Here is a 256,551-nt window from a genome sequence, read left to right as displayed (position 1 = left end):
ATAGAACCCAATATGAAATTATGGCTGATAGCTGACCACATCACATGTTGGACTCACAGGCAGTGTCATGCATTCACCACATCACAGTAGATTTTATACAGTGCATAACACATCACTGCCCCTCTCATCCACTGCCTATACGGGGCGCTGCTCACTCTCGCTGGAAGTGCAGGGAAGATACAATACAAAGTGCTTCGGATCTCTTTTTCTGCTTTTGTCTTTTTCATAGCAAATCTTCAACAAAAAAACAAAACAAAAACAAAAAAAACATCACACTCACTCATAACAGTTTTTTAAGACAATACGAGTTCAGATTTGCACAGGGGCTACAATCAAAGCGACCGATGGAAAGTAGCCAGCGGCAGAGTGGAAAATACAGTACACGTCATGTCATGCTTGGCACTTGTTTCGACATTGACCGCAGTGTCCCCGGCGGAAATATTGAACCATCGCCGCTCAAAATTTGGCATGGACATCCACGGCCTGGTTTGGTTTTCGGTACAGTCGCTCCCATGGTGACCGCTTGTGTCTCATGGGATAGAAAAATCGCAGCGTAATGCAGTGCTCAGACTTTGGAAGATGTAACCTGTAAAGTAGTGTTGTTTTTTGCTGGTAGTACTAGCGGCCAGTCTCTAACCGCGTTTTTCAGTCTATAGCCTCCATTGTGTCCGTAGTTTATCTCAAGCCCTTTGCAATAAAAGAGCTGGCATAAAATGAAACGAAAACATAACTAAAGTGCTAAGGCAAACTGATAAAAGGGTGCCGTAAAGTTGGAGTGAGTTAAATAAAAATAAAATTACGTATAAGCAAAACATCTCAGCTTTGTCCTACAGTGCTGAAAATACCTATGAACAACACCAGATGGCGCCCCACAGCTTAATGGATTTTTATATCTCTGCTTTGTTGCTGTTTTACTTCAAAGCCTTTGGTCTATTAAAAAAGATCATTTGTAGATGAATATAAATGTATTTCTATTACAAAATGATTAAAGGTCCTATATTACACAAAACGGACACATTAGCTTTAAACCATGTTATAATGCTGTTACCTCATCAAAAACATACCCAGAGTTGTGTTATTTTTCACACATGTTTTGAGTTATCCTGGTTTATTAGACTGTCTGCATCCCCAAAGCTCAAAATGCTCTGTTCTACATTGTGATGTCATTCAGTGTCCATTTCAAAGTTAACAGGTATTTTTAGTCTCCTTTGAACTGCTTTACTCTAGAATAACCTTAAATTGTTGCTTTTATTTTGGAAATTTTGTTTTACTTTTGTACAGTTGAGATTGTCTATAAAAATCTGCTGGTGCACCCGGGAGTGAAGCAGTTTCAATGAGGCTAAAACAATAGCTGTTTCAAAGTTATGCAAATCCAGTGCTGAAATGAACAAAATCATTCTAGTGAAGGTGTGTGGATTTTAAAAACACAATGGAGCACTTCCAGACCACTTAATGACATCACAAGCGTTTTCAGTTTCAGAGAAGAACTCAGCCTAAATATGTAGGATTTTTGTGTTTAACATGTGTGAATGAATAAAAAAAACCACAACTCCAGGTATGTTTTTGATGATGAAACAACATTAAAACAGAGATTTAAAAAAAATAGTGCAAAGTAGGCCCTTTAAAACATTATGTGGCAGTTTCGAAACCAATTTAAGATGTAATAAATGTGGAATTTGAACCAAAGCCATTGAGAAATTTTCATTTAAAAATGAGCAAAAATCCTTAGTAAAATTGTGTACCACCTGTCAGTTCATTGTGTTAAGTTAAAGGATATCGGTAATAATACATTTGCTACATAAACAACTCCTGCATAGCTCCACCTTCTCCTTCAGTGGTCTTAAATAAACAAAAAATTTAAAAGACTAAAACGTCCCGGAAGTTTCCAAGTGTCACTGACTTTCTGGAACAGGAAGACGGCCATATTGGATTGTAAAACTCCTCCACAAAAAAGTCTAAAATGGGCAACGCAGTTTGGCGGGAACTCCGGATCAGTCTCTCTCCAGTGCAACAGCCTCCAGAATTCCTCCTTATCCAAAACAGTTCAAAAATGGAACTAAAATCAACGCCAAAAAACTGGTGCTATGTTCCGATTTTAAACAAACCCGAAACGGTTTCTTTCTCTGTCTGGTCTAAAGAAAACGTCCTCCCATCCCCGGATCTTTTGAGGGTCCCTGTCCGCGACCCATCCCCAATTTCCTGCTCCTCCGTCGGGCTTTCGCTGTCCGATTCCCCCTCCTCTTCCAGGGTGAGTTCGAACTGGAATTTATCTGCAGAAATGTTGGGAGCAGAGGAGCTTGGCACAGAGGAAGTGGATACGGAAGCGGCGCCCCCTTCTGGACAGTCGGGATGGGGTGAGGGGCTGTGTGGGATCATGCTCTGGTACCATTCCCTGTTGTCTTCCAGCGTGTCAAGGATCTCCTGGGCGTCGGGATGCACGAGGTCGGCCCACGTCTCCCACAGCGGGTGCACGATGTAGTCGATGAAGCCCACCTAAGGGCACAAACAAGGGAGAGATGGCTATGTGGACTACTGTTTGCAGCCTCACTTAAGTTTGACAGCAGTTCTAGGAGTATGGCAGAGGTGGGTAGTACTCAGTTACATTTACATTACCAGTTAAAATTTTGGACAACCCCTTTCATTCAATTAATTGAATTAATTAATTAAAACTTAATGAGAAGGTGTACTTCAGAGTACTCTTGTAGCAGCATACTTTTACTCCTACTTGAGTGATATTTTTATTGCAGTAACAGAATTCTTACTTGAGTAAAAATTGTTCCTCTTCTTTGCTTTATGTCAACAAAATGAAATGAATTGAACATTTGTGTTTCTTGCACTGCTCCTTTGGGTACAATTTGGTTTGTCTCATTTTTGTGAGAAAATACAAGATTTTGTGCATTACTTCTTGCATTGTCTTTCAAATTACATTAACTTCAAATAATACATCAGATGTTATGTCCCAACAGCTACTCTCACTTGAGTAGTACTTTTCCCAAATACTATACTATTAAAATATTATTTTAAAGTAGCTTTACTCTTACCTGAGTAAAATTTTTAGCTACTCAACCCACCTCTGATAGAAAGACATTACATTATTTGTTTGCAATAAGAGTTAAATATAAGAATCTTTAAATAGTCTAAAGCTCTCAGATGGTACACCTCCTACACATATCTCTATTTATTTCTGGTGTGATTAGCTGATTTAGGTTTCAAAATACATAAATATTCTCACGAGTCAAAATTGCCACAGGATACTCATTTGCGCAGGTCTTGATACTAAAAAAAGTCACATTCACAGGACAGAAATGACCACATAGACTAGTATACACCCATGAACCACTATGGAACCTACTGGACGATTACACAGATATAAGGCCACATGGGAATATAAAAGAAAGTACTATGATTTAATGCTGAAAATCATATTCTATTGTCTGATCCATATGTTTGTTGTTGTACTTCGTACCTGGTTCTTTTCGATGGAGGCGTTGTGCTTGTCACACATGGGGCTGACCTCCATGCCCTTGTCCCTCTCGCGGTCGCCCTGAGTGAAGAATTCTACCATGATGCGGTCGGTCCACTGTCTGTACAGCTCCAGGGGTTTGGTGGGGTTACTGAGGTCAGCACAGTGCACCATGTTCTGCAGCACCTAACAAACCAATCACTGTGTTTGAGATCACATCACAACATTCTATAGGCCAATAATATTGGAAAAAATATTGCATTTACAGATCTCAATTTGAAACTTCTCCTGCAGTTTACTCACACAAACGTAAGGAAAAAAGTTTGTCATCATGTAATGTTTTCATATAAAAATAAGACATTTTATGTGTAAAAAAAAAAGTCATTTTTTAGGACATTCAAACAGAAACATGAAAGTGGTCAGGTTTACATTTCGTACTTTTTTATTGACATATTAGATACAAAAAAAAATATACAGAGGGGATTTTGGATCTTATTTAATATTTGAGTAAACTAGAACTGACAGAAAATTTGCTAAAAGTTCTAATTTTGCCTCATTTTTTGGAGTTAAGACTATAATAAATCAGACTTGGAATTAGATATCAAAAATCTTTATGTGAATTTCGGCAAAATATTATTAAGTACAAGATGTAAAGTGTGGTGTACGTAAGTGCTACTTTAAGGGTGATCCTCATGTCCCTATGGGGAGAAAAATGCATTTTGAGAAAACGGCCTCTGAAGTTACACTGCCCCATATAATCTATAGATGTTGATAAAATGAAATACTAAAACATCTTTTGGTTCAGAGTGGATGGTTTTGTTGAACGCTTGTATGCTAAGAGACCAAACAAACAATGAGTTTTGTCTGTAGTGTCCCATAATAACAAAGGGGGGAAGCTAAAATGAATATTGTTTAAATACAATTTTTTGTTTGCAATACATTACCGACTTGTGACTAGTCACAAATACAAATGATCAGGTTCAACATTTGTGAATATACCTTTTGGATATTTCATGGTTAAGTACAATGTTATCATTGAGTTGTATACATACAGATAAATGAAAACCCATGACACACCTGTATGCGGTCGGAGTAGTTGTCCAGCAGTAAAACTCCCAGACTGGTCACTTTCTTGGTCTCTACCATGGTTTTGAGGTCAGCCAGAAGGTTCATGTGTTTGGACATGTCTGTGGCCAGCACCTGGACACAGAAAACAAGAGAAATGTTGTCTTTGTATAGTAATAGCGAGAATTAGTATTTAGTTATTCATAAATTCAACTTACAGCCATACTGGTATGTTAAAGATGGGGTATTACACTTCTATGGGATATTAATTGCTAACACGTAACATATTTATATCTTACAGCTAACTGTAAGGATTTCAAATAGGGCCTGGCAGAGATCGCTACATTACTCAAATATGCATGGATGATGTCTAATTCCTCTTCAGGCCTGTTTTTGATGAGGGAACAACATTATAACATGATAGAAATCTCCAAAAAGTACATTTTCCATAATACCCCCTCTTTAAAGAACAGTATGAACTAAGCAGTAGAACAAAAGAATGCACTAAATTACTTTATTATAACTGTCATATTAAAAATACTTTGTGTAGTATAACAATGTCTCTTACCATGTCTATAACCATTTTGCGCAGCGACTGCCTTTGCTTTTTGCTGAGGTTCTGGAAGATGTCACAGTTGTCCTCCTGAAGGAGTTTGAAGCCCACAGCCAAGTGATGATTCTCCAGCACCGACGAGTCATTGTACATCAGAGCCAGCTCAGAGTCTGAAACAAAACAATATTACACTTTTCTGCTCGACTAAAGAAAGTCTTAGTTCTGCAGATCAATTAGTCGACTAAAAAGCAGATGCGGCAAAAGCAATCAAAACTATTACATATCTCTGACCCAAACTGCACTCACAAAACTACAACTGCACGAGTTCATGCTAAAATAATTATTTATGCAGTAAAAGTACAAGGTACCAATGTAGTTATATAAAGACAGACTAAATTAGTGAGTTTAATCTGCATTTTTACATATAAATTAGAAATGCAGTGTATAGTAAAAATTATCCAATGTGATTTGTAACTGCAGCTTTGAAAAGTATTACGAGGTGTTTTTGTTTTTTGTTTTTTTTGCCAATATAGTTCTGTAAATCATCTTATCACACCCCCACACATCCTACAGAGGGCGCACAGTCTGTTTGGTTTGTCTTGGCCAGAGATGCACTTTCTCTGTTAATTACCTGCTTGCTCTACACATTTGGTTCATGTCTGAAAGTTAGCAGGTTCTTTAAACTGTAATATAATTAATTTTATAAAATGAAGGGATCTAAATGGGATATTTGGCATTTTCACCTCCTATTACACCACACTGCAAATCTTCAAAATGCACATTAAAAATAAGATGATGGAAATGCAACTACTGTCAAATAAGTTTTAAGATAGGCTGAAAAATTGATTTAAATGACACATTTTCAGGAGCCTATGATGAATACGAGTGTTCATGGTCCTGTTTTAGGTGTTTGATATTCAACATAAAGGTGAGAGGGACTAACTAAAAACCTGTTGGCTAATGCTAGCTAACTTGTGGCTATATCTTTATGTTTGAAGAACACAAATCAGTGCACCTGTTGTAGTTCCAGCTAAGTCAGTTTTTTAATGGTCAGATTCAGATCAAATTCTAACAGAGCCTTAGAAAGAGCAGTGCCTACAGTTAGCATCACATCCCCAAGGGATGTTGATGGTATCAGCTAAAAATTATCAATAGAAACACAACACACAAAGCAGGAGAGGCCATGAGAACTCACTGGTGTTGATGAGGAACTGATTGGAGACTCCAGGATGATCCACGTCGTGAATGGCACTGGCAAACAGCGCCGCCAGGATCTCCAGGTCAGTGAACACAGCCTGAGGGACAGAAACACAATAGAAAGTCACATAAACACTTACGAGCAGGCTGTTACGGCGATCTAACCTACTGGAGACAAACACATGGATATGTTTCTCTAAGTCCAAGATTTAGACAGTATGCCTTTGATGTTTTTAGATGGTAAAAAGCTGCAGATGTTATTGATTTGGTGTGGCTGTTTAAGTTCAAGTCTGAGTCCATTATTACCCCTAGATTTCTAGCCTGATTTGAAGGTTTTAGACAAAGAGACTGGAGGTTGTTGTGGAATTTTATATCCCCTGCATAATCTTAGCAAGGACACCTCTAGTTCATTGTTGACATTTCTCTGTGGTCATGGCATCATCCAACTCTTACAGAATTTGTCCTTCTTTAGCATTATCAGTTTCCTTGGTGACTCTTCTCAGAGAAGCAGTCTGCTATGCACATTTTATCTCAGTCAGCTTGTCTCCAAGCTGTCCTTCTAAGCTCCTATTTAAACCTCCTTGTGTGTAAGCATAGTCAGATTTGAATGGCCAATTCTAATGTGCAGTATTGAGTATATTCAATTCTCCAGGTCCTGGACTGATGGGAAATCAACTTCTCCTGCCATGTGCATAGTTGTGGTAGGACACATTATTGCTGTGAGTTAATTGGCCTAAAGGCAGCATGTAGAGCCTGAACAACAGGGGTCCCAGGATTGACCCCTGAGGTATCCAGGTGTTTGTAAAAAGAAACACCTGGCTGTAATCAGGGCAGTCTTTTGTGATGTCACCAACTACTGGAAATTACAGAGGCTGCAACTATGGCGGATTTGTTGTGAGTGAACAGTGTGATATGTCATATGTGATATGATATTAGTGATATGACGTTCATGAACCGGTTGACTCTTTTGAACGCTTCCTTAACTTGGTTGGAAGTGGTTGGAAACAGTTGGAACCTGATTTAATTTTTTACTTTTTCTTTCTAATTTATATAGATTTTTATACTGATTAATGCTGAACCAACAAGAATCAGCTTAGAAGCAGAGCAGGCGAAAGAACTGAGTGCTTTGTGTGCAGAAAAACGCATTTGGCATCATAATAACAGTTAGTTTTTAAATTATTAAGGTAGTGCAAGATGATGCATCATTTCAAAGGGTAAACCGGCTTGAACCATTTTATACAAATCTGGACCTTGGTTATTTCTCTATTTGATCGGTTTGTAGATCTGTCACATGAATAAATAGTAAAAAATAAAACAAAAAACAGTCTGAACAGAAAGTCCCATCACTAGTGTGAATGAGTTGTGTACCTCGAGCGCGGGCGTGGACAGCAGCACGTGTGTCGACTGCACCACATCTGCTGCATGGATGTTGTTGTGGTAGGCCACATCTGCGTGATAGTGCTCCTCTAACGTCATCATGAAGGTGATGAAGGTGTCTGCTGGGATCTTAAAGGATTTGAGCAGGTCGCGCTCCTACAACAGCACAGGGAGATACAGTCACCAACATTAACGTACACTATTCCAAAGAAAGGCTGCTCAGGGCTAATCAGCTATGTGGTAATTAATGACCACAAGACCCATAATTTAATTTAAAATCTGTTTATGAAACTTTATAAAGCGCTAAGTTATTAAAGCATTTTGCCAAATCTTGCATTTAAAACGTGCTGTTTGGACTTAAAACAATGGTGTTATGGACATTAGCTGGTTAGCCTCCATGATGCCTTTTAACTCTTAATATTTGAAGTTTTCAAAAATCTATGAAAAAAAATTATGGAAAATTTAATTCCAGAACCAGAGCCTTGCTTATCTTGTGGATGTAGTGTTTTTACCTGGAAGATAGTGTACATAGTAACCGTAAGAGGGCGGGATCCCGAGTACTCAGATACTTTAAAGATGTCTATGCCCCATCTGTTAATGTCCTCCAGCTCCTGTTTACACACAGGACACACAAATGCATTAATCTCCTCAGACCTAGATGGCACTGCAAGTCCTGCTACTACTGAGTTAACGATTTCCACATGTTAATTCTAATACTAATACTCTTTATTTCTACAGAGAGAGCCCAATGAGAGTACCAGACTCTCTTTCATGAGCGCCCTGTTAAAATACAGAACAATACAAACAAAAACAAACAAAACAAAAATAACTGTATAAATCCATTTTAAGCATTAAAAACAGGCACAGCTGTGATTATAAATGTTTATCACTAGAGTATCATAAAAATCCATATTAAGAGTTCCTTATGTAAGTTTTGTATTCAAACAAAAGTCCAAGAATGACTATTCATTACATGGTCCAATCAGAGTACTGTACTCTGAATACTCTGAATACTTTTACACCGCGTTGCTTTATATTATAATGAAAAAACGTGACATATAATTACAAACAGCTTTATTTAAGTTGTGCATTAATTTATGTCTAATCAGAGACGGAAAATCACAAATGCACACACGGCAAGAGCTGTGTTCTCTTTTTTTCTCACTAAGACCGTGCAGTTCAAAGCCAAAATAATATAATAAAGTACCATCATGTATTCCTTAATTTAGGAAAGTGACTGCATTCTGAACATCAAATGAAAATGAGTACTCTTTCAGGTACTCCAAATTAGTATTTTAAATATGTATTTTCAGTACATGTGTTTAGTTACTTCCCAACACTGCCTGTGTTGTAACAGGACGCTCATGAAAAAGACAGTCTGGTCCTCTCATTGAGTTCTCCCTGTATAAATAAAGATAAGTGAAAATTAAATGCGTAGTACCTTAGCCAGCTGGCCCTCATGGCAGGGTGCGACCCCAAAGCGTGGGATGGTGGAGGCAGCAATGTTGGGGCTTTGTGTGGTCTTTTTCACTCCACTGATCTGCGACATGGGCCTCTTCTTCTTGTCCTTGTCTTTGGCCGGAGGGGACATGATATCCATGTCATGTTGCTTTTCTGTGGGTCAGATAACATAATCACATCAATAACACTTTAGATGTATTCCAAACATATTTAAGCAGAAAAGGTTAGTGAAGTGGTCATGTGCATACCGAGGAATGTGCTGGAAATGAACTCGGACACCTGGTTTCCGGAGCGGCTGGTCTCTGACAGCTGAGTGAGTTCTCGATTCAGCATCCTCTTGAACTGCACACACACAAGCACATAACTTTCAGCTGGACTTAAGGTACGACTTAAACAAGTTCATCAATTAACTGCAACTAATTGATTATTGAACTAGGTATTTGGTAAATGTTCACTCAGCCTTCAGTTTTAAACTTAGAATTGGCAATTCTGTAAGTCAGACAGGAGAGTTTGTTTTCCTGCTTTACATGTTTCACTTGCTACAGCCTTCCTCACAAGCATCACGTGATGGTGTAGTGATGGTATAGTAGTGATGGTGTAGTGATGGTGTAGTGATGGTGTAGTGATGGTGTAGTGATGGTGTAGTAGTGATGGTGTAGTAGTGATGGTGTAGTAGTGATGGTGTAGTGATGGTGTAGTAGTGATGGTGTAGTGACGGTGTAGTAGTGATGGTGTAGTGACGGTGTAGTGGTGATGGTGTAGTGATGGTGTAGTGGCATATCTTGTAGGCTGCTTTACTTGGTTTTGCCAGACAGTAGGAGATGCATATTCCTTGAACCTTGCTTGCGGATCTCAATGGCCTCTCTGATCCAGCAGTGGAATTCGTTGCTTTCAGCACAGATGACCCTGGTCATCCAAGGTCCAGGAAACATAAATGGTGATGAGAGAGCGTACACCTTATCACACACATGGGATGCAGGCCTGGAGAAGGCGTTAGATGAGACATGGGCAAACTACGGCCAATAATCCAGCTCACCAAACGTGACCAAATTATACTGAAATAGGTAAGGGTAAAACCTTGTTCAAAGTTTTTCTGCTGTGTTTATTTAACTGAAATTTAATAAAATAATTATTAATTTAATTAATGCATTTGGCAACAATTTGCACAATGAGCCTTGCATATTCATGCTTTGCCAAATCTCTAATGTAATATATACATATATATATATATTTCCTGGCCCCTCTGTCAAATGTTAGAACTCATTGTGGCCCATGTGTCAAAAAGTTTGCCCACCCTCGTGTTAGACAATAGGGGTGTATGCCTCACCTACTGTCTGGAACAACCACGTAAAGCAGCCCACAAGACACGTCACTACACCATCATTGCACCATCACTACTACACCGTCACTATTGAACAAAAGTTGAAACTAAAGGCAACAACTTAAGGTTACTGTAGAGTTTTGGGGGTTTTTTTTAGAATAAAACAGTTAAATGAATTGAAAATAGCTGTTAACTTGAAAACTAGCAGCTTATGATATTACAAGGTGGAACAGAGCATTTTGAGCTTTGGAAATGTGGGCAACCTAATAATGCAAGATTACTCAACATGTGTGAATGAAACAAACCACGACTGCCAATATGTTTTTGAGGACGCAACAACATTATAACTTGAGCACAAACTGATGAATGAATTGAATGTTTAGTAGCATTTGTGAGTTCATGTGTGAATGATGATCCACTGTCTACTGTGCACAAATCCATAGGTAATAGAGTAGCCAAAAATTGTACTAAGTAAGAGTAACGGTTCTTGAAAATAGTAATACTCAAGTAAAAGTGCAAAGTAGTTGTCCAACAAATTACTCAAGTATTTGGGAAAAGTACTAGTCAAGTAAGAATAATTGTAAGTAAAAATGTCTAGATGTAACATCTGATTTATAATTTGAAGTGAATGTAACATGAAATAAAAATCTGGTATTTTCAAAGGATAGACACAAAAATGAGAAAAACTGAATCATATCTGAAAGAGCAGGAAACACATGTTCAAATCATTTCATATTGTCAACATAAAGCTTTTGTCACTTGTAGACTTACTCACAGTGGGAAGGGTAACCAAGGCATTATTCAAGTAAGAGTACTGCTATTTCAATAAAAATATTACTCACGTAGGAGTAGATGTATGCTGCTAGAAAAGTACAATCTCTTCAAAAAGGTACTTGAGTAAATGTAACCGAGTACAACCCACCTCTGCACAAATCTACTGTCAGCGTCAATCGTCTGTCAAACAAGTTCTCTCCATTCTGTCATTATTATTTTCTTGTCTATTTCCCCCCAAATAGCTGCAATAAATGGGACTAAACAGTGACCACCTACTCAGGATCCGGAAGTAAATTTTCCATTCATTTTGACCATTGACTTTCCTAAAATTTAAAGCCATTGTGGAGGCTAACGAGCTATGTGCTAACTAATATCAATAACGCGGTTGTTTTAAGTCCAAAAAGCTCCTCTAAAATGTGAGAATTTGCTAAATCTTTTAATAGCTTCAAGGTTTATAAAGTTTCAGAAACAGATTTTAAATAAATGTGTCTTTATAAGTCTTATGGTCAGTAGTTGTAACAGAGGTGATTAATCCTGAGCTTTCAAACTTTTAATATACATTTTTTTCAGAATGTTTATGAGAAAAATTGACGAGAAATTTCTTTCTGGAAACCGCGGGATGGGTGATCACTGCTGGGCTCCATATATTCTAAATTAAAACATGTGCAACTGAACAATTCCTGTAAACATCTCCTCCGGCTCTCTCCCCTCTCTCTCAGCCCGTTGCCCCAGTAACCACCCGGCTTGTGTGTGAATCCTCAATAACCACCCAAAAAATGCATGTCCGACTGCACTAATGAGCAATTCCGTCTGGACATGATTAGATTACCACTGTACAAATCAGATTTTCACATGTTTAGCTTTGAACAGACGCCGGCTCCCTTTTCCCTTACCTGAATGAACATCCAAGACACGCAAATATAACGTTTCACTTCTGGCATCGCAGCACAGGGTCGGGCATTGAAAACAAAATTTTAAAAAATATCTGGATTTCAAAAAAGATGTGATTTTGTTATCTAAAGCAAAATTGCAAATCCAAAATACTCAAATTTAAAATGAAAATCCGCAATGGAAGACCAATCTGGAAGCACTGAGGAGCTACGGAGACAACAGACATCCCCGGTCTATCCCTCCTCATTCACTAATATGTGTAAACACAGTAGAACGCGGTATACGCTACTCCCCGCCCCCTTTGCCCAAAATGTCTAAGAATAGCAGCCAATGGCGGGACCCGCAGCGGCACGAGCAGGGGGGACACCGGGCGTGCTGATTGGACGGGAGCAGCCTGGAGTGGGAGGGGCCTCGTGGAGGTTGTGAGGCTGACCATGTGCACCGAGTTTTCAAGATGAGATGAAGGCAGAGAAAGGGGTAAGAGATGAATGGGGAGGAAAGGGTGGAGGTAGAAGAGAGGGGAAAGAAGCGGGGGAGGCGGAGGAGAGGGGGGTCATTCAAAGAGCCAAAAATAAAGGAGCACATGATGTACCACGGCTATAAATATGTCTACAGTTACTATGAATATGACAAGATGAGAATGACCCAAAATGATGCAAGATCTCAGAGTGATTGTAACAGAAAAGTCACACAATGAATAGAGTCATATAGTAGTATTGAATGCAGTAGCTTAAGTACACTTATGATTTTGTATGTGCTTTTGGTTATACTACACATTTTAATACATATAGGATCCTATGGTTGTTTATGAATGTATTGTAATGTTTGTTGCCTCTAGTGTTGTCATAGTACAAACATTTCAAGCTCGATTTTGATACTAAGGATGATTAAAAAACACTCATTCTTTAGACAATAGAATGTGATTTTCAACATTAAATGGTAGCACTTTCTTTTATATTACCGTGTGGCCTTATATCTGTGTAATCACTCAGTCGTCCAGTAGGTTCCATAGTGGTTCATGTGTGTATACTAGTCTATCTGTCTTATACTTTTTTGATACAGTTCAAGATCATTCTAAAGATATTCAGGAAAGATTCATTTCTGTCATGTGAATATGACTTTTTTAGTATTGTTACTTGTTCAAATGAGCATCTAGTTTTGATACTACACAATCTTGAGGTGTATCACAACAAGTATAAGTCACATAGACTAGTACAGGAACAGAGCAGTCCCTGGACGACTGAGGGATCACACAGATATAAGGCCACATGGTAATATAAGAGAAGGTACTATGATTTAATGCTGGAAATCACATTCTATTGTCTAGATAAGAGTGTTTTTATTATCATCAGTACGAGCATTAAGTCTAGTAAGTCTATCCTTTAGTATTGAAATCGAGTTTGAAATTTTAGCATCGTGACAACACTATACTGCGGTAGAGGGCTTCTTCTAGTAAGTACTCGCAGTCCTTTGCAGTCATGGTTGATTTCGTTTTGAGTCAAATGGATCCATATTTGAACAGGAACAGACTGTCCCCTTAATTCTTTTGTGGTTTACACATGTGAATGGAGATCAATGGGATTCTCCAGATGACCACGGAGTTATGGGTACAAAGTGTTCTTGGAGGTCTTTGCAGCAGTATATCGGGTTTGGTTCAGTCCTGCTTTAGTCCAGCTTTAGTCCCGGTTTGGTACAGATTTTTTTCATTAATAAGTGTATTTAGATTAGATTTATATGGGCCAAAGCAGAAAGGAGAAGCGAGTGAGCGGGTTAGCAGAAATTTGGTATTTTTTTGGAATTTATATCTAAAAAGCCAAATTTAACTCATGATTCACAACTTAACTTTCCTTATACAAATACATTGTTTCCAAGTACTTTTTTCTGCCTAAATAGTTGTTTAGGTCTAGTCTTGTGAGTGCAGTTAGAGCCAGATACATAGAGATGCATAATAATTTTGCCAGCTTTTGCCAATCAATTAGTCCTGCTGATTGACATGCCTTTTGTCCACTTCAACCCTTGAGTAATGCAGATATGGTGGTATAATGATTTGGGGAAAGTGCCTCATTTGGATTTTCCTGACAAGCATTGTGATTCAATTTAGACAACTTTATAATAGGTAATAAACTAAAATAAAACAGAAACTTGATTTCAATGCTAAAAAAAAGACTCGATACTCAATACCAATTCTAATAGCATGATGATGATAAAAACACTCTTTATTTACAACAGACAACAGAATGTGATTTTCAACATTAAATAATAGTACTTTCTTTTATATTACCATGTGGCCTTATATCTGTGTGATCCCTCAGTTGTGTATACTAGTCTATGTGTCTTATACTTGTTCTGATACAGCTCAAGATCATTAGAAAGCTATTTGGGAATGGGTCATTTCTGTCCTGTGAATGTGACTTTTATAGGATTGATATTTATATGATTGATACTCAAATGATACCAAATTTTAGTATTGATTAGTATTTGATTTACGATACTTTTGAAAAACGCTTTGTCCATCATTTTATTTATGCACCTATCCACAAAGCCCTCCACGGCACCATCTAAGTTTCCTCCATTGACTAACCTGCAGCTGATGTGGTGGTGATGGGCGGGAGTCTGTTCAGAGCACGTGTGTTTGTGTGTAGTATCTGGGCAGTATACTGTACCACCACAATCTGGGGGCATCCATAGTATCACAGTGGCAGGCACGTGTACTGTGAGTGGGCGGGCCGGTGGTACAGTGGAGGAGCCTGGAGATATCTGGGAGGGGGTCGACGTTTTATCTATACGTTCTCATTCACATTCCCTTGCACATGAGTTGGAGGGGGGTGGGGGTGGGTGGTATGGGGGTGATCACGTGACTGCTCCATTCATGCTGTGTAGTGGCGGGCTTCGTGAATAGAGATGGGTTAAATGCATGAATGGGCCAAACGCTTAAAGTGCATATGACAGGTTAGACTACTCATTTCTCTAAAACACAGTTAACATGATGATTATGTTTAAGATGTTTGCCAAGTCTTTTCTAGTTTTATAATTTTGGTGATGATATACATAGAGGTAAAGGTCACATGTTACACAAAATTGACTCTTGTGAGCTTTAAACCATGTTATAATGTTGTTACATCCTCCAAAACAGACCTGGAGTTGTGTTTTATTTCTTTCACACATGTTTGAGTAACCCTTTATTATTAGTCTGTCCACATCTCCAAAGCTCAAAATACTCTGTTCCACTTTGTGATTTCATGAAGTGGTAGTTTTCATGTTAACAGCTAGATTGGCAGTTCCAAATCCAGTGTGCCACCAGATTAATGCCAGACAATGGGACATTCCAGGCCAAGACAAACATCTCCAAGGTTACAAGGAGCTCACAAATTATATTTTTAAGATAGTATTTTACAAAATTTAAACACGATTAGCAATCCCAATTAAAGTACTTATCATTGCAAAAGGCTTTTTATGTGCAATGCTAAGTCAGAGACAGTTGTAGAGTTGTGTAATAATAGTAATCTCTTCCACCTCTACACATACATTTATTCCTGCATATACACACTGTTTCCTGAATCCTTCTAATTTCCTTGTGTGAAAATGATGCATATAAATAAGTACTTGTGATGATTTGGTCCTTTGTTTTCAGCGCAGTGTGAGGCTGGGAGCTAAAAACAGCTCTGCGTGTGGGTGCAGGTGTCACTTTGCTTTTGGCCGTACCTTTGTGGAGGCCATCTCACTGACGGAGTGTCGTGTCTTCAGCGTCTCCAACTGCTCCAGGCACCAGTCGAGCTCGTCCAGTGTCTCTATGGCCAGCTGTTGGTGAGGCTCCTCTGGACAGGGAAAAGCAAATACATTAATCAGCTGAAACATTATAACATGTGTAATAGGCTCATCAAAAGTATCAAAATCTGATATCAATGGACACTAAAACTAGCACTGAAATCAATACTAAACTACTACTGTGACATTTAGAATGATATTGAGTACTGTTGCTCCAGTAAGATTTTTTGAAATTCGATCAGATACCGATACTTGGCCTTAGTGTACTCAAGGATACCAGTTAGGGTCAAACTTGCCAATACTGATCAATGAAAAATGTGCCCTATAGGAGCTTTTGCCAATACCACTATCGGTATCGGAACAACCCTACTCTCGAGTTGTACGAGAACTAGTATAAGACCACTTAGATTAGTATACGCCAATGGACCACTATGAAACCTACCTGAACAACTGAAGGATTACACAGATATAAGGCCACATGGGAGTATAAAAAAGTACTTAAGATTTAATGTTGAAAATCGCCTTTTATTGTCTAAATAAAGTGTTTTTTTATTATCATCGAGGTATCAGAATTGGTATTGAGTATCAAGTCTTTATCTATTTTTTAGTATCTATTTCTTAGTATCAAAATCAATCTTGAAATTTTACTACTAACCTGCGAGGCTGGTTTTGCACATGGACGGAGGGTTGCTCCCGGAGGATCTTGTCCTGTCCAAACAACAACAGTCTTATTCATGTATGTCAGCCTCAGTCAGCCCTACTGTCAGTGACCCTTTGTGCATGTATAAAATGGTAAACATTTTTACATTTTTATATAGTGCTTTTTCACCTTGAAGGCACTCAAAACACTTTACATTCACACTGAATGGGTAAGGAGGGTTAAGTGTCTTGCTCAAGGACACAATTACAAAATTCATATGTGGGAGCTGGAATCACACCGCCAACTTGTGGGTCAGTGGATCTGACTGCTCAACCAATTATGTTTATGTCAAGAGTAGGATTCAAACCCTTCTGTGAGTGACCCTTTATGTGAGCCCTACTTGCTGGCTGTGCGTTCCTGCTGTCCAGTGATGACGGCAAAGTTACTCCGGACTGTCCGCAGACTGGCCAAGATCTATGCAAAGAAAGAAAGACAATTTAACACTAAGATTTTTAAATGTTCTGAAATAATCCAAATATTAATGTAATTCTGATGATAGATTGATCTAGAAATATGAAATAAATGTATATTGTGTCTCCAAATCAGAGCAATTTAATCTGGATTACTGATACCCCAAACCATCTTTTCTTGTTCTGATAGTGATGTCCATACTTTGGCTGTAAACATCAACCGATAGAAGAGCAGAGACTCAAAATAGAATTTATTTTCTAAACATATACTGCATATGGTAAAAATTATCCAACTGTGTTTGTAACTGTTACTCATCATTTAAAATAACTACTGAACATCTTTGAAAAAAATACAAGTTTAATATTATGAGACATTTTCAGCCAACATTGGTCAGTAAATCGTCCAAATATAACAATTTATAGACCAAAATATATTGCTATCCAAACATTCAAAAGAGTTGATTTGCTCACAAATGCCACATCACTAAAGCTCACACACAGGGACCCCAGCCTGACATCAAGATGAACGCTGATTGTGTAATGAAAGCACTTTAAAGGGAAGGAAGGCTCAGAGCATCAAAAACGAAAGAAAATTTTTATAAAATATGTTAATACTTAGTTTTGGGGTAATATAACATTTTCAAAACAATAAAAAGTAACATGGTGATATGTTATATGTTAGCAGATAATACCCCATAGAAGTAAAATACCACCTCTTAAAAAATAAATACCAATGCTTTCAATATCAACTGAATATGACACATTGTGATTGTAAACAGGGATTTCCAAATAACTCCTACAGTATATGGGAGCATCTTGGAGAGAAATATATAGATGATGATCTAACTGACAGAGACTCACCTGTGCAAATGGTGTTACAATCATGTCCTCTGTATGTCTGCAACACACAAGACATTAAAAAGAGAGTGAGCAAAATTATACTTCATTTGGAAATTACCATCTGCCCAAGTTAAAACAAGTTTAATAATTATTTACATTTGAGTGATTTCAGCAAGTTACATGCATTTTACATATTAGATTGTTTGAGTTGTGTCTGAGTATAATTTTCGCATCCTGATATTAATTTGTGTATTCTTACCTACAGATTATTGTCAGTAAAGACATTTTAAACAAACACTATGTTAGTTTCCAGGTTAAGGGTTTGCCATGTGCTTGTCTCTATAGAGTTGTTAAGTGTGATGTCTTTTCTGGGTCCATCAGCTGATAGAAAACGATTAACATGTTTACAATTTCCTCTTTTTGTATTAACATATCTTTTGTTAGAAAGAGATTGCAGTCATTTAAACCTAACAAGGTGATAAGCATTGATCTATGGTTACAATTGTGACAGAAAGTGTACAGAGAAGGTTGAAGTAAGAAGCTTAATGCCACCCTGCGAAACATTTTAGACAAAGCAATAACATGACCATAGATACAAGCAGGCGGCCCACCCTCGACCATAAAAGTTACATAGTTTACCTTCAATTTATATGGACATAGATGTGCCTCAAATGTGGGCGTAATCATTGTGAAAACGCAAACATGACATATCTATGATGCAAAAAGATGTAACCAGCCCAATAGTACTCAGTCACTTCTGTTGGACACAGTTTAGGACAGGGCTCATGCAGAGTGCCCAACTGTTCTGGAGCAGAAGAGAAGGGGCTGGCAGGAGCTGACAGGGGCTGACAGGGGCTGACAGGGGCTGACAGGGGCTGACAGGGGCTGACAGGAGCTGACAGGAGCTGACAGGGGCTGACAGGTGACTGGGCTGTACTGACAGGAGCAGACAGGGGGGCTTCCTTAGGTCAGTTCCCCTTAGGGAGCATGCACACTTTGAGGGTTCAGGGTGCAGACTGCTGGACACAATACACCTTTGTCCAGTTCTTCTATTCTAACTCAAGGACCAGAGCAGCGTTGTGGTTTGGGCAGAAACCAGCACCAAATGGTTCCAATGATAGCTTTCAGCGAGAGCCGTTCCAGATAGATAAATGTGTAGAACTCAGAGTTCAGAGTGCTACACAGCCCAGTCGACAGACATTTGGAGGCCTGGGGCAAGAAGCCTCACATGGTCCCCACTTTAATATAATTTAATAGGAAGAGGGTCCAATTCTGGGCCCCTAAGATCCTGGAGCCCGAGACAAGAGACCCCTTTGTCCCCCCCCCATCGACTCCCCTGGTGCTACACATATCAGTGTGGCAAGAGCCAGGGTACTGTCCACATGATATGATTAGATCCTTAGTCGGAAAGTCAGTAAATTCATAAAAAAAAAGTTGTATTTGTAAGAATTTTTCTAGTAATAATCCTTAAATATCTTTGAATTTTGATTCAAGGAATTTTTACACAGCTCTACCTACTTTCATGGTGATTTTTACACCAGATGCCATTTTAATACATCTGGACTGGGTCATGTAAGCTGCAGTTTCACTCAGATGAATTCGTGGGTTTCAGTATCCTTTCCATAGATTCCATTTTGAGGACTTTTCACCATTCAAAAGATGGAATATTTTTTATTGAATTATTAATTGCTATGGCAATGGTGATCAATTTTCATCACCCTGAAACCCATGAATAGGGTGCACTCTTACAAACTGTGCCACTCTTCCCATGTTATTCAAACCACTCCAATGTTTTAACGCTACTTTTCTGGCAAAGTGTTATCAAAACATTATAGGGAAGTGACCCATGCTGACCCGACCCCCCACTCCGGTGGTCACAGCATACAGAGGTCAGAGGTCAGGGGACAGGGGGGAGCGATGGGGGGAGTGGGAGGGGAGGATACTTATCATTATCAGAGGGCTCTAGATCTACTTCTCACCGAGATGACAACCAGTTGACCTCCCAGTGCTTCAAGCTTTCCTCCCTTCAAAAACACATAATAACTAACTTTACATTAGGTTCTATAGTTTAGACATGTGGCTCTTACATTTATAATACGTTTTACTGTCCTTTACCAGTTGTATTGCCATTTTTAGCAAATATGAGCTAAATTGACTTTATTTTGACTTCTCAAAATATCAAAAATATGAACATACAATTGGATTGTCACTAAGGATGATGCTGTTGTGAAAAGATCATATTTTATTTATGGCACAAGAAATCAAACCTCTTTGAATAATATTTTGGGTGCATTTGTATTATTTTTTTTCATACTTATTTTTGTATTAATTAGTGCTAATGTAACACAAAATGAGCCAACCAGGACTTTGCAACATGGAAGTAAAATGGACTTTAATCTGGATTTTAATCAGCCAATGAGAATGAGATCTTCTGTGGCCTTTATATGACTCATTACTAGTACTGGTTTGAATCTAATTTAGTCAAAATTTTGTGCTGGTTTTGTCCTGGCTTGGTTCTGATTTTATCCTGGTTTGGTCCTGGGTTTGTCCTGATTTAGTCCTGGTTTAGTCCTGGTTTAGTCCTGGTTTAGTCCTGGTTTTGTCCTGGTTTTGTCCTGGTTTTGTCCTGGTTTTGTCCTGGTTTTGTCCTGGTTTTGTCCTGGTTTTGTCCTGGTTTAGACCATGAATAATTTCTGGAAAACTATTCAAGTTAGTCGTCAACTACACAAAGTTACCAACATGATTCCTAATATTAGTGCACTTTAGGTCTGTATGTTGTAAGTGTGTGGCACTCACAGGTCGCTGGCCCCAGATGAGTTCCTGGACGGGACCTTGGGGGACAGGTCAAAGTCGGAGTCGGAGCGGTACAGGAATGACTCGCGGCGCTGGCTGTGGGGGAAGTTGGCCTGGATGACCAGACCTGAACCGGGGGAAGCCTGAGCGTCCAGGGGGCTGCGTCCCACCGAGAGACCATTCTCCACATCGAAACTGCACCAGGGAATGACACAAGAAGCACATATGTAAGGTTTGGTGTTCAATAGCAAACGGAGGATAGGCTGTGTTAGTGTTGTAGTATTTGATGATGTTATGATTTCAGATGGAGAGCAGGGGACGATTAATACTTTGCAGTGACATCATGCTGGGGGTGTTCTTCAGGTATGTCTATGGAGGAATGTTTAGCAGTTACCATTAGCAGAGGCAGTCAAGATAACTGAAAACTCAAGAATAAACAACACATTTTCAGGAGCCTGTGATCAATACAAGCATTCATGGTCCCATTTAGGATTTTGATTTTTAACAAAAAATGCAAAAGCAACTAACTAAAGAACTGCTGGCTAATGCTAGCTAGCTTGTGACTGTAATTTTATGTGTGAGAGACTTGTTTAACAGCACAAATCAGCTCACCTGTTATAGTTCAAACCAAGTCAGCACTTTCTGGTCAGATTGTGTTAAAATATAGCTCAGATTAAAGTTGTACAAAGCCAGAGACAGAGCAGTGCCTTTAGTTAGCATTATACCCCCAGGGAATGTTGATGACAAAGCTGCAAAGTAACAAGCAAATGGAGGATAGGTTGTGTTACTGTTGTATTTGGTGATGTCATAATTTCAGATGGAGGGCAGGGGCCTATGGGAGATTTACTGTTTTTGAAAGAAATCTCCAAATTTATGAACCACAAACGCTGAACCTTATCATTAATTGTTAGAAATTGGTTCTACAAAGAGTATTGACTTTAAGAATTTTGAAAAATGACACCACTTTCTGATGCTATTTTCAACAAAAATAATTTTACTTTTGTTTGTTTTGTTTCATGTTGGGCCCAAAAATGAAAGATTATCACAAGCAGCAAAGAAGTTTAAAAGAAGCTTGAATCTAACCAGGATAAACTATATTTGCTTTCTACTTCCTGTATCACATATGTCAGCCTTGTCTCTCTAAGATTCACTGAGATGCACTGATCCAGCTATTCAGTTCTGATACCGATTGCAATACTATAGCTTTAAGTATCTGACAACAAAAGATGATATTTCTGCCCATTCTAGGTTTAATCAAAGCACACATTATCCATTTCTGATTCATTGCAAAAATATGATCTGATTAGCAAGAAAATTCCTCAAAGTCTCCACTCTTTGCTTTTGTTATTTCTCATTTTACTGTGATGGTTTGAATGATTGTATTTCTAACATCTTTTTAGTAAACCATTAAAATGCCCTCTGTCTCTTGAGACTTCCAGATAAGCTCACACATGTCTATTAGGATAGGAATCTGTGGCATTGGATTCCCCACAGTGAAGCAGGCTGCCAGTGAACGTGACAGTATTGAAATGAGCCCGCTGTCTTGACTGAAGGTTTAATTTTAGCCCTGAGTATTAATGCTAGCTGCTGCGGCGGCTGCTGTGGCTCTAAGAATAGTTTAGGTGAGGAGGGGGAGCTCACAAGGAAAACCCTTCATTATCCTCCACAGGCACGCTACTGCTGCTGAGGAATCAATGAAGAATGTCAGAAAAACAGCAACAGCTAATGAGAGCGTGAGATCATCTTTAAAGTGCAAGTGACAGGTTTTTTATGTTTTTGTAATTATTACTTGTTTTATTAGGATAGTCTCCATGCTTAATATTTATTAGGGATGCACCGATACAATGCTGGTGTCGGATATCGGCGCTGATATTGAACATATTTGTGGATTGGATATCGACCTCTAACATCCCATTTTAATACATAAACTGGTATAATAAGATGATTTACCGTCCACTGTTGGCCCGAAACGTCTCATGATATGATGATTTTTATTTTTTTTTACCTTATGCTGTTTGTGTTTAAAAGAAATAAATGCTCTTCTCAGTCTGCCCTGGTAATGACTAATATTAGGTATCACCAGATACTTAAAGCCAAAATATTGACATCGGTGTTGAAATTGAAAAAGCTGAATTGGTGCATCCCTAATATTTATCATAGTTTTACATCAGTTAAGTGACAGTTTGTGGTAAAAAAGTTAAGAATAAAAGTACAAAAATACAGGAAGTAGCAGTTCTAAAAAGAATCCCTCTCTCTATGTCATCAACACAGAAAACGCCATCCAAAACTCAGGAACAATGCAACTCTTTCTGACAGTTTAAACCTTCATTTAGCAAAATTAATGTGTTGTCATTTATTTGTATTGCTCTAATGATAACTATTGTGCAACTTAGAAATGATAAACTTCACCAGACGTTTATAATTTTGCACGAAAATTTTATATAATTATGTTTACTATGTTTTAGTGAAAAAGTGCTCAAATTTGTCATATGCACTTTAAGCTCTATGCCTGGAAATGGACAAAATATGCTAATACTCATGCATGTTTGAGTAATTCAGTCTATCTATATTAAAACAAATATGGCTGCGGGAAAAAACATGAAAAAATATCAAATATCAAATATCATATAAGGGACTGAAAAACATGGCTTATTTCTATAGAATCAGCGAAGCAATAAACTCTATTAATCTGAGATGAGACAAATGTCATTTTGTCTGTAAATCATATGTGATCAATGAGCTTCTTTCGCATGTGTCACTGAGAAAAAAAAAACGATGGGACAATCGTGAGACCAGACCAGATGTAGAGAGATATCATTCTGGATTTGCCAGGCAAGCAGTAGAGTGTTTGAACAAAATGTAAACATCTCATTCATTAGCCTCTCCTCTCCCTCCTCCCCCTCTTTTCTTTCTCTCCTCCTCCTCTTTTCTTTCTCCTTTCTCAGACATTGGTGAGATGCCTGACTGCTATTACATAACAGGGAGCGCTTCATTCATGTGACACTTGAGAGTGCATCTGGAGGGGGCGGGTGGAGAAGGGGCTGAGTGCTGACAAGGTAAAACACATTTGAGAAGTGAAGGAGCATAACAGAACAGCTCTGCTCTGAGGCTAGTGCTGGGAACATGAGTGTACAGTGTATTTATGGCTACTGTGATAAAGCCATTAAATATAGTGCGATATCAAAGGTTCAGAGTCTCATGTAAAAGTCCTATATTAGGCAAAATAGAGCTTTAAGTCATGTTAGAATGCTGTTTCCTCCTAAAAAAAAAAAACATACCCCGAGTTGTTTTGTTTCATTCACACATGTTTGAGTAACCCTGTATTACTGGGCTGTCTACATCTGCAAAGCTCAAAATGCTCTGTTCCACCTTGTGATGTCATGAAGCTGTAGTTTTCAAGTTAACAGCTAGCTTTCACATTTTGTTCAGTAAAGATTGGCAGTTGTAATGATCCAAATGATTGTAATGAAGGTGTATGGCGTTTAAAACACAGTGGAGCACTGTATCACCACATGACATCACAAGGTGGAAGTGAGTGTTTTCGGTTTGAGACGAGAACTCAGCCTAAATATGCAGGGCTTATGTATTAAACAAAACACATCTCCGAGTATGTTTTTGATGAGGAAACAACATTAGAACAGGTCATAAAATAGCATAATATAAAATGTATTTAAAGGATTTTATGTATGTAAGTGGTTGGACATTTCTGTGTCCTCACAGATCAACATGTTTAAATAAACCAGTAATAGTGCACATTGTATACCTGTACACACATTCACAGGACAGAAGTGAACCTTTCCTGAACAGCTTTAGAATGCTCTTGAGCTGTATCAGAACAAGTATAAGACACATAGACTAGTGTACACCCATGGACCACTAAGGAACCTACCTGGAAAACGACAGGATTACAGATATAAGGCCACATAGTAAAAGAAAATTACCATGTAATGATGAAAATCACATTCTATTGTCCAAATAGAGTGTTTTTATCAGTATCAGTATTGAATATCCAGTCTACTCCTTAATATTGAAATCAATGTTCCATAGTTGTGTCCTTTGGCGAGACACTTCAGCCATCTAGTCTTTATGAATGTTGGGCAGTTGGAGACATTATGAACATAAACCCAGTAATATAGTCAAATGATGATTGCTAATACACTGTAATGTGCCCTCAGAGCGCTACTGTACAGTCAGACATTCCCCATTGATTTTTTGGTCTTGAGTTGCAGACTATTTACTGTTCTCTCTATCAGCTTTATGTTTGCTTGTTCTGGCCGTGTTGGCTCTGTGCGCTGCTAAAAATAGCCCTTCCCGGCTCTGCAGGCGTCGTGGGGCTAAATATAGAACATCAGGTAGAAACCGGGCTCTCCGCGCACCCTCTCTGTCCTCTCATTCATGAATATGAAGAAGGAGAGGCGCTATTTCAGGCACAGAACGGCTATATTTAGAACAGCGATCATGAAAGTACAGCCCCCGCGTTTCACACAGTTATCTCTAGAGCTGAGTTCAGAGCAGGGGATGGACTAACTTTAGCATGATGCAAAGACGTTTATACTGCAGTGCGCAATGTTATGACATTCACAGTAATGTGCTGTGGAAATTAGCAGGGTTTCGTTAAAATGCAGAATGTGGTTACTGTGGTTTGGTTGATCATTATCACAGTATTGCAATATCGCAGTTACTGCAACAGCCCTAATAATTATCTGTTCTGTTATTTACTGATTATTCCCCCATTCTCCCATTAGACTGTGTTTGGACCACCGAAATATTATACAAAATATCTCATTTTTACTTGTTTAAAGAGGGGGTATTATGCAAAATTGACTTTTTGGAGCTTTCTTCCATGTTATATCGTTGTTCCCTCATCAAAATGGGAACAGGCTTTAGATGTCATCCATACATGTTTGAGTATTTTAGCGAACTCTCACACGCCCTATTCAAACCCTCTTTATGGATTGCTGTAAGATTCTGTCCAATGCTCAGCCCACAACCTACGTCACCCATGCTCCCACACAACAATTCTCCATAAATATGTCAAGTTGTTGTGTACAGACTTGATGCAGTAGTTTTATTGAAGAGGGAGTGACTTAGCACGGGAAGCAAAGAGACGGGTGACTCTCAGTGTGGAACCTCTGAAAATATGCTAATACATTGTTTTTGTTCAATATAGCATTTTCAAAACAATAAAAGGTAACATGGTGATCTAAATATGTTATTTGTTTTCAGTTAATTCCCCATAGAATTAAAATACCCCCTCTTTAATATGCATCCATACAGAGTAAATTATTACACATGCCTGTTTTCTGTCTTTGGCTGAACTAAATGAACTCTTATTGAATGCATGTGTGGGTAGTTACAGTTTACAACAGCTGTGACAGAGGGGCCATCAGTGAGTGAGTTTGTGATCTGTTATTGATGTATTGTATTCACTGGGTGTTTAAGAAGCGGGACTAATTGCTAAGGGATTTTCCATTGGACAAAGGTTAAGTCAGCACAGTAGAAGTGCTTAGGGCGACAGTGGCTCAGGTGGTAGGGTTGTCAAAAGTATCAAAAAACAGATTGATAATAGAACTACTTTCGAGACTAGATACTCATTTGAGCATTAATTTATACTGAAAAAGCAGGGCAGAACCTTTCCTGAATAGCTTTAGAATGATCTTGACCACATAGACTATCGCTCTTTTAACAGCTCGAGCTAAGGTAAGTGGCTAACGCTAACAATTTTACACCACAACGGTTAATTTAAAGAGCATATGACAGCTTTTGGAGATTCTCTAATTTTGACTTGATTTGGAGGGATAAAACCTGTTGTAAATATAAATTATAGTTTACAAAAAGCAAGAAGCCGTTTATGAAGAGAAGTTGAAAAAAGTCTAAGTTTGGTCTGGTCTAGTCCTGGTTTCATTTCAAGTTTAGTCCTGGTCTAGTCTAGATTTAGTTTCAGGTTTGATGTAGTGTGGTCTAAATTTGAGTGCACAATTTTTTCACTCACCGGTCAGTCAGACAATACTAAAAATGGCATGACCCCTAAATAATGCCCTTAGTAGGGAATACTGTGGACATTCGGACCCAGCCTTTATGTTCTTAAGAGGTCAAAGTTCATCATGTCCAGACAGGAAGCTCACACAGAGGACTATATTTTCAAAAGCATTGTTTTCCCATGGCAGCCCACCCGTGCCACAATGTGTTAGAGGAGTGCTCAGAACAAGACCGATGAGTGGGAACATATCACAGCTTCATTCAAAAAACAAACAGCAACACTGGTGAGAGATGGGAGCACTGAGGGCCTCTGCTGGACAACTGGAGGTATAAACTGTGTAGTGTTTCCAATAGATTTTTGTTAAGACTATGGTGGGACAAATCATGTATGCAGTATAAATATCACTTGCTGCCTATATTTAATCTTTAAGCATCATTTTTAACCACTGCAGTCTCTTTGTAAGGTTATGATAATACAATAAGCAGTCAAATTTTGTTATGCCAATACATAGTCCAGGTTGTTTTTAGACTATAGGGGGCCACCATAGTTTCCTGTATGAATGGAAAACATTGCTGTGATAAGTAAACCTTTAGTGAACAAGCCATATGCAGAGGGGCGTAGAGTAGACAAATACTGCATCTGATATTTGATTCAAATTTGATTAATTACTTAGCCTAATTATTTAAAAATAAATAAATAAATAAAGTTGTGACTTCTAATCAAGAATGTCTTGCTTTTGTGGCTGATAATCAATATTTGCTAATAAGGATATTAAGCTTTTAAAATGTATAGTACAGACCAAATTTATGTTAAGTTATAGTGAAGTTCACTTAACTTAACGTATCACTTTTGGAAAAATAATAACAAAATGTATTTATCTGAGTAAATAAACTGGGAATGGCACATGGGCACACAGGGGCAGCACAGAAAAATATCAGTGTCAAATATCGCTGATAACCGATATACCATCCAAAATTTTAGCCATGACCTTAATTCTGTTCTAATTTAAGATGGTTTTGGTCCCAATTTGACAAACAATTTTAGACTTATTTTGCAAAACAGACCTTTCAAAGCTTTTAACCACGTTATAGTTGTTTCTCTTTCATTTACCCTGTCGACGGGTGTCGGATTATAACTACAGCAGACACAGCCACAATAGGTCACAGGTTACCTAATTGTTTTCTCATATTGAGCTGCTCTACTTCCATCACTATGTCACACTGCAGAGAAGGTTAATCTAATCTGCGTAACAGTTTGGATAACCAGCCGTGCCATCATTTCATTTGGTCGGTGTGATCAATGTTCATTTGACTGTACAGCGGAGGGGGGGGGGTGTACAGCGAGCGTGCCCACAAACGGAGCATGATGGATGGGCAAGTGTCAGGGGGCACGAGACACCCGACACCCAGCCTGCGTCATGGGCTCGCTCGGGAGACGTCAATCCATCTGAACTGCATTACAACTGAGGAGAGGGGAGCGGGACGGAGGGTAAATAGAGGGATGGAAGGAGGAGGAAAGGCGGAGGGAAAAGATAGGGAGGAGAGGGAGGGAGAAGAGAAGCGAAGAAGAGGGGGTGGGACAGAAGAAGGGAAGGAGAAAAGAGGGAGAGAGACAGAGGGACAGAGAAGGGGGAGTGAGAGAGGAAGGGAGCGAGAGAGAGCGAGGGAGGGAGGGGAGGGAAAAGATAGTGAGGGAGAGAGTGAGAAGGGAGGAGAAAGAGTGGGATAGAGGGAGAAGAGAGGAAGTGAGAGAAAAGAGCCGGAGGGAGGGAGAAAAGAGGGAGAGAGAGAAGAGAAAGGGAGGGAGAAAGAGAGATAAGAGGGAGCGAGAACAGTGGAGAGAGGGAGAGAGGGAGCGGAGAGAGAAAAGAGAGGGAAAATGGGAAGGAGGGAAAAAGAGGAAGGAGGTATCATCTGAACCTACCACATCATTCCCAGTACTCCTCTGTCTGAGGCCTGTAAGACCAGTTTAAAACACAATAGACTATTATCATGAGCTCGGACGCATACAGGTCGTTTAGCTTTGGCTTAAATAAACTACACTTGGATGAATGTGTTTGAGCTGTAAACAATCTTGATGAGGCATTTCATTTCCACACCGCAACCTGATCTTTCGCGTATTATCTGTCTGCAAGATAATACATCTGTCAAAAACAAATGCACTCAAATCTATTTTTCTGTATTTCTATTATTGTGTTGTCTTCTGTATACACTTATCTGCACTTAGGTCACCTGTGGTTATTTAAAATGTGCTTTATAAATACATTTCAGCAAGTCAAATAAAGAGTCAAGTTTGTGGAGATGCAAGCCTGCTCACTGTAAGGACGCATGTTTCCATAGGTTTTTCAGAGCAATAAACACAAATTCAAATCTTTCTGATTTGTTGCTAAAAAAAAATAAAAAAATTGAAGGATAAAATGTCCTCTGTAACTAAACTAAACCTTCCATCTGCTCTGAGTCTTTTGAGTGTGTATGTGGGAGCACATTTTCAGATGTCAAACAATTAATCATACATTATTTCTGTTTAGTAGGGATGCACCGATCCAACTTTTTCTGTTCCAGTACCAATGTCGATACTTTGGCTTTAAGTAACAGCTGATACCCGAAATATAATTTATTTCCTTTGAAAACAAACAGCATATGTTAAAAATTATCCAGTGTGTCTTGTAACTGTTGTTACTATTTAAAGCAACTATACAGAGCAACCTTGATAAGTATTACAAGGTGTTTTGGGCAAACATTGTCCAGTAAATCATCTTATCACAACAGTTTACAGACCAAAATGAGATATCAACTAAACCGTCATCTTCCAACCGATATCTGATCCATCAAAATGTTCAATATTGGCCCTGATATCCAATACCAGTATCATATCAGTGCATCCCTAGTGTTTAGGCCTCCATACTCCAGTCCTACAACAGCCTCCCTGTTTGGACTTGCATCAGAAGTTCCCTGCTAAGCCTGTGTCAGACATTGCCCCAGTCTAAATATACAGATGGAGGCATGCACATTGTCGTGAGGGTTTAAAGGGGTACGGTATAGCTCACTTCTCCCAAAATACAGGACCTTTAAGCAGCGCTGGTAAAGTCACTGGTCCCACACACTATTGTTTACAGACAGGAAGTGCCTCTGGGCTCAGGAAACTATCGGCCGCTTTCATCTGGACCGAGAAAGAGGAGAGATTTGGGATAAGATTTTGCTTTAAAGAAGACCTATTGTGCTTATGTCTATTGTGCTGCTATATAGTTATAATCTATGACATCCGTGGATCATTATGTTATAATTTGCACAATAAATAGTAATATTCATCTAAAAATACTTAATAAAAGAAAACAGCGGTGCCCAATGGGAGCTGCCGTCACCATAAACGTCATCACAACAAAGCGCCGTGTAGCTGTCGGCACCTCCTATGCATAACTGCACGTAGCATCAATTAAGAAGTAAGTACGTCACAGCAGTCATGTACCGGTGACATCTTGAAAATAAGTGATTAAAGATTGCTCAAACACGCACAAACCACTCCAAAAACAACTGAGAATGTAAATGACAAAGGAAACAACTATAACACGATTAAAAGCTTTGAAATATTGATTTGGCAGAAAAGGTGAGATTTAATAATGATGCAGTTGTCTATTTAAACAGAAAAGTAGGGCTGGTGTTCTTGTAGTCATTGAGTCGATTAATCGGTCGATTAGTTGATTAATTATGTTATTCAGATTATAAAGAATTAAATGCACTTTTACGGATGGTATATTGATTATCGGTGTATTGGTTCAATATTGAAAATGTAAATGATATTTGGCAGGGATATTTTTTCTCCACTGCCCTTGTCTTTTTGTGTGTCCATGTGTCACTGTCAGTTTGTCATCAGTGCATCAGATTTGTCTCTTTGAGCAGATTAAAGAGTGGAAATATGAATTTATATATCTTGCCCTTGTACAGATATATTGTATAAGCAGCTCTTGAGGTCAAAATAGTGTCCGCATCTAATTATAAAGAGTTGTTTTATTGGCTGAAAACCAGGAAGTGTATGTTAGCATGCTAGTTGCTCTGAGGCAATACCCTAAATCAGTGGCTCTCAAACTTTTCACACCAAGTACCACCAAAGAAAACATTTTGCTTTCCACAATCACAAAATCTAATCAAGTATGTAACAGGGCAATTCCAGGCGTTATCTGAGGCTAAACCAGGTCTAAAAGTGGACTACATTAGTTCCACTGTAGTTCTATACAAGAAATGATCCAAAGGAGAGCAAAACAGTGGATAAATTAACTCTAAATTAGGTAAATCCACAAACTGAAGAGCTGCCCACATACCATCACTGGTTTATGCTACACAGTTTGAGAAAGACCAGGCTAAACAATACGGCACGCTAATGTGAAATCATCCACAGATAGACTTTGTTTATTATAATTGTCCCTCTCAAATCAAACACACACAGATCTTCAGTCACCTCGACTGCCCAATAGCTCCAAGTGTAAGGTATTGTTCGTGAGTGTTGATAGTTTGCAGCTATCATCATTCCCTGGGGTGGTGAAGCTAGAGGCACTACTCTGTTTGAAGCTCTCTTACTCAAGTTACACATTAATCTGAGCTTTGTTTTAAAACAATGTGACTATAAAAACGGACTTAGTTGGAACTGCAATAGGTGAGCCGATTTGTGCTATTAAATTAATAACGGTGACACGCATTAGCCAACAGCTAGTCACTCTTAACTCTGAATCCATTATGTATTTTTTCTTGAGCTTCCAGAAAATCTAAAAACTTATCAGCAGTGTTTGCTACTATGTGCATTGTGTCAACATGGTAACTGCTAAACATTCTTCCATAGACATGCAAGTAAAACCCTCCGTAAATGTTATGTCACTGCAAAGTATCAATTGTTTGTGTCTCCTCTTTGATGCCTGTAATCACTGGTGGAGCGGGGTAGTCTTTCCTCAAATGTTCCTCAGAATACAGCTGCAGTGACGTGGGCTCAGTCTGAAGAACAAGAGCCAAACAAACAATGGAGCTGAGCCAAGGCACTGCTACAATGCTCCTGACAACAGCACTAGCAGATCACTTTACCATTTGGAGTCCCCAATGAAGAGGCTTGGATGTTCTCCCATAAACAACTATGCAGGAACAACATTGCCAGAGCTTAACATGGACTTTGAAGCTCTTTGGCTCCTGTTGCTAGTAGGGCTGTCAAAAGTCAAAAATCAGATACTAATCGGGACTAAAACCAGTATTGATACTAGATACTGATTTGAGCAGGTATAGATTACTAAAAAAAAGTCACATTCACATGACAGAAATTAAGATTTACTGAATATGTATAGTATATGCCCATGGACCACTATGGAATCTACATAGAAGGATTACCTACAGTTGAAACCACAGGTTTTACATACATTATATAAACACAAACTTTTTTGACATTAAAACTTTTCCTGTTTTAGGTCAGTTAAGATTATTTTTTAAATTATTTTTATTTGTTAAATGCCAGAATAATAAGAAGGATTTTAAAGACATTTTTTCAATACTTCAGACAGATCTGGTGTAACTGAGCCAAGTTTGTAGGCCAACTTGCTCACACATGCCTTTTCAGGTCTGGACATACATTTTCAACAGGACTGAGGTCAGGGCTTTGTGATGGCCACTCCAAAAGACTGACTTAAAGTCTTGAGATGTCTTCAGATGTTGCTTCAGTATTTCCACATAATGTTCTTTTCTCATGATGTTATCTATTTTGTGAAGTGCACCAGTCCCTCCTGCAGCAAAACAACCCCACAATATGATGCTGCCACCCCTGTATTTCACAGTTGGGATAGCGTTTTCAAACTTGCAAGCGTCCCCCTTTTTCCTCCAAACGTAATGATGCACATTATGGCCGAACAGTTCAATTTTAGTTCAATCAGACCACAGGGCATGTCTCCAAAAATTAAGGTAATTGTTTCTGTGTGCATTTGCAAAGTGTAATCTGTCTTTTTTATATTTCTTCTGAAGTAATGGCTTCTTCGTCACAGAGTGGCTTTTCAGCCCACGTTGGTATAGTACTTAGTTCACTGTGGATAATGACACACACTTACTAGATTCAGCCAACATCTTTACAAGGTCTTTGCTTTTGTTCTTGGGTTAATGCACATTTTGGACCAGAGCACGTTCATCTCTGGGACACAAAACCGTGTCCTTCCTGAGCAGTATGATGGCTGGACATTCCCATGGTGTTTATACTTGTGTTTAATTGTTTGAACAGATGAACATGGCACCTTCAGGCATCTGGAAATTGAACCCAAGAATGAACCAGACGTGTGCACATTCACAATTCTCTTCCTGATTCTTCTTGGCTGATTTCTTTTGACTTTCCCATGAAGTTACACAAAGAAGCAGTGTGTTTCAAATCACCCACAGGTGTGTCAAATGCACCCACAGGTGTGTCTCTAATTAACTCAAATGTTGTTAATGAATGATAACTGTTCAGTTATCAATATCAAATAAAATGTGATATTTTAATTATGGTAAGTACTGTAAGCACTGTTGCAAAAGACTATGCTGGCATTGACAACATGAATGTGAGTCTCCACTCTTTACCCCTATTTAACATTTATCACTATTCTCTCAAAACATTTATGAGGGATCATATTGTAGAGAGCTCTTTTGGTTTTAAGTGCTGGATTCAGTCAAAAATAAAACACTAGAGAGCAGAACAGTGTCAAAAAATGTCAAAACAACACAAAGATTTGAAGAAATGCTACTACATCTAGCCAATTTTAGGCACGTTACGATAACTGATCTAGCAAATTTTGAAGAGCGATATATTTTTGAAGAAAATATAGACAATACATGATAATATTGAAACAAATTTATGCCCTTGACACAATAACCCTAAAGCAGGATTATCTCAAAAAATAATCTAAATGTAAGAAAGTAAAAAAAAAAAAGAAAAAGCTGCAAGACGTAAACAGCTTAAGCTCTTTTAGATACAAGAGTGGAGTTTTGCCATGATGGTAAAGCTAACTATGACTAGCAAGCTAATGTGTACTTCCTGATTATCAGACAATAAAACACTTTTAGAGCTAGATTAGAATACATTTGCTGCAAAAAAGGTGAGAGTGACTGAAACTTTTGGCTAATGCTACCAAGCTTGTGACTGTAATGTAATTTGAGACGGACTTGCTTAACAGCACAAAATAGTCTCTCCTGTTGTAAGTCAGTTCTTTCTGGTCAGGTTGTGGTAAAATAAAGGGTAAAAGAGCTTCAGGCAGCTGCAAAGTATCAATACACATTTTAGTCCATATCACCTTCTCTATTCAACTGTCACTGCTGAGAATGTTACTAGGCCAACACGAGGCCCACATAGAGGCGTCTATAGCAGCCACAAACACATAGATCTATTGAAGTCCGCCCCTATAACAAAACTTCAAAACGAACCTCTGCTTGAACTGAGCACTGAACTCTTGTCTCATTGCAGCGAGACAAATGGTAAAGACATTTGACAACTCACGTACTGTTACAGGACACATGCGGGCTGTTTTGAGGCTGTTTTTGAGAACGACTGTATGGCGAGTAGGATTGTCAAAAGTATAGAAAATCACATACTATTCGATACTAAAACAAGCATCGAAACTAGATATTCATTTCAGAAGGTATTGATACTAACAAAGGTAACATTCACAGGATTGAAATTAACCTTTCCTGAATGATCTTGAGCTGTATCAGAACAAGTATAAGACCATTACGGAACCTACCTGGACGACTGAGGGACTACACAGATGTAAGGCCACCTGGTAATATAAAAGAAAGTACTGTTTTTATTCACATTTTATTGTTTAAAGAGTGTTTTTTATTATAATTGTGGTATCGGAAATGGTATTGAGCATCGAGGTTATTCCTTTGTATTGAAATCTAGTATATATAATAAAAAGGCAAACCGATAACAAAAAATTGGTAATAAAAAAATAATTGGAGCTCAGTTTGGGTGGGCTGGGTGGCGGACACAATGAGCTATTTAAGCATGTTTTACATTTAAATAGATGAATGAATGAATAATGTTATGAAGTAATAGGGGCGAGTGCATGGTTTAAAGTGAGGGTTTGGTTATTATTACCACCTAGGGCTGTAGTCAGCTAAAGAAATTCTGGGTCATCTAAAGATATCTGCTGCCAATCAATTAGACGACTAAAAAGGGGGTGTGGCAAAAGCTTTCAAAACTATTACGGAAGCAGAAAAAAGTACCAGAAAACAGTGTATTTATACAAAGTTTGAAGACAGAAGTCCTTATGTTCTAAATAAACTATTAGTCAACTAATACAACATCTACAGATTAATTGACTAAACCCTGCCACACACACTACAGGGTTTTTCAGTCTTAAACCATTTTTAAATGTGCGACAAAAAGCGCACACCACAGACATGAAGAGAATCTCCAAGTGCAAAGACTGCAGCAGAGACACCACGCACTACAGGCTGAAAAAACAAGTTAACAAAGCTAGCACACTCGTGTCAGCTGTTTCCTGTCTAGAGCAAAATGATATGATTTGAGACTCATCTGTTCAAAAGATCAGAGCATTGCACTTCTAGTTTAGATGCAAGTCAAAACTGCGTTATTATTGTTTGTGAAACGTGGTGCAGTAGTTCAGATAAATACTTTTAATGCACAGAAGGCTGACGATAAATGACACAGGAAGTGGAGTGACTATCGCTAATCTACAGCAGCTTCAGCCTGATCCCCACTGTGTGGATGTAAATAGACACACGTGAGGAACTACTCCCCTCTTTTTACTTTTAAAGAACATTTTCTACTGGATTAGCAGCGCTGTTTTGTGGACTGGGCATCATTACTTGCAGAGGACACATTCTAATGGACAATATGGATGAAGATGATGCAGTTTAACATCACAACTTTACGTAAGGTGAGTAATAAAGTCGCCTAATTATTTCCACCATTTCTTGAGTTTGTATCTTGAGCCTCTTTGTGCCCGTCACCCCATCTGCCCCTGACACTCTGTTTTATTGTTGTACTGTTGCCGCGGTGATGTTTTGTGGTTACTCTATGACAGAGCACCTTAGAGTCGCACTGACACCACACATGAGGAGCGCTGTGGTTTAAAAATCGCATACGAGGATCCAAAGTTGGGTCACACCTCCCAAAAGTCATGGAGATGCTAATTGGGTCCTAAATCGGGCAGATTATCCTGTAGTATGTGATAAGCTTAAACAACTAAAGGAGTACAGCCCTGTTATCATCACCGCTGTTCCTCCTCTTCGGTTTGTTACAGTTAGCATCAGTTTCATCATTTGCATCATGGCTGTTTTTGAGAAGGATTGTATGGAGAGATGGAGAGATAGAGAGAGAAGGAGGGAGGGAAGGAGGGACGGATAGGGAGAACAGGATATGAGCAACGGTCTGGAGGTGAGAAGAAATGAAGACAGGAAATGAAGACATGTCCAGATTCCACACTGCTGTAATGTGAGGAGCAAAAGCAACTTGGGAATCCACAAAGACACAGACAATATGACATACGGGGAGGATTGAAGGATACAAATTAATAGAAGAAAGGCAGGTTGTAGGTGTTCAGTTGTTTAGTCGATTAAATGGTCGGTGTTGTCTTAGTCAAAATGTGTATTCGTTTTATTTAGATTATGAGGATTTATATGGGACAACAGTGGGATAGCTGAAGATTTTGAATATTTGGATATTTATAAGTAAAAGTGCAGATTAAACTCATGATTTAAAAGTTTAATCTGTCTGTATAGAAATACTTGTTTCCTGTTACTTATTTCTGCATAAATAGTTGTTTTTGCATGAACTCCTCTGCAGGTGTAGCCTTGTGAGTGCAGTTTGGGTCAGGTACACAGAGGTGCGTAATAGTTTTGAGAGCTTTTGCCATGCCCCCTTTTCAGTCGACTAATCTATTGGCAGCAGATGTCTTTAGTGGACAAAGACGTCGGCTACAGCCATATTTGCCTGTATACTCTTCGCAAGGAATTCTCTTATTCCATTGCAGTTTTTGAAAGTTAGTCGCTCTAAGAAAGCATATGGGCTCCTAAGCCTGTGTGACGGGCTGTAGGCAGGGATAGATTGGAAGTAGTCACCTCTTCAGTTTTTCAGGTCCTCAGACTCAGCAGACAGACTCAAGTTTCCTGGAATTGCACCTTCGAAATCTCCCAGCGCGTTACCTCACAGCGGAGCACAGGCCAAATCTGTCGTCTGTCTAAGAGCCTTAATTCATATTACATTACCCTGCGAATAAACCTGCAGTCCAAACAGCCAAGCAGACTCTTAATAGCTGTCAGTGTGGACTTTAGGGCTAATCTCCGGGCTCCAAGCGTGTGCTAGGCTTCTCCAGACTATCACGATTGATACTTTGTGGTGACATCCTGCTGAGGGGGTTCTGCATGGATGTCTATGGCGGTTGTTCAGCTGTTGCCATGGTGACACAATGCACACATTAGCAAACACAGACAAAGAAGGACAAAATGGATCAAAAACAAGCTTGTCATCAATATGTTGGTCCCGTTTAGGTGTTTGATTTTCAAAAGGTGAGAGTGACTACCTGAAAAAAACTGTTGGCTAATGCTAGCTAGCTTGTGACTATCATTTTATTTGAGAGACTTGTTTAACAGTACAAATCAGCTCACCTGTTGTAGTAGTCAATTCTTTAGGGTCAGACTTTAGGGTCAGCTCTTTAGGGTCAGATTGTGTTAAAACAAAGCTTGGATTAAAGTCTAACTTGAGTAACAGAGCCTCAGGCACAGCAGTGCCACCAGTTAGCATCACCCCCGTTTCCCCCGCTACATTTTTTAAGTCAATTGAAGACGGTGCTCTATATATATATATATATATATATATATATATATATATATATATATATATATATATATATATATATATATATATATATATATATATATATATATATATATATATATATATATATATAATTTTTTAATTTAAAGGCCCCATGAAAAGCACTTATAAATTCACCAAGGTGAAAAAATATTTAGTTGAGTTATCTTTAACTTTTTTTTGCTCTTTGCTACATAATTTCATAGAACTTGCACCATATATTTGATGTCATCTGTGTGTATCTAAAGTGCATATAGTAGTAAACAGAGATAGAAATACATTGAATGAGAAGACCTGTCTGAATTTTGACTGGTAGTGTATATAAACTGTTATCATTTTTATAGCCCCCTCAGGACAGATGTGTTCAGAACAGATGACAGACTGTGTGCCATAAAAGACACAACACTCTTTTGTAATGACGAGGATGATGCTAATAAACTAATACATTTGAGTGAGGCTATAGAATTTCATTTTAATCTAGACAACTCTGTGGATTTGCTGCCATTAAAGTGTAATCAAATCCACCACAAAGCTCTATGGAATGCATGGGGACTCAACTATTCTTTAAAGTTGCTGTACCAGATTTTTACCATCTTAAAACATGAAAAGCAGAACTAGTTCATTTTAAACGGTCCAAACATATTTCTCACTGACCTTATGCATTCCAAGCACCCAAATGATTCATTTAAAATCAGTATTCACAACTTTCAGAGACAACAGCGAAATTTTGCCGTGACGGTAAGCCAACAACAACTAGCATGCTAATGTGCACTTCCTGATTATCGAACAATAAAATGCTTTTATAAGTACATTTCTTATCCATAAAAAGGTGAGAGTGACTAACTGAAAAAAAAAAATGTTGGCTAATGCTAGCAAGTAATGTTATATGAGAGGAACTTGTTTAACTGCACAAAATTAGCTCACATGTTGAAAATCAGCTCTTTCTGGTCAGATTGTGTTAAAATAAAACTCAGATTAAAGTCTAACAGAGCTTCAGACAGAGTAGTGCCTACAGGCAGCTTCTCTCCCCAGGAAATGTTGATGACATCAGCTAAGAAATACACATACAGTATACCCAAATACATATGAACACATATATATCACCTACTCTATACTAAATCCAAGTGTTCTCTGTGAAAGTAAAAGCTGAAAGGCTGAAACAGAAGACATGTCATTTTCATGGAATAACAATGGGAAGCCATCTAGAAGTATTCCAAAGCCACAATAACACGTAAATACTCTAAACTTATCTTCTCCAGTGGCCTTTAAACCACTTTCTATGAGGAGCAGATGTTTCACAATCATTAAAAAGTACTGACTGTTTAAAGCTTTACATCCATCTAAGGAAAGGGCCTGTGTTCTCGGCGTTGTCTTCACTTGGAATAATTGTCTCCTAAATTTCATTGTGTCCAGTTTCAGGATTTACAACAGATTCCTGTTTAAACTCCTCCGCACTGTACAGCTGTAGTTGACTTAATACATGTGCTGCCAATCGTTTAGTCAATTAAAAAGGGAGCGTAGTAAAAGCTCTCAAAACTATTATAAATCTCTGCATCTGACCCAAACTACACTCACAAGACTACAGAAATAACAAGTACTAAGAAACAATTTATGTATATAAACACATGAGTTTAATCTGCATTTCTACACATAAATACCAAGAAACACCAAACCTTCAGCTAACTCACTGACTCACTTCTACAGAAAATGAGCTGACTAATGCAAATTTCAGTTGACTAAGACTCCATAAACTTATTAATGGACTAAACAGCTAAATGCTCCCAGCCTGATGGTGCTGTGTTATATGCACAAAGGGAGTCGTTGGAGCCTTCACGGCTGAGTGGTGAAAGGTCATTGCAGTGGGCCTCGTGCGTGTTAAGGAGCCAAAGCAGGGTAACAACCTGGAGGCAGTATTTTATGAGGCACAATTTCTTGCAGGTGTGCTCAATTTGCACATTACACTTGGGATAAGAATAGAACTACTGCCTGCACTTTTTGAAACAGATGGATTATACCTCAGATCCCAGAATGAGGGCAGATATTTCTAAAATATTTCCCTCCTCGTTTGAGCCCAGTTGAGTAAAGCTGTAAGCTTTTAGTCATTTGGTAGATGGTGTCTTATAACCCTTTTCTACCAAGGTGCTGGTTCTGGACCAGTGCAGGTGCTGGTTCTGAGCTGTGTCAGCTCGGTTTTCCCCCAAATAAGAGCGAGTGTTTGTTGCCATAGCAGCACATTGTTTACCAGCTAGCAGTTAGCATTTCTTTTGTTGTTTTTTTTCTCCTAACTGCTAGTTTTTGTGATATTTCAGCCAAGAGTGACTGTTTTTCCTTCTCCATTATTTACTTTTCTTAAGTGGATCCTATAATAGGTAAACTTTATGTTTACTACTTCACCAGAACTGACTCTCGCCTCCAGTCCAGCTCTTAACTGGTGCCGAGTTAGAACCAGTTCTGAGTCAGTTCTGAGTTAGTCAACCAAAACTTGTACTTGTCGATTGATTATTTTATTCAGATTATACAAATGTATATAGATGGTGTGAGTTAGCTGAAGAATTAGGCATGAATCTTGAGTTTTTACACATACATATTTCATAACATTTCTGTGTAGATGTTTGGCATCTTGAAATGTAAAACCATTAGGTACAGCATAATCTGCTGTTTTCTTACAAGGAACCATCTTTCTACGTAGTTCTAGTAATACTAACATGAGGTCATACAAGCCTTGAAACATTATAGTCTATTGTATTTTGAAAAAACATCTTTTTCCAGTCTGGGAGCTGTGCTGAGCACAAACAGCATTATATAATTTTGCTTCAATAAAAAGGTATGATTTCAAAATGCCACACTCTTTTGGACTTGGATGCCACTTGTTTTTCTTTCTCCATTGTTCCTACTCTTGCTCTTTCTGCCTCTGGCAACATCCTCCTGGCAAAGGTCACCACACATTTATCCATCCGGCCATTTTCGTCCCCTCTGTAGTTATGAAAGTGCAAAGTCAGAACTTCAGATTAGGGATTAGTTAGGGATTGAGCCGATACCATTATTCAAAATTTGGCCTGCTGCTATGGCCAATAACTGAAATTTATCAATACCAATATTTTGCTTTTAAAACCCTTAGCAAGGTCCATAAATGTATCCTAAGTTAAAGTAACAATCACATTTTTCATTTTCGTAAAAAAATTATAACAAAATGTATGTAAAGTCTGTTCAAAAAGGGACAGTGAATGGGGCAGGGTAAAAAAATATTGGCCTCAAGAGTCAATATCTGCTGATACCAATATATTAGTATCAATACCAACCGATACCAGTAGATTAATATCAACAGATACCTATATATCATCCATCCTTACTCCAAATATTGCAGTTTTTTATTCAAATTAAAAGGATTTTTATGGACACCAGCAGAAAGTAGAACACATAGAGGAAGTTAGCAGGGGATTTGGGAGTAGATGGACAGTTTAGGCTGCCTTCTCACCTATGAAAATGTATGTTATTTACTTGTACTTGTTTTTTTGATGGAGAGTTTTTGCTAAGCGCCATGCCACGCCCTCTTTTGGTCAAATAATCAATGCACAGGATATGTATTTAGGGGGTATTACACTTCTGTGGGGTATTAATTGCTAACACGAAACATATTTACATCACCATGTTACCTTCTATTGTTTTGAAAATGGTATATTCGCTGTATATGTTGCTCTCTACGCTCTCTAAGTCATTCCCCCTTCACAGCGTGCACTTCACTAATAAAACTACTGTACATCGTATCAGGTTTGTAAAGCTGTAGTGTATTGTTTTGTCTCATGCTTTTGTATATTTATGGAGAATTGTCATGTGGGAGCATGGGTGACGTAGGCTTGTGGGCTGAGCGTTGGATAGGATGGTACTGCTAACCATAAAGAAGATTCGAATAGGGCCTCGGAGAGATCACTAGATTACTCAAACATGCATGGATGACCTTCAGGAATGTTTTTGTTGAGTGAAAAATGTTATAACATGGGAAAAAAAGCTCCAAAATGTCGATTTGCACAATACCCCCTTTAATAGAAAAAAATCTAGTGAACCTGTAACATACAAACAACTAGAAAACTCTTACATCCAATGATACAAGCTCAATTTGTGCATAAGCAATTCATTTTGATGACCTGCTAACAAATAATGTGTAACACAAGATATACAGAGGACAAGAGGAAACCAGACCCCAACTGAACCATAGCCCCTAAAGTTATTATCAGAGCACAGTCCATTCATCCATCGCTAATATGCCGGGAATCATCATGTGACCGTCAGACAGAACATGGGATTTCAACATCCGCCCCTCATCTGAATCACTCCAAACACATGGACCAGATGAAATAATAAAGATGTTAATCAGTTGTGCTGCAAGTTATAACTAAAGACCATATATTATACATTACTCAGGCTGTGTTTAAAGGTGCACATAACTTAACTGTGGGATGATGTTATTGCTTTGCCTGTAATGTTCCACACTATGGCATTAAACTTACCAATTACCGAATATTACTGTTTGTGGGCTCACCTCTCCACAGATTTGACCTGTAACTTGGCCTGGTGGCATCATGTGCAGTTCCATACTGTGGAGCAATGTAAGTAAAGCAATAACATCTCCTGAGGACAAGCAGGTGCGGGACTCTCCACCAGAAAAGTTACACAGTGGCTTTAAATATGTACTGACACCTTGTATTTCATGTTTTTTTGATTAAGTTCATTAGGTCTGTTTTGAGATTCTTATGCAGAGACCTCTATTTGTTTCATACTTGGACAGTGTTGGCTGCACACTGCTCCTTTCTCAGAAGTGTCAGGTAAGCCAACGACATCAAAACAATGAAAAAATGCACCTGAGCTATTAAGTGACAAGCCCACCCAGAACAGCTAATGCCCATAATATCAGACCACTGCAAGAGGGAAAACCATCTGACGGACTGGGACAACGCTAAGGTCTTAGGCACAGAGAGTAACAAGTGCCATCATTGTATCAGGGAGGCTATTGAGATGTGGAAACTCGCCCTCCAGACTGTGAATGAGGGGGCGTGCCTATTCTCTCACACCTGGGATACAGTTCTGAAGAAGTCGGACTGCAGATGGCGCTGTTGTCCCACTACACCAAGTACAAAGACACATCAAAGCAATATCACATGACATTTCTGAAGATGGTGGTAGAGTCCAGCCAAAACTGTCAAGGTATGAAATAAACAGATGTCTGTACATGAGAATCTGACGTATATTTCAAAAGTCTGAAAACCTACCTCTTCTCCCTGGCATTTAATACTAGCTAGACAGGATTTCTTGGTGTTTTATGGTTCTTTTCCTATGTATCGTATTATCTGTATATTTGTTTTTTGTTGATTTTTATGTTAAGTACTTTGGTCAGCTGAAGTTTTTAAATGTGTTATATAAATCAAATTGAACTGAAAAGTAAGAACATCTGTAATTTCTGTGCTCATATAACACCAGTACTGCCAGTGAAGGGTGGAAGAAGCAGTTTAAATGAGGCTTTAAAAGTGCAGAAGACCACCTCATGACATCAGTATTTGGATAACTCGAACATACAAGAATGAAACACAATTGTTTTTGATGAAGAGCCAATTTAAAAACATAGTAAAAAGCTAAAAAAACAAAAACAAAAAAACACAAGCCCTTTAAATTGTCAGCATTCACCAATAATAGTTAATGGATGAGCTCTTGTACCTTTTGTATTGCACTTTACATCAAAAATCTGCAGTGTTTGATGCTCTAAACACAATTCCGTTGTCTTCTGTGATAATGACAATAAAATCTTCAATCATAATCAAGCCGACTAAAATGCCTCATCATTCCACCGAAAACACACTGAAAGTCTATAGCTTCCATGGAACTTGGCGTGTTGACTGGACCAAGGCCCGATGCAACAAAAGGAAATGCGATAAACCATTTTTCAGTCCATGCAGACATGAAATCAAAACATCTGATAAGGACGGAAGAATGTTTGTGTAAATATTACAGCTAATAAAAATGAGTTTGGAAATGTGTGTTATAAAAGAAGGCAGGGGAGATACATGTGGTTATTCTCCAGTGACGGATGCTTACAGCAGGCAACTGGCATTGTTGGATGCAGCCACTGGTAGTACTCAGCTACTTTTACTAAGTTACATTTTTTTTAATAAAATAACAGTACTTTTACTTGGTTAATCTCCCCACTGTGAGTAAATCTACAGGTGACAAAAGCTTTTTGTTGACAATATGAAATGATTTGTGTTTCTTAGTTTGTTTCATTTTTGTGTCTGTCTTTTGAAAACACCAGATTTTGTTCATTATTTACTGTTTTGTACTTCAGATTACATTCACTTCAAATTTTAAATCAGATGTTACAGTTACTCTTACACTTAACTCTTACTTGAGTAGTAGTTTTTACATATATTTGTAGTTCTTGGACCACTACTTTCTACTTATAATTGAGTAATATTATTGTTTCAGCTAACTATGACAAATTTGAAAATAATTGGACTGTTTAAATCTTATAACTGTGATTATACTAAAACACAACCAAAAATGTCAGTACATCCAGTCAGCAGGATAAGAAGATGTATGGTATCAAGTCAACAGAGCTGTACTCAGGCAAATAATCCTGTACTGTGTGGCGGTCTTTACCAGTGGTGGAAGGTAACAAAGTAAAAGTACTGTAATTAAGTAGAATTTTTAGGTATCTGTACTTAAGTACATTTTACAGTGAATACTTTTTACTTTTACTTTATTACATTTAAGAGCAGGTATCTGTACTTTCTACTCCACTACACTGTTTAACTGGACTGAAAAGTAAAACTACTTTTCACATAATTTGAGGAGTTATTTTTACCATGTTCGTGGTAACATCCTGTCTAAAGTTTTCGAGTCCAAGTTTGGCTTTGTGCAAACATAAATAAATACACAAAATTCAGAAGAAAACTTAAGAGATTGATTTGTATTATAATTGTTGACCAAAATCTGTTTCATTTTTGATCAATATCACTACAGTTAACACATTCACACATTAACAACACTTATGTGAAATATGTTTACTTTTTACTCTTAAAGTACATTTTTAAACAGGTACTTAAATACTTTTACTGAAGTTGATTTTTTCTTGTGATACTTTTACTTTTATTTGAGTAACTTTTACCTCTGTATCTTCATCCACTACTGGTCTTTACAAATATTTTGGTCGACTAAGACACCATCAACCATTCAGTTGACGAAATGACTACAGCCGTACAAGTCGATCCAGAAAACTCCAGAAAACTATACATAGGTGAGCCCAAAGTTAGAAAAGACATGAACTTTATCATGTTCATCAATAATCCATCCATATTCAAATGACTGGCCTCTTTTTGACAATAGCCTACACAGTGCACATAGAGTACATGTTGCATTTGTTCTGTAGTGTACTAAACAGTGACTCTGTTCACACTTGCACACATATCACACTCAAAATGGGACAGAAGTGTGACTAAACCCGGAACTAAACCTGAACTAGACCTTGACTAAACCAGGACCAAACCAAATCTGCATCTTACTAAACAACAGTGAAACCAGGACAGAGGTTTTTTTTTTATAATTCAGTGTCAATTTACTATGACAAACAACATGGCCTCTTCAAATAGAATTAACAAAGCCACTTTTCATTTCAAAACTGTGAGCTAGAAAAAACAGTGGCTTAGTTAGTTAAAACCAATGTAATGATGGTGTGAAATTACATAATTACTGAGATAGGGATTACGTCCGTTAATAGGTTAATTTTCAGTTAATACTTTAACCGAAAATTGAGGTCAATATGAGGGGGGAAAACAGTCTATGTTGTTATATCGCTCTACTTCATCACATCAGCTTACATCTCTACATACTGGGACCTATGCACCAAAGGTTATCCAGTCAATACACTATTCTTCACACTTCACTAGGGCTGTAAAAAGCATTGAAAATCAGATACTAATCGATACTAAAACTAGTATCAAAACGAAATTCAGTTCAAGTTTATTCTTGCAGCACAATTTCAGCTGTCCAAAGTGCTTCACATAAAAGTCAACAAAAAACAAATATACAAATAACACGGTTCATAGGAAAAGAACAATAAAACACCAACATATCCTGTTTAGCTAGTATTAAATGCCAGGGAGAAGGCTTTCAGGCTACTCTTAAACTGTGTTAAAGGCTGAGAGGATCTGACAGGCAGAGGGAGACTGTTCCATCGTCTGGGCACAGCCACAGAAAAGGCTCTGTCTTCTCTGGTTGTGAGCCTGGCCCTGAGCACAGCCATCAGGAGCTGGTCAGCTCACCTCAGGGCTCTGAGGGGAGTATAGGGTCCAGTAGCTCTGTCAAATAAAGAGGACCCATAAAGTGCAGACATTTAAACACACTCAATAACATTTTGAATTGCACCTGATAAGAAATAGGAGCCAGTGCAGGTTGCACAGCACAGGCATGATGTGCTCTCATCTCTTAGTTTTTGTAAGCAGACGAGCTGCAGCATTCTGGACATTCTGTAAGTGCTGCAGGGAGCCCTGGTCCAGCGCCACATACAAAGAATTACAATAATCCAGATGCAGCATTACAAATACACAGATTGCGTAAAAATACACTACACACACCACATGGACCACTTTAGAACATACTTGGACGACTAAGGGATTACATAGAAATGGCGGCATGGTAATATAAAAGAATGTACGATTTAATACTGAAAATCACAATCTATTGTCTATTTTAAGTTTATTCTTTAGTATCGAAATGGAGTTTTAAATTTTAATATCGTGACAATGACCAAAATACCAAAACAATTAAACTGATCAGTCTTACAGCAGTCTTACCACCACAGTAATCAAGACAATTTAGACCATGCATGAAGAAGTGAAAGTTGTCATGCAGTAGTGGACAGAACAGACAACACAGAGTAAACTTGAGCCGTTCTAGTTACCGCCGGCGTTTCTGTACGATGTCGATGGGTCTGTTGACTGCACATGGAGACCCCCACTTGTTGCCGCTCCTCTGTCCCATCCCGGCTATACAGTTGGGAACGCTCATCCTTATCCCACGAATGTATCAATTAATTTTACTTTGTTTTTCTTTCTTCTAAACTCTACCTCCTCACCCTCCTCCTCTCCTGCGCTTCCTCCTCAGCTCTGGACCATCTCCGGCCAGTGCGTCCCCAGCACCAGCCCGCTTCCTCTGTGTTCTCGCCGGGTCAGGAGAGCTCATTCCTTCCCCTGGGACAGCTGCGGGTTAGACGCTTCCAAAGACCCAAGCTCCCATTGCGGCGGCAGCGAATAATGTGCTCTCTCTTATTGCATCTGAGTTCCTAGACGGCACGGTGTGTAATCTTATAAATAGCGCTGTCCTTTAGCTGGTGTGTCCGGTAGGCTGCCAGCGCACACGCTCTTCAGCCCTCCTCCTCACAGGGTAAATATAACATGCTGTAGCTGCTTGTGACAAACTTGCAGTGGCCAGAGCGGTTTTGTGTGTGAAGAGAAGCAAGTGCGTCACTATAGGCATGTGATCCGGCAAGTGTCTGTCCCTCTGCTTGTGTTGGTGTGAGGGAGAGAGAGAAAGAGAGAGAAAGAGAGGAGGAGGGGGAGTGTGCGAGGGAGGGGTGGGGTGGTGGAGGGTGGGGGGCCTATTTTACACGAGGAGCAAGAAGTTTGGGAGTGAGCTCAGAGCTGAGAAAAGGAGGCGGGATATTGGAGATTCACAAATGTGCTAGTTGCTTTAACCCCTTCAGGGCTGCAGAGGTGTCTAATGGTTTTCAACATTAAAGTTGTAAAATGTTGTTTCTTTGTTCCTTATACCTATCAAAATGTCTGTTTCCTCAAACAGTCAGCTACTGTAGAGCTTTAGTCAACAAAAACAAAAAAATCTTCATCAATTAAAGACGTGTCCTGCTTATCAGTCAACAGCCCTGATCGACTGTATTGTGGTTCATCTCAGAACTATAGATAATTGTATCAACATGAAACTGTTCCAAAGAGTTTCTTTTGGGTTTTTGGATTTCTCCCATCTAGGTTTGTCAAAAGTATTGAAAATCAGATACTAATCCATTTCAAAAAAGGAGGATCGCAACTAGATACTCATTTAAGCAGGTAGCAATACAAAAAAGTCACATTCACAGCATAGAAATGAACCTTTCCTGAATAGCTTTAGAATAATTTTGACCTGCATGAGAACAGGTATAATATAGAGTAGTATAATGATAATAATAATGATAATAATAATAATAATAATAGTATCGGAATTGAGTTTGAAATTTATGTATCACAACACTACACCCATCCCCAAATATGCACTATAGGGAGTCATTACCAAGACTATAGATCGAGCTCAAATGAAGAGTCTCTGTATGATGCACTGCAGCATTAAAAAGTGAGTCTTGTGAGCTTTAAGCCATCTTAGAATGTTGTTACTTCCTCAAAAACATACTTGGAGTTGTGTTTTGCTTCCTTCACACATGTTATTTGTCTGTCTCCATCTCAAAGCACTTAACTACTGTAAGTTGCATGAGCTATAGAGGTTATGAACTGACATCATTTTATTTGAAAAATGCTCCTCAACATTGCGATTGAGTGGCACTGAGGCAGAAATATGAACAAAGCAACAGACAATGTTTCTTTGCTTTTTTTTCTGCAAAGATTTTCAACTTGATTTTCTTTTACAGTTGTTTTATAGATGTGTTTTGAGCTGTCATTACTCATCATTGATCCTCATACAGCTTTGCCACTCACTAAAAAATTTTCAACGGCTGTGATGTCATCTGCATAAACTCTATTTCTCATACAAAATACTCTTAAGTTGTGTGAGCCTTACCTCTCACAAAAACACATGGCTTTGTTTGATTCTCGTGTGATAATCTCCAGCCTCCTGGTTCACTTCACTGCCCTCTTGTCAAACATTTCCTGTTTAAAGGTTGTGCTGGCTCCTCTGGTTATCCGGGTTGTAGGATTTCATGTCTACTTTGTGTATTTGCCCTGGATGATGTCTATTGATATTTTGCAGTAACATCACACTGAGGTGTTGTATATGTATTTCTATGGTGGAATGTTCAGCTGTTCCTATGGTGACACATTACATACATTAACAAACACTGTCAAAAAAGTTGGAAGATAGTGTAAAAACTCAAGAAAAATACAAAATGGATTTAAAAAGCACATTTTCAGGAGCTTGTGATCAATACTAGCCTTCATGGTTTGTTTAAGCCAGAGGTGCTCAGACTTTTTCAGTATGTGAGCTACTTTTAAAATGATCGTGTCTGAAAGATCTACCACCTAATACAAAATGTTAAACATATATTTATTTGTAAATGTATTATGAATTCTTACATGTACAGTATTATCTCATGACGTTGTACAAGGTACATGAAAATGCACTGTACAACACAATTGAACTTCCTACATGTTCATAATAACTTGAATTATGATTACTGCTCTGACTTGCACTGAATGGAATCAGTGAGGGATGCATAGTTCGGGCAGAAGCTTCTGACAGCCAGCCAGGAGGAAAATTGCATTTTTCATTTGAAAGCGATAACAGAGCTAATCATGTTGATTACGGTTTTGTCTTTTTTTATAGCCATAAAAATCATGTTAAACGAAGTATCAGAATTTACTGCATTTTTTCACACAACTACTTCTATTTTACACATCCATCCATATTTTTTCTTTTACGCATCAAATAAATGACTGGGAAAATCCCCGCAGCCCCGCGCTCTCATTCGTCACCTTCGAGGAACAACAGAGGCAGATTACCGTAATGACGGTAAAATATTTAGATAGCCCCATGTCTCCGCTTTGAGACGCCTTTTGAATTTACATGAGAGCACGACTGGTTGCGGAGTTACGCTGCTGGAAAGTCCACAACCGCACACTATCGGCGACGACAGGATCCGACGCTATAGGGTTAAACTAACTTGCGCTTGTTTATGCGTGTGCAGCGTCCATGATGTGACCTCGGGTCAGGTGTAATCTGACTGGTTGTCCTGTATATTAGTCATGTGACTGGATGGATGACGGGACGTGATCTACCCAAAATGCCTTCGCGATCGACTGGTAGATCGCGATCGACTGGTAGATCGCGATCGACTGGTAGATCGCGATCGACTGGTAGATCGCGATCGACTGGTAGATCGCGATCGACTGGTAGATCGCGATCGACGTAATGAACACCCCTGGTTTAAGTGATTTTCAACAAAAGGTGACAGTGACTAACTGAAAAAGAGTTGGCTAATGCTAGCTAGCTCGTGACTGTAATTTTATGTGTGAAAGACTTGTTTAACAACACAAATCAGCTCACAGTGTTGTAGTTCCAACTAAATCAATTCTTTATGGTCAGACAGTGTTTAAATGTAAAGCCTAACTTCAGACAGTGCAGTGCTTACAGTTAGCTTCACATCCCCAGGTAATGTTGATTACATCAGCTGCAAAGTATCAATAAGCCGTGAGAGGGAGAGAGGACATTCTGTATAAGGGGCGGGGCCTGTGTCTCATCTGCTTACTTTAATACCCCATCATACCACGCTGACATCAATCTTTTTATACAACCATGCTAACTGGGCTAACAGAGCATGTCTTTGTAGGAGTCTATATAAATCCACTGCTAGTGTTGTTACAATACTAAAATTACTGATTCTGATAGCATAGCGATAATAAAAATGCTCTCTATTTAGACAATAGAATGTGATTTTCAGCATTAAATCATAGAACCTTCTTTTATATTCCCATGTCCTCTTATATCCGTGTAATCCCTCAGTCGTCCAGGTAGGTTCCATAGTGGTCCATGGGTGTATACTAGTCTTTATGTCTTATACTTGTTCTGATACAGCTCAAGGTCATTGTAAAGCTACTCAGGAAAGGTTCACCTCTGTCCTGTGAATGTAGCTTTTGTAGTATCAATATCTGCTCAAATGAGTATCTAGATTCTATACCAGTTTTATTATAATGTTTTGAGATAGTGTTTAAAGGGGACAGAAGGGGGATCTCGGATTTCTCACATCTGTTTGGTGTTTTATTGGGCTTCCAACAACGTGATTAGAAAACTTGTCTTGGCCCAGTACAGATATCTTGTATAAGCATCTCCTAAGGTCAAAATAACTCCGGAGTGCTATAAACTCATCATGGTGAATAAATAGGATGCTCGGAATGCATGGAATTGAAAGTGAGGAATAATTTGGGACCACTGCAAATCGTTTAAAATAAACTTGTCCTGTTTTTGACATTTTTAACTCAGACCTATTAAGTAGAATCGACTTTTCAGAGTTTTGAACCATTTTTAGCTGTGTCACCTTCTCATTTACCTTCTCAAAATTGTATTTGGAGTGATTTGTGCATATTTGAGCAACCTTTAAAGGCCATATTGCCAATCAACTCTTGTTTTCATAATTATATAAAAGACACAAGTTCAATATGTCTTCTTTAAGACAGTGAAAATCAGGTACAGTGCCAGGAAAACAAGTTAAGTCCTTATTTTTACATCCAGGAAAATCACTTACTAGCTGCTTACATTAAAGAGTGTTAGCTGCGCAGAGAAGTAAAGTGAGTGCTGGAAGAAAGATGTATAAAGCCTCAGATGACATCAAGAGGTGTGGGTACGTGTTTTGAGCTAAAGGGAGGCATAAATATGGATGATTACTCAAACATTACAACAATGAAATGTGTTTTGGATCAAGAGCTAGCTAGTGAACAGCTAAAGTTGAGTTTATAGAATGCAGTGATGGAAGAAGTAATCGATTTTATTACTACAGTACTACAGAACACTACTAGTATTTGTACTAAAATCTACTTAAGTAGAAGTAATAATGTTTAAAAATGTACTTAAAAAGTTAAAAAAGTAAATGTATTTCACTCAGATTTTGAGATCTAATAAAGCTTAAAATGTAGAGAGACCTGTTGCTGTCCTGTAGTTTACCCAACTCTCGCAATGCATTGTGGTCTATATTGTCTAGTGATCATTGCTGGACACTACTTTTCAAGTGCATTGTGGGACATTTTGAGTGAACGACTTTTTTACAACCTGGTCATTCAGACAGCATTAAAATGGTGTGACCCATAACTAGTGCCATAAAAAGGGAATAGTGTGGACATTTGGACTTTTTATTACAGAAACCATCAGATCTTGATCCTTGTCAAAGCAAAGTTGCAGCACTTTAGAGCCTGTCTTTTAATGAACAACTGAAGTACATTAGTATTCTAATCAGACCCACAACAAGAGACAGCAGCATAATGGAGGAGCAGGCAATGTTTCCCCATCAACATACACTCCAGGAGTATTAACTAAGGATGTACGATTAAATGAAACTATAATTGTGATTTCAATCAAGCCAAATATTGTGATTTGTGATTATAATCTTGGCAATAATAATCTATTTTTATTAACGACCGGATTTATATAGCGAGATACCAAAGACACCCAAAGTGCTTTACAGTGCATTATTCATTCACTCTACACGCAGTAGTGGTAAGCAACTGTAGCCACAGCTGCCCTGGAGCAGACTGACAGAAGCAAGACTGCCAATCTGTACCATCCACCCCTTCGACCGACACACCACATTCATACCAGTCAATGCGGGTGAAGTGTCTTGCCTAAGGACACAATGTCAGCTATTATCACTGGTGCCCCACTGTGGCACCTGATATTCCCAGTGATCTCCCATCCAAGCACTAACCAAGCCTGGCCCTGCTTGGCTTCTGAGATCAGTCAAGATCAGTCAAGCTTTAAACAAGACCTACTGTGCTTGTGTCTGCTATATGGTAATAATCTATGACACCTGTGGATCATTATTGTATTGGATTATTATTGGATCATCATTATTATGTTATAATTAGCACATTTTAAATCGCAATATTCATCTAAAACATCTTAATAATAGAAAAGAGTCCACTGACTTCTGTGAGAAGAGAGTCAGCACCTCCGATGGATAGCTGCAGATTACACTAGTGAGCAGCAGATTTTTTTTCATTTGTACCAAAATGACACTGCCAAATCCTGCATGTATCACAACTAAAAATAATGATAATAATGATAATAACTGAAGAACAATGTAAGTACATCACAGTGGGCATGTGCCGGTGGAGGTGAAAACAGAGATTGGTTGGTTATAAGGCGTTTTGAAAATAACTAATTAAAGATTGCTTAAACATGCACGAGTCACTCCAAAACCTACTTTGTGGAAGTAAATGGTGAGAGAAAACAACTATAACATGGTTAAAACTCTAAAAAGTCAAATTTTCATACTAGGTCTTATTTAACAAACCCCCCTGCATCTTCCTTTTGAGAATACACTGTCAGGGAACAGTGACAGTATAATCACATAAAAACAGATAATATGGCCAAATATAAAAAAACTCTTCGGGTCATGTTGGTAGGTTTTCTGAGACAGCAGGGGAAGACGACAGACGCTTCAAACACCCTGAATATATATATTTAATCATTGCAGGGACTTACAAAGATGATTAATTTATTAAAAAAAATATATATATTAAAAATGTTACTCAGTTCTGCTTTAAAGGGCCCATATTTATCTATTTTTTGAGAGTTGTGTTTTGTTTCATTCACACAACACACAACAAGACACTCTGTTCCTTCATATACTCAATTTCAGCCCTGGAATTGCTTATCTCTACTGAACTAAAGGTAAAAGGTAGCTGTTAAATTGAAAATTACTACTACATGACATCACAAGTTGGACCAGAGCATTTTGAGCTTTGGAGAAGTAGAGAGACTAATTATAAAAGATTACTCAAACATGTGTGAATGAAACAAAACACAACTGCAGGTATGTTTTTGATGAGGAAGCAACAGTCTAACGGTCAACTTAAAGCTCTCAAGAGTCAAATTTGCGCAATAATAAATATAAGCTTACCAGTTTCACCAGTAAATACATTTGACATGAGCTCTCCAGTGGCTGCGAGAGAGAAGGAGTAACAGATACACTTATAAAGTCAGCACGTGGCTCCCATTCACAAAAGATTTCCAAAACATTCCCATACATGGACTTGGATTTCACCACATTGGGTGATTTGACTGGGCCTAATTAAACTACTAAATCAATCAGAGGTGTGGGCTCACTGCTTTGGAATCACAACTGTGAGATAAAACAGAGGAAGTTATACATTATAGATAAGTATGTATTTGACATGAAGCAATTTAAATGTGTGGAGCAAGAGTTCAGTGCAGTGATATATAGTGCTGTTAATCCTGGTCTAGTCCAATTTTGATGTGGCGTGTGGGCAAATGTGTATACATCCTTAGACCTGGTTAAGTTCTGTTTAAGGTTCACTTAAGACCTGATTGAGTTCTGTTTTAGTCCTGCTTTAGTCCAAGCTTAGACCTGGTTAAATCCTATTTTAGTCCCAGTTTAGACCTTTTTAACTCCTCTTTTGGTTCAAGTTAAGACCTGGTTAAATTTTGTTTAAGTCTCAGTTAAGACCTGGTTGAGTCCTGTTTTAGTCCCAGTTAAGTCCTGGTTAAATCCAATTTTGGTCCCAGTTTAGAGCTGGTTAAGTCCCGTTTAGTCCCAGTTTAGAACTTTTTAAGACCCGTGTTAGTCCACGTTTAGACCTAGTTAAGTCCGCTTTTTCTCCCAGTTTAGACCTAATTAAGTTCTGTTTTTGTCCCAGTTTAGACCTGGTTAAGTCCTGTTTACTCCAAAGTACTTTCCTGTATAATGCAATATACAGCATGGCTCTGCGTATGGTCATTGGGGAAACACCGTTTAAGGACATGTGAGCTTAAACACAGGCTTAAACACAGCTATATGAAAGAGCTCTATATGTGTTCCCGTTTCCTGCCGTCGTCTGGCCCCAGTCCAACCAAAACAATGTCTCTCCGCCTTCACATGACAACTGAGGGCTGTATCTAACGCCACATCTCAGCCACACTGTTCACATCTGCTAGAGAGAGCCCACAAGGCAAACATATGCAACATTTAACTGACAACTCCCCACTGATCTTATACAACATACAGACATAGGCATATGTTAGCAGTAGTACCGCAGCAAACTCTAAAAAGGACACATTTTTTCACACTTTTTCTTTGATCACTGGTTTACACTCTTGGCATTTCTTGACCCTGAGACACAGCTGTGAAGTGAAAACCATTTCAGGAGATTTCATCATGAAGCTCATTGAGAGAAGGTCAAAGGTTTACAGGGCTGTAGACAACGCAAAGGCCGGCTACTTTGAGGATTAGCATCTAAAATATAAAAAAAATCTTTAGTTGAGTTATTCAACTTTTTTTCCCTTTGCTACATAATTCCATATCTCTTGCTTCATATATGTGATGTCTTCTGTATATTCATTTCCAGTTAAATGTTTGGACACACTTTCTCATTAATTTTGTTTCTTTATTTTTACTACTTTCTACATTTTTATACAGACTGAAGACATGCAATATATGAAGCAAGATATATGGAATTATGTAGAAAAGAAAGTCTTCTGTATGTATATAAAATGTAGAAAGTAGTAAAAATAAAGAAAAAAAATGCATTGAATGAGAGGGTGTGTCCAAACGTTTGATTGGTCGTGTATACTAAAAGAAATTTGTTTTTGATTTAAAATAATTCTATAATGATTAACGTTGCACCCCCATTCTACAGTATTGTCGTGTACATTCACTGGGTCCTGGGCCTATCAGACGTTGTTTGCAGAACAGACTTTAGCCTGCTCACATGTGTAGCACTAGACTTCACAGTTGCACCCATGTTTCTAACCCCGGAGGTCACACTTCCTGGGCTCTAGTGCAGAGTGCAGGTTGGTCGGCTGTTTGTCCAGAGCAGGAGCAGCTTCAAGTGCAGCCACCTGTTGTACCAGTGGAGGGCGCTGTGTGTGAAGCTCTATGTAGCTCCACTGTGTGTTTTTGTTTCACTTTTCATTTAATATTTAAGGTGTGAGTTTTTTATGTTGTGAGACTGTTGCCTGACATGTGCACTATCACAGACATAGACATGTTTTGAGCCTGGATTTAAACAGGCCGTTAAGAGTGAGCTAGGCTTTCAACACTCAGTAATGCAGTGACACATAATTTGTTTTATTTCATTGTTTAATGTTTTGCATATTTTTATACTGTTGATTTAATTGGAAAGCACTTTGGTCACCTTGAGTGTTCCACTTTAGTCTTGTTAAGTCCTGTTTTAGTCCCAGTTTAGACCTGGTTAAGTCCTGTTTAGTTTAGGTTTAGACCTGGTTAAGTCCTGTTTATTCCAAAGTATTTTCCAAAGTACTTTCCAAATACTTTCCTATATCATAGTCGTTTGAGGTGCTATGATATTGGATCTCTTAGGATGTATTTGCGATTTAGATTTTAAAATCATTCAATATTCATATTTCAAACACATCCAGGAGAGTTAACATTAGCCGTTCAGCCTGTGTGGAGTTATCCCATTTCTGACATGACTGAGTCAAGAGGTGGCTGGTCCTGGACCTTGTCTCCAGTGCACCTGCGTCATAGTGGACGAGGTTAGGACCATGTGAGACAGACCAGACGAGCTCCTGCTCTGGACCAGGCCCTGTCTTTGAAATGAATGGATCCAAAAGATTCAGATCCCATAAAAGAGCTGAAAGTCCCATTACTATTGGACGGGTCCTGTTGCTGAGCTCATGCTTTGGACCGACGCTGCATTCCTGTGTAACGAGCTGGTGAAGTCAGCGCAGTGTGAGTGACCAATCGCCCCCAAAAGCTGACTCCAATTCAACTGCTCCATCAAAAGAGCAGCAGGACAAAAGTGATCAGGGAGGGCTCAGTGCACACATAATGAGCAATTAACTTTAGCTAAAACAATCCACCAGGAACAGAGTGTCAATGTACTACACACGCTAATGATGTTTGAGGTATCAGTGAACACACTAGGACTAGAACAAACTGTACAACAGCACTTTGACTAAGGCCATGGCCTCACGGCTCAATACAAAAGAATAGTGGTTACATAAGGTGTGTCACATAATGTAACACAGCGGGAGGAGATCAATTGTCTCTTTTACTGATAAAGTGCACGCTGACTGACCAGCCAATCCAAACACTTAAGATGATCATTTCAAAAGGAAAATATAAAAGGGCCGCAACTTGAATGGATGAAATTAGCAAAGATTCAAATTTTTAAGTGCCATAATTTCCTACACAAACAACATTATATCCTGTGTTATTTTATGCATAAAAACTGCTAACCCTGTTGTTTAAATCTGTACAAAGATGTTCTGAAATGTCCCTGTGTGTCAGATGCCCTCCGTGTGTCTCCATGGGGGCTTTATTGAGCAGTAGTTGTAAAAAATACTACTCAAGCAAGGGTAACTTGAAGAGTAACTGTCAGAACGTAACATCTAATTTGTGATTTGACAATAATGTAATTTGACTGACAAAATATTAAATAATACAGAAAAACTGGTATTTTCAAAGGACAGACACAAAAATGAGACAAAATAAATCATAACTGAAGGAGCGGCGCAAGAAACACAAATGTTCAAATCATTTCATATTGTCAACATAAAGCTTTTATCACAGTGGGAAGAGGAACCACAACTTTTACTCAAGTAAGAATACTGTTACTTCAATAAAAATATGACTCAAATAGGGGTACATGTATACTGCCAAAGAAGTACAATTTCTTTAAAAAGTTACTCAAGTAAATCTAACTGAGTACTACCCACTTCTATAGTATAGTAACAGTATACTGTAGCAATCCCAATAAAACAGTAAATGTAAAAAGTATCAGTAGTACTATTAAAACTTATAGCTTTTACTGAATTAAGTTAACCTATTATTTATAAGTTAGTCATTTTACTTAAACAATCTTTCAAGTGGGACTGCTATTTTTAGTTCACAGCCAGTCCTCTGTCTGAGCATAGCATGGGATGTTTTGCCCTCTAGTGGTGATAACAAGCACTCACACCCATTTCTGCAGATCAGAACAGAGGCATAGTCAAAACATATGTAAGGTTTTATCAAGTCAATGAAATACTGTCAAATAAACCCACAACCTCAACTTTAATTTTAGTCTAATCTGACATAACTTTTATACTGAGGTCTGAGAAAAACATTCTGGATTGTGTGGCGCATTTAAACCAAAAGTCCAATCATACACACTACCAGTCAAAAGTTCAAACACAACTTCTTCTTCTTCAATCATTTTGTTCTTTTTGTTTATTTTGTTTATTGCTTTCTACATTTATATACATATGGAAGACATCAAATATATGACGCAAGATATATGGAATTATGTAGCAAAGGAAAAAAAAAAAGTGAAAGCAAACACTCAACTAATTACTTTTTACATTTTAGATTCAAATCCTCAAAGCTGCCACTTTTTGCTTTGTCTACAGTGCTGCAAACCTTTAACCTTCTCTCAATGAGCTGCATGATGAAGTCTCCTGAACTTTTGACTGGTTGTGTATTATTTTGTGTGTGTACGTAAAAAAGCGATTATTTCCTGGCATCATGTGGTGATACAGATTGTGTGTTTGGTTTGGGCTCGTGTCAGTCTGCCCCGGCGTGGTCGATTGGTGATTGGGGAAATCAGTCATGCTGAAAATATGGAGTACAGCAGTGACGCCCGAAGCGGTCGCACAGCCCCTATCGACCCACCAGACAGGCGGCTGGGGGGATGGGGTGGGGGGGTGGGGGGGGTGTAGGGGGGGTAGGAGGGACAGAGAGGGGGGAAGGAGGCTATATCTGGACCTCTGACACTTACACTTTCTGCCCTTTTGGGTTTACTGGCCTCACTTGACATTCTCTGTTTTTATTTAGTCCAGAGGAGGTAGAGAAGCCAAAAATTATAAAGTAATGTTACTTCAAAATAATATTACTCAAATATTACTCAAGAGAGAGTAATTTAAAGAGTAACTATGACATCAGAGTTATAATTTTAATTTAGCGTTATTTAAAGGACAAAACATGAATAAATAAAGGACAAAATCGGCTATTTTCAAAGGACAGACACAAAAGACTATTTACACATCAGACAAGCTTCAGCCTTTTTTTACATTATGGTTTAGGAAATAATAATGGAATCTGCTGCCTGTGCTTGTGTTGAATATAATTAAATTTAGGGAAAATAGTTGTCCCTTTACCCCTCAGGCTTCTCTTTGAAAAAGTCTCACTTAGGACCCTAAGGACATGTTCACTTACAAAAACAGCAGTAAAATCATCATCATCATTTTTCATACATTTTTGGACTAAATCCAAAGATCTATCCCTGCTCTAATCAAAAATATCAAATTTATACATTTCATCAGGTTTTAACCCCTTAACCCCTCGTTTGAATTTCAGTTTTAGTGTAGAAATTGTCTCTATGATTTAGATATTTTCCATAAGACTTCGGTTTTATGGAAAATATCTAAAGGGAATAAAGGGGAACATTTTTATATGTCCTGTGAAGTTTCAACAATGTTTGCAAAAAATTTGAAGTTTGTGGCACTTGTGGCATTTTTATATATATTTTTTTAAATAGGGCCTTCTGAAAATGTTATTTATTTCTAAATCTTTTACTAACAATGAAAAATAAACAGATTTCCATTGGGCGTATGACAGTGGTGTCTTGAATACAAGAGAATAAACATTACTCAAACATGCATGAATCACTCCAAATACAACTTGGAGAGGGTAAATGACAAGGAAAACAACTATAACATAGTTAAAAGTCAATTTTGCAGAATAGATCTGCTTTAACATTAGAGAGAAAACTGAAATACAAACTGATAAACTAATACAAAAATCCCATATCAAATCGCGTTTGTAGAGGTGCAGTACAGGGATAGCAGTTTATTTTTGAACAGAAGATTACCGGTAGATGCACTTTGAAGTGGAAATTGTTTAACTACAACAACTGCAGCCAATGCTATCTCCTAATTGTGCGATGTAAACAACCATCATTATTTCCAACATGGGGAAAAAAGTCCCACAAATTAAAAAATGCAATTAACCTTAACGAGGGATTACTAATATACTAATGCTGTAGTTATAAAAGGATCAAGCCCACTATTATAACAAACCAAGGAAAACATGGCAGCTATATAAAGTTATATAATATATAAAAACCTATGGTACATGACCAGTTAAAGGTTTGGACACACTTTTTCATTTCTGTTTATTCTTCATTTTCATGATTATTTACATTGTAGATTCTCACTGAAGGCATCAAAACTATGAATGACAAAAATGAAATGTGAAACGAAAATACATTTTAAAGTGTATACTTTTAACTTTTACTTCACTGCATTTGAGAGCAGGTATCTGTACTTTCTACTTTACAACATTTTTTATCTGGACTGAAAAGTAAAAGTATTTTTATTATAGTTTGAGACCTGCTGGGGGGTTTAATTTGGCATTTGTAGTTTGAGCAAACAAAAATATACAAATAAAAACAGTTAGGACAAAAAAATATGCATCAGTTCAGTTTCTGTTGAACAATCTTCAGCACAAATGTTAATCAAAATCACTGCAATTGAAGCTTCATTAGATTGCAAAATCTATTCAAAATACTTTTAGTTTTTACTCTCAAAATACATTTTTAAATAGGTACTTTAACTTTACTTTTACTTGAGTATTTTTTGCTACAGTATCTGTACTCTTACTTAAGTACTGAGTACAGAACTGAGTACTTCTTCCACCACTGGCACTTTTGTCATTTCTTAACCCTGAGACTTCATCTAAAATATAAAAAAAATATTTTAAGTTACTTCACTTTTTTTTTTACTACATAATTCCAAATATCTTACATTGTATATATAATGTCTTCTGTATGTATATAAAATGTAGGAAGTAGTAAACAAAGAAAAAAAATGAGGATGAGAGGGTGTGTCTAAACTTTGACTGGTGGTGTATAGTGACCACATGATTGTAGCTTGCAGAGACGTAGCACACAGGCTATACTAGTGTTGTCTTTGTTTAATACATGCAAAACTGAACCAATTTGCTTGCTTCCAAACATTCACTTTATTTAGTCTGAAATCTGACTTAAGCTTTAGATGCAAACCACTATTATCACAGACTCACATGTCTTTGTTAAGTAAGACTTAATGATTTGGGAAAAATATTAAAAGGAAAAATACAAAAATATGAAAAGAAAGGCAAGAATCGCAATTCAGAATATGTTGTGGAGGAAATTGTGATACTTCAAAAATTCTAGCCTGTGATTTGCTAATTGCATCCATTCAAATGGTGATTTCAATTAATTGCACTGCTCTTTTCTTAAAGGAGACCTTATGCTAAATCAACTTTTAGTTGTTTCCTTCTCATTTACCCTCTGAAGCTGTATTTGGAGTGATTCGCGCATGTTTAAGCAATCTTTAATTACTTCTTTTCAAGATGTCATTTTGCCGATCAATCCGTTTTCACCGCCACCGTTACACGCCCACTGCTCTGTATTTACTTCATTCTCCAATTTTATTTTCTTAATTAGTGATATGTTCAGAATTATTTTGGTACAAATGTAAAAATTCGGCATCTCGCTAGTGTGATCGGCAGTTATCCATTGGAGGTGCTGACACTGATGACATTTACAGCAACGTCAGTTCCCATTGAACACTGCAGTTTTGCAAAGTGGAATTAGTGGACTTGTTTCTTTAAATAAGTTGTTTTAGATGAATATTGTGGTTTAAAATGTGCAAATTATAACATAATGATACATGGGTGTCATAGATTATAACTAAAGAGCAGACACAAGCACATTAGGTTTGATTTAAGCAATCAATTATCCACGTTATTTTTTTGGTCGGTAAATATAACACCAGAACTATTACATGGTACACAGTCAGATTCTAAAGCAGCAGCGACTGTGGGAGCCGACCTGACCCAAATGTTTTAGCCAATCGATCCGTAAATCTTTATTTGTGTCACACTTTTCAAACACATGGGATGCAGTCTGTACACAAAGTAGTGTTGACACAATATTAAAATTTCAAACTCGATTTCGATACTAAGGAAGTAGCAGGATATTCAATACCAATTCCAATACCACAGTGATAATAAAAATTTAAAAAAACAACACACTTTCTTTTGACAATAGAATGTGATTTTCAGTAGTAAAAATGGTAGTAATTAAATGGTAGTACTTTCTTTTTATACTACCATGTGACCTAATATCTGTGTAATCCCTCAGTCGTCCAGGTATGTTCCATAGTGGTCCATGGGTGTACACTAGTCTATGTGTCTTAAACTTGTTCTGATGCAGCTCAAGATCATTGTGAATATGACTTTTTTTTTTAGAACCGACACCTGCTCAGGTGAGTATCTTTTGACACCCCTCACACAGAGCCGCACTGTTAGTAACTAGGGAGGTCAATGTTTAGACATTTTCAGAGTTTGTCAAAAAGCCTATAAGACAAGCAGGAGTATAGTGTTGCACTGGTGTTGTGGTGAGCCTCATTATCTCAGCACAGAGCCGCTGTACCCACCCCTCCCCTCTTGCTCTCACTTTGTCTCATTATCTACACTGTGCAGTCACATCCACAGCTGTCTCTGTCCAACTGTCTCAACTGTCCACAAACGTCTCTCCACTCACAAAGACTCTGAGCTTGGTTTTAACACAATCTGACCATAAAGAACTGACCTAGTTGAAACTACAACAGGTGAAATGATTTGCGCAGTTGAACAAGTATCTCACACATAAAATTATGTCACTCTCAGATTTTTGTTGAAAATCAAACTCCTGAACGGGACCATGAACGCTCATATTGATCACAGGCTCCTGAAAATGTGCTGTTTTATATTTTTTGTTGTGTTTCTAATGCTAAAAACGTATTTGGCAGTATTTGCCAATGTACGCACCATGGGAACTACTGAACATTCCACTATAGACATACATGCAGAATACCCCCAGGGTGATGTCACACTTATAGGCTATTCTTACCATAATAAATATTTATTGGTTCCATCAGTTTTGTTTGATATTGGAGTATTTCACTGTAGCCTTAGCATCAAACTGGGGTAGACTTTTAAACAAAATGAAAAAAATGTTATATATTTCAAAAGGTAGCTTTGTATTGGCTTTAAAAGGTAATTAAGGCTGTCACACCTTTACACCTTGTGATGTCATATGGTAATACAGGAAGTGCTCCACTGTGTTTTAAAACTCCATGCATTTCTACTGAACTAAAAAGAGCGGTTCACTTGAAAACTACCACTTCATGACATCACAAGGTGGAACAGAGCATTTTGAGTTTTGGAGATGTAGACAGACTAATAATAAAGGATTACTCAAACATGTGTGAATGAAACAAGACACAACTGCAGGTATGTTTTTTGATGAGGTAACAACATTCTAAAAGTTCACAAGATTACATTTTCCGCAATAAAGGACCTTCAAATTACACCGATTACTCTGCATTAGAAAATATAAAAAGTAAATTCTATGAAGTTTTGGAAAAAGCTAAAAAATAAATTTCAAAGTGAGAAAAGTGTTCACAACCTTACCCTAAGTTACAACCACCGATGGAAAGTGTTTTTAAAGGCAAATACGGTGTAGACTGAGCAGGAGGAAGTGCTGAATGGTGTCTTGGTACTGTAATGCTCATTCTGACTGTGACTGTAGCAGCATAGACACACGCCTTTGTTACACACACACACACAGGTCTCTTTTATAACCTCTGAGTTCATCTGTTAGTGTTACTGGATGTCTTTGTATTTAGCAGGGAGAGACAATGAAGATATTATGTCCCATGTATTCGGAACGGTAGATCTGTCAAGAATTATATGTCATTAGTCAAGTTTATTTATAAAGCACATTTTAAAACAACCTCAGCTGCCCAGTGTTGCACAAAAAATCAATATAAACAGTGTTGGGCAGTAATTGAATATATACTGAAAATACGTATTCTGAATACTAAATTTGAGTAACTATATTCTTGTACAGTTACATTTTCACTTCATGGCACTTACTTTTTTACTTTTTCATGCAATTGTGGCTTTGAACTCCACAGGATTAGTGAGATGAAAAATACCCACAGCCCTTGCAGTGCGTGTATTTTGATTTTTCATCTCTACATCTAGATATAAATGAATGCACAGACAGACAGAGCAACAAAAACAAAATTGTTTGAAATTCTATGTCACTTTTTTTTTACATTGTAATTTAAGTGCAACTTGATGTAAAAAATATTCAGAATATTCAGAACACAGTACGTTACAAAATACATTTTAATTCAGTATTCAGTATTCTGTAATTAAATACATTTTCAAAGTATTCTTCTCATCGCTGAATATAAACTGCAATCTTAGTGCAAAACAAATGTTCCACTCAGCTTGTGTTAAAAACCAGTGCATATAAATTTTCCAAGAAAAGTCTGTTGCAGCAACTGAACAACTGCAACTTTACAATTATTATTTGTGCCACAATATAATCAGGAAAAAATGAATCATAACTGTTTATATTCTTTCATAAAATTTTGGGCTACTCTACATTACATTACATAACATACATAAACATTCATAGACACAAAATTCTCTCTCTGCCCGTTGCTACAACTCAATCACTTGTCTAGTCACTGCTGCCCGGAGTTGTGTCAAATCAAACTTTCCTTCACAGACAAATGAATGAAGACAGTCCCCTACCAGTCCCCACCTAACTAGATGTTTACCAGATGCACTGTTAGCTCAAATGCCACTTTTACATGCTAATTATAATCTAAAATAAGACCTAAAAAGGTTTACACATGCAACAAGTACAATAAGCGAGGCTCTAATCTCATGTAAATATGGTGATGGGTTAGTACTGGCTGACACCCTCTGGATAATTCATAATTTACGCATAATTTTGGAGTGCTAATGCTAACGACTATAAGAAAAAATACAAGGGACTGGCTCCGGTGTTCAAAAATCTTCCCAAACTACTGATGATCACATTAACATCGGACACCGCCTCTGCTAATTATAGGTCTGTACTTTTCTACCTACTTCTGCTGACAACACTGACGTTGTTCTCCGGTCTAATCTTTTCAAGTACATAAGAATTGACTGGTCGTTCATCTTTAATAAATGCCTCATTGTGTCTTTTAAGTGCTATAAGAGTAGCCCAGCCTGTGATCCCGTGTGTCCTGGTGTATGTGCGAGGGGGGAGCAGTCTGTACACATCAGGTAAAGAGAATGGGGCCGTTGTGCGTGCGGTTCTGTATTAAAGGTTGCGCTCTGAAATCTGTAGCTTTGATCTCCTCATATGATCCGCAAAGGCTCGCGGCTGAAGGGGTTGAGAGCGAAACAGGGAAGCACATGTCTTCTGCCCCGAGTTCACACGATTTCAATACACCTAGAACCACAAAACCAGACTGTACGGTGAGTTATATGTAAATAGATGTAAATGAACCACGCCAATCACAGCACCATAATAAAATCAATGCATGTCCACGACCAGTCATAAGTCTGGACACACCCTCTCATTCAATGTGTTTTCCTTTATTTTTACTTTCTACATTTTATATACATACAGAAGACATCAAATATATGAAACAAGATATATGGAATTATGTGGAAAAAACGGTAAATAACTTCTACATTTTTTTCCAATTTTATATTCAAATCCTCAAAGCAGCCATCCTTTGCTTTGTCGAAAAAAAATTTGTAGGGTTTTTTTTTGTTGCTACATAATTACATATATCTTGTTTCATATATTTGATGTCTGTATGTATGTTAAAAAAAAAAGCATTGAATGAGAGGTTAGGTCCAAACTTTTGACTGGTAAGTGTATATAGGTGGGTGATATCGACATGTCTGACATTTTGTAGCTTTCCACCATGTTATAACACTCCTTCATCGAAAACATCCCTGAAGAAGTTTCCGACGTCATCCATACATGTTTGAGTAATCTAGTGATCTCTCCCGGACCCTATTCGAACCCTCCTTAAGTTTAGCAGAGCCCTCCAAAAACCTTCCATCTGATCTGATGTTTGCTTGTATTAATGTTTTATCCAGTATCCAATATCCAGCTCTGAGTCTTCCCTCCCTTCCCTCTCTGCGCTAATGTACTTCCCCTTCAAAGCACAATCACAACACAATCAGCGTGCATCCCCCTAGTGAAACTACTGCACATCACAGGTTTGCCAAGCTGCTGTGTAGTTTTGTATCCTCCTTTTGTATATTTGTGGAAAATTGTCGTGTGGGAACATGGATGACGTGGACTCGTGGGCTGAGCATTGGAAAGAATCACACTGCTAACTGTAAGGACGGCTCAAATAGGCCCCGGGAGAGATCGCTAGATTACTCAAACATGCATGGGTGACATCTGAAACCTCTACAGACATGTTTTTGGTGAGGGAACAACGTTAAACATGGTATAAAATCTCCAAAGAGTTGAATTTGCATAAGACCTGATCACAAAGCTGATCAGTTGTAACTTAAATTATGTTCTAATGATACAAATACTATTTTTTAACTCTTCACTGGTGGGTTTTTTTTTTTTTTTTTTTTTTTTTTGTCTTGGCAGATCTGTAAGTATCAGTATTGGCATCTGAAAGCTTATAAGAGGAGATGACCCTCAGACTGCTCCTACTAGATAACTCCTCAAAGGTCCTAAAAGGTCCTAATTTGTGACGTCATTTAAAATTCTTTGATTCAGATTTGACCCTGCAAACTTGAGATGACGCAAATACAAATATTCTCCAAAGTGACCCTTGGTGCTGATCCCTGCCGTCCATCTGTGTCCAAACATGCCTGAGTGAGGAGGTTTGGTCCATATAAGCACATGAGTATGTATTGAATGTCTGTTTTAGCGGGTAGTGTTACATAAGCGGTGTCCTGGAGGGATCTCATGACAGCTGTAGTAGATTTTCTTGCTGAGCTCGGCCGTATCGCGTTGCAGCCACACTGAAGCCAATTAAGAGGAGTGACGTACAGTTACTCTTCACGTATTAATGTTTGATTGAGTACTCAGTTACATGTAGTTAAGTCACTTTTTAAGAAATTATATTGTTCAGAGGACTTTTTAGCAGTATATGTTTACTCCTACTTGAGTAATTTGAAGTAGAGCTGTTACAAGCATCAAAAATCACATACTAATCCATACTAAAAGTAGCATCAAAACTAGATATTCATTTGAGCAGGTAGGGATACTAAAAAAGTCACATTCACAGGACAGAGGTGAACCTTTCTTGAATAGTTTTTGAATGACCTTGAACTCTATCAGAACTAGTATAAGACACATAGACTAGTATACACCCATGGACCACTATGGAACCTACCTGGACGACTGAGGGTGTACACAGATATAAGGCCACATGGGAATATAAAAGAAAGTACTATGATTTAATGTTGAAAATCACATTCTGTTGTCTAAATAAAGAAAGAAGACGGTATTGAGTATCAATCTGTTTCCTTAGTATCAAAGTCAAGTTTGAAATGTTAGTATTGTGACAACACTATTTTGAAGTAACGTTACTCTTACTTGTATACAATTTTTGGCTACTACCCACCCTTGCTGATTGCAGTTTATTTGCTCTTCAAAGGGGGTGAGAGACAGAGGTGTGATTAGATGTGTTCAAACTGCAGGGCTGCGAGGCATGTTTCCACCAGCGCAGTCAAGCGTCTGTTATGAAAGAGGTAGAGCCACATGACTGGTCATATTGTGCCCAATCTCAAGAGAGTCTGTCTGCAGACCTGCACCCGGACGACCCTACCCTGCAGACCTCCATCAGGATGCACCTCCACTTTTCCATTTGTTTACTCTGTATATGCAATTTGATTACACGTTTTAACTGTGGTGGATTAGCTTGCTAGTAAACGTCCCATATTACACAAAATGGACTCTTAAAAGCTTTTTGCCATGTGTTGTTACTTCCTCAAAAACATACTGGAGTTGTGTTTTATTCACATGTTTGAGTATTTCTTTATTATTAGTATGTCACCTCCAAAGCTCAAAATGCTGAGTTCCACCTTGTGATGTCATGAAGTGTCAGTTTTCAAATTAACAGCTACCTTTTACTTTTAGTTCAGTAGAGATTGGAAATGTCAGGGCTTACATTATCCAAATGATTCTAATGAAGGTGTATAGAGTTTAAAAACACATTGGAGCACTTCCTGTATTACTGCATGACATCACAAGGTGGAACAGAGGGTGCAGGGTTTGTGTGTTAAACATGTGTGAATGAAACAAAACACAACTCCAGGTATATTTGTGATAAGGAAACAACATGATAACGTACATTAAAAAATAGCGTAATATGAGCCCTTTAAATGTGAAAAAAGTTTAAAACTCATTAGATTTTTTGCAATTATATTAGCACTTCAAAGATTGTACATTTAAGTTTGTGTTGTTTCTGCTCTTCTCTGCTTGCATAGGGAAATTAGTTTAAAACATAGCAAGTATTTAACTGTGAACATGTAACCTACAAAGGGGTAAATGCAAATATATTTTATGTAGTCTGACCGTGAATGTGTCCAGTGTCTGGTTAAGATTAGGCACAAATCTGTAATGGTTAAGGTTAGGGAAAAGGGTTTGGCCTTGTCTTCAGTGTAAAACAATGTTAACTTGTGTAATGTTACGTTGAAAGAAAGCAGTCGGGAAATCACAGACTTTGGCATGGCTGCTGTTTGTTTACTTTAGGGACATGTGGATGGAGGTGAGTCATGTGAGGTCCTCTGGGTGCAGGTCTACAGCCAGATTCTTCTCCCCAAGCTTGCCTGTTGGCCGCTGCTCTCACGCCAGGACTAGTGTTGTCACGATACGAAACTTTCAAGCTTGATTTTGATACTAAGGAATGGACTCGATACTCAATACCGATCTTTATTTAGACAATATAATGGCTTTTTCATTATTAAATCACACTACTTTTTATATTCCCATGTGTCCTTATATCTGTGTAATCCCTCAGTCGTCCAGGTAGGTTTCATAGTGGTCCATAGGTGTACACTAGTCTATGTGTCTTATACTTGTTCTGATACAGCTCAAGATCATTCTAAATCTATTCAGGAAAGATTCATTTCTGTCCTGTGAATGTGACTTTTTTAGTATCGATACCAGCTCACACGAGTATCCAGTTTCAATACTATTTCTAGTACTGATTCTTATCTGCTTTTCGATCAAGACGATTTCATGATTATCACCCTTGTTAGTTAGAGACGCTACCGTTTGGATTTCAATTTGAATGGAACTAATTTGTCTTTGGAGAAGGAGGAGGAGATCTTTTTGAAATAAGGCTCACAACAAGTCGTCCTTTCTATCCATCTACAGACAAGCACAGGCCTTTCAGAAAGTTCATCCCAGGACCAATAGGCTACGCTCATGTGTAAAAGTAACTTAAAGAGTAACTGTTGGGACGTAACATCTGATTTATCTATCTATCTCTTTATTTATTATTTGAAGTTAACACCGTTTGAAGGACAAAACATGAAATAATGCTCAAAAGATAGTATTTTCAAAGGATAGACACAAACACAAGACAAACCAAATCATATCGGAAAGAGCGCTGCAAGAAGCACAAATGTTCAGATCATTTCATATTGTCGACATAAAGCTTTTGTTACTTGTAGACTTACTCCGAGTGAGAAGAGGAACCAAAACTTTTATTTAAGGTAGAGTATGATTACTTCAACAAAAACATTACTCAAGTAGGAGTAAAAGTATGCTGCTACAAAAAGTACAATTTCTTCAAAAACTTTCTGAAGTAAATGTGACTGAGTACCACCCACCTCAAGTACTTAGGTAGGGCAACAATGTTAAACTGCACACTACACCTTAAAAACCTGTGGTGTGTGTCTAAACAAATGACGACAAGCTGCGAACTACAGAATACATATCTCTGGCTTGCCTTGTAGTAAAATCAGTAAAAAATCTAAAGAAGCATATTTCACACCAATTTGGAGCGAGACATAATTATGAATCACATTTATTAAAATACAAAATATGGTTATCCAAAGTATCGAAAATCAGATATTAAACTAGATACTCATTTGAGCAGGTATTGATACTAAAACAGTCACATTCACAGGACAGAAATGAACCTTTTCTGTATAGCTTTAGAATGATCTTGGGCTGTTTCAGAACAAGCATACAACCGTGAAGACTAGTATACGCCCAGTGAACCACCATGAACCTACCTGGACGACTGAGGGATTACACAGATATAAGGACACATGGTAATATAAAAGATTTAATGTTGAAAATCACATTCTATTAAGTAAATAAAGAGTGTTGTTCTTTATCATCATGGTATCAGAATCAGTGTCTTTTCCTTATTATTGAAATAGAGTTTAAGTGTAAGAGTTTTAGTATCGTGACAACACTATGACAAAGAGGTTATTTAGGGTTTAGAAGTTCCCGGTTTAAGTTAAAACCAGACATTTAGCACATTAATGTTTTCAGAACTGACTGATCTGATGAATCATTTGGCAACGAAATCCAAATAAATAGTTTTTTATGATGACACAAAATTACCGCAAAACATGAGTCAATTGAAAAAGAAAGTAGGAAAGTAAGTCGTAAGAAAAAGAGCACATTTTAAAACCCTTATTATGAAAAGATTGGACTGTTCAGTGTCCTGTGTTATAGGAAATGTACACATTCAGCCATACTTTGGTGTCACTATGTCCATGACCAGGAGATATGGTATAAAGAATTTAAAGGTGTTTAAAATGGTTAGAACAACACATTCTACCTGTACCTTTCTAAAGCATCATTACAAAATTTATTTCACTCAAAAATACTTTGAGTATTTTTTAGCAGAGGTGGTACTTAGTCACATTCACTTGAGTAACCTTTTAAAGAGATTCCACTTTACAGCAGCATACTTTAACTCTTATTTGTGATTTTTAAATTGAAGTAACAGCACTCTTACTTGAGAAAAAGTTTTAGTTAATCTCCCCACTATACGTAAGTCTATAAATGACAAATGCTTTAGACTTACTTACAGTGGGGAGATTAAAAGCTTTAATGATCTGAACACTTGTGTTTCTTGTATAGTTCCTTCAGATATCATGTCGTTTTTGTAATTTTTGTGTCTATCCTTTGAAAATACTAGATTTTAAGCTTTATTTAATATTTTGTCCTTCAGATGACATTAACTTCCAATTATAAATGTTACTCTTAGTTTTCCCAAATACATTTTCACTCTTGAGAAATTTCTTGGACTACTACTTTATATTCAAGTAGCAGGAAGGTTATTTCAAAATAATATTGTTCAATATTGTTCAATATGTTTAATATTCATAATATTGTTCAACTAGACAGTACAATTTTTGGCTACTGTACCCACCTCTGATAATAGGTGCAAAAACAATTCCTGACAACGCACCAAAACCATGGGAGCGTCATCAGTTCCGCTACATTTCATCTCTATCATCACTTCCAAGCAAGTTTCCGATAAGATCATATTATGTCTAAATACATTTCCAGAGTGTGACAAAAAGCAGATTTCACCTCAAGTATAACTATGTGCTCTTTGGAAATCTCCTGTCTCATAAATCTCACAAACACAGCCGTAACTCAGCTCTGAACTGTCAAACACCGGACGACCGCACTTCCCCAAACTTGAGAAGTAGAAACGTTTTTAAAAAATACTTACCCGATACATGAGTGCCTACGAGTGGAGAAATTAGCAGGCCCCTTCCTGGAAAACCTGGAATCTTTGTTCATCATGTTGAGTGTCTGAAGTTTGGGGAAATTTTTGCCGTTGAGGTTATGAAAGTATCAGCAGATAACCTGATGGATGCCGGTGGAAGAGAAAAGTTGAAGGAATATACAAGGTTGGGTTGTGATTGAGTCTGCCATGTTGTTGTTGTTGTGCTAAAAATCCTTCCTTGCAACGCTGACCAACACGATCCCTTTGACGTGCAATGCAAAGTAGGATCAGGATGCAAAACAGGCAGATGCCAACAACAGACGCACCTGGGTAAGTGATGGCTGCAAGAACCCGTCCAACTCTTTTAGTCCAGTTTAAATAATAATAGTCATTTATAAAGCCCAAGAAATTAACTAGGGGATTTTCGCCCCTACACGCCAAGATATCTCACCTAAAAAGGCAATGTTAGCGCACCATCTCCCAAATCAAATTATATAAAGCGGCTATCCGTTCCAAAGCCGTTCTGAATTCCTTAAGCATCCAGAAAATTCACTCCAAGCTCTCCAACATATTAGAAGCAACAGTTCATTGAGAGGAGATGACGATGAAGAGAGCGTTGGTTGTGATAGTCCCGTGTGATGCTACCCGGAGTGGGACGTCCCAGGCAAGCGTTGCTCCGTTAGCGGGCCGTAACAGCATAACAGGGTTCTTGTGTGCGCTCTCTCTCCTGTTGTGTCTCGAGAGAGTGGTGGGACCGGGCTTAAAACAACAAACAAGAGCGCTGTCTCCCCCAGGGACGGAGAGAGAGAGGAGGGAGGGAGGTGGGTGGGGTGGGGGGGGGGGGGGCAGAGAGAGAGACAGAGGGGGAGAGTACAGGAGAGGGAGGCTGAGAGAGAGAGGGAGAGAGAAAAAGAAAGGGAGACGAGAGAGAGGGAGGGAGTGAGAGAGAGGAGGGGGAGAGAAAAATGGAGAGACGGAGGGAGGTAGGGAGAGAGAAAGAGAGAAGGGGCAGAGAGAGCGGCAGAGAGAGAGAAGGGAGACAGAGAGAAATGGAAGGAGAGAGGGGGAGGGGGGATGGAGAGAGAGGAAGGGAGAGAGAGAAAGGAGGGGGACAGAGAGAGAAAGGAGGGGGACAGAGAGAGAAAGGAGGGGGACAGAGAGAGAAAGAGCGAGAGAGAGGAGGCGGGCAGAGACGAGAGTGAAGCGTTCAGGGCGGGACATTTATAGTCATATAGAGATGGGATGGGACAGTAGAGCGGCAAGACAAACAGTTTGGAACAAAGAAAGGAGTCAGGGAGAGAATTTGAAATAGAAAACATACAATATAGTGTTATAGGAAGTAGTCAGAGGTGGGTTGTACTCATTTACTTCAGTAATTTTTTTAAAGACATTGTACTTTTCGGAGTACTTTTCTGGCAGCATACATTTACTCCTAATTGAGTAGTATTTTTATTGAAGTAACAGTACTCTTACTTGAGTAAAAGTTGTGGTTCCTCTTCCCACTGTGAGTAAGTCTACAAGTGACTTTACGCTCACAATATGAAATGATTTTGTGCATTACTTAATATTTTGCCCTTCCAATTATATTGATTTAAAATTCTAAATCAGATGTTACAAAAACATTTTTACTCTTGAGTAGTAGTTTTTTACAAATATTTTTCTTGAGTATATTTATTTTACTTGAATAATTTATTAGACAGCTACTTTGTACTACCACAAAGTAACATTATTTTGAAGTAAAGTTACTCTTACTTGAGTAAAGTTTTTGGCTACTCTACGGCTTATAATAGTTATATCCCTCTGCTCTATAACTATTACAAGCCCACAGAGTAGTAATGAACTATATAAACAACTATTTTATGTGGAAAATAATTTTGTATTAAAAAAATGTTTTTTATTATCATTGGGCCATCGCAATCAAGTCTTAGGACTTTCCTTAGCATCAAATGCACTCTGATATTTTAGTATTGTGACTAGTGCTGTTCTGACACCTTTTTTTCTGATCTGATACTAATACTTGGCCTTAGTGTACGATACCAGCCTGATACCATATAGTGTGAAGAAGTAGAGTAAAGCAACTCAATTTTGTGGCAGTACAACAGCAAAAAATAGAAGTCTTTGAAGAAAATCTACAAGAATAAATGAGATTTTGAGAAACAAATTAGAGTCAAATCTATAATGGTCTTGATGGTAAGTTGATTAAGCACTTTTGCTTTTCTACACTTTTTACCACAGAGCTGGATAAAAACAGCAATGAGGTAAATAGACGCTCATCCTTGGAGCACATGGCTAATTATGCAGAATAAACAAAGTCATGTTAGAGCTGTTGTCAGGTTATCGATGTTCTCAGGCTGCACTCCCTGTAGTTATTTTACCAATTTCGTTCACTCCAAAGGCTGAATGAAGATATCAAAGACCTAACACAAATGTCTCCACAGCCTCCACAGTTTGCATTAAAACAGCTCTGGAAGTTAGAAGTAGCATTAGCCACAGACATGAACAGCAGCAGTGCTCGCATCAACAGGTCCTCATTCTGGAAAATACAGAGCGGTATCGGATCAGTGATTTGATCTGATAACAGAAAAAAAGATGTCGGAACAACCCTATCGGAACAACCTTAATTGGGACAACTTGTTTACATACAGTGGAGTCGGGTTAACCTCGGCTTGCTGTCGGCTATAGTATTCAGTTATGTGTCATGGTGTAAGCTTCCGTGTCAACTGCACAGCCCGGTCCCACTCACTCAATAATTCAATATGGCATGGTTTTTAAAATTAAGGCAATTCAATTTCCCCTTTGATACTGACCTCTGCTTATCAGCGTCACTTTAGTGTTGTCACAATACTAAGACTTCAAACTCCATTTCGATAATAAGAAACAGACTCGATACTCAATACTAATTCCTATTGCATTATGATTATTTTAAAAACTCTTAATTTAGACAATGGATTTTCAACATTAAATCATAGTACTTTTTTATATTCCCATGTGGTCTTATATCTGTGTACTCCCTCAGTCGTCCAGGTAGGTTCCATAGTGGTACATGGGTGTATACTAGTCTATGTGGTCTTACACTTACTGATACAACTCAAGATCAATCTAAAGCTATTCAAGAAAGGTTGATTTCTGTCCCGTGAATGTGACTTTTTTATCGATACCTGCTCAAATGAGTATCTAGTTTTTAATACTAGTTTTAGTATTGATTAGTATCTGCTTTTCAATTATTTGGCAACCCTACTGTAACACAGTTTTAATCATCACTGCTGAGCGGGGCAGATATGGGAATTCTATAGAATTGTACGGGAACATGCAAGTGGAAACATGCCATTTTCCATAACTAGGAAAACTCTGAGTGTCGCAGATATGAAGCACATTTTATTTAAAGGAAGTTTTGAGAAATGAGACAAGAATGAACCAAGGCTTTTTAGTAAAACAGACAGCTGCAGTTACGAAAAAGCAGAGCAAACCTGCACTCGTACAGAAGAAGGCTGTTCAGATAATGTTTCTATTTAATGACAGAAAATGTTTAACAGCAGCCTCTAGTGGATGTAAACAGTACCTACGTGGCTGTGGGAAGTTGAAAAAAGAGCTCATGGGTTGTCCAGTGTTGGTCAAATTACTTTGCAAAAGTAATCTGATTACTCCCTCCTAAAAATAATCTAATTACTATTCTAATTACTTAAAAAAAAAAAAAAAGTCATTTAATTACTGATTACTATAAGTTACTTAAAAAAAACAATTCTTCACACAGATGAAACTTTATGTTACAGAATTTGATTTCACACAGACATGATGCCACACCCCTTCTTAATCCAACATTTGTGTTGTTTTGGTTCAGTCTGACACCAGAAAATGACATCACACGCAACCCGTGTCTTTTTACTGTTTTATGACACAGATCTATAGATTACACACAATTTTAGAAGGGAAATGGAACAAAAGTTACTAGGGCAAGTAACTGTAATCTAATTACCATATATTGCAGACTATAAGTCGCACTTTTTTTATGTGTCTGGGGGTGCAACTTATAGTCAGACTGACAACTGCACGAGGCCACAGGGAAGTGGCGCTTCGTCTACTTGCGGAGTGAAATGTGTCATCTTCTGCTGGAGCAGGCGGAGTTGTTCAGACGCGACACCGAGGATGAAGAATTCAATGGCTTTAGTGATTTGCAGTGAGATCGACAGTAAACTTGTTGGCTTGTTTTTTATGCTTTAGTTATCTGATTCACTGTTAATATCTTACGTTAACAAACCAGACACGCATTCAGTTCGCTGTCTATGCTTCATGTAGGTGAAAAAATACGTGTTATGTAACAGTTGATTATACATGTTACAGTTCACTTGTTTGACCACTGGATGGCACTGTTTTGTGTGTAATACCTGTAAGAAAATGTACTTGACTCATTTTTTTATATATATATATTTCATACTTACTATATATACTAGTTAATGAACAGTTTCATCTTGTGTTTTATCAGCACTAGTTTAAGACCACAACACTTTTTTGTTGAAAATTACAATATTTTCTAAAAAAAGAGCTTTTAACCTTTATTATTACATTACATTATTACAGGTGTTTTGTTTTTTTAAAGAGACTTTTTCACCAAGTTAATCTAGCAATCTAGGCCTATTCAAACCCTCCTTACGGTTAGCCCATGCTCCACATGACAGTTCTTCATAAATATACCAAAACATGATAAAAAACTACACTACAACTTCACAAACCTGATGGGATGTGCAGTAGTTTCATTATCAAGAAGGGAGGGGTGACAAACTTATTAAACATGTTAAGACACTGTTTCAGTTATTTAGCATCTTTATAACAATAAAAGGTAACATGGTGAACTAAATATGTTTATGTGTTAGCAGCTATAGAAGTAAAGTACATCTTTAAGTATATAAGAAAATCGGCCAAAAAACACATTTAAAATAAAAATACTGACAAATAGCACTTTTAACGACATCATACAAATGGCCCATCCCAAGACCGTCTCTGCTGGGAGGAATTTGGGGAGGCCATGGAGGAGACTATCGGACGGCCTCAAAGAAAGTCTGGCAAACCCTCCGACACCTCAGGAGGGGGAAGCAGTATTCACCAACACTGTTTACAGTGCAGGTGGAGAGCTGCTGACCTTGACTGGCAATATTGTTGGATGGTGGAAGGGATACTATGAAGATTTCCTCAATCCCCCTGTCACGTCTTCCGAGGAGGAAGCAGAGGTTAGGACCCGAAGGTCTCCAATCACTGAGGTGGTTGGCAAGCTTCTCTCGTTGGCAAGGGTCCGAGGTGGATGAGATCCGTCTCCGAATATGTTATATATCTGGATGTTGTGTGGCTGTCTTGGCTGACATGTCTCTCTGCAACATAAAATCACGTAGCGGTCGCAGACAGTACCGCTGGACTGGCAGACCGAGGTGATGGTCCCTTTGTTTAAGAAGGGGGACCAGACGGTTTGTTCCAATTACAGGGGGAATCACACTCCTCAGCCTTCTTGGCAAGGTCTATTCCAGGGTATTGGAGAAGAGACTCTGACCGATAGTCAAACCTCGGATCCAGGAGGAGCAGTGTGGGTTTTGGACCAGTCGCAGAACAGTGGACCAGCACTATACTCTCCATTGGGTCCTCAAGGGTTCATAGATGTTTGCCCAACCAGTCCACATGTGCTTTGTGGATTATGGGTTCCTTGGCCTTTTGCAAAGGGCTGTCCAGTCTCTGTATGACCTGAGCAAGAGCTGTGTTCGCATTGCCGGCAGTAAGTCAGACCTGTTCCCAATGCATGTTGGGCTCCGCCAGGGCTGCCCTTGTCACTGGTTTAGTTCATTATATTAATGGACAGAATTTCTAGGCGCAGCCAGGGGCCAGAGAGGGTCCGAAGGGAGTCCTCTTCGGGAACCACAGCATCTCACCTCTGCTGTTTGTGGATAATGTTGTCCTGATGGCTTCATCGACCCAGGACCTGAAGGCACTGAGGCAGTTTGCAGCCGAGCATGAAGCGGCTGGGATGAGAATTAGCTCCTCCAAATCTGAGGCCATGGTTCTTGATTGGAAAAAGGTGGCTTGCCCTCTGCGGGTGGGCGGTGGGTGCGGGTTGCCTCAAGTGGAGGAGTTAAAATATCTCAGGGTCTTGTTCACAAGTGAGGGAAGGATGAAGCGTGAGATTGACAGATGCAGCATCTGCAGAGATGCGGTCGCTGTATTGGTCTGTTGTGGTAAACAAGGACCTGAGTCAAAAGCTCTTGATTTACCGGTCAGTCTACGTTCCTCCCCTCACATATGGTCATGAACTTTGGATAATGACCAATAGGACAAGATTGCGGATACAAGTGGCTAAAATGAGTTTCCTCCGCAAGGTGGCTGGGCGTTCCCTTAGAGGTAGGGTCAGGAGCTCAGCCTAGAGCCACTGCTCCTGCACGTCGAGAAGAGCCAGTTGGCTCGGGTATCTGTTCAGGATGCCCCCTGTACACCTTCCTAGAGAGATGTTCCGGACATGTCCCACTGAGAGGAGGCTCCAGGAAAGACCCAGGACACGCTCGTCCAGGCCAGTCGAGAGGAATGCCTTGGGGTACCACCAGAAGAGCTGGAGGATGTGTCTGGTGTGAGGGAAGTCTGGGTCTGCTTAGACTGCTGCCCCCACAACCCGGTCCGGATAAGCGGAAGAAAGAGGACGGATAGATGACATTTAGCAAACTTGCTGCTATATAAAGTCAATAGTATGCAGCACGGCCTTGGTCTTTAGACTGTCCAGAGTGAGTGCTTATGTATGATAGTGAATGCATATGACTGACTGTGAATATTTAACCAAGTAGAGCTACATTACCAAATTAAAGTTGGAACACTATGTAAGTCTGAGTATTTCATGATTTTTTTAGTTAGCTACTTAACTCTTAAAAGTAAATATTGGGTGAAAGCATCGACAAAATGAATATTACGCCAATTCATCTGAAATAATATTGTCACAATACTAAAACTGCATTCCAATACTAAGGAATAGACTTGATGCTCAGTACCGATTCTGATACCACCATGCTAATAAAATAAAAAAAATTAAAAAAATAAAATTAAAAATAAAAAAAAAACACACACCATCCATCCATCCATCCATCTTCTTCCGCTTATCCGGGGCCGGGTCGCGGGGGCAGCAGTCTAAGCAGGGACTCCCAGACTTCCCTCACCCCGGACACGTCCTCCAGCTCCTCCGGTGGGACCCCAAGGCGTTCCCAGGCCAGCCGAGAGACATAGTCCCTCCAGCGTGTCCTGGGTCTTCCCCGGGGCCTCCTCCCGGTGGGACATGCCCAGAACACCTCCCTAGGGAGGCGTCCAGGAGGCATCCTGAGCAGATGCCCGAGCCACCTCAACTGGTTCCTCTCAACGTGTAGGAGCAGTGGCTCTACTCCGAGCTCCTCCCGTGTGACCGAGCTCCTCACCCTATCCCTAAGGATGCGCCCGGCCACTCTGCGGAGGAAGCCCATTTCAGCCGCTTGTATCCGCGATCTTGTCCTTTCGGTCATTACCCAGAGCTCATGACCATAGGTGAGGGTAGGAACGTAGATTGACCGGTAAATCGAGAGCTTCGCCTTCCGGCTCAGCTCCTTCTTTACCACAACGGACCGATACAGTGACCGCATCACTGCAGACGCTGCACCGATCCGCCTGTCAATCTCCCGCTCCATCCTTCCCTCACTCGTGAACAAGACCCCGAGATACTTGAACTCCTCCACTTGGGGCAGAGACTCACCACCCACCCGGAGAGAGCAAACCACCTTTTTCCGGTCGAGAACCATGGCCTCGGATTTGGAGGAGCTGATTCTCATCCCAGCCGCTTCACACTCGGCTGCAAACCGCCCCAGTGCCTGCTGCAGGTCCTGGCTTGAAGAAGCCATCAGGACAACATCATCTGCAAACAGCAGAGATGAAATCCTGTGGTTCCCAAACCAGACCCCCTCCGGCCCCTGGCTGCGCCTAGAAATTCTGTCCATAAATATAATGAACAGAACTGGTGACAAAGGGCAGCCCTGGCGGAGTCCAACATGCACTGGGAACAGGTCTGACTTACTGCCGGCAATGCGAACACAGCTCCTGCTCCGGTCATACAGGGACCGGACAGCCCTTAGCAAAGAGCCCCGGACCCCATACTCCCAGAGCACCCCCCAAAGGACACCACGAGGGACACGGTCGAATGCCTTCTCCAGATCTACAAAACACATGTGGACTGGTTGGGCATACTCCCATGAGCCCTCGAGGACCCGATGGAGAGTATAGAGCTGGTCCAGTGTTCCACGACCAGGACGAAAACCACACTGCTCCTCCTGAATCCGAGGTTCGACTATCGGTCGGATTCTCCTCTCCAGTACCCTGGAATAGACCTTACTGGGAAGGCTGAGGAGTGTGATTCCCCTGTAATTGGAACACACCCTCCGGTCCCCTTTCTTATACAGAGGGACCACCACCCCGGTCTGCCATTCCACAGGTACTGTCCCCGACCGCCACGCGATGTTGCAGAGACGTGTCAGCCAAGACAGTCCCACAACATCCAGAGACTTGAGGTACTCAGGACGGATCTCGTCCACCCCCGGAGCCTTGCCACCGAGGAGCTTGCCAACCACCTCAGTGACTTCAGCCAGGGTAATGGACGAGTCCGCCTCTGGGTCCCCAGTTTCTGCTTCCTCCTCGGAAGACGTGACGGTGGGATTGAGGAGATCCTCAAAGTATTCCTTCCACCGCCCGACAACATCCCCAGTCGAAGTCAGCAGCTCTCCACCCGCACTGTAAACAGTGTTGGTGAAGCACTGCTTCCCCCTCCTGAGGCGTCGGACGGTTTGCCAGAATCTCTTTGAGGCCGTCCGATAGTCCTCCTCCATGGCCTCCCCGAACTCCTCCCAACCCCGAGTTTTTGCCTCTGTGACTGCCCGAGCCGCGGCACGCTTGGCCCGCCGGTACTCATCAGCTGCCTCAGGAGTCCCACGAGCCAACAAGGCTCGATAGGACTCCTTCTTCAGCTTGACGGCATCCCTTACTTCCGGTGTCCACCACCGGGTTCGGGGATTGCCGCCGCGGCAAGCACCACAGACCTTACGACCACAGCTACGAGCAGCCGCATCGACAATAGAGGTGGAGAACATGGCCCACTCGGAGTCCATGTCTCCAACCTCCCCCGGGATCAGGGAGAAGCTCTCCCGGAGGTGGGAGTTGAAGACCCCCTTGACAGAGGGCTCCGCCAGACGTTCCCAGCAGACCCTCACAATGCGCTTGGGCCTGCCAGGTCTGTCCGGCTTCCTCCTCCGCCAGCGGATCCAACTCACCACCAGGTGGTGATCAGTTGACAGCTCAGCCCCTCTCTTCACCCGAGTGTCCAAGACACGCGGTCGGAGGTCAGATGACACGACAACAAAGTCGATCATCGACCTCCGACCTAGAGTGTCCTGGTGCCACGTGCACCGATGGACACCCTTGTGCTCGAACATGGTGTTTGTTATGGACAAGCTGTGACTAGCACAGAAGTCCAATAACAAAACACCACTCGGGTTCAGATCGGGGAGGCCGTTCCTCCCAATCACGCCCCTCCAAGTGTCACTGTCGTTACCCACATGGGCGTTGAAGTCCCCCAGGAGAACAACGGAGTCCCCGGTTGGTGCACTGTCTAGTACCCCTCCCAGGGACTCCAAGAAGGCCGGGTACTCTGCACTGCTGTTTGGCCCGTAGGCCGACACAACAGTGAGAGACCTGTCCCCGACCCGAAGGCGCAGGGACGCGACCCTCTCGTTCAAAAAACACACACTCTTTAGATAATAGAATGTCATTTTTAACATTAAATCATAGTACTTTCTATTATATTCCCATGTGGCCTTATATCTGCGTAATCCCGCAGTCGTCCAGGTAGGTTCCATAGTGGTTCATGGGCGTATACTAGTCTATGTGTCTTATACTTGTTCTGATACAGCTCAAGACCATTATAAAGCTATTCAAGAAAGGGAACAGCTTACCATCTGTCATCTAATGGTAAAAAAAATCTAATAAACTTACAGATGGTAACTTTAAGGAAGTTAAACTCTGAATTTCCTCTGGGGCGAGAATGCTAGCCACTCAGGCAGCATAACACCATTTATTGTGATCAAATTCCAAACATTTTAGTTTTAGTTAAATAAAGGACAAAATCATCTGTTTAAAACCTAAAAAATAAATGTTAATTTAACACTTTCTCATTTATAAATACACACCAGTCAAGTCTGGAACACTATTAGATTTTGTTTTGTTTTTGTTCTTTCATTTCATGATTAATTATGTAGAGTGACATGAAGTGACTTCATTATGAAAGGCTAAGGGTTTGCAGCGCAGTCGACAAAGCAAAATGTTGAAACTTTGAGGAGTAGTATAGAAAATATTTAGTTGAGTTATTTTACTTTTTTCTTTATTACATAATTTCATATATCTTAAATAATATGTTTGATGTTTATCGTATGTATATAAAATGTGTCCAAACTTTTGACTGGTAGTGGAAATTGCAAAAAAGTTATAAAAACTCCCTGTGATAACCCTCAAACTGCTCCTGTCACTAAATCTGTCCACTAACTATCTAAAGTCGCTACAGTGTATATGTTCTCTCCAGCACATTTATTTTCCACTGGGATTTGTTTAATTCCTGCTGCTGCCTGCACTAGCTCAGCTCTGCCATGTATCTCTGTGTGACCTCTGGCTGCTTAGCATTACCCTCTGACATGTTGTATTCTATTGGCAAATCCTTCACTGTCCAAAAAGAGCACTGGAAAAAGCTATTACGAGGAGTTTCAAGACATTTGGAGGAAAACTGTGGCAGAATAAATAAATGAATGTTAAAAGAGGTGACTGAACTTGTAACTACATTTTTTCAGTTTCATAAGAACAGTAAGTCAGTCCCATGTCAGTCTGTATTAGTGCTGTTGTCAGAGGTGGGGAGAGAAACTAAACATTGTACTCAAGTAAGACTAGCATTACTTCAAAATAGGATTACTCAAGTAGAAGTACAAAGTAGTGGTTCAAGAAATTACTTAAGAGTGAAAAAGTATGGGGGGAAAGTATTACTCAAGTAAGAGTAACTAAGAGTAACTGCCAGGGTGTAATATCTGATTTATAATTTAAAATAAATAAAACCTGAATAATAAACATTAAATAATGAACAACCTCTGGTATTTTCAAAGGACGAAAAAAAAAACACACATTTTGATGATGATACTGTGTAGGGATGCACTGATACCGATATCGATACTGGTGTCAAGTTATCAAGTATCAGCACTGATACTGAAAAATCAGCAGGATCGGGTATCGGTTTCACTGGTTAAGCCAATACCTTTCTTGCGTCTGAATGTAATAAGACCATTTCCAGGCTGATTTTGGCATAGAAAATCTGTTATTCATACGAAGCTGTTTAGTAGTGATGTGAAGGATAAATGACATAATACAGTTAGATCTCTTGTGTAATAAGTTAACTGTGTTTTAAGGAAATAAATGCCATATTGGTACATACATATATAAAGTCAAAGTTCTGAGGTGGCACATCATCTGCATGATTACAAATGAAAAGAATACTTTGGAACATTCTCTGTGGAAATTGGTATGTTTTATGCCATACTGTGGAATATTATAGCCAAAGGAACAACATTTCTATGGAAAAAAGCAGGAGCAGGCTCTCCTCAAGACTAAACAGTCAGGTTTGTGGAGATGCAAGCCCACTCACAGTAAGGATGCATGCTTTTCTGTTTTTCAGTGCAATAAACACATTCAAAATGAAAAAACATGCTTGTATTTTTGTCTATTTTTTGGCAAAAAAAGTAACATACTGTGGCTTGAACAAATGAATGGAAAAATGCATCGTTTATTTGATCATATTTCTTATCAGATGGCATACACAGCCCATAGTTCATAAAGTTAGCCTCAGTTTATATGCGAGCCAGGTGGACATGAGCTGAAGACACTGTAAAAGCCAGACCTCTCAGTTTAAGAGTGTGTGCCGAGGAGTGCAGGGTAAATATTGACGCAGAGATAGAAGGTCCCCAACAACAGGCACCTCTTAAAAATGGCATCGGAGCAGCCATCAGGAAGTACAGTGTGTCCTCCTATAGAGCCAAAGAACAAACAGCCAGCATTCAGATCAGGTGTTTCTGTCTGTTAAGTCAGCGTGGATCAGGTAAAGACAGCACTCGTGGTCTGACGCAGTCCACAGAGTAAATGTTTAATTTTCATTGTGAGCCCAATGAATGTACTTGCGGCTCGTAAAGTAAAGCTTTGATAAAGCACTGGAGTAATGCTGGAGAGGACGTCCAAAGGAGAAAAACAACCAAAGAAAGTTTGCTACAAGATCCTGTCTCACAAACAGATGTAACAATAACTGAAATATCATAATGTTGTATCATCAAAGGTCTTGTGGGCCAACACTATATATCAATTACATGTCTCTTTGCTTACATGTATTGTTATGGTGCAGCAAAACAAAGGGAACTACAAAGACCATGATCCTTTGCTCTGTTTCAGTATAGACTACATTCACGATTCACAAAATATCGCAATAAATATCGTAACGTGAGATACATAATATCAACAGTATTATATTACATTGTTACATATTATATTATATTACAGCTATGTAACTTTTGATTTGCCATGAACAAAAAAACCCAAAACAATGAGTCTCCAGTGTCAGACACAGTTCATAAAGGTTCTGGCATAAAGGGAAGCATGTTTACATGATTTAATAAAATGATACCTTTATCTCTAGTTTAAATCTATAAAAGATATAAGCAGTTCAAAGCTGTAATCCAAAGGGTGTCCTGCATGTGACAAGAAAAATCACCTATTTAAAAAGATAGAAAAAGATAATGTGGTAAGAAGATACAAAAACTAGAACATGCTCCTTTTGACATGTATGCACCAGGGGGCACCCTGGGGTTAAGGGCTTAAGCTACAGGTCAAAATACAGAATTATATTCATCATATGCTTATTTTTGTAAAATTCAGCTTTTCTGAAAAAAATTGAATATGCATCAGTTTGATGTCCTGTGGCGTGACAGAATATTTTAACATGACAAATTTGTAGTGAATGTCCAGTAGGGTGACTGGAGAGGTCACACCACAGAGCACGTTAAAATGTCTCAGATAAAAAGAGTTACACAAACCATTACATCAATTTTGTGAAAAGGCTTCCTTACAATAGTTGCTGAACTGATTTGGTTTTGAAAATCATTTTGTCTTTTGCTACAAAGGTGTGTCATACCGCAGAACAGAAAAAAGGTGTTGTATGACAAACGTCAATCAAGTACCTTTAATGCACATGTGAGATGAGAGACAGTACATTGAAACTGTGGACAGATCTAAGCCGCGTCTTGACAGGAGCGTGGAACAACAAACTGCTACTGCCCCGAGGACTCACTGTTTACTGACATCATTAGAGAAACAAAAGGCCTGGAAAAGCACACACGCCTGGAGGAAATGAAGCACTGACGCGGCCCTCAGCTCCAATTAACCTCCTCACAGCAGCAGTGTAACATCTCTGATCCAACATATTGAATGGAAAACCTTTGAGGAACATCAAAAACATCAATAACCTGTCCTGATGTATAAAATAACCAACCAACTCGTAGCAGTGCCACCCACGGACCTCTCTGCAGCTGATCACCAAACCAGATCTAATCATCCACACAAGCCTTAAGACCTGACAGGTCCGTCGACAGAAATTTTGGGCCCAGGGCAAGAAGCCTCACGTGGCCCCTCCTCTAATATAAATGAATAGGATGAGCGTCCTATTCTAGGCCCCTAAGACCCTAGGGCCCAGGAACTCTTTTTTTCACACACCGTCCCAGAATGGAATTAACTACCAACTGATGTCATCTTAAGCCCAACTGTGGACACCTTTAAATGTTATCTGGCAAAACCTTAACATCACGCACTCTCTCTCCCATCATCAGAGTCATATTCGTTAGGAGTTTGCTGATTAATCAATCAGAATCTGCAAATACAAGCAACAGGACCCGGCTCACATCACGTAACTGCATCTTTAAAGGAGACATGTTATTTTCAGGTATTTAGAATCAAACTATAACATACACCAGTGAGGAGCACTTCTTGAGCACATTATTATATCAGTTGGAACCCAGGAATTGGACAAAAATTGGACAACTGCAACACAGGGTTACTCAAACATACATGAATCAATCAAAATACAACTTTGTGTAAGCCAATAAAGATAGAAAACCATTATAACATGGTTAAAAGCTCATAAAAGTCAATTTTACACAATGCCTCCTACAAAGAATTCCTTGTCTGTTGTCTCATGTAGTTGAACAGCGGTTATAGCTGAGCATCTTGTGGTTGTGGTGGATGAATTTCATAACATCAGCCATGGGATAGTCGTTGTGTGCAAGTGTGAAAAAAGCACAAGCCAATACAAAAATAAACCACATGAACAGCTGTGAGCAAGTACTACTTCAATTCGGCAAGTATTTTTGAGACAATGTTATATTTGTTTAGTTTTAAGTATGAAAGAAAAGATGTACACACTACAAAGCAAAACGACTTGGTATTTCCACTATATGCACAGGAAAAAATCTAAGTAAAAATTGTCACAGGCCAAAATGTGTAGTTTAGGAGTTACAGTAAGTTCAAATATAAAATCCAAATTAGTTATTCATTTAAAGGCCCATTATGTAATTTTCTGGTGGTGGAAAATCAACTACGTGAATCCATGGAAATAGAAAATTTAAACCATACTCACGGGAATAGATAGATTTTAAGCCATACGGTGGAATAGCCAAAGCAACAACATTTCCATGGAAACAAGCAAAAAGAGACCCTTCTCCAGGGCAAATGTGGAGATGTAAGCCAGCACAGAGTGGGGATACATGTTTTTCTGTGTTTTTCAGTGCAATAAATACAACCATAGTAAAAAAACAAAACAAAAAAACAACATGCTTTTATTTTAGCCTATTTTTTGGCAAAAAAGTAAACCCTAACCCACAAGGTAAAACGGCAATGAGCACTATACATCATAACTCTTGGGCCTTTTTCAATTCAGCTAACATGTAAGAAATGTTGTTGTGCATTTCTTGGCTTCAGTATTTTGTCAATAGTAATTTGTAGTTCAACCTTTTGTTACTGAATGCATTAGGGCTCCACTCGACTAAAGAAATTCTTGGTCGACTAAAGACGTGCTGCCGATCGATTAGTCGACTAAAAAGGGGGCCTGGCGAAAGTTCTCAAAACTATTACTTATCTCTGTGTATCTGACCCAAACTGCACTCACAAGACAACACCTGCACGGGAGTTCATGCAAAAACAACCACTTATGCAGTAAAAGTACTAGGAAACAGTGTAAAGACAGATAAAACTTGTGAATCATGAGTTTAATCTGCATTTTTAGATACAAATACAAAAAAAAATACCAAATCTTCTGCTAACTCACTCACTTCTCATTTTTTCTGTTGTCCCATATAAATCCTTATAATCTAAATAATGACAATTAATCGACTAATACACATTTTGGTCGACTAAGAAAACATCGGCTGATTAATCGACTGAATGACTAAAGGCCTACAGCACTACAATGCATCACTACAAACTATAAATATGGTTCTTTGAGGCTAGTATTGTAAGCATTATGTAATTGGATATGGTTACATCCGTATTATTTCGAGAACAATGCATCATCAAACATGGCGCAGGTCTCATTGAATTGAATGAGAGCAAAGACAAAGGTACTTAATCTAGATTCAGGTTGCCATAGAAGTGCATTTTCAGAGACTAGCAGCCGTTGATCTCATGAGGTGGTGTTAAGATTATAGTTAAAGGTCCTATATGTACAAAGTTGCCTCCTGTGAGCTTTAGCCATGTTATAATGCTGTTACCTCCTCAAAAACATATCTGGAGTTTTGTTTTGCTCCATTCACAAATGTTTGAATAACCCTTTAAATATTAGTTATTCTGCATCTCCCAAATTTAAAATGCTCTGTTCCACCTTGTAATCTCATGTAGTGGTAGTTTTCAAGTTAACAGCTACATTTTACCTTTAGTTCAGTAGAGACTGGCAATTCCAGGACTGAAATGATCCAAATGATTCTAGTGGATTTGTATGGACTTTAAAAACACAGTGGAGCACTTCCTGTATTACAGCATGACATCACAAGGTGGAACAAAATATTTTCTTCTAGAGAAAAACTCCTGAAGCCTCCTGAAACGCAACTCCGGGTATATTTTTGATAAGGAAACAACATTATAACTAAAATAGCGTAATATGGGTCCTTTAAGGTTAAAGGGTAGAGTGAGGGTAGGGGTTATGGAACATAGAGCCGTGGGAACATAGGTACGCTCCCGTTCTCACCTGGGAGTATGAGCCAGGGTGAAGCGACGGCGCTGGTTGATGCTGCGGTTCATGAGTAACTTCCTGAAGAGCAGAGGGGAGTTTCTTGGAGAAGCTCGTGGAGAATTCTTTGGAGAGTCCACGGGGGAACTGCCCTTGGACCTGGGCCTCAGATGGATCATGGGTAACCTCTGGAGCTTTGGTTCCTCACACTTCTCCTCCATGTCGGATTGCTCTTCCTCGGAGCTCATGTCACTCATGGTTAGCTCGGAAGTATTGGTTCTTACAGTTCTTTATAGCCGGTTTCTTCTATAAGCAATTAGCAGCTGTTATTCTTTGACAGTTGCTACAGTTCTTCCAAAACTTGAAACTTACAGAATTGGAGTATACAAGAAAGTGGATTCATTGACTTGTCCAAATTCAAGATGGCTGAAATGCTTACTTTTTTGTGGGCCTTTCAAAATCCAAACTCAGTCAACGCCAATAGCACCATTTTGTTCAATTTACATCAAAATACAACTTCCAACTTCTTCTCGATTTCTTCAAGCATGATATGAGCAACTTGGGGCTCCAATCTCTTCTTAAAAAGTTCCTTTCTTTTCCAAGCAGTCCACCATAGTTAAAACCAAAGAAGGTTCATTTAATCTTGCGTTTTGAGCTGCTCTCTGATAAATTGCTGTTGCCTCTAAAAATTTCAAAAGGTCACGAGGAGGCACATTGCAAAGTAATGAGGTGTGACGCAAAATCCACCAAGGGTCAAGTCCATTTTGAATATAATCCAAGTGGAATTAATCTGTGAAAGATAAACCTGATAAATGTGATGAGCTAATAATAGAAAGTAAAACTAGAAGTCCATACAGCAGCAGCAGGATATGTTGTTTCCCAAGAGTGCAGGCTGGACTAAAATGTTGATGTCCTCAGTGCGTCCTCCCTCCCTCTCGAGCTCCCAGCCTTTGTTTACATTAGTGCTAGGCCTTCCCTCTTTCTAACTAAATATGGACGTCTCATTTACAAAGAAGTAGAAGCATGACTGATCACAGGCTCCTGGCTATTTCTGACCCATCAAACTCCCTCCGTCCAAATAAGTCACTGCCGTAGCACCAAAACAATCTACCAAAAGATTAACATGCTAGAACATAACCATGGCTAACTGCAGTGTTATCAGTTAGCATACTCATAAACGTTCCCCATACATCCTTGTTATTCATGTGATCTTCATGACAAAGTTTGCAGAGGAGAATACAATAATGCTTGTATAAGTCTGTATGGATGCATATACGAGAGGGGATATTTTTACTTCTATGGGATATTAACTGCTAACACATAACATATTTAGATCATCATGTTACCTTTTATTGTTTTGAAAATACTAAATTTACCAAAAACATTAACATTTTATAAGTTTCATATTCGTTTTTGATGCTCAAAAGTCTCTCCCCCTTCACAGCACTATCACATTATTATCATCATTCATCCCGCTAATGAAACTACTGCACATTGCATCAGGTTTGTAAAGCTTTAGTGTATTTTTTTGTATCCTGCTTTTGAATATTTATGCCGTCGGGAGCATGGACAAATCTTACAAATAACCGCAAAGAGAGTTCGGATAGGGCTCAGCAGAGATCGCTAGATAATATATCGCTAGATGCATATAAAACCACTTCAGGAATATTTTTGATGAGAGAACAACATATATATAACATGGTAGAACACTCAAAAAAGTTGACTTTGCATAATACCCCCTCTTTCATGTGTGACTAACATCTAAACTCCTCCCACAACCATTTCAAATAGAGTAACTAAACTGGACAGTACCTGGAGGACTAAAAGAGAAGAATGAGGGGAAAGGAGGGGCGGAGTCTAGAGGTATATGGAACAGTGTGATTGGTCCAACAGGTATCTACACCTCAAAGTCCTGCAGCCAGGTGTTTGTAATCAGAAACACCTGGCTGTACTCTGGGCAGTCTTTTGTGATGTCACCAACTACTGGAGATTGCAGAGGCCACTGAAGGCAGCACACTTAGGCGTTTTTGACGAGAAAGCTGCAAATTTACAGTTTGCATTAAAATTGCCAAAAAATGACAATGAATGGTAGATAATATTAAAACACCAGATACACTGTTTAGTAGAGGAAAATTGATTTCATGTGTAGTTTCACTTTAAAGCTGCAATCTAGAGTTTGAAAGAGATTTTTCAAGAGGTTTTCAAATGTTGCACTGCCTCTGCCCCTCCCCCGCCCAGACTCAGACCTTTCCTCCTGTGTGTGCATGGTGTTTACTTTTCTACAGCCTCCATGTGACAGATCTCAGAGCTTATAACGTGGTGAGATGATATCTTGAAACAATTCAACAATGGCTAATCCAATATTTCACTCTTTGTAATGCATTGTTTGAAGGATATAAACATAATCATGATACAAATAGTGTTAAGCACAGTCATAAATGCTCCATCACTGTCATTCTTCATGTCAAAGTTTGTAGTAGAGAATATAAAAATGCTTGAATAAGTATTTTCTTCTTAAAGGTCACACATTATGCAATATTTTTGAACAGCCAAAAATAGGTGTCCAGACACATAAGCCTTGGATTATTAAAGAGGGTATTACGTGTCCTCTTTTTTTTTTTTTTTTTTTTTTTTGGTGTTTTTGATGGTCTGAGTCCCCCCTCCCTTTGCTCCCTGTGTTAAGTCACTTCCCCTTCAAAACGCTATCACACAATCAGCATGCATAGTGCTAATGAAGATACTGCACACCACATTAAGTTTGCCTAGCTATAGTGTCTTGTTTTGGATCATGCTTTTGTAAATTTATGGAAAATTGTCATGTGGGAGCATGGGTGACGGCTGAGCTTTGGATAGGATCATGTTGCAACCCAAATGAGGGTTCGAAAAGAGCCCGGGAAAGGTCGATTACTTAAAAATGCACAGATGAAGTTAAATCTGTCAACTGGACAAATCGTTGTAGGGGTGAAGATGTTTCGCTGCTCATCCAAGCCACTTTTTCAGTTCTGGTCAGATTGCTGGTGGCCACTGTCTTATATCTATCTGAGGGGAGGGGCTAACCATACTGAAAGCAATTTAACTTCCTGTGTGGGAGACAGAATTCCACATTATTTAAAGTCAATTCAACACAATGTACATTTAAACAACTTAGGGCAGGGGTCTCAAACTCAATTTACCTGGGGGCTGCTGGAGGCAGAGTTTGGGTGAGGCTGAGCTGCATTAGGTTTTCCACGGCACGAACATTAAACTTTCATATTAAGGCGGGGGTCACAAACTCGGGGCCCCCGGGCCGCAATTGGCCTGCGGGCCGCGAGTATGAGACCCCTGACTTAGGGTAATCACAGTTGAATACAGGCTTCCTTGCATGATATAACGCAAAATTGACACTTGAGAGCTTTAAGTCATGTTAGAATGCTTTTACCTTCTCAAAAACACAAAACACAAAAACCGTATCGCCCCGTTTGAGGAATCTGAAGCGGATCCTGGAGGGTACTAGCTCCCTGCAGGGTCTGGAGCCAGTACAGTGCAGCTCCAGGCAACCAAACGAGATGATTGGACAAGAGAGAAAGCGGAGTCAGGTGAATTAAATAATAATTTCTCACCAAATGTTGACTTGACCTTGTGATAAACCTCTGTATTTCCAGTTATGACAACTTACATGTTGAGCTTCACAAAAAAAGCTAGCACGCAGCTGACAGCTGTTTCCTGTTTATCGATGCATGGCACTTGCATAGAAAGATCAAACATATCATATTTCCAGTACATAATGCATCTAACATGACCCAAACACAAAGCATTACATAAAGAAACACTATGATGCACAAAGAAATTAAATACATGCAGAAAAACCTGAAGATAAATTGAAAGACGTTTTGTGTTTTCACTAGTTTTAACCCCTTTTTTGTGATTTGCTCAGATCGGCCATAAACTTAATACAGATACGATTTAAATTTTATTTATTAAGAAAACATTTGCAATTTGGGTGACGTCAGTTTCTCATGGAGCAGAGCCCTGCCTCTGGACTCTGAGCCACGGAAACACAACTAGGCAGGAGGGACCCACACCAAACAGACCGGCTCCAAGAGGTTTTTATTTTTCCAGGAAATCTTCTTATTGTAAAATTCCACTTCTCCTCTGAGACGTCTCCCTTCACATGCTGCGGGAGGTGTCACATGAAACACATCGGACTAAAAACAGCAGAGGTAGATAAACACTCCAGCTAGGCATGGGGGGTGCTGTCACGATGGTGCAGTTTAAGTGTAACCCCAGGGGTCTGTTATCTTCTTGGGCCCCAAATGATGACTCTGCATTGGGAGCCAATCACTCTCTCTGCTCTCCTCTGACGTTCACATAACCCACGGAGTTGGAGCATCTGACATTGGACTGAACCTATGACCAACAGCTGGTAGGCACAGCTCTCCTCAGGGTTGCTTCACGGGTTACACATTTAGCCACTTCGCTACATGAACTCCCAGGAGATAAAAGAGCGCTTGTGGAAGACGCGTATGGAAAATGGTAAGGACTCAAATGGTGCGGGAGCATAGAGTTAAATACATAGATTGTTCTGGTTGTATAAGATCTGCCGTTAAAACCACAGTGTGTAACTTTTCAGCCAAAACATAGACTAAAATATATGCATGCATTTTCAGATTGGTTGTAGAACGTAGAAAAAACATACGTCCTTACTGTGAGCGGGCTTGCATCTCCACAAACCTGACTGATTTGGCTATAATCTTCTAATTTACACAATTTTAGTAGAAATTTGTAGAAGCACAAAGTCCTGCCAGAACCACATGCTTTGACAAAACTTTACAAAGACGAGTGGGTCTGGGGCTGTATCCTGCCTACCCCATTCCAGAGGGCGTGAATGACCGGCGGATTAACCAATCAGAGACACATTGTCCATTTGTGTCAAAACAAACATGGCGGTGTATGAGTAAAAAAGGGACTGCTGTTTCCTATAAGACTTCTTTCTGCAGAACCAACAATCGAAGCACCATTTCTGTTAAACAGAAATATTTTGAGAAGTGATTTGAACTGATCAGTGGTTTCAGCAGTTCGTGCGTGTGGAGGGAGTGTGTTCCAGAGAGTAGGGGCCTGGACACAGAAGGCTCCCACGGTCCTCAACCCTTAGCTTCTGAGATCTGACGAGATCCGAATTTGACAAGATGGTCAAACGAAATGAGTTGTTAATTTACTATGCCATATAATTTGAAAAGATTTCACCTAATTTAAAAGCATTGTTCATAAAAAGACAGCATTCACTACATGTTTACCAGTTACAACTGTGACAAGCACAGTACAAGCTGTTATGTAGCAGCCTTAAAGTGCACTGTAAAGTTTAAAATAAGAAGCCCCTTTAACCTTAATCTGAGCCAAATCTAGGACTAGAAGCTCACCGCAGTCATGTGGGCAATGTTCAGAGGAAAGGCCCAAACTCACTGAGGATTCAGTCAAAACGGAGAACAAGTAACCATAGTTCATCTAAGAAGAGTGTTTCTCAAACTGTGGTACACAAGATCCTTCAGGTGGTACTTGGACAGCTCATCAATTAGTGGGGTTTGCCTAATTTTGAGTTCATTTTAACCACTTTTTGTCCTCGTTAGATGATTTCTTGTTTAGAACTACAATGGAAATGATGTAGTCCACTTTTAGACCTGGTTTAGCCCTGGATTAGACCTGGAAATGTTTTCTTTGCTGCTATTTGGTGTGAAAAGTTCAGAGCCATTGTCTTAAAATAACATAATAATAATAAGACTGATCAAAGGGCAGTTTTCAAATTTTGTGTCTATAAATGTAAATTCTGAAAAAATGAAAAAGTTTCTACAATTCAGGTTTCATAAAAAAAAAATTGAAGAACTCAAGCAAGGATTTTGAAAGAAAAAAAAAAAATCAATATCATTTAAATTTTATGTTTGATGTTATAGACTACTAAGTACTAGTGTTGTCACGATATTAAAATTTCGAACTTAATTTCGATACTAAGGAATAGATTGCAATACCACAATGATAATTAAAAACACTCTTTATTTAGACAATAGAATGTGACAACATTAAATCATAGTTGTGAATCATGAATGGGTCTTTTTTTAGTATCGATACCTGCTCAAATGAGTATCTAGTTTAGGTTTAGTACTGATTATAAGTATCTGATAAGTATCTGATTTAAAATACTTTTAACAACTCTACTTACAACTAACATTAACTGGTAATAGATGGATTAGCAGCAGAATGTGTTGCACTGGCTGCTTCTTCGCATGCTGACACAGATCAACACGTGTCAATTGAAGACATAACTAGGAATTGTGCATTTTTATCAAGATTTACATTACACTAGTACAACAGGTCTGGCAGCTTTTTCACACTGACACACTACAACAACAACTGTAATGCTGTTGCCGTGGCTACTATCATAACTGTTTTGCAGTGATGGGAAGAATACTTTGAAAATGTATTTAGTTACAGAATACTGAATACATGCTTTCAAATGGATTTTGCAACATATTCTGGTACATGATTCAATCAGAGTATTATATTTTGAATACTTGGAATACTTCGCAACATAGGATTAAAAACTGCTTAATGTTTGGTTCAAGTTTGTTCTGCATTTCCTATGACTGATTAAAGAAGGAAAAATCACACCTGCACTCACTACAAGAGCGCTGTTTTCTAGCTAATTTTGCACAGTTTGAAGCTTAAATTGTTTGATCAAGTACCACCATGTATTCTTTTGATTTTTGGAAAGTAACTGTGAATATATATTCTCGGTACATGTATTCAGTTACTTCCAAACACTGCTGTATTTTCACTCAGATGTTTGATGGAGGAGGGTACGAAGTCAGTGTGTAGGTCACGGTACATTAAGATGATCACACATGAACGCATGTTGGAATTACGTCACTTACGCCACTTACGTCAGATAGAGGAGAAGTGGAAGAACACGCAAGACAAGAATCCACCATTTAAGTTTGAATTCAAAGCTGTGTTAGCTACAGTGTTGTCAAAAGAATCAAAAATCAGATACTAATTGATACTACAACTAGTATTAAAACTAGCTACTCATTTTAGCAAGTATTAATACTAAAAAGTCACATTCACAGAAATGTATCTTTCCTGAAAAGCTTTAGAATGATCTTGAGCTGTATCAGAACAAGTACAAGACACATAGACTAGTACACACCCATGGACCACTATGGAACCTACCTGGACGACTGAGGGATTACACAGATATAAGGGCACAGGGGAATATAAAAGAAAGACACACACTCAGTTTTTAACCAGAAAGCTGTAAATGTCCCTAGTTTGCACAAAAAAACAAAAACAAAAAAAGCACTAGGAATAGTATAAAGTGTTATTAAAACACCATATACACAGTAATGAAAAAAGGTTGATTTAGTGTTTAGTTCAGTTTTAATATACAATAAATCACCGTGTAGAGCGGGTTAATACGAACATTTTAAGACCAAAATGACTAGTCTACCAGCAACAGTTACAGAGACAGGGGCAATGGTTATTCAATAGAAAGTGAATTGGAGTCTATGGTGGTGGCGATGTTCACTTACTATTTGGAACGGGGCGGCTAACAGGTTAGCTATGTGTATGTATGTATGTGTATGTATTTATACATACAGTCTATGGTTGCATGATATATCAAAACTCAGTTTTTACGTGCAGATTACTGATGAAATGAGAGACAGGGCGCGTGGTTCTGTGAGGACTCACAGCAGTATGGTCTGCAATATATACAAGACTAATACAAAACCAATATTCATCTTGCAAAAAAGGCAATCAGAGCAATAACATTATTAGCTTATAATTAACCAATGAATCCATTATTTATAAACTTTCAAACACCTAAATGTTCTGATTTAGTCAACCTTTACACGTTGAAAAAACATATCTGGAATTTAAAATAATGTTATGCCAAACTCATTTCAGTGTATGTTTAAAATCTGAGATGAACTTATGTGCTTTTTATGTTTATAAAAAAGAAAATCAGAACAAATATTATGAATTTATGTACATCTGTTAAAGGGGTAGATGTTTCAAACAGTTGTACAGAAGAATTAAAATTTTGTACTATTCTAATATTTAACTTTGGGCAGATACATGAATTCTCATATTTAATTTGTGCTATAGTACTTTGCTATACTTTGCTGTACTTTTGTTTTTTTCTATGAATATGAACTGGTTTCAAGATTATGATGCTAGATTAAGCTTCAGCCTACTCCTTTTCAGTCTCTGTATGTTAAAGGTCCCAGAGTTGTGTTTTGTTTCATTCACACATATTTGAGTAATCCTGTAATCGTTTTTAAGTGTTTTCAAGTCAACAGCTAACTTTTACCTTTTGTTCAGTAGAGATTGGTAATTCCAGGGGTGAAATTATCCAAATGATTCTAGTGAAGGTGTATGGAGTTTAAAAACACAGTGGAGCACTTCTTGTATTACCACATGATGAGTGTTAAGTTAAATATTAGACAAAGTATAAGTATGGGTATGTTTGTGATGAGGAAACAACATTGTAACATAGATCAAAAAATAGCATAATAGAGGCCCTTTAAAATAAAATAATAAGTCACTCACAAGATCCGGGAGATACAGCTGGTGAGGGTGCCCAGACTCCGGGAGTGTTTGAGTTTGCGGGGAGACTCCGTGAACAGGGTGTGCTCTGGGGGTCCATCACAGGGACTCTCACGCTCCAGAGCTGTGCCCAGGTCTGGTGGCCTGTCTCTGGGTGTGAGCTCGTCTGGGCTCTGAGGGAGCGATCTGCAGGAGAGCTGGGGCAACTGGGGGCGCCCTGACACCAGCCTCTTCACCCGATGATGGTGCTCCAGGTACAAGGCCTCCTCTGCCCACTGCCTCTGCACACACAACAGGGAATGAGGGGAAAGAGGTGCCCACAGTTAACACTGTACTTAAGACAAGGGCAAACCACAGACTAGTGTTGTTACGATACTGTACTACAATTTCAAACTCCATGTCATTACTGAGGAAATTACTTGATACTCAGTACTGATTCCGATGCCATGCTAATAATAAAAACATTCTTTCTTTAGACAATAGAATGTAATTTTCAACATTCAATGATTCAATCATAGTACTTTCTTTTATATTCCCATGTGTCCTTATATCTGTGTAATCCCTCAGTCGTCGAGGTAGGTTCCATAGTGGTCCGTGTGTGTATACTAGTCTATGTGTCTTATACTTGTTCTGATACAGCTCAAGATCATTCTAAAGCCATTCGGGAAAGGTTCATTATCAATACTTTTGACAAGCCTACCACTAACATACAGACATTATAGATTTTAGAATAGCTTTTAAATCACATCAAGGCAACTGATGATTGAAATCCAATTAAGTCAGACTAAGAATATATTTTTAGTGCATGTAAAGGAATGAAAGCCTTGTTCTGGTGTACTTTGATCAGATAGTAGGTCCTGAGACTCAAGCCCCTCACCTTGGACTGTGTACACTCGAGGCGCCGCTCTGAGCCTCAGAGGACACAGAACAGAGAGCAACCCATGACCTTATCTCTGCATCGCTCCCAAGTCAATTACCACCTTTTTCAAATATTGTCTACACAGCCAGTGGGACCAAATAGGTAAAACGTAGCTTCACGAAATCCGATTGATCGCAACACTTAATATAGGATATTGATGCATGTATGATAGAGATGTCAAGATTATTAGGTTAATCAATAAACGTGATTATTCAGGTCACAACATAACAGCGGTGGGTCCAGACCAAATTGACTGAGGGGAGGAGGATGCATTTGCGTTTCAAAGGGGTGCGAAGTCTATACTGCCCTTTTGCACTCCTGCAGACCCGGGCCTGTAATATAAGTAAGAGCTAAAAGAGCTAATATTGTAATAATTTTAGAATCAAGATTAAATCATTTCAATTCATGGTATACTCTAAAAAGAACTGCAGAAATAGTACTTAACTTCAAATAAACTGTTCTTACACGTGTCTCTTACTCGCCTGTATAATGAGTGCTTTTCTGTGATTGTTTCCCTGTTCTTCAGATTGTTTGACATCAGCCTGCTGAGGAACTGAACATGGAAATGATCCACGTTGGCTATAATCTTTACATACTTACAACTAAAATGTTCATTGATTTGTGAAGGCACAGCACTGCACATATTAAATAAGAAAAATAAAATGATTGTACCCTTTGCAATTTACCAATTATGGCCGTTTAAATTTAGATTTAAAATTCAGATTTGAGAGAAATTTAAGAACAATTTTGCAAAAGTTGGTGGTTTTGCTCTTCATTATAGAACTTAAGATCTACAGCTTTTCCAAAGTTAAATTCATTATTGGAAATTACTGGACAGATTACAAAACAATACAGTTACATACAATACAGGTATGAATCGAGTAAGAAGAAAAACACCGCAGATGTTTACCACTGATTTTTTTAAACTTCTTTGTCTAACTCTTAATTTCTAAATGTAGATGTTTATAGCTTATTACACCAAAAGACACCAAATATTCCGCTTAGGAAAAAAATGTGTAATACAAGAGTCAAGGGTTAGAATGATCTTACCTCTGCCTGAGTGAAAATTTTAGAGTTGCTTCTCCTCATATTTTAAGCTGTGGTTGTGTCAACAAGACAACAGAGGAAATGCCACAGTGCAGGACACAGGAACCGGGTTTGAGATCAGATATGAGCGCTGACATGCTGAGACTTTCCACGCCTCTCATTAGTCACCATTCTCTGCTCATCTCATTAAAGGAGGTTACAGTTTAACCAAGCTACTTTTAATGTCAGAAAGGTAAAAAATTAAGCTTTAGAGTTAATATTATGCCAAATCAGTTTTAATGAGATTTTAACCACATTATGCATTTTCCTCATCATTGGCTTAAACTGTAGGTTTTATGCAAAATCAACTTTTTGTAGCTTGCTACCATGTGATGACATCATTCCCTTAGATGTCATCCATACATGTTTGAGTAATCTTGCGATCTCTCTCAAGCATTAATACCTTCTCAAGCATTAATACCTTCTTAACACTTAGCTGTAAGATTTGTCCAATGCTCCACTCACAAGTCTACGTCATCCATGCTCCCACACGACAATTTGCCATAAATATACAAAAACAGGATACAAAACAATACACTATAGCCTTACAAACCTGGTGCAATGTGCAGTAGTTTCATTAGCAGAATGCACACTGATTGTAATGTGGTGGCATTCTGAAGGGGGAGTGACTTTTGATTCAGAACATCAAAAACGAAAGTGAAACTTGTTAATAGTAAACGTGTTAATACAGAGGTGCCCAAACTTTTTTTTAATTGAGGGCCACATCTCAAAACATATTCGAAGCGGAGGACCACAGACCAGGGATCAATGCAGTGTGGTGCTTTATACACAGTTTTGACAAAGCCGCTGTGTATTAATAAGGCTTGAAACACATTCATTTTAGGTCTGTATCACACTGCAATGTGACATATAAAGTTATAGTGGAAGAAATAGTTTAATTTGCTGTTAAAAGTACTGCTTATGATCAATTGGGCCGGTTCAACAGGAGGCCTGAGGACCAATAAAAACTGGTCTGAGGGCCGGATTTGGCCCCCAGGCCATAGTTTGAACACCTCTGTGTTAATACATTTTTGGGGGTAATTTAGCATTGTCACAACAATAAAAGGTGACAGAGTCATGTAAATATGTTATGTGATAATAGCCCCTCTTAAATAAAAGTTGTTTTATGAGTGATTTGTGCAGTTGTTCAAAAGTGCATCTAAAAAGTAAACTTTTTGACAAAACAAAGTTTAATTTAAACCTAAAATTCTTCCGAAAAATACACTGAGTTTTCCTTTTACTTTCTGTTGATGCATCTAAGGCACAATTTTCCCCAAAACAAGTTCTGCCAAACAACACCCACATTGTGTTGGTGGTTAGGCTAAAAAATGTTTATTTCTGACAATATATAGTTTCACAGGTTAAGGTTAGGATTAAGATCAGGGTTAGGTTTAGGAACAGGGAAGTTTAGAGTTTGGTAACTGAGTTCTAGTAAAAAAAAATTTTAGACAAAAGAAACTTATAAATAAAGGCATCAGTTAACTGTATTTAACAGATCACAAAAATAGAGTCAATATCTCTGAACCTTAATATTTGCTATATTTATATCTGCTGATTATGAAATGAACTCTCTCCAGGGAAAACATAGCAGGCAGCAGTTAGTTAGCTTTGATTGACATGGAACGCTAAGACGTGTCCCCAGAGGAGGTGCCAGCATTTAGGGAGTCCCGTTAGTTAAAACGCTGAAAGCTGTTATGGCTCCATCTAGAGGTGAATATAGACCCTGCATGATCCATGGGTGAATGAACTTTTGAAAGGCACCTTTTTGCTTTCTTTCCACACTCTGTTGTTCCTCTCAGGCTCTCCCTTTGGTTCCTTCCATGTTGTCTTTTCCCTGACACTTAAAACGCCTAAAAAGGAAGATACATTTTACTTTAAAAAAATAAACTAAGGCACATTTATATTTTGGTAAATTAGCAATTTTAACATAAAGTCAAGCATAACACAAATCAAAATAATATTCCTGAGTAAGTATCCACACTTTGACAGTACAGTATTTTAAATAGACTTTATTCTCATTTATGATGTCACCGTGGCAGCACCTGATTAGTAGGTATTTGTCCTCATCCACAGACTGCAGGTTTGGGGCCCTTTAAGATGATAAACATTTAAAGCTTGTTAAATACAGAAGTACTTGGAGAAAGTTCATATAAAGTAAAATAAAACAACCTATGAGTACTCTGACATTACCTGGTGCTCGTTGCATACAAGAGAAATTAGAGAAGACATGGCTTTATCCTGTAGATCATCTGTGTGGACCTGGAAGTAAAATGACAATGACATCCTCAAATAACATGCAGTATTTGGAACTATTATAGTTTTTAGGGTGAAATAGAAATAAGTCAAAATGGAGCGATTTCTCTTTTACCTGCTCAGCTATTTTTGGCCATTATGTGGCCCTACAGAACCTACAATTTGATTCATCACGATACATAAAATAACATAATAAATAAACTAATTCATGAAATTATTTCAACATTGGCTTTTTCCCTACATTTCTTCCATGTTACTGAAAACAGACTTCCGGTCTTCAGGTATAGAGAGCAGGGTATGAGGATCACTAGTTTTATTTTGTGTTGATAGGACCAATAAGTCCAGATTTAAAGTTTGAGTTTATCAATATACTAAGCTTAAAGCATGCACGCGTTACCAATAACAGCAGAAAGATGAGCAATGTCCGTGTGCTAAATTAGGTCTTAAGGTTCATTCAAAAAGGTGAGAAAAATAGTTGTTAACTTGGATTATAATATAAGAAGCACCAGAGGAGAGAAAGAACGTAAAGAAGGTGAGAGCTGAGGCTGGATCAGAGAGAAGGCGAGGGAGTAGGGGCAGGTGGTACCGCACACTCAGAGGCAGAGGGAGAGGCTGCTCTTTGGGAAAAACTTGTCTATTCTAGTAGTTATTTCTTTGACATGATTACCTGATGACAACGGTGGTAGACACAGGTAAGGGTTAAGTAAAGGAAAGTGACATTTCTGACGGTGCCGCCGAACATTTAAAAAAAAAAAAAAATCTGTTTTATAATCTGAATTAATTGAATTGTGGGTTGTACACAACATTGTCATATTTTAGAAGTTACATTCCTGGTTTATGTACATGGAACTAGTTAAGCAGGTAAACAAAACATTTCAGTCTAATCCAGATAACATTTGGAAGAAGGCAAAATGAAAGTTTTTCCTTGACCTTTCAGTTTTTGGAAGTGTATGAATAGTTGGATTTGTTTAGAAATAGAGAGGATAGTGGAGTAGGTGTACCCCGTTGACAGTGATCCAGGGCACAAATGTGTGAGGAGGCTTCAAGGCTTTGGTCTTTAGGGCATTCTGATGCATGATCTGGTTTCCCAAGTCTCCATTCACGCAACCCATCACTTTGTCCCAGAGGATTTGAGGCGCATACAGCTCCACACACTGCACACAATAACACGTAAGGGGAATCGAGGCATATGTTCAATACGTCACACAGGAAAAGGGGTTATTATGTCAAGACTAGGTTTGTCAAAAGTATCAAAACTAGATACTAATTTGAGCAGGTATTGATAGTAAAAAAGTCACATTCACAGGACAGAGCTGAACCTTTTCTGAATAGCTTTAGAGTGATCTTGAGCTGTATCAGAACAAGTATAAGACACATAGACTAGTATACACCCACGGACCACTATGAACCTACCTGGACGACTGAGGGATTACATAGATATAAGGCTGCATGATAATATAAAAGAAAGTACAACGATTTGATGTTGAAAATTACATTCTACTGTTTAAAGAGTGTTTTTTTATTATCAGCTTGGTATTGGAATTGGTATTGAGCATCGAGTCTATTCCGTAGTATTGAAATAGAGTATGAAATTTTAATATCATTCAACACTAGTCAGGACAATATAGATATTTACAGGATGTTTATTTTCACCTTTTAGAAGATATTTATGGCACATCTCTAAAAAAAAAAAAAAATCATTTAAAATTTAAACGAGGTTAGTGTTATGATAGTTTAGATAGACGTTTCATTTTGGTGGAGGACAGTTACAGCATAGGACCGACTTACCGATTTAGCAGCCTTAATCACATCTGTGGCGGCCTCCATGCAGAAGATGATGATGAGTGCGTTGCTCCTCGTCATGTTCAGTAAACAGGACTGCGGTAAGAAGTAAGTTTACTTTATATAAACCATTCTATAAACAAATCCTCAGTGCACACTGGAACGTGTACTTGGATCATGTTGCCTAGACACTCCTGCTCTCCATGTTGACATGTGAACACATACTTCTGCCCATCAAAGCTTTCCTGTAAACAAATAACAATTTCACCACCTTAAAAATATCCAATTGTGACTTTTCAGACAAGTTTTGCAATTTGCTTAGATTTGAGATTTATGTTTTAATAATAGGATTCTGTTCAAAGTTCACATCTTAAACATGTTCAGAAAAATTGACAAAAAGAAATGAGAAACTAATACAAGAATCATATTTCAGAACTTATGTGTACAGGTCTAAAATACAGGGTTAGCAGTTTTTATTAGGGATACACCAAAGCACCAATACCCGATATAAATATCAGTGTAGGGGCTGAGAATGGCCTTTTGTCCTCTAAAATACAGATAACTTATTACAAAATAGTCAAATGCATTACGTAATTGTTATTCATCTTGCAAGTAACTACTGAACAGTTTTGTATGAATACAAGTCCAAACATTATGAGATGTCCTCGGCCTACATCAACCAGTAAATAGTCTTGTTACATCAAATTAAAGGCCCAACCAGCATATCGGCTGAAACAATATCATGGAATCTATACCTGATCCAGCTGAATTTCCTGAATTGGTGTCAATAACTGATACCAGTATTGGTATCAGTGCATCCCTAGTTTTTTATGCAGAATAAGACAGGAGATTTTGTTGTTTGTGGACGAAATTATGGTATTTTAACTGCAGCCTTTGTGTCCATTCAAATTGCGGTTTCAGTTTGATTGCAATTAAATTCACAGCCGTAATTTAAACTACCATGAGTTAGTCTGTGGTCAGCCCAGAGTAGCTGACCTGAGCGTTGCCGTAGGGAACCACAGTCAGGTCCATGATGTCTCTGAGCAGCACCGAGGAGGGGTACAGCATTTGGGTGATGAATCCTCTACAGTCTGGACACAGGCTCTCATGGTACACCTCCACTTTCACTGGGTCTGCTGTCTGCTGCAGCTTGGTGTAGTTAGCCTTCAGACAATGCTTCAAAACCTACAGGACAATACCACGATTTCTTTAGACAATGGAATGTGATTTTTAGCGCTCCATGGATTTATACTAGTGTATGTGTCTTATAGTTGTTCTGATACAGCTCAAGATCATTCTTCAGGGAAGGTTAATTTCTGTCCTTTGAATGTGACTTTTTAGTATCAATACTGACTCAAATGAGTGTCTAATTTCAATACTAGTTTTAGGGTCTGATTTAGACAACCCTCCAAGTGAGTTTTTTTATTTAAAAATATATATATTTTACAGTATTGGCTTACAACTACAGTTTCCTAGTTTCTCGTGTTCAACTAGCCTATTGAGCTTAACAACTAACACAAATTCTATATATAAGCGAAAAATGAAATGCTATTCTCCATGTAAATTTCTCCTGAGTCAAAATAAATCATCTTGTTTTTCTTGTTTAGTAATGTTAAGTGTGACAAATATGCCTCCAAATGGCACATGTGCGGAAGGATATGATGAAGCTAATTGGTGCCAAAGGTCTATGGTGCTAACTGTGATATAATACCCCGTAATATTTATATTACACAAGTAAACTAGTTTGGTTCCTTAAAAACAATAATATTATAGAGTTATTCCTAAAAAAAATACTTGTGTGGAGCTGTCCGATAAGTGAGAAAATATACATTATAGTCTAGATTTAAAGGTCTTATATTATACAAAACTGACTTGTTAGAGTGCTGTTATCTCATCAAAAACATCCCTGGAGTTGTGTTTTGTTTTATTCACATGCTTGAGTAATCCTTTATTATTAGTCTGTCTACATCTCCAAAGCTCAAAATACTCTGTTCCACCTCGTGATGTCATGTAGAGGTAGTTTTCAAGTTAACAACTACCTTTAGTTCAGTAGAGATTAGCGGTCTCAGGTCTGAATGGAGTTTAAAAACACAGTGGAGCACTTCTTGAATCACCACATGACATCAAGAGGTTTTCAGTTTGAGAGAAGAGTTCAGCCTAAATATGCAGGATTTGTGTGTTAAACATGTGTGAATGAAACAAAACACAACTTTAGGTGTGTTTTTGCGGAGGTAAGAGCATTATAACAGATAAAATAGTGAGAGAAAATAGTGCACTATGCCCTTTAAATGGCAGATGTGCGGTCTGCGGAAAGATATGATGAAGCTAATTGGTGCCAACAGAATTGAGGTTGAAATGAGGTTTATCGAGAATATTATCCAATATATAATTAGATTACAGTACAAAACAAAAACAGATTAACTAGATTGGCCCATCAAAAGTATAATAATAGAGATAACAGACTTCATTTGAAACGGTTAATATTCCAGAAATTCGTAAATTGAGAAAATGAGCTCCAGCCCCATCACCCCCTCACCCCACAGCGGACTGCAGCCTCCGCAGAAGAGCACCAGGTGTGTGGGGAGTGGGCGCAGGGAGAGTCCCCTCTGCCCGGCTCAAACTTCACACACACGGCGACAATCACCAACAGCAGTGCCTTCATCGTGAACTGGTGTCAGGACGAGGGATACACGTAGACTGGTCACAGGGTTAGCTTAGCATGAGCAAGCACAATAGTAGCCACGTTAAACTCCATACAACGAAGCCGGACTAACTTTTTTAACCCGCCGCCACTTCCTTAAGACAAGTGTTTCTGATTGGACGTTCAGGTCACGTGCAAGCGCAAACACGTGACTGATGACGACAGCATTTTTTTTTTATAATGGCTAGTTTCTATTCACCAGAACATGTTTGAAGACAACTCTCAATCTAATTTTTAATTTAATATTAAACTTGCGTAAAGATACAGGATGAAAATGTGTTGAATACATCGCCAACTGTGAGGTTTTGCTATGTAAATGTAATAAAGGCATAATAAGCTAAACTAAACATGAAGGTCACTTTTTGTAAACTGTTATAGGCTTAATTATAGACATAATATCTAGCATATAAAGTGCTAGCCAAACTAGCAGCTCTGTTCTAAAAATCAGAATTGAATTTTGTTTTTTCTAAATCCACCTTCTCTGTCTTTCTTGAGCCTAATATTTTTTTTTTTTACTTAACAATGCTTGACAATCTGATGATATAGACACCTTAAAACATTGTAACAGACAAAAATCTCCATGTTGAATATGCATGAAATGTTACTCCATCTTGCTATTTCCAATTTCAGTGTAGTCAGCTCTTCCCTTAAGAGAAAAATAATTCTGACCAGAACTCAAGAAGCAGCTTGGATGACCAGTGAAATGTCTTCACTCCTACAACGATTTGTCCAGTTGACAGATTTAAATTTCGTCTTTAGCTATGTTGGCATTTGCAATTTTAAAAGGAAAAAGGAACTGGAAATGTGTATCAATCAAAAAACCAGAAACGACTAGAAGCTTCCCTAATGAGTACTTTATGTATATTAAAAATGTTTTCCATATTAAAGGTACATGGTATAAGATTCCCTTTGATCCATTCCCATATGGCTCAGGTAGAGTTTTCAGCTAAAAATGTGCTACTCTTCACTTTTGACAGTAGCTTTTGAAACGTCTTCCCGCCCCTCCACAAATAGCAGGCTTCTCACCCTAAAACACAGAATACATTTGATCAGTAAATACTTTGAATGCAATGAATAAGTATGATATGAAGTAAATTAGTATAAAGTATTCTGACAATACCTTATACATGTTACACACAAGAGGCACAAGAGCAGAGAAGGCTTTGTCCTGTAGGTCCTCTGTGTGAACCTGGAAGAACAGACAATTATAATCAAACTAGGGATACAATTGACTAAATGTCTAAAACATTCTTAACTTGTGTAGCTCATTTCATAATTTGCGTCAGGCCAAGAGTGAGTGAGGATGATCCCCTCTCACCTTTCTGAATGTTAGATGACTTGGTTGGCACAATCTGTATTGCCAAGTGGACATTAAAGGAGACATATTATGCAAATGATAATGTTTTTTCCCTCCATCTTAGTTTACTTAGAGTGGCACTTTGAGTGAATAATTTGTGCACGTTAATATTGTAATACTCCACACTGTCGGATGTGTTTTATCGTCCCTTCTAAGGTATATCTTATACACTGATGATTGTAGGTCAACTCCGCCAAACTGTTAGGTTAAGTTTGCTGACGATACAGTCTCTGCTCTCTCCTCTTCTCTGTTTGGAGTTCAACATAAACAAAGCAGAGGACATGATTGAGACATTTTCAAACAAGCAGAAACAGCTTATAGAGGCTGTCTCTACTACGGTCCAGGGAGAGCTTGTGGAGATGGTTCAAGAGTATAAATATCTCGCAACTATTTTTGATGAATTGGTAACATTCTCATCACACACAAAAGAGCTCTTGTCACCAGAGGTAGCACCTTTTGAGGAGATTAAAAACATGCCTTTACTGAGACCGTTTGGTCCTGTTCATATATGTGCTGATTTTACTTAATGTTCAAAACAGGTCACAGTTTATCAGTCATAAATGTTTGCGCCAACTTTATTGTCCAGAGTCAGATCACCCCCTGCTCTGTGTGACCAGCGGCCATGAGAGCAGCCCACAGAATCCTCAGGGACCCTTCTCATGTTCTGTACCCTGTGTTTAAGTGGCATAAGGGCACATGTTCTGTGCCCTGTGTTTGAGTGGGACCCCTCTCATATTCCGCATCTAGTGTTTGAGTGGCTGCTTCAGGGCACATGTCCTGTACCCAGTGTTTGAAAGGCATTACAGCACATGTGCTGTACCCGGTGCTGTGTGGCTGTATCCAGGACAGACCGTACTGTGTGGGTTGTGCTGTGTGGGCTGTAGGACACAGAGAAGGACGACACCTTTGGCCCTTCAGTCGTTCAGCTCCTCACCTCTGTCCCCTCCCTCCCCCAGCACTGCAATATCAGCACTTTCACATCAGCTCTATTGTTTGCATGGATGTTATGATTCATCTTATGTATATCTTTATTATGTAACTATGCTCCTCTCCGTGCCTTTTAATTGCCCCCTTGTGGATAAAGTGATTCAACTGATGTGCATGAAATGGCATTTAATGTAATGGTAAAATCTTTACGATTGCCTGACCAAGTTGTTTTTAATAGTGCCAGTAGTATATAATCTTACCCCGTTGATGGTGATCCAGGGCACATAATTGTGAGGAGGCTTCAATGCTTGGGTCTTTAGGGCATTTTGGTGCATGATCTGGTTTCCCAAGTCGCCATTCACACATTTCATCAGCCGCTCCCAGCTCAGGTCTGGCGCAAACAATTCCACACACTGAATACAAGCAACAAAAGAGCAATCTAGTGTAAAACTGTCATAATTGGATCAGAATATAAAGACATTGGAATTAATACATGTTTAAAGGAACTGTATGTAGCCTGTGCGCTCACAAGTTTGAAAAAGGTACTACAGTCACAGTGTCTTAACCTGCAGATAGAGAACACTTACAAGTTTTTCTCAATCTCAGTATATGGGTAGGCACTGTGTTATGTGAAAGCCCAGAACCTTCAGAATTCTCACTGAGCTGCAGAGGCTGCACTAGCACTGATTAATGAAGTCATTCTCTGAAAGCACACATTAAACAGATCAAAATGTGAGGTTAAAGTGAAGAAGGCTGAAGAAGCTCTTGCAGCAAGTACTTGGATCAAGGACATGATATAGTCATTGAAGAAGCCCAGTGGAGTATTGTAGTTCTGTAACCACACTGAAGACCTTCCCACTGCCACCTCCAGAACAACATCCACCAAACTCCTCAAAGGCTCCTCCCACCCCAGTGTCTACACCACTGTATCTCACCCAACAACCACTGGTGCATCTAGTTAATTTTCTAATGAATACACTTGAGTCAGCACTGGACAAATCCCCTCAGCTCTGTTCTGTTTCTTGTCAAAACCGCTAAGGTTGCTATCTGGGCAATTACAAGAACCAAACTCAAGCAATCCAGGCTCTAAAAGAAATTCAAACATCTCAAGATGGACAATTATAAACAATAGTTCACAAAGTAATAGACAATAGAACATCAGCAGAACCAGCTTAACAGGAACACAGAAAACATCTTCTCTGATTCCTCCTAAATGCAACATGCCAACACAGGGTGAAGCTGCTTACCTCTCCGGATTAAAGAATTGCTCAAACAAAAATTTGCCAATGTTAGCAGTATGCAAACACAGACAGACCCGCAAGAGGAAATCTCCATTTTCCACAGCTATTGGTGGATTTTATCCATCATCCACATCCACCTTATCCTCTGTTACCAAAAGCTGGACCTCAGATCATGACACCGATACAGGAATAATCATGAAAAAGAAGCATGCAGTGCACGGTCACAGAATGAGGACAATATCCAAATCCTTTTTCAATGTACGTGATTCACCATGGGGATAGAGAGACCTATCAGCCCTAACAAAGGATCTTCTGCCAATTAAAAGAAATGTAAACAAGTGGATTGAAGAATTTGAAGACAAAACAGCTGGAGATGTGTGAATAAGCACAAGACAGAAGAAATCCTGAATGCAGCCACTAAACATATCCTGTGGAACAACACTACTCTCCCATTCCATCAGTTCAGAAATAATCTATACGACATAGAGCAGAGTTCCCCACTCAACCAGACTTCACACAACTTACCTCTTTGAAATACAAGGCTCCAGAAGAATGGTTAGAATATCTGAAGAGAACACAGAAACTTTGGAGAGAAATGACAGGACACCGTCATGATGTCATTCCACATTTCATGCTATTGTTATTCAGAACAAGTGTGCAGAAGAGCCTTCCAAGGCCTGTCCAACATAAACTTGAAGATCGATGGAAAGCCACTTGCAGCCACCACCTGAGAAAGTGGCAAGAAGATCAGGAAGACAAGAATGAAGATTTGTCTACTCTCACCACTCACTCTACTCAAGCTCCAAGTCAGAGAGAAAAGCGCTGAGTCCAAGTAGGACAAACATGAGAAACAAGCCAAACAAATCTAAACAAAACAAAATCTAACAAATCTAAACAAAAAATCTAAAAAAAACCAAAATCAATGCCTGTAGCCCCATCCACGCTTGATATTCCTACCACCTCAACAAATAATAAAAAATAAAAAGAGAATAATTAATATTTGCACTTTTTGGAACCAGGGGATGGGTGCTCACTGTTGTGCTCCATGGTCAAACTTTAGTCAAAATTAAAATGCTGATTTGGTACCGGTTGGGCCGCCTTCACAACATCCCTGGAAGCCTCCATGCAGTAGATTGGGAGAAAAGCATCAGAGCTGGTCAGGTTCAGCATACAGGCCTATGTTCAGAAAGCATATTTAAAAATACTAAGTAGGATTAAAACCATGAATGAATGAAAATGTGCACAATAGTGGGCCAAAACTCCTACCTCGATCATGTTACCCAAACACTCCTGCTCTCCATGCTGGCATTTAAAAATATATTTCCCTCCATCAAAAGACTCCTGAAAGGATAATAACCATTTTATCATTACAATTACATTATTGATACTTTGCAGCTGATGTCATCAACATTGCCTGGTAGTGTGATTCTAACTGTAGGTACTGCTCTGTCTGAGGTTTGTTAGACTTTAATCTGAGCTTTATTTTAACACAATCTGACTAGAAAGAGCTGGTTTAGTTGGAACTACAACAGGTGAGTTGATTTGTGCTGTTAAACAAGTCTGACAAGTTACTGATGATTACAGTCACAAGCTAGCTAGCATTAACCACCCTATTCTTTTTTGTTGAAAATCAAACCATGAACGCTCGTATTGATGACAAGCTTCTAAAAATATGTTTTTAAAATGCATTTTGTTTTTTCTTGAGTTTTCAGATAATCTTAAATCTTTTTTGACAGTGTTTGGAATTATGTAGTAAAGAAAAAAGTTAAATAACTACTAAATATGGTTCAACAAAGCCAAGAGTAAGGATGTGAATTTAAAATATATATAAAAAAAGAAAATAGTAGAGTTATCTAACTTTTTTCTTGGTAAATTATACAGTCCTGTACTATACTGTATAACTGTACCGGTAACTGATTGGTGTGACTTTAGTAAGAATTTACCAGTAGAGGCAGTCTAGACTTATCATTTAATGGTAACGTTTTCTGATTCATGTTTTTAAATCCATTGAAGATTAGACGGAACAAGTGCCCATTACAGTCATAACTGATCTTTTTTGCTTTTATATCACCATTTTTGTAATTGATTGGAGCAATAACTGAACTTTTGAATAAAACTGACTGCAGAGCCGCACCTGAGCGTTGCCATAGGGGACCAGTGTCAGGTCCATGATGTCCCCCAGCAGCACAAAGGTGGGGTAGAGCATGGATCCAATGAAGTTCCTACAGGCAGGACACAGGCTCTCGTAGTACAGTTCTACCTTCACCGGCTCTGCTGTCTGCCGCTCCCGCGTGAAGTTAGCCTCTAGACACTGCTGCAAGACCTGCACAAAGAGCAGCCATATCTGATTCTAACACGGAAGTCAGACTAGACGTATTCAAATCATTGTTCATTACTGAGGGTAGTAGGTTTGTTAAAAGTATTGAAAATCAGATATTAAACCTAGTATTGAAACTAGAATAAAGTTCACATGCAGACAGTATAAATATCTAGTATTTCTATTCTATCCACAAGAAGAAAGTACTTAAGAAAAGTATAGACACTAAAATAGTACTCAAATAGTCTAAACTAGTTTTACTTTAGTTACTTTCAGAATCAGAATAAGAATCAGAATCAGAAGACGTTTATTGCCATCGCCTGTGAACACAGTTCACAAACTAAGAACTTGCTGCGGTGATAAAGTGCAACATAAAACATCTGCAATTACCCCAAAGACTCTGAACTGACAAACTAATACAAGAATCACATTTCAGAACATTTTGAACAGATCTAAAAAACAGGGTTAGCAGTTTTTTCATGCAGAATAAAACAGGAGAGTTTATTGTTTTTGGAGGAAATAATGATCCTTCAAAAATTGCAGCCTTTGTGATTTGCTTAATGTGTCCATTCAAATTGTGATTTAGATTTGATTTGTGATTAATCTTGTTGTCCTACTATGATATCAACCCTCCTACTCCCCTAAGTATATTTTTATACATCACAACTTTTCTTTTTTGCGTAACTTTGGTGCTATTGCACCAGAAAGCGCAAAATTCGAATCGCCTACAGGCCTTTTACTTTTGTTACTTCCCACCACTGCAATTACCCCCAAAAATCCAGACCAGTCAATTAGGCTACAGTAACATGATCCATGCTGGGAAGTAACTAAAAACATGTACAGAAAATACATATTTATTATATAATTTTTTCATTTGATGGTTCCTTTTTTTTATATTAAGGGAATACATGACAGTACTTCATCATGTAATTTTGGCTCGAACTGCACACAGAAAAAGAAAGCAGCTCTAGCAGTGTGTGTGTGATTTTTCCTACATAAATTAATATGCAACAAACAGTGGAAGAAATCAAGCATTCTGTAATAATATGTTCAAGTTTATACGCTATAATTTAAGTGCAAAAGTATTCAGAATACAGTACTCTGATTGAACCATGTAACAAATCAGAGTACTGCATTCTTAATGCTTAGAATACTTTTACACCAAGTTGCATTTAAATTATAGTGTAAAGATACAACAGAGGATTATAAACAGCTTTATGTTTGTTTTTTGTTTGTTTTGCATTTTCTGCATCAGTAATTGTAGAAGTTAAAATCACACCTGTACAGTACTCACCACAAGAGCTGGGTTAATACTGTGCATTTTGAAGCCTAAACTGTGTGATCAAATAGTGCAATGTATTCCTTTAATTTTAGGAAAGCAACTGTATTCTGAATACCACCAAAAAGAAAGTAAAAGTGAAATGAAAGTAATGAAAATGAAAAAAAAAATGAAAAAAAAGAAAGTGTACCGGAATAGTTTCCCAAATTTGTCAGTCAGTTATTATTCAGTTACTCCCCCCAACACTAATAATTAGTTAGGCTGTTTTTCACATCTGTAATTTGATAACAGAAATGGTTAATATTCCAAAATGTCTTAAAATCAGCCCCAGCCCCATCACCCCCTCACCCCACAGCGGACTGCAGCCTCCACAGAAGAGCACCAGGTGCGTGGGGAGTGGGCGCAGGAATAGTCTCCTCTGCCCGGCTCAAACTTCACACACACGGCAACAATCAGCAACAGCAGCGCCTTCATCTCGTCTCCGGCTCGGTGTTCACACTTTGCATAGAAAGATATGTTAGCAGCGACTGTAATAGTGTATAAAGTAGTAGTAACATGGGGTAAACAGTGGCCAACTTTTAATAGGGCGCCTCCGCTTCCGTGTCGGCGCTGTGGGCTTTTTGATTGGCTGTGCGTCACGTGCTTACAGTGCATCATTTGTAGCTAGGTAAAACCTTGGTGAGCATTTATAAAAATCTGTTAGCAACTTGATATAGAACATGGAATATAAAACGCCAGGGCTGCACAGTTTCTGCCTTTTTATTTCTATTACCTATGCGAATTTTAGTTAGTTATATTAAGAATAGTGATCTTAAAAGAATATCCATTGCAGGAAGAGAAATATGTTTCTCTGCTAACTTTTTCTTAGTAAACTATGCTACGCTAGTGCTCAAATGAATCCTTTCCAAATCTGAACTATTCTCCATCAAATCTTGTAATGTTTTCCAAATATCTGGAATTCCTGTGAAACAAAAAAATGAAATACCTGGGTGTTAACATTATAAAAGAAGAAGACATAAGACAAAATGAAAACTTTAACTCCCTCGTGCAAAGAATTCAAACAAAATTTTATATGTGATCTGATGTGTAACTGGTGCCTGGCGGTCACATACTTGTCTCCATGGAGTTATACAAGTTTAATGCCACACAGTGGAACATTCCAGGCAAAGTGATATATCATCTCCAAGAAGACAAAAAGGCAACGGACTCTTCACCAAAAAAGTCAATGTTGTGTACCTTTAATTTGAAAAGATACACACAAACAAGCAGGCAAATAAACTATATCAAATTACTTTTAGGCCGCTTGGCCAATTAGGGTTGTCAAAAGAGTGAAAAATCAGACCCTAGTCAATACTAAAACTTGTATCGAAACTAAATACTCATTTGAGCAGGTATTGATACTTATATAGTCATATTGGAAGATACTTCTATGTGGAAACTATGAACTGAGCAGTGACATTGTGGATAAACACAGGAGAACTAGTGGATGTATTTATTTATTTATTTATTTATTTTTCTTCTGTTGGACAGAGGGAAGGTTACTTGGTAACCTTGATTTTGGAGACTATGTACTGTTTTACATTGGAGAGAAAAATGAACAGAGAGGGGGGAAAAAGGACTTGTGTGCATGTGCGTGTCTGCTATGGGGTAACAAGGGTAAGGTTAATAAGAAATAAATGGCTCTAAGTGAAAATTAGTTTTTAAATATAATTCGAGGAATAGATGATGATGAATTAGCTATAATGTAAATGAACTCTGTAAAAATGTTGAACATATAAACTTAAAGACACATGAAACTCTGAATTATAAAACTAATGAATTTGGAAATGATATAGATCCGGATGGTCACTTTTTTTCTGATGATGTAATTAATAATTGTAGATATTATATTGATGAACAATTTAAACGTGTAAATTCGAATGGCGCCTTCACAGTGATACACTTTGATAGTAGAAGCTTATACAAAAACTATAACAATATTAAGGAGTATCTTAGACAATTTAAAAAATGTATTGTTATAGCTGTGTCTGAGACCTGGCTAGATGCTGATAAGGGTTGTGATGTGGAAATGGAGGGCTATGAGCTGTTTACATTAAACAGGCCTAATAAGAAAGGTGGGGGAATTGCAATGTACGTCGATGCAGAATTAAAATCCAATGTAATTAAGAGCAAAACGATTGCTGTAGATGGAGTCATGGAGTGCTTGACTGTTGAAATAAATTTAGGGAAGTCAAAAAATGTAAGTGTTAGTTGCCTGTATAGATCACCCAGATCATGTCTTGACAGCTTCAACCAAAAAAATTGATGCCCTGTTTACTAATTCAAGAAAGATTCATATTGTGTGTGGTGATTTTAATGTTAATCTCTTGAATCCCCAAACAAATGCAAAACAACAGACTTTATCTCAGGTATATATAGTAATAATCTATTTCTACTTATTATTAAACCAACGAGAATTACAAATGACACAGCTACACTGATAGATAACATCTTTACAAATCTACTGGGGAGTCAATTTACAGATGGACTTATTAATGACATCAGTGATTATTTACCCATATTTAGTGTCTTTCATCAGCTGCTCCAAAATGTCAAAACTGCATCACAAAAAACTAAACATTATAAAATGACCAGACTCAGAACACCTGAAGCAATTGCTGCTTTAAAGGAAGATTTAAATGCACAGACATGGGATAAGGTTTACGCTTATGTAGATCTCGACATGGCTTTCAATGCATTTTTGTTTACTTTTTTTTTTTGTCTACTACTTTAACTACAGCCTATGACAAGCATTGTCCCTTCAGATGTGTAATTAAACAAAAAACCTGACTAAATAGTCCTTGGATTACGAGTGGAATTGTAACTGCATGTAAAAAGAAAAATAAACTGTATAGATTTTATCTACAACACAGAACTAAAGAAGCAGAATACACATGCAAGACATATAAAAATAAGCTGATAAACATAATTAGATTGAATAAGAAGACTTATTACCAAACACTATTAGAACACCAAAGAAATAATATTCAAAGAACTTGGAAAATATTAATCAGTATAATTAAAGAAGGAAAGAAAAGACACACATTCCCAGAATATTTTAAGAAGGATAACAATGTTATTGTGGCTCAAGTGAAATGGCAAATGCATCAACAGAGTCACATGGATCAGCTGTAAAACATATACATCAAAATCCAAATTCATTTTTTATAAGTGGTACAAACGAAAATGATTGGAATTGTTAATAAATTGATATGGATTGATATGGATTTGGTAATAACATCATTAACTGCATTGCCACACCATTTACATTTATCTGCAATCAATCGTTTTTAACAGGCACTTTTCCAAACAAACTGAAAATAGACAAAGTAATTCCCATCTTCAAAAGTGGTGACAGACACCAGTTTACCAACTATACACCTATATCTCTTCTGCCACAATTTTCCAAAATTTTAGAAAAACTTTTGTGTCAAGATTGGATAATTTTATTGATAAGTACAATCTACTTAGTGATAATCAATATGGCTTTAGGCCAAAAAGGTCGACTTTAATGGCCATTATGGAGCTTGTGGAGAAGATATCTACAGCAATAGACAATAAAGAATACACTGTAGATATATTTATAGATCTTAGCAAAGCCTTTGACACCATTGATCATACACTGCTTTTAAAAAAAATGGAAAAATATGGTATTAGAGGAATTGCTCTCAGCTGGCTGGAAAGCTGTCTTCTGAATAGACCTCAGTATGTACATATAAATGATATAAATTCAGCTAAAAAAAATTATTACACATGGTGATCCACAGGGCTGTTTTAGGACCCAAATTATTTATCATGTACATAAATGATGTATGTGAGGCAATGGACAATCTAAGCAGCATTTTGTTTGCTGATGACACCAGCCTCTATTGCTCGGGAAAAAATCTACCAAATCTTATACATACAGCAGAAAATGATCTAAGCAAAATAAAACAGTGGTTTGATATTAATAAACCTTCAATGAATCTAAATAAAACTAAATACATTATCTTTGGGAATAGAAAAATTGACTGCCCAACTAATATTAAATTAAATGACATGGAAATTGAACGTGTGACTGCGACCAAATTCTTAGGTATTCATAATGATGAAAAAATTAATTGGAAAGTGCACATTACTGTTCTTCAGACAAAGTTAGCCAAAATTGCTGCTATAATGAGTAAAATGACATTTTTGCTGAGTCAGGTTTCACTTAAATTATTGTACAATAGTCTATTCCTACCATTTTTGAATTGTTGTGTAGAAATCTGGGATAATACTTACATAATATCAACTTTTCTACTCCAAAAGAAGGTCGTTAGAATAGTTAACCAAGCAGACTATCTAGCACCGATAAACCCTATTTTTGTTAAATTTCTTGTAAAACTGTTTGATCTTGTTGATTTGAACTGTAATGATGTATAAGACAGATAATCATAAGGTCCCCTCTTGTTTACAGATGTTATTCAAACAGAAAGAGAATCAAAATCATCTTTAAAAAAAAACAGGTATATTCAAAAAAGTAAGACAAGAACCAACAAAAAACATCATTGTATTTCTGTTCGAGGAGTTAGTGTGTGGAACAACCTTGATGATAAATTAAAAAGCTCCCACACAATAGAAGCATTAAAAAAGAGGTATAAAACATTGCTTTTTGAAAATTACAGGACTCAGGAATGATTCATGTCGTGGTTTATAGTTTCTATTTCGTTTACATATTTAGTCGTATGTTGTGGAACTGATGCTGCATTTCTTTGAATTCTTGTGCGTTATTATTAAAATGGGTCAGGCATTATAAGTTGTTTTTTTTTCTTTACTTCAGCCTAAACCATTTCGGTCATGATAGAAATGTTATGTACAACCTTATACAAATTGAATAATGTTTGATTTGAATGTAATGACCAAATAAATAAATAAAATAAATAAATAAATATTCACAGGATAGAAATTAACCTTTGAGCTGTTTCAGAACAAGCATAAGACACACAGACTAGTACACACTCATGGACCACTATGGAAAATACTTGGACGACAGAAGGATTACACAGATATAAGGCCACATCGTAATATAAAAGGAAGTATTACTGTTTAATGTAAAAAATCACATTCTATTGTCTACAGAAAGAGTGTTTTTTATTATTATCGTGGTATCGGAATCAGTATCGAGTTTGAAATGTTTGTATTGTGACACTACTTCAAAACATGAAACACATATCAACGGTCATAATGCCGAGTTCTGCATATGTCAGCACAGTTGTGGTTTAAAGGTGTTGCTTCAGTCCAACACAAGATGATTACAGTTCACCTGCTGACTCCATGGATCTATTAAAGTAACTGAGTGACTCTCACATGACCGTCCTCCCCTTTAAGAGTATGACTAAGGGTCAAACTGAGATGTAGTCACTAGTCACAGTAATAGTGGTAATAGTAGCTACCAGTGTTGTGCACATTTCAAACTCAATTTTGATACTAAGGAATAGACTTGATACTCAATACCAATTCCAATACCATGACAACAACATAAAATCATAGTCATCCAGGTATGTTCTATGGTGGTCCATGGGTGTACACTCGTCTTTGTGTCTTATACTTGTTCTGATACAGCTCAAAATCATTCTAAAACTATTCAGGAAAGGTTCATTTCTGTCCTGTGAATGTGACTTTTTTAGTATCAATTCTTGCTCAAATGAGTATCTAGTTTTGATACTAGTTTTAGTATTATGTAGTATCTGATTTTTGGTGCTTTTGACAGCCTTATAGTACTTACATAGAAATAGGGCCCATTAGTTAAAATGTCAACGTTGTTTTCAAAGTACACAAGCCCATAATGCGTATTTGTTCCATCCCTTGTACTTGCATGCCTTGTCAGCTACTATACATTTTATTGCAAATTTTATGGCAGAACAAGTACTTTGTCTAATCCTGCACTTTTTCAATTCAATTAAAGTTTATTTATATAGCAACTTTCTGCTTCGTATAAAAGTCAACAAAAAACAAATAGACAGGCAACACAACACATAGAAAAAGAACAACAATAAAAGCTCCGTGATTTGCAATTTATGTTTTAATAAGAGGATTCTGTTCAAAGTTCACATTTTAAATGCGTCCAGAAGAACAGACTGAAATCTGAACTGACAAACTGATACAAGAGTCACATTTCAGAACGTGTTTGTATAGATCTAAACTACGGGGTTTGCAGTTTGTATGCACAATGAAACCCCACAGACACAGCGGGCATCTGGCAAACAGGGGCATTTCAGAACATATTTGTACAGATCTAAACTACAGTATAAGCAGGATATTTTGTTGTTTGTGGAGGAAATCATGGTGCTAATTGTGTCAAATTGTGTTTTAGATTTATGATTAAACTTGCAGCCTTGCTACAATATTAAATACATGAATAAATACAAAACACTCAAGAGCACTTTTTGATATATCTTTTATTGTTTTGTAAAATTGCATCAGCCTACAGGATCGTAACAACGAGAGAAGAGTACCTGTCTGAAAACAACTTGGAAGCAAGCATCTTACGGTGAGATGTGGATATATAGAAAACCTGATAAAGAGCAGAGCAACAGTGGAACAGATGTGTTATAAGAATACACACAATATTTTGGAACGAACAGTGCTCCCCCTCTGCACACTGGTCAGTAGTGTAATTTAGGGATGGGCCAATACTGATCGCTTTAAAAAAAAAATCTATAGTACAGACCAAATTTATTTTACGTTATATTGAAGTTTACAAATTAACTAACCGTCTATACTATAGTCTGTACCATTGTTACTAGCACCGTAGGAAGCAAGAGCGAAAATGGGTATTTGATTTAATCTGAGAAGTAGTTAAATTCAACAAGTTTGTGTTATATAATATTGGCTTAAGGTTTCAAATAATATCATTGAGCTCCATAATTTCATGAACTTCAAATTTGATCTGAGCTGTACTTTGAGGGAGCACTGTTCCACATCCAACCACATTGAAATGTGAACAGAAAGAGTTGTTGAAATACAAAATGATAAAGAAATCAAAGAAAAATAGAGCCATCTGCCAGTGGGCAGCCTGACTGAAATGCATATTAACTGTTTAACTACACACTGTAAACATTTGTATTTTTTCTGAACGTGGGAAAAAATTCAAGCTAGCTTATTTTTTCTTTATAGGCTCTGAATGGTTACAATGAACAGATATGAACAAACAAAAATAAACATCTGGACAGACAAGTTTTGGCCTTTTTAAAAAGCCAAATAAAACATATATTCTCCATAAAAGAACACTTTGAAAGGGTTTACATGTATGCAGATCCGCTAAAGGGGGGATCATTCTTGACGCTGTGCATGGCTGTACCTGTCTATGGCATTTGAGTTCATCTGCGCTGCCTGAGCCGAGACCAGGCCAAAGAAAACCACTCAGAGCGACCACAGGGACCACCACAAGGAAACTACTTTTTATTATTATGCATCAAAGTCCCCTCTGGTCCCATTTTTCCCATATACATTTGAAAATTTCAAATATGAATGGCTTTCTAACAATGGTCAGATGTATTATTATAATAATTATTATTATTATGAGTTCAAAAGCAACTAATATCCATAATGCAGTTGTTTTAAGTCCAAAAAGCACATTTTAAACGCAAGATTCTGCTAAATATATATTTTTTCTTGGAAAGTCAATAGGAAAAATGTATGGGAAATTTACTTGTGAAACCAGGGGCTGAGCTCCACAGCATGTATTATTCCTTTAAAGGCACTGTACCTCAAAAACAAAACTAGCATCCTATTTATTCACACAATTTATTTATAAGTGCTTTTCACATCTTTCAGAGCAGAACAGAGTTTTGCCGTCACATCACTGCTAACAACAACGAGCATGCTAACAGTGCACCAGTGTTACTTCCTGGTTCACAGATGATAAAAATGCTTTGTAACTGGATGCAGACAGCACGCTCTCATTTTGCTGAATAAATTGTCTTTAAATAAATGTATACTAGCTAGCATAGCTAGAGGTGGGACACAAATCAAAAACTAACTATAATAGGTATACTAACAGCTAACACAGTTAGCACAGTTAGCATTTAGCATGTACCGTGTAACACATTTTGTACCCCATCCATTTGTACATACAAACTAATTTCAGTTGAGATGTTCCGTAAGTGGATTTCTGTGGTCGCTCCCTTCTATTAAACTCGCTACAAGTGTCTCTTTTGTGGTGCAAATTTAACACTGCCTCTATTCACAACCAAAAATAATATCTCAAAAGAGAAATAAAGAAACAACTCCTCTCTACTAATCTTTTTTATATATATATATTTATAAATGCAATCGCTCTGTAGTTCTCGTTAACACACAAATGCACATGAGCTTGCTTCATCCTAAAAAATCATGCTCAGAGATAAACTGGAAGTCTGACGAATTAACGAACATTGGCGGGTTAGTAAAAACGCCGCCGCAAGACTCTCTCTGATTTGCGTTCGCGCACAGTTCAAATCAGAATCACAGAATTAAAAAATATAGATATCTAAGCAGAATATATCTCAAAATATTCTCTCAATCTTCAAACCTACAATAGACACCAAATATATATAGTTTTTGTTTTCGTTCGTGTGCTGAAGTGAGTGTAGTAGCCATATCAAGGAAACGTCATTTACAGTGTACCAAAGCGGATGAAAAAATATTGGGAGTACTCGTGTAGAAAAGTCGTTTCTCGATAAGCTCAAATGCATATCCGATATAACAGCAGAGGAGCCCGGCCCTTTGGTGCCGCTGCTCCAACTGGTTCTGTCAAATCTCCACTGAGAATCGCTGCTACTAAACGTTGCATTGCTGGCATTTCATCTATGGTGAGTATATGGCGTGAAGCTCCTTTACAACTTTGGGATGAAGTTACATGTATGAATTGCTTTCCCTGTTTGAAAATGGCAGCTATTTAAGGCCCCCCGGTTTTTTAATTGGGAGATTTGCAGTGGGTTGTGTGTTTGCCCATTAACCAAAGCGTAGCTGGTTCAAAATCATCCAAGTGCACAGAGGTGGGTAGAGTAGCCAAAAATTGTGCTTAAGTAAGAGTAACGTTAAATAATATCCCTCAAGTAGAAGTACAAAGTAGTGGTCCAAGAAATTACTCAAGTAAAACAGTATATGGGAAAACTACTAGTCAAATCAGAGTAACTTAAAGAGCAACTGTCGGCACGTAACATCTGATTTATGATTTTTATTTAAAGGACAAAATTTTAAATAACGCACAAAAAAAGGACACACATGGACTTACTCAGTGTGGGAAGGGTAACCAAAACTTCTACTCAAGTAAGACTGTTACTTCAATAAAAATATAGTAGAAGTAAAAGTATGCTGCAAGAAAAGTAGTCTGAAAAGCACAATTTCTCTAAAAAGTTACTCAAGTAAATGTAACTGAGTCCTACCCACCTCTGTGCAATGTGTTGTGTCTTTGCCCGTTAACCAAATGGTAACTGGTTGAAAAATCATCCAAGCGCAAAATATGTCACATGCATCGCCGACTGCTGTCACAAGTATGGAAAGCTGGTTGTGGCAGGGAGGGCATCTGGCATAAAAACTTGCCAAATCTGGTTCACTGTGCCTCCCGTTTCAATATTAGTGATTCTTTGCCCCCTCCTCCCAAAATATCCCTACTCTGATTGGTCAAACTGCACAGCGTGTTGAGAATAGATAACCAGAACTAATAAATGAGCTGTACAACCAGGGGACCTCTAAATATGCACCAATCCCTGATGAATGTAGTTTCCTGAATCTGTCTGTAGTTTTTGGGTGAAAATGTTCAAAAGAAAATGTGCCATCTTTGCTGCTCCTGAGTCAAAACACTTAGAACCAACTGCTAACTAGCACAAACCAACCCGACGACTACAACAAGCCAACTGGGACACACTTAAACCAACAGTTAACAAAGCAATTCATGCATGTCACGTTGTCCAAAGTCTGCAAAATCAAGAAAAACGATTACACGTTGAATACTTTCTCATGATTTCATATATATACAAGTTGGATATTTTTTAACTGACTTGACAAAAATTGCATAACAAGCTAGCTTTTGCTAACGTGAATATTCTGCCCATACACCTGTACACACAGTTCTATGGAGGAAATCAGTCATAAAAAGCTGTGATTTTTATGAAACATTACTGTACACTTTTCATTCCACTATCTACATAAAAAAAACACTCCAGATACATTACATTACATATGGAAACAAGAGAAAACAAAACAAAACGGTAAGCTACACAATCTCTCAGTTAGTTTGGGGTTGTTGGGTTTTAGACACAAGCTTGAATTGTGTGATCTTGTGTGTCATTGCCCCATTTGGCACTTTTGAAATATGACCAGTTTTAAGCGTGTTAATTATGTGTAACCTGCTGTAGCCACACATAAGCTAACCTATTCATATCAAAGTTAAAGTGGCACTATGTAACATTAGGATATGTTACTGTTTTTGCCTGGAATGTTCCACACTATGGCATTCAGCTTATTTATCTCTATGGAGACAAGCAGGTGACGGCACTAGGTCAAGTTACAGCTTAAATCTGTGGAGAGGTGACCACAGTCACTTTAACAATGCATCTATATCAAGGTATTTTTGAGCAACACAAACACAAACTTGAATGAGATGGAGATTAAGTTAAATGTGAAACAACTCTGAAACACTCCAGGCAAAGCAATAACATATTGACTGACATGAAAGCGACAGACCCTCCACTGGAAAAGTTACGTAGAGAACCTTTTATGTAGCTTATTTTATGAAGTTTATTCACCGTGTTCCGGATGTTGCCATGGGTGCCGTCGTCGTCATTGGTTTTATATTATTTTACATGTGAGTGATGATCTTAAAAGGAAATAAGTTCTATGTGGACTACAGCGCCATTTTAAAGAATCCCAGAGAATCGGACCAGTGTTGACTTGTTGGTGACATAAACATAGAACATTTTACACAAATCCACCTTTTTTTATTGAAATGAATGGGGTTCTATTTAACTAAAAGTGCCATCACAAAGAGAGCGCAGTTTAGTAGTATTTAGAAGGGAAAGTGGACGGGGTGGAGGTCAGTTCTTAGAAATATTAACAAAAATGTATGTATTTGTTAGCCTTTTTGCTTAAGAAGTCAGACTTTACTCCGCTCTGCTGTTTTCTAATGTTTATGAACCGTTTAAATACACAATTTTCACGGGCTTTGAGCAAGTATTCAGTACGGTTACAATAAAAACTTGGCCACTTGTGCCAAAGTATCTGGTCCAAATCAGGTAAGGTTCCAAATTGGGCAATGACAAAGTGAAACAAAGTGCGGTCGCTAAAAAGCTCATTGGCCAAACCGGCCTGAAAACATACTGAGACATAGAAACAACACTGCTGCATGCATTCACGTCAAAGAGCTTATCACTGTAAAAAATGGGACCATTCCAAATATACACGCTTCACATTTGGAGTTGGGTTGTTTAAAACTGTAAAAAAGAAAAACAAAAAAAAAGCAATTAAACTGAGCACCAAGCTTCTGTACAGCCGCCACCGCGAAATGAAGGAACTGCGGTTATGAACAAAAATCTTACTTTTATATCATGCTTACAGTATTAGCATTTTTTATACAAAGAAGGTTTCTACGTCGCAATAGCTGAACAACAAAGCAGCAATAACAACAGTGTGGAGGACTAAACAATAATACAATAGCCCTTAGCTGAATATTTGTGGAAAGGTCATTCTTAATTTCAAATTTTGTGAATAAAGCTCCAGATCCCTGGGGACATACTTTTTCCTAACCGTAAAATACTGTATATGTAACTGTACTGTATAAACATGTTTCCTCTTAAATTTGAATGTTGTTGCCTAGGGTCCTGATAGTGTCTATAGACACCATCCAAGTGGCTTGTTCAGTTCTAGTCAAATGCTGGTAGTACACTGAGTTATATCCAGTCATAGGAAGAATACTTGAAGAATACTGAATAGCAAGATCTGTGTTTTCTGTTTTTCTCAACAGGGACTGCAGATAAAAACTAGCTGTTTAGCTATAATCTGGTGCAGATCATCTGTTTTATGAGCATAATGTCTCTGTACATTGTCCCTTCTAATAAATAAAGACTAAAGACTGTGCACTTCAAAGTGCCACCATGTATTCCTTTGATTTTAGGAAAGTAACTGTGTTCTGAATTCCATCAAATAAAAGAGTAACTGTACTAGAATACAGTACAAAAAAATTGTATTCAGAATACATATTTTCGATACATGTATTCAGTTGCTTCCCATTCTTGACAGAATTGAATTTTGTTTAGCTATGGAGCCGACCTGGACAACTGAGGGATTACACAGACATCTATATGAAAATCTCGTTTGATGTGACTTGGCAAAAAGAAATTTAAAATCATAATCATAACTCATGATTTTGATCATTTTAATGTTTAAAAAATGTCTGACATATCTATTGGCTATAATGAGAAACTAGAAAGCCCATTAATATTATAATATAACTGGAGGGCTTTCAAAATGATGTATTTCAATAAAACAAAAAATAAAATGAGCAACTTGATTCAATTGGGAGAAAATACTAGTTTTTCAACTCCACACTTTAGCCTTCTGAAAAGCAAAGAGTCCTCACCCTTGGATTCATGGCATATGGGTGATGCTCTGGCATCCCCTACTGGGACAATGGGACACTGCTCAATCAAAAAGCTGGACAAAAGGCACTTCCAATCTTCCTCAGCATGTAATATAGCCCTCATTTCATAAGTTCACGGTGAGTTTAATTCTTGGATTTATTTAAGTGCCAAGAACTGTGCAAAGAACAGGAGTTGATTATTCCTGACTGATAAGATAATTTCCGATTCAAAAATAACTCTTACAATTTCAAATCCTAAACGTTTTGTGGGTATACAATAATAGGAAAACATGATATTACATAATTTGAGCTGTAGTTTTAATAAAGTGTCAATGCTGTGTGCAAGATTTTATATAATGCACAATAAAAGAGGGGGTATTTTACTTCTATGGGGTATTATCTGCTAACACATAACATATTTACATCACCATGTTACCTTTTATTGTTTTAAAAATGCTATAGTCCAAAGTATTAACATTTTATAAGTTTTCACTTTCATTTTTGGGTCTCCTCTGTTTTTGCTCCCTGCACTAAGCCACTCCCCCTTCATAGTGACATCACTACATAATCAACTTGCATCCGTTAATTAAACTACTGCACATCACACCAGGGTTGTCAAGTTGTTGTGTTCAGTTTTGTATACTTATAGAGAATTGGCCTGTGGGAGCGTGGATGACATAGGCTTGTGGGCGGAGCATTGCACCAAATCTTACAGTTAGCTCTACAGAGGGTTAGAATAAGGCCCGGAGATATCGCTAAATTACTGAAACATGCACAGATCAGATCTAAAACTTCTTCATGCATGCATTATAACATGGTAAAGAACACTCTTGCATAATACCCCCTCTTTAAGTTATGTTGATGAACTGAAGAGTCTGATATCTCAGCAAATACCCACAAAATCTAAACAGTCTGTCTTGATAACAGTGCTTTTGAAATTTAAAATAAATTGTAAAAATTTTTGTCAAATTTTTCAAAATTAGGGGAAAGTAACTTGAGAAATTCGGTTTGTGTCACACTACTACTAACTGTCTGCATAGTCCTATCCATCACCACTCTACAATTACAAAAAAGTTAAACAAAAAACTAGACTAAAGACTCCATGCAAACGTATAATCTCTCCACACTGAATGGCAAAACGGACTTGCTGCTACATGAAAAGACATCCTTCATTTGGCTCACATTAGCTGGATCCTAGAAGCAAAGTCTGGCAGAAAACTTAGAATAAATCAACAAAACATTTTTTTTTTAAAAAAACAACAAAAATTAACTTTCACATACACAGACTGCATGTGTGTCTGAAATATACCGTACACGTTCTTTTATACATGTGAAGCTCAGTGAGAACAGTCAAAATACGGGAAGTACCGCGAATAGCATTGACAGTAAAGAAGACATTTACAACAGTCTACCAAGCAAATACAGTACCGAGGATATTAATCACGAAGATCTACGCTCTGTCGGACACATAGGGGGCGCACTGACTGACGGTTAAAGTGGGACTAAACACCTCAACACTGTATAAAGATCAGTGTGATTGGTCTAACAAGTATCCACACTTCAAACTCTGCCCCTGCAGCCAGGTGTTTGTAATCAGAAACACCTGGCTGTAATCAGGGCAGTCTTTTGTGATGTCACCAAGCACTTGAAATTGCAGTGGCCACTGGAGCCAGGTTACATCTGCCTTTTTAATAGATTTTTGACCACAAAGTTGCAAATACTCCCTAGTTTGCGCTAAAATTGTCACAAAAATGCCTAGGAGCAGTAGATAATGCTACTCAAACACCATAAACACAGTTTAGTAGCCTGTTCATTTAGTGTTTAGTTCCACTTTAAGTCGACAGATAAAGTTCAAGCGCTGGCTATGGTATCAACAAAAGACAGGAACAGAGGAAGAAGGCTGTATAATTCTCAATAAATGAACCGCTCCACCTCAGGGCTGTTTCACAAAGACATTTTGTCCACAAGTTAGACAAATGTGATTATAAAGGTGTACTATGTAACATTTCTGTTGTCTGAATGTTTCACAGTATAACAGCAAACTGACTGTAGAGGTAACATTGCTCACAGTAAGAATGCAGGTTTATCAAGGTAGTTTTGGGCAATAAAAACACTATAATAATAGCAAGATGGATACTGTGGAACATTCAAGGCAACAACATAACATCTCCGTGCAGGCAGGCTGGAAGCAGATCCCTCAAGAGAAAAGTTACATAGTGCACCTTTAAGCACCTAAAGAAAGCACCGCAAGTAAGTTGTCTACAATTCTAAGATGTGTATTGATAAAATGACATTCATTTAATACCATTCAACTAAAACAATTGTAAGCATATTCCAATTGTTACAAGCGACCATGATGAGTCTAAAGTTGGCGGTGCGTTTGTGGTTTTGCGTAAGTTCGAATATCTGTGTGAAACTGACCCCTCACCTTTCTGTTGAATATACCAAAGATCAGTACCATGCAGTGTCATGTACAATGGAAATCGCGACAAGCCAAAGCAGCTGATAATAAACATTTGATAAAAATATAGACTTGTTTGTACTTTAAAGCTGTCAGCCATTTTACACTTCTTCCTTTAAATCTTCAGACACAGGCTTGTGGTCAATCAAAGCTATTTTTATGGCACTTAATATTTTTATAAAATCTTGTTAAAGGGCACATATTACGCTATTTTCTGATCTATATGATCTGTGTTGTTTACTCATCAAAGAACATACCTGTTGTGTTTTGTTTCATTCACACATGTTTAACAGATAAATCCTGCATGTTGAGTTCCTCTCTCAAACTGAATAGTAATGCAGTGATAATACAGGAAGTGCTCCACTATGCTTCATGACATCACAAGGTGTATTTTGAGCTTTAGAGATGTAGACAGACTAATAAAAACAATAAAAATGTGTGAACGAAACAAAACAACTCCAGGTATGTTTTTGAACAACAACATTTTAACAGGGCTTAAAGCTCATAAGAGTAAATTTTGCGTAATATAGGACCTTTAAACTCCAGTGACGACATCCCCCTGGTCCACTTTTCTCATAGGTTTGCTTTTGTATGTTGAAGCGAACAGCCACGTTTAGCCAAGCCCGTGTCTGCTGGGTGAATGACAGGCTGTTGTCTACATAGTGCAGGCAGTCTGTGTGTGACGCTGGGCCTTTGTCTCTTGCCCAAAGGCGGACAGCACCTCTTACTTAAACATGGGTGTGCTTCTGTAGTCACGTAGTATTTAAAAACCCAATGTACAGTCACGGCTAACGGCTAGCCAAAGTAACAGTACATTGTGTGCTTGTAGCCGCGCCACTGCTGTCATGTTGTGCGAGGACGTGGAAACACTGAGCTCTACCCACCGCTGAAATGCTAACCATAGTTTAATAGGTTTCGGTTTGCGCTGTAGAGGTTAGGGTAGCTCATCTGGGGTGCTGTTGGCTGGTTGGATGAGCCAGTACTGGGTATGCCAGCGTGACATTCAGGTGGTCGTTGTGTTGGACCAGAGACACGTTCTTGTAATGCAGCACCAGATCTTTGAGGGACGAGTAGAGATTGTAGGGCTCAGCAAAGCCGTAACCTGTGGCTGTCTTGCAGATGACGCAGTGTTTGGTGTCGCCGTCCACACTAAAGGGGAAATAAATAACAGAATTAGAAGGTCAATGGACAAAAAAAAACTCTGCAGCACTATTGATACTTTGCAGCTGATGTCATTAACATTCCCTGGGGGTATGATACTAACTGTAGGCACTGCTCTGTCTGAAGCTCTGTTAGTGTAAGTTAGACTTTAATCTGCATGTTGTTTTAACACAATCCGACCTTAAAGAAGTAATTCAGAACTACAACAGGTGAGCTGATTTGTGCTGTTAAGCAATTCCCGCTCAAATAACATTGTGTGCATTGTGTCACCATAGTAACTGCTGAACATTCGGCCATACGTGCAGAAACCCCCCCAGCATGATGTCACTGCAAATTATCAATAGGTTCATATACAGTCTATTTATATAAAGATGCAGTGTAATAAAATCTTCAGGTAGCTATTATCAAAATATTAGCAAATAAACCACAGTACAATGATTTGTACTTTTTAAACCAGTATGCATATAGCTGTGGTTTCTTCCATCAGAAGACATGCTATTTCCCTCCTTGTGTACTTGTCCACACATACACACGCACACACGCACCCCCACACACACACCCCCACACACACACACACTTGGGGATCTAATGGAGTGCCAAAACTCACACGACGGAGCAGGCGTAGGAGCCCTTCTGTGATTGGCTGTCGCGGATGAGGAAGGTGCCAGTGCATTTGCCCCTGAGCATGTCCTCCGCGTGGGTGCGAGTGATGTCCCCCACGTACCAGGTGCCCTCATCATGGTGGGGAGAGGCGTCGTCCTCCTCCAGCGAATAGGAGCTGAGTGGGGGGACAGGATTGGGTTACTACATATTTGTTGTGTTTTACTGAAATGGGTAGTCTAACCTTTGATTGCACTTTAAAGTGATTACTTCTGTGACAATGACTACAAATAAATTGAATTGAATTGATTGAAAGTCACCTGCATGATTCCATGGAAATAGAAAATTAAAACTATACTTTAGAGCATTGTCCAGGGATATGTTTTATGCCATGCTATTGAATATTATAGTCAAAGTAACATTATTTCCATGGAAACAAGCAGGAGGAAACTCGTTCGGGCCAAATAAGAATCAGGTTTGTGGAGATGCAAGCCCACTCAGAGAATAGACACATGTTTTTCTTTGTTTTTAGTGCAATAAAAGTATCGATAAAGAAAAAAACATGCTTTCATTTTAGTCTATTTTTTGGCAAAAAAGTTACATGCTGTGGCTTTACACAGTCTTATTTTCTGGGGGGATAACTCACTCGTCTGCGTCATTCTTGATGCCCAGCCATTCGTTGATCTTCTTCTGTCGTGTTCCCTTCTGTGTGAGCCATCTGTGCAGACAAGTGTGGGTTTAGTGGATAGAAATAGCACGATTGGTTTGATAATAGAGGGAAAGCTTGTGGTTGTGCACTCAATAACAGGGAATTAGTGGTCTTCTGTTATCACTGTGTAGTATTGATCTGCACAGGAAGTTCTATGTTCATTTACTGTGATCAACGTATAACCAATTAGGATCAACACTAAATAAAAATGTGTATTCCTCAATGTCTCCCTATCTCCTAAATAAAAAGAAGAGAGATAATGTGCTAATCTATGATAATCCATTGTCAATAGAATATCTTATTTAAAGAGCCCATATTACGCTATTTATGATCTGTTATAATCTTGTTTCCTCATCAAAGACATACCTGAAGTTGTGTTTTGTTTCATTCACACATGTTTAACACACAATCCCTGTGTATTTAGCCAGAGTTCTTCACCCAAACAGAAAACATTCTGTTCCACTTTGTGATGTCTGATGTATATGATGTTTTAAATACAGAATCTTCTGTTCCAAGTCATTTTGGTAATTTTCGTGCAAACTAGAAATATTTGCCACTTTCTGGTTAAAAATGTATAATTGTGTCCTCGCTCCAGTGAGCACTGCAATTTCTAGTGCTTGGTAACATTACAAAAGACTGTAATCAGAAACACCTTGCTGTAATCAGGGCAAACACCCAGCTGCAGAAGCGAAGTTTGAAGTGGGGATATGTGGACCAATCACACTGTTTCTTATACCTCCGGACCCCGCCCCTCCTCTTCCCTTACGCTCCCCTTTAGTCCTCCAGGTGCTGCCCAGTTCAGCAGCATTTCTATCTGAAATGGTCAGAATTCTATGGTATAAATTAATGTTAAACTGTCAGATTGCAGGTGTTTATTACTGGGCCTATTCACATGAAACAGAAAATTCAAAGTGATTTTTTCCCCCAATATGTTCAGAAAGTAGTGGCATTATTCAACCCCAAAAACGTGATTGTTGCCTTTTTAAAGGACTTCAAACCATAAGATTAACGTGGAAAGTTTGTGGAGTCAATCCCAAACAAATAATGATAAGGTTCAACATATTCAAACTCACTTAACCTACATTAGGTACTGGTCCCTGGTCTTGCGTAGCTGCATGAGGTCAGGCTTGAGACTATTCATCTTCTTGTCGATCTCTCGGTTGTCGCTGATCTGCTGCCTCAGGTCCTGCTCGAGCTTCACTTTACTGTCGTGGATCTCTTTCACACGAGACTTCAGGCGCTCCGAGTTACTTTGGATCCTGTTTTGAGCACAGAGGGGAGAGGTTTGTGCAATACTTTAAAATTAGCCTAAATCTGTGTGAATGTGTGGAAAAAAGTGTTGGACTTCGTGCAGGGCTGGTTACCATGTGACTAGGGCTGTCAAAAGAATAAAATCAGATACTAATCAATATTAACTAATATTGAAATTAGATACTAAATTCAGCAGGTTTTGATACTAAAAAGTCACATTCACAGGACAGAACTGAACCTTTCCCGAATAGCTTTAGAATGATCTTGAACTGTATCAGAACAAGTATAAGACCACATAAACTAGCCACTGGACCACTATGGAACGTACCTGGACCAATGAGGGATTACACAGATATAAGGCCACATGAAAATATAAAAGAAAGTACTACAATTCAATGTTGAAAATCACATTCTATTGTCTAAATAAAGAGTGTTTTTTATCGTTACCGTGGTATCGGAATCGGAGCTGAAGCATATTTCTTAATATCACAATTGAGTTTGAAATTTTCGTATCGTGATGACAGTACATGTGACCTGCTCGGGGGGTTGACACGCTCTTTGGTCTGATTCCAGATGCCTCTGGATTTGAACAGAATGTAGATGGAAATGGCTGGTCAGACAAATATTCCTCATTGTTTTTGTAGTTTTTGTTTTGTTCTGTTTTGCTTAATATAAGAAAAGTTAATCAACATTTGAATTATTAAAGAGTATAAACATACTTTTGTATCTCCTTCTCGTTCCCTTCTCGTTGGAATCGCTCCAAAGACTCTCTGCTGTAGCGCTCCTGAGTCTCAAACTGCTCCTCAAAGATCTTTATGGTCTCATTAAAGGCTTCAATGGCTGTGCGTTTCATTTGCAGCTCCTGAACAAACAACAGAGATGTATATGCTGTAACCTTTCATTTACTAAGTTTAAGTTTCATGGTTGTGGATGTTATAATGTCATACCTGTGAGGTGCGGGTGTACTCCTCATACAGGGAATCATACTCGCGACTCTTGTCCTGGTACTGCTCATGATACACCTTCAGCTGCTCTCCCACTTCCTCAATACTGGTCTCCTTCACTAACTGAACAGAAACATACACAAAACCTTTTTGTCATTTCAAATCATAAACTGCAGACTGTATTTCTTTATATAATAAAAAAAAGTTAATTTTGTGTTGATTAAGAGACTTCAAATCTTTGGCAATTTATACTTATTTTACATAATACTGAATCAATTGGATTATACTTAAAAATATCAAATTCTGAAAATGAGAGTAATTTATGTTTTTGACCTCAATAATGGTATTTTTATTATGATTATGTGGAAAAATTATTATTTGAAAACACTTTATTTTAGGGTGTACTTTCTATTTTACTAGCTACTAATTTGAATACATTTAAGTAGTTAATTTGGTGCTAATTAGTATTTAGTTGTCGTTTTCACACCTAATAGTCCAGATTATATAGCAGACACAAGCACAATAGGTCTTCTGTAGGCACTACTCTGTCTTCTAGGCTTTTTTTAACAAGACAAAGTGAATTGAGACCTAAATTTCTACCAAAAACACCTCCCACTTTTATTTTACTTTCTGTTGACGCATCAGGGTGGCACCATTTTTCCCCAAACACAGTTATGCAAACAACAGCCAGTTTGTGTTAGTGGGTAGGCTCAAAAATGGTAATTTTTGTCTCTAAAACAAAAATTACAAAATTGTTCACAATCAGGTTAAGGTTAGGATTAGAATCGGGGTTAGCCTTAAGAACAGGTAAGGTTTTAGGGTTTGGGGACAGGTTTGCTAACTGAGTCTTGGCAAAACTGAGCTGTAATTTCACATAACAAAATAATAAATGAAGCCATCAGTTAACTGTATTTAACAGATCACAAAAATAGTGTCAATGTCTTTGAACCTTAATATTTGCTGTAATTACATCTGCTGTTTATAAAATGAACTCACTCTTTATGGAAACACAGCACACAGCTGTTAAGTTAGCTTTGTATGACATGGAACGCTAAGCCCTGCACCCAGACGTAATGCAGAGAATTTAGGGAGTCCATCATGGTTACAGACCTGCTGGTACTTGGAGACTGGGTAGAGCAGCTTAGTGTCCAGTTTGGTGTTGTACTGGGCCAGGGACTCGTGGCGGTAGTGCTGGATGAGATCCACCACAGACCTGAAGGTGAGGGGCTCTGAGAAGCCGTAAAAACCCTCTCGGTGGTAGATCTTGATCAGCTTGTTGTTCCCCCCTTTCCTATTGAGACACATATCAGAATAGGAATATTACAATCACCATTTTCACTAGGACTGCACTATTGATACTTTGCAGCTGATGTCATCCAATATTACCTGAGGGTCAGTGTGTACTCTCCCTCTAATTTGCTGGAAGCATCTCTGACCAGAAAAGTACCGTCCAAAGTGTCTCGCATCTTCTCGTTCACCTCCTCTCTGAAACATTCAGTCCACAAAGGAATCAAGTTAAGTAAAGTGTCATGGGGCCTGCATTATCTGTCCTCCTGTGCTCTCTCCCCCTCCCCTACCTGTCTGCTTGGAGCTGGGCGGAGTTCCTGACTCCTCCCGCGCGCACCTGGAGCGCATCAGCGCAATTACCTCCACCTGCTGCCGAGTATTTGAGGGCTCGACAGAAGACACTTGGAGCCAGACCATTCGCGTGTCAACGTGAATGCTCCAGCTTAGTTTTTGCATTTTTGTTACCTGTCTGCCTGTTACTCATTGGAATTTTGCCACCTTCCAGATTCCTGCTCTCGCTCGTTCCTGCTCCTGCCTCTGCGCTCCAGCTCCGGTACAGTCCACCCCTCTGCCTTTCCTCCTGTCCCATCTTGATCTCTGGCTTGCTTCCCGTCTCCTGCCCTGTCTCCCGCTCTCTGGATTACTCCTGCTGGGTCTTCCCTGGCCCTGTCCCTGGTCCCGTCTTGCTCTGGCCCTGGCTGTCTCCGTGCCCGCTCTGGACATCCCTGCTTGGCTTGCCCTGGTCTCGTCCTGATCCTGTCCTCGTTCCGGTCCTGTTTTTCCCGTCCCTGCTCTGCACTACTCCCGTCTGGTCTGCCTCCCGCTCCCTGCTCCCCGTGTGTGTTAAATGAACTATTAAAAACTGAATTTCACCATTTTGTAAATAAACACTGTAAATCTGCAATCCTTGGTCCGCACCCGCACTAGCTGTTACGACATAACGACAAAAATAAGGCTTTTAACTTTTTAAAGAGGGTGATTCTATGAGGTATTAACTGCTAACACATAACACAAGATCACCATGTTACCTTTTGCTATCCTGAAAATACTATATTTGTATTATAAGGTTTTCTTTCATTTTTGACACCATGACCTCAGGACATCAGGTTCACAAACCTGATACACATCGCATCAGGTTTGTGAAGTTGTAGTGTATTGAATATATACAGGTGATGGAGGCTTGTGTGCTGAGGTTTGGATAGGATTGTACAACTAACCGTAAAGAGGGTTAGAATAGGCCCGGGAGAGATCGCTAGATTACTGAAACATGCATGGATGACATATAATCTCTTCAGGCATATTTTGAGGGAATAACGTTATAACATGGTAGAACAGTGGATTCTGCCTAAAATCCCATATTTAAACCAAATTTATATTTTGTTTCTTACCTGGAGATTTCTCCCCAGTACCACTCAGCGTCATTAAGCAGCGTGGTCATGTCAGTCATTGTAGATGGTGCAGTTTTAGACGTGACTGGTTTTGCCGGGAGAACTGTATTGATAAAAACACACAGATAAATATTTGACATTCAAAGTCTAAGTTGTATAGGGCTCCTGCAGTTGTCATCACACAATCCCAGTATGCACCTCCAAACCCCATACTGTCAGTGGAGCATAGGGGTGAGCCTATATACAATAATATCATCAATCGCCATATAAAAATTAATAATTTGTGTCATTTTTTAATAATTGTGATCATCGCACACAATTATCACCTTTACGGCACCAGACTGCCTCATGATTCCAGTTTTAATACAATGTTTAGATCTGTAGTTCTGGTGTTTGCCCACAAGGGGGGCCCTCTGTCACAGCAATGACACTTGTTAGCTTCTGTGCCTTTCTGAATTGGGGATGGTTCTTCATTACCGTCAGTCACCATCATGGCTAGTAGTGGGCAGGAAGTGGATCTGGAGCCCAGTGACGGCCCACATTTATATCGTCCACTCAAGAAGGTGAAGTCTGATGTGTGGAATTATTATGGATTTGAAAAACAAGACCAACAAGATGAGCTACCAATCTGCAGCACCTCCCAAAACAAAAGATACGGCTCTGAGAGCACCAGCAATTTACATGCACGTTGACGAGACAACCATCCTGCATTTTTTGACAAACTTGAGCAGAAAATATTCATTGCAAGTAACATACTACGTGAAATAAACTATACTGTTTGGATTTGCATGAATTCTTGTTTGTATCAATTTGCTATCACTAGGTTAGCACTAGCTGAGCAGCATTTTGCACAGCTGATTGCACAGCTTGCTAGTAGCGGCGCATGGTTTTCCAACAATCATAAATTAATCTGAATACTTATAACCTCCTAGGACCTGGCGTTCACGTACGTGGACAACACATTTTGGGTTGTCTAGGCCATAATACATTTTTTTCTCCACAAGGTCCAGGTGTCCACATATGAGGACATTATACTGCCTTAGTTTAATACTTATCGTGATAATATCATTAATTGCGATTATTTTGGTCACAATAATGGTGAGTCTAAATTTTAATATCGTCCCATCCCTTGTGGAGAATTCCCATAGAAACTAACCGTGTCAGCCGTAATGAACAAACTTTATCTGAGTTTCAGTGATTGTGGACTATTGTTGCACACTAGGGTGTACACATTATCAAGGGTAGGAGAAAACCTGAGACATTTACAAAGGATTTACAAAGGTCTGTGTATTGTCGATTTGTATTATAGTCTATTACTTAGACAATGAGACCATGTGTTCACGCGATAACTATTTATTTATGTCTCATTTATTTGTGTGTGTGTACACTGGTGTATGAATGTGTGTGTGAATGGGTTCCTTAATGTAAAGTGCTTTGAGAGCCTTGGAGGTGGAAAAGCCCTATATAAAAATGTGACCATTTAGATAATTAATTGTCTACGACTTCATTTAATGACAAAAAAAATTCCAATAGCAGACTCTGTGCCATTCATTGCCGCTAAGTCACCACTGCCAATATGGAGTCCCTGTCAAATTTAATCCCATGGGTGCACGAGCTCTATACAACCAAAGTAATGGACAATCTATTACCCGGAGGTGTGATGTCTTGCTGTGTAGTTCTCTCAATGATCAGCCTCTCCAAAACCATAGCTGAGAACTGCTCATCCACTGGTGACCTGTAAATAACAAGGCATATTATTATAAGGATGTGACAATATGAAATTTTAGAGTGACAAAAAAACATACCTGGAGTTGTGTTTTGTTTCATTCGCACATGCTTGAGTAACCCTTTATTATTAATCTGTCTACACCTCAAAAGCTCAAAACGCTCTGTTCCACCTTATGATGTCACGGGGTGGTAGTTTTCAAGGTAACAGCTACCTTTTACCTTTGTTCAGTAGATTGGCCATTCCAGGGATAAAATTATCAAAATGACTCTAGTGAAGGTGTATGGAGTTTAAAAATGCAGTCAATGTCTTTTTGCTTTGCAGAATGCTGTTATATGTTTCATCCTGTCATCTGCTTTTATGTGGCTTTTTAATTTTTAGATCTTTTTACTAACCTATCTGTATACAATGTAAATTTTGTCTTTTGTGCTGCTTTGCCTGGGGACTACAGTTGGAAACTAGCTGTATACTGGTCCATTTACAGAAGTGTTTATTAAAGCAGACCTATTGTTCTTGTGTCTGCTATACAGTTAAATTCAATGATGCTTTGTCCTATTTTCTCATCGCTTTGTCCTATTTTCTCATCAGCAATGCTATTCACATGTTGTCCCCTGTCCCACTCCCCCTGTGGAATGTATCTCTTTCAGATGCCCCGATGACAGCTGGACCCTCTCCTCCTCCTCGCCTGGCTCTCCTCCTCCTCGCCTGGCTCTCCTCCTCCTCGCCCGGCTCTCCTCCTCCTCGTCTGGTCTTCCTCCTCCTCGCCTGGCCGATTTTTCTTGTTTTGTCTGATTTTTCCTGTTGTGTCTGATTTTTCCTGTTGTGTCTGATTTTTCCTGTTGTGTCTGATTTTTCCTGTTGTGTCTGATTTTTCCTGTTGTGTCTGATTTTTCCTGTTGTGTCTGATTTTTCCTGTTGTGTCTGATTTTTCCTGTTGTTTTGTTTTTGTGTGTAGGCAGCACGGTGGCTGAGTGGCAACACTCATGCCTCACAGCAAGAGGGTTTGGTCGCCAGGCCTTTCTGTGTGGAGTTTTTCATGTTTCTCCCCGTGTCTGGATGGGTTTCCTCCGGGTACTCCGGTTTCCCCCATCAACCAAAACATGAACGCCCTTCGAGACAACTGTTGTTGTGATTTTGGGCGTTACAAAAATAAATGAATTGAATCGAATCGAATGACACCTGTTGTTCATTATGTTATAATTTGGAAATTTTAAATCACAACATTCATCTAAAATTACTTAATAAAAAAAACAAGTCTGATGACTTCCGCGGTGCCCAAAAAAACTTGCCAATGGGAGCTGACATTGGCGTAAATGTCATCACAACAAAGATGCTGTTGGCCCCGCCTATGGATAGCTGCACATCACGCTAACGAGTAGCGGATTTTTTTTCATTTATATCAAAATGAATATGCAACCTACATGTATCACCAGTTAAGAAAATAATACTGAAGAACTAAGTAAGTACAGAGCAGTGGTCACTGCAAACGGTGATTGACTGGCAAAATGGCCTCTTGATAATAAGCGATTAAAGATTGCTAATAGTTAAAAGTGAAAAGTAAATTTTGCAGAATATATCTGCTTTAATGTGCATTGTCCCCATTCATAAAAACAAATAAATAAAATACAAAATAAATAAATATAATTGTAATTTTGTTGTCTCTATGATGATATTGTGACCTGAATAATCATGATTATTGATTAAAAGGATAATCTTGACATCCCTAATACATACATACTCACACACACACAAACACACACGTGTAGTGCCAAAAAACATCCATCCTGGACTTACCATCCAAAGGAGGGATCGATCTGTATGAGCAGCGGTCCAAAGATGTGTCCCAGTGTGTGGATGTCCAAGCCGTTGTTGGCCTGGCTCTGGCTCACTCGGGACAGGTGAGTGAGGAGGAACTGTAGCGTAAGTCGGTGGTGCAGGGGAACGGAGGTGGAGCGCTCCAGAACCAGACTCACCTCTCGATCATGGCTCCCAGCAACTGTACCATCTGGAAGAACCAAAGAAGGCCCTATATTATGCAAAATGTACTCTTGTGGGCTTTAACCCATGTTACAATGTTGTTTCCTCATCAAAAACATACATGGAATTGTGTTTGTTTCATTCACACGTCTGAGTAATCCTTTATTGCTCCAGTATACTTTAACATAAGTAACAAAATTGAGTACTTCCACAACTGTTTTTAGAAACCCTAATAATTAAGCACATGGGACGTAGTGAATATAGTGAATATTTGAATATGAATATATGAAAAATGCTAAGGATACAGCTGACAGAGCAAACACCTAGAGGACCAAAGAGAAAATGTGTGTATTTAGGAATAAATATTTTTGTGACTAAAAATGTCAATTAAAAGTAAAATGTCTTTTTTGGATTTTCTGGAGTCACTGAGTTCACTCATGGTTCAGTCAAGTTGTACCATTCACTTCAGTCCCACTTCACTTAACTTGTGTCTGTTATGAGTTTAAAACAGGCAACTAACCTTAGCATCCCTCGGCTCAAACATTCACTGCTGTGTAGGTCCATCATCATAACACAAGTTGAACATACACCACCAGTCAAAAGTTTGGGCACTTTTTCATTCATCTTTCGTCTTTATTTCCATGATTATTTGCATTGTACAAAACTATGGCTGACACATACAGTATGGAATGTAGAAAACAAAAAATAAACTCAAAATAACTCCAAACTTGTTTTAGATGAAAAAATATGAACTCTGCTTTGATCATTGCTTTGAACACTTGGCATTCCACTAATGAACCCTGACAAGACACAGACTTTATCATGAAGCTCACTGAGAAAAGGCCAATGGTTTGCAGCGCTGTCGAAAAAAGCAAAGGGTGGATACTTTGAGGAATTTTAATAAAAAATATATTTAAATAAAAATAAATAAATAAATATTTAACTTTTTTTTCTCTTTGCAACATAATTCAACATATCTGGCATCATATATTAGATGTCTTCTGTATGTATATAAAATGTAGAAAGTAGTAGACATAAAGAAAAAAAAAATCGAATGAGAGGGTGTGTCCAAACTTTTGCCTGGTAGAGTATGCTACAAGTAAATGTTACAATAAACAATTATAATTAAGACCACTTTATGCCATTTACACAGTAACCTTATACCATTCCCAGTGAAGCCTTTTCTAAATGAACCATATTGTAAATAACACATAAGCTACAATAAATAGATAGTACAATTAAACAGCAGTTAGTTAATTATTCAACCCTCACAAGCTCAAATATTAATGAAGTTCCCCAGTGGTGTCATTTAAAGGAGCATACAAAAATATTAAGGCTAAAATGTGCTCATCTTTCATTTTTTTACATTATAAACTGATACAGTAGTTATTGTGGCAGGTCTATCCCTAATTATGTCAAATTAAAGGCACTGTACTTGTCTTAAAAACATGAAAAACAGAACCAGCTCATTTTAAACAGTTTGCAGTGGTCCAAAGTTATTTGTTACTTACCTTATGCACTCTGAGTACCCTGCAATTATTCACAGCAATAAGTTTATAGCTCTTTTCACAGCTTACAGAGGACAGAACTGAGTTTTGGTGTGATGGTAAAGCTAACACCAACTAGCATGCTAACACACACTTCCTGCTCGGACAATAAAATGCTTTCAAATTAGATGCAGACAGCGCACACAGCAGACTTATTTTGACCTCAATAGTAGTTTACATAACATATTTGCAAGAGAATTTGTGCTCAAATACATGAGTACTAGCCCTTTAATCAGGTAAATGGGTCTAAACATGCAAATGTGCTGTGAATGTACCTGCAGTCTGGCTCTGCTGCTGATTGGTGAGCGCCCCCTGCAGGTACGGGTAGACACTGACCGGGATGACAGGTGAGGGCAGGTCTCTCAAATAGCTCAGGACACAGTCGGAGAGAAAACCGACATCTTTGTGGCTCAGGTCATTCTCTGTAAGACAATAGTTCTTAAACATTAGATTATCAAAAAATGCAAAGTAGATTAAGATTTAGATGCGTTCTTAAGAGCTCACCACTGAGTAGGCTTGCTGCGGGGTTTTCTGAAACAGTCCTGTACAATGACCTGCTGTCCATACCTAAAAAACAGATTTGAAATTTGTATTATAATACAAAAAAATCTAACTTCAATATTTAGCTTTTTTATGTCAAGCTAAGGCAATTCCATGAACCAGTTGAACCAAATTTGAGATATTGCTACTAGGGTTGTTCCGATATCGATACTGGAATCATGAGTTTAGCTTTTTACAAATACACTGCTTCCTATTACTTTTCTGTATAAATAGTTGCTTTTACATGAAGTCCTGTACAGGCGTATAGTCTTATGAGTGCTGTTTGGGTCAGATATACACTACCAGTCAAAGGTTTGGACACACCTAGTAGTAAAAGTAAAAGTAGTAAAAATAAATAAAATTGAATGAGATTGTGTGTCCAAACTTTTAACTTGTAGTATATATGTTCAGATCATAGTAGTTTTGCCACGCCCCTACAGTCTACTAATTGATCTGCACATGCCTTTAGTCGAACAAGAATTTCTTTGAGTACAGCCCTAAACCAATGGCACATATAAAGGAGGAAACATGAATGAATATATCATCTGGTCATTGAATCAGTAATAAAGGTTGTCGTTACCTGTATATGGATCACAGAGAAGTTACAGCTGTGGTGTAAAGTTCATAACGACAACTGCAATCCAATTTCAATGCCAATCCTTACTTAAAGCCCTAGTGTGTAACTTTTTCGCAGAGTTTGTGTAGTTACTGATTTAGAGGACAAAGCAAGCCACCCCTGCATATCTTTTAGGCAGACAGTGGTTGAGAGTAAAGATGCACCGATCCAGTTTTTCATTTCCAATACTGATTTCGATACTATAGCCGATCCCTGATATCAACCAACCAGTGCAGAGGCTGAGAACAGCATGTATTTCCTTTAAAACAAAAAAATTAAGACTAAACTGATCCACATGTGTTATGTAGCTCTTATTTATCTCTCAAGTAGCCACAGAACAACTTAAATAAAGTGTGTAAATAAAGTTCAAATATTGTGACACTTTTTGAGCCAACTATGACCAGTGAATAGTCCTATTAAACTGTTGTATATGTCCAATCAGTATCGTATCGGTGCATCCCTAGTTGAGGGCAGACAGGGGGCGTACCTCTCCTCTCGATGGCCTGGATGAGGCTGACCAACACTGGGGGGGCTGTCTCTGGGGGTGTGAACTGCTCACTCAGGTCGGGCGCCCAAACAGCTGAAACAACAACACAAATCACTTTAGTCTCACACAGAGCCACTGTCAGAGAGAGGGGCAAAAGACACCATAAAGAAGAAGAAACTACCACGTGTATGTAAGAAGCACGGAGGTGGTAGAGTAGCCAGAAAAAAAGGATTTGGGAAAAGTACTGTTCAAGTAAGAGTAACTTGAAGGGTGGTTTTTTTAGAATGAGTGGCAATATTAAGTAACATTTTCTTGTAAAAACTCTAAAAACACATCTAAAATGTGAAAGAGCTGCTACAGTTTAAAGAGGGGATAGTGGATAGAGGGGGTATTTTTACTTCTATGGGTTATTAACTGCTAACACATCACATATTTAGATCACCATTTTACCTTTTATTGTTTTGAAAATGCTATACTTGCCAAAAAAAAACCTGTTAACATGTTTAATAAGTTTCACTTTTGCTTTGACGCTCTGAGTCTCCCCTCCATTTGCTCCCTGTGCCAAGTCCCTCTCCCTTCACAACATAATCAGAGTACATCCCACTAATGAAACTACTGCACATCACATCAGGTTTGTGATGTTCCAGTGCATTGTTTTGTATCATGCTTTTGTTTATTTATGTATAATTGTTGTATGGCAGCATGTAGGCTGAGCATTGCACAGAATCTTACAGCTAACGGTAAGGAGGGTTCAAATAACATTCATGGATGGCGTCTAAAAACTCTTCAGGCATGTTTTTGATAAGGGAACAATGTTATGACATGGAAGAAAGCTCCCCCTCTTTAATAACGAATATAAAAGTCTACAACTCTGCTAAATATTTAATTTGCACCTGGCACTTAAAACAAGAAGATTAAGTAAACAGTTGTAAAAAAAAAAATAGTAAACAATTAAAGTAAAACCTCAGGGACACTGCAGACACACTAACATTTATCACAGATACAGACTTTGGATCAAGACACAGATGAACTGAACCTTCGCCCCTTAAATAACCGATCTCTGAGTTTGTGTGCTGAGAAGATTCATTGTTCTTGTTGAAATTCTTGCCCACCCATTCAAACCTACTACCTAATGCAAACACACATACAGCTCTATGTTTGCCCACCTAAATTTTCAGTCTGCCCACCAAAATTCAACAGGCTAGAACCGGCCCTGTGTTCGAGTGTCCTTTATCTCCCCCTATCTTTGGCTAACAAGCTAGCAAAGCTCTGTACAGCACAAAAAAAATTGCTCCAAGAAGAAAAATGAGACAGAAAAAAGCAAAGAAACACATTTTGTCTATTGTGCTGTTCATATTTCTGCCTCAGTGCCAGTCAGTCTGAATGTTGAGGAGCATTTTTCAAATAAAATGAGGTCAGTGCATAACCTCTACTGAATGGACCTCGTGTTATAAAATGTGCTGATTAATAGTGATGCCGTGGACTTCTTCTCACGACTAGCTTTGCATTTATTCCCTCTCTCACTAAAGCAGCAGAACAAAATGTGCAGAATGCAATAAAACAAGCCAGCTCTTATTCAGTCAAGAAAATAAAAACGACAAGGAGAATAAAATGGTGCGGGCAGAAAATGAAAAAAAAAAAAAAAAAAAAAATCTTATCTCCTTTACAACTCCCCGAAGACTAAATCAAACAACTTTTCAAAGCCAGAGAAAGCCTCCCTCTCCTCCTTCCTCTCCCCCTCTCCTCCTCCTCCTCTGGCCCTGTTTGCTTTTCTCTCCCTTTCCCCCTCTACTCCTCCCTGTCCTCCTCCCTCCTCTGGCTCAGCTTGCTGTCATCTCCCTCTCCTCCCCTCCCTCTCCCCCTCTCCTCCTCCTCCTATGGCCCTAAATGCTGTCCCCTCTCATCATCTCCTCCTTCTCCCCCTCTCCTCCTCCTCCTCCGGCCCTGCTCGCTTGTTCACCTTAGTGCTTTGCGTGAGTGGAGCACAATAAAGGATTTAAGGATTCAAAAATCCTGAACAAGCAAAAGCACAGTGGCACGTTGCCAGGTTGGGCTGAGCCAGGCCCTGAAGCCGGCCGAACTCTCCTCTCGCAGGCTCACGTTTCAACACTCTGGGCTCTGAGGCTTGCACACAAGAGCTAAGGTTTTACGGCTCTTTCCGAATGAGTGGATCCAACTTTTACTCAAGCCACCGCAACGTTTGGACTAGGACTTTCACGGTATATTGCTAATGCATTGTTGTTATCACAGTTTCAGTTTCATTTAGAGGTGTGTGCACTGTGTAATAAGGTTGAACCATTTGGGGAATATATTTAATTGCAATTTTTCAGACTAGTATTGTAGTTCTGGTTAGATTCATGTTTTAATAATCAGATTTTGTTCAAGGTTCAAGTTTTAAACGCATTGAAGAGAAGTGACAAACAAGAATCACATGTTTGCCCAGGTCTGAACTCCAGGGTTAGCAGTTTTTATGCAGAATAAGACAAGACGTTTTGTTGTTTGTGGAGGAAATGATGTTGCGTCAAAAACTGCAAGCCTTGATATTTGCTAATTTCGTCCATTAAAATTTGAATTTAGATTCAATTGCAATTCATCTAACAGAAGCACTATGTAATATTTCTGGTAGAGGATCCACCATCTTTTCGTCTCTATGGAGATGTTACTGCTTAGCCTGAAATGTTCTATAGTAGGCATTAAACTTATCTATTTTGCCATTTTTTTCAATATGTTTTTATTGCTGAAAAACACCTTAACCAAAAACATTGCATTAACATGTTTTATAAGTTTCACTTTTGTTTTTGACGCTCTAGATCAAAAGTCACTCCCCCTTTGAAAAAACCTGGCTCACACCAGAGTGACCCCTGTCACTCTTTGAGTTCTACACATTATCAATCTGGGTTGGATCTCCTGAAAGCAATCGGAAAAAGCAGGATGCCATGACAATTATTTGAATCTGATTGAATAATTGGTCAAAGAGTCATAACAGTGGAACAAGATGAAAAATCAAACTTGTTACATCCAGAGAAGAGAAAAGCAACATCTTCGCTGTCTAGCTGTCTACAGATGAACACAGTGCCTCCTTTTGCACGTGTTTCACAAACATAAATAATCCATATTGACGCTAAAATAGGGTTTGTTTTGGTTTGCTTGTTTGCTTTACCTTTGGCTTCCACGCAAACCTCAAAACTGCTTTGTGATTGGTGCACAAACCACCTGTCAGGCCCTATCGCACTAGCGGGGGCACGCCAAGATGTATTCTCATGAGTTTGTGAACTCACAAATATCGCGAGAATCCATCTTGTGCTTGCATCTGTGCAAGGTTAGCTTCACAGCACTATCACAACACATTCAGTGTGCATTCCGCTAATAAAATTACTGCACATCGCATCAGGTTTGTAAAACTGTGTACAGTTTTGTATCATATTTTTGTATGTCTATGAGGAATTACCATGTGGGATCATGGATGACATAGACCTTTAGGTTGACCATTGCACAGCATCTTATTGCTAACCGTAAGGAGGGTTTGAATAGGGAAAGAGCACTAAATTACTCAAACATGCATGGATGATATCTAAAACCTCTTCAGGAAGCTTTTTGTTGAGGCAATAATGTAATAATACCTTGACCAACAGGCATTATTACTAGGAGCAGGATCGCCTTTCTACAGATCTCACTTGAAACCTGAGCTGGAGGTCTCTCAGTGTTTCCGCTGTATTCATTTGTAAAAAATATTTATGCATTTTAGGATTCCTGCAAGCACTAGAAACAGACCATAACTATTTATAAAGATACTGAAAACTGAAATGATATTCTGTAAATGTGCATTAGCTGTAGTTCACTTTTTGGTGGCTGGAAGAAAGTGTTTATAAATGGTGAATTCATTAAAAGCTCAGTTTGCAGTTGTGTGTGAAGCCTGCACAAACCTGTCAACAAGCAAACCTCGCAACCCCACTCTAAACTGCCTTACTTTCTATTTTGCGGCTGCTTAATTTCAGCAATCATCAAATCTCTTAAGACTTTAATGAGAGAGGGATTGAGCGAACAGGCCGAGAGAGCGTGCCCAGGCGGCAGCAGTGTGAGAGCAGCCCAGGGGTGACTTCAGGTAAACTATTCGCAAGGATCAAGAAACAACAGATGTGAGGGAGCAAACTGCCAAGTCAAGCTTCCCTGTTTGAGCGGCAGGCATGGAAACGACAGGGAAAAAAAGGTGGAAAAGTCAATGAAATCAAAAGCTCCGGTGGGAGAGGCTGGAGGAGGCAGACGTTTGGAGAGGACAGGGAACGCTATGTGCTGATTCAGCCATTTCAGCACTGAACTCCTCACATTAAAGGGCCCATATTACGCTATTTTCTGATCTGTGTTATTATGTTGTTTCCTCATCATAAACATACCTGAAATTGTGTTTTGTTTCATTGACACCCATTTAACACAAAAACCCTGCATATTTAGACTGAGTTCTTCCATTAAATGAAAAACACTCCACTTTATGATGTCATGTGGTAATACAGGAAGTGCTCCACTGTGTTTTTAAACTGTATACACCTTCACTAGAATCATTTGGATGATTTCAACCCTGGACTTACCCATCTCTACTGAACAAAAGGTAAAAGGTAGCTTTTTACATTTGTGAATGAAACAAAACACAACTGAACATATGTTGTGATGAGATAACAACAACCTAACATGGCTTGATTTTGCGTAATAATAATTTAATAATAATGAACTTTAGCCCTTGCCCCACCAACCTACAAATTAACTAGTAACACATTAGAGAGACCTGCAATAGTTTTATAGAGCTGAAGGTTCCTACTTCTAATCAATGCACAAAGGATGTTCTGTGGCTCTATTGGCATTTAACATCAGAATGCTCTAATTATCTTAGTTACTTTGCATTCAACGGCCAAGACAACTTTTACGACAATAGAGCTTCTGCCGTTGTTGTCACGCAATCCCAGCATGCACCTCCAAACCCCATACTGGCAGGGATAGTGCTGGAGAACTTCCACAGAACCTAACCGTATTGGCCGTAGTTAAAGCAGACCTATTCCTATTCTGCAAAACTGAATTGACTTTTCAGCACTTTTAACCACGTTATAGTTGTTTCCCCTTCTCATTTACCTTCTCAAAGTTGTTTTTGCAGTGATTCATGCATGTTTGAGCAATCTTTAATCACTTGCCATGCCATATTGCCTCATTTTCACCGCCACTGTGATGTACTAACTTTATTCTCCAATTGTTTTTTTCTTAATCATTGATAAGTGTCAGATTTGGCAGGGTCACATTTTGGTACAAATGAAAAAAAAAAAATCTGCTACTCTCTAGCGCAGTGGTCCCCAAACTACGGCCCGCCTCCACATTTGGTCCGGCCCCCTGAACAATACCAGAGAGCATTTTGATTTTTTTTCATATATGTGTATTTGTATTTGATAATAAAGTTGGACTTTTGCAATAAAATGTTGCTTAGTTATGAACTAATTATTACCCAAGGAGGGTAATTTGATTATTATTTATTTCATTAATAGTGTTATTATTTCTTTCCTGACTTTTGTTCTGTGAAGAATCCAGAAAGGATTATTTGATTATGTGTGGCTTTCTGGAAAACAATACATTTTTACGTTTAGGCACTCCTGCAATTGTCATACTTTTTCTGTTACAAACTGACCCCGGCCCCCCATCAGAGAAGCGAAAAGTTATGTGGCCCTCACAGGAAAAAGTTTGGGGACCCCTGCTCTAGCGTGACGTGCAGCTATCCATAGGAGGGCCGACAGCTCCATGGCTCTTTGTTGTGATGACGTTTAAGGTGTTTAAGGTCTGCTCCCATTGGGCACCATAGTTTTTTAATGCAGAAGTCAGCAAACATATTTCTTTTATTTGAGGAGAATATTACTATTTAAAATGTACAAAACATAACATAATGGTCCATGGGTGTTATCGATTATAACTATATAGCAGACACAAGCACAATATGTCTGGCTCATTATGTTATAATTTGCACATTTTAAAACGCAATATTCATCTAAAAAACTAAAACATGGTTAAAAGCTCTGAAAAGTCAATGCATATTAGGTCTGCTTTAAAAACATTACAAAATGCGTAAGTGCAAAAGTTAATAGTTTCTGTTATGAGCCCTATTTTTCCTTCTGCTCTGTCCCAAACTGAGAGAATATACTGTAGGTGTATGTTTTTCCAGCTGCAGCTGTAGCTCTGTGTACATTTGTGGAATTTAGGAGAAAGTGAAGAACAGGAAAAATAACCTGAATGTGAGTGGCTTCCTTTGGCAGCACACGGACAGGGACCTGATATGCCCTGTCCCAGTCAGTGCAGGGCATCGAGGGCACGCGGGCTGGCTCACATGGGTTTTACACTCATAAACAAGCTCCCAACCCCAGCCTCACAGCAGCCCGAGCCTTATGCTCCAACAGCACATTTCTGTGGCATCTATGGGCATAAACATCTTGCCCTATGGATTCAGACATGAACTGCTTCACCCCTGGGACGTTTGGGGTCATCTGCATCAAAAACATCAAAGTCTTCTTGTTTGTTTTAGACCATTGGGGCTAAAACAAACATATACTTTTGAAATTTTGCATTCTGTACTCTCAAGACCACCGGCGTACAGTATACCTTTCTACTGTGTAAATATTTGTTTAAAAAAAAACTTTGCTGCGGACCATATTAGAGTGGTCAAAAGTTTTGAAAATCAGATACAAACTTATACTAAAACTAGTATCAAAATTAGATACTTCAAGTAAGTGTTGCTAATATGAATTTGAACCGTTTTACGATGATCACAAAAGTAAGCACAATAATTTTGTGTTGGAAATTACATTCTATTGTCTAAAATTTTTATCATCATTGTGTTATAGAAATCTGTGCTGAGTATCGGGCTAACTCCATAGTATCGAAATCAAGTTTGAAATTTTTGTATGGTGACGACACCAGATCACATCAAGTTGTTACAGTCTCAGTAAAATTGTCTTTCAGGGTCTTCCACTACTTTTTTTAATCAAAAGTAAATTCTAATCATATGTATTTAGACTGTGATATTGGTTGTTTTCAAATTCTAGGTGAATTTCAGAAGGAGGCAGAAGCCAGTTTTTCCTTTATCAAATCAATATAAAGTATTTTTATATAAATACTGTTGAAACCTCTTTAGTAAAAAGAGTATCATTTCACCCTTTCTGATCTCACCTTAGCTAAAAAATCTGAGCATTTACTATAGTAAACTTGCCTGTCTCATCTCTATTAAACTTGCCTGGAATCCAGAATAAACACTTCAATACTTTACGAAGATGTGAGTAAGCAACGCTGCCAAATCTTATACCTATCACAGAGTAAGAAAATTTAATTAAACAAAGTAAGTACAGAGCAGTGGGCGTGTCCCTGTGGCAGTGAAAACGGGGGTTGACCGGCAACATAGGATCTTAAAAAATTGTGATTAAAGATTGCTCAAACGTGCATGAATCATTCCAAATATAACTTTGATTGAGTAAATGGTGAGGGGAAACAATTATAACATGGTTAAAAATCTCTGAAAAGTCGATTTTGTGTAATAGGTCTGCTTTAAGATGTTATCTGAAAGCCAGCAAACACAATCCACAAATGAGAAAAACAAATCTATGGCCAAAATTCTCTAGCAGTTTGAAGAAACTGCTCCCTACACACTTAACTGCCCTGCTATATACTGCATAGACATAAAGAGTGGTTTTGGACACAACCAATGTCTCATTAAAGCAGGCCCTAGCAACAAGCACCGGCCAACTACAGCAGACGAGACTCGGACAGCTAAGAAACAGTGCTTTTCGAACTAGATGTATTCAAAATCTGAATTATTAATACATAAGGAAGTTGAGTGGCTGCATGTTTTATTTAGGAGAGGGATAAAGGCTTGGAGCGGAGTTGTTTTATAATTCCGAGACAGGCTCACAAAGGCAAGCAATGTGAAGCTAAATATTTGCTGTATCTCCCCTGTAAGACTGGAGTTATGCAAGACTGCAGTGTGTATTGTCAGTATCCAGGCTTGTCTAACAGTGCACACACAGCAGTGAGCCAATTCTGAGAAACACAGAGATCCTCTTCTAACTCCAGTGCAATGGATCACGCAATAATCTTGTGATCTTTTATATGACAGCATTTTAATAACATTACGGTACATTTGGGGGCTTTTTGTTTTACTTGTTGTAATCTGGCTCAATGTAGCAAACTAGACAAATGTTAGTAGATTCATTTTGGCCCATTTTATTTTATGCATAGTCCTCCTACGTTTGACTGATTCTACTATAATGTCATAAAAGTTGTTTATAGTTTAAAGAAAACATATCGTGCTTGTGTCTGCTCTATAGTAACAGTCCATGACACCTGTAGATCACTGTGTTCTAATTAAACCACATTTTACATTCCAATATTCATCTAAAACAACTTATTAAATGCAACAAGTCCGCCGAATTATGTGATGGAAAACTGTGCTGCCAAATGGGATCACTTTAGCAGCTAGTATATTTTTTTCATTTGTACCAAAATGACTAATGATGCAACAAATCCTATGTGCATCACCAATTAAGAAAGTAAAATTGGAGAATGAAGTAAGTACAGAGCAATTGGCTGTATGGCGGTGACTTTGAAAACGGGGGTTAAGCAATAACGTCTTGAATACAGGAGTATAAATATTACTCAAACATACACAAATCACTCTAAATACAACTTTAAGAGGGCAAATGGGAAGGGAAACAACTATAACATGGTTAAAAGCTCTGAAAAGTCCATTTTACAGAACAGGTCTGCTTTAATATTGCATTGTTATTCCATTTAATGTTCCAGTGTCATTATTATGGTAAACTTTCACTATATCATATGATTCCTTAATCAGCTATAAAAGGCAGTGTTTTGTTACTGGGGTATTGTAGTAGAAAAGGTTTCAAAGTTAGGCATCTGGGAAAGGTTTTGAAATCAAGATGTTTCGGCTGCCCTCCCAAAGCCATTATCAAACTCAAAGTACTGGTCTGAGAAGCCAGAATGTATACTGCTATAAAGAGAGGGGAGCTGGATTAGTGCGGGGGTATTGTAAAACAGCAGCCACCATGAAATGTTTGTTATTCAGTGTAGTCTTAAAGGCCCTGTGCCCAATTTCTCACCATGTGTTTAAGGAATATACAACGTCTTGCCCCAGTACAGATATAAGTCCGCTATGTGCTGTCTGCATCTAATTAGAAAGTGTTTTATTGGTGGTTTTCAGATTGTAGAATGTGATGAAGTCATACTCCCAGATGGGGGCAAGAGACAGATTTCAAATGTTTTACCTGATCATTTCTATTAGTGACTAGACCTAAAAACATGTATTACAAGATAAATCAGCATTTTAATATTCCTTTTCGCTGCCCACATCTGTATTAAATATATATTTGGCTTACAGAGTGCTGTGATGTCATCTGAAACATAGCAATTTTCTGATAATCAGGAAGTGTGTGTTAGCATGCTAAGTGTTGTTAGCTTTACAGTCACGGCAAAACTCCACTCTGGTCTCTGAAAGTTGTGAAAAGTGCTTATAAACTGATCATGGTCAATAATTAGGATGCTCAGAATGGATAAGGTAAGAGAGAAATAACTTTGTATCACTGAGAACCATTTAAAGTGAAGTAGTTCTGTTTTTGGTTTTTTTTACGTTTTTAAGACAGTAAAAATTAGGTACAGCTTTAATTGTTTTAAAATAATGGTAATACTGCAACATTCTTAAATGATGTTGGAATGATCTCAGTTAAATCGATGAGACTAGTGTCAACATGGATATGTTGGCAGTCACAGTGTGTAACAGGTGCTGACAGGGACACAGACAGGGACTAGTGTGCTCATGATACTAAAATGTCAAACTCGATTTAACTATTAGACTTGATACTCAATACTGATTCTGGTACCATGATGATAGTAATAAACACTCTTTATTTAGACAATAGAATGTAATATTCAACATTAAATCATCGTAGTTTCTTTTATATTCCCATGTGTCCTTATATCTGTGTGATCCCTCAGTCATCCAGGTATGTTCTATAGTAGTCGATGGGCGTATACGAGTCTATACTGTGTCTTATACTTATCCTGATACAGCTCAAGATCTAAAGATATTCAGGAAACTCATTTCTGTCCTGTGAATGTGGCTTTTTGGTATCAATACTAGTTTTAGTATCGATTAGTGTGTGATTTTCGATACTTTTGACCACCCTCACAGGGGCAAGGACAGGGACAGTTAGTCGTCTGGTTCAGTTTTATGTGTGTGTGTCTCTGGCTGCAGACAGGAGACAGGAGAGCTCTGCCCGGGCCCCTCTGTGCCACATATGCGAGGGAATGTGACCTCAGGCGATCTCACAACACGGTGCTAGCCTGAGAGAGAGAGAAGGAGGAAGAGAGAGGGAGGGAGAGAGAAAGGTCGAGAGGGAAGGAGGAGGGGAGGGGGAGGCTGAGGAAGAGTAAGGTTGAGAGGAGGAGAGAGAGAGAGAAAGAGGGGGAGGGAGACAGAGATGGAGAGACAGAGAGAGTGAGCTAGACAAACAGCAAGTGAGAGAGAAAGAGAGAGACTAGGGAGAAGCAGTGCAGGTGAAATGAGAGCTAAAATCATATCAAGCTTATTAAGGTGTTTATGACAGTTTAGTGATAGATTTAAACATTTTGCTACTACGTCTATATATACTACTATATTTAATCCATAGCATACGTTTTTACAGGAGATATTTAGATTACCTCTTTCATCTTAATAATAACAAATATTGTCTTGTGTCTCCTTAGTATTTAGTGTTAATTTTTAAAGCAGACCTATTATTCATAATCGACTTTTCATATTCGGTGCAACTTGAATATGTAAATATGAACAAATGAATAAAATATGAATATTAAACTGCCCATTAGATGCTGAAATAATGATAATAACAATAGGAAATAACCACCAGCAATGAGGGCCTTCAGTCGTTTAGTTGATTAATCGGTCAATTTTATTTAAATGATGGGGATTTATATGAGACAATAGCAAAAAGGAGAAGTTAAAGAGAGAGTTAGCTGAAGATTTGGAACTTTTTCGTATTCAGATGTAAAAGGGTAGATTAACCTCATGATTCGAAAGTTTAATCTGCCTTTATATAAATGCATTGTTTCCTAGTACTTTTAGTTCATAAATATTAGATTTTGCATGAACTCCTGTGCAGGTGTAGTCTTGTCTGCGCAGTTTGGGTCAAATACATAGAGATACATAATAGTTTTGAGAGCTTTTGCCACGCCCCCTTTTTTGTCCACTAATTAATTGGCAGCACATGTCTTTATTGGACCAAGAATATCTTTAGTCGACTACGGCCTTACCAATACCGTAGAGTTACATTGTACTTCGGTCATTGATTTTCAGACTTACAAACTTTTCTGCAGAAACAAACGCAGCTAATGTTTCACTTTTACCACTGGATCCCGTCTGTACAAAATGTTCTGGGTGTTCCTGTTTTGCTAAAGCCATTAATCTTTCAGTAAAACAACTTCACGCTTAAATGGATTGGGGAGTTTGTTGCAGAAAACATTTTCTATTGCTTGCTGCCAGAGATGGGAAGAATACTTCGAAAATCTATTTAGTTACAGAGTACTGAATACTCAAATTTAAAAGTATGTTGTAATGTATTATGAACACTTGGGAATGCTTTTACACTGAGTTTCATTATATTATACTGTAAAAAAACATGACACATAATTACAAACAGTGCAGTTCAAAGCCAAAATTACATGATGAAGTACTGTCATGTATTCCTTTTAATTTAGGAAAGTAACTCTATTCTAAATACCACCCAATGAGAGAGTAACTGTGCCGGAAGACATTTACTCCAAATTAGTATTTTCGTTACATGTACTCAGTTACTTCCAAACACGCTGGTAAGTGTGAAGCCAGGCCATGAGAATAGCCCAAGAGTTGAAACTAAATACAGCTGGTTCCTATCTTTGCAGTAGAATGGGTGGCCTTGGCTCTCTCTCTCCCTACTTTTTTTTTCCTTTTTTCTTAAGTCATATCTTTCCAGTCCACCATCTCCACTGTCCAAGCTCGAGCTGTTCTTTGAAAATCTGTTCCTGGTATAGCGTTCTGAGAATAGGCTTCACTAACATGGTTTATAGCTGTCTAGAGACGCTATCGGACGTGTATGGGAGCGGAGCGGAGGGAGAGAGGACTGGGGCAGAGAGGGAGGGAGTGAGCAACAAGGGAGGAGTTTGTAAAAAAATGCCAAGCCACGGTTCACTTGGGCAGGCAGTTACAGTGAGGCCAGGGAGAGGAGAGAAGGAGGGAAAGAGCACTCTGAGCTACAGCAAGTTCCAACTGTGTTGAGGAGGGAAGAATTTTAGAGGAGGAGGAATTTAAGAGGCTTTTTAACTATTCCAAATCATACACTAAACAGTATTTAGGGGCAACATGCAATTGTTAAAGTCACAGTATGTAACTTTTTGCCAAAGATACACTAATATAAAAGCATGTTTTTTTTTCTTCTTGGATATTTTTATTGCACTGAAAACATGTGTCATTACTGTGAGCTGGCTTGCATCTCCACAAACCTGACTAGGGATGCACCAGTACAGCTTTTTCAGTCCCGATACCGATATCGATACTTTGCCTTTAATCTGTCGATACCTGATGTCAGCCAATACCAATGTACGGACAGAATATGCCATTTATTTCCTTAAAATACAGTTAACTTATTACACAAGAGATACAATTGTATCACAAGAGATGTAACTGTTATTTATCCTTCAAATGACGACTGAAGAATTTTATATGAATAAAAGTTCAACGCCAAAATCAGCCTGTAAATCGTCATATTACATCACACATTACATCAGGATCATAGAACCGATCTGATCCAGATGATTTTTCAGCATCGATATTCGATACCAGTATCAGTGCATCCCTAAACCTGACTTTTTTTTGGCCTGAAGAAGGGCCTCCTGAATGTTTCCATGGAAATGTTCCTTTGGCTATAATATTCCAGAGTATGGCATAAAATGTCTCTATCTCCATGAAAAATGTTCTGAAATATGGTGAAATATGGTTTTAACCATCTATTTCCATGGAATCAGAAAGTTACATACTGTTGCTTTATGCATTCGGTATTTAGTCTTTGATTTTACAACACTCACCACACACAATAATATAAGTGTACTGTTTTACATATTCAGACGCAGAGTGGATGAATACATTTAGTAATACGGCGATGCTCTACTGTCATACAGTACAGTTTGTGTTGTCTCTATGCAGCAAATTGCTCCGTGGTATGTTTTTCTTGCTCTACAAGCCATTACAAGAAAAATCATGGCAGAAAAAAGGGTGTCAAAAGTGTCAAATGTATTGAAAATCAGATACTATTTGACACTAAAACTAGTATCAAAACTAGATACTTGTTTGAGCAGGTATCGATACTAAAAAAAGTCACATTCACAGGACAGAAATAAACCTGAATATCTTTAGAATGATGCTGATGCTATAAGTATAAGACACATAGACTAGTATATGCCCATGGACCACTATGAAATAGAGGTGAGAAAAATAATTGTGTTTTAGGTGTATCGTTGATTCTAATGAAACAATTATGAATCGATGCAGACATGCAAGTAATCAGAATTTTAAGTTTAATTGAAGTTTAATTATTTTCCCAGTGTTCCTCGATCTTTGTCCTACCTCCTTCCTCCGCTCACTCAGAGCAGTAGCTGCACAGACCACTGCTGCTGCTGCTGTCGTCAGACGGTGACCTCTCCACTGTCACACTGTGACCCACGGGAATATGTCTCTGTTCAGGATTTGTCTGAGGCTTTATTTCGTTCATGTTTGAGCTTTCAGGAAAAGACACTCACAGGCGGCACCGTGAGCTGCAGTGCTCTGTTAGCTTGTAGCGTAACATTTTTCCTGAGTCCAAGATGGAGACAGCTTCATGTTATGCACTCAAAAAGCAGCTTTAGTGCAAAACACGCAGATGAACTGTTCAAAACTCCACACTGTCCCTACAGAGCAGAGTGCGCATTGTAGTTTCTCTGATAAAAGCCTGCAGAAAAGCTAGCAGATAGCATGAAGGCCTGCTAACAGCTATTCTGCAGTAGATGCGCTGTTATTATTTCCCACCTCTAGCTACACTAATCCCTGTCACAGAAAAGACAATACAATTAGCCATTTAAATAAAGCTGCTGTGTTAAATAAAACCCAGCTCTGCACATTTAAAAAAGTGTGCCACTAATTTGATATGAAGGTAAAATGAGTAGTAAAACATTAAGATGCATTGATAATCGGTTTGCATCGGTTTGTGAGCCTCAGAATTATAACTGAATCGTGAGATAGCCATAGATTCTCACCCCTACTATGGAATATACCTGGATGACTGAGGTATTACACAGATATAAGGCCAAATGGTAATGTAAAAGAAAGTACTAATGTTGGAAAATGACATTCTAATGTCTAAAGAAAGTTTCTTTTTTTATACTCGTGTTATTGGCATTGACTTTTGAGTGTATTCCGTAGTATTGAGTTTGAAAATTTAGTATCGTGACAACACTAAAGTTCACATCTCTAAAATCAGGCCAATCTTTCCATTTATAAGCCACTGCTTCTGTGCCAAACTGTTGCCCGGCTCTGCCCCCACCCTCATCCTCTCTGGGTTTCTCTGTCCCCGTCTCTGCACACTGCTCCCCTACAGGCCTCTGCTACTGCCCAAATGGTTTGTCTCAGTGTCTGTCACAGCGCAAGGACACTGTTCTCTCTCTCACCTGCGTTGCCCAGAGGAACGCCCAGCCATTCACACACAGCTCTTTTATTGTATGTAAATAAAAAAGGGGGAGAAAAGCTCACTGGAACGTGCACAACTCCAAAGCCTTTTTAAAGAGTTCCTGATGTGTGGGACTGCAGCACAAAACTCCCTTCAAACTAATGAATTGGAATGGAGTTCGGTTGTAACGCTGAGTGAATGGCCAACTAGAGAGAGACAGAGAGACAGAGAGAGACTGAGAGAGCGAGACAGAGAGACTGAGAGAGAAAGACAGCGAGAGACACAGAGAGAGAAAGACAGAGAGAGAGAGACTGAGAGAGAGAGAGACAGAGAGAGCGAGAAAGGGAGACAGAGAGAGACTAAGAGAGAAAGACAGCGAGAGACAGAGAGAGAGAGAAAGAGAGAGATTGAGAGAGAGAGACAGAGAGACTGAGAGAGAAAGACAGAGAGAGACTGAGAGAGCGAGACAGAGAGACTGAGAGAGCGAGACAGAGAGACTGAGAGAGCAAGACAGAGAGAGACAGAGAGAGAGAGGGACAGAGAGAGACTGAGAGAGAGAGACTGAGAGAGACAGAGAGAGAAAGACAGAGAGAGAGACTGAGAGAGAGAGTGAGAGAAAGGGACAGAGAGAGAGAAAGACAGAGAGAGAGAGACAGAGAGAAAGAGACAGAGAGAGAGAGGGACAGAGAGAAAAAGCCAGAAAGAGAGAGACAGCGAGAGACTGAGAGAAAAAGAGGAACAGAGAGAGAGAGAGAAAGACAGAGAGAGAGACTGAGAGAGAGAAAGACAGAGGGAGAGAGACAGAGAGAGAGAGAAAGACAAAGAGAGAAAAACAGAGAGACAGAGCAAGACAGAGAGGGAGATAGAGAGAGCAATGGAGGGAAAGAGAGTGACCAGGGATGCACCGATCGAGCTTTTTCAGTTCCGATAACAATATCGATACTTTATGTTAAAGTATCTGCCAAAGTATACTGATACCAGTGTAGGGACAGAACATGGCATTTATTTCCTTAAAACACAGTTAACTTATTACACAAGAGATCTAATTGTGTTATGTAACTGTTATTTATCCTTCAAATGACGACTGAAGAATTTTATATGGATAAAAGTTCAAAGTATGAAATGTTCTAGGCCAAAATCAGCCTGTATCGTTACATCCAATTAAAGGCCCAACCAGAATATAGAACCAATAAACAATCCAGCAAAGAGGAAGAGAGAGAGAGAAGGAAATGGAGAGAAAGAGAGAGAGAGAAAGACAGCCATGTAGAGAGAGAGCCATACAGAGAGAGAGAGAGAGACGGCCATATAGGCAGAGAGAGAGAAGTTGAGAGAGAGACAAAGAGAGACAAAGAGGGAGGAAGAGAGAGATGGAAATGGAGACAGAGAGAGAGAGAGAGGGAGAGAGACACAGCCATACAGAGAGAGAGAGAGAGAGAGACAGCCCATACAGAGAGAGGACACCACAGAATGGGAGAGAGACTGCAGCATAAAACTCCCTTCAAACTAATGAATTAGAATGGTGTTCAGTTGTAGCACTGAGTGAATAGCCAACTGGCCGGAGCAGAGGTAACCTAGAGTTCAGCGTCGGCAGTACGTGCCCGCAGTTGTACTCAGCCCATCTGTCATAAAAGAGCACAGCGAATCGCACAGAATAAGGCTTTCAAACAGGGAGCAGTGCACTGTGTCAGGAGTAACCCTAACCCTCACTCCAGCAAGGAAGCAATAAATTAACCCACAAGGGAGTGCAAATGAGGAGAGAAGCCTGCAAGATGTGGAAGACTTTGATAACCAATCTTTGCTTTTATTTTAAGTTGTTTACAGGGATGCACTGATCGAGCTTTTCAGTACCAATACCTATATCGATATTTTGACTTTAAGTATCTGCCGACAGCTGATATTAACCGATACCAGTGTAGGGATGGAAAATGGCATTTATTTCCTTAAAACGAAGTTAACTTATCACAAGAGATCTAACTGTGATATGTTCACTATTATTGATCCTTGAAATTATTACTAAAGAAATGTGTATGAATAAAGGTTCAAACATCATGAGACATTCTAGGACAAAATCAGCCTGTAAATAATGTGATTACGTCCAATTAAAGGTCCAACCAGATTATCGGTGTAAGCGATATCATGGAACCAATACTTGATCCAACTAATTTTCCAGTATCAGCACCGATACTCAAAACTGGTATCAGTATTGATGTATCCCTAGTTGTTTAGGTAGGAGATATCTGTGCCAAGGGTACATTTGAGATGGACATAGAGGCTGCCAAAGTAAAGTAAAGCTAAAAGAGATGAAAATACATGGGTTTGAAATAAAAAGGTTCAATAAAAAGGTTGTTGTACAAATATGGTATTGTATATGTGTTTGTTGCTGTGGGGTCAAAATTGGTTTCAATGTAAATGTATCAACAGCAAGCTAATCTTTGGGTACAATATTATTATTAAGTATTTTCTTTCTTAAAGGTTCACTATTTCGTGCTATTACTTTTACAATTCCAGGGCTGAAATCATCCATATGATTCTAGTGAAGCTATATGGAGTTTAAAAAGACAGTGGAGCACTTCCTGTATTGCAGCATGACCTCACATCGTGGAACAGAGTGTTTTCTGTTTGAGAGAAAAAACAAATATGCAGATTTTGAATCCTGAACATGAATGAAACAAAACGCAACCCCAGGCATAGTTTTGATGAGGAAACAACATTATAACATGGATCAGAAAATAGCGTAATATGGGTCCTTTAATGCATTTTTCAGAAAACGTTAAACTTTTTCCAAAGACAGATTCTCCGTTCTATTCTAATTGGCTCCACAACACTTCAAAACAACACACTTGGTAAAACCCTGTGAAAATGAATAGTTTTTGTGATATAACAATCTGCGTAATCAAAGTAGTTGCACAAAGTGATACAGCTACACCCTTTAACGTGGAGACGAGGAGCTGTTGATTTCTGTGGTAATGGAATAAATTAAAGAGACAGTGACATTTAACACCAACCAAGTAAAAATATACCCCTCTATGAGTCATGGTAAAACTGCAGTTTGTCACCATGAAGATAGCTTAGCCAGCCAGTCTGGATTCTGAAATAGGAACATGTATGAAAAAACTACGGCAACCTTGTATGAAATATCCAATTGTTTCTCCTTATTTAGCAATTATCAAAGACCTCAATGAGCACAAAACCGTTGTTATAATGTAGGTTTGTCCAAAATATCAAAAATCAGACACTAATCGATACTAAAACTAGTATTGAAATTGAAATTGAAACCAAAAAGTTTTTTTTAGAATGATCTTAAGCTGCATCAGAACAAACATAAGACACAGACTAGTATACACCCGTGAGCCATTATGGAGCCTACTTGGACGACTGAGGGATAACACAGATGTGAAAGTGAAGAAAGTGCTGTTATTTAGTGTAAAAATGTCATTCTATTGTTTTTTATTATTATCGTGATATCGGAATTGGTACTGAGTATCAAGTCTATCCCTTGGTACTGAAATCAACACTAGTACAATGTAAATGTGAAATGTTTTATTTAGATAGCAGTAATGAACTTGTCCTGTACCTTTGATGGGGTCTGCTGTGGGAGCCGCGGGGAGGGGTCTCTGAGATCGAGGCTGCGTTGTTGGGAGGCTCATCTTGACAGGCCCCACAAATTCCACGTATGTCCCGGGAAAATCGCCTCTCTGCTTGGATCTCTCGTTGTAGCCCAGGAGCCATCCCAGCTTCTCTGGTCGCTCCTCACATCCTTCCTGGTAGCTTTCGGAGGACAGCAGCGATGCCTTGCTAACCGTGAGCAGGTCTCCAGGTAGCAGATCCAAGTCTTCCTCCTGGTCTTTAGCAAACGGATAGAGGGCGCGGTACTGGAACCCTTCAGCGGCCATTTTGTGAGAGAATTGTGTCACTCGGACTACGGAGTAAAGGGTTAAAGATGACGCAGCAGGGGTCGCTCTTGGAATTGTCCTTACCCAACTCTTAGAAGCATCTCTGAGTAAAAAACAATTCAAGTCTCTCTTGCATTGGCTGTTTTAGACCTTGATGTTGCCTCCTGACGCCATTTTGTGTGAGAATTCAAAATGGCAACCAGAAGAGTGTAGGTGTGATGTAGCACAGATCTCTTGTGCTTTTAGTTAGGACTCAGCCAAAGCTACGGAGCATTTAAAAGAGTTGTTCAAACCTGACTGGACTAGTTTCCTCAGTTTGATACCCCGGTTGAGCCAGATAATGGAGCAGAGAGAGTGTGTTGGCAACATGCTCTTCTCACACAGAGGACTCGGTGTCAGCGGAGTGTTGTCAAATCAGTACGTCCCTCACATGACTGCTACCCACCTGGAACATAAAAATAACAACAAAAATTAAAAAATGTATTTAGTCAAGTAAATTCATTTGGGAATGATCAAATATGATGACAAGATCCACAGTCAATCTTTTCACATCATCAGACAGTGGAATCAGGTTCCAGACAGTGAAATTAGATAATTTCACTAGAAATTTGAAAAAGCATGTCTTTGATAATCAAGTGTGTCAACTTAAGTCAAGTTTATATGTGCTGTATTTAGAGATGCACTGGTCCAACACTGGATCGGATATCGGCCTCCAAATATTGGTTCAGTCGATATTCTTGATGACAACTGATGACAATTAACTAGTCGTAGTCGTCCCAGAAAATCTCAGAAAGTTTGAATTTTGATTTATACAGTTGTTCTGCAGTTCCCTAACTGTATTCACTGTAAAAACGTACATATAGTATTTTTTTATATTTGTATGGACTGTAGGAAAAATAATGTATTGGAAATGGTGACATATTATTGTATTTTATGGCTCATGTTAATGATAAGCTGTTAGTCTTAATAATAAAGAATAAACTAAACTAAGTTAAACCAAACAACTATTGGAAAAGTAAATATCAAAAGGCAGTCATGTGTTGAAAAAAGTGAGGCAGTAAATTTGTCTAAAGTTAAAAAGTGAAAATTGAGGAACTTTGTACTAAAACAGCTTCAAATGTTATTAATTAACACAAAACCTCACCAAAATGTACAATAGAAAAAAGAATCCTGAATCCGCATTATCTTATGCAACGTATATTTCCTGACATAGGTGTAGAACTCCTTTCTGTCAAGGCAATTCCCTCTTAGTAACAGTTTCGAAAATGACGCAGACGTTCACTGATTGGCTATATGATCACCCAATCGCATGGCCCCCTGGAAATTCAACACAAACACAATGACCTCATAATGTGTTTACAAATCTATCAGCAATATCATTTAGCAATTTAACATTTTGTAATACCTACATTAGTAGAGTGACGCTGTTTAGGCTAGTTTACAGGTTTAACGATCACAGAGGCAGGTAAAAAGATGGCTTCGCATTCACATCCTGGTTGCGATGTTCAAGCAAAATAACAAAAATGTAAAAAATAAAAATAAAAAGTGCTCTTGCTCACTTTTCTACAAAAATGAGATCTAAGGCAAACACTCAAACTCCAATTTTCCCAAGTTGTGAATTAGTTTTACAAACTATTTTAAATGAAAATACGTTAGGTTGTTGTGATAATGGCAAAAAAGAAAGGGGAAAAAAACCCAAAAAATGGGAAAACCATGAAATATTTAAGTTAACGTGTCAATAGATATATACATGAACATTTTCCGAGCGATATATTTTTGATGTCGCATTGCAAAAAGAATCCAGAAACAGCTGCTAAAATCCGCCACTAGCGTAAATGTTATGGTTGGTGTCTTATCTTGGCAATGGTCCGACAATCCGAACGCAAAGCAAACCAAAATAACGACAACGTTTTCGATTCTGTTTGAAATTAGCGAGTCCAGTTTGAGTATGTGCGAATATCGGAGTGGTGCGAGAAAATGGCGAAGTGTGTCGGCTTGGTTTTTCTCAGGACACAGCTAATGTCCTAGTCTGCTGATCTGCTGCGTCATATTCAACACAGCCTCCCTTGGCTTCCAACTAGACCAATGACATCCATTGCGTTTCACAGCCCAACAACTTTACACCCAAACTCTCAAAAATTAATTTTGTTTGATATCTGAGACTTCAGAAACCATGTTTGGTCTTTGCAGCGTCATTGATGTTGAAATAAAACATGTACTGCTGCAAAATCTTCCACTGAAGATATATAAAATGCATTGGGAAATTGTTTGGGACCTGTTCATTCAGTTATTTTCGATTCAGAGGAAACGAACCATCAGATCATATGAGGTGGAAACTAAATTGGACTGTAAATTCGACGAACGCCTTTTTGCTTAAATTATTCAACTAAAATTAATGTTTAGGATATTCCCATTACATATAAGTCATATGTCATACCAAAAAACTATTCACCAATTCCTCCTTGCTAGGCCAAATAAAACTCCACATGTGCATATATTAAAAACACTGACCTTACATACACTTGCAATAAACCCAATGATGATCAGATGTAGAATCGGACAGCCCTACTTCGCGAGCATAGAGAGATTGTTGAAATATTCACCAATGAAAATGTTATGCAATCGGAAAAAAGGAAAAAAAAGCTACTGCTGCGTTGTGGTTCAAATAAGGTTATAGTCGGAAGTAAAAGGCAAAGATAGTCAGATATTTTGTTGTTCATAATGTGCATTTGTTGATTTGTGAACGATAATGTGCTTTCGAAACATGAGATGAGCTTGCATTAAACAAAACATAGAAGGGAGGAAGATAGAAATACATTGCAAGTAAACAGGTGCAAGTTTAGGTCTGTTAAAAATGCGTACAAGAAAATATCTGGGGCAATTGCCTTAAAATCTACCGAAGGCCTGGTTTGCAAGGCCTGGTGTTGTGCAACCACTTAATGCAAGAATCGAATGAAAATACATGCCAAATACCCCCCAAAGAAAACGTAAAAATTGCACCTGCGTGTCTACTTTGCTCCGTTTAACGCTTTAGTACATGCTTTGAAGTCTTATCTACATAATCTTCTCCATTACGACATTTGACAAGTCGAGAGAATGTTTTCGAAATAAAAAACGGGATCTACACTATTTTTGGAGGTTTTTGGTGCGGGGATGCGGCATTGAACTCACCCCTTCACTTTGGGCTCAGGAGCTCGGAAACTGGACCAGCCTGGAGAGAGGAGCTAGACTCTTTCGCCGCTTACGTCCCTTCCAGAGCTGAGGAGATGCCAGGCAAGACACGTGGCACTGGCATACCCAACCACAGCCCGCAATCCTCACACCACCATCACCCACCCCCCCCTCCTCTCCCAAGCCCAAAAACTCTGAGCCCTGCCCCCGAAAACGACTCAACTCTTCCCCCCTCCCTCTTCCTCTTCTTCTTCTTCTTCGTGCGCACAGGGAAAAAGTCTGGTTTGTTTACAGCCATTTTTCTCTAAGCAAGTTAAACGGCAGATCTTGAAGCGCGATTTTCACAACGCTCATCCATTTTCATTTCTTGGATCTGGGAAAGTCATCCGAGGACAAGGTGCACTTCTGTCCGTTTTGTTGTGATGTCGCTGCTGCTGCCGCTGCCGCTGCTGCCGATTCAAGATGACAACTGTGGGAAAAGTGTCCGAATCCATCCCTTTTTGAATAGGGAATAGCGCAGACTGAGAGAAAGAATTCCGGTGTTGTCAGCGGGCGCCCGTGTAGTTGGGTACCAGCGGAGAGTGGAGCTGCTCAAAGGCAAAGCACAGGGAAATAATTAATGAATTCAACAGCAAGTAACTCACTGTTGCTAGAGCGAGGGAAAGCCTGTCCTGCACTCTGATTGGCCGACGCTCCACCCATGTGCTCTCCACTCACAGAGAAGCCGGGCAAATCAAGGAATGGTTCTAATATTAGAAAATGTATCCAGGCAGTCATCAAATGTCAGGTGTAAACAAAAAGCGCATTTTTGACCAGATAGGATGGTTTTGTGTCATGTTTAGGGTTAGGTAGAAAGGACAGTGGGCTGTTGTAAAGGCTAAATGAAAGGAGATGGGAGAGAAGAGCGTAAAGTGTGGGGAAAGGATGGATGTCAGTGATTGGAGAGAACACAGTGAGTCAGGACTCGGTGGTGCAATAGGATCAGAGCAGAGGATCTGTGCTTTTAAGTGAAGTCAAGCAGATTTGTACTGAGGTTTTATGCAGCAAATGAAAAAATAAGAAAATAAAAATGCTGTAGTACAATGCCAAACTGTTATTCTGATTATTTGATTGTTCAATAAGATGCAAGAATGAGGTGATTTAAAGACATTATATTATGTGTTATGATCAGTGATGGGAAGAATACATTGAAAATGTATTGAGTTACAGAATACTGAACGCCTGCATTAAAATATATTTTGTAACTTATTCTGGTACATGGTCCAATCAGTACTGTATTCTCAATAGTTAGAATACTTTCATGAAAAGTTGCAGATAAATTACAAAGTAAAGATGCAATTTGGGATGAAAAATGGCTTTATGTTTGTTTCATGTTTGTTCTGCATTTCCTATCACTGATAAGAGAAGAAAAAAATTACACCTGCACTCACTACAAGAGCGGCGTTTTTCTCACTAGCTGCGTGCTGTTTGAAGCCTAAATTGTGTGATCAAGTAGAGCAATGTATTCCTTTGATTTTTAGAAAAGGAACTATATTCTGAATACCACCAAGTGAAAGAGTAACTGTACCAGAATACAGTTACTCAGAACTAGTATTCAGAATGTGTATTCTCGGAACATGTATTCAGTTATTTCCCAACACTTGTTATGATGTATGTTGTGTATGTATTTCATCCAACTGTAGTGTCTGTAAAGTGGTAAGCTAACATTCTCATCTACAAAGAAAACACTATTAGCTTCCAACAAAGGCATAAATGTTCATCAGATACAAAGTTTAGTAATTATGCACTGGGGATGCAACAATTAAGCAAAACAGTTGTTGACTATTTTATAGGACTAAAGAAATTTGTGGTCGACTGAAGCCATGCTATGCAACCCTATACACTATTTGCTCTCTGAAAAGCATGTCATAACCGTTGAAAAAGCTACAAAAGACCTTAGCTAAAGCGATCCGTACTGCACTGGCCCCCTCTGGGAGCTAGTATACGTATACAAAAAGAAAGAAAACAAGTGAAACAGTTAGTGAGACGTGTGTCCATGTGAGGATCAGCTGAGCTCTGGTTCATTTGTATGTGCATTTGTTGTAAGTTACCACTGGACATCATATAGCCTATACCATGTTTTAAAATATGAATTAACAGAATTATAACATATTTTTTCTTAACAATACTGGGCATTTATCTACACTTACAAAAAATACAGCCACCACATAAAGAACCGTTCATGAACCGGCATCAAAGAGTAGGTATCGTAAAAAATATATCAGAAAAAATCAAACAGTACCCAACCCGATGTGTAGATGAAATAGATTTGTGTTTGGATGTGTAGAGTGAGTTAGGTCGCTCTGACCTGTTCATTATACACCAGTATGCATAAGCCTTTTAGAGCATCACTGAGACTCTGTAGTCCCACAGAGCACCCTGCACACACTTCACTTCCCCAGTACTCCTATTTCTCACTTTGAACGCAAAAGAATAACACGTGAATCCCTACAAAAATTGACAGCAAGGGGTGTCAAAAGTATCAAAAGATACTTATTGATATGAAACTAGATTGTCATTTGAGCAAGTATCGATTCATAGGACAGAAATGAACCTTTCCTGAGTAGCTTTAGACTGATTTTGAACTGTATCAGAGCAAGTATAAGACACATAGACTAGTATACACCCATGAACCACTATGAACCTACCTGGACGACTGAGGGATTACACAGATATAAGGCCACATGGGAATATAAAAGAAAACACTACCATTTAATGTTGAAAATCACATTATATTCTGTAAAGAAAGAGCGTGTTTTTTGTTTTTTTTCATCATCATCGTGGTATTGGAATCGGTACTGAGTATTGAGTCTATTCCTTAGTATCAAAATCGAGTTTGAAATATTAGTATGATGACAACACTAGCACAGACAGACAAGATACTGATGATGCATTGTGAATTGACAATATGTACTAACATTTGCCCATTTGTTTATAAGTAGATCATTCTAATCTAATCTAAATATAATTGACATGTTTTCTCTTTCTTACATTTAGGGCCGAAACAAGTTTATCTCTATAAACTGATTTGTTTATCTCAACTACTCAATTATAAACAGGCTCCAAACCATGCTATGTGCTTAGAGTGATTCAGACAGAGCAGCAACTGTACCAAAATAACACCAGAACAGAGGTGGGAGATATGCCAAAAAAATAATATGACAGTTTTCTTGGAGCTAAATCTTGATTTCATCACAATTAATAATACACTTTGTATTTTTACATTGCCTTTAAGGAGGTGAAAGTCATCTCCTGAGAGTTCTTACATCACTCCGAGCCTTTAGGCCTTGGGCAGAGATATGACAATTTGACCAAAAAAAACTCACGATTCAACTTATGGCACATTGCCCGACCCTACACAAGACATCAGGGCTGTAGTCGACTAAAGAAATTCTTGGTTGACTAAAGAGAAGCCCAATTAGTCAACTAAAGGCTATGTATCTGACCCAAACTCACAAGACTACACCTGCACGGGAGTTCATGCAAAAACTACTATTTATACAGTACAATTAAACAGTGTATTTATATATAAAAAGGTAGATGAAAAGATAGCACTAACTCACACCATACATTCTCCTATGACCTGTTGTCCCGTATAAATCCTTAAACTCTAAATAAAATGAACAGTCAATCCTTCACCAATTTTTGACCAAATTTAGTTTAGTTCAGTTTATCTATTTAACGAGACAGTAAACAACATTAATCTTAACAGAGAGATGTACTGTACCTGGTTGCAGCCCTAGAGCTAATTTCCCCCTGTAGTCTCTGGGCAGGCTGAGGATATAGTTCATAAAATCAATCATACAAGGAAAATGGCTTATACTGTTTAGAATATTTACTGGTCGTAGTTGGTCCAGAAAGTCTCATAATGTTAATGATAATGTTGTCATTAATGTTTAAAGCTGTTCTGTAGTTACCTGAGAGATAACTAACAGCTACATAACACATTTGGATCTGTTTTGTCTTATTTTATGTTTGGGTAAAGGAAATGTTGCACTGGTATTGGTTGATATTGGGGATCAGCAGATACTTAAAGCTATAGTATCGAAATCAGCATTGACACTGAAAAAGCTGGATTGGTGCATTTCTAATAAAACCATCTTCCACATCCATCATCCATCAACCAAATCCTTCACTCCAGAACATCACACTCTCTCGAGAGCACACAAATACAGGATAATTTTCACAGGACTTCTGCAATTTAAACTAATCAGTTAATCAAAATAATAATCACTAGATGCCTCGATTAGCAAAACAGACATTAGTTGCAGCCCTATTTGCATGTATACACAGCAGGGGGAATGTTTTCAGGGCCTCAGAGAGTGTGTTTGGCTATAGGCCGCTCTGGAGCCTGTGGCGCAGTACATTTTCTCTTCCGTGTGGACAGATGGCTGGGAGCCAGGCTGCATGCATGGTGCTCTGCTCCTTGCACGCGGGAAAAAAGAAAGGCCCAAAGACACAAAGTCTCAGTTCACTGCAATGTCACGAAATTCCACTGGATTTGGACACAGATTTTAGTGGGAACTAAAATCACAGATTTTAGTGGGCACTTAAAACAAGGGTGAGCTAAGACCATTTAACCTCTTTACAATTATTAGCTAAAGTCAAGAAAAGTACAAGATAATGTTGTCACGGTACAAAAATTTCAAACACAGTTTTGATACTAAGGAATAGACTTCGATGCTCAATACTGATTCCAATACCACAATGAACACTCAACGTTAAATCATAGTCCTTTCTTTTATATTCCTATGTGGCCTTATATCTGTGTAATCCCTCAGTGTCCATGTATGTTCCATAGTGGTCTGTGGGTGTATACTAGTCTATGTGTCTTATACTTGTTACAACTCAACTCAATTAGTATCCAATTTTCAATCCTTTTGAGAACCGTAGTACAGTTGCAGGCATGACATTTAACTATCACCCTCATCTGCATGAAATCTTTCTGAGCTAGTAAGTATAAATGCCTCCATTCAAGTCTGTATCACTTTTAGATTTGGGCCCATATATACAACACACAAGTAGCTATTATACTCCATTTTAAGTTGCATTTTTACTGTCAGAATAAGTCAGTTTTAGATTAACTGAGTTCTACTGGAGGGAGATGTGACCAAAATAACTGGTAGCGTCTGGTGGAAAAGTGGCATCTCTTTGAGGCCTTTGTGGGATAAATGACACTTTTTAATAGGAGCCCTGTGACTTCTGCAGCATTCAAAGACGTTTAAGAAGACAATGAGAGCTGTGCACAAGCCCTGCTCTGTGTGGATAAGGCTGCATAATGGACGATTGACATTGGGTTGCATAATGCTGCCATCACAGTCATTACAAAGGCTGCATGTCAAATTATACAAGTGGCACAATTTACTTTGAATCGTTGAAGAGAAAGTTACAAGTTTGTGCAGCCTTAAATTACAGATAAAAAAGAAAAATGAAGTTAAGAAAATGCAAGTGTCGATATAAATCGGCCTTAATTATTCCTATTAATCTATACTAATAACATTATATATTGCTTTGCCAAGACTATTCTCTGGTATGCCATGATAAATGTGTCTATCTCTGTGGAAATAAGTTACAGGTCAGATCCCATGCAATTTTTTATTACACAAATTTTATGAACTTCTGCAGAGCTATAGTTTATTTAGTAGCTCAACAAGAGTCAACAAGAAACTGACATACACCCATCTTCCAGACGCTCAAAGTCACTTTACAATTTGGTGCATTATTCATTGACTTCACACTCAGTGGTGGTGAGATACTATTGTAGCCACAGCTGCCCTGGGACAGAGTGACAGCTCTAAGGCTGCTAATCTGTGCCATTGGCCTCTACAACCATCACCAATCCCTCACACACCACATTCATACTAGGCAATGTAGGTGAAGTGTCTTGCCTACGGACACAACAACAGTTGTTGTCACTGGTGTCCCACTGCGGCATCTGGTATTTAAAGAGGTCTCCCATCCAAATAGTCTAGCCTAGTCCTGCTTAGCTTCTGAGATCAGATGAAATCAGGCTTTGACAAGTAGGTTTGGCTATAGTTCTCTCGATTCACTCAAATAATGAGTCAATGGAGTCTTTATATAGTCTAATTTGTCTTAAATACTCAAGCTACACCAGTTACTAGGTAGTAGTTGTTCAAGTCCTAGTGGTAGTAGTAATAGTTTTATAAATGTCATTGGGTAAGTGTTCCAGTGTGTTGCTTTATAATCCTGGCTCTGGTTCTTGTCTGACAGTGTTTTGTATAAACTTTATTTCACCCCGTCTACCTCTGGTTTAATTCTGTCCGGGGCCTATCTTTAGCCCTGCCTTGTGCATATAAGAGGCATTGTTGGAGTCATAGGTAAACGTGTCTATTCAGGAAACCATTGACCCAAGAATGAACTCTAATCCAATAATCAATAATAAGTCTGCATGGCAGATGCTTAGCCAAGCATCAATTGGAGTGGGGCTTATTGGGATGTGTGATTGACAGCTGCACTGACCAATCACATTTTCTGAAGGACACTAGGTCAAATCTATATAGTAGAGCTGCGCAAATAATAACCTCTGAATAACTTCTATCGGTCAGTGATCGGCTTGGGTCTTTTTAAAGGCACTGTACCTTTTTACTGTCTTAAAAATGTGAAAACAGGATTAAATAATTTTAAAATTTTGCAGTGGTACTCACTTACCTTATGGATGTTAATTATTCACCGCAATGAGTTTATAAGAATCACGGTAAAACTAATAACAACTAGCATGCTAATCGCACACTTCCTGCTTCTCAGAAACATAAAACACTAATTAGAATTAGACAGCACATAGCAAACCTATTTTGACCTCAAGAGCTGCTTATATAATATATCTGTACTGGAGACTCAAGACACATTTCGTCCAAATACATGGGAAAAAAATTGGGTGCATGCCCTTTAATGGAGAGATTTACAGCCAGTCCTCTGTCAGTAAAAGCATGTGGTCTGGAGCAGTTCAGACATCAGACGAATACATTTTACTGTTTTTTGGTGTTAAATGGAAATGATTACTCTTTATGAGTGTTGTCACAATACTAAATTTAGATTTTAGTATTGATTTTGATACAGCAGAATAGGCTTGATACTCAATACTGATTCCGATATCACAATGATAAAACACACTTTATTTAGACAACATAATGAGATTTTCAACATTAAATTGTAGTACTTTCTTTTATTACCATGTGGCTTTATATCTGTGTAACCCTAACCTTCAGCAGTGATGGAAAGAATACTTTGAAAATGTTTTTACTCACTGAATACTGAATACCCAAATTAAAATGTATGTACACCAAGTTGCATTATATTATAGTTTTTAAAAATGACATATAATAACAAACAGCTTGATTTTTGTTATACATTAATTTATGTCTAATTAGACACTCACTACAATAGCTGTTTTCTTTATTCACACTAAAAGTGTGCAAAGCCAAATTGCATAATGAAGTATTGTCATATATTCCTTTTAACTTAGAAAAGTAGCTGTATTCTGAATATCACCAAATGAAAGAGTAACTGTACTGGAATCCAAATTAGTATTTAGAGTAAGTATTTTCAGTACGTGTATTCAGTTACTTCCTACCACTGTCCATCAGTCTTCCAGGTGGTTTCATAATGGTCCATGTGTGTACACTAGTCCATGTGTCTTATACTTGTACTGATACATCTCAAGATCAGTCTAAAGCTATTCAGGAAAGGTTCATTTCTGTCCTGTGAATGTGACTGTTTAAGTATCGATACCTGCTCAAATGAGTTTTAGTATTGATTAGTATCTGATTTTTGATGTTTTGGCACCCCTAGTCTCGATTGTTTATGTTCAAGTATGTTGGCAAGTCCCATTCAAAAGTCTGTTATATCATACTTATAACTATAAAAATGTCATGTTTTTGTACAGTTTTGTGCAGAGTAGCTGTGACTCACACTTACTTAGCGCTTACTTAAATACCAAGACAAAATACAAAAGGACCAAACCACAGAACAGGACACAAAAGATCTATTCCAGCTGTCAATCATAACAACAAGGCTTACTGTCTTGTCACAGTTAATACACACTTTGACCAGAGAGAACAATGCCTTTCAAAATAAATAATGCCACCTGAATTATCCAATTAGTTTGTACTAAGGATGTAAAGTTTTGAGGGGGAAAAATAGTGATTTTTCTAACAAGTATTGCGATTAGATATATTATATATTGCGCTTGTGTTTGCTATAGAGTTATAATCTATGCATCATTGTGTTATAATTTGGATAAACTACAGGAACAGCTACAACAGGATTTTCCAATAAAGACAGGATCAGTTGTTCTTTTTAGAGGAGATTCCTTAATCTAATTGCAGCCTTTGTGACTTGATAATTGCAGCAACTTAAATTTTATTGTGTAGTTTATATGCTACAAGGTTCTTTGTGCTATTGCTCTTGTCTGCTCCACAAGCGTAGGTCGATATTTTGTTTTGTTTTGTTTCAATATGCTGCTTGAAAAATAAGCACAAAGCTTAATTTTAACAAAGCTCTCTTAAAGGTGTGTGGTAAAAAACGTTTGGGGAGAGTCTGTAGTAAAATAAATGACATAATTTAGGGAAAATAATCAAAATCCGCTCGACATATCGGCCCATCAGTTGCTCTGTATTGTAAACAATTAGTTTCACCATCGGCCGTGCCATTCTCTGCTTGGGATCCAGACTAAACATTGTTCAATACTTTACGAAGATGTGAGTCTGGTCACAGGTGAATCCCCCCATTTTCAGATGACTGACAGGTGGATTAGCAAATCAGGGACATGCATGGTCCATCTGTATCAAAAGAAATATGGCTGCTTATGAGGAAAAGAATATATCACTGAAAACCATCACGAATTTCTGCAGAATCAAAAAGCAATATCAGAAAGATATCAGTCTGGATTTGCCAGGCAAGTTCTCTGTCCACATGGCTACTCCATGTCAGGTCTGAGGGGCCTCCTCCCGCCTGGCCCCTATCCGCACAGCCCATGGAGCCAGCGCTATTTACAATGACAACACTACAAAATGCTGAGGTTTCCTTATCAACTAGCACAGAAAACACACAAGCCACATGTCACACATGTTTCATTTTTTATAACATCATAATAACAATGCAAATGTTTTGTTTCAAAGCTGGTTACACTTAATAATAACTCTATCTTAATTAACCTTAATAAAGCACCAATAAATATTAATTTATAATGAACAAACAGGTTATTAATAGTGTGAATAGTTCTGCCTTAGTAACTACTTGATTAAAGACTTGGGGTTAGAAATTAGAGTTAAGATAATAATCCAGGTTTTGTAACTAAGGGATATGAATCATGATTAGGGTATTACTTAAGTAGTTACTACGCCTAAATCATTCTCAATAAACTATTTTGAATTTTTTTCTTCATGCTTCATTAAGGCTAATTACTTATTTCAAAGCTCAACAAAGGTATTTTAAAAGGAGAAAGTAAAAAATGTGAGATCTGGAAGTGTAACCACTGAGGCCTATGGAGCAGTATAAAACTATGACATTGTAAGAGCTGGTAAAACATCTAGTTCAACACGATTAAAAGTATGTAATAGCAAAGAAAAAAAAAGTTGTATAAAGTGTATAGGCCACAACTTTTTTGCAAGAATCCTCATTTTCCGCCTGGGTTTGCAGCATAAAAGACAAGACTAAATCTATTTCAGCTGTTTAAGTTTATATAAAGGCAAAGAAAAAATAGCTGCTTATAAAAATGATAGTGAAAAAGCCTGGGAGATTATAGAAAAGGTTACATATTTTTGCAATAATTCATATTTTCGCCATGTTTTGCAGCTAAAGTTGTGACATTGTAATAACAAGTCAAAAATCTATTTCCACACATTTCAAGTAAAAAACTAGCGCAGAAACCAAAGCTAATTTAGCAACAAGAGAAAGTCCAAAAACGTCAAACCTATGGCTGTTTAAATGTCGTGTAACATGCAGCAATGAACACTTCACCAAAGTTAAACGCGTAAAAACGTGTTCAAAGCGCTAAAAAGTGGTGAAAAGTGCACAAGGATGGCGTTAGCAAACAGCACACTTGCAACGCTTCCACCATTTTCCACTACAGTCGTGCTGCTAAACGCCAAATGTGCAAGAAGTTGGGAAAAACTCACCCGCCGATGTTCCTTGACGCTTTCCACGTAGAGCCGCTGCGCTAAAACTCCTCCAAAGTGGCGCAAGTACACGGGAATACGGCTAAACTTATTCTTTAAGGTGCGGGTAAAGAATTTAAGCCGTGCAAAAAACTAGTTGTTGGTCGTATGTCCGTGTGCTGCGCTCTCTTGTCCCGTTCACAGCTCCTGCTCCCCCTGCACAGCCATTTTCCACACCAGCAACACGCACAGGGCGCACGAGAGGACGTTGCGTGGGAACCAATATGAAGACGCCGAACATTCCCGAGCGCGTACGGAAAAAGCCGAGCGACCAGCGGGACGGAGAGGGGCGGGGCTCGGAGTGAAGAGCGTTCAAGTGCGCGTTTGTTCAAAAGGAAACTGGCTGCAGACCTCCACCCAGAGGTTTGGTGGAGCGAAAAGTCTGGAAGAAACTAGAATCATACGCACGGCTGGAAAGTAAGAGTAGGATTTTTCGCGTGGAATTTTTCCTTAAATCCAAATTTGGCAGCAGTAGGCCTACATGTAATTGTTGAGTACATTATTAGCCATGTAACTGTACTTTTACTTGAGAGTATCTTTTCACCACTGCTTTTATGACGTATATTCCTTTAAATATATTGAAATCCACATGTGAAAGCAGCCTAACCTAGCATTAAAGGTTTAAAGCATTTTTATTTCAACTTGCTTAGGTCACTTTTGTTGTGGCTTTAATTGGATCCGAGACTCACCTCAACTCATCTTCATCTCTGACTGCTTAAAACACAGATTCATGTCATCAGACACTGTTGCTCAGGATTTAGCCTTTAGGGGGCGCTATTTTGCACGTGGCGGATAAGCAGCACAGCTTGTACACATTTTATAGCATCAAAATGTATTCTAATTTGGTGATTTGATTTGATTTGAATAGATATAGGCCTGCTGGTGGTATTCAGGTTCTGTAATGTCATGATCTCCCTACTGATTATACTATACTTTGCCATAAAATATCCAATGAAATAATATGTCAAGTAAAAATAGACAGATCTGATGGTTATTTTTTGTGACCATGTAAAGTTTGATCATGAGCTTTGGATACTATTCCCACTGTAAGTTAACTATATTCACAATGGTTAAAAAAATATTATTTACATTAGTAACTAGTCAAGGTGGGTAGTTACATTTACTTGAGTAACTTTTTAAAGAAATTGTACTTTTCAGAGTACTTTTCTAGCAGCATACTTTGAGGAGTGAAAGTATGCTGCTGCTCGCTATGGATCAGACCTGGACGACTGTCACAGATATCCTACTTCAGTAATATTTTAACAAGTAAGTAAGTTGAGTAAGTTGTGGTTACTTTTCCACTGTGAGCAAGTCTACAAGTGACAAAAGCTTTATGTCGACATAATGAAATTTAAACAGTTGCATTCCTTCAGATATAATGTAGTTTGTCTCTTTTTTGTGGCTGTAATTTGAATTTTGACAAAATATTAAATAAAGCACAAAATCTGGTATTTGATAACACTTGTGTAAATACAGAGAGGAGGACAGAAAACCAGAACAAATCTGTTATTTTTTGAGTGGTGGACGTAATAGTCCACTGTAGCAGGTGTTTATTCAAGCACTGTTAAGACAATATAAAAACAAACATCAGTCTTCACCAGAGATCACACGGCAGGACACTCATTAGGCCTTCTGTCGGTACATGTTCAGTACGGTGACACACCCCAATACAACCTACGCAAATCAATTAATATACATTTTCTATAATTCATGGGTCATTATATAAGGATTATGAACTCTGTAGCTACAATTGATACTTTGCAGCTGATGTCATCCAACATTCCCTGGGGGTGTGATCCAAACTGAGGCACTGCTGTGTCTGAAGCTCTGTTACTAAAGTTAGACTTTAGTCTTAGATGGAGCTACAATAGGTGAGATGATTTGTGCTGTTAAACAAGTCCCTCACATAAAATTACAGTCACAAGCTAGCTAGCATTAGCTAACAGTTTTTTCCAGTTAGTCACTCTCAGCTTTTTGTGTAAAATCAATCTCCTAAAAAGAACCATGATACTTCTGTTGATCACCGGCTCCTGAAAATGTGCCGTTTACATCCAGTTTGTATTTTTCTTAAGTTTTCAGACTATTTTAAACATTTTTTGGCAGTGTTTGCTAATGTGTGCATTGTGCCACCATGGTAACTGCTGAACATTCCACCATAGACATAGTACATGCGGAACACCCCCAGCATGATGTCACTGCAAAGTATCAATACAGTACTTATAGGTCTTCTGTCTTCTAGGCAGTTCATGGTAGGTAGTCATTAATTACCACCCAGGCTTCAGAAAAAAATAAGTTCTTAAAGATGCAGTATGTAACATTTCTGGTTAAAAGTTCGCTACCTGCTTGACTCAAAGTTATTGCTTTGCTAGAATGTTTCACTCTATGGCATTTAACAATTTAGATATCTACATGGAGACAAGCAGGTGGAACAATTAGACCGAGTTACAGGTTAGATCTGTGGAGAGGCAAACGTGCTCTCAACGCTTGGAGCGTTTAATGCCATACTGTGGAGTATTCCAGGCAAAGCGATAACATCTAAGAGGTTATCAGGTGGCAGACCGAGACTGTAATTAAAAAGTTACGTAGTGCATCTTTAAAATTGAAAGTTACAATTGACACAGCTGAATTAAAAACTTGTATAATTTTTAGTTGGGCATTTCAAGTCTACTTTGAGTTTAATAAAAATACACATAGCTGTCCACCATAAGGTCCAATGCTGTTTGAACAACACAAAGACAGCTTAAGATATTAGTATTGCAACATGACATTTTCAATATCAAAATATACAAAAATGAGATTTCCACCAGTACAATTCCGCATACACTCAAGGCTTCGAGTTCAATTCTTCATTCTCCATCACCCCCATTTTTTTTCCTTTTTTTAAAGAATAACTTAACAAAAATGACAGATCGCACACTCAAACACTCTATATGTAAACAGTTGAACAGCCAAAGAAGCCGGTTAGTCGCGTACTGTACAGAGAAGGATTAACGGTTGGACAGGCACAAGACGACGCGAGCTAAGTCTACGGGTCAGGAGTCGGACGGAGGGATGGTTCAACAGCACAGAAGAGATAGAGAAAGAGAGAGAAAGGGAGTGTGACTGTGTGTGTGTGTGAGAGAGAGAGTGAGAGAGAGAGAACGAGTGAGAGTGAGTAAGAGAGTGAGAGAGGGCACCAAGGAGAATCTACACCTGTATGGGAAATGTAGGGAGAGGAGAAGAGACAACTGCATAAAAGCTGTAGTTTTAAATCCACTGATTGAATTAAGGTTGTCAAAAGTATTGAAAATCAGATTCTAATCAATACCAAAAAATAAACAACATGCTAAACAATGAAAGTAGTATTAGTTTGTATATGAAAATTACATTCTATTGCCAAAAAAAAAAGAGAGCATTTTTATCTTAACTGTGGTATCATAATTGGTATTGAGTATTGAGTGAATTCCTTAGAATCGAAGTGGAGTTTGAAATTTTAGCATTGTGTCACTGTGAGTATGATCAAGGTGGGGACCGTGTATCATTATTTGGTGTAGTTGTAAGGATTAATCAATATCATAATTAACTGTTATCATATCAAATATTTACTCATTCACATGTAATCTATATGTAAAAACGTATTTATATAAAGTAAAACATTTCTGCAGTTACTTCAAACTTTAAAAATTCAGACATTTTTTATGTAGTAGTAGGACACATATTACACAGGTATCATAATCCTGTTTTGTCTAAGACTGCAGATTTATATTCCAGGGCATAGTTCAATTTAAAACCATTTAAAATGCACGATCTCTCATAGAAAATACACATTTATCTCATTCTGAGGCAATTTTGAGAGAAGATCAAATTAAACTAGAAATCCACAAGGGGATGTGCTCCTCTAGTCTCTGTATTCTCTATACAGACGTCATGTTAATAAGATTGCTAAGGCTAGTCAATCAATACTAGGGGTGTAGTCCTTCAGTCGTTTAGTCAATTAATCGCTTTATTTAGATTATAAGGATTTATATGGGACAACAGCTGAAAAGAGAAGTTAGTGAGTGGGACAGCTGAAAATTTGGTATTTTTTGGTATTTATATGTAAAAATGCTTATTGAACTCATGATTCATGAGTTTTATCTGTCTTTATATAAATACTTTGTTTTCTAGTATTTTTTTCTGCACAAATAGTTGTTTTTGCATGAACTCTCATGCAGGTGTAGTCTTGTGAGTGCAGTTTGGGTCAGACACATAGAGATTAGTCAGACTAAAAAGCAGAATGTTCTGCTGATCGATTAGTCTTTTAGTTGACTACAGGCCCAATCACTTAACTGCATTTGACAGTTCAATCCATTTTATATGTTAATGACGCAACTTATGCAGTAAATATTTGAAAATCTATTCCTACACTTCCCATAGCAGTTTCACAGATGTTTTGGCATTGCCGAGGTCTAACATGCACAAAGGTTATATATGTACAGGGACAAGACCTCCTACAACAGCTTAAAAAAGTTACCTGTCTTTGGCACCACATGGAGTCTTCATCTCAGTCTCATTCTAAACATGTATTTAAATGCACAACAGTTGGACAACCTTTGACGATGTAAGTCCAGACAGTCACCAAAACACTAACAAAATCTATCCACACGCTTCAGCTTTGTGCAACTTCAAAGTCCGCACACACCTCCAAGGCCTCCACCGTTAAACATAAAAAGGCATAAATACGTTTCTTCATTAAAAACACAACTATTTACAATTCGGGTTCCACAGTGATTTCTGAACCAAGTGATAGGCCTGTCCTGATAATTACAATATCGACTTAGCGTTCAGTATATGAAAGCTGAAACTGTATATTTTGGGGCTCACCATTTATCATGTGTACAGTTTCTTTGCAATAGTGTTGAGATTTTTGCCAATTTTATGTAATATGATAAGATTTGAGCTGTAGAGGGTAGAATAAATAACTTCTTTGGCTAATAAATGGTTCATTCTGCTATTTATTTGCTCATGTCTTTTAATGAAACTGTACATAAAAATAGTTTTACTGGGATTATCTTGCATTATTTGTATTGAGTTCATGAGTAGTGTAGTTTCAATATTGTTGTTTATCGCAGTGTATCTGTGTAGCAATATATCCTGCTTCAGAATGTGTTATCGTGACAGGTCTACCAAGTGAACAAGCAATAACTAGAACTGTCTGATGTTTGGCAGTCATTGTTCGAACCAAGATTTTCACTGTGATTCTTGATGCTTGTTGAGTTGAAACTTGGTGTAGTTCGGACACATGCAAGGCCTTTGTAGACTTAAACAGTATAGCAGGTCGTCAAGAGTCATTTTTGAAACAAATCCTTTTCCTTTGATTTTGCCCTCTGCTTCCCCTCTTGTTTCACGTTCAAGTTTGACTGTGGTGTAGACGTAGCCGCTTGCGTGTTGATCCATGATGCCTTAAACCCCTTCGGAGGCGTCCCAGGCATCGTTGGACTCGGAGATTTCTCTTCCAAATCGTCAAAACTCACTTCTTGTACTGCTTCCTGCTTTTTGAATGAGTCCCTTCTTTCTGAGAGGGCCAACTTACGCATCACCACCACTTCCTTGGAATGGCTCCGGTGCTGCGGTGATTCCTGGTGCGTTCCCAATCGTGGAGATCCGACGCACAGACCCTGCCGACCGTGCTCACCCACGCACACAAAGCCGGTGGTAGCGGTATCGGCTTCGCCGTCTTCCAACCCCTCACTTTCGGACAACGGGACCTCCATAGTGTGGCGTCTGGTGCTGTACGCCTTCCTCTCGTGGCTTTTGTCCCCAGTGAGTTTCTCTGCAGATTGGACCCTCTTGAGGAGCGGAGATCGCGGTGGTTCTGCGCTCCTTGGTCGGACAGAGTGGCGGGCGATGGTGGGTGGAGAGAGGGTCTTGCCGTGAAAGGTTTGGAGCGATTTGGGGTGGGTGGGCAGGCAGGACGGGGAGCACTGGGGGGAGAGGGGTTGGGTGGGAGGGGGGATACAGGCTAAAGGGGAGGGGGGGATACTGGTGGTAGACTTGCAGCGGCCGGCCTTGGTGTAGCGGCCCAGGACGTGCAGGGAGCTGGGGCGCGCTTGGGGAACGGGGGAGTTGGGCGAGCTGGAGCAAGGAGAGGAGCTGGAGTCTGCAAAGAAGAGAGGCAAATTTTAGAAAAGACCTGTTGTTCTTGTGTCTGTTGAGACCCATGGATCATTTTGTTATAATGTGGACATTTTAAATCACAATATTGATCTAAATCGATTTAATAAAAAAAAACGTCTGCTGACTTCCACTTTCCATAAAATTGAAGAAAGAAGTAAGTACAAAGCAAAAACAGGGTGAAAACGGGGACTGATCAGCAATATTGAAAATAAGCAATTAAGGATTACTCAAATATGAATCTCTCTAAATACAACTTTGAGAGGGTGCATGAGAAGGGGAAATAATCAAAACATGGTTATAAGCTCTGAAAGGACTTTTCTGCAAAATCGACTTGCTTTAAGTCAAATACCAAATTGTATGTAGCCTGCACTGAAGCAGTTTTAAAAAGGTAATAAAATCACATCTGAACTTGGGTTACCAGAGCCTTAACCTGCAGACAGCGGAGACACAAAAGTTGTTCTCATTCACAATTTATGGACAGGCCACAACTCATATGAAAGCTTGAAACTTCCAGGATTCACTCAGTTGCAGAGGCTCAAAATCTTAAATACTGTCCCTTTAACACTGTCCCTTTAAAGTGAAAGTATGTAATTTCTGGGGGTGGCACATCGCCAGCATAATTCTATGGAAATAGAAAGTTAAAAAACAAACTTTGGAACATTCTTCATGGAGATAAATTCATTTTATGCCATACTGTGGAATATTATAGCAAAAGGAACAACATTTACATGGAAACAAGCAGGAGCAGAGACCAAATAAGAGTGCGTTTTGTGGAGATGCAAGCCCACTCTCAGTAAAGACGAATGTTTCTAATTATGTTTAAGTACAATAAGCACATCCATAAAACATGCTTTTATTATAGGTTATTTTTTTGGCCAAAAAAAGACATTGAGGTTTTAATATAAAGTAAAATAAGGTGAAGTATTTCTTTCAATACAGTATTAAAAAGTAGTGGTGTTAAATCCAAAGCCATGCTTGTTAATCACGATGCGTGTCACACGAATTATGTGTTGAACTTGTGGACTTAATTCCAAAATAAGATGATAAGATCTAACATTTGTGGATATTCTGTTTATTTTAAAAACAGTAAATTGCCAGTCATTATATCAGGACACTGGTCTACATCTGAAATTCTACTATTTCATTATCACGGCCTATTAAACTTTGACTTATTTCTCTGCCTGTTTCATCATTTGATATTGGGGCATTTATTGTACCCACCTCCAGAATGGTCAGGTGCAGGGGAGCGACAGGGAGTGGACGGCCCAGGAGAGAGGCTCTGAGTGGGGGATCCAGACAGACTGTCGCTGGAGGACTGGTGGAAGCCAGAGGAGAAGCTGCGGCTGCTGTGCAGGGGGGCAGGGGGCGTGTGCTTGGACAACTTCTTCAGGATGCTGCGCCGTCTGCTGCATAGTTTCAACACAGGGTCAGTTCACACAATTTATTGTTATCGAATTGAAATTGCAATTTGAGTTGGTGCAATTATCAGATCATAAAGGCTGGAATTTCTTCAATTTAAGAATGTAAAGAACAAGTCATGTTGTACCTGTAGTTTAGACCTCTACAAACATGTTCTGATATGTTTGGGATTCTTGTATTAGTTTATTAGTTCATATTTCAGTCTTCTGTTCATGCTTCTGCAGTTGCTTACAAGCTACACTTTTGAACAAAATCCTACTTTTTAAACACATGTTGGAATCGCAATAACAGCACTTTTCAGAAAAATCAAACCCAATTTTTATCCAAAATTGGTTCTTTGACATAAAGAGAGCCAAAAGTCCCATCACTAGTAGTCCCATCGCGCAAAAGGTCAACTTTGCACAATCCCACCTCTTTAAGCTCAAACGTCAGAAGTGCTTTATTTGTCTGAAGGCCTCATTGATTACCTCTCTTGTCCGTCCTTCCTCTTGCTCTTCTTGCTCCTACGTGCCATCTTGGCTCTGTAGCTGGCTTTCCGTGCGGGACCCACTTTAATGGATGTGTTCTCCAAGGCTGTGGTCTGAAGGGTCACCCTGTTGCCGCTCTGGAGGAAGATTTTAATAAGTTAACTTTGGTCTCAGAAATCGTTACACTTTTTGTGACAAGAATAAAACATAATCAAATTTTTTTCCCCTTGTATTGGTTAATCTTAATTTTCGATTTGATTTAGTTTGACGCAATTTGTTTTCTTTTTTATTTTCAAATCATGCAGTGCTATCCATGTTTCAGATTGTTAACATTGCTTTTCAATTACAGTTGTGATGTTTTGACCCTAAGAGCTGCAAGTGCTTTTACAAATAATTTAATGCACACAAAAAACATCTGGTATTGCCTCTTTAATATAACATATAAAATGCTGGTTGTGCTTTAAGTCTTACCTTGAATAGCAGCTCCACTACCTCAGTGTGCACCAGGCCCTGCACAGACTCTCCATTGACGTGAGTGATGAGGTCCCCTGCCCTGAGCCCGGCCTCGTGCGCTGGGCTGCCCTCCTCCACACACTGAGGACACAGGGACGAATGACACATGCATAAACTGTTCTTTTTGCATGAACTCCCGTGCAAGTGCAGTCTTTTGAGTGCAGTTTGTGTCAGACGCATAGCAATACAAAATTTTGAGAGCTTTTGCTATACCCCATTTTTAGTTGTCTAAACTGGGTTGGTGTTTCTCAACCAGGGGTCTGTGAGCACTTACTAGGGGGTACTTGGAATGGTTTCAGATTTTAAAATGAGGTGAAATTAAAGTGTTTGAGCAAAAAATGTTTTTTGGAGTAAATTATACATATTTAAGAATAATTTATAAGGATTCTGTCAAACATGTCAGTGGAGCACGTACCCAGACCATGTGGTGCACAGTGTAGACGTCGCTGTCTCCCATGTACACTCGGATGGCTCTGAGGGCAAAGCCAAAGCGTTTGCCAGAGCTGTGGATGACCACGGGGGGGCGGAGACAGCTCACACTGACAGACAGGTCTCTGCTGGGGGAGGAGTCTCTCGAAGAAGGATTGGACGACAGGGACAGGGACGACTTTGGGCTGCTGGGAGGAGCGCCTGATTCATCTGCAACAATACACACACACACACTGCTTTTGAGTGATGGAAAATGGTGGTTTTCAGATTATAGAACGTGATGTCAGACTCCCAGACGGGGGCAAGATTACAGTTTGGATATTTTATGGCAAATTAAAACTTAATTGCACAAATGTTGAACTTGATCATTTCTATTATTGACTAGACCCTAGAACTTACTATATTACAACAGAAATCTGCATTTGAACAAAATTAGTTTTCTCTGTCTGTCTGTATTAAATACATTGGCCTACAGAATGTTGTGAGGTCATCTGAAACACAGCAATATGACAAAGAATATTTCACTGGCTAAGATTAATACTCTGAATTTAACAAATTTTAACAAATCAAATTTATATGACTTTTATACTGATTTAGGGGATTATGCAAAACAAAAGATTTTTATGTGTGCATAAAAATGACATTAAATCTTGAACTGGTCTAGATGTAAATTATTGTAAAGTGTGTAATGATTGCGGAAAATAATATCAAGGTAAATTACTAATTAACTTGAATTAAGATATCCTGATTTAGGCAGATTTGACTTTTTGTCTAAGAATAAAAACAACTCTCTTCAACACTACAAATCTTGGTTGCTCAAATTAAGAGAAATATGTCCCAGTTCTAGATCATTCTACTTATATATATTATATAATACAGATAAAATCAAAAATAATGTATGTGTTAATTCAAATAATTACCAATAAATAACTTTTGCAGTGATGGTAATGAAAGAAAACGATTATGTCTGAAACACACAGCCTTCAGTAGTGGACACATTTTCCTGACTATTAGTCTTTGAGAATTTCAATACTTGCATAAATGTCCATAAGCACAGACTGTATGTGAAATTATAAATAAAAACAACTGAACAGATTTTCAGTAGAGAGGCAGTTTTAAAGGCTGTGCTCAAAATGGCTACATCTTACAGAATGATAACAGCTGAAATGACGAGGTATAATCTGCAGAGGGCACTGTGTCTACACCAATAGAAGGATTAAAAAGCTTTAAAAAAAAATTATTTTTAATTTAACACGATTAACTCTTTTAAACAAGTTTGTTCTGCATGCAGTCTGCTGTAGCCACACGTATTGATCATCTTAAATGTATATATATTTATCAAGGTTAGACAATTTCAGAGTTTAAAAGAAAAAAACAAACAATGGTATTTCACCAGAATCATCAAAGTCAGCTGTTTTACTTATGAAGTCAGACTATGCTCTGCTTTCTAACATTTGAGTAAATCTCAAAAATGAGGTTTGTCCCAACTACGGTTACTATAGCAACTTCAGTGCTTGTTTCTGGGCATGTGCAGTTTGAAAAATTATGCCAAATTGGGTAATGATGTAACACTTTGGTACCTGGTGTGATGATGAGCGATAGCCCAGACACAGAGGCGGACTTGGGCACCTTTCCCGCTGCAGGCTTCTGTTTCTCGGGCGTTTCGAGCTGGTGGGCAATTCTCCTTGATGCCCCTCTCCTGAATGAGGGACGGGTGCCAGTGCTGTTACTACGGAGACGGATGCGACGCAAGTTTGACACCACACCGTCTGAAAACAGGAACAAAGGTTAAAGGTGATACATTAGGCTTTTGTCTGCTATACAGTTATGATCTATGACACTTGTGGATCATTATGGTATATTTTGGACATTTTAAATAGCAATATTGATCTTAAAAATGGAGTACTATGCAAAATAGATTTTTTTTTTAGCTTTCTACCATGTTTTAGCATTGTTTCCTCGTTACAAACATGCCTGAAGAGGTTTATATGTCATCCATGCATTCATGATTCTGTGCAATGCTCAGCCCACAAGCCTACGTCACCCATGTTCCCACACGACAATTCACCTGTGCAATTCATAAATATAAAAAAAGCAGGATACAAAACTGTACACAGCAACTTGACAAACCTGATGTGCTCTGTAGGGGGTACGACTTAATGCAGGGAGCAAAGGGAGGGGGGACTTAGAGCATCCAAAACAAAACTGTACGTGAAACTTATTTAACATGTCAATAAATTGTTTTTGGCAAATACAGAATTTTCCAGAACAATAAAATATAATAATATATAAAAATAATAAAACAATGAAATACCGCCTCTTTTTTTCTGTTCATTTCTGGTTGATTTCACAGTAGAGAGCAGTGAATTTTTTGGTTTATTTGTGTCATTGCCAACATGACTATGCAAGGCTGCCAAATCTTATGTCTCTCAGCAAGAAGTAAACAAAACATGGTTAAAAGCTCTAAAAAGTTGATTTTGCTTAATAGGCCTGCTTTAAAGTGGAACTACACATTAAATCTATTTTTAGTGCTACTAAACTGTGTATATGGTGTTTCAATAACTACAATCCAAATGCCATATACACATACATAATTACTGGGGTTTGTTTTTTTTTTTGGCTATTTTAGTGCAAACTATAATACATATAATGCAATATGGCTTCAGTAGCCTCTGCAATTTAAGGTACTTAGTGACATCACAAAAGACTGCCCTGATTACAGTCAAGAGTATGTTTGATGATTGAACAGTGGATACCTGTTAGACCAATCACACTGTTCCTTATACCTCCAGACCCTGCCCCTCCTCCCCCTACACTCTCTTTAGCCATCCAGGTACTGCCCAGTTTAGCAGCTCTATATCAAATGTGGTGGTGGGTGGAGTTTAGGTGTTTAGTCCCACTTAAAAACTGAAAAGTTGGTAATAGGCTCTCTTTTCTCTTACCCTCTTCCTCTGCAGATATGGCAAAGCGGGGCATGACGTCCAGGCTCTGGGTGCTGTTCATCACTAAAGGACTGGCACTGCGCTCCGACTGTGATGAACTGGAGGAGGCACGAGGACGCAGGCTAAGAGACAAATGAACAAACAGAGGTGAGGAGAGAAGCCAGAAAGTAAAAGTACAGTTACCAGCTTTTTCAATTACTGATTCTGATACTATAGCTTTAAGTATCTGGGAAGACAGAACATTTATTTCCTTGAAACAAAAATAAAATAAGACCAAACTGATCTAAATGTGTTACGTAGATGTTAATAATTTCTCAAGCAACTACAGCTTTGAACAAATAAAAGTTCAAAAATTATGAGACTTTCTGGGCCAACTACGAAAAGCAAATAGTCTTATTGCATCAATTTATATGTCCAACCAGGATATCGACTGAACCAATTGGATATCCGATCCACCTAATTTTTTACTATCAACACCAATTTTCAATACCAGTAAAAGATTGGTGCATCCCCAACAACTACTTCAATTAAATTACTCTACTTCTAAGTAGAAGTACAAAGTAGCGGTCCAAGAAATAAATCAAAAAGTATTTGGGAAAACTATTCAAACAAGAGGTTAATGTATTTGGAAGCACATAACATTACATAATACACAAAATCAGGTATTTTAGAATTGACCATAAAAAAAAACATACTAATTTGAGCAGGTGTGGATACTAAAAAAGTCACATTCACAAGACAGAACTTAACCTTGAACTGCTTTAGAATGATGCTACGCTGTACCAGACCATTACTTAATGTTAAAAATCACACAATTCTACTGTCTAAAGAAATAAAAAAAAGTTTTTGGTGCTGAGTATTTCGTCTATTCTTTAGTATCAAAAAAGAGTTTGAAATTTTAGTATCCTGACAACACTAATTAACTGGGCCCTCTCTCACCTCCCTCTGGGTCCATCTGCCCGCCTGTCTGCAGCCAGGTGCTTGTGACACTCCGGAGATAGTATGACGTTCCCCTCCCAGCGCTCCTCCTTCTCCTCACTGTGGCTACGCTCGGAAGACGACAGACTTGGATTGGACGGTGTGGATGTGGACAGATGCTCTGTGCTGCTGTACACCTACAGGAGAGGAGCAATTATAATAGACCAGTCAGCAAAATGTCACCTATGCAATGTCCTTACAACCCTACGTTATAACCTTATAACCTTAGAAGTGGTTTGTCATTTAAATCTGTAATATCCATTACTTCCATCACTTTTCCAAATATACTTATTACCAGAGGTGAAAATTTAAGACTGCATATTGTATTCATTTATGGATTAAAGGTGCACTATGTAACCTTTCTGGTAGTTGACAAAATGTAATGCCAGAAGCAAGGATCAAAGCACTAATCTCTACCAACTGAGCTACTACACTCTATGGCAATGCTGCCCCGGTCGATCTCCAAGGGAGTGGGGGGAGATCCCAAAGCCCTGTCCGTTTATATGAAGTTTATTGTCTGCCATAAAAGTGACAGAGGATAAATGCACTGAGACTAGTCACACAGGGAGGTAACCATAAGCTACAATCAGTGTCAGTTGTATTTTTGGCCTAATGCAGCAGTGGGACTGCCCTGGTGTCTGCTTGTGCTGAGCGATTGACAGTCACCTTGCTGAAGCGATGCGCCACAGAGGAGAACTGCCTGAGCTCCAGAGATGACTCTTCATCGTTGGTCTCATCGTCTTCATCAGAGCCCAGGTGACAGTAGCGATCTGACCGAGCTGTGGTTCAAACACATGAGACAGCAGTAGTTACATAAGCCGACTAAACCCCACACAGGTAAATTATAATATACTGGGTCCCTCCAAGCTACTATTATGGTGTGTTCCAGGTAATTGATAACTGGGTTTTTCCCACCTCCGACTTGAAAAAATGCCCTGGAACTCTGCTCAAACTGGTAATTACCAGATGTGACCTGGGAGGAGTTCGAAGGACACTCACTTCACACACGAATTACCGTAAACTGTGAAGTATTGGGTGATAATCACCAAAAAATTATTTGAGTGGCCAACCACCACATTAACGATGTAAACACTTGACACAGGTCAAATTTGACAATATTCTGTAATTTAACAAGTTACAAACATTCATATAGCATTCACATTTCTTAAGCTTTCGGTTTAGCATTAGCCATGTAGTTTACATACAGTTAATTCAGATGGAATGCTCTGAGGTCGGAATTTGTAACATTCTAGTTATGATGCTCTGTACGCACTGTCAAAGTAGCTGGTGTCATCCTCTGTCTCCAGTTGAGGAATGAACTCTGCTTTCTGCCTCAGAAGGCCATTCCAGTCCAGACTCAAGAAGAACGTGTGCATCTTCACCTCCGCTGTGCCACCTGGACCAGGGACACACATTTCAAACACAAAATAATAGTGAAATAATATAACCTTGTGGTCTAATACTGGATCTGTTTTTCAGTATTGAAACCTGTTCAAATGAGTATCTAGTTTCAATATTAGTTTTATTATCAATTAGGATCTGGGTATAAATATTTCTGAAAACCCCTGTGCGCATTAGTATATCGCATTGGAACATTTTTTTCCGACATTATTACTCACAATGTATTACAAAAACATAGGGAAATTCCTATTTCAGCATCACTCACATGGACTAAATGTGAGAATTATGAAATTGAACTTTTTTGAAAGTATAGTTTTACAGGGTCATAAACGTCCAGCAAAACAAGCAATCATATGATCAATACAATGATTAGGAGCTTCACTTGCTTATTCCATGTTTACTTTGTCATCCATAATTACAAGACATTTGGCATGATTTCATGACAGCTACATTTTGCTCACAGCGCACCACATAATACTAGTGTCCATGCGAGAGCTTAGTTAGCTTTGTTAGCTTAGTTTGCTAGCAGACGCTGAGTCATGCTCTGGGACAGACCTGTGCCCAGTCGCTCCATGGGGTTCTGTCTCAGCAGTCTGGTAATAAGGTCCTGGGCATCAGCTGGCAGGGCATCCTCCCCATCAGGCCAAATGATCTCATCTACAGCAGCAAAATGTCAAAATGATTAGTAATATAAAATTAGAAATACTTGAAAAGACCTGCTTTTCTAATCAGAGGTGGTCGAGTAGAAAAAAATTAAAATAATATTACTCAAGTAGAAGTACAAAGTAGTGGTTCAAGAAATCTCTCAAGTAAGAGGAGTTAAAGGAGAAAAGTACTCTGAAAAGAACAATTTCTTTTAAAAAGTTCCTCTAGTAAATGTACAACCCACCTCTTTTTGTAATACTACTTTCATATATATTGTTACATTAATCATTAATGTAATAATTAAACCGTAGATAAATGTGTGTATTATTTTTGTTTAATATTTTTCATACATTGGTAGATCAAGCAGTGAGATATACAGGAAAAGTGTACATTGGAACATTCCAGGCAATGCAAGGTGGCACTGCTCCAGAAAAGTTTCACAGTATGGCATTAAAAACAAGAAACAAGAAAGTGACCCAGCCAAGTTACAGGTCAGTTCTGTGAAGCAGCAAGAATTAATGTTTTCAAGGTGTTGTTTAAAAAAACAACAACCCTATAATTAGATAAATGCAATTGAAAGTTTATTGCCGTATTGTAGAACATTCAAAGCAACTGATCTCCACAGAAACAAGGAGGCAGCGTTCATAATCCTCAGAGCATAATTCATTGCCCAATTGCCTGTCATTTTTCAACATTTTTGGAAAAATGCAAAAATAAACCGCTTATTCCAAAACTTATTGGCTGTAAATGTATTTCTGATTGGCCAAGGACGGAGCCAAGGCAGTTATGCAATGAGGCTGGCGATATCAAATTGTAAGCTCTTACCATTTACGACTTGTCCAAAGAGCTCTTCTGGAGTGTCCCCAAAGAAAGGCACACAGCCGACCAGGAACTCATACAGAATAATCCCCATGGCCCACCAGTCCACAGGCTTCCCATAGCCCTGCCTAAGGATCACCTCTGGGGCAATGTACTCTGGGGTCCCACACACCTGAATACACATAATATACAGTTCAAGAGTGCCTTGTTAAAATACAGAACAATACAAACAAAAACAAAACAATAACTACATAGGTCCAAACATTAAAAACAAGAGCAGGAGTGATTATAATGTTTGTCACCAGATTATTAAAGTGCATTTGTGGGCCCAATGTATCCACAGTTTTGCATGTCCTTGAAATGTATTACATTTTTTTTCAGTTCAAGCACGGCCAGTTTTTAGACATAGACAATCGCAAGATCTTGTATTAAAAGTTCCTGTCATTCAACAAAGCGACTCACCTGTTTATCGATGAACTCGCGGGTGTCCTTCTCGATGTGACCTTCGTATAGGTTGGTGGTCATGTTCATTAGGCCGATCTTTGACAAGCCAAAGTCCGTCAGCTTTATATGTCCCATGGAGGTAATCAGCAGACTGGGAGAACCACAAAAATAAAGGCTGAATGTCCGTTCTAGCCCCTAACCCCTCATTTACTTCCTAGACCTCTTTAGATGATGCTATAGTGCATTCAGTCATGGAGTGATCGGACACTACATTGGGGTCACGCGACTCTAGCATCCGGTTGAAAAAAGTCTAAAAGCTAAACTCCAATCAAATTTTCAAGTGAGTGCACTATTTAAAAAAAAGGGTGCCCTCAAAATAGTTTGACTGGTCATACAGACACCACTAATCATGACGTGACCCCTAAATAGTGCCCTAAGTAGGCAAACATGTTCAATCTTGCATCAAATCCCCTGATACAGAAGTTGCCAGATTGGACTCAGAGATCAAATGTATTCACAGTCTTTTTATGATGAGAGCGAGTGGAGGGATGATGAAAGCACAAAGTTTGAAGTGAACTTTAAGATTGGAGCATGATGTAAAATGCATGGGGGAGCTCTATGCAGAAGACTCACTTGTCGGGTTTGAGGTCACGGTGCACAATGCCGTAGTTATGCAGATATTCCAAGGCTAAAACAGTCTCAGCGAAGTACATCCGCGCCATGTCCACGGGCAGAGGGCCAATGTTCTTCAGCAGGTTGGCACAGTCCCCACCTTCAAAAACCAAAATCAAAGGTTGTTTATTACATACAGGTACAAGCATCTAAAAGAGGATTAGGTTGCCAAAAACTAGTCCAACCATGCCTAGACAGGGATTAACATGTACCAGTACCTAGAGGTGGGGAGTACTTGATTAAAAAACACCAATTGTGCAAAATCGACTTTTCAGAGCTTTTAACCATGTTATAGTTGTTTCCTTCTCATATACCATCTTGAAATTATATTTTATTTAGAGGGATTCATGCATGTTTGAGCAATCTAACTTATTTTCAAATCACCATATTACCGATCAACCCCTGTTTTCACTTCCACTGACATATACCCACTGCTCTGTACTTACTTTGTTCCCCAATTTTATTTTCTTAATTGCTGATATGTGCAGGATTTGGCAGCGTCATAGTCATTTTGGTAATGAAAAAATGAAAAAAAAAAAATCAGCTATTCGCTAGCATGATGGTGACAGCTACACGGCTGATAGTTCATAAACACACAGTTCGAACCATTTGGGAGGCTTATTTACATCAATTGAGTTCATGTGATTTAAATGCTGTGTCAGATCAACAAAATCTCCTAGGGCTGGCTATAACTTTACTATTCCACTTTCCTTTTGCTACATAAACAATTGCAATGTACAATGTGGATTTAAAATAACTGTTTGCTAATGCTAGCTAGCTTGTGACTGTAATTTTATGTGAGAGGCACAAATCATATCACCTGTTGTAGTACCAGCAAAGTCAGTTCTTTATAGTCAGATTGTGTTAAAACAAAGCTCAGATTCGAGCCTAATAAAGCCTCAGACAGAGCAGAGTCTACAGTTAGCATTACTTCCCCAGGGAATGTTGATGACATCAGCTGCAAAGTATCAATTGGAATAGAAAAAAATGGATAGTACAAAAAATGCGTATTCTGAACACCAATTTTTTTGTACTGTATTCCAGTACAGTTACACTTTCATTTGGTAGTATTCAGAATACACTTACTTTTTTAATTAAGAGGAATACATGATGGTACTTCACGCAATTTTTCCTTCTCTAATTATAGGTAAATAAATGCACAACAAACAATGCAACAGAAATAAAGCTGTTTGTAATTATATCTCATGTTTTTACACTATAATAAATAAGAGCAAAGTATTCTTCGCATCACTGTAAATACCTCACCACGATAAGTAACACAAGTAAACCTTTGGCAACATGGCACATCACACAACAGGTATGGAAATTGTCCCAGTTGTACCTTCCACATACTCCATGACCATACAGAGGTGCCTCCTGGTCTCAAAGGAGCAGAACATGGAGACCACAAACGGGTTCTCGGCGAAGGTCAGAATGTCCCTCTCCACAAACACCTGCTGTATCTGGTTCCTCAGCATCAGGTTCTGACGGTTGATCTTCTTCATGGCAAAGCGCTGACGAGTCTCTTTGTGGCGAACCATGTACACAGCACTGGATCAAAGAAAATACGGATATCAGACATAGTCTACATCAACTTCACTACAGAGGTTATGCGCTGACATCATTTTTATTAAAAAATGTGACAATGAGGCAGAACTATGAACAGCACAACAGACAAAATGTACTTCTTTGCTTTTTCTGCTTTATTTTCATCCATGGAGCTGTTGTTTTCACCCCACAATAATTATTTCCTCAACACAGAGACTCAGGAGAGGAAGGTACAGTTCATCTGTGTCTGATCCAAAGTCTGTATCAGTGATAAATGTGAGTGTGTCTGCAGTGTCACTGAGGTTTAACTGTTCACTGGTTTTCTACTGTTGACTTCATTTTCTTGTTTTAAATGTCAGGTATAAACTAATATTTAGCAGTTATAGACTTTTATATTTGTCATTAACTGCAGGAACTTTTTCACATTTTAGATGTGTTTAATAAATAAATAAATAAATAAAACTACAAAGGCTGTGATGTCATCTGCATGACCTCTATATACTGCCACATTGAATACACTGCCAGTCAAACGTTTGGACACACATTTTCATTTATGTTTCTTAATTATTTCCATGACTATCACACTGAAGGTATCAAAACGATGAATGGACACATATGGAGTGTAGCAAACAAAAATAAACTCAAAATAACTCCAAACTTGTTTTACAGATTAGATTTTTTTTTAATATCCACCCTTTGCTTTGATCACTGCTTTGCAAAATACAATTTCTTGAATCTGACAATGTGCAGCTGTGAAGGGAAAACTATTTCAGGAGACTTCATCATGAAGCTCATTGAGAGAAGGCCAAGGGTTTACAGTGTCATCGACAAAGCAAAGGGTGGCAGGTCTGAGGATGTGAATATAAAATCCAGAAAATATTTTGTTGAGTTATTTCACTTTTGATCAAAGTAGTAAATGTAAACATTGAATGAGAAAGTATGTCCAAATCTTCAACTGGTAGTAAATATTCATAGTGTTATTTGCAATATCATCCAGAACAAACAAATGTTCTTTAGTTTGTGATTGTCCCTCACCCATAGGCGCCATTGCTGATGAGTTTAATGGTCTCGAAGTCGCTCTCCAGAGGTTTCCTGCGAGGAGGGGTGCAGGCCGCCCGGCTCTGGGTCACAGGGAAAACAGGAAGTTCAGAGGATTACTATGGGAACGCACACATCCACTTTGAGCCAAGGAAACACTTAGGACTTTCCTCCCACAGCACAACTCGACAGCTTGACATTATAGCAAAATCCACCCACCAACTTCCGGGTAATAATTATACAGATTGTGAACTAAATATTTTTCACACTTTCAAATTGAGAATTGAACACATTGGCTGTGTCTGAAACCACTTCCTAGAATTCATCTCAATAGCTGACACTGCAGTAGATTATACTATTAACAAGATTTTTGTATTATTGCAGAGAAATACTTCATGTACTTCTGGTGTGCATGGTGTCTTTATAGAGCACAGAATGTGCAAAACCTATAGCGTAGACTTCTACTGAACTTCTACAAACGTCTAAATTTAACTACTTTATTACTACTAAAATGTGTATATGGTGCTTTTAATAGCATCATCTAAAGATCCTAGTCATTTTTTGGCTTGTTTGTGTGCTGCCTTCAGTGGCCTCAGCGATTTCCAGTTGGTGACATCACAAAAGACTACCGAGGTGTTTCTGATTACAAAAACCTGGCTGTAGGGGCAGTGAAGTGTTGATACCTGTTAGACCAATTACACTGTTCCTCATATCTCCAGACCTCGTTCCTCCTCCCCCCTCACTCTCCCCTTCAGTTCTCCAGGCACTGCCCAGTTTAGCAGCTCAATTTGAAATGTGGTTGTAGACAGAGTTTATCACTTTAAAATAAGGAAAGGTACACACAATTGTCCTCGTAGTAAAATTTTTCCTTTGCAATTCACCCATCCATCCAATAATCTCACTTACGCCATGTACGCCAAGTTCATGTTGTTGTTTTTTATATTGCCGCCATTCTACCAGAAGCTAAAGCTCAGCTTTAATAGTCAATACTGACACATTTCATAAAACATTTATGAACATGTAGCGTCCTTCAGTCCTTGTTCAAATAACAAGGATAGCAACGTCTGATTTGCGTCTGTGTACTGAATTTTACAACATGTTGTAAAGCTAGTAGCCAAACATTGGTCAGACAAAATGCAATTACATAATTACAAATGCACTGTAAAGTGAACAATATAAAAATGAAAAACAGAGCTTGTACCTGCAATGGTGAAGTCTCTCCAATGTCATCTGAGTCTCTGCTGGAGGCTCTGTGCCCTGGGCTGGTCTGCTCCAGCTGCACCATGTCTGAAACAGCAAAGTGAGGGAGTTAACTTCTATCTCAAAACATGCTCTGTATGAAGTCTCTGGGGCTAGGGTTGTCAAAAGTACTGAAAGTACTTATCAATACTAGAACGAGTATCGACTCTAGATACTCATTGAAGCAGGTATTGATATTAAAAAAGTCACATTCATAGGACAGAAATTAACTTTTCTGAATAGCTTTAGAACATACATGGGCAAACTACGGCCCAGGGGCCACACATGGCCCTTTGGGTTTATTAATCCTGCCCGCCGAATGTTACTAAATTATATTAAAATAGGTCAATTCAGTTTATCTTTTCAAAAGTTGTTGATCTTTTGGCATTTGATAAAACTGAATGTGAGTTTTTCTGCTGTGTTCATTTACCTGAAATTTAATAAATTAATTATTAATTTAATTAATATATTTTGAAAACAATTTGTACAATGAGCCATGCATATTCATGTTACAGACCAAATCTCTAATGTTATGTTATGTTATGTTATATATATATGGATTACACAGATATAAGGCCACATGGTAATATAAAAGAAAGTACTGCCATTTGATATTGAAATCCAAATCTATTCCTAAGTTTTAGTATTGTGACAACACTCTAGTCAAGTCTAGTCTACCCTGCTGTGTATATAATTTAAATGCATTAATTCAGATGCACAGACCTTCCAGTGGATCCCTGGTCAGACCCAGCTGGCTGATGATGTATTTGGGGATATCGGTTTTGACATGGCCCACTTTGGCCTGGCCTTCTGCCACCTCCAGACGCTGGTAAAACTCCTCTGGGTCAAACTCCTGCAGGAAAAGTAAAAACAAAAAGTGAGGCACACAAAAGAGTATACGGTATATTTTTAAATTAGTTTAATGGGATTTTCCTGCTTTGTGTCAGTGACATAAAGTAGTTTCAATATTATCGTTATCTGTAGGGATATACTGTGCTATTACACAAGAGTAAAAATGTATTTGGGGAAACTTCTACACAAGTAATGGTAATTGTAAGAGTAGCTGGATTTAACATCTGATTTATAATTTAATACAAAGTTAAAGTGACTGCAAGGACAAAACATCTGAAGGATGATACATACAAATGTCTAAATCAGTTAATATTGTTAACATAAAGCTTTGTCAACATTACATGTACATGTTAAATGTACAACACTAAAGACCTATTGTGCTTGTGTTTGCTTTATTGTTAGAATTTATGACACAGATTATTATGTTATAATTTGTGCATTTTAAATTGCAACATTTATCTAAAATGACTTAATAAAAGAAACAAGTCTGCTGATTTCCGGGTTACAAAACTGCGGTGCCCAACGGGAGCCGACATTGACGTAAGCTTCATCAGAACAAAGAGCCGCACAGTTATCGGCTCCTCCGATGGATAGCTGCCAGTCACACTAGTAGTGGATTCTTTTTTCATTTGTACCAAAATGACTACACGACGTTGCTTAATCCCCAATTTTGAAAATAAAATTAGAGAACTAAGTATGTACAGAACAGTGGGTGTGTGTCAATGGTTGTGAAAACAAGGGATGACAGGCAAATAGTGTCTTGAAAATAAGTGATTTAGGCGACACATTTGACCCATTATCTAACCTTTAGGTGACACACTTGGTGAGTGCAGAACGTACCAGACACTCAAGGAGCCGCGCTGGTCTGGAGATAACTATCAGAATTTTCTTCACCAGTTTGATGATGATGGACACCTCCTCGCTCTCCGACCGCTCATATGCCTAGCAGCACACACGGCACAAGTAATTCAGACAGGGGCAATGGGATTTGTACACAGCAGAATCCTAAAGTCATTTAATCTTGTTGATACTTTGCAGTGATATCACACTGGGGGTGTTCAACATGTATCTTTATTGGTGAAATGTTTAGCAGTCACCATCGTGACACAATGCAACAAAAAATTTTAAGACAGTATAAATCCATCTAAAGTTTTCAAACAACCCAATGTGAGTGTGACTATCTGAAAAACTGTGCTGTTAAACAAGTCTCTCACACATAAAATTACTGTCACTAGCTAGCAAGCATTAGCAAAGAAATTAAATCACCTGATGTAGTTCCAAACAAGTCAGTTCTTGCTGGTCAAATTGTGTTCAAGCAAAGCTCAGATTAAAGTCTAACAGAGCTCCTAACAGAACAGTGCCTACAGCTAGAATCACACCCCCAGGGAATGTTGATGACATCAACTGCAAAGTATGGGTTTTAAGTGTAACCCCTCATTCGTCCAGGAGTAAAGAAGGTATCAAAGGTGGTCACTTTGGGACTGGACTTGGTTAACTCAGAGTAGGATAAATCCCAGGGCCTCAAGCCAGTACCATCAAATTGAAAATGGCTTCTGGATGAGATTTCCATCCAGAAGAGTTTTTGTTAAACTTCATATCATCAAAAGTGTAAACACATTTTTTTTCAAATAATCAAATAGTTTGCATCACTACATCACAGTATGTGATCATAATGGCCTCAAAAATCCTGATCGGAGCACCTCAAGTACCAACAATTACTATCTTTCATGTAGTCCAGGTACAAGCCTAACAACACCTCGATATAATAAGAGATACTTAAATCTTATCTAATGACATCTGGATAGCAATTTTATGTGTCCAGACAAGTAATAAAGCAGGCAGTTACACAGACGCACTTGAGGTGAGTCAGTTGTTTCATAAGATTATGCCTGTATTAAATGACTGTGTCACGTCTTGTTTTACAGATAAAAAGTACTGATTATATTAAAATTAGTACTGAAATACTAATTTGAACTAAATTTGAAGTATCAGTACTATAAAGAATGACATAAATATGACAAAATTGGGCCTTTCCTGAATACTTTTGCATGGTCTTGTATTTTGTAAAGTTATAGCAGAACTAGTATTATATGTCATTATCTTAAAGCCACAGTATGTAACTTTTTAGCTAAAAATAGACATAGGAAAGTATTGCTTGCTTACTTCCATGGAAATGTAGTAATGTCTGTTGGTTGTAATCTTCCACAGTATGTTTTAAAGCACATTTACCCATGTTCCAAAGTATGGTTTTAACATATTTCTGTAGAATCATGCAGGTGACATAGCACTTTCAGAAAGTTACATACTGCATGCATACATTGTGTGCTTCAGGGTACTAGAATCTAGTGTGAAATACATTCGATTTTCTTTGCTTTTCTGGGTAGCACTGTTAGTTCATACTAAGTCATTACATTGAAACACACTTGATAACGATTCCGATACCACAATGAAAAGAAACACTCTTTCTTTAGACAATAAAATGTGAATTTCAACATTGAATAATAGTACTTTATTTTATATTCCCATGTGTCCTTATATCTGTGTAATCCCTCAGTCGTCCAGGTAGGTTCCATAGTGGTCCATGGGTGTATATTAGTCTATGTGTCTTATACTTGTTCTGATACAGCTCAAGATCATTCTAAAGCCATTCAGGAAATGTTCATTTCTGTGCTGTGAATGTGACTTTTTAGTATCAATACCTGCTCAAATAGAGATACTCAAACTCATCTAGTTCCAATACAATTTTAGTATTGATTAGGATCTGATGTGATACTTTTGACAACCCTACTGTTCTATCTATCTTGCACTGAGGATGCACTCTGCTGGCTGTCTCACCATTATTAGCGATCTGACTGTTATCTAACTTTGGGAATCAAGTATAAAGGATTCTGTGTCTCCAGCAGCAGCCTCGTCACAGCGGGCTGGATCCGATGCATTTGAATGTTCCTTCAAAAAGGTTATGTAATAAGCCATTATGCAATTTGACACTTGACCACTGCACTCATCTGGAGGAGCTGAGCATGACAGGACCAGTGAAGGGGGGCAATCAGACTGAGACGCACACAATAACAATTACAATGTTCCCTTATTTTGTTAAAGGGCAATTGTGTATGTACTTGGGTTTCTCCTTGTTTATTATCAACAACTTAAAATAAAACTACTGAATGTTTCACTACCAACCAGGTAGCTTCATCAAGGCTTGTGTTGTGATTGTTACTCCTGCTAGATGTTTACCTGTCTGGCCAGGGTTACATGCTTTGATAAAACTTTATAAAAACAAGTGTATCTGGAACCGTATAAAATAAACAATGGAAGCGCCAAACTGTTACTTATCTCAGGTAAAAGATTTTGTTGAATGATGCGAGAATTTTGGAGAGGAGATGTCTTTTCAGAGACACATGATGCAAATTAGCAGCTGTGGTTGGACCATCCCAAGTTTGGACGGAGGTTTGTCACCCTCGATTGTCTGTTCAAAACCAGAACGGTCTGGAACCAGACAGTAGAAGGGACTGGCTGGTCAAGCAAACTAGATGTAGCAGTGGGAGTGACATCGTCGTGAAAAAGACCCGGGATATCTAAAGTCACTTTTAACAAGAGTGAGACTTCCTGTTGAGCTTCAGTGGTTTGAAAGAGGAATGAAGGAGGCCGTGTATGAAGGATCTCAGCAACATCAAGTGAGAGTCACAATCACAACACAAGCACCGATGAAGCTACCTGATTGGCAGCAAAACATCGACTTCTAAAACCAGTCCAGTTGGTTTAGTTTAACTCAATGACAATATCTATATCTGGACATCTCAAAATGTATATCAATGTTCACCAGAATGGTATCAAACTTTGCAATCTCCTTAAAAGGTACTTTATTACACAAAATGGATTCTTGTAAGATTTAAGACAAGTTATAACGTTGTTACCTCATGAAAAAGATACCAAGAGTTGTGTTTTGTCTCATTCACACATGTTTATTATTATCAGTCTGTCTGCATCTCCAAAGCTCAAAAACCTCTGTTCCTCCTTGTGATGTCATGAAGTGGTAGTTTTTAAGTTTTTAAGTTGGTACCTACCTTTTATCTTTTGTTTAGTAGAGTTTAAAAATGCAGTGGAGCACTTTCTGTATTATCACATGACATCACAAGGTGGAGTGTTTTCTGTTTGAGACAAGAACTCTGCCTAAATACACAGTTTGAGTGTTAAACATGTGAATGAAACAAACCACAACTCCAGGTCTGTTTGTGATGAGGAAACAACAGTATAACATAGATCAGAAAAGAGCGTAATATGGGCCCTTTAAAGAACATATATTATGCATTTGTGGCTTTGTGACACTTTGTATATGGAGCATGTACTGTCACATGACATGAGATCATTCTTATGGGGACATTGTTCATTGTTGTTTTGGGATCATCAAAATAAGACATAGTTCACTTTTGCCTGGTCTATTTATTTTGGTGGGTAATGTCTGATCTTACTATCCACACAAAACAAACACTACCATTAATGTAAATCTACGCCTCAGTACAAACAAACTACAGTGAAATATGTTTACCCAGTATACTATTAAAAAGTGATGTCATTATTCATACACAGGCATAAATATTGTCAGCTGAAAGGACTTTAAGACACAAGATTAGATTTTGTTTGGCTATTTCAAAAACGTGAATTGCTCAGAGTTTTATGTTCTACAAATGGAATAATGACATTAAACTAAGGTTGGCAAAAGCAGCGAAAATCAGATACTAATCGGTACTAAAACTCATTTGAGCAGGTATCAATACTAAAAAAATTCACATTCACAGGACAGAAATTAACCATTCCTGAATTGTTTTAGAATGATCTTGAGTTGTACCAGAACAAGTGTAAGACACGTAGACTAATATACACCCATGGACCACTATGGAACCTGCCTGGACCACTGAGACACAGATATAAGGCCACATGGTAATATAAAAGAAAGTACTATCATTTAATACTGAAATCAAGTCTATTCCCAAGTTTTAGTATTATGACAAACGAAAATACTGTAATGTTAGTATATAATAATGTTAGTATCGTGACAACACTACATTAAACACTTGGTAATTAATGTTTTGGTGCAGTAAAGCCAGTCTGACCTCATGCAGTAGCTTGTCCAGTTTCTCCTGTAGCTCGAGGAAGTAGCGGGACGTGACCAGGCCGCTCTGGGACTTGTCTAGGCAGTCTCGGGCCAGCTCCAGGAGCTGGTGCTGGATGAATCCCAGGACCCCGTCAGCCAAAGGGAGAGCAGAGCCAGGGGAGCACTCCTCGATAATGTCCACGAGGCGGCCCTCCATCTGAGCTGTGGCCTGCACACAACCACCCGGTCAGCAGGTCCAAGCCAAACAGACAAGGAAAACAGGCACGCAGTTTGGTGTGTACAGATGTATCCTTGCTGACTGCTGACATGTAAGCAAATTATATTAAACTTGAAAGAGTACCACCCTTTGCTTTGTCGACAGTGCTGCAAACCATTGGCTCTGCACAGCAATGGCTCTGCAAAGCATTGAGCAAAGCAAAGTGTGACTATTTTCAAAAATCAAACATTTTAAAAATTGTTTTGCGCCATTTTTTGTTTGTTTTTTTTGTCTACTACATCCCATATGTGTTCATTCATAGTTTTGATGCCTTCCGTGAGAATAGTAATGAAAATGAAAAACAAACAACTTGTGTCCAAACATTTGACTGGTAGTGTACAATTTCATTAAAAACAAAAAAAAGAAAAAAAAAGAATGTTTTAGTAAAAAGACTGAAACTAAAATAATTGTCAAAATTAGTAACAGTAGAGTGAGGTCAGAGGTCAGTACCTTGGGAAAGCGCTCTCTGTACACATGGTTCATCATAACGATCTCATTGTCAAAGGAGCCACACGTCCGACCGGGGCTAAAACACAAGAGGATTATATAGATTTAGATTTATTTGTGAGATATAAGTGAACACAGTCAACAATGCAATGAAATGTGTTAGGATGAGAACAAGGATCAACTATGGATTTTCTTTTTCCACAGCCAGGAAATTTGCAGAAAATGGTGCCTTTTATATTAAATTTGGACTGCTGTGTGGTGCCCAGCTTTTATGATTATTGCAGCACTTAAAATGATCCAAACTAAACCACTTGAATCATGTGACAGTTCAGAGTTCACTATTGATATCAAGGATGAGCATGTGTTTACAACTGTACCAGGCTAAAGTTGCTCAGTGGTGCTGGCAATATTGACTGCTTAACTTCAGTTTTTGACTTGCTCCGACCAACAGGGTTGTCCAAAGTACCAAAAATTGGATACTAATCCATATTATAACTAGTATAGAAACTAGATACTCATTTGAGCAAGTATCTAAAAAAAGTCACATTCACAGGACCAAATTGAACTTTGCTGAGTAGCTTTACAATGATCTTGAGCTGTATCAGAATAAGACTGAGGGATTACACAGATATAAGGCCATATGGTAATATAAAAATACTACTATGATTTAACATTGAAAATTACATCCTATTGTCTAAAGAAAGTGATTATCATCATTGTGGTATCGGAATCGGTATTGACTTTATTCCATAGTATCAAAATCGAGTTGTAAATTATATATATATTTTTAAATTTCAAACTATGAAACCTATAAACCCTAACCCACTTTCACTTTCAAACCACTTGAATTCCTTCGTGTTGACCCTAAACATTTGAAAATGAGCCATTACGTATCAAGTTCTTATATACCATATCCATGACCCCATCTGTTAGGAGCATGCGGATTTGATTACTGCTCCGATGCATTACAAATCACTCCTCTGTCGTCGTCTGTTTAAAATAGACCCTCTGCAGTGTTTTTTTTACATGTCAGAGCAACACAGAACAATATTAACATGTGAGGCCCACACTATTTAAAACACACGCGTATGCTGGTATATACTATTTAGGTCTCATGGGAAAGCTGCAGCCCTGGGGAAGAATTTGTAGGTCGCGCAAGACAACATTTATGTGTAACTGATACCCACCAGTTGTTTGCCGTAAAGGACAATAAAGCAAATGGAAATGACTTATAGATTTGTAATGTTTGTTTACCTAGTGGATAACATTACATTTAATATGGAGTATTGTAGCAATCTTGCAGTTTTGTGAAGAAAATAGTGTTGTCATGATACTAAAATTTAAACTCCATTTCCAAACTAAGAAATATAATAAGGAATATATTCAATATACATTCCGATACCAAGACGATAATAAAAAAAACACTCTTTATTTAGACAATACATTATGATTTTCAAAATTAAATAATAGCATTTTCTTGTATTATTTTATGTAGGAAAGGTTCACTCCTGTCCTGTATATGTGTCTTTTTAGTGTCGATACCCACTCAAATGAGTATCTCATTTCAATACTAGTTTTAGTATCAATAAGTATCTGATTTTCAATACTTTTGACAAACTTAGACGCAAGAAGACATTTTTTGTACCAGACCAACTGTGGTTCCCTTTTTGACCCATAATGTGGCAGTACTGACAATCCTGGATAGTTGAAAGTTTTTAGTAGAAAAGACCAAAAAGTTAATAAAGGCAGTGCCCCAGGTCAAGCTACACATCAGATTTGCTGAAAGACTCGGCGTAAGAATTTAAGATTCAAAGGCATTTCTTATAGCAATAGCACAGTTGAATACATGTGAGATTGACAAGTTAAATGCCATAGTGTGAATCATTTCAATCCAACAAAAACATTTTCATGAAGACAAGCAGGTGGCAGACCACCCACACAAAAATGTATTACATAGTGCGTCTTTAATTTGGTTGCAGTTCCACAAATCAGCTGTACCCCTTGAGGTTATTTATGAGCAGGGGAAAAGTGATGGGAACATCTTCCCACTTTATTTTAATTTGAGTGTACAAACATAGGTGCAACAAGCTAATACAAATAATAAACAGTAAGGATTCATCCAGCCTATTAACTGCATTCAGTTCAAAATCCTACTGCACCAGATAACCATAGTAAAGTTCACCTTACTAGACACATTTTTAAAAAATACTGCAGTTAGTCCTATCACATTAATTAATATATTGACTTATTGTTCAATAAATAAAAGATGGAACAATATTTTTGGAGGTCAACATTTATTGTAGGCACTTTTTCTTTGTATTATTGGGCATTATCAAAAGTAGACAAGAGTTATAGACGTTATTACAATGTTTAAATCCAGGCTCAAAACGGTTCTGTTTAGCTGTGCACATGACTGAAAGGTTTTTATTCTGCACGCTTCTCTTTTAATGTTATTTTTATAATGATTATTTATGTTTTGACTTGTCTGTATTGTGATTTTAATGTCTCTCTTATTCTGTAAAGTACTTTGAATGAAGTTTTTTTTTCCCCAACATAATTGTATAAGCCAACCCTGATATAAAGAGTCAGTGGCATACATTAGTTTCAAAATAATTGTTTATAATCTTTTCTTCAGGATTATATTACACGTGTTTTCGGGACTGGCCTTACTGCGATTACAATATTTCATATAAAAAAAGCCTTATTTACTAAGCTTTGTGGTCTCTTCTTTCAGTGATCCTCAGTTTCTCCATATTTTAACACAGAATACTGCAATACTTAATAGAGTTGATTGACGTTCAAAACACTCTTAATTACTGTATGACTATAAATGTATAAAACGTGCTTTTCTAGAGCAAATGTAAAGTATTTTGCTTGAACTATGTGGCAGAAAAACAGAAATAAACCAGACCACATGACTGCACTGCCAACACCCTGGTCATAAACTGTGCAAACCACAAACTCTGCACATAAACAGACCTGGGACTGTAATGACAACGGCCCTATCCCGCAATGAGGACATGTATTTTGATCCAAGAGTCTCTTAGCTCCAGAAGATTGCTTCATACAACCGCATAATAATTCTACCATGGTCAACTCCTCTCGTATAGGGCTCTAAAAAGTATCGAAAATCAGATACTAAATCGATACGAAAACAAATATCGAAACTAGAGACTCATTTGAGCAGATAATACTAAAAATATCACATTCACAGGACAGAAATTAACCTTTCCTGAATAGCTTTAGAATGATATTGCGCTCTATCAGAACAGGTATAAGACACACAGACTAGACCAGGCATGCCCAAACTGTGGCCCAGGGGCCAAACACAGCACTGACACCAGTTTTTCTTGGCCCTCAAGCTTCCAGCTGAATTGGCCCATATTACCTTAAACCAGGGGTGTCCAAACTATGTTTGCCCACTCCTGCCTTAAACAGTACTTTTTACTGTACATTTCTGAAAATCTACTTACTGCCCATCTCAAATATTTAATGTGTCCCATTGAGGATGTAAGCATAAATAAAGATCTAGTGGTTCAGTCTAACTTGTCATAAACACACAGATTTGAAGTATTCACTTTATTGGTGACCAGTCTATGGCCCTCAATTGGCCCTCAGCTTTGTCTGTGTTTTTATATGTGGCCCTTAATGAGAAAAGTTTGTACACCCTTGGACTAGACCCATGGACCACTATGGACCATGCTTGATGACTAAGGGATTACATATATATGAGGCCACATGAGAAAATAAAAGAAAGTACTATGATTTAATGTTGAACATGACATTTTATGGTCTAAAGAAAGAGTGTTTTTAATTGTCATTGTGGTATGGGAATCAGTATCGGGTTTATTCCTTAGTATCATACTGTAATATTATGGACTTAAAGGAAAGAGGACAGTACTGGGTTGTTCATAAGGGACAGAAGGAATTGTTCTTGGCAGAGATCACAGGAGATAAGCAGATGGAGATGGATTGGGTTATTCACACCACAGCAGAGGCAATAAATGATAAATCTTTATATAGGCACAATCTAAAGGGGTTGCAAGCTCTTCAATATTGAAAACATGCAAATAGTTAATATCCTTAGTCCTCTCAAATACATATGTTAGTGAATGAATAGAAAATGTATAAGTATTATACTTAAAGGGACAGTATCAGCTTTGTTTCATGTAATAAACTGACATTTATCTATGTATTTATTTAAATTCATTTTTGCCTCAGTAGAGATACATATCAAAAGCAGATCTTAGGGTCAAAATGAGGCCGTTGTGGGCTGTCTGAAACTAAAGCATTTTATCATCCGCAAGTCAGGAATGCTAGTTGTTAGCATTACTGTGGCAGCAAAATTCTTCGCTTATAAACTCATCACAGCGAATAATTAGGATGCTAGGAATGCATTAGGAAAGTAAGGAATAACTTTGGACTGCTGCACACAGTTTAATATAGTTTCATAGTTTCATATTTTAAGATGTAAAAATAATTTCTGCCCTCTGTCAAGCTTTTCCTGTTGTTCGTCTCATGATGTTCCTATCAGGGATAATTTAACTAATAGGTTATTAAAATGAATGATTTTACCCCACCACAGGGTTAAGTCTCTCCCCCTTGAGAGCGTGTATTACACTAATGACACTGCAGCACATCACATCAGGTTTGTGAAGTTATAGTACAAAGTTTTGTATCATGCTTTTGCATAGTTATGTAAAGTTCCATGCACAGGGCACTGGTTAGGCAGGCTTGTGGGCTGAGCATGGGACAGAATCACACTGCCAACAGTAAGGAGGGTTCGAATAGAGCCAATGAGATTGCTAAATAAAACATAAAACCTCTTCATGTACGTTTTTGTTGCGGGAACAACATTATATCAGTAGAAAGCTCCAAAAAGTCATTTCTAAATAAAACTTCCTCTTTACGTGCTTTTCAATGCCCTGTAAACTTAAACCCAAACATTAATGCTTGTGTCAGTGCAGTACCTGAGACTCCTGGAGCGTACCCTATGGGCGGGCACAGATGGGTGGCATGGGTCCTCATCCGCCACGCTCTCGGTGCTGCGGAAGTGTTTAAACAGGAAGTGCAGATCGTCCTGTGTGGGCTGGAAGGGTAGCTGGTGTAAAAGCTCCTGGGACGACGATGACTAAACACAGACACACAAGAGACAAAGAGGGAGAGGGGGTTTACCTCTGATATAAAGGTAATATTTAGAAGTAAACACTTGATAGCATTGCACAAGTAGTAAATATGTGAACATACTAATACCAGTATTATAACATCGTAAAATATAGGCATTCTCCATTTTGTTGCACTCTACTTTTACATGTGTTGAATAATCACATACACAAACACATTTTCAAGTCACAAGCTTGATAGATCTTACATAAAAATATGTATTTAATGTTATGTTTTATTCCTTTATATTTAATCTTTATTTATGCCAGATGCCCTTGCAGTCGGAGAGTGGACAATATGGGTGATGTGGTCTTGCTTAGATACACAATGGCAGTAAACACTTTGGTGGGATTCAAATAAGGTATCTACTGGTGGGTATTTATTTATTTAAAAGGGACAATGCACATTAATAAACACCAGTAAAAAATACACGTGTAAATGTGCCAAAGTTAGCTGCACAGCTAATTTTCATTCGCAGTCCCTCAACATCTAAAACGGGACAAGAGACAGGACAACACAAACAACAATCAAACAACTCCATAAGGTCTAAAGTGCCTATTTATAAAGTTCATATGTGGCTGAAGTGCTTCAGTGCTGTAGTGTTCTAATAAATAAGTTAATTTAATTTAGTTTAAAGCCAGTTCAGTCCAGATGTGTTGTGGGTGAACATATAACACACTGTGCCACTCTCATCCCTGATTTGACTGTCAACTTATGTCTTCCTTGATACCAATGATATTTTTCAATCTTATCGACAATTATATATGTTTCTTCAAGTGTCTTCATAAATAGGACCCCTCATTCCAAATTGTGCTCTACTTGGCTGCCAAAAGAATGACATATCCCACTCTCCATGTAGAGCAGGTGTTAATGTGCCACTTTCACCTCATTAGAACATTTACTATGTTTACACAGGTGATGTAAGGTTTCTGGGAACAATTTGTGTTCGGTTTGTGCCATTTCATTAAAGTCAGACTAAACACCTAAACCACAACCACATTTTAAATAGAGGTGCTAAACTGGGCAGTACCTGGAGGACTAAAGGAGGGAGTAAGGAAAAGGAGGGGTGGGGTCTGGGGGTATAAGGAACAGTCAAACAGTGGTTTAACAAGTATCCACACTTCAAACTCCGCCCTTGCAGCCAGGTGTTTGCAATTAAGATACACCTGGCTGTAATCAGGGCCTTTCATTATGTCAACAAATACTAGAAATTGCAGAAGCCACTGAAGGCACCACAGACTTAGTGCTACTTAGTAGTAGATAATTTTATTAAAACACTATATACACAGTACAGCAGTGCAGGTACAGGCCCTATAAGTGTATACTTATAGGGCCTGTACCTGATTTTGAACGGTGAGCGAAGAACATGTTTCAAAATGCCCCAGTTACAGGCAGTTATTTTTTCCGTGACAATTTCCATCCAACAATGTCTGATTGCGTAATATTCTCTGTACAGGGCAGTTTCCTTCTTATGGTTCTCATCCAATAAAATGCCTTTTAAAATATCTTTCTGTGCCTCTTTTTTCCCCACATATAGCTGTTTTTTAATAATAACAATAACAAACTGTTTAGAGTATAAGGCCGTATTTCCTGAACAATTTAGGAATAGCCACAACTTTCCATTGCTAACCACTGTAACTGCCGCATTGGTCCCCAAATATTTGGAGTAAGAGGTCACTTAATAAATAAAAAGGAACAAAAGATCTTCCACCCAAACAAAAGTGAGTGATAGGAAGCATAGAACGCAGAAGGGCCTAAAGAGGAAACTGGAGACTGGGCTAAGGCAAGGACGTCAACAAAGACACCAGTGACACAAGCCTGAATGCCCCATTGTGTAACCTGACTGACCTCACCATCTCAAAGTCATCACAGCGACACAGGCCCATCTTCACCTTCGAGATAATCACCATGGAAACTGTAAACAGCCTGCCGGGCTACATAACCTTACATGCTTTCAGCCTCTACCGGGGAAAGTTCATAGAGGCCCAGACTCGGTGATGTCATTCAGGAAAAAGAAACGGGGAATTAACAGCCCTGTGTTGTTTTAAAGATTAGCCTGATGAGTGCTGGTGGACTTTCCCCTCGCTCAAATAGGACAAAAACAACTCAAGTCTGGTGACCAATGAGCATTAAAAAAAAAAAATCATTCAAAGGTTTATGGATGTCACAATACAAGATGTGAGGAAGTTAGAATTGTAATACGCATGGTGTGTGCAATGATTCACACGATCAGTGATTGCCATATAAGTCTGAGCACATATTAGGCTCTAGGCTCAGTGTGTTAAGCAGTGTTGGGTGTTACTCCTTCATTTGATGGTGTTCAGAATATAGTTACTTTCCTAAATTAAAAGGAATACATGACAGTGCTTCGTCTGCAAGTTTAGCTTTGAACTCCACAGTATTAATGATTAAAATTTAAATTAATGCATAACAACAAAAATCAAGCTGTTTGTGCTTGTATCTCATGTTTTTGACAATAACATAATGCAACTCAGTGTAAAAGAATTCCAAGTATTCAGAATGCAGTACTCTAACTGGCCCATGTAACGGAATACCTTACAAAATACATTTTAATGAGGGTATTCAGTATTCTGTACCTAATTATGTTTTGAAAGTATTGTTTCTACCACTGTGCTAGTGTTGTACCGGTTAGATGAGACAAGTGCAGTGGTTCTTAACCTGGGTTCGATCGAACCCTAGGGGTTCGGTGAGTCAGTCTCAGGGGTTCGGCGGAGGTCAAGACACACACGACTCATGATTTGCAGACTGTGAGCGTCTCCAGAAGCCGGCCGTGTCCCAACTTGACAAATGCACCCTTTGATGTGGGTGTTCGAACGGCACATTTAAGGGCCCTTTGGTGAATTGAGACACAGCATGAGACATGGCCAGTGATGCCCCGGCATTGACTGGGAGGATCCCGGCGACAACTGCGCTCTGATTGGTCATCTTCGAGGGACCATGGAAGCACATTACCGTAATGACAGTAACATATTTAAAGAGCCCCATGCCTCTGCTTTGACATGCTGTTTGAATTTACATGAAGCACAATTGGTTGCAGGGTTACGGTGTGTGTTAAAATGTTGCAAATAATAAATAGCATAAATACATTATTGGAATACATAAGGTTAAAAATTAAAATCATTTCAGTGTGGTAGTATTAAAAAAGGTCATGTCTTTGTGGAAAGGTATGTATGTAATTTGTTGTGAGTTCATGCATTGTATTGGTTTTATTCTTTGAACACAGTGATGTTAATGCACAGTTCATTTTGTGCACCAGTAAAACATACATGTGTCTTGAATTTGAAAAAAATCCTATGATTTTTTTCAATAAAGAAGGGTTCGATGAATGTACATATAAAACTGCTGGGGTTCAGTACCTCCAACAAGGTTAAGAACCACTGGACTAGCGACATACATGCTAGCAGTGTTTTTGTGTTTGTACAAGTTAAATGAAAGACGGGGACGATATGGCCCCGTTCACAGCAGAGCGCTTCTGCTGTCACTTTGACAGAGCACTTTACCATTTCCGGTTGGTCAGAAAAATGTTTGGCAACAAAACTCCAAAATATCAGACAGTGCAGATCTCAGTCGCAGCTCGTCTTTGGTCATATGACAGTTCTAAGTTTGAGCTTTGGTCCTGTTTCAGCGTGAGACCTATGACCCATGTTTTTGAGACAAGATTTTTCCCACTGCAGACTCGTGCAGTGGGCACCCAGCTTTACTCAAATGGGGTCTTCTATAAATGTTAAGATGTTATGTTTTTAATGCAAATGAAAGGTGAACTTCAATGTATAGATAAGAATATTTAAATGGGTTTGGCAAAAGTGCTTTGTATTTACTGCATAGCATTTACAGTCAAATTACACATTATACGTCATGGGACGCACACTGGTTTATGGGCAGGTTTGAGCTCTTTAAGAACCTGTTCCAGATGTCCTCCAGAAAGCAATTTGGAGTAGTAAGTATCAGTATCGCAATAAAACCACAACATATGTAACATACTCATATATATCGCAGTAACACCAAGGTTCTCCATTTCACAAAAATGCAATGCTTTATTTAACATATTCTATTACTATGTTTCCCTACTAAAACGTCCTACAAGACACCATATGGACTCTTGTGAGCTTTACTCCATAAGTTACAATGTTATTACCTCCTTAAAAACATTCCCATAATTATGTTTTGTTTCATTCACACATTTGAGTAATCCTTTATTTTTAGTTTGTCTACTTCTCCAAAGCTCAAAATGCTCTGCTCCACTTTATTTTTTACTTTTAAAGCAGTGATATTATCACATGACATCACAAGGTGGAACAGAGGAGAACTCAGCCTAAATATGCAGCCTTCTGTATTTTAAACATGTGTGAATGAAACAAAAAACAACTCCAGGTATGTTTTTGATGAGGAAACAATATTATAACATGGGTCAAAAATAGCGTAATATAAGTCCTTCAGGAAGTCCATGGGAGTATGGTGAGAAGGTCTTACAGAAAAGATTGTAAAAGAATCCACACCCAAAGCAAATGGGCAAGGCTCCAGCCAACCTTATCCAAGAGTAACAGGGCAAGTTGAGGAACATGAGTGCCTAAAAGCAAATCAAAACAGGAGGAGAGGAGGAGCTGAAAGCAGAATGAATTAATGCTTAATATGGGAAAACTCTAAGAAGGTGCTGTTCCTCATTTTTACTCTCTTAAAAAAACTGTTGCATCTGTCGAAAGTTATTCTTCACTTACCATATGAATTCTGAGCATCCTAATTATTCAGAGTGATAAGTGCTAGGGCTGCAAAATATTCCGCATAAAAACTGCTAACCCTGTAGTTGTACAAGCATGTTCTGAAATGTATTTCTTGTATTAGTTTGTCAGTTCATATTTCAGTCTTTTTGCCAATTCTTCTGGACGCTTTTAAAATGTGAACTTGAAATGAAATGTGAAAACGTATCACAAATCTAATCACAATGCTTGTCACAAAAATTGCAATTAGTTATTTTCCCCAAATTGTGCAGCTTTAATAAGTGCTTTTCACAACTAGCATGCTAAGCGCACACTTCCTGATTCTCTGACAATAAAATATTTGATAATTAGATGCAGATAATACACAGAAGACTTATTCTGACCTCAAGAGCTGCTTACACAAGATTGCTCAAATACATGGGAAAATATCAGGTACAGGCCCTTTAAAGACTGAATACTCATTTTTTACAAATCGTTCAACATTACAATAAATTAAAAATGGAATCTACACACATTAAATTGACTTTTTTTTTTCTTGTTCTTGATTGTAGTCGTATCTGACCCCACTTTCCAAAATCAGGCACACACAGTCTGTTATTTAACCTCATGAGACAACTATTGTCTTATGAACAAAAACATCAGTCATACTAAGGCATGTACTTCCTGCCTTTTCTTACTAGGGACTAGGGACAAATAAGTCACTGAGGAGAATAATTTGTTTCTGTCACTCAATGAGAATTTATGGGATTATAAAATCAATACAATATGTGTGTAACTTCTTCTGATGTGAACAAATCATATACTGTAACTTCACCAGTGAGTCCATAAATATAGAAAGGCACAATATGAGAAAGAGACGCAATGTTCACCTACTATCCACACTGCTGGTTGGCCTAGCAACAAGGCAGTAAATTAATCTGTTGCCAACTTTAGCGGGAGCAACTGATTTGTTATTAATTTATTAATCCCTTATTAATGTTCATATCTAGATTTTCAGGCAAAATTATGAATAAAAACAACAGGCTCATGTAGAATGCGTTTAGTACATTTTAAGACTAAAATGACAAGCCTGACAGCAGAAGCTACAGGCAGAAGGGCAAAGATTTTTTTAACAGAAGTCAAAAGGAACCTTAAAGGACCTCAAAGGAACTACTTCACACCATGCTCACTTCCTGTTTGGAACGTGGAGTCTAGCAGGTTAGCTATGGACACTTATAGATACAGTCAATGGTGTCAGCCAATACTGTGTTATCGATATTTTCCAGGATATATTGTGCAGCCCAACAGTAAATGCTTGTCCTGGTCATCTCCAGCTCAGAGTATTCAGAGGTTCACTTCCTGTGGTTAGGCTGAGGGCTGATGATCCAAGTGTGGCTCATCAGAGGAAACAGGACTGACTTACTCTGAGTCAGACAATGGGAACACATGAAATATCTTCTGCTTGGCTCTACTCTTCACACTGTTCAAGAAATTCCATTTCTGTGCTGAACTGAGGGCAGTCATTGCCAGCTCAGTCCCTGTTATCTTGGCCTGTATCATCAGAGGTACAATGCTGCTAGCCAGACTGGAATGCACTAGACTGGAATGGACACCACTACCATAAAGCCTTGGTTTTCTGTCCCTGGGTGCTGCATCCTGTACTGATGTAAATAAACTTATTTTGTGTTAGGACTCCAGTCTCATGATTCTTCTTCAAACTCTCGGATACTTCTATTTATTCTTCAACACGAACATCTCATCGGGTGGCGGCTCAAAACAGGGCTGCATCATATGTCGCAACTGGCTTGAAATTCAAATTGGCGTAATTAACAAATTGCAAAGGCAAAGGAACATACCGTCCTCTGCCAATAGAATTGTGCATCAGCAGCAGTGACAAATCAGACTGCACTTTCTTCTCATTCAGAGGAGCTGCAAAGTTTTTCTTTTGTTTTGGTGAAGTAAACAAAACTGAGATGAGGTACTAGAGACAGTGATTGGCTGAAAAGAAAGACTGACTCTAAAGTTGACCAATCATAATCAGCGCTAGGCAGCCATAAACACTTGGTTCAGCGATGGCACACATCCAAATACATACATGAGGAAATATGCAGATTCTTGTGGATTTTATGGATATACATTATTTGGTGACTCTGTGATGGAAGTACAAACTGTCGACTACAGTGGGTGTGACATCTGCGTTCAGACAGATCGCTAAAAAGACATCAGCCATGAGGTAGTGGTCTGAATATAACACATTTTTACTGTAAAAGCAGTTGTGGTGTATTTTTGAGGATTTTTTTAGTTGGTAATAGTTACTTTATCTCTTAATTAGTCATTTTCATCACACAGTGACGCTGTTACTAACACAATTACTTTTTTGAAGGATCTTGCCCAACACTGCTTTTATCATTGACACTACCTACACCCCATTGCCTTCTTCAGTCCAAGATGGGATGAACCCTGTAACGAGACTAGTTCTGAAAATTTTGACAAACTAATAAGGAAGTAAGCTGAACTGTATCATAATTAACTACATTTAAAAATGTATATTTATTAGAGGTTCAATTACATTTGACTTTTTGTACATTTAAATCTAGACTGAGGCAGCATTATTTATAATATCTTTGAGTATGTCTGATGTGTTGACACTTTAGAGTAACTTTCACTAACCACATAAATCCGTCAGCACAGACAGCATTATATCCTTGTAAGGCATACTTTGTGGGGTGAGTCAGTCAGCAGCCTGTGTTTACAAGTCACCACACACCTGAACTGATGCAAACTCTTATAAGATGGTATGAGATGGATCCCAGGGTACCAGCACAATGTAGTGTGAGTGAAGGAGGGTCAGTTACTCAGGTGATATTTGGCAGTTCAAGGACACCCCCTTTGTATTTTAGTTGAGCTTGTTTTTGACTAGACCTGGTTTAGTCCGGGATAAGACTTAGACCATAGACCTCAGACCTAGTCTTAGAAATCCCAGTCTGGTTTCTGTTAAGATCTAAACCGAGTGGTGACAGTGGGACTAAATGAGGTCGTAACTACTCCCTGGCTTTGTTTTAATCTATTAAAGAGCATGTAAATATTTTCCCCCAAAATATTTGAGTAAAACCCAGTACAGATATATTGTATAAACCGCTCTTGAGGTCAAAACAAGTCTGCATCTAACTGTAAACCGTTTTATTGATTTCTGGTTAACTCACAGGTTTGGATTGGTTTATGTTCAGAGTGGATTTAGTCATGGTATAGTCCTGGTCCTATTCAGACCTGGTTTAGACTCGATTCTAGCCTTTGATTTAGCTGGTTGTAGTTCAATATTCCCTGAGACACTAGAGAGAGTAAACAGTTTGATTTGGTATTGTACTTTACAACAAAACTATGTAGTGTTTGATGCTCTAAACGTAATTGTGTTGTTTTTCTGACAATGACAATAACAATCTTGTATATTTGATATTGTGGGGTATTGTGAGCTTACAGAGACAGAAGAACTGGGTGCGTTGGTGCAGTATCCAGACGAAGGTACCGAAGCCACCGACCACCTCCTGCCATCAGGTCTGGGAACACAACAGAAAACTTTTAGACTTTTCAGTGTTTTGTTGTTAGCAGACCTATAATGCAAAATCAACCATGTTATAATTGTTTCCCCTTCTCATTTATCCACTCCAAGTTGTATTTATTTAGATTCATGCATCGCTGAGTAATCTTTATAGTCCTGTATTCAAGACAACATTGCTCCGATTACCTTCCATTTTCACCACCAGCGGCAACTGCTCTCTAAGTACTTCTCCAATGTTAATTTCTTAATCAGTGATGCATTTAGGATTCGGCAGTGTTGTGTAGCCATTTTGGTACAAAGGGAAAAAAAATCCACTGCTCGCTAGTGTGATGTGCAGCTATCCATAGGAGGAGCCGACAACATGCTGTGTGATGAATTGTGAATAAAAGGAGCTGACGTCGCCGTAAACACACAACTTCAAATATTAAAGAGCCTGTACTTGATTTTTTTGTTTTTCAGACTGTAAAAATCAGATTTAGATCCTTTAAACTGGCCTTTTGATTATTGTAATATAAAATGTGACATTGTGGCCTCTCTTGTAGCAACTTATTCTGTCTCACACCAATAAGAGTACACATTTTGTTCAGGCCACAGGTGAACTTATTCCCATATAATAACTTTCCATTCTGAGAGCACAGTGTTCCAGGTCAGAGAAATTGGCTTGTTTACAAATTGGCCAAAGAACATTTAATGCTGAAAGAAAAACTGTGTGAAAAACTGTCCAAATGCATGACCATGCATAAAAAGCACTCAAGCACTCAAAAATACTCTGTTCACATATTGCCTGTTGAGCTGCTTCACAGGTAAAACTCCAGACATTTCCACAGTTTTTAAGCCCATAAACCATCACTGGACGGGGATCAAATTCAAAATGAATGAATGGCTCTATTAGCATAGCATTCACAGGGGATAAGGACCTGATTTGTTTATTTTGCCATTGTTCATTCCTGTTGGTGACAGTAGAGGGAGCTCCAATGCCTAAATGAAACATTGGAAACGGAGGTGTAGTTTATAAAGTATATTTTCTGCTTAAGTTTCACTTTTGTTTTCCCATACACACACACTATATCAAAGGCAGTGCTGCGGAGCACATTCTTTTTGTTGTTACTCTTTTACTACACAGTTACTAGGGAAGAGGAGGATTATGGTGAACTTTACGCAGGCTCGTTTGGCTGCATCTTTACACAGCCTCATCAACACAGACATGTCAGCAACACCATTTTTATTTCCAAATTGCGCTTTTACTGCGACCGAGGAAGAGGGAGATTTTGGCAGAGTTTGGTTCATTATCTGCTTGGCTTCAGCTTTATGCGGACAATGTGATTGGATGTGGGTTTATTATTACACACAACACTTTGATTCAGACACACTGTAAATGCCCTGCACTGGAGACTTGATGTGTTTTTGGGTGGATACAAGTTCAATTTTTGGACACACAATTTCTTCAGCTCTTCTGTTTTACCAGTAAGATGATACACAGCACTTTGCTTAGGCACATGTAGGCCTTTGTTAAAATGTGAGTGCAGCCCTAATGCTGACTAACCCACACTACTTGTATTGCTTCCTTTGCAATAACCATATCTCGTTCCAGAGGAGCTTAATGGTTAATTGTGTGGTGCTGACAAAAGCCAATACCTGAGTGTCATTTGCTCACCTTTCATTGCGGGCCAGCTGGCTACGTAGATCCAAGCAGAGGGAGGCAGGAACAAACATGGAGAAACAGAGATAGAGAGAGCAGACAAGAAGAGAGAGAGAGTAAATAAGCAAAGTTTAATGATGGGATAGACACCGCAGTGAGACAAACACAGCAACCACAAGAAGCACCCACAATGCCCTTTTGCAACTACTGACAACTGACATAACCATGATTACTTTGTTAAGCAATAATTATGATGAGGTTATCATGAGGTCCACAAATGTTAATTTGTTTTTGCTGCTTTAGATTAGTGCTGTTAGGCACCAGTCAGAGATACAGCGACACCATTTTTTTTTTCAGTTCCAATACTGACTTTAACCCAATCTTGGCCACTAAATAGTTTTGTTACACCGGTTAGACCAAAACGTTCCATCTTGGAACCCATCCAATCCATAAAAATTTTCATTATCTGCACCTATATCTGATACCCGTGTCATAACGGTGCATCCCTACAACCAGTACTTATGATGCCACTGTGTAGGAGTTTAAGACATTTTATAATATTATAACAAAAAAATAGGCTATTTTTATGCAGCCTCTTTATATCTGGTAATAACCTAGTCCTAAATTATCCATGGATACTTAATTAAGAAGACACAGCCTAAGTTGCATAAATAAAATCATAAAAAATCTGTGTAAGGATGAGATCAGTATCAGTATCGGGAATGGCAAATCGGACTGGGAGCCAAAAAAACTCGATCGGGACATCCCTACCTATTGCAGCATTAATCAATTCAGAGTGCTACACATACCAGCCAGGTTATGGATTTTTCATTTTATTTTATCACCTTCACTCACAACAGACATTAATATGAACTGGATTGTTTTCATTGTACAGTCCAACCATTTTATATTAGAGTTCCTTTGTGCAACCACAGCATCTGTCTCAAGCCCAAACTCAATCTGACCGTAGTATAACCATAATAATTCAATGTTTTCCTCCATAAACCATATCTTCGGGACATGCTCTGATGAAATAACCCAGGATTTCAGCGAGGATTACTGCTGTGGACATGATTTTTCCTCCTCTTATTAAATCTTAGAGGCTGGGAGATTAAAAACGGTTTCAAAAATCAATTTCTGGTTCCATCCCAAGGGCAAATGTCAAATGCGTTTTCACCTTTGGGTTTAAGAAAAAGATGTTTAATTTGCACATGACTTAATGACGTTGTTCTTGTATCGTGTTTTCATTTGCATACTAATAGAGCCCACATAACATCGAGGAGGCTGTGCATTCTGTGCTAACTTGTAGGGCTGCAAGATTAATCACAATGAGATCGAAATTACACTTTCAATGGACTCAACTAGCAAATCCCAAAGGCTGCGATTTTTGAAGTGCCATAATTTCCTTCGCAAACAACAAAATATGCTGTCGTATTCTGCCGCAAACTGCTTGTTCTGTAGTTTAGATCTGCACAAGCATGTTGTGAAATGTGATTCTTGTGCTAATGCAGTTATCAATTATCACTAGTTTGATAACCGTTCATACGCATAGTCTTTTTGTCAATTTTTCTGGATGTGTTTAAATAGTGAACTTTGAACAGAAACCCATTATTATAGCATAAATAGCAAATCTAAATCACGAAACTCTCGGTCAGCTAAAGACATGTGCTGGTGATCGATTAGTCAACTAAAAAGCGGGAGTGGCAAAAGCTCTCAAAGCTATTACGCATCTCTATATGTCTGACCCAACCGACACTCACGAGACTACACCTGCACTGGAGTTCATGCAAAACCAAATGTTTATGCAGAAAAAAAGTTCTAGGAAAAATGTATTTATATTAAAACAGATTAAACTTGTGAATCTTAAATTTAATCTGCCTTTTTATATCAAATCTTCTGCTCACTCACCTGCTGTTGTCCCACATAAATTCGTATAATGTAAATAAAATGATTCATTGACTAACACAAATTTCGGCCAACTAAGACTCCATCGACCAATTGATCGACTAAACCAGTAAAGGCCTACAGGGCTCAGAAAAGGCATTTTAATTCGCTCAAGACATTGGTCTTTCCATCTTTTCCATTTGCATAATAATAGGTCCCGTCTAACAGCATGGAGGAGGCTCTGTTATTCCGTACAAGCTTGCGGTAATGACACGACGACACAGTAACCTCCGAAAAAGCACTCTGAGAGCCGGCGTGAAGGCTAAACGTACCCAGAGGAGCTACAGAGTGCAGGCGCAGCAGCGAGAACAGGCTCTGAAAATGTGATGAGTCATGCTTAGAGCCCTGTGGTGCAATATGCCAAAAAGCTGTGCAAACTAATGGTAGACCGGAGATAAGCATCGCACTTGGAACTCCTTGAAAGTATAATGGGGTTTATTTTCAAAAGGTTACGTGTTCTAAAAGCATGGCTGGAAAATAAGCAAAAAGGTAAGAAAAATGTTAGTGTTAAGTCAACATTATAGTGGTAGAATTACTTAAATTTGCTGTAAACAAATATTGCCTATGATCAATTGGGCCGGTAAAGCAGAGGGGTCGAGGGCCATAGTTTGGACATTGCCTTACATGATCTAGTCTTACCTTTTGTATCACTTTTTGCAAAAATACATATATAATTCCCACAAATTAAAAAAACATATTGGGATAAACTGCAGCTAAGTGATCCTTACCAGTTACTGTAGTTTGATCTTAAAATGTGCCCCACTGCCTGTCCGGTCACTATAACGCTGCTTTTATATAAGTGCATATAAAGCCAGTTCTGAACGCCTGCAAATCTAACACATTTTAATAAGGAAGTAAATAGCACCTCCACCTCCAGTTTGCACACGGCTTTGCACAGTCGGGATTTATGCATTTACAGTTATTGATGCTAAAGGACTCTGTGTTCACTAAAGCCTTCAACACTTAGTAGCTGGAAGCGCAGTGGAAAGGCCAGGAGAGGTTTTTGCCATAACTGGAGCAGTAAAAACGTCAAAAACAGAGCTAGTTCATTTTAGACAGTTTGCATAAGTTAAGTGAGAAATAAGTTTGGGCCACTGCATTCAGACCATCCTAATGATTCCCCTTGATTAGTTTAGAAGCACTTTTCACAAATTCTAAGACCAGTGCGGAGTTCAGCTAGCATGCCAGCCCAAACTTCCTGATTATCGGACAATAAAATGCTTTCAAAATAGATGAAGAAAGTGGCCATAGAATTTTATGTTACAAGTTCATTTGAGTTTTTGAGTGGGTCTTTTATAGAAAAAGTTGAATGGAAAGTCAAAGGAAAAGAGTTTTGTAACAAAGTTGATAAAAGGTCATAGTAGTTTGTAAGTGAAGTCAGTCCTGTCTGGTCAGGGGCAGCTTGAATTGAAACTAGGGCTGTAAGATTAATACAATTTTTGTGATGAAATCGTTTACAGATTATCAGTTTTATCAATGTAGTCGACCTTTTTATTTGAAGGCTTTTTTGTTAGTAAGAATAAATATAAACAAATCAAAACTTGTGATTCAAGTATAAAGGAAAATGTGCCATATGCATCATGTTTAATATAATTCCTACTACTAACAACTAACTAACTCTTTTCAACTTAAAAGTCTTTCCAAAAAATGTCTGAATCTGAATTTTTATAGCAACAAGCAAAAATAGATAAAAAAAAAAAAAAATTAAGATAAAACAAATGCTTTAAGTTTGTATTTTTCTGAGAGTTGTGAAAAGTGCTTTTTAACTCATCATGGTGAATAATTAGGATGTTCGGAATGCGTAAGTTAAGTGACGAATAACTTTGGACCACTGCAAACTGTTTAAAATGAACTGTTTTTTTATGTTTTTAATCAGGTACAGTGCCTTATCTTATATCAGTTTTCTGTGGTATGTGATATTATGGCCCATTTTCTGTGAGAACCCTCCATATTCTAAGCCTATCTTTAACATCCTGCATGCAAACCAAGAGGGGGAAAATTGCATTAATCCAGCTGACTGCAGCACTTGGCAACCTTAATAATCCTAACTATCCTAATTACAAAAGCAAGCAACACTCCAAAAGCACAATAGGTACCACTAAGCCTCTTATTACAATACAGTCTCATTATAATGATTGGCCATATTACCTGCGGGCGAATTGGAAGTTGGCAGAGGAGCTGGACGAGACATTCCTGGGACTTTCTGAAGGACTGCTGCCAGCTACAATGGAGAGAAAAAACACGATTAAAAGGAACCGTATTAAAGTCTTGCATTTTAGACTCCATAAACATGACCTAACCGTGTATGAGGTAGCAATGTTCTTCCCAAATATAGCTCTTAGTGATAACAATTGTAATGCTGATTTATTCTTAAACATGACGGCTATGTTGTTTGTTATAATTTGGTGTTTTGGTTCTCATGACGATTATCCAATTAGAAAACACACTAAGCCTTACGAGAGTCTCTCAACGCTGAAATTAAGTTGGTTTAAACCAAAAATGACTCTCTCTGATTTGAATGGATATCTACTTCCAAATATCGGTTCAGTCAATATCCTGGATGGACATATAAACTGATGTAATAAGGCAATTTACTGGTCATAGTCGTGTTTAAATTTGTATTTACACAAAGTTGTTCTGTAGTTATTTGAAGGGTAAAAAAGCTACATAACACATTTGGATCCGTTTTGTCTTATTTTGTTTTAGTTTTCAATTAAATAAATGTTATTTTCAGTCTCTGAGCTGGTATCGGTTGATATCGGGTATCGGCGGGTCTATAGTATTGAAATCGGTATTGGAACTGAAAAAGCTGGATTGGTGAGACCCTACTCTCAGAGAGTCAATTCTGGAGGTTTTGAGTTTTCACATGAGTCATTACCGGCCCATATACTGAGAATGAGGAAAAACTTGTATGTGTCCTCTATCTGCACTGGCAACACAGGTTTTGCAATTGTAAAACTTTTTTTTTAAATTAGCTACATACAGTGTCTTTTTAAAGGTTTAAAGTGTAAAAAATTAGACTGGAAGATACTGAATAAGTCAATATGAAACAACTGGTGTTACATGGTGTTGAAGCTTGGTGATCAGAACATGAGAAGGATGAAATAAGATCAAGATTGTGCACACATAAAAAAGGAGTAAAGTACTGGTGAGTTATATTTTTTGAGACGCTGTAGTCCCAAAAAACAGACTAGATAGATGGTAGAATGACTGCAGAAATATTGGAAACAGTAGATCAAAAACGGTGAGACCAAACTTGGGAACTAGATTGCACAATTTATTATAAAAAATGTCAAAATCGCGTCTCGTTCTCGTAGATCCAATATAGTGTCTTGTCTCATCTTATGGAAATAGTATCTCGTCCTGCCCCTGGTACATGACAGTCAGGGGGTCACAGAGGGATTGGATGGCAGTCCCAAAAGGCCTTGCCACACCCTGAGCAAGTCGGTCCATAAAATATCCACTGTGGGCCTATATTCTTCCCGCTGTGAGCATGTTTACCAAAGCTTTCTATCAGGAACATTTTTTGGCTACTCTCTCCACCTCTGCATTACTTGCGTGTTGGAAACAATGCAGTGTACAACTGATGACGGTCATTATTGTAAGAATGTAAACAGAGCATACAGTTGAAAGAAGATTTTTGTTTTGCTTTCAATGATTTCTAAAATCCATATTTCAGAATACAGGATTCCTATGAGTGTTCCTCCTAATATGTCTTTAATTCTGAATACACAACACCACATCAACAACTCTAACATTAATAAATCGTGGAGAAAACTGGTGCTAGTCTTATGACAAATGACTTGAAAACAACAAGGCCCCAGGCTCTAAGGGATATATTTGTGCTCTCAAAGGCTTCTCAATCTGGTCATGCATCATCCAGCTCCTGCGAGGAGGTAGTGTTTTCACAATATTAAAATTCAATTTCGATACTAAGGAATAGACTCGATACTCAATACCAATACGACAATGATTAAAAAAACAGTCACCCAAGTCTTTAGAAAATAAAATGTGATTATCAACATTAAAGCATAGTACTTTCTTTTATATTACCATGTGGCCATATATCTGTGTGATCCCTCAGTCGTCAAGTCCGTCAGTCGTCAAATGAGTATCCATTTTCGATACTAGCTTTAGTGTCGATTAGTGTCTGATTTTTGATCATTCTGAAAACCTTAGTTGGTTGCACTGGGTTTACCTGTGGAGAGGGGCAAAGGTGAGAGCGGTCTGGAGAGGGTGGGGGACGGGGTTGCGGTCGCCAAACTCCTCCTCTTGTTGTTACGGGAACTGTGGATACACAAAACAAATATGTTTAAGGCCATACAGTGGAACATTACAGGCAAAGCAATAACATCGCCATGAAAAGTCACCAGAAAAGCTGCATAGTGTTTCTTTAATCAAGTTTAAAATGTTATCTAATCAATGCACAATTCAGCCTTTACTTTGAAACCTTTAGACACACTCTCTCACTCAGACCTTCGTTCATAACAAGTGATGCATTTAAAACTCATAACTGTATTATCTATGAAAACGTAGGCTGGCCATTGCCATCTGTCAGAAGAGAACACTGTATAAAATGTATTTATGGGACTACTTGATAAGACTGCCTAAATATTTCACTTGTTTGTTGAACTTTGATATTGGAACTTTTAATGCAAGGTGTCATGATTGTCTACATCTAAAAACCACTAGAACTGAAATGGGGGGAAAAAAGCTTTTGATTATTTTGCTTCCCAAAAATGGAATTTTTGGGAAGCAAAAGGACATGCAAAATTTCCAATACCCCTTCATTGTGGTATCAAACCTAAACCTAGTTTAAACTGCATGTGTTCTGAGAGTTTATAAAAGGAAATTTTGTATATTGAAACATATTATACAAAATTGGAGAGATATGGTTTATAATTGAAAAGGTTTGTGAAAAGCTGTTTTTGAATTCAGTTGTATGAGTCATGCTAGCAACATGTTTTACATAAGTCTTCGTGTAATAAACACATTATACCTATTAACTTTTTCCATCAAATGCTAGAAAAGTACTTTGGTACCCATTTAGACCAAATTGTGCGTGCAAGTTTAAACGCAATGCTACCGCACTGTAAAAAGGAGGGTACTTCGTCATTATGGTTGGAGATCGACTGATACAGATTTTTCCATGACCACTGCCAATACCGATTTTTTTAGAATATAGACCAACCAATGGCCAATAAGGTCTGCAAATATTTTTGTGCCGATATGTGGGGCTGATTTTGATTATTTTCCCCAATTGCGTAATTTGAATTTCCCACAAACTCATCCACAGCTCAATTGTAAATCAGAGAGCAGTGTAGCCACATTTTTGTGCAGTGTCCTCTTCTCTCTTAAGTGTTAAAAAAGAAAGTTTAATACATATTTTCAGTCAGCTGGTTGGTCCAAACTAAATATAAGCCTCTGGTGGAGACTGAAGGCTGATAGTGATACAATAAAAACTGCAAGTATCATCTAGCTGTAATTATTGTCTACTTAGCCTATTAGGGTGTCAAGCACGGTGCCCTGAGGGATGCCACTATAACAAACATACGTGAGACTATGTCAACAAGTCACTCACACTAATTACCGGGTGACAACACCTCAATTCTATGAAACTGGACAAACAGTACAGAAGGCCTACTTTTTCTGTTTGTTAGCTACAGCTCTGGCACATTTAGTGACAAATTGTGTTGATTTTCAAGTGACATTCCATCAACTCTGCTTCCTCCCCAGTGATTTCAAAGCAAGTCTCTCAGCAGTGGCCTATAATCATTGAGATGACAACACTGCCTGACGTTTCTGGGTCGTGCTAGGAAGAATTGCAGTTATCTTCACTCAGGCTGCATATTATATTTAAAAATATCAATGTTGCTAAATGTACTGCAAAATCTCCTGGCAATCCAGTTTCCCCCACAGCTCCCGATGAGTTACCCCAACAACTGAAGGATGGGTCAAATGTACCGTAAGTGTATATTAACCTTCAAAATGTAAGTCCATATTGCCCAGTGACAGCCCCAAGACATCATTGTTCTAGAGGAGATCTGCAGGAGGAATGGGCCAAATTACCAGCAACAGTGTGTGAAAACCTTGTGGAGACTTACAGAAAACATTTGACTTCTGTCATTGCCAACAAAGGGTATATCACAAAGTATTGAGATGAACTTTTGTTGTTGACCAAATACTTATTTTCAACTATAATTTGCAAATAAATTCTTTAAAAATCTGACAGTCATTTTCTGGATTTTTTTTCTCATTGTGTCTTTCACAGTTGTCCTATGATGAAAATTACAGGCCTCTCAGGTTCCATTAAAACAGGTAACGAGTGGAGGACAGAGGAGCCTCTTAAAGAAGTTACAGGTTTGTGAGAGCCAGAAATCTTGCTTGTTTGTAGGTGACTAAATACTTATTTTACTGAGGAATTTACCTATTAACTCATAAAAAATCCTACAATGTGATTTCCTGGATTCTTTCCCCCCGATTGTGTCTCTCATAGTTGAAGTGAACGTATGATGAAAATTACAGGTCTCTCTCATCTTTTTAAGTGGGAGAACTTGCACAATTGGTGGCGGAATAAATACTTTTTTGCCCCACTGTATCTTCTATCAGACATTACAGCTCCTTGAAAGTGGCTAATGCTGCCAAGCTAGCTTCATATATTAGCATCTCTTTGGACAAGACAACAGACTGATAGCGCCTAGCAGAGTCACTCCACATTACCATGAAGGTTTTAGTAGGCTGTATGGTGAAATCTGCGGCGGGGTGAGTATATGGGTCAGTGGTTTAGTCAGACTGCCCTGGGTCAAGAGGGCAACAGGATGAACTGCTGGGTAAAATAATAAGGTCAGACATTTATGGCCTGGGGAATAGTATTAGCAACAGTGATATACTTAAGTATGATTGATGTTTGGCTAGTGCATCTGTCTAGGTCTTGACACATCAGCAGCACAGGGAGCTTAAGTCATGTGTAAGAATAGAGATTGCTGCATGTAAATATTTGAGGCATGGATAATACAATTTAAAGATGTTACAGCTATGTTTATTTATACTTAATAGTGCCAAGTGCTGTCACAATACTGAAATTTCAAACTCAATTTTGATACCGAGGAAAAGGCTGAATATATATAGATTTCGATACCACAGAATAGTCATATAATCGTGACCCCCCGTTAGCAAGTCATTTTGTTTCATCTTGGCTAGCATTTTTTGACTATAAAACCCAGTGTTATTGCAATTACTTTTAGTATAAGTTACAAGTTAATTTATATAGTGCTATTTTAGATACTCCCAGTGACAGAACTTTACTTATTACTGTGGCTGACTGACTGAAATTCCTAACTACACTACAACAACCCTTTATAGAAATTTGCTGTGTGTCCCTGCACGAGGCACCCAAAGTAAGCACTGCTAACAGTCGCAGGTGTCAATAGCCAATATTAGGTTTGTGGGTGAACAAACTATTTGAGTTAATGACCTTGTTTACATGCATGCCAAGATCTGATTATAATCTGATTTCTGGACCTTTAAGATTATTTAAATTATATGTTTACAGCCAAATTTGAGTATATGAGTTTGAGTTGAAATTAGATGATTATGTTTTTTTGTCATTTAAAGGGCTTATATATTACGCATTTTTTTCCATCTGTGTTACAGTGTTGTTTCCTCATCAAAAACATACCTGGAGTCGTGTTTTGTTTTATTCACATGTTTAACTCACAATCCCTGCATATTGAGGCTGTATTCTTCTCCAAAACCGAAAACACTCTGTTCCAACTTGTGATGTCATTAAGTGGTTATAAAAGAAATGCTCCACTGTGTTTTTTAAACTCCATACACCTTCACTTGAATCATTTGGATAATTTGCAGCCCTGGAATTGCCCAAATTTTAACCTACATCAATTGTTTTAGCCTTGCCCTCATGTCTCTGTGCACCGGGCAGTATTGTAGACTTCCTGTGACAATCTCAACTGAACAAAAGGTAAGGACAACAATGTGTGGTTATTCTAGTGTATTGCAGTATACAGCAGTTCAATTTAGGCTTCAAATAGCCACTTACTGACATTACAAGGTGGAACAAAGCATTTAGAGCTTTGGAGATGCAGACAAATAATCATGCATCATTATCGAAACAAGTGGAAATGAAACAAAACACAAAAAAGTGTTTTTGATGAGAAAAGAACATTATCACATGGCCTAAATCTCACAGGATCTTTAAATATTCTTACAACTCTAAAATTTTATATTAATCAGGTTTTGAGTAAGTTTGTAACTGCATCCACTGTCTCAAATCAAACATTGCTGACAAAAAAGTAATAATAGTGACACTTGTTAAAATCTTAAGTTCTTAACCAACATATAAGCAAACACTTACAACTTGCTAAACATTGACTAAAGACACAGACAAAAGCTTAGCCCAAGGCATAACAGCACATAATGTTATTTCCCTGGACCGTGACTGTCCACATGCGCTTTGTTTTCAGTCTGTTGATGTTTAAACAATAGCACACTGTTTATGAGCGGCGGCCATGACACGCTGGAGAGACGGTTGGACTAGGCGCCTTTATAAGCAGTTAACTTTATAAGCAGTTGACATGCAGCGCCTATAGAACATTGTTATAGGGTTCTAAAAAGTATCACAAATCAGATATGAAACAATATTAAAACTAGTTACTCATTTAAACAAGTATCGATAGCTTTAGAATGATCTTGAGCTGTATCAGAACAAGTATAAGACCATATAAACTAGTATACGCCCATGGACCACTATGGAACCTACGTGGACGACTGAGGGATTACACAGATATAAGGCCACTCGGTAATATAAAAGAAAGTCTTCTGATTTAATGTTGAAAATCACATTCTGAAAGCGGTGGCATCAGCATTGGCTTAGTATTGAAATTGAGTTTGAAATTTTAGTAGTGTGACACCGCTACTTTCCTAGCAACATTCTAAAGCTAACAAATTGTTGATATTGTTGTATTACCAAAACCCCTCAATAAATGTTTAACTGAACAATACAGAAGTCAACCGCATGATGACGCAAACAAACACTCCTTAACTTATACCTTGCTGTTCTTCTGAACTTTAGACATGCAAAGTAGGTCTGAGACGATAAGCGATTGGCTCTTTGACTGCTCTATTACCCTGCATTATGCTAAGATAATATAGTCATAAAAGGGCCATGTCATATGAGCTCACCACTCACCCTTACAGAGGCAAGGCAACAATGAGGAGCTATTGTGTTTCATATTCACTTAACTCCCATTGTAATACATTATTTATGTTGACAACTTGTCTACAATATTAGTAGGTCACGATACTAGGATTGTAAACTCGATTTCGATACTAAGAAATAGACTCTAGACTCGATACTAATTCCAATACCACAATTATAAATAAAAACACTCTTCAGACAATATAATGTGATTTTCAACATTAAAACATTGTACCTTCTTTTATATTCCCATGTGTCCTTATATCTGTGTAATCCCTCAGTCTTCCAGTAGGTTCATAGTGGTCCATGGGTGTATACTAGTCTATGTGTCTTATACTTGTTCTGATACAGCTCAAGATCATTCTAAAGCTATTCAGGAAAGGTTCATTTCTGTCCTGTGAATGTGATTTTTTTGAGTATGAATAGTTCAAATGAGCGTCTAGTTTTGATTCTCTGATTTTGGATACTTTTGACCCCAGGACATAGTGCGGTAGAATTGCCATGCTAGAACTCTGTGCTAACAAATTACAAACTTGGCACTCCAAAAATAGAAGATGAACTTAGTTAGGAAATAGCTGTTAATAAATTTGACTGAGAGACAGTGTGACCAAGAGTGAAGCATGTTTAGCCCTAGCGTCTACTATTAAGGAGAGCATCTTTAGCTAGCTGGCCGTTATGTGCTGTTTACTGTGGGTAAACAAAGTCTTGTGGTAATGCTTGCTAAACAACCCTGTACGACAGCAATAAATGATGCCATAAAATAATAAACCATAGAACTATTGTGCGACTTGAACATTTGCTAACCTAGTAGTGTGGATTTGATCAACAAGTACAAATTTTAACCCCAACTCCACTCTAACCCCAAGTTCTTTTAGAATTCCAATAAGAGAAAAGGGCGTGTAAAATTGTCAAAAATGTATATCACAATATATTTTTAGATCATTTTGGATTTTTAAATTACATATTACATCAATGAGAAAGGGGGGGGTTTAAATGTCATGGTTGAGGTATCGTACACAAGTATCGCAAAGTCAACACAAACATGCTGAAATATAACGTTTTACTCTTATTTGAAAGATAATACTGCAAGTTTGTTAATTTATAATCTCTTTTTTGCAGACTTTTTACAAATAGTTTTTAATCGACTCATTATTCTAATTCTGCACATCCTCACAACAACAACAACAGCCTATCCCACACCTAGACAACATAATAACATGCTGATACCGACTGGCTATTGCCCGAATATAAATCACGTCAACTGCTTGATGACTAATCGAAACACGCCACATTTAAAACAATCTGGCTGCAGCGTGATTGTAATGCAAATGCCTCCTTCATGTCTAGTGCATCGGGGCAATTGAGTGGTTTTACCTTGAGAGCCCAGTATCCCTGTAGCACTGCTCCTATGAAGTAGAATACATTGGGACAACTAGGGATGCACCAATCCAATAATGGTATCTGATATTAGTGCAGATACTGAAAAAAATTGCTAGATCGGATATCAGCTCTTAAAGATTGGTTCAGTCGATATTCTGGAGACTATTGACTGCTTGTAGTTGGCCCAGAAAGTCTCGGAATGTTTGAATTTCTATTTATACAAAGTTTTTCTGTAGTTACTTGATGGATAAGTAACAGCTACATAAGATATTTGGATTGGTTTGTCTTATTTTATTGTTGTTTTTAAGGAAATAAATGCTGTTTTCAATCTCTGCACCGGTATCGGGTATTGAAATCGGTATCAGTACATCCCTGCATCCCTGGTTTCAACTATACCCTACGCCAAATGTAGCTATAACCTCCCTACCCAAAAGCACTAATAGTTTTACAGTAAAAAACGTGGCCAGTCACAGACCAATCCCACTGGAAAAATCAATAACCAGTATAAACAACATTACTTTTCAGCCCAGAGCAAAACCATGCGTCCTGACTAAAAAAGAAAATCCCTGTATGACAGCCATCCATAAACATGCATTTTCACTCAAATCACATCCCTGTATTGATCATCGCGATTACAGTGTTTTTGTTGGGCTACAGTAGCAGGGCTGGTGGTAGACAATGCAGAAACGGCTCATTTTTTTGCTCTCACTCCCAAAAGACCCTACAATGGCCACGTTTTCTCCATCGGACGAGTCGGAAACAAAAAACTAGGGCGGATGTGAGCGACAAATACAGTGAGCCATATAACTGAAGCTTTGTCAATGAGAGCCATGCAAGGATTAGCCTCCAAAACAACGTGGTGCGACGGTTTTCCAATGACATAGCAACTGTAGAGTTCAACAAATTGCTGTATTTTGGCATTAACCAGCAGGGAGCTATATAATGACAACTACAGACACAGGGCAAAGCGTAGGAGAGGAGGGGGATCACTCAGCACTGCGACAGCCATTTGGGGTACATTTTGATAAAGCTAGCCAACTGAATATTAGCTTTTTTCCGTTACCTTTTGGAGCGTTTCATCATTGCTCCAGTCACAAAGCTAGTTTTGTAGCTAGGCAGCACAGTCCAGTAGTAATTTTGGTCCGACATGTTGATTTTATGACAGATATCCAATGAAGAAAACGGGGTTAAATGGAAGGCATAACGCTAATGTCCGCTGTTTGTTCGGCTCCGGGGAGAACAGAAAGCGCTGGCCAAGGGAACGCAGTGTCCGACGGGCGAAACTCCATTCAGCTGCGGGGCAAGAGGAGCCCAGAGCCACGGTAGGACGGGGAGGAGATGATGGAGGAACGCCGAGGAAACACCCATGTCCCGGGGTTAATTCATGATGCAGATGGCCGGTGAAAGTATGGAGGTATAGAGTACGGAGCTTTACATTATCCTGGGGCTCCTCCGGTGATAATAAGAAGTGAAGTGAGCCAAAGTTTCCAGCGGCAGCAGCCAGGCGGACGCACCGCGCATGCGCAACAAGATGAGACAGGCGAGGAGGGGAGGGCGGGGCGAGCTGTGAGGGGTTCAGGTAACATGGGAAATGTTTGTGCTAGCAGTACTATCTGTTCTTATATTTAAAGTGTATATAATTATTTGAAGTAAGGATGGGGTTTATTGGCACAATTATATGAGAATGGGAGGAATATGAAATAAGAAATGATGATCTAAAAATAAAGCAATAGATTTTTTTAATATAGGGTTTGCCTATATCGTAGCCTACATAAAGGCAGAAAGGTGTCCTGATCTGTGCTTTTGTCCACCAACCTCAGGTATAAAGAGCTGAACTGAAAGACTGAGACAATTAAAATGTAAGTCTGTCTGTATGAGTAGAATGCATAGGGCTAATAAGCTTGCATGGTTTATTACTCAACGGTGAGTCTAATAAACATTTTCATTTCATCTTCATTTAGCTTTATTGCTACAGGGAGAGCCCAACCACACTCTTTTTCAAGAGCACCATGTTAAAAGAATAATAAAAAACAAACAAAACAAATATCTGCAAAGGTCCATTTAAAATATTAAAAACAGGAGCAGGTGTGATTTTAAATGTTTATCACCAGATTATTAAAGTGCATTAGTGGCACCAATGTATCCAGTTTTGCATGTCCTTGAAATTTATTCCTTTTTTTTCCCATTTCAGTTCTAGTACGGCCAGTTTTTAGATGCAGACGAAAGTTCCTGTATCAAAGTTCAACAAGCAAGTGAGATATTCAGGCAGTCTATCAAGTAGTCCTATAAATACATTTCATACAGTGCTGTTCTCTTCTGACAGATGGCGATGACCAACCTACTTTTTCATAGAGTGAACAGTGATGGATTTTAAATCCATCACCTGTTATGAAACAAAGGGCTGAGTGAAAGAGTAAATCTAAAGTTTTCAAAGTAGAGGCTGAAGTCTGCGTGTACATTATATCTGCATAATCTAACACAGAAAGAAAGGTTGCTTGAACAATTTCTTTTCTGTAATTCAATGGGATACACGATTTGTAAAACGACTTGAATGATCTGTCAACCCATCCATAGGTTTTTGAATGATGAAAATTAGGACCATTGTCATAGTGATTAACAGTTAAAAATTAAATACGTTATATCTTGAATGGGAAAAAGTCCTCAAAATGATAGATATTTATGTGTCACTAACAATGTTAAAACACAATGTTAATAACACACACTGAAACGCCAAAGGGATCCTCCTTTTATCTTTAGCTAGAAAAAGAGTAATAGTCAAGCCATGACAAGCAAAGTACAGTTCAAACATGGCTGCTTACATGTAAAAACTGAAAAAAAACACAGAGGACTGAGAAACAATGTACATTTCAGCAGAATCAAAAATCTTAGCAACAAACTCTTACTTATCATTCGGAACAAAATATATCACTTCTTTTACCTCAGATATGAGAATTTTTAAGAGGAGATTAGTTAGGACAGAGGTTTACCATGGTCTATGGTCCCATTCGAGACCCTTCTGGATTCAAACAGACTGTACAAGGGACTGGGCTGGTCAGGAAATCAAGATGGCAGCTCAAAGCACGAAAAGACACATTAAGGAAGGCCTCTTATTTTTTTATGTGGTGACAGTTGCTATGAAGAGTCTGAGAATCATTGACTTGCATTAGATTACTTTTACAAAAGCTGAGTTTGGGGATGGATTGTGCAGTATTCACTTTTCCCAGTGTCCCTGAATGCTGCACATGTCACCAGGGGATGTCAAGGTCCTCATGGTTTTTTCATCAGTTTGGACAATCGGAAATGCTCCCTTGTGTGTCCGAGTCAATTTGTAAAGCGATGATTACGCTCATTTGACACTAAACTCTGCAGAATGACAAAGATCATAAAACCATTTCATCTAAATCACACGGACAATTGAGCCAAATAGAAACAAATGTTTCTGGAACAGCAGGGGGAGTGCTGCTCACTGCAAAAGACCACATTATATGCTGGTAGAGTTTGTCATTATACTAAGATTTCAAGCTATTTAGAATCATAATTTAAAAAAAAACAAAACACTTTACACAATAGAATGTGATTTTCAACATTAAAAGTTGAAAATCCTGCTTTCTTTTTTATTCCCATGTGGCCTTATATCTGTCAGTCATCCAGGTAGGTTCCATAGTGGTCCATGGGTGTATAATAGTCTATGTGTCTTATACTTTTTCTCATACAGCTCAAGATCGTTATTGAGGTTATTCATGAAAGGTTCATTTCTGTCCTGTGAATGTGACTTTTTCAATATCAATACATGCTCAAATTAGTATCTTAATATAATTAATATCTATTTTGATACTAATTATTTTAAGTAGTTGATTTTCTTATAGCACAATAATTTATTCATTGGCAAAGCAATTTTGATAATGATTAGCCTTTTCCAATGTGGAGTTTGAGTCCTGCAACTAACAAGAAAAGGAAATTTAAATTCAAAATAGGGTTGTCAAAAGTATCGTAAATCAGACACTAATCGACATTAAAACTAGTATTGAAAGTACATACTCATTTGAGCAGGTACCAATAATAAAAAGCACATGTATATTCACAATACAGAAATGAACCTTTCCTGAATAGTTTTAGAATGATCTTGAGCTGCATCAGAACAAGTAAAAGACACATAGACTAGTATACACCCATGGACCACTATGGAACCTACCTGGACGACTGAGGGATTACACAGATATAAGACCACATGGTAATATAAAAGAAAGTACCGGTACTATGATTTAATGTTGAAAATCACATTCTATTATCACCATGGTATCAGAATCGAGTCTATTCCTTAATACCGAAATCAAGTTTGAAATTTTAGTACAGTGACAACAGTACTAGTAGTAGCATATGACATAGTATGCAGTCACTCACTCCCCAAACATTTTGCATGACTTGTCCTGTCTACTTTCACTTCTTGAATTTTAATAACAACTTGCAATGATAATTTTGTCACTAATTGCCATCACCATAATAACAATAATACTAGTCTAGTCACTTCCTAATGCAGTATTTAGCCTGTGACTCACTCTGTGTCACCTGTGAGGCTGAATCACTCCCCTACAGACACAGAAGGTTTCAAGAGGTCATCACAAGGAAAACATCGAAACTCAGTCAGTATTTTTCTATTATTAAAGAATACCATATGCATTAAAAGAAAAGAATAAAAACACTGACCCAGAACTAAACAGTTACTAATCTAGGACCAAAGACTGAACCAGGATTTAAAAGGACTGTACAATCTGATACTGGATATTAGCGCAGATACTGAAAAATTCACTATCGGCTTCCAAATATTGTTTCAGCCGAAATCCTGGTTGGACATTATATATATATCGACGTAACAAGACTATTTACTGGTTGAAGTGAGCCCAGGGAGTCTCATAATGTTTGAATTTGTATACAAAGCTGTTCTGTAGTTACCTGAGAGATAAATAACAGCTACACAACACATTTGGATCAGTTTTGTCTTACTTAATTTTTGCTTAAAGGTCCATATTAGGTGAAATTGACTCTTGTGAGCTTTAAGCCAAGACCATACTGAACTAAATTGGAATTTAATAGTTTTAGAATGATCTTGAGCTGTACCAGAACAAGTATAAGACACATAGACTAGTGTACACCCATGGACCACTATTACTACTACTATAATACTATCTACTGAAAATCACATTCTATTGCCTAAAGAAAGAGTGTTTTTTTTTTTACTATCATCGTGGCATCAGAATCTGTATTGAGTTTCAAGTTTATTCCTTAGTATCGAAATCGAGTTTTAATTGTTAGTATCGTGACTACACTAGTTACAGTAATAAACCCTGTAATCAATAACACTCCATTGGTCATAAGGAAGTATGAACATATTCACTGGAAACAAATCACAGGAAAATACTTTGTGAAACCAATGCGCCCTTATGTAAGATGTACTCACTGCGGATATGTGAAATATTCCATGTAAACTTTTTAAACTTATGCAATGCTTATGGAATGTTTAAATTAGGCAAGCTAGACAGCCAACAGCCTTTTAAGGAAGCAACATTTTCTTACTGAAATGGTCTAGGTCATGTGGTCAAAATGTTAAGAGCCTCCTTAAAAATATTCACTTATGTTTATATATGTATTATGTAACTTGTGTCATCTTTAAGCATAAGACACTTTCCATGGGATTTTATAACTTCAAACAAGTCAGAATTTAGAATTTTGATATTTTGACAACCCTACTACCGACAATGTACTGAATGATTGCAGTGTTGTACAAATAGTGAAGCAACAGTGCCACCAAGTCTTAAAAGTACAAACTGTGCACAAAAACTCATTCGGAGGCAACAAGATACAACAGAGCTAAGATTTCAGATCAACTTGAAATATGTATAATGTGAAATTGTAAAATCTGAATGAAGAAAAACAATCTGAAGTCAAAATTGCTTAAATAAAGTCGTATTTACCTTTGTGGAAATTCTGGCTGCCAAAAAACAAGTGAATTCAAATCTACACAAATCTAAATTTATCATAACTGATTTTTTTTAAGTGAATCCTTTACCAATTTATTTATTATTGTTAAATGGACAATAAACTTGGATTCACAATTAATCCTTATTTATCCTGCATTTATTTATTTATTTTTTTCACTGCTGCTGTTGCTGTACTTTGCTTGAGACTGACATATCGCTGTATTTCTTATATAAATTGATATCAGTCTGGTCACCTCGCCCTCTGTTGCATCTCAAGCCTGAACCAACGTGATCATGCAATTTAGATTAGTTTTTTGTTTTTTTTTCAGTCCCCTGTGATATTTTTTTCCTTTCTTTTTCCCTCATAAGCAGCCATATTTGTTTTGATACGGATGGATCATGCGTGTCTCTGATTAGATAATCTGATTAGCTGTCAATCACGCCCATCTGAAAACAGGGAGATTCACCGGTGACGCTCAGCTTTGTAAAGTATTGAAGAATTGTGTGCTCAGTGGTACAAATGAAAGTTATCTTATCTCATATTACAATTAAAAGAACAAACGAAATCATTGTTTTACTAATCTATTATTCAAAGATAATAACGGCTAAGTTGTGGCAGCACTAGTTTGTCATACTGGAGGACAAATACATATCACTTTAAACTGGCCTTCATGAACTCCATGTTAAAAAGGGCTCAAAATGTCTAAGTCAGAAAGCACTTAACGGCATTCAAAAGCAGCACGACTTCAATACTTCCAAAACACAAATGTACAGAGGTGGGTGGAGGAGCCAAAAATTGTATTCACGTATGAGTAACGCTACTTCAAAATAATATTACTCAAATAGAAGTACAAAGTAGTGACCCAATAAATGACTCAAGTAAGAGTTAAAAAGAGTATTAAGACTTAAAGAGTAACTGCCGGGATGAAGAACAAATCTATTATCTGTACTATTTTCAAAGGAGCGACACAAAAATTAGAAAACTACGTTATATCTGAATGAGCGGCGCAAGAAACACAAATGTTCAAATCATTTCATGTTGTCAACAGAAAGATTTTGTCACATGTAGACTTTTTCATCGTGGAAAGAGTAACCACAAATTTTACTCAAGTAAGAGTACTGTTACTTCAATAAAAATATCACTCAAGTAGGAGTAAAACTACGCTGTGAGAAAAGTACAACTTCTTTTAAAAGTCACTCAAGTAAATGTAACTGAAATCAATCCACCTCTGCAAGTGTATAAAAGTAGTACCAGACCTTTAAACACGTCCAGCTGACAGGAGAGAAAGCTCTATACTTACACGTTCCCTCTGCGCGGAAGGCTCAGCTCTTTCTGCAACACAGAACAAATGTGCCATTACAAACACTCAGCAGTTTTTTGAACAATGTTACAGTATAAACATGTAGTTTTAACATTTTAGGTTAAGCAGATCTTTTAAACAGGTATATAACTAGGCCTGTTAATATAATTAGTATATCAACTTATTGTGTGCACCTTTTCTTTGTACTAGTGAGAAATCTTTGGTTATTTCTTTAACAATATGATAAGATTTGAGCTGAAGAGGTTGAATTATGAACTTTTGTCTTCATATAGATACAAACTAACTACTTAAGTGTTGCATTCTGTTATTTATTGCAGCTCAGGTTTTTTAATAATACTGTACATTTAGAAAAGGTTTTGGAGATAATTCTGTTTTATGTTTTTGTTTAATGTATTTTGTCTATAGTTAGGCCTGGTTCAGCAATATATCACAGCTCAACATTTATTATTGTGACAGGCGTAGGAAGTAGGTCAAATCTAATCTTAAGGCCTATTATGCTAATCTAGGACACTTCTGGATCATTATGTTATAATTTAGATATTTTCAATTGCGATATTCATCTAAAACGACTTAATAAAAGAAACAAGCCCAGACTTCTGTGTTAGAATATCACTCTCATTGGGCCCCCCTGTATAAATAAAGATAAATAAAAAAATAAGTAATAAATAAAACATTTGTTAAGCTAAAATATAGAAAATCATGTTTGAAAATCGGCAAGTAAAAAAATGCACTGACAAAAGTCCCTCAGATTATGATTGGCCCACAATTGAGTCAGGAATGGACAATATTACGCACTCTTTTCACAGCTTATTTATACCAACCATCTGAACCAGGTGTGTCCCAGTTTTGAATTTTGAAAATCTGGTCACCCTACTTTAGGAGGGAGTTACCACACCATGCCGTTATGTTGTACATGCCTGCAATCATTTTCTCACATCTTTCATATTGCATCACACCAGGGTCACAAACGTCCACACTGAAGTCAGTCATTTCTCTGTATAAACAGGCAATTAAGGTCCTAGACAACAAACCTATGAGACGGCATCATTGTGAAATGATTGAGTAACACAAGTTTTGCACTTTTGAAAACTTTGTAAATGTTTAGTTTGGTTTATTTGTTTATTTAACAGGGACATTGCACATAAAACATTGACCTATCCACAGAGGTCATATGTTTGTGCCAGGTTAGAGCAAAACTGCTCATTTCCACCTGCAGTCTCCCTGGACAGGTCGATGTCATAAATGGCAAACATGCCAATAAAAAAAAAAGTCTGTTGAGTGTTCGTGCACCTTCAATATCCAAAAATGCTCTTAATGATCTGTTTCTAAACTGGAAAATTACCAGGTTAACTTATTTATAAGAGACTACTTGATAGACTGCCTGAATATCTCATTTCTTTGTTGAACTTTGATATGGGAACTTTTAGACGTTGTTTTGTCTACATCTAAAAACTGGCCGCACTAGAACTGAAATGGGAAAAAAAGTTTTTGGTTATTTTGCTTCCCAAAAATGGAATACATTTCAAGGACATGCAAAACTGAACACACTGGTACCACAAATACATTTAATAATCTGGTTATTAACATTTACAAGCAGACCTGCACCTGTTTTTAATGTTTTAAATGAACCTATGCAGTTAATTGCTTAATTTTATTTTGTATTGTTCTGTATTTTAACAGGTGCTCTCATTGGTCTCTCCCTGTAGAAATAAAGAGACATGAAATGAATGAAATGACTGCATAATCCAAAGAGTGTGAGTTTTGTCAATATTGCCCACTCTAGGTGAAGAGCAGCATTATCGTCACAAATACACCATCTCAGGGTGAGTATGCTACCATTGTGTCCTTAGTCAAGACACCAACCACATTAGCTCTATATCATACACAGTGGTCGCTTTGATACACACATACTTAATTGAATTAGCCAAGCACAAGTTGCGTGCAATGATGTCCCACTTTTTCATGTGATTTCCCGCCTCTGTGTGGAAATGAAATAATTGGCATTCTTTTAATGACAAACAGCTCATTGTCTGTCTGTGCTCTCCTCAACTTTGCACGAGGCAGCGTTGGGACAGTTCAATTGAATCCTGTTAGGTTGATTTGTTGTTTCTTGATTTTATCCAAGTAATGGGGAATTAAAGATGCACTTTGTAACTTTTTTGATGGAGTATACATTACAGACACAGTGCTGTTTGATGCTTTGTCTGGAGCATTATTTTAAGACGTGGTGTTTTATTTCTATGGTGTATTAACTGCTAACACAACATATTTAGATCACCACGTTACCTTTTATTGTTTTGAAAATGCTATATTCACTGAACACAACATATTAACACGTTTAATAAGTTTCAGTGTTGCTTTTGATACTCTCCCCTCCCTTTGCTCTCCGTGCTAAGTCACTTCACCTTCAGAACGCTATCACAACACAATCAGCGTGCATCCTGGCATTTAAATTACTGTTTGTGAAGTTGTTGTGTACAGTTTTGCACCATGTTTTTGTATATTTATGTAGAATCATTGTGTGGGAGCATGGGTGACGTAGAATTGTGCCTTGGACAGAATCGTACAGCTCAGCATGAGTAGGGTTTGAATAGGGCCAGGGAGAGATCACTAAATTACTCAACCATGCACGGAAGAAAAATCCAAGTGAGTGATTCGAAATTTTTACATTTTTTCTAATAGTCCTGATTCAGCCATTTTAGTCCCAGTTTTCTCCAGTTTGTTATCAGTTAGCGGTCACAGATTACATGGGGGAATTGCTAAATCTGGGAAAGGAAATATAAAAACGCATACCACATTTTAAAATATTTTTTGCAGAATATAGTTCCAAGTTTTCATGAGAAATATTTGACACTGCATTATTCAAGTTGTTGTTTTCCTTATGTATGATTATCCAATTGAATAAACTCGATACTAAATACCGATTCCGATACAGCGATAATAATAAAAAAAACACTCTCTTTAGACAATAGAATGTGACTTTCAACATTAAATGGAAGTACTTTCTTTTATATTACCATATTTTTAGTATTGATTAGTATCTGATTTTCGATACCTTTGACAACCCTAATAACTGTTATTAATGTTTTTTTTATATATTTAGTTTTAACTTATCTATTTTCTACAGCATATATTCCATATTTCTGCTGTAATGTTCTGTATCCCAATTATCTATATTGACAATTACATCACAATAATCCATCCCATAATTGTCACCTATTCAATTATCAGACCAGGCATGTCGGATGTTCTATCGATTTGCACCCACCTATTTTCATGCAACAAAAGCTTCTGCACAGCCACATTGATGATAAGTGTGTAATTTGTCCCTTTGTGCTTGCCGTAACTACAGGATGCAGCAAGACCACAAAACCCAATTGTGTAGCTCAGAACTAGGCCAAGGTGCAAAGAATGATATTTGCACAGACAGAGCAGAGTGTGACGGCATTTAGCACTGCAGGATTTAGACTTGCTACAACACATGTAAGAAAATGACTTAATCCAGAGTTATGTAGAAGTAGAATTTTACATTTTGTAGAATTTGTGCTACATTATTTCTTTTAATACTGAGTAATTAGCACACATGACATGATGACTGGAGAGCTATGCAGCTGTGGGATAGCTCTTTTTATATACATTATATGATCCAATGGAGTACATTATATTACCTAAAGAGCCTATGTAATTGGAGTCATTGTGAGTTGTATCCATTTAAGGGTTGTCAAAGTATCGAAAATCTGAAAATAATCAATACTAAAACTAGTATCAAGACTAGATACTCATTTGAGCAAGTATCAATACTAAAAATTTCACATTCACAGGACAGAAATGAACCTTTCCTGAATAGTTTTATCATGATCTTGACCTATATCAGAACAAGTATAAGACACATAGACTAGTGTACACCCATGGACCACTATGGAACCTACCTGGACGACTGAGGGATTACACAGATATGAGGCCACATGGGAATATAAAAGAAAGTACTACTACATTGAAAATCACAGTCTACTGTCTAAAGAAAGATCATCATGGTAGTATTGGAATCGGTATTGAGTCTGGTATTTTCCTGGTATCAAAATCGAGTTTGACATTTTAGTATCGTCACAAAAGTAAATCATTTTATTATGATAAATTAAACTTTTCTGGTTACAGGGTCTTCTTGTCATGATGGAGATCTTTTTGCTTTGTCCTAGAATGAAATGAGTTAATGTGACAATGCCTGGGTTTCTGGTGCTGAATTGCTCCTGCCTGCTCCTGCCTGCTCCTGCCTGCTCCTGTCTGCTCCTGTCTGCTCCTGCCTGCTCCTGTCTGCTCCTGCCTGCTCCTGTCTGCTCCTGTCTGCTCCTGTCTGCTCCTGTCTGCTCTTGCCCCTGTACTGTGTTTAGCTTGATGTTCTTTGTGATTCTAATGTGATTATTGTTGTCTGTGGTCCTGATGTTTGTGATGCTTTGCTGTGTTTCATGTTGTCCAGGGACAACACATAAAAAATTTACCTGTGGCCAAAACCAGACATATTTACGTAACTGGCCCACGTCATTTCTTCTCATTTTTCAAGAAACACAAAAGACTGTACTAATTGAAAAGTGCACACATGGGATAATGTTTTCATACAAAAAGATGACGTTTATGTCAGTCAACTGTGTACCACAAAGCCACCTCAAAATGACTTGTGCCTATGACTTAGACCAATATGTATCATGTACTGCCCCTTTTCTAAATAAATAAATGAATAAATATATATTGGTTAAGTTCTGACTGCTAATTTGGAAGACAATAGCCTAAAAACAACCAACCCAGGACCAAACAGGAGTACACCAGTTAAAGGCTGGACTAAACCAGGACAATAACAGGACTACACTGGGTATCAAAATATCTCAGCCTAATTGCTTCCCTTTAGGTACAAAAAGGAACAAAGAAAAATGGGGAAGAAAATAGTGACACTGTTTTGAATTGTATGTTTCCAATATTGACATGTTATGCTATAATGAATACCAGAAGGAATTTAGGATTGGAAACAATGGCTCTGCTTCTATCCATGAATGAAGTAGTCAGCAGAAACGCGTGACTTCCCCTCACATCCATCCATTCTGGGGATGCCTGCATGCCTGGTAAACATGGCACCCGTAACAGATGCAGCTCAGAAGGCTGTTTTTCTGCCAATCAGGCTTTACGCCGCGGATTTCTATGCCACTGTCTCCAAGGCAACCTGACATCCAATAACGTTGTAGCATCATTTAGTTATCAATATCCCCAATTAGCGCTAGAAGGCACAATTAGCCCGAAAATAACTACAATTGTTTCGGATAACACGTCGGCACTGGGCATTCATTGAGATTTTCACATTTTGTGCGTAAAAACAAACGTCAAGTGCAGACATAGTCGCTGGATTAAAAATAAATAAATAAAAAGCACTACGATACACAATTAATTACCCTGAAATTAACTAGAATTGTTTCGGATAACACACTGGCATTAATTTAGTTTAGTTTAAAGGGTAAATTCCGTGCGTAAAACGCGACAAATGCACACGTAGTCGCTGTATTTAAAATAATAATAATAATAATAATAAAAAGGCCTAAATAGCGCTACAAGACACAATAACCCTGAAAATAACTATAACTGTTTCGGATCATACGCTGGAATTAATTTAGTTGAGTTAAGTTTAAGTTTAAAGGCTAAATGTCGTGCGTAAAAACAAACGTCAAATGCACACGTAGTTGCTGCATTAAAAAAAAGCCAATATCATGACACAAATTTGTAAGTGTCATGAAACTGCCACGCTACCTGAAGTCCACGTCGTCTCAGAATATTTGGTTCGTCCATCTTTAGAGTGACAACAAAGATCCAAGTGTGCGCTCGCCTTGAATGGTCAGTTAGCTAGTCGGTCCATAGCGTCTCTTCTTTAGCATAGCCCTCTCCTCTCTCCACAACAAGTACTACTACTACTGCTGCTGCTGCTGCAATGAACTGCTACTACACGCTGCTAATCGTGCTCAACACCAGCCAAGACTCACTCCTCCTCCTCCTCCTCTCTCTCTACCCCCGGTGCCGCTCGGAGCTGAGGCCGGTCTGTGAAGCCGCTGTACCCGGTCACCTGATCCACAGCTGCGGGGGCGCTCAGAGGTCTGACACCGCCCCTCTTAATGATATTGGGTGGTTATTTTTACTGCCCCCAAACCATGGCCAAGGCTGTTTACGAGTGCACTTTAATTAATTTGGAGGAGCAGGGGCCGGAAACAGAGCCAGAGAGGAGCTATTTTTGGGTTAAAACTGCAAGCAGAGATGGGGGGTGGATGTTTACATTGTGGCTATGGGGTAAATTAGCTTTGACTGAATGGAGCTGTAATGTGAAGTCACTGGAAGAATGCAAGGGAACAAGTTTTGCAAAGTGGACTTGTTTTTGCTATTTCTATTTTTAAGTGTTGAAAACATTGTTGAAAAGGAGGTGAAAATCTCACACAAAATCACGCACAAAATCTACTTGTTTAAAGGTGCACTGTGTAGTTTTTCTAATGGAGGGTCTGCCACCTGGAGATGTTATTTCTTTGTCTGTAATACTCCACAATATATAGCATTACTAGCCCTGAGTAACCTAGTGAGAAAAAAGTTATGCCTCACGGTTGACTCCAGCATGCTGTTATTTGCCAGACAATCCCACCTGTGCCAGGTGGAGTTTGCACATATGCAAACTTCTAAGCAGGATGCCCAGACGGAGGGAAGCGACTTAGTGAAGTAGCAGCCAGGGCACTGCCTGCAGATCTTAAATAGCCTCACCTGCTAAAAAACTCACTGGGGCTCCATGGAGTGGGCTTTTAGGTATATGTCTGCAGTGCTTCAAGAAATGGGATCCATTCTTCATTTGTTAGATTTTGCAAGATGTTTAGCAACACATTTTGGGCCTTGTCATCCTCTTTGATTTGTTTTATCCATTGCTTCCCTTGCCCACCTTCCTGTTTCTACCCTTTTGGTTCCCAGTCAAGTATGTCCTTTTGAATACTTATGACTACTAGTACTACCACTACTGCTACTACTGATACTACTTTTACTACTGCTTCTATTACTGCTACTATTACTACTACTGCTACTGTTACTAGGCTACCAGTACTACTACTACTACTACTACTACTACTACTACTACTACTACGTACTTTTACTACTACTCCTATTGATATTTCTAAAATATACTATTTCTGCTGCTACTACTGCTACAACTACTACTATGATAAAAATATTTTACTGGTGGGTTTGGTGGTATAAAATAACAAATGATTTCCGTAATAGAATGTTATGTTCTGCTACAGCCACAGTAAATAGGCAGATTATCACCATTGATTCTTGAGCTTGAGTGATTGATGCTAACACAGCTAATGCATGTGCATTCTAGCCTTCTTATTGATATATTGACATAGTCCCATGAGTGGCACTTTAAAATCATCTGTAAATACATGCAATTAGCTCTAGATCATGAAGTACATTAACTTTGGTTGATAATAATGGCTCAATTATGCTTATTATATTCAGATGCTATAAATATATATCCTGTGACGTCAGTCCTTCCACTGCACAAGGGGTCACCACATGCTATCTCCCTGTGCAGTGATTAAAGCATTGATTTGATATGCAATTATCAACATTAACTTATATACTTAAAACATGCAATTTATACATTTGAGCAGAATTAAGACAGATATAGACATAACCAGCAAGGGCATTTGGATTAAAACCTTATGTTATGTCCTCAGGAGAAAACTAAATATCAACAATCTCATGCATTTCTGAACATGTTCTGAAATTGTTATGAATGAAATTATGAATGGATTTGAACATATTTACTTACTACTTACTGGAATCACACCGCCAACCTGTGGGTCAGTGGATCCAACTGCTCAACCAATGATGTTTTTGTCAAGAGAGGGACTGAAATCACCAACCTTCGGATCAGAGGATGAAAACAATCAGAGTACTAGTTTTAGTGTTGATTAGTATCTACAGATTTTTACAACGTCCACTGTAAATAAATGATTCATGCTTTAACGGTGCAAATGTTATTATTTCATATTCATGCGTGTCAGCTTCTTGTTATATGCAACAATTTGAGGATTTTTTCCCATTCAAATGACACTGGAACAATATTTTGTTTTAAATTGTTAATCACTATGGCAATGGTCAAATTTTTTCTGAATTTTGAAAACCATGGGTTAAATACCTTAAAAACATGCATTCTTACAGTGAGTGAGACTGCTTCTCTACAGATTTGATCTGTTACTTGGCCTTATGGTGTCTCCTTGTTCCCATGAAGATAGATAAGTTTAGTTCTACACTGTGGAACATTCAAGGCTAAGTAATAACATCTTCATGGAGACAAGCAGGTGATATACCCAACAACAAACATGTTTACTCAGTGTACCTTTATGCAATTACAATATTTATTAGAAAATTCACCATTTTAAATATTACTCAATGCTATTTTTGGCCATTGAGACTTGATACTTCCCTGGGGGTGTCAAGCTAACTGGAGGCACTGCATAAAATGTTAAAACCAAGTGCAGGTGTAATTGTAAATGTTTATCACCAGATTATTAAAGTGCATTAGTGTCATGTCCTTGAAATTCCATTTTTGGGAAGCAAAATAAAAAACTTTTTTTTCCCATTTCAGTTCTAGTGCAGCCAGTTTTTTTTAGTCATAGACAATCATGAAATCTTGTATTAATAATTCCCATATTAAACTTCAACAAACAAGTGAGATATTCAAGTAGCCCTGTATAAATACATGTTATACAGTGTTGTTTTCATCTGACAGACTGTGATGGCCATCCTACTTTTTCATAGAGTGTACAGAAAGATATTTATAGGTGGTGACTCTTTCATTCAATGTACTATTTAGTGTATATAAACTTGTGGCTTGCGCATCACATAAATGTTTTTTAGGAAAAAAAAAAAAACAAGACAAAACAAACATATATTTATTGTTATTTGCATTCACTGATAATTTAAGATTTTTGAGGGAATTTTGGATTTCATTAAAATCTTGCAACAGTTTTTACATCCTGATCAGCAGAGGGAGCACTTGCATACCAAACAGCATAATCTGCATATAAATGTATGCATGTTTTTAAATTGCATCCAATAGAATTGCTAATGGGATTGATACAGGAAAAAGTGGCGGGCCCAAAATTGAGCCTTGGGGCACTACTTTCCTTAAAGATTAAAAAAAAAAAAAAAAGAAAAAAAAAAAGATTTAAACCCATTGGCTACTACTGCCTGGGTTCTGTTTGAAAGATAATTTTGGAACCAATTACATATAGCATTGTCAAATCCAATATGATCCAGAGGCTTCAAGAGGACTCCATGATCCACTGAGTCAAAAGCTTTAGTCAAATCAATAAACAGAGCTACACAATCATCAGGGGCTGTGAAAATGCCATTTTAAACTTTTTTGCTCCCATTGACAGTACTATGCCCCTTTTTGAAACCTGACTGATAAGACTTCAAAATGGAAAATTTGTTTAAGTAAAATGTAACTTGAATTCAAACTAACGTCTCTAAAATGTTTGCAAGACAAGGTCATTTAGATATTGGCCAGAAATGACTTGCATTTTTAGTTGTCCCACCTTTATGTAAAGGCAAAACGTGTGCTTTTTTCCATCATTCTAACTGCCATTTGAATCGATAAATAACAAATATGCAGTAGTGGAGCTGTAATGTTGTAAAGCGTGCTGTTGTTTGAAGTGTGAGTTGAAAGCCGGGGCGGTTAGTGCCTGTTGGTCTCTGACACTGGGAGATGCTTGTGTTAACAATGGCAGTGTCTTGTCTACTGGCTCACGTGGTCTTTATATAAGCCTATGGGCGCCGCTGTCTGTCCGTGTTTATCACAAGGACTCCGGCTTCATCCAAAAAGCCTCGAGCCGGTGACTTCCCCAGAGGGACACATCAGAGAACAGAGAGTGCTGGGAATACAGGGAGGGAGCTAGTGTAGTGTTTACATAATGACAAGTCTTACAATTTTCTCATGGATGGGTCTTGGGTTGAGAGGTTGACATGTTATCCACCATCAAATTAGGTTTTTGTAATGGTTGTTTCCTCATGTTTTGTTTCATTCACTAATTTTTGACAAATCTTGGATATTTAAAGGTGCACTGTGTAACTTTTCTGGCAGAAGGTCCACCACCCTGTTTCCTTGTCCCAGATATATAAACAGATCCTGAGGTCAAATTAAGTCTCCCATGTACTGTCTGCATCTAAAGTGTTGCATTGTCTAAGTATCAGGAACTGTGTGTTAGCATGCTAGTTGAAGAAAAAAAAAAAAAAACATCTCTGGGCTGTTCTTAATGCATAAAGTAAATGAGGAATAACTTTGGACCACTGCAAACCGTTTAAAAATAACTAGTTCTGTTTTTCACTTTTTAAGGCAAACAAGTACATTCCTTTAATCACTTGTCTTTGTGACCAACTTTTTGAAGTCGATACATTTTCACAAGAGAATCAGAACATTTCAATTTTCATTTCCACATTCGGTTATTAGCGCCTACTACTTTTTTAACGAGATTTAAAGCGCTTTACTTCTGAGTGCACCAGCCAATGGAGTCCTTGCGCCCTCTGATGGTGTTATACATTCATAAATACATTTTCCATGTATGTTATTTAAAACTGTATAATAGAAAATCTATGGCTAAGCTGTATTTTACAAGGGATGAATAATTCTTGTCTTATTTGAGTTTTAAAAGCTCAAAATTCACAAGCAAATCCAGGTAAAGAAATATTTTACATTTAAAAAAAAAGACATGTTTAAGATATAACCACTGTTTGGTATTATCAGCCAACCGGTGAGGGAGTTCTTGGCTCTAGGCTTTATGCATCCAGACAAAATGTAACGGGGGGGGGGGGGGGGGGTAGCGGACCAAAGACGTGAAGGACTCGGGACAGATTTACAGTGTTTTATTTACAGGTAGTGAAAGTTCAGTCTTAATAGTTCATGTAACACACACACACACACACACACACACACACACAGGGAGCGGGGAGGCGAACCAGACGGGAGTGGTGCCGAGCAGGGACGGGAATCCAGGACCGAGACGAGGACAGGATCAGGATGAGACCAGGGCAAGCCAGGCAGAGATGTCCAGAGCGGGCACGAAGACAGCCAGGGCCGGAGCACGACGGGACCAGGAACAGGGCCAGGGAAGACCCAGCAGGGATAGTCCAGAGAGCGGGAGACAGGGCCGGAGACGGGAAGCAAGCCGGAGGCCAAGACGGGACAGGAGGAAAGGCAGTGAGGACTGTACCGGAGCTGGAGCGCGGAGGCAGGAGCAGGAGCAGGAACGAGCGAGAGCAGGAATCTGGAATGTAGCAGAAATTCGGTAAGTAACGGGCGGACAGGTAACACCAATACAAAGTTAGGCTGAGGCATATACGTTAACACGCAGACGGTCTGGCTCCGAGTGTCTTCTGTCGAGCCCTCATATACTCAGTAGCAGGTGGGGGTAATTACGCTGATGCGCTCCAGGTGCGCGCGGGAGGAGTCAGGAACTCCGCCCAGCTCCAGGCAAACAGGTAGGGGAGGGGGAAGGACACAGGAGGACAGACAATGCAGGCATCATGACACAAAATTATAATCTACTGCTGAGTTTTTCCTTATCAAAGCAGCCATCGCCACAAATAATGAAACTCAGTACAACCAGCACAACCAGGAAGAGATTTAATCACAACTGTCATTTGAGCCGCTCGAGAGTTTGCACGTGAAATCTACACTTTATTAAGTAGCACTCATATTTTAATAGGTTTATCCTTACATTCATAGAACTGTGGTGTTGCTTGGGCACCAGTAGATGGCCCCATAGAGTCACAGCTCCTCATGTCCCTCTGTCTATCAAACTTGTGTGCCACTGACGTACAAATATTACAGAGTATTTTGAATTTGAGCCAGATATGTATACAGTAGTTTTGTTGAACGTTTAAATGTTTGTTCAGTATGTAGCATTTTTATTTAAAATTTCCCCTGATATGACATGTTCCCCTGATTTAAACATGTTCAAATCAAACATAGCTTTTACAGATAACATTTGTTAGGCTGATTTATTCTAAATGACAAAAAACACTGAATATGATGGCCAAGTTGTTATTGTTATAATTTGGTGTTTTGTTCTCAAGACGATTATCCAATCAGAAGGCACAATGAACCTCATATGAGTCACCAGTTTCACCAGTTTTAAACCTGATTTAATTGTGATACTCTCTAAACCCCAGCACCTGCATCCAACCATGAATCAGTGCTAGTGCAGCCTCTGCAGCTCAGTGAATTCTGGAGCTTTCACGTGAGGCCTGTCCATAAACTGAGAATGAGACACACTTGTATGTGTCCTCTATCTGCAGGTTAAGGCAATGGCAACACAGGTTCAGTTGTGACTTCCTCTTTTGTTACAGCACAGGCTACATAAAAAAGATAATTGCGCATAATCAATATTAGCAACAGCAGCAGGTATGTATTAAATGCTCTCAAATACATGGTGTACAGTAGTTTCATGTCTTGTGCAACAACATGTTCACTGCACACAGAATTTATGATGACATTAATGGAGATATTAAATGCAATGAGTATAATTAGGCCCATGGGCGATAGAACCAAAGACTGTACATCCTGGACTGAAACAAGGCTGGGGCCAGGCAGGCACCTGCATGAATGAACTACGTAATGTGTAAGTTCATATTACTGGAGTATCAGCATTTTACTGTCCAAATCTACTTTTCAAAATTAAAGTCTTGAATAAAATGTCTTCAGAATTAGTCATTTTTAAATTTTAAGTTTTGTATGATTAAAGGTGTACTATGTAAATTTTATGCTTGACGATCTGCCACCTGCTTGTCTCCTTGGAGACGTCAGTATGACATCAACTGCTATAAAACTATGATAAATATCTTCTAGAGGTAGCCTACTATCCCACCAAAGTAATACTTAGAAAACCCATGTCAACCCATCGAAATCATATGCAAACTTCAAATGCACTTTAGCTTAGCTTTTATTCAAATAGTGACATAAACGTTTTTACCAGTAGTGACCCAACAGTGGCACTTTTGTTCACTTTTGTAATACTATTTGGGCTAATCCTATGTGTCCCAATGGCAGGATGAAATTGAGACATTTCAGATGCCAGTTAAAACAAACTGATTTGAAAAAACATGTCCAGATTACTTTGAAACCTTCTATACCTTGCTTTGACTAATGTTTGCCAAGGATCCAGAATGCACACTTCTTCAATATTATATGAAGATGTGAGTCTGGTCACCAGTGAATCTCCCTGTTTTCATCTGATTAACAGGTGGATTATCAGGGACACACATGGGCCATCCATATCAAAACAATTATGGCTGCTCACAATGAAGAAAAACAAAAAACATCACAATGGACTGAAAAACATAATGGATTTCAGAAGAATCAATGAGTGAAGCACTAATCTCTGCAGTGGTGGGCCATCAGATCCAGCAAGGCCTTCTCTGCTGGCCTAAACATGGTCATGGTTTTCTGAATTTATTTTATTTTATTAAATAAGTTTTTTATCCAATTATATTTCAGCTAGCTTGTTGTCAGGCAAATTTCATTTTCCTGGGACCTTCAGACTAAACAGAGCAGGCCCCGTCCACTGTAAGTAGACACAGACACAGTCAGTGTCAATAGGCAGATCTCGATTTTGCATACCAGGGCCAGCTAGAAAGTCTTACCCTGAACTGGACATGTATGTGTCATGTGATTGGATACGCACTGCTACATCGTGAAGGTGGCAATTTGTAGAATGTCGAACTAAACCCGGAGATCCAACAGTTATTGCTGTATGTTTAACCCATAATGGCCAAAGGAGGAGAAGAGATTTATCTGGTTGCACATATACGTTCTACGCCATTTTCTAGACGGGCCTTTCACGAAAAGCTGGATATTATGAGAGGAGGTCAGCCAACACCTGCGCTAGCACCTGTCCCAGCAAAGGAAAGGGTTTGTCTGTTATTCTGCAACTATGAACGGTACCCGTAGCTCACAGCTTCTGAGAAACACTGCAAATTGTACTGTTGTTGTTTGGCTGGGCACTTACAAGCTACAGTGCATTTAAAAACATTTGGAGACACTCGAGTGGACCTGCAGCTCACCGGCACGCAGGGAGACGGAGCTCCACAATGAAAAAGGGAGTTTATAATATAATAATAACGTGGTGCATTGATGTCACCTCAGTTAAAACTGCTCTAAATATTGTTCAATCTCAGCTGCTCCACATTTTCAGTTATTTGCTGTTGTATAGCCTAAGAATAGTTTGTTTTGTTTTTGTCTGGTTGGTGTCTAATATGAAACAACAACATTGCGCAGTTTATTGGACAGACTTGTTTAAGCTCACTTTGCGTAATTTTGGTGGCATTTTGTTTGGCATCTTTAAATCGCATTTTTATTTTTTATTTTTGACAGTATCTGTGATCTTTGTTTCCCACTCTTAACTGTGAATGCAATGCTGCTTATTGGTTTTAAATGCTTGCTTGATGAGCCTGTATTGAGGTGATGTTGTAATGTGAAAGTGGGATGTTACTGAAGGCTCAAGGGTGAAATGCACGGCCCGTCACTGAAACTTTGTTCATTTGAGGTGAGAGAAACATCAATTTCTTTGGAAATAATGGGTGACCAGTGAGCTCTTTCGTTTCACATGTGTTATTGAGAAAAACAAATCTGTGCACAACCACATTTGTCTTTGCCTCAAGACTGATATCCCTCTGTATTAAAATACAGAGAAATACCACTCTGTATTTGCCAGGTAAGGCTAATGCCTCTCTATGGACATTTTGCACGCTGGTACACCAAAATTTTTAACGTTCAATCCCAGTCTCTGTTCTTGAAAGACATTATTGTAGTATTGTTTGTTAAAATTTTTGAGGGACGATTAGTCCTAGAGTCTCTCCAGATCTGCTCTCCATTGTGGACATTCATCAGTTGTGTTTTTGTCCTTGTCCTTGCTCATTGTGTCAAGGCCACCACAGCAGATCAAGGTCACACACAGAAGATATGTTATCTGCTCACAATACTGAGTCACCAAGCAACAAACAACACTCGCTCATATTACCGTATATTATATAATTTATTACACTCCATTATTGTCACATATTTTATTGTGAAATGTCACACTGAGGCAGAAGTCAGTTCAGTAAAAATGTTCAAGTATTTACAGTAAAACTATGACACAAAGACATGTAACATCCGAACAACTACAACTTAAATAAAGTTTCAATAAATAATTAAAATAACGCTTCCATCTTTATGCAAGTAACACCATTTAGCTAAAAAAAAAAGGAATGCCTATGGGATAACTCAGTAGGCTCGGTCTATATCAAAGTTACAGTACAAACAATCAAAATGTTTTTTTTTAAACTTTTGTCAACAAAATGCAGTTAATGCCATTGAAAAACACATTGTTAATTAGGTATTATTTTCTTTTGTTGTTTCATTGATTTAAAGTGCATATGACACGTGTTCATGTTTTCTGATTGTGACCTGGTTTGGTGGCACACTCCCTGTGGTAAAAATTTACAAAAAATACAGGAAGTAGCAAAGTGTTGTAAAATACAATCCCTTGTATCTGTCATCAACACAGAGTATTTTTATTAGCCTAATCATAACTATTATGTAATCTAGACAAGTGTTTGTCCTTGCTAACTTTATGGTTGCTAGGTGACAGTTATGGATTTACCTGAGCAGATGTGACACATCTGCTGCCCACTTCCAGCCAGGAATTCAAATTTAAAACTTTGCAAAAATTGTGGAAACCTAGGTAAAATCTCAAATGTAATCATGTTAACTACATTTTGATGAAATGTGTTGTGTAATCTGTCATATGTACTTTAAGTGCACACAGTTGAAGCCAACCATTAGCATTAGCATGAGCTAACTACGATTTGCCCACCAACCAATAAGTCACCAGTTCAAAGACACCTCTAACAAAAAATAAAGAGGCTCTGGCTGGTTACGGCAGTTATCTGTCTTGTCAAAATCATTACCCTAAACATCAAAATATACAGTTGACATCAAGCACAGTGACATTTGCTGACTATGAGATCTTCAAATGGTGTTAGCTTAAGCTTGCCGTGGCTATCGTAATGCATTAGCACCATGGGCTGGTAGGCGGATGGGACACAGCAGGGTCGTGAGATGCCCCCTTTGGAGATCTGTGCCAGTCTGGACTTGACCTGAGTGTGCATACTAGCAGGCATGTAGTTATGTGGGCACGAACCATGGCAAAAATGCATCGTATATTCTGACGGAGCTACTACCCAATCCGTCCACCCAATGTCTTTAAAGGACACTGTCATCGATTGACGGCAGCACAAATCTAGCTCGTCGCATTCTGCTTCCTTGTTGGAGCGAGTAGTTCTTGAAATGTTGTGTTTTTGCGTCAACTTAAGAGAAATATTAAAATTATAATCAGCTCCTTTATGTCGCACGTCCACCACCAGGGGCCCACTATCATCCCGGATCCACTTTTGCACCTCTGCTCTAATGTCCAATACTAAACTTTGCGACATATCCCTGTTCATTGAGCTGTCTCTCCATACTGCGTGTTTGGTTGAATTGGAACCTTGCATGTGAACTTTGACCCTTGCCGCAGCTTTGCCCAGAACTTGTCTGGACATGTAGAGATCGGCGCGGATCAAAGATAGTTTCTCTTGTATACTGGGCCTCTCTGTGAACTCTGCCCTGTGCCAGTGGAAAGGGAGTCTACGCTGGAGTCGCCGATGTCCAGGTTGGAGCTTGTACACTGAAACACAAGAAGTTTGGACAATTTTAATAATTTAGGATGGTTGATGTTTTTGTCATGGCAGCAGTGAGAAGGGTTATGTATTTTGCCATATCCGAGGCATAACATAGTATTGAAGTTCAGGGGTGGAATGTAGTAAAATAAAAGTAAAAAGTACTATACATAAGTACAAATTTTTCTGTAGTTTTTGCTTTTTTTTTTATTACATTTGAGAAATCACTACATTTGAAGCCTTATAAGCCCAAAATCAGGACAAAATACTTTTACTTTTTACATTTTTAAACAGACACACTAAGTAATATCTATCGATTTTATTATCATTGTACAATGTACTATAAAACTTCAAAGGAGAAAAGCTGCAGCAGTATCTAAAATGTATATATAATAATAATAATAATAATAATAATAATAATAATAGTAATAATAATAATAATAATAATAGGAAAAAATAAAACTGAATAAAAATACAAATAAACTGTTGATGCAATTAAAAATAACATTCCATTTAATATCTATATTGCTACAAACATGTAAGTTAGTTTTGTTTGTTTTGCAGACAAGACAATCGCCATCGCCCAGTCTCAGTTGCACTTTCAGATCCTTTTTACAGTGTCGAAGTCTGTGCCAAAATAACAGGCAAAGTGGTTACAGCGCATTCATCGACACAAAAGCTGATGATTGAAAACCTGCTCATATCTAATGGAACTCATGACTATTTTAAAGGTCCAATATGACGCAAATTGACTCCTGTGAGCTTTAAGTCATGTTAGAATGTTATTACCTCCTCAAAAACATACCTGGAGTTTTGTTTCATTCACACATGTTTGAGTATTCTTTTATTATCAGTCTGTCAGATCTCCAAATCTCAAAATGCTCTGTTCCACCTTGTGATGTCATGAAGTGGTAGTTTTCAAGTTAACAGTTACCTTTTACATTTTGTTCAGCAGAAATTGGCAATTCCAGGGCTGAAATCAAATCCAAATGATTCTAGTGAAGGTGTGTGGAGTTTAAAAACAAAGTGAAGCAGTTGTTGTATTACCACATGACATCATAAGGTGGAACAGAGTGTTTTCCATTTAAGAGAAGAACTCAGCCTAAATATGCAGGGGTTAAACATGTGTGAATAAAACAAAACAAAAGCCCAGGTAAGTTTATAATAAGGAAACAACATTATAACATAGATCAGAAAATTGCGTAATACGAGCCAACGCATTTAGTCTGATGCGAATTGTCCAGCCAAATTTCAATAGGACATTTTTGGACTCGATAGTTATCAAGTACCACAACGTGAGGAGCGAGTTACGTGAACACACAGATGCCGTCACCTTAACCGCTGACGGAATGTTTGCTTTATTCACACAGCCTTTGAACCTTTTTGTGTGCAAAGCCTGCGCAAACAAACAGAAGTCACTGGTATGATAACAGGTGGGAGATTCCTGTTATTTATAGAGATGATACACAAATCAGGACAAAAGCTAATGTAGACTAGTCTATCAGATGAATCCTATTAAAAAAATAGTATCACACAACTTTGTATGGCAAACAGAAACTGAGGTAACAAGTACTGAAGTTGGTTTATGAATTTGACCCACATTTTAACGACAGTATCCTAATTTAATTTGATTTAAGGCAGGATATTGTAGTTAAAATGTGGGTCAAGTTCAAAACTAAGTTCTCAGTACTTATTGTGTGATATGTTCTTTTATAGCACTCATCTGATAAACTAGCTTACATTTACTTTTGTCCTGGTTTGTGTATTATCTCATAAACAACACAAATGTCCACAGTATGTGCTACTTATACTCCTACTACTACAACAACAACCACCACCACTACTACTTCTACTGCTACTAACGCTATTACTACAGCTGCTGCTACTTCTAAAACTACTTGTACTATTACTATTGTATGAAAAACTCTTTGTACAATCCACTTTGCCTTACCTCTGTGTGGCAGAAGCAGTGTGGACCTCGCGTTACTTCGACTTGTATTCAGCCCAAGCTCACTAAGTTTCTCCTGGTAAAGTCTTTCCATCTCCCATAGCTCTGTTTGCGAGGCCCTCTTCTTGACATTCGGGGCCTCATCCATCCCCAGAGAGCTCAGGATTCCCATTTTCAGAGCATCCAGCAGCAGCCTCCTCTCTATACCTCCCTCCACTCCCTCTCGTTGGGTCGTCTGAGCTCCACACAGGCAAATCACGACTAAGGTAAAAGCAGCGGTGTGTTGTAGTGTGGACATTCTGCCTCTCCCAGGAGCTCAGAGCCGGTTTATGAATGAAATAGTTCACGTGCCTTTATTTATACAGAGGATCCCATGCCACACCCAGGCCAGTCAGGTGAGGCTGCTAACTATAGAAACGTCTGTCAACAAGCTCTGTGAGAGGGAATTTTACACAGTATTATGGAAAAAAGTACCAGTTTAAAACTCCCCTTCAAATAACTGCATCTCCTTAATTATCTTTTTGCTTCTTTTGTGTTTTGTCTGTGTTGAACTGTGTGGAACATGGGACAATATTGACATTTTGAGTCGCGATTATCATAGCCAAAATAAATGCGGTTTACAGTTTTAAAATGTTATAGATATGAATAATTATAGTTTTAATGTTTTGAATAAGTTCAAGGTTTAAACAAATCTTAGGACATTATGGATGAGCATCAGCAGAAAGTTGGGCCCCAGAATAAGAAGCTTGACACGGGCCCCCCTCTAATATAAATGAATAGGAAGAGGGTCCTATTCTCTGCCCTTAAGACCCTGGGGTTTGGGACAACACATCCACCCCTCATGATTTGGTGTTCCCAAATCATCAGCTCACTCTTGAGTTGTATTTCAAGAGATTCATGCATGTTTTTGTACAGCATTTGAGATTGAGAAATTCCCATTTTCACCTACCCCTTATCTCCGCCCACTTGTTTGTATTTACTTGCGATTTTTCAATAATAAAAACCTGTAACTGAAAATTTGCTTCTTGTCATGCTGAAATTTGACTGCTTTATAATGTTTTATGTGTTTAAGTGAAGGAAATGTTTGGAATTCATGTTAAATATAGAAATATCCGTAATTTGGACAGAAAAGTGCTCAATAAATGAATATAACTCTTAGATGTTTTTTTTGGCTGAAGGAATTCTGAAGTAATTATGTAGAATGTGCTGGTTATTTTCCATGCAATTTTGTCACAATGCAGTCAGTTTGAGAGAGAGAGTTGTTTTATGGTCTTGGGATAAAAGGAAAGCTGGAAAGGGAGGAGGGATATAGGAGATTACTGGAAGAGTGCAGTGCTACGTGATGTGTACATGTATACCCTATGCCACAGTCAGGGTCACGGACACAAGGACTAGTATCAGTAAGAGTCTCTATGTGCTGTATTAACCGGTAACTCTCCAGTGAACCCAGCAAAGGGCGTGGGAACTATTACCATTCTACACTGTAATCACGGCTGAATATGTTATGAAGGCGACATGGTGGCTGAGTAGAACTGTCACCTCACAGCCAGAAGATTCCATGTTCAACTCCTGGACCAACTGCACCAAGTCAAATCCTCCAGCCAAGGTCCTGACCAAGACAAACTTAAGATCTGAAGATGGGTCCTGGAACGCTGCACTGTGGTAGGATGGGTCAAACGCACAGGACGGAGACATAAGTACTGTAATTACTAATGATACAAAATGTGAAATGCTTAAAACAACACATAATACAGTAACTTTAAATAAAACGTTTATATAAAGACAAGGCAAGTTTATTTGTATAGTGCAATCAGTACACAAAGTAATTCAAAGTGCTTTACAGAATAAGAAAGGCATTAATATGAAAACATAACATAAACAAAGGCTCAGCTGTATCGTCATGTGCGTTTACTGCCGTCACGTGCCCTGTGATATTGGCATCGTATCAAATGATAAAAGGAGATGAAAGTTTTACATACAATGGCCATTCTAACAGTATAATACTATTGCGCAAACTCTTCTAAGTTCATAAGGATGGTTTTTCGGGGATCTTAGAGCACACAAACTCTATCTGACATAACTGTGGCTTGCATCATACACTTTTGAAACAGTGACAAAGTCTGAGCTGCATACCTGACCGAACATGTGTGCACTGAAACCGTCCAACCAGCTCGGAAATGTGTCAAGGTTAAACACAAGCGATAGTGACGGGTACATGTGGGGAACATTGTGCCTTTGTTACAGATTCTGAACATATAAGACCAGTCAAACGTTTGGACACACCCTCGAATTCAATACATATATCTTGCTTTATATATTTGATGCCTTGATGTGTATCTAAAATATAGTAAAAAAAAAACAAAACAATGAATGAGAGGGTGTGTCCAAACTTTTGACTGGTAGTGTAAACCTATGCTAATAATCCTTTTCTTGTATGTGTACTATCATCTGTCTTTATCAGCAGCACGTATGACTTACATGTGTGCCAGGGATTCATTTAATTTTAATTTAATTTACCTTTATTTTGGAGGGAGAGTACCAGACTCTTTTTCATG

General features: G+C 38.3%; 6 protein-coding genes across 12 annotated transcripts; all 6 read right to left on the bottom strand.

The window, feature by feature from the left end:
• Positions 1-997: 997 nt before the first annotated feature.
• On the bottom strand, positions 998-97,956 carry pde4ca (phosphodiesterase 4C, cAMP-specific a). 3 transcript variants are annotated; one of them, XM_055228363.1, is made up of 17 exons: positions 97,771-97,956; positions 95,805-96,082; positions 20,614-20,805; positions 19,797-19,841; positions 17,839-17,875; positions 16,908-16,981; positions 16,523-16,575; positions 15,805-15,917; positions 9,365-9,458; positions 9,097-9,269; positions 8,168-8,266; positions 7,647-7,811; positions 6,277-6,376; positions 5,097-5,251; positions 4,541-4,663; positions 3,467-3,649; positions 1,622-2,493 (listed from the first exon to the last, which is right to left on the bottom strand). In XM_055228363.1, exons 1-17 carry the CDS (start codon positions 97,807-97,809, stop codon positions 2,083-2,085), a joined length of 2,334 nt encoding a protein of 777 aa, XP_055084338.1. In that variant the 5' UTR covers positions 97,810-97,956; the 3' UTR covers positions 1,622-2,082. The 3 variants fall into 3 exon arrangements, with proteins under 3 accessions (XP_055084339.1, XP_055084338.1, XP_033837712.1); XM_055228364.1 differs by lacking the exon at positions 19,797-19,841 and having other exon boundaries at positions 998-2,493; XM_033981821.2 differs by lacking the exons at positions 95,805-96,082; positions 97,771-97,956 and adding an exon at positions 46,365-46,862.
• Positions 97,957-99,084: 1,128 nt separating this feature from the next.
• On the bottom strand, positions 99,085-104,614 carry LOC117384672 (gamma-interferon-inducible lysosomal thiol reductase-like). Of its 2 annotated transcripts, XM_055228372.1 has the most exons (8): positions 104,378-104,614; positions 102,838-103,026; positions 102,012-102,086; positions 101,848-101,937; positions 101,061-101,213; positions 99,997-100,065; positions 99,849-99,896; positions 99,085-99,656 (listed from the first exon to the last, which is right to left on the bottom strand). In XM_055228372.1, the coding sequence occupies exons 1-7, from the start codon at positions 104,501-104,503 to the stop codon at positions 99,870-99,872; spliced, it is 729 nt and encodes a 242-aa protein (XP_055084347.1). In that variant the 5' UTR covers positions 104,504-104,614; the 3' UTR covers positions 99,085-99,656; positions 99,849-99,869. The 2 variants fall into 2 exon arrangements, with proteins under 2 accessions (XP_055084347.1, XP_033837717.1); XM_033981826.2 differs by lacking the exon at positions 99,085-99,656 and having other exon boundaries at positions 99,686-99,896.
• Positions 104,615-105,382: 768 nt separating this feature from the next.
• On the bottom strand, positions 105,383-112,267 carry ifi30a (IFI30 lysosomal thiol reductase a). The gene is made up of 7 exons (XM_033981824.2): positions 112,012-112,267; positions 110,202-110,390; positions 109,334-109,408; positions 109,154-109,243; positions 107,087-107,239; positions 105,663-105,731; positions 105,383-105,569 (listed from the first exon to the last, which is right to left on the bottom strand). Exons 1-7 carry the CDS (start codon positions 112,135-112,137, stop codon positions 105,507-105,509), a joined length of 765 nt encoding a protein of 254 aa, XP_033837715.1. The 5' UTR covers positions 112,138-112,267; the 3' UTR covers positions 105,383-105,506.
• A 7,994-nt stretch (positions 112,268-120,261) lies between these two features.
• pik3r2 (phosphoinositide-3-kinase, regulatory subunit 2 (beta)) lies at positions 120,262-173,189 on the bottom strand. 2 transcript variants are annotated; one of them, XM_033981819.2, is made up of 16 exons: positions 172,972-173,189; positions 159,307-160,070; positions 140,977-141,069; positions 139,838-139,900; positions 139,609-139,755; positions 137,604-137,814; positions 135,733-135,818; positions 134,084-134,186; positions 132,795-132,893; positions 132,519-132,699; positions 131,412-131,531; positions 131,184-131,326; positions 130,296-130,472; positions 129,151-129,222; positions 128,512-128,682; positions 120,262-127,892 (listed from the first exon to the last, which is right to left on the bottom strand). In XM_033981819.2, exons 2-16 carry the CDS (start codon positions 159,623-159,625, stop codon positions 127,688-127,690), a joined length of 2,190 nt encoding a protein of 729 aa, XP_033837710.1. In that variant the 5' UTR covers positions 159,626-160,070; positions 172,972-173,189; the 3' UTR covers positions 120,262-127,687. The 2 variants fall into 2 exon arrangements, with proteins under 2 accessions (XP_033837710.1, XP_055084340.1); XM_055228365.1 differs by lacking the exon at positions 159,307-160,070.
• Positions 173,190-174,518: 1,329 nt separating this feature from the next.
• Positions 174,519-241,197, bottom strand: mast3a (microtubule associated serine/threonine kinase 3a). Of its 3 annotated transcripts, XM_033981817.2 has the most exons (28): positions 241,063-241,197; positions 235,255-235,286; positions 221,583-221,671; positions 219,533-219,605; positions 215,456-215,476; positions 213,721-213,799; positions 205,338-205,498; positions 200,371-200,446; positions 199,663-199,872; positions 195,392-195,493; positions 194,423-194,552; positions 193,662-193,747; positions 192,458-192,543; positions 191,217-191,425; positions 189,836-189,974; positions 189,221-189,353; positions 188,765-188,930; positions 187,850-187,951; positions 187,167-187,289; positions 186,560-186,672; positions 185,855-186,030; positions 184,916-185,037; positions 183,554-183,742; positions 181,960-182,183; positions 181,503-181,625; positions 181,032-181,168; positions 180,367-180,551; positions 174,519-179,128 (listed from the first exon to the last, which is right to left on the bottom strand). In XM_033981817.2, the coding sequence occupies exons 1-28, from the start codon at positions 241,099-241,101 to the stop codon at positions 178,317-178,319; spliced, it is 4,137 nt and encodes a 1,378-aa protein (XP_033837708.1). In that variant the 5' UTR covers positions 241,102-241,197; the 3' UTR covers positions 174,519-178,316. The 3 variants fall into 3 exon arrangements, with proteins under 3 accessions (XP_033837708.1, XP_033837707.1, XP_055084337.1); XM_033981816.2 differs by lacking the exons at positions 235,255-235,286; positions 241,063-241,197 and adding an exon at positions 229,042-229,479; XM_055228362.1 differs by lacking the exons at positions 215,456-215,476; positions 235,255-235,286; positions 241,063-241,197 and adding an exon at positions 229,042-229,473.
• A 9,500-nt stretch (positions 241,198-250,697) lies between these two features.
• LOC117384719 (inhibin beta C chain) lies at positions 250,698-254,303 on the bottom strand. Its single transcript, XM_033981873.2, has 2 exons — positions 254,000-254,303; positions 250,698-252,056 (listed from the first exon to the last, which is right to left on the bottom strand). Exons 1-2 carry the CDS (start codon positions 254,292-254,294, stop codon positions 251,326-251,328), a joined length of 1,026 nt encoding a protein of 341 aa, XP_033837764.1. The 5' UTR covers positions 254,295-254,303; the 3' UTR covers positions 250,698-251,325.
• Positions 254,304-256,551: the final 2,248 nt, after the last annotated feature.

Source organism: Periophthalmus magnuspinnatus, chromosome 17 (assembly GCF_009829125.3).
Source record: "Periophthalmus magnuspinnatus isolate fPerMag1 chromosome 17, fPerMag1.2.pri, whole genome shotgun sequence".
Lineage (NCBI taxonomy): Eukaryota > Metazoa > Chordata > Actinopteri > Gobiiformes > Gobiidae > Periophthalmus > Periophthalmus magnuspinnatus.
This window is presented reverse-complemented; position numbering and strand designations above follow the sequence as displayed.

Excerpts from the sequence above, each read along its gene's own strand:
- pde4ca (XM_055228363.1), bottom strand. The coding sequence starts at position 97,809 with ATGAGGAGAAGCAACTCTAAAATTTTCACTCAGGCAGAG. Across the intron at positions 19,842-20,613 it reads TCATCTGGGGCCAGCGACCT|GGAGGAAAGCTTGAAGCACT; the intron begins GTGAGTGCCACA and ends GTGTTTTTGAAG. Across the intron at positions 16,576-16,907 it reads CAGGAACGCACAGCCAGCAA|GACAAGATCCTCCGGGAGCA; the intron begins GTAGGGCTCACA and ends TTGTTTGGACAG.
- LOC117384672 (XM_055228372.1), bottom strand. The coding sequence starts at position 104,503 with ATGAAGGCACTGCTGTTGGTGATTGTCGCCGTGTGTGTGAAGTTTGAG. Across the intron at positions 103,027-104,377 it reads AGGCTGCAGTCCGCTGTGGG|GTTTTGAAGCATTGTCTGAA; the intron begins GTGAGGGGGTGA and ends ATTGTCCTGTAG. Across the intron at positions 101,214-101,847 it reads TGATTAAGGCTGCTAAATCG|TGTGTGGAGCTGTATGCGCC; the intron begins GTAAGTCGGTCC and ends TATTGTGTGCAG.
- ifi30a (XM_033981824.2), bottom strand. The coding sequence starts at position 112,137 with ATGAAGGCGCTGCTGTTGCTGATTGTTGCCGTGTGTGTGAAGTTTGAG. Across the intron at positions 110,391-112,011 it reads AGGCTGCAGTCCGCTGTGGG|GTCTTGCAGCAGTGTCTAGA; the intron begins GTGAGGGGGTGA and ends CTCTTTGTGCAG. Across the intron at positions 109,409-110,201 it reads TCCCCTATGGCAACGCTCAG|GAGTCTTTTGATGGAGGGAA; the intron begins GTGCGGCTCTGC and ends TTATCCTTTCAG.
- pik3r2 (XM_033981819.2), bottom strand. The coding sequence starts at position 159,625 with ATGGCCGCTGAAGGGTTCCAGTACCGCGCCCTCTATCCGTTTGCTAAA. Across the intron at positions 135,819-137,603 it reads ATCGATCCCTCCTTTGGATG|GTCACCAGTGGATGAGCAGT; the intron begins GTAAGTCCAGGA and ends TGTTATTTACAG. Across the intron at positions 130,473-131,183 it reads AACGAGAAGGAGATACAAAA|GATCCAAAGTAACTCGGAGC; the intron begins GTATGTTTATAC and ends TGCTCAAAACAG.
- mast3a (XM_033981816.2), bottom strand. The coding sequence starts at position 229,127 with ATGTCGGACCAAAATTACTACTGGACTGTGCTGCCTAGCTACAAAACT. Across the intron at positions 213,800-215,455 it reads CAGCTGGCCCGCAATGAAAG|ACCTGATGGCAGGAGGTGGT; the intron begins GTGAGCAAATGA and ends TTGTGTTCCCAG. Across the intron at positions 181,626-181,959 it reads CTGTGCACCACATGGTCTGG|TGTGTGGAGGAGGGCAGCCC; the intron begins GTACGTGCTCCA and ends CTGTGTCCTCAG.
- LOC117384719 (XM_033981873.2), bottom strand. The coding sequence starts at position 254,294 with ATGTCCACACTACAACACACCGCTGCTTTTACCTTAGTCGTGATTTGC. Across the intron at positions 252,057-253,999 it reads ACTGCTTCTGCCACACAGAG|TGTACAAGCTCCAACCTGGA; the intron begins GTAAGGCAAAGT and ends CTTGTGTTTCAG.